General features: G+C 47.2%; 1 protein-coding gene across 1 annotated transcript; it reads right to left on the bottom strand.

Moving 5' to 3' along the window:
* Nucleotides 1–102,845: 102,845 nt before the first annotated feature.
* LOC147668127 (uncharacterized) lies at nt 102,846–284,833 on the bottom strand. The gene is made up of 6 exons (XM_086948764.1): nt 284,582–284,833; nt 253,637–253,790; nt 249,737–249,850; nt 245,500–245,631; nt 243,365–243,508; nt 102,846–103,342 (listed from the first exon to the last, which is right to left on the bottom strand). The coding sequence occupies exons 1-6, from the start codon at nt 284,831–284,833 to the stop codon at nt 102,846–102,848; spliced, it is 1,293 nt and encodes a 430-aa protein (XP_086804890.1).
* Between the last annotated feature and the right edge of the window lie 3,525 nt (nt 284,834–288,358).

Below are 288,358 nucleotides of genomic sequence, written 5' to 3'. Positions count from 1 at the left end.
AGGACCCTCTTCAGTACCCATTCCCTAGGCACTAGGGACACCGTTTACCTGCGACTTACAGGGGTGACTGGAGTGCCAATGGTGGTACAATTTTAGGAAAGAGATCTGACACTTGGAACCTGGTTAACAGGGAACCAGTGCACTTACATTTCACAATTACATTCTGCATCAGGTAAGAAGTGGGGGCTAACCATGTTAAAAGAGGCGTTTTCCTACAAGCCGCCTTGAAAACATTTTTCTAGATTTGTGAAACCTGCTATGGTAATAACTCTGCACTGACTGCAAGTCTCAAGGAAACTTGGTGCGCTGGTCACCTGCAGCGAGTAAAGTGTTTATCAGCCGGTCAGTATTTCTTAACAGTTGGGCTGTACTTACGCTTGCACCAAGACCTTTATATGCTGGTAAAAGACCATTGGAAATAAAATGCAGCGCTGCAAGTTATCCGCCGAGTGGGGGAAGGGCACAAGCATTCATTTTGCTGGAGAACATCTCTATGGTTTGCTTGCTGTGCAGGCTTCAGTTCAAGATGAGAGGCTGATATGGAGCTTAGACTTACGGTGGGAAGAAAGGATCCCAGGAAAATCTCCCAGGCACAAAGTGAAATTAAATCCTAACTCACATACAAAGAGAGGTTAAAGGTAAACCGAGAGAATCCAAATTTTCCTGAGCTCAATCAGTTAGATGGGTGGAAATTTGAGGGGGTGAGTTTAACAGAAGGCAGAGACCAGTCAGGGATCCTAAGTGATCTCAAAAAGCAAAGTTCACAGAGGAGGACTTCTGGTGCCGGTTCTAGTTGGATAGCAAACCTTCAGGGGGCCATGTCTAATAATTGGCAGCTGTGATCACATTTCTGTGATTGATGATGACCCCGAAGGGACCTCCTGCATCCACTGAACTCAATGGTTCACTAGTTGGAAATGGGGATTTTAGATTTAGAGGTATGGTCCAGTTGTGTTTTAATATCTCCCAAATCATAAAGAGATGGCTCAGATAGATCAGGACATGGGCGATCCATCTCAGATAACGGGGCACTGCCAATGGGACACTACCAATGTCACATTGCTTGGCCCAGATGGAAAATGTCATCTGGGCGTCAAATTGGTGGAATTTGGCAACACTGCGTCTTTCTTGTAATGCATAGTTCTGGCCAAATTACACTAGTCGCCACATAGCATAATTTGTTTCCCTGAGAGGATCCAGAAATGCGCTCTGGCGAGCGTGGGTGAGCATGAGCGACATTGAACTTGAATAAGACCAACAAGAGGCTGATGTCATCCTCACATGACCTCAGTGCCCAACTTTCTGTGTATCTTGTGGTCTGAATTTAGTTTAAGCCTAGTGTCAGGCATGTCTGCCAAGGCCTAGGTCTGTCCATGACAATATAAGGTCCAGAATCTGTCCCGTGACCTTGAGGAGCACACCATAACGTGCCCTCTTTGTAGACAGAGGACCATTATCACTGTCTAGAGGTCAGTACATAAAGACGTAGCAGCATTCTAGAGTGTTTTGTAATCTAAACTTTGAGAAGACCTATTTAGTAGGGGTGGGGAGAATTGGTGAAGTTTAATTCCACGGAATTCCACTAAGGGGCAGAGTGGGCCTTGGACACTATTTGCCTACCACAAAATGCACTTGTGTGACAAAAAATGGATGTGAGGATACATTATTTGCCCTTTAATAAATATATACGGGCACAGAGGTGCATACATAAACATGTAAGGGCACCGAGTGTTATCCACTTCAGGGCATACCACTCAGCGCCTTTACATACTTATTTAAGGGCCCCAACTGGTATTCACTGCAGGGCTGTTCCAGATTGGCAAATTGCAAACAAATGGCTGGTATTCATTTCTAAAAAAGATGTCAACAATAGCTGTGCTGGAGCAGGCTGATTAAGTATCAAAGAATTTCAGCACTTTGGGGCGTATTACGATGGTGAGCTGTCAAAGTCCGCCCGCCACCGTAACGGAATGCACGGGGTGCAGCGGTCCCGCACCTGACAATAAGATGCCACCGCCACCGTGGCAAACCCTATTCCCAGCATTGTGGCGCGCGAGTCAACCGCGGAAAAGCGGCAGATGGTCTTTCCGTATGCCACGGACCCCCCAGCCATCATACTATGGCGGGGGTCTTTGCTGTGTGGATCAACCCCGCCAGGCCGGCTGTGACTACCGCCAGCCCGGTAGGGCAATTCATCCGAAAACCTAATGGGCCCCTAAGTCTGTGAGAAGTAACATCCTGGGGAATCTTGCTAGCATTTATTCAGTTTCTTATGATGTCTGTGTAATTTGTGTTTTGTTTCCCTACAATCTATATAACGAGTGCATGTTTGCTTATTAAAGTTTAATATTGATTGCATTTACTATCCCTTTATCAAGGGTTATAGAGTCTGAGGGCACCCATGCCCTTTTGGAGCTGTCTACTATTGCAATCTAAACCCGCTTGTCAGTTGTGTGCTCTACAATTGAGGGTCAGGTCAGATTTGAGCACTGCAAGAGACTTACATATTTCTTTATTATTAGCGAAGTCTGTGGATGGGTGCCTCGCAGTTTAACTCTCAATGTATTGCCTGATGGACCAGAGTGGAAACATCATTTTTTTTATTTTGTTGCGAGTACGCATATTGGTTCTTCTTTCTACTTGAATGGTATTGGCCGGGCAACAGGCTTTTAATGAATGACCGTATGTCTTGGCCCCGGTCCATTCTGAACCCGGTAGATGGTAGCTGTTGCTCTGGATCCATTGGAAGGGCAATTTAAGTAAGTGCTCGATGATAGAATTTTAGTTGTGTTTGAGGCCTTATACTTAATATATTGTATAAATAGGGGTATGAATGTTGGTGTAATATTTAGAAACATTTAATATTGTTCATCAAGGGGCCAGTAGCAAATGGTGTTTTTAAATAATAGATATATTCTTTATCATTGCTGCAGAGTTATGACCGTCTGTATCTGTTGTGGTTCTTTCCATAAGTGAGCTGTAGATAACAGCTTATCAGAAGTGTCTTGAAGGTAGCGTGGCTTGTATAATAATTAATCACTGGGTGTTGTGGATAGGTTATATCTTGGGGACTCATCTTTGATGTAAGTATTTTATACACATTAGAACTTTATCTGATCTCAATACGATTGAAGTAATATTTTAGGGATCCTGAAACATTGTATTCTATATTTTATTCGGGCTATCGTCTGGGATCCACTCAATTACAACGCAAAGCCTAACTAGAGATGATACACCTGGTTTTGAGCATTTACTTACAAGTGGGTTTTACGGAATAGGACTGTATTATTTGAGTTCATAAAAATTGGTTTTCCTGCCAACAGTATGAAGTGTGGAGTATCTTAATCTCTCATGGTAAACTGATCTGTATTGTAGGAACTAATTCAAGCCACATTGTTTTCTTTCTTATCTAATTTGTGTCTTCAATATGTATCAGAATTTAGAAATATTCGTTATAGATGTCTGTTGGACTTGGCCCTTTTCCCCAAAAGTTTTCGCCTTTCAGCCCCCTAATTTAGGATGTCTCCCCCATGGTAAAGGAAGTTATATAGGCCATGTGTGGTATGAGATGCCCTGTTTAATGTGATAATGTAACGCAATGGTGTGTGCACGTATTAACCTCCCATTGTAGAAATGCACCCTGCTGAAATGTCGCATTTAAAATGGATGCCATGGCTATGTGTTGTGCCACCTGACTGCAGTAGGTTAGCGGTCTAGATGTTCGGTACCCAGCAATCCCAGCACTTGGAGGGAAAGCCTGGCACCCAGGGTGCTCTACTCCTCCCCCTGAGCCAGTTAGAACTAGTTCCCCTGAGAATTCCAGAAGCTTCTGGCACTGCCTGGAAGGTAGGATGAGGGGCATATAAATAAGAGCATTGTGCCATCATGTGCTGAGACAGAGCAGGGACAGGAACGTGAGGGGACCTGCTGCCAGGGGATACCGCCACTTGGGCCTATGTGCTGGACCCTGCGCCTTACCAAAACCCCTCTGCTGTCCCCAGGGCTAGTGGAAGCCCCACTACAGCAGTTCAGGCTGCTGTGTAGGAGGAGGGCCACTCTACAGTGGAGGATGGTAAAAGCCTACCTCCCTGTTTGGATGAGTTCCCAGTAACTGCTGACCTGGCCCAGTAGTGCCTGCTGCTCTGTTCCCTGGCACCTGAGGAAGAAAGGAGTGCCAGCCTAGGTCCATGAGGCTGCTGGGACCTTGCGCCACCCGAGTGCTATATCTAAAAGCGCCTAGAAAGGAAGGAGCACCTTGGACTAGACCCCCAGGAGGTGAGAAGCATTACCCTGGGGCCCCTGAGGCTTGCTGTTGGGACTGTCTGTCCCCCTAAGCGCTATAATCCTAAAGCGCTCTGCTGATCCCCGTGTTGCTGTCCTGCCTCAGCTACCTTGCCCCTGGACTGCCTGCCCTGAAGCTGGGAATTGCTGTGCCTACCAAGCGCTGTGTCCTGGAGGAGCTGTGCCTGCTGAGCGCTGTAATTCCCAAGTGCTGAGCATGCCCGCAAGGCCATGCTGGGCCCTACCTGCAAAGCACCGTGATCTCTAGGCGCTACCCTGCCTAGAACTGTGCCCCAGAAAGCGCTGGCCTGAACACGCTGTTGCCGATCACCGCCGCTGCCTGGGGGGTCACCAGTAGGAGAAGGGAGGAACTATTTATCTTAACGTGCCGCAGGAGCCAACCCCGCATGAGGGCGTCCTTATGCCAATCTAGACCAAAACGGGTGCCCACCCTGTGTTTGCGTGTTTCGCGGGGCGTCATCCATATCGGAGGGAACCTACCCCTCATTGCTGCCGAGCGTCACCGCCGTGGCCCGGCATCCCTTCGTGGAGGTGCCCGCTATTGCCTGTGTCGCCGCGGCGGCATTGGAAAGGCCCGAGCCGTCCTTAGAAGCGGGAGAAGCCAGAGAGAGCAGCGCTGGGACTGGGGCGCTGGCCGCATCATCAGTCGCGCCCCCCGTCTGCCGCGCCACCATTGGTGGAGGCTGCCACGCCCCCGCAGGCCACGCTGGGATAGGCGGCTGCGGGCGCGCCTCCACCAATTCAATTCAATTCAATTTTATTGAATATGTTTTGGAACTCCGTGGAGATCCACATATTATACAATTACAAAACACAGTGTAAAATTTTTACCATAAAAACAACTCGTCAGACAGTAATTATACAAAAGCAATTTACCAATATACTAATAAAGTTCTAAAAAACATTTAAAGAAATTAAAAATTTTGTTGCAAAAGATTCCATTTGGGGGACTAAGAATAGCATCCAACAACGCTGTTGCAGAAGAAATTCCAAACTGAATACACGCCGGTTTTATCCAGAGGCGGCGGTAAGATAATAATGCAGGACAAACTAGCAGGGCATGTTTGCTTTTCGAGAACTGCTTTCAATGTGTAATTTGTTACCTAAATTACTAGTGACTACCATACCTAGAAAGACATACGATTTTACTCTTTCTAATTTCTGACCTCCTAATTCCCAACTGATGTGGTCCAGTTTTAGTTTGTTGCGTCCCTCCAAGCACATTATCTTACTTTTGGAAATATTTATTTTCAAAAAGTGCTCTTCAGAGAAGGTGTGTAGTGCATGTAGACGGTTATTAAGACCCTTGGGGGAGAGGTCTAATATTAAAATATCATCTGCATACATTAGACAAGGGATGTGTCTTTCGCCTAAGCGTGGGGCAATTCCTACACACGTTGATAAAGTAAGAGGGAGATCACTAACATAAAGGGAAAATAGGAGGGGAGCTAGAAGGCAGCCCTGTTTGAGGCCATTTGCAGATGGAATGAGTCGGGAGAGACCTCTTTCTCCTCCCAACAGAACCTTGCACCATGTCTCATCATGCAAATCCTGGACCAAGCGTAAGAGGCTATGTGGCATTCCTAGGGTGTGTAGCTTTCTCCACAATACCTGACGGTCAACCTTATCAAAGGCCGTGGAGAAATCTATGAAAGCCACATAGACTCTCCCCTTCCTTGCTCTTATGTACTTGTCAACTATTACCTGGAGGGCGGTTAGATTATCCACGGTCCCATGGTTTTTTCTAAAGCCTGTCTGTTCAAGTGGAAGGATATTTGCGGATTCAACCCAGGCATTTATCCGTTTAAGTAGGCATCTAGTAAAAACTTTGCCGATTGCATCCAACAATGCAATCTGGCGGTAGTTCTGGGGGAGAAGACGATCACCCTTTTTATACAATGGGACCAGGATACTTCCCTTCCAGGAAGGTAGGACCTTTCCACTTAATATGCAGGAATTAAAGATAGGGCATAAGAGCTTGCTCCATTTGACCCTGTTCTGCTTTAACACATTGATTGGGACTTCGTCGGGGCCCATGGCCCCAGAACGCCTCATTTCCCCAATAGCGAGTTCTATGTCTTTTTCTGAAAAAGACTCTGTCGGCAGGCTAGTGTCTGTAAACCGTACCTGGGGTATAACTGAGTGGTTACTTGCGTAGAGGTTAGAGACAAAATCCCTCCATATGTGTTCCTCGATAGGTATGGGGAGTGGAGTGGTTCTCGTTCCGCACCCTTCACCTATAAGGGACCAAAATTGTCTCAATTCTCCGTTAGTAGCTGCTTCCCTTATTTTTATCCAGATGGTATCCTCTTTATCTTTTCGAAGAGCATATAAAAGACGCCTCCTTCTCCTTTTTAGTGTTGTTATTTGTCGAGATTTATCCTCAGTTCTATTTAAATATTGGGCCCTTATAAGATTATTCAGGACTACATTAAGCGATTTCAAGGAACAGTTGGTTGTTTTGGTCGATTTTTTCTTGTTCTGCTTTTGGGCCCTTGTTATTATTGCATTCAGAAATAGAGAAAAGAGCTCGTTTTCGTGGCCATACCAAGACGGGAGCTCAGAGATTGCTATATCTAGCATATCCTCTAGGTAGCGGTGAGCCCTTGAATTCCAATAACATCTTCCAGAACTGTTACCAAAATGTATTTGGTTACTGTTTAGAGACCATTGGTCACATTTAGGGGATGTACGTTCATTGAGATGGAAATAATTTTATGATCGCTGAAAATGGTGTCGATTACAGCGATATCCTTTAATAACTTAAATGAATGAGACCCTATTATGACATAATCAAGAATCGATTCCCCTTGATACGATTTGTGGGTAAAGTTTGCTGGAGAGTCCGAGGGGAGGTGCCCATTTGCGATTATCCCATCGATTTCTGCCAACTCGTTTAATAATAGTTTACCCCGTTTGTTTGTTAATATACTTTCGGGGAACGTAGCCCGAGGAATGTGGAGTGTTTCTTCTCTTATTTTATCAGAAAAAAGATTTAAGCTAAAGTTGGATATTTTACAATTCAAGTGCCCGGTTAGGATGATAGCCATTCCGGGATCTTTCTCCTTAATGCTCTGTATGTGGAGGAAGATTTTATTTAAAATTGTATTAAATCCCATTTCAGGGGGGATGTAAGCATTTATCAAGGCCAGGCGGGTTCCAGCTAAAGGGTTGCCTGACCCAAACAAGGTGACTACCTGGAAAAGTTTACTCGGGTCCAGGAAGTGGTTGTAGTCCCAGTTTATATGGTTGGATAGTAGGCAGGCTATACCCCCACTGGCGTGGCCTTTTTTATTCGCAATGGCGCTGCCTTCTAGTACAATATAGTCCTTCCCTATTTGGATATTTCCATTACACCATGTCTCCTGGAGGCATATAATATTTGCCTTTAGGGATAAGAGAAATTGTATTTTCTCCGTATTATTTTTTAGGCCTGCTGAGTTCCACGATATTATGGATAGATCCGTGCTAAAGGAACTGATTAGATAATGGATTTCCCGAAGATTTGTCGGCTAGTACTTTGGGAAGCCAATTCCAGTGATCCTTTTCCTCTCTTGGGGTAGTTTGATGAGTTAAAAAAGATGGTTGAGCATAGGATACCCTACGATAGTCATTAGACTTGCTTATTTTTAATTCTTTGATTTCACCCATGTTATTTATATTGCCTGTTGCGGCTAGCAGCAGGGATGAGGGTGGATTCTGTTGCTTTAACGTTTTAACAGCATTATTCCGGCTGGGGGGCATTAATACAGGAATTACATCTATTCCCCTACTCTGGAGGTCTTCAGCCCGTTGTAGGATGAGGTTAGCTACTAGTTTAGAGTGAAACTTCACCCTCGTAACCGTCCCCACTTCAGACTTTTGTTGCAAAACTATGTCTAGGTCGGCCGATTGAATAAGTTTCAGATTGGCAGATTCTTGAAAGTATTTCAACAAGAGGGATCTATTCAGAATGCAGTCAGCTTCAAAGAGGGGAAAGAAATCGACCCATACAGTGTCTATATTATTTTCCTTGTATTCTTTGCCCATGGTAACCTTTGCAGGAGCTTCCATGGGTGTAATTACAAAGGGATTGAATGAAGACATTTTTTGGGCGGAATGATTATGCTCTTGCCCTAATGGAGTTGGTTTATCTGCTTCTAGGTTCATAGAGCTTTGGGGAAGAGCACCCTGAGCTGTTACACCCTGTAAGACAGATGCGAAGGGATTAAGGGCCGTTGTTGCTTGGGTAAGAGGCTTTTGAACCTGACCTGGGGAGGTCGATTTGTGTGCCACTTTTGTATCCCTAGTATTATTGCTTTGTTGGCCAAAGGTGAATATGTTAGTAATTGCTGTCAAGGGGGATGTATGGGTGGGTAAGAAGGGTGATATTGTCTTAGATGTTAAGGGAATGCTTTCTTTGGCTGACTTATTTCCCACTGCCTTCAGTACTTGGGGTGGCGCTTCCAGTAGGGGAGAGTTTAAGTGTTTCCTGAATAAAATTTTCCTCCGCCTATTTTTATCTATCCGTCTTAACAGTTTCCTCTTGTGTTTTCCGTTCTTTTTTAATGATACAATTTTTCCTCTATTATCTGTTTCCCCCTGAGTAGCTTCCTCCTCTATTTCCCCGTCCCCCTTCTGTTTCTTAAAGATAGGGAATAAGTCATTTCCAGTTTTTAGCGGGGTTTCCCCAAAAGGTTTTATTGCAGATTCGTGATTTACTGAGCCGTTTAAGTTGGGAAATGGCTGGGGAGCACCTGTTATCTCTTGCTCTATTTTTGAGGTAGTTATTGCTACTGGAGGATGCTCAATTATTCCTATTTGATCTGAGGCCGTGGGAGGGAAGGAAGACCCCTTCCCATCTGCTTCCTTCTCTTTTTGGGACCTCAGCAGGACTTTTAGAATTTGGGTCACTGTATCTAACACACAATCAGATCCCCCCACAAATTTCTCCAATAAGTGTAGGATAGAAGCCAATAGATGTTCTAAGATGTGGAGGGAGTCAGAAAGCGGTTTGTCGGGCCCCTTACATTGGAAGGAATTTATTCCGGTCAGATTTAAATTTGGGCTAGAGGAAAAATGAGAGTGTGAGGTTTTGGAAGGGGTACTGCTGTAAAGTTGTAGGCCGGCATGGTTTGACATTAGCGGGGTGTTCTGAGGTAACTCAACTGTTGTGGGATCAGATTCTAAATACCGTTGACATAGGACTTCATCTAAAATCATAGGGGACAAACCGTTGTGAAATGACGTTTTGGTTAGTGAACTATTAACTGGCTGAGTAGCTTCATCGAGGGGAATTGCCATGATGTTTAAATTATCTTGCTCTATGTCTTTTTTTGTTTTTATGATTACCTCAGGATCTAGGTCAATATTTTCAAAGTAGAAAACAAGGGGGATGAGAACTCGCTCTTGGGGGGGGATTGTAGCGTCCTAACTGGACTTGAGTCTGCCTTTGCTTTTTTAATTTCAGGGCTTTCTCGAACATCATTTGGGGTAGAATCTAAATGGATAACTCCGGAGACTTTTGGATCCGTTACTTTGTTGTCCACCCCCAATACTTTGTTTTTACCCTTTTCCCAAAAGTTGAATAGCTGACACGTACTTTTCATGTTGGTAGATTGACTATGTTTGTTTCGAAGGGGATTAGATTTTGTTTTAGTGCTGGATCTTCCTACTATTATTTTGCCAGATCTTAGTTTCTTTGTCATCGTGACTGGGGAACACTATCGTGAATACGCTGCAAAGGAACGTGATCTAAGTCGATAGGGGACTCTGGGATTATGCTGCAGGTAAATGTTTCTAGGGGAGGGAGCGTAAGTTGCTGCCCGGCTGCAGACTAGCTTTGTGTGCGGTCTTACGGGTAGTTTGGGGTAAGGTATAACTTACCAGGCCTAAGGGGGTGGGCCTAGCCTGGCCTTCTCGTGCCTCTGAGGGCCTCAGAGGGCCCGCCCTTGTCCCGGGCTTCTCCCGGGCGCTACCCGCGCGCTCCCGCGCAGCGGGGTACAAAGACTCTTTTTGTTAACTGCCCTTAAAAGGGGGCGTGTCCTTGAGGGAGAGCGTCACCAGGTGTGATCGGTGAGGCAGCTGCTGGGACTCTTGGGAGTTGGAGTCCAGCAGTCTGCACGCTCGCAGCCCTGAGTGCCTCAAGCCCTTATTCCTCAGATGACAGTAGCAGCAAGGAGCTGTCCCAGTGAAGCGGGACCCGCGGAGCGGGTCCGGCGAAAAGTAGCGCTTTCAGATGCGCTTCAGCACAAACGCAGGTCGCTGTGTATCAGTCCTCCAGCGCTCGGGTGCAGTTAAGCAGGCAAGGGGTGTGGAAAGGAATCCACTGCAGTTAGGAGTCTGGCGCCTTTTGCAGAGTAGAAGGGGGCGTGTCCTTGAGGGAGAGCGTCACCAGGTGTGATCGGTGAGGCAGCTGCTGGGACTCTTGGGAGTTGGAGTCCAGCAGTCTGCACGCTCGCAGCCCTGAGTGCCTCAAGCCCTTATTCCTCAGATGACAGTAGCAGCAAGGAGCTGTCCCAGTGAAGCGGGACCCGCGGAGCGGGTCCGGCGAAAAGTAGCGCTTTCAGATGCGCTTCAGCACAAACGCAGGTCGCTGTGTATCAGTCCTCCAGCGCTCGGGTGCAGTTCAGCAGGCAAGGGGTGTGGAAAGGAATCCACTGCAGTTAGGAGTCTGGCGCCTTTTGCAGAGTAGAAGGGGGCGTGTCCTTGAGGGAGAGCGTCACCAGGTGTGATCGGTGAGGCAGCTGCTGGGACTCTTGGGAGTTGGAGTCCAGCAGTCTGCACGCTCGCAGCCCTGAGTGCCTCAAGCCCTTATTCCTCAGATGACAGTAGCAGCAAGGAGCTGTCCCAGTGAAGCGGGACCCGCGGAGCGGGTCCGGCGAAAAGTAGCGCTTTCAGATGCGCTTCAGCACAAACGCAGGTCGCTGTGTATCAGTCCTCCAGCGCTCAGGTGCAGTTCAGCAGGCAAGGGGTGTGGAAAGGAATCCACTGCAGTTAGGAGTCTGGCGCCTTTTGCAGAGTAGAAGGGGGCGTGTCCTTGAGGGAGAGCGTCACCAGGTGTGATCGGTGAGGCAGCTGCTGGGACTCTTGGGAGTTGGAGTCCAGCAGTCTGCACGCTCGCAGCCCTGAGTGCCTCAAGCCCTTATTCCTCAGATGACAGTAGCAGCAAGGAGCTGTCCCAGTGAAGCGGGACCCGCGGAGCGGGTCCGGCGAAAAGTAGCGCTTTCAGATGCGCTTCAGCACAAACGCAGGTCGCTGTGTATCAGTCCTCCAGCGCTCGGGTGCAGTTCAGCAGGCAAGGGGTGTGGAAAGGAATCCACTGCAGTTAGGAGTCTGGCGCCTTTTGCAGAGTAGAAGGGGGCGTGTCCTTGAGGGAGAGCGTCACCAGGTGTGATCGGTGAGGCAGCTGCTGGGACTCTTGGGAGTTGGAGTCCAGCAGTCTGCACGCTCGCAGCCCTGAGTGCCTCAAGCCCTTATTCCTCAGATGACAGTAGCAGCAAGGAGCTGTCCCAGTGAAGCGGGACCCGCGGAGCGGGTCCGGCGAAAAGTAGCGCTTTCAGATGCGCTTCAGCACAAACGCAGGTCGCTGTGTATCAGTCCTCCAGCGCTCGGGTGCAGTTCAGCAAGCAAGGGGTGTGGAAAGAAATCCACTGCAGTTAGGAGTCTGGCGCCTTTTGCAGAGTAGAAGGGGGCGTGTCCTTGAGGGAGAGCGTCACCAGGTGTGATCGGTGAGGCAGCTGCTGGGACTCTTGGGAGTTGGAGTCCAGCAGTCTGCACGCTCGCAGCCCTGAGTGCCTCAAGCCCTTATTCCTCAGATGACAGTAGCAGCAAGGAGCTGTCCCAGTGAAGCGGGACCCGCGGAGCGGGTCCGGCGAAAAGTAGCGCTTTCAGATGCGCTTGAGCACAAACGCAGGTCGCTGTGTATCAGTCCTCCAGCGCTCGGGTGCAGTTCAGCAGGCAAGGGGTGTGGAAAGGAATCCACTGCAGTTAGGAGTCTGGCGCCTTTTGCAGAGTAGAAGGGGGCGTGTCCTTGAGGGAGAGCGTCACCAGGTGTGATCGGTGAGGCAGCTGCTGGGACTCTTGGGAGTTGGAGTCCAGCAGTCTGCACGCTCGCAGCCCTGAGTGCCTCAAGCCCTTATTCCTCAGATGACAGTAGCAGCAAGGAGCTGTCCCAGTGAAGCGGAACCCGCGGAGCGGGTCCGGCGAAAAGTAGCGCTTTCAGATGCGCTTCAGCACAAACGCAGGTCGCTGTGTATCAGTCCTCCAGCGCTCGGGTGCAGTTCAGCAGGCAAGGGGTGTGGAAAGGAATCCACTGCAGTTAGGAGTCTGGCGCCTTTTGCAGAGTAGAAGGGGGCGTGTGCTTGAGGGAGAGCGTCACCAGGTGTGATCGGTGAGGCAGCTGCTGGGACTCTTGGGAGTTGGAGTCCAGCAGTCTGCACGCACGCAGCCCTGAGTGCCTCAAGCCCTTATTCCTCAGATGACAGTAGCAGCAAGGAGCTGTCCCAGCGAAGCGGGACCCGCGGAGCGGGTCCGGCGAAAAGTAGCGCTTTCAGATGCGCTTCAGCACAAACCCAGGTCGCTGTGTATCAGTCCTCCAGCGCTCGGGTGCAGTTCAGCAGGCAAGGGGTGTGGAAAGGAATCCACTGCAGTTAGGAGTCTGGCGCCTTTTGCAGAGTAGAAGGGGGCGTGTCCTTGAGGGAGAGCGTCACCAGGTGTGATCGGTGAGGCAGCTGCTGGGACTCTTGGGAGTTGGAGTCCAGCAGTCTGCACGCTCGCAGCCCTGAGTGCCTCAAGCCCTTATTCCTCAGATGACAGTAGCAGCAAGGAGCTGTCCCAGTGAAGCGGGACCCGCGGAGCGGGTCCGGCGAAAAGTAGCGCTTTCAGATGCGCTTCAGCACAAACGCAGGTCGCTGTGTATCAGTCCTCCAGCGCTCGGGTGCAGTTCAGCAGGCAAGGGGTGTGGAAAGGAATCCACTGCTGTTAGGAGTCTGGCGCCTTTTGCAGAGTAGAAGGGGGCGTGTCCTTGAGGGAGAGCGTCACCAGGTGTGATCGGTTAGGCAGCTGCTGGGACTCTTGGGAGTTGGAGTCCAGCAGTCTGCACGCTCGCAGCCCTGAGTGCCTCAAGCCCTTATTCCTCAGATGACAGTAGCAGCAAGGAGCTGTCCCAGTGAAGCGGGACCCGCGGAGCGGGTCCGGCGAAAAGTAGCGCTTTCAGATGCGCTTCAGCACAAACGCAGGTCGCTGTGTATCAGTCCTCCAGCGCTCGGGTGCAGTTCAGCAGGCAAGGGGTGTGGAAAGGAATCCACCATTCTGCACCCGGATAGGCCCCGAAGACGGCAGGGAGCTGGTAGAGGTCCACTGAAGCCTGAAACCAGCGGTGACGCCGCAGGGCTCCCGAAGTATTGAGGGAGCACCAGGAGTGTGAGAGACCAGAGCGGGAGCCCACCATGCCGGTCAGAGACCCGCAGTGGCTGCATGTGAAGAGAGAGAGAGGGATCGTTGAGGCATGGTGTCAGTGCCTGCCCCTGCCCCGCATCGCGTGGTAGTCCCGGAGGACCCCGCAGAAGAAGGCCAGAAGAGCAGAGTCCCGGAGCCAGGTGAGTGGGGCTCTGTCTGTCTGCGGTTGGGGGGGTGTCGGGGCACAGGGTCGGTGCCCGCCCCGGGAACAGTGGTTTTGTTGTGGAGGCTCTCCTAGGCCCGAACCCATTCTGCTGGACACCACTGCCCCACTGGATAGTGGGCAGGAGCAACGATTGGGGGCATTCTGGACTCCTGCGCCCCAGAGGAGGGGGCTCCGGGATTTACCAGGGGGCCATTGGTTTGCAACGAAGGGGCCTCCCACGGAACAGTGTCAGGCCAGGACTGCCTTGACACGACTGCCCTGCCGGACAGAGGGCAGTTGCCATCGCTGTAAGCCTTGTTAACTTGAGGGGCTCACTACCCAGGCTGCCTGACATGTTGGAAGGGGCTATGCTGTAAATGCCTTAATGCTTTATGCCCCCGGGGTAGGTTTGTTGTCGGCAGGCCCACGGGGATGCTCCAGGGGTTTATGTGAATGAAAGAGGTGCCCCTGCTAGAATGCATGATGTTTAAGCCCTGATGCCCACATGTTAAGGTATTAAGGTATGAGATAAAGCCTGCTCAAGAGCTTGTGGCCCCTGCCGGATGTTATGTTGAGGCCCCTTGTTAGATGTGATTCATGCCTGATATATTTTAGGTGTACCTCCTGTTGCCTCACTGCTGTTGATTTTGGGCATAGGGGGCTTAGGGCTATTCCGATTATGCCTGAGTGTCTAGGCCTGGTGGTGCAGGAGACGCTAATGCAGGTCCCACAGTGTGTTATGCCTAATGTTTATTTTTATGCGGAATGCCTGCCGTTATATGCCTACTGATGTTCCATGCCATACGAGGTTGCTTTACGCCTTTTTTCCCTACAGCCTGGAAACTAATGGACTTACCTTTTTCTTCTTTTTCCCTTACCTATGTAAATAATCCCTGTGTGTATACTGCCCTGTCGCCAGTTGCCGCAACATTTCGATTACTGTGATTTCTGTTGCAGGTTGGAGACAATACAAGAGTTATTCTTTTTCATTCAAACCAGTGTTGTGTCTCTCTTTGTGGTGTGCCTGGTGTGTCGTCGGTGCGTACTGCGTGGATGCTTCACACATGTCCTCAGGAGTTTGGCCTGCCCACTCTGCTCCATGCTACCCTCGTAGAATTGGTCGTCCCATTTCTAACAATATCTGATCCTGTATGAATGGACATATGATCCATTGGTGTAGGTGGAGTCACGGTCTATTTGTATTGATTATTTGTTGATTAATGTATGAAAATTATTTAGGTGATTTAGATTGAAAATATGTATATTTAAAGCAAAAGTCTGATCAAAAATGTTTTGTATGTGTTTTAATCTTTTCAGCCCTGATTAAGTCTGATTGGACGAAACACATTGGCTGGGCTAAATTCATGTTTCCATGTCAAAAAGAATATTAATAAAGCAAGTTTTGTTCCTCAAGATTTTGTGACTCCTGTGTATTACTAATGTGCACTCCCTTCATTGCGGGTTGGATAATTGATATATTTGGTCTATATAAATTATAATGTCCGGGCATCATCAATGATGAAAATGTGAAGTTTCTAAAAAAGATGAATGATATTCTAGATGATAACCTATGTGTAGATAATAGATACTCCTGTCCTGTATGTGCTTAGTAGCTTTGTGTAGTGATAGAATCACAAACATTTGAGTGTCCAGGGCTAACTAATGAACTAAGACGGATAAATACTAGTGCGACTGTCCTACAGTCCTAGGGCCTTTCTTTGTCTTATAAGAAAGAGTTGTTAACTGATGTCTCTTGAGACCACGCGCCATAGTGTAAGACTTAGTATAGTTAGTTGTAAGCCCAAGGAGCCCATAAAATCCACGAGGGCTACACTCGCGGGCGCAGGGCTTTAGGCGCTAGAACTGTGTCATCCAGATATGAGAGCGAGGGGTGCTACGTCCCTTTGACTTGTGTTACATCTGACGTAACATATGTTAAAAAAGGTGCAACTTGTTAATATATAACATGAATGAAAGTGGGGTTGATACACATGTTTGTCTCACCACACAGTGAACACCTATTTCATCAGAAACTTCACCCTGAGACTGATTCTGATTCTGGTTTTCATATCCCTCTGCAAATATGATAGACAGTGTTATGTTATGTTGTGTAATGGCTATTTTTTAATATATTCATTTCCTAATAGTTGGAAGGATTTCACGAGCATTCATTCTACTTAATCTGATTAAAGAGAACAACATTCCATGAGCAGCCTTTTACAGTATCAGACCAATGCCTGATATTATTATATTAAAAAGGTTCAAAAATTCCTCCCTGAATGACCCAAAACCTTGCACCTTCTGAAGCTCCATACGTCTTTCCTTCCTTCCTCCCTCCTTCCTTCTTCAGTCACTCCCTCCCTTCCCTCCCTCACTCACTCCCTCCTTCCTCCCTCTGTCCCTCCTTCATCCCTCACTCCCTCCTTCCTCCCTCAATCCCTCCTTCCTCCCTCTCTCACTCCCCCTTTCTTCCCTCTCTCCCTCCTTCCTCCCTCACTCCCTCCTTCCTCCCTCTCTCCCTCCTTCCTCCCTCCCTCACTCCCTCCCTCCCTCACTCTCTCCCTCCCTCATCTCTCCCCCCCCCCCCTTGATAAGCGTGGCTCAAATCCACCCGAGTGACTTACCGCACTCACCTATAGTTACCATATAGGAAGTCAGCCGGACAGTGGAGAAGAATAAACAAAAGTCTTTATTAGGCCAAACAACACTCATATGAGAGGGCCCTGTCCGACCTCACTCCTAGGAGTGCGAACGAGAGGACTGACTCTCTGCATCACAGCAATACATTATAATGCAATACAGTAACGAGGGGTACGCCCCTTGTGGAAAGTTACCGAGCCTCAGACCAGTGAACAATGCTCTCATACAGCAGGCATCTGCACCTGCAAGGGATACAATATTATCTCTGCTCAGGGCCATGGAGCTAGGCTTCGGCGTCTCTGGGCATGAGAACATTACTGATAACGAGACTTGTTAGTTTCGGCCACAGTAAGCCGAGAAACGAAAACTGCTGCCTTCGTATATTTCTGTATTCCTGCGGGAGGGGCATGAGCGAGCAGAGCCCGCAGGCACAGAGAGTTACACAAAATGGTGGCACACAGGCTAAGCTAAGAAACTAATATGGTCACACATACATTTGAATATAAGCAATGAGTGAGAATATAAATTCAGCATAAGTGCATATACGAACTGCATTAGTTAGTCATATGATGCTAACTCGCACATCATCATAGGGTAATTAGGGCATCGAAAAGTGAATTCTATCAGACCCTCCTTTTAGCATCATTGGCTAACTATAGCCTCATTTATTTGCAAAAGGTAGTGCCGACATCCATTCTAGGGGCAGGACTTTATTTCTTCAGTCTAGAACATCTTCTGCAATAAACATTAACCAACTTGCATCAGCAGGAATTTCAGTAATCATAGAAGTGGCATATTGACCATGTAACTTCTTTTTCGGACGTATATTTGCAGCACACATTGAACAACATGGAGGGAGGCAATATATGCAAAGGCAGCAAGACAGAATTACACTCACCACACCAACCAAACCCATCAATATTTTCCAACCCCAGGAAGAAAATGCACCCCAGAGCCACCCTTGTAGAGACCATGTCCCATTATCTTGGTGTAGTTCAGTCGCTAATCTATGCAATTTTTGTACTGCCAAGTTAACAGTCGGGCGGAGTCAGGGATATAAACACAGCAAGATGTCCCGATGACGCGACAGGCCCCGCCCCTATCAGCTAGTATGACGTCAAGGACCATCCTGTTCTGGATCGTTAATAATCTCATAGCCTGAATCTCAACAGATATGTTAGTCGTAATGTCAGCCTCAGTCAGAACCACTTTTTCCATTACCCTAGACAGTCGTCTAATAGCTCTACTGTTGAATATAGGGCCCCAGAAAGGAAGCAAACCCTTCGAAAAATCAGTCCATTGTTGGTATGAGGTGTCCGTCTGATCCACGTCATCTACCTGTAGTTCCCTCCTTTTACGCTGCTCTAGCGGCTGTTCCTGAGGACTGGGGAATCGTCGATGAGTTCTGTGGTAATCAGAGGGAGCCACATACACAGGAGGAATCATATAGGCCAGGTAGCACACCCCACCCCAACCCTCGGGCAACCATAAGTATCCATTTTCACCGCAAACAAAATAGACACTGGGTGGGGCAATCAAAGAGGGGCTAACGAGCAGGCGTATTGAAGCAGTCACATTACAAGAGCTATTACCAACTTTTATGGGACCCCTTCCCTCTATACAGAAAAATGGAGAAGGACCCACCACAGCCAGGGGTATCAAAGACTTGGAGCTGTCGATACTCTTTGGGGGGTGCCTATAAGACAAAGTGGCGTTCAATTTCATGAAACTATCCCTAAGTCGATCAGTATCATTAGGTGTCAAGAATCGACCCAACTTTTTCTCACAAGTCTCTATAAAAGTCTGGTCAAAACGTCCGTCAGTATATATTCGTCCAAGGGAAGCTGAAGGCAAAGGCCGCACTCGCATTGTCATTGTCCATCCCCTATTCTGCAGGCGTGGAGTCAGAGAATCTGGCTGCTGGAAATATTTAACAAGACCTATAAGAGTATACCACCCCACACAACTATTCACTGGTGTTAAAGGGAGAGCGAGGAATCTATCCTTTTTATAGGCAGCAGAAGGTAAAAGCCCGCAAACCCAACAATCTGTCAAGTTGGTAGTGGCGTGTGCATGGTGCAAAGTCTTAATGAAAACATTGTCCTTATAATTTTTTCTCATCATTCTCTCACCATAATCAACAGTGACCATATTATGTTCTGGAACAGCGGTGGGTGGGGGTGCAAAAACATGAACGGGATAATGTTTATCTAGAAAAAACAGTATTCCAAGAGTCACTAGAAAGGCAATCAAAATGACAATTATAACCACTATTTTTCCCTTTCGGGGAAGGGCCAACCAGGGGGAATCAGGCTCAGGTCTCGGGGGAGCTGCAAAGGGCTGCTCCTCATCAGGAATGGGCTGCCCAAAGGGATACATTCTGTATACTCTTAGCACCAAAAATCAAAAATAAAAATAAAAAATCACACTATTACTAAAAAAATAGTCCCAGACAATCCTCAACCGGCCGGAGGGGTTCTTCAACCCTTAAAAAGGGATCTTCTCCCTGTGTCCTTCAAAGCCTCACAGGCAGGCTTTTACCGTCCATACCTAATTCCATCGTTGATGTTCAACAATTTGAAATGAGGGAAGCACTTAATTTGGGCCCCGCACCACTCTATAGTCTCAAAGAACACAATCTTCGGCTAAACACCAGGGCTCTTACAAGTCCATCCCTACCACTAAATCTTCTTTATTCAGAATGTCCACTAAGCCCTTCTTCCAGTGTTTAGTCCATCACATTTCATCACTATTTCTTATTTTCTTCGGGGCCTTAAATTATAGCGAGTGCTCCCTGGCACTTCGGGATCAGTAAACAAAGCAGGTGTATCAGTGGCAGATGCTGGACTTTCTGGTGTCTCCTCACTAGCAACAAGGGGAGTGGTAGAGCTCACAGTATTCTCAATTCCGCTTCGCTCTTCTCCAATCAGTGAAGCATCCGAGAAAGGAACATACCTCGGGATATGTTCATGTTCTTCATCAGCAATGCCATCCTTTACCCATTGATCATAGGGCAACGGGAGCGGGACCCTCTTCACATGCGAGGCATGGGTCCACGCCTTCCTTCCGTCGACCCGAAGTGCAGTACGCGTGGTGAGAAGCACCTGGCGCGGCTCTGACCACCTCGGTTCCAGACAAGACTTCCGCAGGTATCTTCTGACGACCACCCAGTCCCCTGGGTGGATGGTGTGTCCAGGCCCCTCCGGCAACGGCTTCAGAGTGTCTGCTACCTGCTGATGAATAGAACGAAGATCTTTAGTCAAAGCATACAGATAATCTGTCAACAAAGGGTAAGGAATTTCTGTAAAACATTTAGGTCGGGGCACTCCCCAGATATTGGCCGGGCGGCCAAATACCACCTCGTGCGGGGAGACGCCCATTTTTGCATTTACAGTGACTCTCGTGGAAAGCAAAGCTAAGGGAAGTGCGTCCGGCCAACGGAGACCTGTACTCTCACATATTTTGGCCATTTTCAACTTGAGTGTGCCATTAAACCGTTCCACCAGTCCTGCCGCCTGAGGATGCAAGGCTGAGTGGAACTTCTGGGTGATGTGTAGACCTTTGCATATATTTTTCACTAATTCAGCATTAAAGGATGTGCCATTATCACTCCAGATCACCCTAGGTAATCCGAAGCGGGAAAAATACTCTTTGATCAACATTTTAGCAGTGAAATTGCTGTACAATCCTTCGTAGCATATGCCTCCACCCACCTATTAAAAGCACATACGACTACAAGGACATATTTCAAATTATTGACCCTTTCCATTTCGATGTAGTCCATCTGGATCACCTCGAAAGGGAAAGAAGGGGGTGCAAAGTTTCCAGTTGGGACAGGAGTACCCTTTCCAGGATTGTGTCTCAAACACACCATACACTGACGAACCAAATTGGTGGCCATCTTAGAGATATTTTTATTGCTCCAAACCGGGTCTAACAATTTGCAGATACCCTTGGCACTCACATGGGCAGGCCCATGTGCCATCGTCACTACTGGAAGGACATACGCATTTGGTAACATCCATCGTCTCTTGTCTGTCACATCTGTCCAACATTCATCCGCATCCAGTCGTCCCTGCCCATCCTTCCATGCTCTCAATTCCTCATCCGTCGCTTTGCCTTGTATGTTCTTGACACTCTGTACCGTGTCTGCGAACATATGAACATCTGGGACCCATCTTGCTGGTCCTGCCATAAACATTCGTGGTAATTTTTCTCTAGCAGTCTCCTTTGCTGTTTCATCGGCGAAAGCGTTGCCTCGCCCTACATCGTCCACTATTGTCTTGTGTGCGCTACATTTTATCACAGCCAATCTTTTGGGTAATGTCAGGAACGTTAACAGTCGTAATATCAGGGGGCCATGTTGGATGCGTTGTCCATGAGAGGTCAGGAATCCCCGTTCTGCCCAAAGTCGCCCATAATTATGAGCCACGCCAAAGGCGTATTGGCTGTCAGTATAAATGTTCACATCCAACCCCTCACTCAACTCACATGCTCTCAGTAAGGCAATAATCTCGGCGGCCTGGGCAGAATTGTAAGGTATTCTAGAAGTCTCTACCACTGTCTGTAATGTTGTTATTGCATATGCTGCTGTCGATGTACCGTCTGGTAATTTAAAACAGGATCCATCGACATACAATTCCCCGTCTGGTTCTTCCATGGGCCTGTCTGTCAGATCCACCCTCCCCTTTGTCTCTTCTTCAGTCCTATACAGACAGTAATGTATGTCATCATCATTTGTGTCAGTATCTGTGGGGATAGGTAACAAGGTGGCGGGGTTCAATGTGGCACACCTTTTAATTGTTACATGGGGTGCAAAAAGAGTCATCTCGTAACCCGTCAGACGAGCGCTTGTTAAATGCTGCGTCTGTGTCCTGTTCAACAAAATATCCACAGCATGCGGTACCATTACTGTGAGGTCTGATCCCAGCACGAGCCCTGCCGATTGTCTTATGGAGACCGCAGCAGCCGCTGTGGCTCTCAAACAGCTCGGCAGCGCTCTTGCCACATTATCAAGCATGGCGGAAAAATACGCGCATGGTCTCTGCTTCCCCCCAAAACACTGAGTTAAGACAGACAACGCGCAACCTTCCGCCTCGTGCACGTAAAGAACAAAAGGCTTCTGGTAATCAGGTGTTCCAAGAACTGGCGCAGAACACAAAGACGTTTTTAGTGACTCAAACGCTTCCTGACATGCGGAGGTCCAGGGTAGGGGCTCGCGCACTTCCTTGGTAGTCAGCTACAATAGGGGTTTTGTTAGTAACGCATAGTTAGGTATCCACTGGCGACAATACGATGTTATGCCTAAGAACGCGCGCACCTCTCGCTGCGTGTTAGGTACTTGCATGTTAGTGATCGCTTTTATGCGCTCCGGCGTCAATCTCCTCCCCACTTTCGAAAGGAGGTGACCGAGATAGGTGACCCCCGTTCGACAGTATTGAAATTTTGGGAGGGACACTTTATGCCCCATTTTAGCCAAATGGTGTAACAATTTTACAGTAGCATCCCGACAACCCTGCTCATCGTCCGATGCTATTAGGATATCATCCACATATTGCAACATGACGTTGCCAGGTGGAAGTTCCAGGTCATCCAATTGTGCCTTTAGAGCCTGACTATATATGCTCGGACTCTCCGTGTACCCCTGGGGAATTCTCTTGAAGCGGAAGCTTCGGCCAGCCAATGAGAATCCGAAGAGGTAACGGCTGTCTTCATGTACTGGAATACTGAAGAAAGCGTTTTTCAAATCTAGGACAGAGAAATATTTGGCCGAAGGTGGAATCATAGTCAATATTGTAGTGATGTCCGAGACCACCGGATATTGTGGCTCCACTACTCTATTTACTTGCCGCAAATCAATCACAAATCTATAAACATCAGGAGTATTATCAGTAGCATCAGGTGACCGTCTTTTAAGTATAGGCAAAATAGGACTGTTACATATATTCGAATCAGTCTCTTCCACTACTCCAGACTGTATTAAATCTTGTATTATATGTAACAAGGCCTTCTCTCCCTCCCTAGGTATTCTGTATTGTGGAATTCTGGGCAATTTGGCTCCCACCTTCACTCTTATTGTCACCGGGGCAATATCCATTTTCCCTACATCATTATCACTGACAGCCCACAAGCTGTCGGGTATGCCTCGGAACTCAGGTGGCAGCGGGTCGTCTTTTGAAAAGCACTGTAGTGGGCGGGCAACATTCGGGCCTAGAGTAAGGTACACGCCATCCGGAGAACAATAGATGGTGGCATGCAATCTCTTCAATAAATCTAAACCCAGCAAATTTTCTCCACAATTTGATGTCAATAAAAACGGTGAATCAACAGTAAAAGGGCCAATCGTTAACGTGAGAGGTTTAGAAATGGGGCTAATCACCGGAGTTCCTGCGAAACCCACGGATATGTTATTCTTGCCAGACAGAGCCGCCCCTGGGACCCGAGAACGAGCCACTGAACTTTTCATTGCACCCGTATCCACTAGAAATTTCTGTTGAGACCCCATTAAGTCAGCTTCGACATAAGGTCCCCTCTGATCAACTTCCATAAGTACTGGTCCCATGCTCTGTCCTACGCTGTCCTAGTTGTGGGAGAACCCTGTCAAGTCGTCCACCGAGTAATCATCGTTGTAATACTGGCCCCCACTCCTCTGCGACTGTTGTCTATCTGCCCCGTTGTCGAAGTAATTGCCTCCCGGTCTCCCGCCTCCTTCTGATCGCGCAGCCTGTCTCCCAAAATCACCCCTACCTCGTCCTCGTCCTCTTCCTGGACCGGTACCTGACTGGAGCAGTGGGCAATCTCGCCACCAATGCCCTTCCTGCTTACACTTGGCGCACTGGTTCGGTCCCAGCCTTTCCCTACTCTCACCTCTCCCAAAACCACCTCCGCGACTCAGCGCCGCACCTCTCCCCCTGCCTCTTGCCACTTGCTGCAACAAAACCCTCGTCTTTAAATCCTTAGCCTTCTTTCCCTGCTTGTCCTTGTTCTCATTTTCCCTGTGTTCGTAATATTGCGCCATACTTAGTATTCCCGAAGGAGAGGACGTCGTCCACGTGCTCTCCGACGCTTGCAGTCTAGCTGATATTTCAGGTAATAAATTTGTGACAAACCTGTTAACAAAGAGCCGTAACCCTCCATCCTGTGACACATCCTGCCCACTAAAATCCATGAACGTTTCCTCAAACCTCGTAAAGAAATCTGAGACCGCTTCATCCTTTTTCTGCTTACAAGCCGTCAACTTGTCCCAATCTACCTTTTTCGGGGGGATAAGGGAGTGCATATACTTTATTATGCGCCCCGGTAAAGCTAATATTTCAGCCTTCGGCTTCTCCCCTGGCTTACGCTCCTTATCCCAGTCCTGTAACTCCTGCCATGTACCTCCCAGTTCCTCCCTATGATCCGTACCTTTCACCTGCCGCCACACATCAACCGGGACCAAAAGCCCGAAAAACAATTCAACATCGGCTAACGTCATCACCGTAGAAGACGCCGCTTCCGTAAGCTCTTTGTAATAGGCGGTCGGATTCTTTCTGGAATCCGGCAGCTGAGCCTTCAATGACAACACCTCACTTCTCTTCCATGGCGTATACACCCATTGCTCCTGAAAATGTGCATCAATTCTGTTCCTTGTAACAGCCCTCGTGACCGGGTCTAACAACTCGGGGACCTCGGGATGAAAAATAGGGTGCACCTCGCGCATTGGGTGGAGACCTGGGAAGTGGGGTGTACCAACAGAAGGTAATTCATTCCTGTATTGCAATAGCGCGCGCAGACTACTCATCACTTCCTTCACCCCCGTGTTCGTTCTGTACGCTCCAGCCTGTATATCTCGTAAAACCGCCGGAGCCACACCTCCATATCCCTGCTCCCATAGCGGTATCAATACATTAGACATGTGCCACAAAGCGTGCTGCTGCATCAAGGGCTCAAAATCTTTCATGGTGGACCAAATATCTTCGAACGAATAAATATTATTCCTGGCCCATTGACATGCCTGATTAGCCACCATACTTTTTTCATCTAAACCAACTGTAGAGCGTGTAAGCAGCTTCCGTACCTGTGAAAACAATCCGCTACCTGCGCCGCGACTCGGTGTTAGCATCTCCTGACTGGGGGTAGTACTAGCTGAAACAGTAGGGAGTGCTAAAGAAAATGGTGAGGGTGCAGGTGAAGTGGTCTGGAGTAGAGAAACGAGGGGTGTCGAGGGCAGGGATAGTTGGGGGGCACTCGCTGAAGGACCCGGAACGGCACTACTAGGGGCCGAAAGTGGCAAGGAGGGGTACAAGGGCTGTGGGGCAGAAGGGGGAGGGGGTCGGGCATTCAAAATGTCCTCCATCTCATCTGGGTCGTCCTCTCGCACTACATAACTTTTATTTTCTTTCAACCTACAAAGTCTATCTGCGCGCTCCATACGTAGTGCATTCTCATTCCCCACCTGTTCCTTCGCTTTCTGCGCCATAGTCTGGGTGGACTTTTTATACTCCTCTTTCTCCTCTCGCATCTTGCGTTTCCTGGCCTCTTTCTGCCACACTCGTAAAGAGTCGAACATACTCTGACGGCTACGCCTAGCAAACAGTTTGTCTTGCAAATAATCCAACTTAGCTTCATCAAAAGAACCCGTCAAAGGCCATTGTAAATCCACATTATCAGCAGTGTACCGATGCCACAAAGTACCAAACAAAATCGGGACCAGTCCATGTTTAACATACATATCAAAACTCGGTGTCCCTTCAGGGGGTGCAGGTTGGCTCTCGGCCAGTCTAGTATCTGAGGGTCGACAACAGCATCCAAAACATCGTAACTTGCTAAAACACGGCATCTTTACTTTAATGTAAAAGTAGCACTTCTCCACTGACTACTTTTACCTTGAATCACAACTCGAGTTCATTCACACACAAACATATAGACGGACATCAGAGAACCACGTACACATATACAATATCTCCAAACACGTGTTACCAAATGGGACAAGGCCCGTCGACCAAGTCCTGGGGAACCTGGACTCTACCGCAGACCGAACAGTACGCTAACTGTTCTGAGGACGGGGAACAGATCCGCCACCCGTGCGGCACTATGGATCGCTGCGCACTTTACCGCGGGAAACCCGGATCACACCTCCACTGAATCACCACACTAGGAGTTCAGGGTAAGCGCACCAGAGTCTGCCCACAATGAGCCACGCCGTCACCACAGTACCATCCGGTCGGATCGCTACCAACAATTACACCTAAGTACGTCCCCCCACCTCGTCAAGTCTGTCAGAGCACCAACTCGTACTCTGAGTTCCCCGGAGCACAATAGCCCCAGGAGCACACCGGCTCCTCAAACCACTGAAGACACCCTAGTCTCCCGGAACACTCCTGTTCCTCAAACAATCACAGGTGGACCACTCACCTTCCGTAGGCGGCACCGACCTCTACCGTTCTCCACCTCCGGCTGCCAGGACCAACACGGTCATCTTCAAGTTCCGCATTCTGGACCCCGGCGTAAGATCCGAACCGGGACCTCTCCCGATCAGCAGGGTGGGGCAGCGCTGCGAGAACCAAGCTCGGCATCAGATGGGATCCCGGGCCCACCGTGCCGACCAGCGGGTCCCCGGTCTTCTGCTACCCACTTACGGGTGAGAAAGATCCTTATCGCGGGGTCCCTATTCGGGCGCCATCTGATAAGCGTGGCTCAAATCCACCCGAGTGACTTACCGCACTCACCTATAGTTACCATATAGGAAGTCAGCCGGACAGTGGAGAAGAATAAACAAAAGTCTTTATTAGGCCAAACAACACTCATATGAGAGGGCCCTGTCCGACCTCACTCCTAGGAGTGCGAACGAGAGGACTGACTCTCTGCATCACAGCAATACTTTATAATGCAATACAGTAACGAGGGGTACACCCCTTGTGGAAAGTTACCGAGCCTCAGACCAGTGAACAATGCTCTCATACAGCAGGCATCTGCACCTGCAAGGGATACATTATTATCTCTGCTCAGGGCCATGGAGCTAGGCTTCGGCGTCTCTGGGCATGAGAACATTACTGATAACGAGACTTGTTAGTTTCGGCCACAGTAAGCCGAGAAACGAAAACTGCTGCCTTAGTATATTTCTGTATTCCTGCGGGAGGGGCATGAGCGAGCAGAGCCCGCAGGCACAGAGAGTTAGTCAAGTCAAGTCAAGTCATAAAATTTATATAGCGCACTACATACCCAGAGGGTTTCAAGGCGCTTAGGAAGGGGAGGAGGATTATTTGTCAAATATCCACGTTTTAAGCTGCTTTCTGAACGCTAGGTGATTCTGGGTGAGGCGAAGGTAAGCGGGGAGCGAGTTCCATGTTTTGGCAGCCAGGCATGAGAAGGATCTGCCTCCCATGGTGGTCTTGTTGATGCGAGGTACAGTGGCGAAGGCTTGGCTGGAAGAGCGAAGTTGGCGGGAGGGGGTGTAGAAGGACAGTCGAGAGTTGAGGCAATCTGGTCCGATGTCGTAGAGTGATTTGTGTGCGTGGGTAAGCAGTCGGAAAGTAATTCTCTTGTTGACGGGTAGCCAGTGGAGGTCTTTAAGGTGACCAGAGATGTGTTCGTTGCGTGGGATGTCTAATATGAGCCTGGCTGAGGCGTTTTGGATTCGTTGTAGTTTCTTCTGGAGTTTAGCGGTGGTACCTGCGTAGAGGGTGTTTCCGTAGTCCAGTCGGCTCGTGACTAGAGCGTGGGTGACTGTTTTCCTTGTTTCGGTGGGGATCCAGCGAAATGTTTTTCTGAGCATGCGAAGAATGTTAAAGCAGGAAGAGGATACGGCGCTGACTTGTCTGTTCATTGAGAGTGAAGAATCCAGGATGACGCCAAGGTTCCGTGCGTGGTCTGTCGGGATGGGTGCATTTCCGAGGGCTTCCGGCCACCAGGAGTCGTCCCATGCAGAGGGGGAATTACCTAAGATGAGGACTTCTGTGTTGTCTGAGTTCAGTTTCAGACGGCTTTGTTTCATCCATTCGGCGACTTCTTTCATTCCTTCGTGTATGTTAGTTTTGGCGGTGCTGGGGTCCTTGGTGAGAGATAGGATCAGTTGAGTGTCGTCCGTGTAAGAGATGATGTTGAGGTTGTGTTGGCGGGCGATGGCCGCGAGGGGGCTCATGTATACGTTGAAGAGGGTGGGGCTGAGTGAGGATCCTTGTGGTACGCCGCAGATGATTTCAGAGGCCTCAGACTTGAATGGTGGGAGGCGGACTCTCTGGGTTCTTCCGGTGAGGAACGAGGTGATCCATTCCAGTGCCTTTCCTTGGATTCCAATGTTTCTGAGGCGTTGTAAAAGGGTGCTGTGGCAGACTGTGTCGAAGGCTGCTGAGAGGTCGAGGAGGATGAGGGCGACTGTGTCTCCATTGTCCAGTAGAGTTCGAATGTCGTCTGTTGCTGCGATGAGGGCGGTCTCAGTGCTGTGTTTGGCTCGGAAACCAGATTGTGAGGGGTCGAGTGATTTGTTGGCTTCGAGGAAGGCGGCGAGCTGGTTGTTGACAGCTTTCTCGATGACTTTGGCCGGGAATGGAAGAAGCGAGATGGGGCGGTAGTTTTTGAGTTCGGTGGGGTCTGCTGTTGGTTTTTTCAGAAGGGCGGTGAGTTCAGCGTGTTTCCAGTCTTCTGGGAAGGTGGCGGAGTTGAAGGAGCAGTTGATGACGTCTCGGAGGTGCGGGGCTATGACGGAGTCTGCTTTGTTGAAGATGTGGTGAGGGCATGGGTCTGTGGGGGATCCAGAGTGGATGGAATTCATCAGGCGGATGGTGTCCTCAGTGGAGATTGGGTTCCAGGCGTTAAGGGTGTTAACGGGGGGAAGATGGTCAGCTGATGGTAGGGTGGGTTGGCTTCTGGGTTGGTTGTCAAAGCTGTTGTGGATGTCAGCAATCTTGTTGTGGAAAAATGAGGCTAGGGTTTGGGAGGGGGTGATGTCGTTGGAGTTGGCCGAGGGGTTGGAGAATTCCTTGACGATGTTCTTGGACCTCAGCCCTGGAGCCCACATTCAGAGCACATGATCTTCCAATGAGATAGATGCATCCGGAGATGGCTTCTGCAAAGACATCAAATCAGAACAAGAGGAAATGAAGACCACACACTTCCTGATGCCAATCACACACGAACCTCCTGCAGCCTCAGCACATTCCGCCCAGTACCATCTGCACATCTCTGGCTGTGGTCACAGGGTGTAGGGAGGAGAACAGCAGCCCCTGAGGCTGGCACCAGGTGAGCCTTGAGTGAAGCCTCCCCTCGTGATCTATCACTCACTCCCTCTTTCATCCCTCCCTCCCTCCCTCCATCAGCACATTCCACCCAGTGCCATCTGCCCCCTCTGGCTGTGGGCACAGGGTGGAGGGAGGAGGACAGCAGCCCCTGAGGCTGGCACCAGGGGAGGTTTGAGTGAAGCCTCCCCTCGTGATCTATCACTCACTCCCTCCTTCATCCCTCACTCTCTCCCTCCATCAGCACATTCCGCCCAGTACCATCTGCCCATCTCTGACTGTGGTCACAGGGTGGAGGGAGGAGAACATCAGACCCTGAGGCTGGCACCAGGAGAGGCTTGAGTGAAGCCTCCCCTGGTGATCTGTCACTCATTCCCTCCCTCCTTCATCCCTCACTCCCTCCCTCCCTCTATCAGCACATCCCACCCAGTGCCATCTGCCCATCTCTGGCTGCGGCACAGGGTGGAGGGGGGAGAACATCAGACCCTGAGGCTGGCACCAGGAGAGGCTTGAGTGAAGCCTCCCCTGGTGATCTGTCACTCATTCCCTCCCTCCTTCATCCCTCACTCCCTCCCTCCCTCTATCAGCACATTCCGCCCAGTACCATCTGCACATCTCTGGCTGTGGCACAGGGTGGAGGGAGGAGAACAGCAGACCCTGAGGCTGGCAGCAGGAGAGGCTTGAGTGAAGCTTCCCTGGTGATCTGTAACTCATTCCTTCCCTCCTTCATCCCTCACTCCCTCCCTCCCTCTATCAGCACATTCCGCCCAGTACCATCTGCACATCTCTGGCTGTGGCACAGGGTGGAGGGAGGAGAACAGCAGACCCTGAGGCTGGCACCAGGAGAGGTTTGAGTGAAGCCTGCCTTCTTGATCTGTCAGTCACACTTGAAGGTGAAGTCTTTACCTCTATTAAGGACCACCTCCCCCTCTAGAGGAAGGTCTGTAACTGTGCCAGTTCCCAGACCACGACAAGCACAGTCTGGGGTGCAGGTTGTACCTGCCTTTCTGACAAGCACCAGAGCCCCAGCTCTGCAAGATCCTTCCAGAGGCCTGTGTTGTGCTTCAGGGGCTCAAACTGGTGCCTGGCTCTCCTTCTCTCTCTTGACAGGGCCCTATAGTGCAAGGGATATGTGGGTGCACCAGAACACACACTGTGTCATGTGTATCCCAATGCTCACCTGTTATGGTGCACGGTTTCATCCGCAGGAACAAACCTCAGGGATCGTCTGTACCATCTCTGGCAGAGCACAAGAGAAGTACAGACAATGAACAATGATGAACCAACCACCTGCTTTTCCATTTATAAAACTTAAAAAAAACAATAGGGCAACGATCAACTTCTAACCAAATATCACCAACAGTGAACAGGTAACATGCCACCTGCCTCTCCGTGTCAAAAATGAACAGGAACCGACCACCTTCCTCTCACCCGGTGTGAACAATAAACAGTGCAAAGGCCGCCTTCTTCTCACCCAGTGTGAACAATGAACAGTGCACAGGCCGCCTTCTTCTGACCCAGTGTGAACAATGAACAGCTCACAGCCGCCTTCTTCTCACCCAGTGTGAACAATGAACAGTGCACAGGCCGCCTTCTTCTGACCCAGTGTGAACAATGAACAGTGCACAGGCCGCCTTCTTCTCACCCAGTGTGAACAATGAACAGTGCAAAGGCCGCCTTCTTCTCACCCAGTGTGAACAATGAACAGTGCACAGGCCGCCTTCTTCTCACCCAGTGTGAACAATGAACAGTGCACAGGCCGCCTTCCTCTCACCCAGTGTGAACAATGAACAGTGCAAAGGCCGCCTTCTTCTCACCCAGTGTGAACAATGAACAGAGCACAGGCCGCCTTCTTCTCACCCAGTGTGAACAATGAACAGTGCACAGGCCGCCTTCTTCTCACCCAGTGTGAACAATGAACAGTGCACAGGCCGCCTTCTTCTCACCCAGTGTGAACAATGAACAGTGCACAGGCCGTCTTCTTCTCACCCAGTGTGAACAATGAACAGTGCACAGGCCGCCTTCTTCTCACCCAGTGTGAACAATGAACAGTGCACAGGCCGCCTTCTTCTGACCCAGTGTGAACAATGAACAGCTCACAGCCGCCTTCTTCTCACTCAGTGTGAACGATAAACAGTGCACAGGCCGCCTTCTTCTCACCCTGTGTAAACAATGAACAGAGCACAGGCCGCCTTCTTGTCACTCAGTGTGAACAATGAACAGTGCACAGGCCGCCTTCTTCTCACTCAGTGTGAACAATGAACAGAGCACAGGCCGCCTTCCCATCACCCAGTGTGAACAATGAACAGTGCACAGGCCGCCTTCTTCTCACCCAGTGTGAACAATGAACAGTGCACAGGCCGCCTTCTTCTCACCCAGTGTGAACAATGAACGGTGCAAAGGCCGCCTTCTTCTCACTCAGTGTGAACAATGAACAGTGCACAGGCCGCCTTCTTCTCACCCAGTGTGAACAATGAACAGAGCACAGGCCGCCTTCTTCTCACCCAGTGTGAACAATGAACGGTGCAAAGGCCGCCTTCTTCTCACTCAGTGTGAACAATGAACAGAGCACAGGCCGCCTTCTTCTCACCCAGTGTGAACAATGAACGGTGCAAAGGCCGCCTTCTTCTCACTCAGTGTGAACAATGAACAGTGCACAGGCCGCCTTCTTCTCACCCAGTGTGAACAATGAACAGCTCACAGCCGCCTTCTTCTCACCCAGTGTGAACCATGAACAGCTCACAGCCGCCTTCTTCTCACCTAGTGTGAACAATGAACAGTGCACAGGCCGCCTTCCTCTCACCCAGTGTGAACAATGAACAGTGCAAAGGCCGCCTTCCTCTCACCCAGTGTGAACAATGAACAGAGCACAGGCCGCCTTCTTCTCACCCAGTGTGAACAATGAACAGAGCACAGGCCTCCTTCTTCTCACCCAGTGTGAACAATGAACAGAGCACAGACCGCCTTCTCCTCATCCAGTGTGAACAATGAACAGAGCACAGGCCTCCTTCTTCTCACCCAGTGTGAACAATGAACAGTGCACAGGCCGCCTTCTTCTCACCCAGTGTGAACAATGAACAGTGCACAGACCGCCTTCTTCTCACCCAGTGTGAACAATGAACAGTGCACAGGCCGCCTTCTCAGTCAGTGTGAACAATGAACAGTGCACAGACCGCCTTCTTCTCATCCAGTGTGAACAATGAACAGTGCACAGGCCGCCTTCTTCTCACTCAGTGTGAACAATGAACAGTGCACAAACCGCCTTCTTCTCATCCAGTGTGAACAATGAACAGTGCACAGGCCGCCTTCTTCTCACCCAGTGAGAACAATGAACGGTGCAAAGGCCGCCTTCTTCTCACCCAGTGTGAGCAATGAACAGTGCACAGGCCGCCTTCCTCTCACCCAGTGTGAACAATGAACAGTGCACAGGCCGCCTTCCTCTCACCCAGTGTGAACAATGAACAGTGCACAGGCCGCCTTCCTCTCACCCAGTGTGAACAATGAACAGTGCACACACCGCCTTCTTCTCACCCAGTGTGAACAATGAACAGCTCACAGCCGCCTTCTTCTCACCCAGTGTTAACAATGAACAGTGCACAGGCCGCCTTCTTCTCACCCTGTGTGAACAATGAACAGAGCACAGGCCGCCTTCTTCTCACTCAGTGTGAACAATGAACAGTGCACAGGCCGCCTTCTTCTGACCCAGTGTGAACAATGAACAGCTCACAGCCGCCTTCTTCTCACTCAGTGTGAACAATAAACAGTGCACAGGCCGCCTTCTTCTGACCCAGTGTGAACAATGAACAGTGCACAGGCCGCCTTCTTCTCACTCAGTGTGAACAATGAACGGTGCACAGGCCGCCTTCTTCTCACCCAGTGTGAACAATGAACAGAGCACAGGCCGCCTTCTTCTCACCCAGTGTGAACAATGAACAGTGCACAGGCCGCCTTCTTCTCACCCAGTGTGAACAATGAACAGTGCACAGACCGCCTTCTTCTCATCCAGTGTGAACAATGAACAGTGCACAGGCCGCCTTCTTCTCACCCAGTGTGAACAATGAACAGTGCACAGACCGCCTTCTTCTCATCCAGTGTGAACAATGAACAGTGCACAGGCCGCCTTCTTCTCACCCAGTGTGAACAATGAACGGTGCAAAGGCCGCCTTCTTCTTACTCAGTGTGAACAATGAACAGTGCACAGACCGCCTTCTTCTCACCCAGTGTGAACAATGAACGGTGCAAAGGCCGCCTTCTTCTCACTCAGTGTGAACAATGAACAGTGCACAGGCCGCCTTCTTCTCACCCAGTGTGAACAATGAACGGTGCAAAGGCCGCCTTCTTCTCACTCAGTGTGAACAATGAACAGTGCACAGGCCGCCTTCTTCTCACCCAGTGTGAACAATGAACGGTGCAAAGGCCGCCTTCTTCTTACTCAGTGTGAACAATGAACAGTGCACAGACCGCCTTCTTCTCACCCAGTGTGAACAATGAACGGTGCAAAGGCCGCCTTCTTCTTACTCAGTGTGAACAATGAACAGTGCACAGACCGCCTTCTTCTCACCCAGTGTGAACAATGAACGGTGCAAAGGCCGCCTTCTTCTCACTCAGTGTGAACAATAAACAGTGCACAGGCCGCCTTCTTCTCACCCTGTGTAAACAATGAACAGAGCACAGGCCGCCTTCTTGTCACTCAGTGTGAACAATGAACAGTGCACAAACCGCCTTCTTCTCATCCAGTGTGAACAATGAACAGTGCACAGGCCGCCTTCTTCTCACCCAGTGTGAACAATGAACGGTGCAAAGGCCGCCTTCTTCTCACTCAGTGTGAACAATGAACAGTGCACAGGCCGCCTTCTTCTCACTCAGTGTGAACAATGAACGGTGCACAGGCCGCCTTCTTCTCACTCAGTGTGAACAATGAACAGAGCACAGGCCGCCTTCTTCTCACCCATTGTGAACAATGAACAGTGCACAGGCCGCCTTCCTCTCACCCAGTGTGAACAAAGAACAGTGCACAGGCCGCCTTCCTCTCACCCAGTGTGAACAATGAACAGTGCACAGACCGCCTTTTTCTCATCCAGTGTGAACAATGAACAGTGCACAGGCCGCCTTCTTCTCACCCAGTGTGAACAATGAACGGTGCAAAGGCCGCCTTCTTCTCACTCAGTGTGAACAATGAACAGTGCACAAACCGCCTTCTTCTCATCCAGTGTGAACAATGAACAGTGCACAGGCCGCCTTCTTCTCACCCAGTGTGAACAATGAAGGGTGCAAAGGCCGCCTTCTTCTCACTCAGTGTGAACAATGAACAGTGCACAGGCCGCCTTCTTCTCACTCAGTGTGAACAATGAACGGTGCACAGGCCGCCTTCTTCTCACTCAGTGTGAACAATGAACAGTGCACAGGCCGCCTTCTTCTCACCCAGTGTGAACAATGAACAATGCACAGGCCGCCTTCTTCTCACTCAGTGTGAACAATGAACAGTGCACAGGCCGCCTTCTTCTCACCCAGTGTGAACGATGAACAGTGCACAGGCCGCCTTCTTCTCACCCAGTGTGAACAATGAACAGAGCACAGGCCGCCTTCTTCTCACCCAGTGTGAACAATGAACAGTGCACAGGCCGCCTTCCTCTCACCCAGTGTGAACAATGAACAGTGCACAGGCCGCCTTCCTCTCACCCAGTCTGAACAATGAACAGTGCACAGGCCGCCTTCCTCTCACCCAGTGTGAACAATGAACAGTGCACAGGCCGCCTTCCTCTCACCCAGTGTGAACAATGAACAGTGCACACACCGCCTTCTTCTCACCCAGTGTGAACAATGAACAGCTCACAGCCGCCTTCTTCTCACCCAGTGTTAACAATGAACAGTGCACAGGCCGCCTTCTTCTCACCCAGTGTTAACAATGAACAGTGCACAGGCCGCCTTCTTCTCACCCTGTGTGAACAATGAACAGTGCACAGGCCGCCTTCTTCCTACCCAGTGTGAACAATGAACAGCTCACAGTCGCCTTCCTCTCACCCTGTGTGTGGGTGTTTAATCATGTGTGTCATCGAGGCAGTGGCCAGCAACTCCAAAAGTGAACTTGTATATGTATCGTTAACATTTTCAAGATGGTAATTGAAGTCGCCTAAGATGGAAAACTCCTGATGGTCAACACTAGCCTCAATGATATCACTGATTATCTCTAGAAATTTGCTCTTGGTTCAGGTGGCCTGTAGAGTAGTACGCCATTAAATATATAGTTGTCACTAATAGTAATTGCAAATGAAAGAAGTTCGCACTCTGGAACTCTTCCTAAGGTCGAACTTTTTATTGTTAAATCATCCTTAACAATAATAGCTACGCCCCCTCCCTGTTTTTCCTCTCTCTCATTCCTAATTCATAAATATCCTTATGGATAGCTAATGAGAGGTCTATGTCAGATGTGTCATCTGCCCAAGTCTCTGTGACAAAAGCCATGTCTAAATCTTGAGCCTCCAGCAGTCCCGCAAAAGCAGTGTTATGCTTGATCGAAGAGCGTGCGTTAAGAAGTAGTCCCGCAAACATTATTGTGCCACTATATGTGAATTAAAAATCTGTTGTACCCCAGGACTACATCTGTCTTCAGTAAAAAGGAGCTTTTTATTGCACAGCGGACAGGCCTCAGGCTCTTTCAAAAGATCCAATTGCGGACAAGGCTATTTTGGCTGAGCATTAAGATTTAAAAGAGTATCCCGTGAGTAAGTTATAATTGTTCCAGGACTGTATGATGAACGGGCAGGTGGGTGGCCCTGGGCTTGGTCCAGGCGCGGACGGGGGCAGACGGGCTTGCCTTTGGTGCGCCTTCGGTGCTCCCGCTGTGCGTCCGCCCCGACAAGCTGCTTAAATAACAGTGGGTCGGGCGTCCCGCGCTTCCCTCGGCTGATGCCCAACCCAGAAGTGGTAGAAAGTGTCTCCGGACCCTTAGGCCTCCGCAACAAATGGCACAAGCCGCGGGGAATGAGGCGGGGGGGAGTTCACAACACTAGAATGCAACAGTAAGTTTTTATTTTAGGAAAAAGGCAAAACAGTATAAAAACATCTCTAATGCTATCCAAGTGCAATAAATCAGGATATTTTTTAAAATAAAGCCAGATCACAGGGAGTTAAAGCCAAACTCCGGGTTGTGCAAAATACGGCAGCAAGGCTGGTTTTAAATGCCCCTTCAAGAACACCATCCAAACCACTCTTGGATAATTTACACTGGCTCCCTGTCCAGAAAAGGGTGATATTTAAGATCTGCTGCCTTATCCATAAGAGCTTATATGGATTAGGGCCAACATACTGGACAGACAAATTTTTACCTTACACTCCGATGCAATCTCTTAGGTCCAGTAACCAGCTGCTACTAACAGTGCCAGTTGCCAAGAAAATAAGGGCTTTGTCCGTAGCCGGTCCTACCTTATGGAATGGATTACCCCTGCTACTCAGGAAATGCACAGAACATCTGAGTTTTAGGAAACAACTAAAGACCTTTCTGTTTCAGTCATAAATCATTTCCTATGGACTTGTTGAAAGCGCTCTCTAAGTCACGGGCGCAGAGATACTCCTCTGGGAGTTTATTCTAGCGCGATACAAAGCGACAAATAAATAAATAAATAAATAAATAAATAAATAAATAAATAATGCTATCCAAGTGCAGAAAATCAGGATATTTTTAAAAATATAGCCAGATCACAGGTTCAATGCAAATATTATTCGACCAACACGATATCAGCGCGTCCTCCCCAACATGCTGCTTAAATAGCAGTGGGTCGGGCATCCCACGCTTCCCTCAGCTACTGCCCAACCTGGAAGGAATAGAAAGTGTCTCCGGACCCTTAGCCCTCCGCAACAAACAGCACAAGCCGTGAAGGAATGAGGCGGGCGGAGTTCACAACACTAGAATGCAACAGTACGTTTTTATTTTAAGAAAAAGGCAAAACACTTAAAAGAAATATCAGATAAAAAGGTAGAACCCTACCGCTTTGGGCTCCTTACCTGAAAAATCAAAGAAGTCCCTTTACCCGAACTTGAATCCAGGATTCATGCGAATCTTCAACTCCAACCCTCATCATGGACGGCCGATGACCTCACTACTCATTTTAACTAAAAAATGAGAGAGGTTTTAGACCTAGTAGCTCCACTCAAACTCAAACAACTGAGGTGAACCAAATCTAAACCCTGGTTTAACATGGATCTGAATGATGAAAGACGTCAACTGAGACAAACGGAAAGGTCTTGGAGACTAAACCCCTCGACCTTACACCCAGTGCAACTCAGATCTGCTCGGCGGGCAAACAAAAAACACATTTTCAGTGAAAAGGCGTCTTTTTTTCCGCAGCCACCTTGATCTGGTGAAAAACAGACCGAGAGAACTCTTCAACATTGTCAAAAGCCAAGTAAACTGCAGGCCCTCTCAAGAAATCAAAGCCATCAATGAGCGATGTGAAGAAATTGTCACCTTCTTCACCAATAAAGTCTCAAAAAATGATCAATCCTTCATACAAACCGCTTACCCTCCTTCCCTCTTAACCTGCCCCCGTCAACCACCCTTGACCATTCAGAAAGAGGTTTTACCAAGGACAATCAGGGGTGCCATGAGCTAAAAAACAATGCGCATTGGTCCGACTTTGAGCTAATGTCGGAAAACGAGGTCTTCAGTATAATTTCCAACCTAAAACCTTCCTCCCACACTATGGACCCCCTCCCTTCCACAATTATAAAAGAACTCAACCACACCATTTCCCCTTTCTGGACAAAAATCATCAACGCCGCTCTCACCAGACTAATAATAATAATAGGGGGTCTTGTAAAGCGCATGGTGACGCACAACGGCGTATCCCCGCGCTCCGATACGAGCATGGTAAGAGGCGGTACTGAGGGGAGGCCGTTATTTCACATATAGGAGTGTTTTTAGCTTTGCTCTAAATATCGACTCTGTAGGTTCCAGACGCAGCGCAACCGGAAGTTTATTCCAGCTGGATGAGGCAAGATACCTGAAGGACCTGCCGCCCATCCTAGCTCTGGTCACTTTGGGAATGGTAAGGCGCCCTGATCCAGAGGATCTGAGTGCGCGTGTCGGCTCGTAATGAGTCAGGAGACCCTGAAGTGGAAAGGGTGCTCTGCCGTTAATAATCCGATGACAGGTGCAGAGGGCCTTGAATTCCACCCTGCTTCTGACCGGGAGCCAGTGTAAGGCCTGGAGAGCGGCTTTGGAGGCTGATCTTCTCGGCAGTTTGAGCACCAGCCGGGCAGCGGCATTTTGCAAAACCTGTAGACGGCTCAGGTTTTTCTCAAGGGTACCCAAATAGAGCAGGTTGCCGTAGTCCATTTTGGACGTGACTAAAGCGTGCACTAGTGTCCTGCGGGCTTCGGTGGGAAGGAGCTCCAATACCTTCCTGATGGTCTTAAGGATCCCGAAACAGGTGCCAGACTCCCTTCAACTAGGACAAATCACACCCATCCTCAAGAAACCAGGGGCTGATCCTAATGATATTAACAACCTCAGACCTCTAACCTCCCATTCCTTAGAAAAACTATGGGTGAAATGTGTTCTCCACCAACTCAAGCAACATAATGATGAGTTCAACCTCCTCAACACCTTTCAATCAGGATACAGGAAAGGATGTAGCACGGAAACAGCTATGCTCAATGTCTCTGATGATATTCACAAGGTTTTAGATGAAGGTGATGCCTGCCAACTCATCAATATTGACCAATCTGTGGCATTCCACACAGTAAATCATCAAGCTCTTCTGGAGACCTTGTCGAAGCGCTCGGGCATCAATGGCACAGTACTAAAATGGTTCACCTCCTCCCTTCAATACCACTTGCAACAAATCAAAATCAACTCCTGTCTCTCGAAAAAATGTAAACCTTTTCTTCCCCATGATGACCTCAAGACAGTAGTCCAAGCCCTAGTTCTCTCTAAAATTGACTACGAGAACGCCATCCTAACAGGGACTCCAAAAGCTCACCTAGACCCTCTAAGGGCAATGTTGAGCATGGCCGCTCGACTCGTATCTAGAGTAAAAAGATTAGAACACATCGCTCCCTCTATTGACTTCCCATGGAAGTGACGTGTATTTACAAGCATGACTTGACTTGACTTGATTTCATGGCGGGTGAGAACCCTGACATCACAGTGCTTACATCACATCTGAATTTAAAGGTAGGAAGAAACGTCACACTTGGCAAATGTGAAGTAACATAACAGAAAGCGGATGCTTAATGCTCTACAATAAGCAGATAATTGAGGCACAATCTAAAAATTGCACTGAAAACAGATACTCAAAATGTCTTTCCAATTTGGAAAAATGACTAAACATCTCCAAGAACCATGATCAGAAGTTTTTTTTATAACATTCATGCTATTGTTCTTAAAGCACGCATTATTATAAACCACACTAAACACACAAAGTACCAAGACAAATGAATGCCCACGAGACAAGAATGCCCAGGAGAGTTCTTTTATTGAAAGTGTGCAGTCTAAAAATAACACAGAACTTTAATATTTGTCAATCTGGACAGTGTGGTATCAAAATGCAACCAATTTCATAGCGCTTATGCTGCTCAAGCCCACTGTGCTATAATCAGGGGTGTTTCTTCTGCAAACATCACTAACGTGCAAATGCTGTCACACATTTCTGTGCAAACTGCAAACCAAGACTTTCAAAACACTAAGTTGGAAATGCAGTTGTGGACAGATATTTTTAATGCTAAGGACATGTTTTCAACAGGTAAAATATGTTGCATTTTTCATACCATATGTTAAATGTATATTCTTTGGTTGTTGGGTATCCAGCAGTTTGATTCCTTTTATTTTTAGGTCGAGCCTAGAGTCAGCGCGCATGCGCTGCTCTGCGTCGATGCTGTATTCCATCTTTGAGGCATGGCCACACCCACCACTTTTAATTGGTTCCTTCCGGTGCTTTTCCAACTGCGTTTCTTTTGTGTGGTGAATTGGTACCATTTTCTCTCCTTTAGGTGTGTTTCGCCCTGTTTCATGGGACATTTTGCTTCAGGGCATTTCGTACTTGTGGCACACTTTTTTAACTTTCGGAAGAGCACTGTGGATGTAATGGATAAAGGCGGAGCCTGCAGGAAAGAAAACACCTACCAGCAGAACTACGAGCTCTTCGGTGGTTTCAGCACAAGTAATGTTTTTTTTGTATCTGGTGACAGTTTTTTACCCTTATTCATAGTCGTCGTAGGACAGTGTTAGTTTCAGAAATGTGTTATGCGTTTTCTGATGTGAACAGGTGGCACAAGTCGATGTCAAGCTCCTCCTCTCTTCCTGTACTCACCCTCTCTTTTAGCCCATACATTGCTGCTCCAAGGCCTCTAAACCACCCACCCTTTTCATCTCCCCCGAGTGCTGTGTCCCCCACCACTGCCGGCAGCTGCTTGCATTTAGCAATACTGTAAATGCTTAATGCCCCCCCAGGGCACTTTCAATCCGCACCACCCACCCCCTAGCTCCTTCTGATGGTAGCAACCCGTTTATGTTACGTTTTTTTTGTGCCCGGGCCTATTTTTGATCTAAATCCAATCCTGCTCTGTGGGATCTAGACTGTCCATCCTGGTCTTTTACAAGGGCTTTAATTTATTCTAATAGTTTATGTGAGCTCCACATTAGTGGCGGTTTCATAACCTTTTAATTTTGTTCACTTTAATGACCCATTAGAATCTCTGCTTTTGTTTTAGTTTTTTAACTGAAGCTGATTTGTGTGAAGTGGCCAAGAAAGGTGAAATGCGTTAGTTATTTAGAGAACAACGGCCTCCCTCTAAACGTTGCAGAACACGTCTCTATGCTTAACGGCCCGCTTCATTTAAAAGTTCTTTGGATTTTTGGAAATTGAACAAGATTCTACAGCCTACCTTCCTAGATGGTCGACTGACCTGGGAAAGCTTTATCGAGGAATAAATGTCCTTTACGGTCCCCCCTTATTAGGGGTTTTTGTTCTCCACGCTCAAAATTTATATTTTGATATAAAACAGTCCCAGTTATCTGGTTTGTACACAAACCAGTGAATACTCTGGTTCCTAACAAACTCAGCAATAACCATGGTTTTTAATGTGAAGATGGGCGTGGCAACACTGTCAAAATTACTTGGGATGCCAGAGAATGGATTTCCTTTTTCCCTGGGAAAAAGTAAAAAAAGAGTTTGCAAGTGTATATACTCATTTTATAGCTATTTAGACAAGTGTAGCTGTTCCCCACTTACTTTTCCATGTTTGTAAATACCTTCAAACGTGAATCCACTTGCAAAGCTATAATTGTCAGAAAACTTTAGCTCTCTTTGAGTGCACCCAGACTCAGCACAGCACCACCTCAGCATAGCACCATCTCAACATCAGCAAATCACACCCTCAACATCAGCACAGCACCACCTCAACATCAGCACAAACCCACCTCAACATCAACACATAACTGCCTCTGCATCGGTGTACCACCACCAGCGCAGCCCCACCTAAGCACCAGTGCAGCTCCACCTCATCAGCATCTCAGCAAAATACAGCACCACTTCAGCATCACCATAGCACCACCTCAAACAATCACCTCCTGAGCACCAGCTTAGCACCACCTAAGCACCAGGTCCGCATCAGCACAGCACCACCTCTACATCAGTGCACCACGACTAGCGCAGCCCACTTCGACACTAGGGCAACTCCACCTCTTCAGCAACTCAGTACAATGTAGCACCATTTCAGCATCAGTGCAGCACCACCAGAGCACCACCTCACCAGCACCACCTCAGGATCACTCTGCACCACCTCTACATCACCCTGTACCACCAGAGCACCACCTCAGCAACACCATCTCAGGATCACTCTGCACCACCTCTGTATCACTCGGTACCACCTGAGCACCACCTCACCAGCACCACCTAAGGATCACTCTGCACCACCTCACCATCACTAGGTAGAACCTGAGCACCAGCTCACCACCACCACCTTAGGAGAACTCTGCGACACCTCTGCATCACTCAATACCACCTGAGCACCACCTTACCAGCACCACCTCAGGGTCACTCTGCCCCATCTCTGCATCACTCAGTACCACCTGAGCACCACCTCACCAGCACAACCTCAGGGTCACTCTGCACCACATCTGCATCACTCGGTACCACCTGAGCACCACCTCACCAGCACCACCTCAGGATCACTCTGTATTACTCGGTACCACCTGAGCATCACCTCAGGATCACTATGCATCAGTTGGAACCCCCCGAGCACCACCTCACCAGCACCACCTCAGAGTCAATCTGCGCCACCTCTGCATCACTCTGTACCACCTGAGCACTACCTCACTTGCACCACCTCAGTATCACTCTACACCACCTCTGCATTGCTCGGCACCACCTGAGCACCACCTCACCAGTGCCACCTCAGGATAACTCTGCACCACCTCTGCATCACTCAGTACCACCTGAGCACCACCTCACCAGCACCACATCAGGATCACTTTGCACCACCTCTGCATCACTCAGTACCATCTGAGCACCAGCTCACCATCACCACCTCAGGATCACTCTGCAACACCTCTGCATCACTCGATGCCACCTGAGCACAACCGCACCAGCACCACCTCAGGATCACTCTGCACCACCTTTGCATCACTCGGTACCACATGAGCACCACCTCACCAGCACCACCTCAAGATCACTCTGCACCACTTCTACATCACTCGGTACCACATCACCAGCACCACCTCAGGGTCACTTTGCATCATCTCTGCATCACTCAGTACCACCTGAGCACCACCCCACCAGCACCACCTCAGTGTAACTCTGCACCATCTCTGCATCACTCGGTACCACCTGAGACCGACCTCAGGATCACTCTGCATCAGTCGGAACCACCTGAGCACCACCTCACCAGCACCACCTCAGGATCAATCTGCACCACCTCTGCATCACTCAGTACCACCTAAGCACTACCTCACCTGCTCCACCTCAATATCACTCTTCTCCACCTCTGCATTGCTCGGCACCACCTGAGCACCACCTCACCAGCGCCACCTCAGGATCACTCTGCACCACCTCTCATCGCTCGGTATGACCTGAGCACCACCTCACCAGCACCACCTCAGGATCACTCTGCACCACCTCTACATCACTCGGTACCACCTGAGCACCACCTCACCAGCACCACCTCCGCATCACTCTGTATGACCTGAGCACCACCTCACCAGCTCCAGCTCAGTATGACTCTGCACCACCTCTGCATCACTCGGTACCACCTGAGCACCACCTCACCAGGACCACCTCTGCATCACTCTGTACGACCTGAGCACCACCTCACCAGCACCACCTCAGGATCACTCTGCACCACCTCTGCAACACTCGGTACCACTTGAGCACCAGCTCACCAGTACAACCTCTGCATCACTCTGCACCACCTCACCAGCACCACCTCAGGATCACTCTGCACCACCTCTGCATCACTCGGTACCACCTGAGCACCACCTCACGAGCACCACATCTGCATCACTCTGCACCACCCCATCAGCTCCACCTCAGGATCACTCTGCACCACCTCTGCATCACTCGGTACAACCTGAGCACGAACTCAGGATCACTCTATTTCACTCGGTACCACCTGAGCACCACCTCAGGATCACTCTGCATCACCTCACCAGCACCACCTCTGCATTACTCTACATCACCTCACAAGCACCACCTCTGCATCACTCTGCACCACCTTTGCCTCACTCGGTGCCATCTGAGCACCACCTCACCAGTGCCACCTCAGGATAACTCTGCACCACCTCTGCATCACTCAGTACCATCTGAGCACCAGCTCACCATCACCACCTCAGGATCACTCTGCAACACCTCTGCATCACTCGATACCACCTGAGCGCAACCTCACCAGCACCACCTCAGGATCACTCTGCACCACCTCTGCATCACTCGGTACCACATGAGCACCACCTCACCAGCACCACCTCAAGATCAATCTGCACCACTTCTACATCACTCGGTACCACATCACCAGCACCACCTCAGGGTCACTTTGCATCATCTCTGCATCACTCAGTACCACCTGAGCACCACCCCACCAGCACCACCTCAGTGTAACTCTGCACCATCTCTGCATCACTCGGTACCACCTGAGACCGACCGCAGGATCACTCTGCATCAGTTGGAACCACCTGAGCACCACCTTACCAGCACCACCTCAGGATCAATCTGCAACACCTCTGCATCACTCAGTACCACCTAAGCACTACCTCACCTGCTCCACCTCAATATCACTCTGCACCACCTCTGCATTGCTCGGCACCACCTCACCAGCGCCACCTCAGGATCACTCTGCACCACCTCTCATCGCTCGGTATGACCTGAGCACCACCTCACCAGCACCACCTCAGGATCACTCTGCACCATCTCTACATCACTCAGTACCACCTGAGCACCACCTCACCAGCACCACCTCTGCATCACTCTGTACGACCTGAGCACCACCTCACCAGCACCACCTCAGGATGACTCTGCACCACCTATGCATCACTCGGCACCACCTGAGCACCACCTCACCAGGACCACCTCTGCATCACTCTGTACGACCTGAGCACCACCTCACCAGCACCACCTCAGGATCACTCTGCACCACCTCTGCAACACTCGGTACCACTTGAGCACCAGCTCACCAGTACAACCTCTGCATCACTCTGCACCACCTCACCAGCACCACCTTAGGATCACTCTGCACCACCTCTGCATCACTCGGTACCACCTGAGCACCACCTCACGAGCACCACATCTGCATCACTCTGCACCACCCCATCAGCTCCACCTCAGGATCACTCTGCACCACCTCTGCATCACTCGGTACAACCTGAGCACAAACTCAGGATCACTCTATGTCACTCAGTACCACCTGAGCACCACCTCAGGATCACTCTGCATCACCTCACCAGCACCACCTCTGCATTACTCTACATCACCTCACAAGCACCACCTCTGCATCACTCTGCACCACCTTTGCCTCACTCGGTGCCATCTGAGCACCACCTCACCAGCACCACCTCAGGATCACTCTGCACCACTTCTACATCACTCGGTACCACCAGAGCACCATATCACCAACACCAACTCAGGATCACTCTGCACCACCTCTGCATGCCTCGGGACCACCTAAGCACCACCTGATCAGCTCCACCTCAGGATCACTCTGCACCACCTCTACATCACTCAGTACCACCTGAGCACCACCTCACCAGCACCACCTCAGGATCACTCTGCACCACCTTAGCATCACTCTGCATCTCTCTGCACCACCTCACCAATACCACCTCAGGATCACTCGGCACAACCTCGGCATCACTAGGTACAACCTGAGCACTACCTCACCAGCACCACCTTAGGAGAACTCTGCAACACCTCTACATCACTCAATACCACCTGAGCACCACTTCACCAGCACCACCTCAGGGTAACTCAGCCCCATCTCTGCATTACTCAGTACCACCTAACACCACCTCACCAGCACCACCTCAGGGTCACTCTGCACCATATCTGCATCACTCTGTACCACCTGAGCACCACCTCACCAGCACCACCTCAGGATCACTCTGTATTACTCGGTACCACCTGAGCATCACCTCAGGAACATTCTGCATCAGTCGGAAGCACCTGAGCACCACCTCACCAGCAACACCTCAGGATCAATCTGCACCACCTCTGCATCACTCTACACTACCTCTGCATTGCTGGGCACCATCTGAGCACCACCTCACCAGCGCCACCTCAGGAACACTCTGCACTACCTCTGCATCACTCAGTACCACCTGAGCACCACCTCACCAGCACCACCTCAGGATCACTCTGCACCACCTCTGTATCACTCGGTACCACATGAGCACCACCTCACCAGCACCACCTCAAGATCACTCTGCACCACCTCTACATTTCTTGGTACCACCTGAGCACCACCTCAACAGCACCTCCTCAGGATCACTCTGCGACACCTCTGCATCACTCGGTACCACCTGAGCACCACCTCGTCAGCTCCACCTCAGGATCACTCAGCACCACCTCTGCATCACTCGGTTCCCCCTGAGCACAAACTCAGGATCACTCTGTGTCACTTGGTACCATCTGAGTACCACCTCAGGTTCAATCTGCACCACCTCTACATCACTCGGTACCACCTGAGCACTACCTCACCTGCACCCCCTCAGTATCACTCTACACAACCTCTGCATTGCTCGGCACCACATGAGCACCACCTCACCAGCGCCACCTCAGGATCACTCTGCACCACCTCTGCATCACTCAGTACCACCTGAGCACCACCTCACCAGCACCACCTCAGGATCACTCTGCACCACCTCTGCATCACTCAGTACCATCTGAGCACCAGCTCACCATCACCACCTCAGGATCACTCTGCAACACCTCTGCATCACTCGATACCACCTGAGCACAACCTCACCAGCACCACCTCAGGATCACTCTGCACCACCTCTGCATCACTCGGTACCACATGAGCACCACCTCAACAGCACCACCTCAAGATCACTCTGCACCACTTCTATATCACTCGGTACCACATCACCAGCACCACCTCAAGGTCACTCTGCACCATCTCTGCATCACTCAGTACCACCTGAGCACCACCTCACCAGCACCACCTCAATGTAACTCTGCACCATCTCTGCATCACTCGGTACCACCTGAGCACGACCGCAGGATCACTCTTCATCAGTCGGAACCACCTGAGCACCACCTCACCAGCACCACCTCAGGATCAATCTGCACCACCTCTGCATCACTCAGTACCACCTAAGCACTACCTCACCTGCACCACCTCAATATCACTCTGCACCACCTCTGCATTGCTCGGCACCACCTGAGCACCACCTCACCAGCGCCACCTCAGGATCACTCTGCACCACCTCTGCATCACTCGGTATGACCTGAGCACCACCTCAACAGCACCACCTCAGGATCACTCTGCACCACCCCTACATCACTCGGTACCACCTGAGCACCACCTCACCAGCACCACCTCTGCATCACTCTGTACGACCTGAGCACCACCTCACCAGCTCCAGCTCAGGATGACTCTGCACCACCTCTGCATCACTCGGTACCACCTGAGCACCACCTCACCAGGACCATCTCAGGATCACTTTGCACCACCTCTGCAACACTCGGTACCACTTGAGCACCAGCTCACCAATACAATCTCTGCATCACTCTGCACCACCTCACCAGCACCACCTCAGGATCACTCTGCACCACCTCTGCAACACTCGGTTCCACCTGAGCATCATCTCACGAGCACCACATCTGCATCACTCTGCACCACCTCATCAGCTCCACCTCAGGATCACTCTGCACCACCTCTGCATCACTTGGTACCACCTGAGTACAAACTCAGGATCACTCTATGTTACTCGGTACCACCTTAGCACCACCTCAGGATCACTCTGCATCACCTCACCAGCACCACCTCTGCATCACTCTGCATCACCTCACAAGCACCACCTCTGCATCACTCTGCCACTCGGTGCCATCTGAGCACCACCTCACCAGCACCACCTCAGGATCACTCTGCACCACCTATGCATCCCTCGGTACCACCTGAGCACCACCTCACCAGCTCCTCCTGAGGATCGCTCTGTACCACCTCTGCATCACTCTGCACCACCTGAACACCACCTCAGGATCACTCTGCACCACCTCAGGTTCACTCTGCACCACCTCTGCTTTACTTGTTGTCACATGAGCATCACCTCAGGATCATTCTGCACCACTTGTACATCACTCGGTACCACCTGAGCACCACATCACCAACACCACCTCAGGATCACTCAGCACCACCTCTGCATGCCTCGGTATCACCTGAGCACCACCTCATCAGCTCTACCTCAGGATCACTCTGCACCACCTCTGCATCACTCAGTACTAAGCATGGGCGAATTTTGCGAATCTCGCGTTCGCGAATTTTGCGGATTTGCGAACTCGCAATCCGCAAAATCCGCGAATTCTCGCGAATTTGCGGATTTTTTTTTTTTGTGTTTGCGCGGGTTTCTGCCAGTTCGCGAGGGTTTTTTACAATGTCGCAAATTGCGAACTTACCTGTCGGGTCGCAAGTTTCGCGAACTTGTTGTTTCTACGTGTCCAGCCTGTTTGGGACGCTCTTCTTCATCACTGCCACTCTCTGCCACCACTGCCACTCTCTGACTACTCATGCCACCCTCTGGCCCACCCATGCCACCCTCTGTTTCATCACAGCACCCTCTGGTTGTCCAGTCAGTGTACATTATTGTGGCAACGCAAGCACACCTTCCCTGCCTCAAGTGACCTGAATTAATTTGGGGCTGATTAATGTGTCACAGAATATTTTTTTAGCTGGCACCTGCTTCCTTAGTGCTTCCTGATTAGTGATCTTTTGCACTTGCTAAGTGCTTTCATTGTTGCAAAATTAGTTACAACACCTGCCCTGCCCCAACTGACAATAATGAAATAGGGGCTGATTAATGGATTTGAACTTCCAGCCTGGCTCCTGCTTGTCTCCCCTAGCTGTAATTCAGGACCTTTGTGGCATATGTGTAACTATTCTGAGGTTCAGAGCAGGGTCACATAATAGTTTCAACTGGCAACTGAACTCTGGAGGGGCCCCTCAGGAAGCACTACAGGAAATGGCTACTAATGATGAGCCTGAACTTTTGAACCTGGTAAGTAGTTACTTTCAGTTTTGCTAAGATCGTATTTCTGCAATTTTGCACTTATTCGCGGGGCGCGAACTCACGCGAACAGTGCGAACAGTGCGAGCAAAATCCGCTGCTCGCGGATTTGCGGATTTTGCGGGAGATTCGCAAATCTCGCGGATTGCGAATTTACCGAAAATCCGCAAAATCCGCGAGCGAAACGGATTTTCCGCCCATGCTTACTCAGTACCACCTGAGCACCACCTCACCAGCACCACCTCAGGATCACTCTGCACCACCTCAGCATCACTCTTCATCTCTCTGCACCACCTCACCAATACCACCTCAGGATCACTTGGCACCACCTCTGCATCACTAGGTACAACCTGAGCACTACCTCACCAGCACCACCTTAGGAGAATTCTGCAACACCTCTGCATCACTCAATACCACCTGAGCACCACCTCATCAGCACCACCTCAGGGTCACTCAGCCCCATCTCTGCATCACTTGGTACCACCTAAGCGCTACCTCACCTGCACCACCTCAATATCACTCTGCACCATCTCTGCATTGCTCGGCACCACCTGAGCACCACCTCACCAGCACCACCTCAGGATCACTTTGCACCACCTCTGCATCACTCGGTACCACTTGAGCACCACCTCACTAGCACCACCTCTGCATCACTCTGCACCACATATGCATCACTCGGTACCACCTGAGCAACACCTCACCATCCAGCACCACCTCAGGATCACTCTGCATCAGTCGGTACCACCTGAGCAACACTTCCCCAGCCAGCACCACCTCAGGATCACTCTGCACCACCTCTGCCTTACTCAGTGCCACCTGAGCACCACCTCACCAGAACCACCTCGTGATCACTCCTCACTACCTCTGCACCACCTCTGCATCACTCAGAACCACCTGAACACCACCTCGGTATCACTATGCCCCACCTCTGCATCCCTCGGTACCACCTGAGCACCACCTCACCAGCACCACCTCAGAATCACTCTGCATCGCCTCTGCATCCCGCGGTACCACCTGAGCACCACCTCATCAGCACCACCTCAGGATCACTGCAGCACCTCTGCATCACTCTGTAGCACCTGAACACCACATCAGGATCACTCTGCACCACTTGAGGATCACTCTGCACCACCTCTGCATCACTCTGCACCACCTGAGCACCACCTCACCAGCACCACCTCAGGATCACTCTGCACCACCTCTGCATCACTCTGCACCACCTGAGCACCATCTCACCAGCACCGGCTCGGGATCACTCTGCACCACCTCTGCATCACTCGGTACCACCTGAGCACCACCTCACCAGCACCACCTCAGGATCACTCTGCACCACCTCTGCATCACTCTGCACCACCTGAGCACCACCTCACCAGCACCGGCTCGGGATCACTCTGCACCGCCTCTGCATCACTCTGCACCACCTGAGCACCAACTGAGCACCACCTCAGGATCACTCTACACCACCTCTGCATCACTCAATACCACCTGAGCATCACCTCTCCTGCACCACCTTATGGTCCCTCCGCACCACCTCTGCAACACTCTGTACCACCTGAGCACCACCTCACCAGCACCAGGTCGGGATCACTCATTTCCGAAACTCCACACTCCCGTGTGTCTCCCTCCCACCCATAGAAAAAAAGTTATTACAAACCAGCATTACAACAGGCATCAAAATGTTGCGAGCATTTCAAGGACAAAAAAAGTAGATAATAGTTTTTATGTTAATTATTTTTTTTAAAGGGTCGGTCACTTGTCCATAATGTCTTCTTAGTTATATATAAGGTAACAAAATTGCTTTTAACACTTTTTTTATTATAACTTTTCAACATGCTGCTCAACAGTCACACAGCATAACAACATTGGCAAAGCCAGTAGCCCTGGCTAGACACTTATAAGGTGCCAAAGGTGAGACCAATTGGCTATGCCATTGCTTGTTACAAAATTCACAATTTGCTACGGTTTCAGCTCCAGCTTTGGAAGCCTGGCTAAGTGCCTAGAAGCCTCAATGAATGAGTTTGGCAGACGGGTGCATTTTACACTTTAAGAGTACGTGTGGTTTCTGCAGTCTTTTTTAGGTCTCACCTACACAGCGGACATGCGCTGCATAGGAGCCTTTAGCCATTGTTCTGCTCTTTTCCGAAGCACATACTCGTGCTTGTGGCGGCATCCACATTGCGGGAGCGAGCAGCAGCGCGCCACAAGCACAAGTATGTGCTTCACAAATAGAGCAGACTGCTCTCCCAAGCACGCGTGCTGCACGGCTTTTTTTTTCTTTTAGAGAGAGGCGCTCGCATGCTTGTTTGATTAGCTATCTGTCCCTCCCTGGTTTCACAGCACATGAGATTTACCCCATTCCGCTACAGTTGAGGCATGCCAATTGTTGGAATTAACCTGCTGAGACGGTTGTCTATTTACAGAAAGTAAAGGAACTGTTTTTTAAAATTAAATAAAATAAGGACTCGGAGTGCCCCACAGATTCCCCCATCTTGAACTTGGATTGAGGACATGGAGTGAGACTGCAGCCCTCAAATGTAGCCCTGTTCTGGTTGCCAAACAAACTTCCTTCACCCCCCCCCTTGCTACAGCTCCAGCCCCTCCCTCCTTCTGAAACTCACGCTGCTCCTTAGGATTTACATCAGCCTCCCAAACCTACCCTTTAACTCAAACGCTGCACTCCACTCAATCGCTCCTGTCCCTAGGGTTCATTAGAATTTCACCTTCCAACTGTAACCTTCCTTTTTAAAAAATTTTTTTTTATTGCAACTCAGAAAGAAACAAGTACAAAAAGGCCATAAAATAAACAAAGATAGAACAGCGATACCAGAATGAAGGTTACAAAGATAACAATATCGAATTAATTCCAACACAATATACACAGTGAATATATATGGCGCGTGAAATTGCAGGTAAACAAAAGCAAAAAAAAAAAAAGCTCATTCCGGAAAACAGACAACCTTCAAAAGCTTAAAGATCCCCAGATCTTATCAAACCTCATTAATGATTTTGTACCCCTAAATCTAGCTAGCGAGGATTCTATACCGTGTATTTCGTTAAGCAAAGACCTCCATTCCATGATTAGCGGCGGATTTTGAGAAATCCAGGCGCGGGCAATTGTAAGTTTAGCGCAGGATAGCATAATAGTAATTATAGCCTTTTGGGAGGTGTTAATGGTGTTAATATCAAGTAGAACTGAAGAAGCTGTGAGCGGTAGAGTGCAAGTCAGTTTTTGTTTAATTATCTTGTCCACGGCTCTCCAGAATTCTGCTAACATAGGGCATGAGAACAGCATGTGTACCAAGTCTGCCGCTACTAGCGCACAATTGGGGCATTTAGTCCGGTCATTATATGAGGGGTTCACAGCCCACTTAGATACTCTTTCGGGAGTTTCATAAAGCATACATGTCGTTCTAAATTGTTTAAGTCTTAAACTAGGCAAAAAAACAGCATTATGGATGTTGCGCAGCGATGTGTTAATCATTGCCGGAGTAATATTACTATCCAACATTTTACTCCATTTTTCTGCAAGTTTATTGCAATCGCTAATTTTATAGGTACAGAAGCACTTATAGCCAGTACTAATTAACCCCTTGTTTTTATGTAAGTACACACAGTCCCAGATGTCCGAATCTGAAATAATAGAAAGTTTCATCTTTCGGATGAGGAAATCGTGTATCTGTATATATTTATATCTCATGGAGTCGGTTACTTTATATAGTGTTTTTAATGTGTCAAAACTCAAAAATCCTTGTGCCCCATAAAGGTCCCCAAGTGTCCTTATGCCGTGTACCAACCAAGTGTTTGTTGCGCCATTACTGAAAATTTCCAGGAGTCCCGGATTGCCCCACAATGATGATTTAGGGTGAAAGAAAGGGGTATGACAAAAATCCAAGATATTTTGCCATATTTTAACTAAATCCCAGGCGGTCTTAAACCTAACCCTTTTGAAATAATTGGGGTCGTTAACCCTCCACAGAAACATGTTAGAATCCGTATCTAACATAAAGGTAAAGAAATAAAATTGGTTGTCTGCAGTGATCGTATTAATTAGGCGTCATAGACGTCCTATAAAAGTTGCCCAGAAATATAGCTTAAAGTCTGAAAGTTTAGACCCCCCACGTCCGGGGACTCTTTTAACAAGGCCATCGAGCGACGGGCTTTACGATACCTCCATATGAAGCTGCTAAATATGCCATCCAGTTTTCAAAAAAAGCAATTGTTAAGAGCCAGAGGCATAGAACTAAATAAATATAAAAATTTAGGCAGTATAATCATTTGGATCAAATTGATTCTGCCAATAATATTTAAGGGGATTTTGTGCCACTTTTTTAATAGTAAACCCATAGTTTTGACTAGGGCATCATAGTTTATTTTAATTATGTACTTCATTTTGGCAGAAATTTGGATCCCTAGGTAGGTGGTAGTCTGGAATAACCCTATGGTTGGCAATGAGGGTTTATAATTCGTGATGATTTGAGTTTTATTTAAATTCAATTTATAACCGGCGATATCTCCAAATCGATTAGCCTCCTCTGTAATACCCTTCAGGGCTTTTGTAATGTCGGTCGAGTAAATAGCTATGTCGTCGGCATAAGGCGTGATTTTTAATGAATGGGGGCCAAACTTAAAAGGAAGAATACAGGGTTGGGACTGCAAAGCATGAAGAAATGGTTCCATTGATAAGGCAAACAATAAGGGTGAAAGGGGGCATCCCTGACGGGTGCCCCGAGCTATGGAAAACGGTATTGGTGCCATGTCTGCGTAACTGATTTTAGCTGTAGGATTGTCATATAGCGATTGGGCCCATTTCAAAAATTTACTGCTAAAGCTAAAACTAGTCATCACCTGCCAAAGGTACTCCCACCCCACTCGCTTAAAGGCCTTTTCTGCATCAAGCAGGATCATACCGAGTGGGGTGGATTCCTTGTCTGCGAACTCGAAGGCAGTTATTGCCATATTGATATGTACCGTAGTATCCCTGCCCATTAGTTACAAAACCATGTTGATGCGGGCTGACTATTTTTGGTATATACGGGGCCAGACGAGTGGCCAACACTTTGGCGAATATTTTGGCATCGGCGTTAACCAACGAAATAGGGCGGTAAGAGCCACAGTTGTCCGGTGGTTTCCCTTTTTACAGAAAAAACACAAGTTTTACCCTATTCCATGAGCAAGGGGGTTTCCCATGGTCACCGATATAATTAATAACTTGTTGGAAAAGCAAAATCAATTCTTCCAGGCATATTTCATAGATCTCAACAGGTATTATGTCTTCCCCAGAAGCTTTTCCAGATGGTAAGGAAGAAATCACCTGTCTGATCTCCTGCTGACTGATATAATTAGACAGTTGTTCCAACTCAGGAAAATCGGGTGTTCTTATAAGTTGGTCCAAATACTTTTGAATGGCAGCCGAAGTGGGGTATGTTTCGGGAGTGTACAGTTTTTCATAAAACATTGTGTGTGAAATGCTCCAAAATTTTAGATGGTTAATCATAAATCATGTTGTTAGGACCGCTTATAAATTTAATCAAGGTATTAGCTTTTTCATCCGCTATTTTGTAGGCTAACAGTTTCCCGACCTTGTCCCCACTCTCATACTGAGAGAGGTGTGATTTGTGTAGATTTATACAGCTCTTTTCCCAGAAAATAGTTTTTAATCCAGCCATCAGGCACCCTAGTTGTAACCCCAGTGCCATCACATTTTTGGGGCGCAAGTAAAGAGCATCAGCTAATTGCAGTTCTACAGCCAAGATATCATTAACCAGTATTTTGTTTCTACTGCAGCTCTCAGCATTTTGATTGTAAAGAAATTGCTGCCTGAATACCCGAATGCTTGCCTTGCACGCTTCCCAAACCATAAGGCAGGTTGTGGAGTTAAGATTAAGTTCAATAAAATCTACAATGTGCAGTTTAAGCTGAGAGATAAATAGGGTGTTTGTGAGCAGGTGCCTAGGAAAAGAAAAGGCTCGGTGTAGTGCATTTCTGTTTGGTGTCAAAATAAAATAAAATGGGATTGTGGTCGAATTTAATTCTTGGGCGAAGTTCTAAGGTACTGTCGCTCACCAGATTGTCAGGTGCCCAGACCATATCAATCCGTGAACAGAGCTTATGAGGAGTAGAGTAGTATGTATAGCCAGGCACATAGGGGAAGGCACTACGCCAACAGCCTTAATATTATGGATGCGGCCTAGCTCTAGTATGGCAGAACGGGTTCTACTCATGCGTTGAAAGGCATTGCGCCTGGTGGTGTCAATCTGGTAATTCATTATACAGTTGAAGTCACCCATAATAACTATTTCCCCTTCCCACTGTAACAGTTCCATATTTAATTGATCAAAAATAAATGTTTGACCCATAGACCACACACATTTTTTTTTTTACATTTTTCAATTAATAATTGCACTATGGCCCATTTACCATTCTTGTCGCAAACAGTTCTGCAAATCTCTATCTTGAAGCGTTTGTGCTTAAGAATGGCGACCCCTCTTATTGAGGCGTTAAAAGTGGAGCAAACATTCACATCATAGCCCAATTGACCAAGTATCTTCCTGTCTTTATAAGCTACATGCGTCTCAGACAAAAAAAACAAAATTTGGATCATAGAGGGCTAATTCTTCCCGAACCAGCCTTCTCTTTCTTTTACTATTTAAACCTGCAACATTCCATGCTAAACATTTTAAACGCACCATTTAGAAAGAGAAATCAGACAAGTCTTATCATTCTGTAAGGCTGAAACGAAAAGTAAAATACTCTTGAAATAATACCGGAGCTCCACTTCCTGAGTTGCTTTTCCCAAAAGGTACCTCCCCCCGCCACCCCCCTTCCACCCCTCTCCCCTCCAACCCCCTCCCCCCTCTCGGGAAGGAGCCCCCCCCGGAACACTTGCTGCCGCTGAGATGGCAGCTATCCTGAGGAGCAGCCAGTGGTTCCCCCCTGATCCCCACCCGAACTAAGAAAATCTAAGTGTATCTAATTAAAAAATACAAGATACGATGAGAAAGAAAAGAAAAAAAAAAAAAAAGAGGAGAGCTAAGAAAAGAGAGAAGGGGGCGTTAAATGAGTAAATAATTAAATATAGGGTATGATATTAGGAATCAATTTCAGTTCTCTATAAGTTTAAGAGAATGGAGCTAGTAGGCTCTCGGCTTCCCTTACATCTGTAAGGAAGTGAGTATGCCCTCCCTTAATAAACTTTAGGGGAGCAGTTTCCTGTAGGAAAACTTGCCCACCAAGAGATTTAAACAGATCTATGATTTTACGTAATTGCCACCGTCTCTCCATGGTAGCCTTACTGAGATCCGATTTAATGAAAAAAGACAGATTTCCTACTGTAACTGGTAAGTTAGGCCTGGCTTTTAATGATACTGCCTGCCTTAACAGATAGTTTCCAAAATGGATAAGAAATGGACGTGGGAATTTATTTTGTTTGTTACTCTGAACAAGTGGTAGCCTGTGGACTCTCTGAAGTTGGGAATCCCAGTCCCAATCAGAGAGATCTGTAAAAGCTTTCTGAAGTAGGCCTACCGTGAATGCCCTCGGATCATCCCCTTCAACTCCCTCTGGGATACCAAAGAGCGTGAGATTGGATCGCCGTTGGCGATTCTCCAAATCTTCAACTTTCAGTTGTAGAGCTAGAAGTTGGGAATCATGTTGGCTAACCAGGGCATCAGTTCTAGCTGAACCCTCCTCTACCTGAACCACTCGCTGTTGCAAGTCCTCCATTTCCTGGGTCACTCCCCCCATCTTAGATGTAATCTCTTGTAGAGCACTCTGAAGCTTAGTATTTTCATCTCGCAACTGCAGGAAATGTTCTTGCGCTTCTTTCCTGTGACCAGTTGGAGTCTGCAAGATAATATCCAGTGACAAATCAAAAGATCCCAACTCTATAGTTCAGGTGCGGTTATTTGCACGTTGAGGAGCCACAGAAGCTGGTGGAGGGAGAATCACTAGTGATTTTACCCTGCTAGGAGAGCTATTAACATCGGTGATATTAACCATGGATGTGCCGTTAGGAGAAACTTCGTCAGTTAGGGTGACCCTTGTGGAGCCTCTATCTCCTGGAACCGAATCCTGGAGTCCCACCGTATTAGATCCAGCAGTTGATCCAGCAAGGGGCGGATGTGCTATGCCTACCGTGCTTACAGGATCCTCTGGGTACATTGCAGGGGGATCGGTGCCATCATGATCGGACGGGCTTGTACCGGAGAGCCTGAGTGTCATACTCTTCACCAACCCCTCGGCCTGGATCCATTTCCTGAGGGGGCTTTTCTCGATCAGAAGGTTTTTCCTTACCGGAGGGTTTGAGCTTACTACTAGTCCCAGTGCTTTCCCCTTCTTGCACTTAGCTCTAGATTTGATCTTAGCCTTATCCCTCCTATTCGACAAATATTTAGCGTTATCTGAAGGGGAATCCACCTCTGTTAAATCCTCAATTTCGGCGTTAGAGATTTCACCCTCAGCTGTGCCCTCTACCGCCGCCTCCCCTGTGTATAATCTTCCATTCGGAGAGCCAGTTACCTCTGTGCCTACGACAGCTAACTCTCCCGCCGGGGAGAGATCCTCACTAGAACAGTCAAGAGAGCGAATTGACGAGGTAGCTTCTGCTTCTGCTTCTTCTATAGAATCCCCACGCGGTGAGAACTCCGGCGTATCGTCAGTGAGGGCAGCTATGTTGGTTAAATTCGCCTCCAGCTCTGCCTCGCTCTTTCCTCCTTTCATGGATTTAGCATTGTTTGTGTCAGTTTTAGTAATACTGTTGTTCACAGAAACAGGAGCTGATGAGGGCAAAGGTACGAGCAGAACCGGAGGTCTCAGAACTTGCTTGCCAGATACAATGGAAGCTGTAGGAGGGGCAGTTGTGATAGTTCCCCCCCAGAAGATGAAACGGGTTCACCTGCCATAGTAGTTCTCGATGCGAGAGCCCCCTCTTTGCATTTTCCGAGGCTCACGGAACCTACTACTACATTTGTTGCAGTTGTGGCTGTAACCGCCAGTGCAACCTCAGTGTTGGGTCTGTTTGCCCTCGTAGCTCTGGGCAAGTTCTTTGGACCCAACTGAAATCCACCGTCCCGTGCAGGGTCTGCACTCAGCTGTAATCCAGGTCATATCCAAAGACCCAACCAGCCGAAAACCGGCCCTCCGATCAGCCGCGGGATAAGGTGACGGGCAAGCAGTAAGTACGAGCGTAGCAGCCTCTGCATCCGTCTACCGTTTAAAAATATGGTTTATGCTCCCTGCTATTTTTGAAAAATAAAATTTCCGCAAGTCTCTGGGTCCACCAGCGGGTTCACCGGCGGGTTCACCGGCCCGGATACGGCCTCAGTACATCTCACATGTCCCCCTCACAGCCGAGGTCTCTGCTCACTGCGGTTGCTTTCAAAGCCCTCCTCGACTTCCTCCGCCTTTCGCTTGTCGTCTTCCTTTGCTAGCTCTCCGGCTGCAGTCGCTTTACAAAGATACAAAAGTAACTGCTAACTCCACCATCTACATGTAAAAAAAAAATTCTTAATGGTCTCAAATGCTCTCGGAGACCCGGACTGGCTAGAGCACCATAGCGTATCTTGAAAGCCGAATCACGCCATTTCGGAAAGGATCGGGGAGCTCCCACTAGCCGCTACTACTCAGCGGCGTCCTCAGTCTGCCATCTTGCCAGGGGCTGAGTCACAATCATCATCTAAAGTGAGTCTGTCGTGGGTTGAGCTGTTCAAAGGTGATGAATCAAACTGTAGCCTTCCGATCTTCATTTAAGTAAATGCCAGATCTTTTCCAAAGTTGAATGGCACCTTCCTTCCAGCCTTACATTCATCCTTCCAGTTCACTCTTTAGCACAACCTCTTGCAAACAAGCAGTGGTAAACGGTGGAACAGCATACGTTATTCAAGTAATGTATGAAAATCATCAACATCTTACTACTCATCTCACTGGCTTTCCTAGAATCATCCACATGCATTCCATTTACAACATCATTCTCCAATTACATATTACACATCAGCAAAGCCACTAGATGCATACCATAGTAGACTCACACCCTTTCAGACACTGAACACCCCCACCCCAAGAAGACAGTTTCTCAAAACATATCCACATTATATCACAAAATGATCCAATGTCGCCCTTCCTCCAGCTGTCATACACTTCACTGCACTTATGGCAGCTGTTCACAAGCAGAAAAGGACCCTTCACGACATCGAGTACGCCAGACATTTAACTTAAAGCAGAACTTGTCTACAACTCGGACCTCTCCTCTCGTCTCCTTGTGCAAAGCACAACAACCCCCTCCCCCCCTAAACGTTTGAGGCCACTCCCGTGGTACTCACTCATGAGATTACAATACTTCCCACAATTAGTCTGCAAACAGTTGTCCTCAGTCCTCCTTTAAAGGGGCCTTAAACTTCAGCTCTCCTTTCATTCTGTGTCCCTGCAAACATGCACTGAGGAAATCATCTACTACACACTCTTTCCGTGAAGACTCTGATTATTCCTCAGCCTTGCTTTGAGTCTGGATCCCCATCATGTGGCCCTCCACCCCCTGAATACTGGCACTCCCCTCTTCCTCAGCCCCACCGTTATTAATGATTAAGAAAAAAAAGGCTTGTAGCCACCTTCAGTGTCCTCATCAAGTTGAATGAACTTGCACTTCTTACAGAATGGGAGGTACTGAGCTACAGTCGCACCTATGACCACTTCAAGTAGCAATGCCTGAACACCAGCGCCGGGTGTGTATTCTCCTTCTGTTAACGTTAAGTGCCCCTTTGTGCACTGTACAGTGTGGTAGACCGATGCCTGACAGAGAACCTCTCCAAGTATTTCCTGCTCTCTAAAAATAACACTTGAGATCTATTGTCGGGGACGATTGTTTCAGGGAAAAGACACTTCTGAGAAACATGGGGTTTAGAGTTCTCTTACTCTACCAGTACTGCCAGAATTATAAAATAGATACACATAGCTACTTTGAACGATAATCAGCGCTAACATTGCGCTTCGCTGGCTCATCCACCACACAGCATGTACTCCTAGAGCTTTGCACTCAATCACGTAACCGGAGCCACTGCCTTCACCAGGAGCTTGGGACCTGCCTGTATGTTGAGATCTGTACCACACACGTGATGCGGAAAATGCTTCACCTCAATGGGGCCGATCCACAGAACTAACATACGACAAACTTAAGACAAAATACTAACTTAAGTCTGTCTTAAATCTGTCTTAAGTCTGTCTTAAGTCTGTCTTAAGTCAGTCTTAGTCAGTCTTAAGTCTGTCTTAAGTCTGTCTTAAGTCAGTCTTAGTCAGTCTTAAGTCTGTCTTAAGTCTGTCTTAAGTCAGTCTTAAGTCAGTCTTAAGTCAGTCTTAAGTCTGTCTTAAGTCTGTCTTAAGTCAAAGTCAATCAATCAATCAATCAATCATAACACTTTTATAGCGCGCTACTCACCCGGAAGGGTCTCGAGGCGTTTGGAGGAAGGGGGCTGCTACTGCTCGAACAGCCAGTTCTTGAGTTGTCTCCTGAAGGCGAGGTGGTCCTGGGTCAGCCGGAAGTGGATGGAGAGAGAGTTCCAAGTCTTGGCCGCCAGGTAGGAGAAGGATCTGCCTCTGGCGGTGGCTCTTCGGATGCGTGGTACGGCAGCGAGGGCGAGGCTAGCGGACCGTAGCTGGCGGGTGGGCGTGTGGAAGGTCAGGCGGTCATTGAGGTACTTGGGGCCAAGGTTGTGGAGAGACTTGTGTGCGTGGGTGAGGAGCCTGAACGTGATCCTCTTGTTGACGGGGAGCCAGTGCAGGTTCCTCAGGTGGCCGGAGATGTGGTTGCGTCGAGGGATGTCCAGGATGAGTCGGGCGGAGGCGTTCTGGATGCGTTGGAGTCTTTTCTGTAGCTTGGCTGTGGTTCCGGCGTAGAGGGTGTTTCCGTAGTCCAGACGGCTTGTGATGAGGGCCTGGGTGACCGTCTTCCTGGTTTCGATCGGGATCCATCTGAAGATCTTGCGGAGCATGCGGAGGGTGTGAAAGCATGAAGAGGAGACGGCGTTGACTTGTCTGGTCATCAAGAGGGAGGAGTCCAGGATGAAGCCCAGGTTGCATGAGTGGTCTGTTGGTTTGGGGGCGGTGCCCAGGGCTGGGGGCCACCAGGAGTCGTCCCAGGCGGAGGGTGATGGTCCTAGGATGAGGACTTCCGTCTTGTCTGAGTTCAGTTTCAGACAGCTGTTCATCATCCACTCGGCGACGTCTTTCATCCCTTCGTGGAGGCTGGTTCTGGCGGTGTCGGGGTCTCTGGTGAGGGAGAGGATCAGCTGGGTGTCGTCGGCGTAGGAGATGATGTTGAGGTTATGTTGGCGTGCGATGGCTGCGAGAGGTCTCATGTAGACGTTGAAGAGGGTGGGGCTGAGTAATGATCCTTGCGGGACGCCGCAGATGACTTCGGTAGCCTCAGAACGAAACGGATCCACTTCAATGCCTTCTCTTGGATGCCGGTGTTGCTGAGGCATTGGACTAGGGTGCGGTGGCAGACAGTGTCGAACGCGGCGGAGAGGTCCAGGATGATGAGTGCCGCTGTTTCCCCGTTGTCGAGAAGGACTTGGATGTCATCGGTGGCTGCGATGAGGGCGGTCTCGGTGCTGTGGTTGGCTCTGAAACCAGACTGCAAGGGGTCGAGGGATCCATTCGTCTCGAAAAAGGCGGCAAGCTGTCTGTTGGCGATCTTCTCAATGACTTTGGCAGGAAAAGGGAGGAGCAAGATGGGGCGGAAGTTTTTGAGGTCGGTGGGGTCCGCTGTTGGTTTCTTCAGTAGGGCGCTGAGCTCGGCATGCTTCCAGCTCTCCGGGAAAGTGGCGGTGTCGAAGGAGGTGTTGATGACGTCTCGGAGTTGGGGTGCGATGGTGGAGTCGGCCTTGTTGAAGACGTGGTGGGGGCAGGGGTCAGTCGGAGATCCGGAGTGAATGGTGTTCATCGTGCGGGCTGTGTCTTCGGTGGTCACTGCGGTCCAGGTGCGGAGGGTGGCGGTGGGGTGCGTTGGTTCGACGGTTGGGTGTGAGGATGGTGCGCCAAAGCTGTTGTGGATGACGGCAATTTTGCGGTGGAAGAACGAGGCGAGGGAGTCGCAGAGATCTTGTGATGGGGTGATGTCGTTGTTGCCGGTGCTGGGGTTGGAGAACTCCTTGACGATGCTGAAGAGTTCCTTGCTGTCGCGGGCGTTGTTGTCCAGTCAATCCTTCAGTGATTTCTTCTTGGTGGCGCAGATGAGCTGGTGGTGCTTGCGGGTGGCGTGTTTGAGGGCGGTCATGTTGTCAGTGGTCTGGTCGAGGAGCCAGGCTTTCTCGAGGGTGCTGCAGGTCTTCTTGGAGTCCTTGAGTTCGTCGGTGAACCAGGGGGCCTTCTTACTTCTGGGTTTGCTGGGAGGGTTCTTCAGTGGTGTGAGGTCATTGGCGCAGGCGGTCAGCCACTGCGTGAAGTTGCGAGCTGCTACTTTGGGGTCCGGTGTGCTGGCAGGTGGGTTCTGGCTGAGGGAGGTAGTGAGTTGGTCGGCGGTGATCTTGCTCCAGTTTCTGTGAGGAACCTGCTGCGGGTGGTGGTGGTGGGTAGTGGTTTTTCTGAAGCTGAAGTGGACACAGCTGTGGTCGGTCCAGTGAAGTCCGGTGGAGTGGCTGAAGGCGATATGCTTGCTGGAAGAGAAGACGGGATCCAGCGTGTGGCCCGCGTAGTGGATGGGGGTGTTGACCACTTGCTTGAGTCCGAGGTTGGCGAGGTTGTCCAGCAGGGTGACGGTGTTGCGGTCCTTGTTGTTCTCCAGGTGGAAGTTGAGGTCCCCTAGTAGGACGTAGTCGGCGGAGGGGAGGGCGTGTGGGCTGATGAAGTCCGTGATGTCTTCGCTGAATTGTGTGCGTGGTCCCGGGGGTCTGTAGATGAGGGTGCCTCTGAGGGTCGTCTTTGGGTCGGTGTGAATCTGGAAGTGGAGGTGTTCGGCGGCGGTGTAGGTGTCGTCGGCGTCGGTCATGATGCGGATGGTGTTCCTGTGGACGATGGCGATGCCTCCCCCAGTCTGGTTGACGCGGTCCCTTCTGATGATCTTCTATCCATCCGGGATGGCGATGGCGATGTCGGGGGCTGAGGAGGCATTCATCCATGTTTCATTGAGGAACGCGACGTCTGGTGATGTTGTGTCGAGCAGGTTCCAGAGTTCGACGGCGTGTCTGTGGACGGAGCGGGTGTTGAGCAGGATGCACTTGAGGTCGCTGCTGGGGTTTGGCTTGGCGGGCACGGTGCATGTTCGGAGGCAGGTGAACTTGCAGGTTGTGCAGGTGAAGGGTCCGTGGAAGCGTTTTGGGGTGGCCCGGCAGCAGGTGGGGGTCTGGCCGGTATTGAGTGAGTTGAGGGCCACGGCGTCGTAGGTTTGTCGGGTCATCTTGCGTCGGTGGGGGTAAGTCAGTCTTAAGTCTGTCTTAAGTCTGTCTTAAGTCTGTCTTAAGTCTGTCTTAAGTCAGTCTTAGTCAGTCTTAAGTCTGTCTTAAGTCTGTCTTAAGTTTGTCTTAAGTAATACTTAAGACAAAATCCTAACTTTACTACTACTAAATGCCTTCTGTGAATACCACAAGTAGTAATTTTAGGATTTTGTCTTGAGTTAGTTCTGTGAATCGGGCCCCTAGATCACATCAAGTCAAGTCAAGTCAAGTCAATAAATTTATATAGCGCGCTACATACCCAGAGGGTCTCAAGGCGCTTGAAGAAGGGTGGGGAATTACTTGTCAAATATCCACGTTTTAAGTTGCTTTCTGAATGCTAGGTGGTTCTGAGTAAGGCGAAGGTGAGTGGGAAGAGAGTTCCAGGTTTTAGTTGCCAGGTAGGAGAAGGATCTACCTCCCATGGTGGTTTTGTTGATGCGAGGTACAGTGGCAAGGGCTTGGTTGGAGGATCGTAGCTGGCGGGAGGGGGTGTAGAAGGACAGTCGTGTGTTGTGGCATTCGGGTCCGATTTCGTAGAGTGCTTTGTGTGCGTGGGTCAGGAGCCGGAAAGTAATCCTCTTATTGACGGGGAGCCAGTGGAGGTGTTTCAGGTGCCCAGAGATGTGTTCTTTACGCGGGATGTCTAATATGAGCCTGGCTGAGGCGTTCTGGATGCGTTGGAGTTTTTTCTGGAGTTTTGCGGTGGTACCGGCGTAGAGGGTGTTTCCGTAGTCCAGTCGGCTCGTGACCAGAGCGTGGGTGACCGTTTTTCTAGTTTCGGTGGGGATCCAACGAAATGTTTTTTTGAGCATGTGAAGAATGTTGAAGCAAGATGAAGAAACGGCGTTGACTTGTCTGTTCATCGAGAGTGAGGAATCCAGGATGACGCCCAGGTTCCGTGCGTGGTCCGTCGGGATGGGTGCTTTTCCAAGGGCCTCTGGCCACCAAGAGTCATCCCAGGCGGAGGGGGAGGTGCCTAGGATGAGGACTTCTGTTTTGTCTGAGTTCAGTTTCAGACGGCTGTGCTTCATCCAGTCGGCTACTTCTTTCATTCCTTCATGCAGGTTGGTTTTGGCAGTGTTAGGGCCTCTGGTGAGAGATAGGATCAGTTGAGTGTCATCGGCGTAGGAGATGATGTTGAGGTTGTGTTGGCGTGCGATGACCGCGAGGGGGCTCATGTATACGTTGAAGAGGGTGGGGCTGAGTGAAGATCCTTGTGGTACGCCGCAGATGACTTCAGTGGCCTCTGACTTGAATGGTGGAAGGCGGACTCTCTGGGTTCTTCCGGTGAGGAACAAGGTGATCCATTCCAGTGCTTTTCCTTGGATTCCGACGTTTCTGAGGCATTGTAAAAGGGTGCTATGACAGACCGTGTCGAAGGCTGCGGAGAGGTCGAGGAGGATGAGGGCGACTGTGTCTCCATTGTCCAGTAGAGTTCGAATGTCGTCTGTTGCTGCGATGAGGGCGGTTTCAGTGCTGTGCTTGGCTCGGAAGCCGGATTGTGAGGAGTCGAGGGATTTGTTGGTTTCGAGGAATGCGGCGAGCTGGTTGTTGACCGCTTTCTCGATGACTTTGGCCGGGAATGGAAGGAGTGAGATAGGGCGGTAGTTTTTGAGTTCGGTGGGGTCAGCTGTGGGTTTCTTCAGGAGGGCGCTGAGTTCGGCATGTTTCCAGCTTTCCAGGAAGGTTGCGGAGTTGAGGGAGCAGTTGATGACGTCTCGGAGGTGCGGTGCTATAATGGAGTCTGCTTTGTTAAAGATGTGGTAAGGGCATGGGTCTGTGGGGGATCCTGAGTGGATAGAGTTCATCAGACGGATGGTGTCCTCAGTGGAGATTGGCTTCCAGTCATTGAGGATGTTCAAGGGGGGTGGGGGTCCTGCAGGGGGTTGGGTGGGTTGGTCTTCGGGTCGGTTGTCGAAGCTGTTGTGGATGTCTGCCATTTTGTTGTGGAAGAATGAGGCTAGGGAGTCGCAGAGGGCTTGAGAGGGGGTGATGTCGTTGGAGTTGGCTGAGGGGTTGGTAAATTCCTTGACGATGTTGAATAATTCCTTGCTGTTGTGGACGTTCTTATCTAGTCGGTCCTTGAAAGCGGCTTTCTTGGCATTCCGGATCAGTTGGTGGTGTATGCGGGTGGCGTTTTTGAAGGCGTCCTTGGTGCTGGTGGTTGGGTCTTTTTTCCAGGCCTTCTCAAGGGAGCGACAGAGTTTCTTGGATTTCTTAAGATCATCGTTGAACCAGGAGGCCTTCTTGCTGCCTAGTTTGATTTGTCGTTTTTTCAGTGGTGCTAGGATGTCGGCGCTGTTGGATAACCATTGGGTGAGGTTGGTGGCTGCTTGGTCGGGGTTTGAGGAGTGGGCTGGGGGTTTAGAAGAAGCGATGAGGAGATCTGGTCGATGGTGATTTTGTTCCAGTTTCTTTGCAGAGTGGGTTGGGGGTGGTTGTTGGATGTGGGCTTGTTGTAGGTAAAGTGAACGCAGCTGTGGTCAGTCCAAAGGAGAGCTGTGGTGTGGCTGAAGGAGACATGTTTGCTGGAGGTGAAGATAGGGTCTAGTGTGTGACCTGCGATGTGGGTGGGGGTAGTGACAAGTTGTTTGAGTCCGAGGTTGGCGAGGTTGTCCAGAAGGGTGGTGGTGTTATGGTCGTTGTTCTTTTCAAGGTGAAAGTTGAGGTCTCCCAAAAGGATGTAATCCTCGGAGGGGAGCGCGTGTGGAGTGATGAAGTCCGTGATGTCTTCACTAAATTGTGCGCGGGGTCCTGGTGGCCTGTAAATGAGGGTGCCTCTGAGTGTGGTCTTGGGGTCGATGTGGATCTGGAAGTGAAGGTGTTCAGTGTTGGCGAGATTGACGTCTGAGCTGGTTGAGATGCGGATGGATTTCTTATGGACGATAGCGATGCCTCCTCCTGTGTGGCCGGTACGGTCCTTGCGAATGATCTTATAGCCTTCCGGGATGGCAATGGTGATGTCTGGGGCAGAAGAGGCGGTCATCCATGTTTCTGTTAGGAAGGCGACGTCCGGAGAGATGGTGTCTAGTAGATTCCAGAGGTCGATGGCGTGCCTGTGGACTGAGCGGGTGTTGAGCAGGATGCATTGTAGGTGGTTGGGGTCGGATATCTGTTGTGTGTTCATAGATGAGGAGTTGTTCTTGGTGCCGTCGAACTTGAAGGAGTTGCAGGAGAAGGGTCCATGGGTGTGTCCAGGAGCGGCTTGGACGCAGTTGGGGGAACGGCGGGGGTTAAGGGCTAGGAGGGTGGTGGCATCGTAAGTAATGCGAGAGGGGTGGGCATTACGAGGACCAGGGGGTCTGGCGCTGGGCACGGTCCAGGCGCGGACGGTCTTAGACGGGCTTACCTTTGGCGCACCTTCGGCGCGGCCGCAGCGCGTGGACGCTGCGCGTTGGGACATCTGTCTAACATGGAAAGTGGGGGGGCGGAGCGTGGGAGGGGCAGCAGCTGGGAGGCGGTAGCGGGGAGGAGGGGCGTGCCAGGGAACAGCAACACAAACAAAATGGAGGGTCAAAGGGAAAGTGAGGTAGGGGCAGCAAATGGACCGAGCGCCTAGAAAACAGTCAAAGTGCTAGCAAGCAGGGAGCCGCAGCAAATGTCGCGTTATAAAGCAGAGCGGAGCGAGCTGCGCTAGAGGTAAATGCAGGTCAGCTGAGAGCTCTTTAAAATCGAGCTGCGAGGCCAGTTAAATAATGTGCAAACACACAAGATACACAGCGATGAAAACGATAACCAAAGCGAACTGTAGCACTAACAGGGTGTGGGATTAATGCAGAGCGGAGCGAGCGGCGCTAGAGGTAAATGCAGGTCAGCTGAGAGCTCTTTAAAATCGAGCTGCGAGGCCAGTTAAATAATGTGCAAACACACAAGATACACAGCGATGAAAACGATAACCAAAGCGAACTGCAGCACTAACAGGGTGTGGGATTAATGCAGAGCGGAGCGAGCGGCGCTAGAGGTAAATGCAGGTCAGCTGAGAGCTCTTTAAAATCGAGCTGCGAGGCCAGTTAAATAATGTGCAAGCATACAAGATATACAGCGCTGATAACGATACCCGAAGCGAAGTGCAGCATCAACAGGGTGTGGGATCAGGGAGTGAGGGAGGGAGCGACCGTTCTGGAGCTTAAAAAGAATAGTTTCCCTTTTTGAAGCCAGCACCTTTGGTTATGTTCTTTTTATTTGTTGAGAGTCCATGTGCAAAAGCTAATTTGCATTGTGCATAACAGAGCAACTGGTAGTATGCAGAGAATAAACAAATAGCTGTGTATACCTGTTTTCTGAATGTGGGTAAACAGGTGTTGGACTGCTGAGCTGGAGGAGGGAACTCCATCAAGAAATTAAAAAAGATACATATAGCTACTTTGAACGATAGTCAGCGCTACCATTGCACTTCTCTGACTCATCCACCACACAGCATGTAGCATGTACTCCTAGAGCTTTGCACTCAATCACGTAACGGGAGCCATTACCTTCACCAGGAGCTTGGGACCTGTCTGTATGTTGAATTCTGTGGAGAAGTGTGGCTCAATGGTTAGAGTGGGCAGACCTCGATGCAGAGCTCTGGCCAGGGACCAGGGTTCGATTCCTGCCCCGGCGGGTCTCGGGCTCATTAATTCCCCTGAGCGGATATTCGCGCCTCAGTGCCTATTCTGATCATGGGTCCCACGCTGCAACTCTGGGCAATAGCATGCTTAGTCTCCACAACGGCCCCCACAACACGAGGGATGCCTGGTCTGCACCATGGGTGTGCCCAGGAGTGGACACTTCACAGGGAAAGCCAGGAAGGGTTCCCTTGTGGTATTCGTACAAGCGCCGAGAAACCCACAGCGGGTAGATGTGCGCTATACGAGTACAAAAACATTTACATTTACAATTCTGTACCACACACGGGATGCCGAAAATACTTTTCCTCAATGGGGCCGATTCACAGAACTAACTTAAGATAAACTTAAGACAAAATGCTAACTTAAGTCTGTCTTAAGTCTGTCTTAAGTCTGTCTTAGGTCTGTCTTAAGTTTGTCTTAAGCCTGTCTTAAGTCTGTCTTAAGTTTGTCTTAAGTCTGTCTTAAGTCTGTCTTAAGTTTGTCTTCAGTCTGTCTTAAGTCTGTCTTAAGTCTGTCTTAAGTTTGTCTTAAGTAAAACTTAAGACAAAATCCTAACTTTAGTGAATACCTTCTGTAAATACCACAAGTAGGTTGTTTAGGATTTTGTCTTGAGTTAGTTCTGTGAATCGGGCCCCTAGATCACATCCAGCAGTTCACATTCTTAAAAAGAGTAGTTTCCCTTTGTGAAGCCAACACCTTTGGTTATGTTCTTTTTATTTGTTGAGAGTCCATGTGCAAAAGCTAATTTGCACCGTTCATAACAGAGCCACTGATAGTATGCAGGGAATAAACAAATAGCTGTTTATACCTGTTTTCTGAATGTGGGTTGTGGTACTGAACATTCTGGACCCATGTTATAAACATCGTCGTACCATGACGATTTTGGTATCAGCGGACCGGTAATGATTTGAGCATCTTACACAAGCATTTCCGTCACGATCGAGTGACGGAATCACCCTGAAATCAGCATTTCCGTTCCGAACCCTCGGGTTCCATTTTGTGAACGGCATCCATTTTATTATTGCCCTCACATAGCCAAATGACTGAAAGCCAAAACCTGGCCCGAAGGACACGTACACCTTAACTGACTCCTCTGTGACCTGGGTAAGCTGACTCCACTGCCAGAAGCCAAACCTTTTCGGCCAGGTCCTTTTCCAGTGGCCAAGCGAGATTAGTATCAAGGCACAACATATCATAAAGCTTTCATCACACACAAACCATGCCTAATCTTACACACACCTGTCTCTGTTTCCTGCTTTATGACTCGCTTTACGAGGAGGAGGTGCCCGATTTTATTGGAGGTCTGTCGATATCTGATGAAAATACTGGGCCTTGCCGGGTAATCAATTACGGGCTGGATGAACTAAAATATGTGCTTGTCATCATGACTCTGCTTTTTCTTTGTAGTAAAAATATGTGTATGGTCAACTGTAAAATAAGGAATGTTTGCCTGAAGCTTATTTCTTCGCATAAAAGAAGAAGACTGGCTTTGTAACTTTGAGCAGTCTCCTGAGAACATACATGCTGTTGTACTTCTAGGATACCTGTTACTGGCTGCAGCCAATAAATTCGATCTTTGACTTCACCAAGAAGACTCTGTGTTTCTGTGGTCTGAAACAGGAAGGACTCAGAGTTTTCAGGTGTGTTCCCTGGCACCGCCGCGTCCATAAAAACCCGGTACTCCAGTTGGCGCCCAACGCGGTGGCGATTTCAGCGGTACCGGTCCAAGCCAGAGGTTTGTGAGGAGCTTCGTGTGAAAATTCTGGAGGACGGCCAGCCACTTCATCGACCCCTGTCTTTGCTGCGAGGTTCCCCGCGTCCCGACAGCTATGAAGGACTGCTGCCCTGACTATCGCCCTGTTTTGGACCCTTGATGTTTGGTAGAGCGAAACGGTAGACGAGTCTTCTGGTGACGTTATCGATCATCGATACCTCAGTTAAGTATAAGTGGAGCGTCTCCCAGCCCTTAGTTTTTGTTTGGTGTCCCTTCGAGGATACACTTTGTTTGGAACTTGCAAGCACCAAAACCGAAGGACTCGTGTATTCACGAGACTATCGTATTCGATAATCCTTCGAAGTTTGAAGCTAGACTAGAGAGCGAAGATGCCTGGTCTTAGCAGACATTTGTTTTGTCTTGGTTGTAGTAAGGATTCCCGATTGGAGGACTCGTGTCCGGTTCCTCCGATTGGAACTCCGACTTATGAATTGTATGTAAAACATGGCGTAGGCCCCATCGCATATAACGAAGTATGGATCCGATACACCAGAAATGATGGTGTTCTAAAATGGCCTCAGTACAATAGTTTTGACACAGAGATTTTAGATAATCTAGAGGTAAAACTCTTTAAGAAGAAAGCCCGGCCGGCAATGTTTGACTCTTTTTGCCTATGGCGCAAATAAGCCAAACAAAAAGAAATGAAATTAGCAAAGAAAAATAAAAGAAGTATGTCAATGGTACAAGCTGCTGTTGCATTTAGGGATAATGAGGAAGAGAAAGAGAGTGAACAAATGCTTAGAAGTAAGAAGTTAGCGGTAGATAAGTGCTACCCAGTTTTGCCGCATAAAGGACAGGATACAAAGAAAGACCTTGAAAAGGATCCTTTAATGTCCCACTTATTGAGTTCACCACCCCCTTATGCACAAAGTGCTACTTCACCTCTGCAACCTTTAGTCGGGCAACCCCCGATTGTTGGACCGCAGGTTCTACCACAACAACCAGCTCCTCTTCAGCTGGTTCCTACTCCTCCGGCGCAGCCCCCTCAAGGGCCGCCGCTTTTGTTACCTACTCCAGATGTGTTCCCTACGACCTCCCCTACTGCTCCGACTGTTTATCCTAATACTCCCTCTGCTACTGCCCCCGCCTCTGCTTTACATCACCCTATCTTTCCTCCTGTCTTTCCGTCAGCTTCTCCGTCTGTTCGACAGAGACTGGCGAACACTGTTACTGGTCTTTTGTCACCTTTCTTTGGGTCGCCTAATACGACCCCTACTACAGAACGAAGACAGTTGCGGAGTCAACTGCCCGACTATCGAGAGAGAGAATTACTGAATCGGTTAGCTCGTAAATGGGTTGTCGATACTGTGAAATATGATGTACAGTCTATCATGGAAGTCTTCCATCAATGGGAAGCATCGAAGCAGAGATATGTTTTTGAGCAAATGTGTGTATTTCTTTGTGAAGATTTGGAGGGGAATGATCCGGAACACGACATGCATGAATTGTGGCGTATGCGGTTTGAGTTCGCAGAGGGCATGATCATAGGTCCTGATGTTGAAAGAGCGATTGAGACCTTGTTGTCGTAACGGAGTAAAGGGGCAACTTCTCGATCACTATCTGAGCACGATGCTACAGGTAGGAAAAAGGCGCGATAGTATCCGATGCGCGAGGTCCCTCCGGTGTGGAAGGAAGTGGTTAAGGCTGATGTTTACTCTGGAATTTTACCTGTGCCAGCACACTTTCAGCGTGTCTGGGTACATGCCCCCTGGAAACGTGCTGAAGTTTTAGCCATCAAACAGTCTTTGCCTGATCCGCGCAAAGATCCAGCAGGGTACTATAAAGAGTTGACTCAGACTGTGGGTTCATGTATTATGAATTTGGAGGATATCGACATGTTGTTTGGCAATGTTATTCCCCAACCAATTTGGAGTAAGATTCGTCACGCAGATCATGTGGTCGAATTGGGTGATACATGGGTTAATCTTAGAAACGCTGATAATGGACAAATAGGCGGTGCCAAGCCCGATGATTTGATTACCGAGCTTCCTGGTAAGATTATTGCGTATATGAAGACTTTAATGCCCGAATTACGTGTTAATTGGGACAAGTTGTCTGCGTGTAAGCAGAAGAAAGATGAAATGGTGTCCGACTTTTTCACGTGGTTTGAGGAGACTTTTGTAGATCATAGTGGTCAGGATATGGCTACTGAGGGTGGACAGAGATTGTTTGTCGACAAATTCGTACATAATTTGCTTCCGGAATTGTGTGCTAAATTGAAGGATTCTGAGAGTGCTTGGGCTGTTTCGACGTCAGCACAGATTTTAGCTACTGCCCAGTACTATGAGAATAGGCGCAAAGACGAGTTAGAGAAAGTAGATAAAAAGGCTAAAGACTTATAAACTAAAGTTCTTCTGCAGCAAGCCTATCCACCCCGTCCTAATGGTCAGCGTGATTATCAACAGCCTCAGCAGTATTCAGGGAACTCGCAAAGAAACGAGTTTTCTCAACAACGTCTACCGTATGGTCCTAATCAGTGTGCTTATCGCAAAGAAGAGGGTCATTTTAAGAGTAGTTGTCCGGTTTTGTTACAGCGCACAAATGGGTTTGGTGCGAGAGGCCGTGGTACTCAACAAAGGTCTATAGGTAGGGGACGCGGTGCGTTCCCGCAAAACGCACAATCTTTTCCGCCACAGAATTCAATGAACAGTTTTGATCAACAGAATAACGCGTCTGGTAGGACGACTCAGTACTATGCTGACGAGTCCTATGCAGAACATGAGAATATGGAAGGTAATGATTGCTAGGACAGCCATGGACAAAGAGAGGGAGTTGTTTCAGTTCCAGTAGATGTAAATGTAAATGTATGTAAATGTAAATGTAAATGTATAGGCATTTATATAGCGCGCTACTTACCCGGGGGGTCCCAAGGCGCTTCGAACGCTGCGAAACCCTTCCTGGCTTGCCTGAGAGATGGTCCCTTAATGGGTATCTCCAGGGTGAGACCAGGCATCCCCGGCGGTCTGGTGGGGCCGTTAGTGAAGATGAGGCAAGCTAATGCCCAGAGTTGCCGAGTGTGATCGCTGATCAGAGTGGGCACCGAGGCGAGAGAATTATCGAGTCCGCTGACCCTGGTCCAGAAACCTGCTGCGCCGGGAATCGAACCCTGGTCCCGGGCCGTCCTCTGCTCTCGGGTCTGCCGCCTCTAACCAGTGAGCCACACTACTTCACTAGATCAGAATGGACCTTATGTCGAGGTGATTACATCAGGTGTGTCAGAGCCTTTTCTGTTGGATACTGGTGCTACAAAGAGTTCTATTATGCACTCAAAACTCCCTGGCGCACCTTTGTCTGGCGAAATGAATGTTTCAGTAGGTTTTTCTGGCGCCCCGGTTAGGAACCCGATTTGTAGTCCTATGTCTCTTTCCTGTTGGACCTTGTGAATTGGAAGAACCCCTTATTCTTACAACAGGTTGCGGTGAGAACTTGTTGGGATTGGATCTGTTGAAAAGATTGTATGCGACTTTGTACTGTTCTCCCTCGGGAGTACAACTTACACTGGGTAAGAAAGTGGTCTCCCCAATGTATTTGTCGAAGGATGAGCTTCCGACAGAATTGTCTTCCCTTCCAAGTATTCTTTTGGCTACTGGTCCTAACGACGTGGGTCTTTTGGAGATTCCGCCATATGTTGTGACATTGAAAACCAATGTTAGAATGCCACGCATTCCCCAATACAAGATCTCTAGCGAAGGTGAAAAGGCGTTGTTAGCAATCATTTATGATCTGATCGAAAAAGATGTGATTGAAGAGACAAGAGGCAATATTTGTAACAGTCCTGTGCTGCCTGTTTTGAAGCGTACTGAACCTTCCAAGCCACCTGTTTACAGGTTTGTGATCGATCTTAGAGAAGTGAATAAAATTGTTGTGCCACAATTTCCGGTTGTCCCTGATATAACTGCCTTATTGACTATGATTCCAGCTTCCGCCACTTGGTTTTCGGTGATTGACTTGAAGAATGCTTTCTTCAGCATCCCGATTGCCGAGGAGAGCAAAGATATTTTCGGCTTCAGTTTAGGAGGGCGAAGCTTCCGCTTCAAGTGCGCTCCTCAAGGCTACTGTGAAAGTCCATCCATATACAGTCAAGCTTTAAATACACAGCTTGACACGATCGTTTTACCCAATGGCACTATCCTTATCCAGTATGTCGACGATTTGCTAGTCGCTGCAGATACTGAGGAGATTTGTAAAGAAGCCACCTTGTCATTATTGCGTCATTTGTCTAAATTGCATCACAAAGTGTCTCTATCGAAACTACAATATTGTCGACAAGAAGTGACCTACTTAGGTCACCTCTTATCAAAGGAGGGAAGGAAACTGACCCCAGAGAGAATTCAGGCAATTGCAGAATTGAGTGTGCCTAGGACACAGAGAGAAGTGCGTGCTTTCTTGGGCATTACATCATACTGTAGGCAATGGATACCGAATTTTTCCCTGTTGGCCAAACCTTTGGTGGCATTAACCTGTAAGGATACACCGAATCCCATTCCGTGGTCTGAAGAGTGTCAGAGAAGTTTTTCCGAGTTGTGTGATGCGTTGTGTTCGGCTCCTGTGTCGGGTACCCCCGACTACAGTAAGCCCTTTACACTATATGTCCATGAGAAGGAAGGTTGTGCATTATCAGTGTTGACGCAGTCTTTTGGGGACAAGCAACGTCCATGCGCGTATTTCTCGTCGACTTTAGATCCGGTAGCTAGGGCGTTGCCGAGTTGTCTGAGAGCCACAGCCGCAGCAGCTGTTTCAATTCGACAGTCTGCTGGGTTAGTGATGAATAATATGTTGATTGTAATGGTTCCACATGCGGTGGACACTTTGTTAAATAGAACCAATACACAGCACTTAACTAGTGCTCGATTGTCAGGTTATGAGCTCACCTTGTTAGCGAGTCATGTCCATATTAAAAGATGCAACGCATTAAACCCAGCCACATTGTTGCCGACTCCAGTTGAGACAGAGAACGCTGAAAAGCAGCACAACTGTTTCTTTAGGACAGAAGAAGAAACAAAAAGGGAGAGTAGACTTGAGCGACACTCCTCTTACTGAATGTGATGGTACTTTGTGGGTTGATGGTTCATGTTTCAAGTTGCCGAATGGTGATATGACTGCGGCATATGCTGTTACGACTTTGCACACTATTGTTGAAACTGCACGAATCCCACATAACTCAGCGCAAGCTGCAGAGTTGATTGCACTCACGAGAGCATGTGTGTTGGCGAAAGGAAAATGAGTGAATGTGTACACTGACAGTCAGTATGCGTTTAGTGTGGCTCATAGTTTTGGACGTTTGTGGCGTGAGCGTGGTTTCCTGACTACACATTGTACTAAGATCCAGCATGAACAGTTGGTGAATGAGCTCCTTGAGTCACTGACCTTGCCGTTACAAGTTGTGATTGTGAAATGCAGTGCACACAAAAAGATCACAGATGATGTCGGCCGCGGAAATGCGTTTGCGTATGAATTCGCGAAAGAAACTGCAAGGAATGTAATGAGTTGAATGTATGTTGCGGGTCAAGCGAGATAGAGGAATGTGTGAAGATACGATTGAAAGTGTGAAATCCATTCAAGCCGAGCTACAGAGAAAGAGTTGAATGAATGGAGAGAAAGTAAGGGGAAATTGGATGCGAATGGTTGTTGGGTCGAATTGTCAGAACATCAGCGATGGTTGTTACCCGATGCGTATGTGCTTGCAGTGGTGACAATGGCCCATGATATGGCCCATATCAGTGTGAAAGGGATCTGTAAGTTGTTGGCTTTGGTATGGCAAAATGCTGGAATTCCCAAGTGTGCAGAGAATGTGGTCAAGAATTGTATGGTGTGTCTGAAACACAATCCTGGTAGGGGAACCCCAACTCCAGCTCGTCATTTTGCACCTCCAACGTATCCGTTCGAGGTTTTGCAGCTAGATTTCATCCACATGGAAAGGTGCAACAATTTGAAATACGTACTCGTTGTTGTTTGTGCCTTTTCAAGATGGGTAGAGGCATACCCCTTAAAGGACAATACTGCCTTGTCCACAGCTAAAGCCCTTGTCAAAGAATTCTTCCCTAGATTTGGAATGCCGAGAGTGGTCTTTAGTGATAACGGAAGTGAATTTGTGGGTCGAGTAATGAAGAGAGTATGTGAAGGGCTAGGCATACATCAGAAGTTTCACGCTGCAAATCACCCCCAATCAGCTGGATTAGTAGAGTGCTATAATGGCACATTAAAAATGAAATTGGCCAAGATTCAAGCAAGCTCTGGTCTTAAATGGCCTGACGCACTGCCTCTAGCACTCCTATAAACAAAAATGACTGCGCACTCGCGACTGGGACTTAGTCCGTACGAGATAGTGTTCGGCCGTCCGGCCAACATTAGGGGAGTGCCAAGGCCCACCAGGTTTAGCGGGGTAGAACACCCTGTACTGCTTGATTACCTGTACGAATTGACGGCTAAATTGCGTGTCTTACACCAACAGGTCCACAGCCCCTTACCGCCAGCTTCTGACGATCCAGGCCACGCAATTGAACCTGGCACCTGGGTCCTGGTGCGCAACTTTCAGCGAACCAAGAACGAGCAGCCCCGCTGGACCGGACCCTTCCAAGTGTTGCTGGCTACCCGCTCCGCCGTACGCGTCCACGGCAAAAAGAATTCGGTACACGGGAATCATTGCAAACGAGTTCCGTTGCCATTGCCATACGACCGGTGGGTCCAGGAGGGGAGTGCTGACTCTGAAACGGAGACTGTACCACGTTTTCTACCCTTCAGCAACGCACGTATAAAAGGAACGACTTCTGAACTGGAGAGTGATAATGTGTTGCAAGAAGCTGTGCCACCGTCAATTCGCTTGAACACTACAGAACCAGAGCTATTATTCAAAAATCAAGAACTTCCTGAAAGAAACTGTTATAATTTGAGACCGAGAGTCATGGACAAATAAAAATAAATAGAGTTTTTTGTGATTTTTGCAGGTAAACTCTTCACCGAGGATCTACTCATTTTTTTCTTTTCGAACCGCCATCCAGGTTCAGCTGATAAGGCCGCGGTTGCTTAAAGTCTTCTGAGTGCAGCCTGAGACATAAAGTTGACGGTTCTGGTTGGTCTAAGGGAGTTGCCCTGGACTGACAGAAGCATTCTTTAGCAGAATCAATACCACCGCGGGCAGCAAATCAGAGAGGATGGATTGCCTTGAGTTGGAGAGACCTGCACGGACAATGACTTTCAGACAGAAACTATGTAAATCGATTACAACGAAACGCTTTTTAATGTTATGCTTGTTTTTGCTATTGAGCTTAATGATGTTCTTAATTGGGTATGTGACATTCTCTTTTCAAGTGACATTTGCACCCACTACACAGCCCACACCTCCTTCTCCTATTTCCTCGCATTCTTTCCACCCTTTGCCTGAAAACGAGTCTGCTAGAAGGTTGGAGTTTGTTAATAACTAATTCGTTCAGCTTTTACACCAGCACCAGTTAGTAATGAACACAACTAATTGTTGGGTGTGTGGTCTTATTCCACATACGACCGATAAGGGTATCCCATATTTTGTCTTGCCATTCAGCTACTATGGTTCTTTGTGGGCGTTTCAGACGATGTTCCTATTTGCCATCGAACCATATCCCCCACGTTCCACGAGAAGTAACTCGAGCAACAAGGCGTTAGTGATGGGAGTAACAAATATGAGTAGAGATATTGACTCGTATAGAACTATTCCCCGAGATGAGTTGCAGGCTCACAGCAAATGGAACGCAATAGAGTACAGAGTTACCTTGAGTGAAAACAAGCGAGCGAAGAGTTCCTCCCCAATATGGATTGTACCCCATCAAGGTCACCTGTGCCTGCAAGGTAATGGTAAAAATCCGAGAGCTCAGTTAGGGAGAAGTGTCTGCACTGAGACATACGTTTTTGCATCTCAGACTTCCCCTTCATTCCTGGCAACTAAGGGCACCTATTTCATCTGCCATGATAGAGCCTATACATGGTTGCCCCCTGATTTCTCGGGCACATGTTTTGTTTCGTTCCTGTTGCCTCCCACCTACACGGAAGCAGCAGATTATCATAAGACTAGGATAGTTAGAGGTGTCATGAGTAAAGATGACACAGCCGGACAAGAATTTGGAGACTTTGTAAGAGGTTTTCTGCCGTTTTGGGGGCCTATGGTGAACAGCAGGAACATTCGCCAGTTGACAAGGGTGGTCGAGTCTATCATAACTGAGACTGCTGGTGCCCTTAGTAACTTGACTGCTGAGCTCCTGTTGTGTTCTAATCTAGGACCCCCGATCAATACTGTGACCTTATGCCCCTATTCGGCTATAATCCATTCCTACCCCTATAATGGCATAAAAGACCAGAGCCATATTTCAGCCATATTCTGAAACTCGCCTCTGCAGCTCATTACAGTGGATGGCACAGCAGAAGCCACTATCTTAGATTCCTAGATTACACTCCGAGTTCTTCAACAAGATAAAACTCAGCAACCTGGGAAAGCCCCTCTTGCTATGTTTTGATTAGTAATAGAACTCTAATGAGCACTGAAAGGACGATCACTTCCTAGTGACATCTTTATTGACGTCTTATGTCCAAAAACTTACGTCAAACAAGGCACCATTCAGGTATAAATATTACCAGCGTTGCCTTAAGCAAAGCGCGAACGATGGTGTGGTGAACACAGGAGCCGAACAGCTGTCCCTTGCAGAGCCCAGCAGATGCAAGCAGCCCACGGACGCTGCCCCTTCTCCTCCTCTTTGACGCGCTGAGAAAGACTCTGTCTTTTCTCCTGCCGAGAAAATCCAGCTCCGGCGTTTCCAGCCCACTCTTGCGAGTGACTGGGATATCGAGTCCTGAGAGGAGATACAAGACCTCCAACATTCTATTCCAGAGGTATGGTGCTGACTAAACCCTTAGAGAGAATTCTTGAAGTAAAACCTTGGCAAAACCAACTTAACTTAAACTACTTACTTACTCCCATCCACGTGTTAGCCTTAGGTCAGGTACACTGGGGTAGGCGTAGTTAGAAGCACCAGTTGAGTATGTTAGCCTAATATATATATGAATGTATATATTTTATTCATTTTAACCATTATATGGCTAAGAAACCATATCAATGCTTTTACAGTATTATTTTGCAATACTCATTTTACTGTACGCACTTTATATAATAACTAGTATTGCAATTGTGGCAATCCATTTCTCTTGCATGAGAAGAAAGACTGTTCAATAAATAATACCTTTTATTGAAAACGCCCGTCTCTCTATTCTCTGCATCTTGGTGAAAGTAATCTGCACAACTGACTGAGTAAAATAACTGTCTATTGTTTCACACGACTCTAGAGATTGACTCTTATTCTAAGGAGCAAAGTTGTCATGTTTATGCGGTTGTTGGAAAACTGAATCCCTTCTTGTCTGTACCAGGGAAGCTGATCACTTCCTATTCAGTCAAGAAAGTTTCCAGTGACCTCTGAGCTAGTTGGCACAAACCCAATTAAGTTTAGCATAGTCAGTAGAGACCTGGAAGACCGCACTTCTACGTCTACACTGCTGTTTATGTTATTCCAATGCGCAAGGCCTATAGGGAAAATAGGAACTACACTACATGGCACCCAACGTTTAGTAAGGCGATAAAACTAACGCAAGACGTTAGAGTAACTCAGTCGTGCATTTTTCACACAGACCCCTTTCTCCCGTAAATACTCCAATAGACGTCTGGAGTGGGTGAAAGGCTAAAATCCGTCTGAACTTAGGAGGAAGAGATTCCTATGTAAAGCTCTGCTTTATTCAACGTTGAAGGATACAGTGTTCCAAAATATTGTGCACCTAATCTTTGTCTCCTTGGAGACCTGCTCTGCAAAACTTTCATTTATACAATGTCAGTAGAAAACAACGGAACCGTTGATGCCGCAGTAAATGCGACTCAGCAGAATCCCGATGGTATAGGGATCACTGAACCGGGTGCGATAATCATCCCGGTCAATATAAGAAAAACTATAACGTTAAAACTTATAGAAAATGGACTGACCACACAAGGTGGTATAGCCGTCTTCATGATAGAGGCACACGAATATCGGCAGACAGAGGGATTCTATTCATGGATAAAATTTCCAGCGGCAAACGCTGCAACACACGAGTTCCACTACTACATAGTAGGGGATCCACCGGATGAGTACGTTCCTTACGAGGAGATTGAAATCCCATTAAAATACCAAGAGCATCTGCTCTGGTTTAAAGGCGCCCTAAAACACAATGATCATATTGCTAGGCACGGTCCACTAGGTAGACCAGGAGCGACGTGGCCGGTTCTAGCCAGCTAAACACCACATCCGGACATTGCAAAAATGTCGAAAGATGAGCTGTTAGTACAGCTAAAAACACTTATTAAAATACATAGACAATTAGTCCAATATGTAATGCGGACTGCAACAGTCCAAACAACTGTTAATGTTCCACAGCTGACCCCTCATCAGGGGAACACAAATAAAATTACACCACAGAACATACAATCATGTCTTGGTAAAACACCCATAAAACGGGAACAAATTCCTTTCTGGTTAGCGCAGAAAATTACTCAAATAGAGGCTGTATTTCCGAATGCTACCCCTATAGAGAAACACAGAATTCTGACCATCTGCCTTCCAATGGGGGTCGCGCCACAGGTGGAGGACTGTGACACTTGGGGTACAGTCTTTGCTTCCATTTACACGAAAACACATGGTGTTCCGTCAATGGCGGTAATACCAGATGTGCTAAAACAGATTCAGAATGATTACGGTCCAGAACCTGCTTTAACTCTTGGTATGAAATTACTGAAAGACTTCAAGCAGGTCTCGGCTATATTACTAGCCAATATAAAAGGAGAAGCAGCATCTGTGGCGATCCGCCAGAAGTTGAAGGAAACAGATATAACAGATCAACCAATTGAGCTTGCCAGAATCATAGAAAAATGCTATGAAGAATTAGGTAGAGACAGCTTGGGTGGGAAACCAGTAAAACCCAAACTACTCGAAAATCCTGAAAAATTATTTATTAAAAATAATTCAAACACTCCTAAAAAGATATGGGATGGAAATAAACAATCCACTCCCAAGGAAAAAGTTTTTCAGTCCAGAGGAAGTTCTCCTCGATGGAGGGAAAGAACTCCGACTCGAGAACACCAGTCTCCCCAGAGGGAGCCCTCTGAGAAAAGATATAACCTTAGAAATAGGGATAACTTCAAGAAGCCTGATAGATATCAAAGTATTGATACACGTCCCTCTCGATATTTTTCGCAGAAATCGGAAAGAAGAGGACGGTCAGACCCAGGAGAGCACATCAAGTCCAAAGACAAGGAACCTGCTCAAAGTAAAAAATTACAATTTCCAAGAAAGAAGGTAGCCAGTATTAGAGTAATCGAACATGCCGAGAATACTGAGGACACAGTTGAAAAACGGGGAGTGGGCACAGACAATGCTAGACAGTGCAGCAGAAATCAGCACAGCTCGCAAGATCCTGATGAGTCATCTGGAGACAGTGGACACGAATGAATACATTCAGGTGGAAACTGCCGATACCAGAGTTAGCAAACCTCATAAGATATACGAAATAACACTGCGTATAGAGGGGGATACGACTAGAAAAATAAGGGGTCTCTTTTGGGAAAACTTCTCAAAAGGCTATGACATCCTGTTAGCTGAAAAAGATTGGCCCCCAGAGTTTGTCAGGGAGTGCCCTCGTGGCGAAGAAATGATTATGCCTGCCTTCTCGAATCACATTCCGATTCACACTAAGTATATATATGCAAGGAAATGGGCAGTAGCCCAGGCACCAGCATTATATAAAAATCATGTAGGATGGGATGAGGACTCTCCTCCTCTCAAAATCCAGTTAAAAAATCAACCGACTGCATAAAGGCAGTATCCGATTAAGCAAGAAGCTAAAAAACAAGTCAGGGAGATTTTAGATCAACTTGAATACCAGGGGGTGATTGAAACATGCACCTCTAAAATGAACAATCCTTTGTTTCCTGTCTCCAAACCAGACAATTCATATCGTCTAGTCTTGGACTACAGACACCTTAACTCATGTTGCAAAACATTTGCAGTACAAAATTCGCATAGTGCTGCACTAATGAATAATATAGTTCGCAAAAAATATAAAACGACATTAGACATATCTAATGGTTTCTTTTGTCAAAATATTGCACCAGAAAGCAGATACTTGACCGCTTTCTCAGTAATGGGGTCACAGAAAATTTCTGTAGGCTCCCACAGGGATTCAAGAACAGCCCAGGACTATTCTCAGCCAGAGTAACAGAGTTACTACAAATATATGATGACGAGGCATTATCTTATGTCGATGACATCTATCTCACAGACGACGACTTGGATACTCACTTGAAAAGAGTGAACACCATAATACTTGGGTTCGTTGCAGAGGGTTACAAACTTTAAAAAGTCTCGAATAGCCCATCTGACAGTATTATTTTTAGGATACGAATTATCAAGTGAAGGAAAAAGCGTAGCGGACAACTTCTTAGAGAAGTGCGCTGTACTCCAAGCACCGAAAACGCTGAAGAACTTACAATCGATTCTAGGCTTCCTGAATTTCGGAAGAACTTACATTCTAAATTATGCGGAGAGGGTTAAACCTCTCTACGAATTATTTAAACCTGATTTTAAACCAATCAACTGGACTCAAAAACACACAGAAATTTTTAGATCACTGCAAACAGACATGTTAGCAAAAACAAAATTAGAAACACGTGACACACACGCAACCTTGTAATCCGAGTCATCCCAGGGAGATCCGGATTCACGTACCTGACCTCTAATTAGGTAGAAACGGTACCAATAGCTTACAAATCACATTTGTACACAAAAGCTGAAATAAAATTCAGTTCGACTGAAAAAATTCTAACTGCAGTTCAGACTGCTGTAGCAAAAGAAAGGGCCCTTGCACAAGGTAAACGAATAATAATCGTTACACCCATACCGGCTTTAGAAGCGGTAACTAAAGCAAGCATCCCAAATGCTAAAGCTTTGCACCCGAGATGGATCCAATGTATAAATTCTCTTGCTGCAACAGACGTAGTATACGAATTTGATCCTAACCTAAAGACACAGGAATTTTTACAATATGAATATGAATGTCCTCTGCCAATTGAAATCCTGCCTCTGGAAGAATACGGAAGTATCATATATACGGACGGATCAGCACAACCCGCAGTTGGGGGTAAACAAGCTTACAGTGCTGCATGCGCGATTATTAAAGGTCGCTGGCTGTGCGGTAAATTCAGACCGAAAATAACAAAAACTGAATCAGTAAGAAACTGTTCGGCTCAGAGAGCTGAAATCAGATCCTTAAAGATGGCGCTTGAAAATGCGGAACGTCATTCCCGACACTAATCGTGTGCGATTCGTATTTTTGCGTCAACTCTTACAATAATGAGTTGCAGAGCTGGATTCAAAATGATTACAAAGATGACACAGGTACCACAATCAAGCATAAAATGCTTTGGAAGCAAATAGTTCTTTTACAGAAAGAACTACAAAAGACTCACGTGATACACACTCTGAGGGATGTATGACGGTACAACGCGTACCGTCACAACGCATCCCTTTACCACGCATCCCTTACAACGCAAGTAGTTACCACGACTTGCGTTGGGGGTGCGGATTTCGAATAGTATAATTTACTATTCTAACACCAGTCCCCGTGGACCCTAGGGAAGGTGTTGGGATAGTAAATTTACTATTTGTAATCCTTTAGCGCCCTCCAGCGCAAGTTGTGGTAACGACTTGCGTTGTAAGGGATGCGTGCTAAAGGTACTGTGTTGTGAAAACTTCGTGGTAAACGATGTTTACCCACTCTGAGTCATCAACATGATGGCGTTCACGTTGCAGGGAATTCATTGGCTATTACAGCAACAGCGGAAGCAACTAAACCGGCTTCCATAGCCACAAAAAAGCGTTCAGATAAATACATTGACGGGGAAACCATGCTGGCAGTAAAAACGTCCGTAAAAGGCGACTGTGCAGCACTACCCGTGAACTATCCACTCAATTATGCATACGTAATTGATGCAAACTCCGTTCCTTTTGCTCGAATCCCTGGAGTGGGGGATAGGGTAATTCCAAACATGAACAGGAGGAGATTCCTATTACAGGAAGCACATATGGGGTTGGGTCTGAGACACCAAACAATCAGGGACTCGCTGAGAGAATTGCAATCAGAGTACTGGTGACATTGTGAAGACTGCAACAGAGATCGCAGTGGAGAACCGGCCAGCGTAGTGTCAGGAACCCTTATAGAAAGCATAAAGTGCTCTATACACATAATCAAAAAAGAGAAATGCGTCCCATTGTATATCATTTAAGACTATACTCACTTAAAAGATGTGGCCCCAGCGCTCGGCTGACGCCAGAACGGTTATAAAAGATCTGCGAGTCTTTATCGGATCGGCACATACGCAATTGCCATGTTCCATTCTGACCAGGGTCCTGCTTTCAGCTCTTGAGCTTATAGGGAGGCCATGGCCAGCATGGGCGTTGGGTTGCGGTATTCTTGTCCGTCACACCCCAAAGGGAATACTGTGGTAGAAAGAAAAAACCGGGACATAAAGCAATCTATAACAGTGAAGGTATTAGGTTCGGGAGATAGGTGGGTCAAACATTTAATAAGTGTCCAGCTTAGTCTAAAGAATTTGCCAAGAAATTCTCTAAAAGGTTTCAGCCCGTACAAACTATTGTTCGGAACTAGAATGCACGTTCAGGACTTAGATAGTCAGGTATCAGTGGTAAAAGATAAGAATAAAGACTTTGACATCAAAGATCGTTTGGCTGTTTTACAGGACTTGAATGAAACAAGAAAATCCTTAAGCAACATAAAGTTAAAGCAACAGCCAACTACCACTGAAGAGGCACCACCAGCCCCAGCAAGGCCTGTCTGGATTCCAAAGATTGGGGATCTAGTCAGAGAAAAAATAGCGGTGAAGAAGGAATTTGGGCCTTCTTACAGAAAAGCAGTACCTGTCTTAGCAATCAATGGAACAAGATCAGTAGTACTACCGCCCCTTGCTGGTAAAAAGGAGAACAGAGTTGTATCAATCGACCTGGTAAAACCACAATCATATGGTCTATAATCAACAGTAGGCCAAGTGGACTCCCAAGAAATAACCGAATACCCACATTTGCAACAATTCAAGAGGTTCAAACTGAAAGACTAATCACATTCGATAAGCCTGCAGTGCACGGAGAGGGACTATGCAATAAGGCCATGGAACTCGTGCCCCTTGAAACACAGATTGAAACAGTTCGTCAAGAAACACCAGTCTACAATGATGTGGCATCAGAATGTGCTACAGAAAGACAAATTGAGAAAACAATTCCAACAATTGACAGAACTGCATCTGGCTACTTCATCAACTTCGATAACTTTTCGGAAGATCAAAGCAACCCTGAAGTAACGCTAGAAACAAAGACTTTTAAAGAAAAAGCAAGAGAACTCTTTAATCAACTCAAAGAAATGTATCTTGTTTCACCATGGTTAGAGTTCTGGTTCGGACTAGGTGTATTCTTCTTCTTGCTCTGGCTCATCAAGGTACTTTGTTTGGGAAAATTCATTGAGGGTAAATACAGTTCAATGGACACAGCAAGTCAGAATATCAACTCAGTCCTGAAACCACAAAAATCATCCCACGTGAAGAAAAGAGAACTGTCAACAGTAAATGTCACAGCCATTCCAATACCCAGCGGGGTAGTATAGGACAAAACTGACTATGAAGTATATGGCCCGGTTGAAATCTTGAAATATCCTCACCAGTTCAAGGTTTCCCTAAGTGACTTTGTAAAACCAAGTTCATTTTCTGATGATTGGGATTTTGAAAGTATAAATAATATGATGTCTGATTTAGTAATGTCAGCTAGATTCACAGAACATGATTATTTACAGGGTTCGTCTAATTATGAAGAGATGCACTGCTTCTCACACTACGGAGACCATTACTTGCATAAATCTGCACAACCTAGAAATGTTTTAAAATATAACCAATGGGAACATTGTGCTACTCCATCTAAAAGTAGTTCTAAAACATTCTATGAGAAATTCCAATACTTCTCAGGATTTAACACCAGTGATGCAGAAACATTTTATTATAAACTGTTAGATAAAACAGGGTTGAAAACAATGCTGACAAATACTAAATTGATATATTCAGAAGCATTTTATGAAAAAATTATGACATTTGTTTTTGATTTTTGGAAAAACAACATTGAAACAAAAACCATCTGGGGTACAAAAGAGTGGCAGGTACAAGGCCTAGAAGCATTATTCAGAGCCTGCATGATCCCAGAACAAATGGTGTTTTTAAATGATACAATTCACCAAACAACCTGTCTTGGCCTAGCTAAGTTTAAAGAACTTAACAAACCGTCTATTCCAAAGCCAATACCTGATAATGCAACTACAGATATTGAAATAGACGTATCCAAAATTTTACATCTAAACAGAACACATCCTGATTGGAAAAAGTGGTTAATCTGGCCTACTGACACAAATAACTGTCAAGATAGATTCCTGAACAAAACACAGGGGTTAAAAATGACCAGACCAGACCCTAGATACTCCCAGAGACAACATCCAGGGATAGTAACAACATACAGTGTAGGGAAACTCTGCCTCGAATGGCTAGAATCATCCACACTGGCAGAAATTAAGCAACACTTATCTTTACTTAAAGATGGTGCTGATTTGCGCGATTTCATTCTGGGAACACGCAAGCAGCGTCAAAAACGTTTCATAGCGACCAGTATATATGCGGCTTACAACAAGGCATGGAAAATTATGCAAATTAAAACAGCAGAAAAAATACGAGAAATGGATCTTATTAATTTGGAAAAATCACTTTCTGTAGTGGACAATGGGTTAATGACTCTGTCCTCCAGAATATATTCACTGGACAGTATTGTATCATCTGCCATAGATATAATAGACAAAGACTTGCTAATGTTACAGCATGGCCAGTCACAATTACGTTCTATTGTACAGTTAGGCTGGACAATGCAAAATCTTCGTTCAGGCTATGTGCCTAGGCGTTTAATCAACACAACGTCATTGTTTTCCATCTTTAACCTTACTGATAATCAAATGATCTGGGTACAGAAAGGAGCAGACTATACAATCCTGAGCATCGAAAAACTTGAGAGATTACCATTGACAATGTCAGAAAGTCCTGTCATTGAATAGATAATACACGGGATTATCACAATTCCGATAACAACTTTCCGATTTAAGAATTGCCTTGAATACATACCGACTGGCCAGTATGAACGTTTGGGTGAAGGATACATTAAGTCAGCATGGAAATTACCATATACACACACATGCAACAGTGACAGCAACAAAAATGTATTTCTTAGTGGTGAGAATTGCAAACATTCACTAAGCGGTATACTTTTGTGCCAGGGTATTAATTTACACGGAGCCTGTGAAGGAACTTCAAACAACCTTTCATGCCACCAACATGTCACACCAGCAACGCAGATAGAGCCTTTCTTTAGACAACTCGCAAATGGGAGTTACATTCTAATAACGGATCACAGCTGTTGTGGCCTTTTGCCAGGGAAAGCCTATCTCGTAAGCGTAACATCCATGGTCACTTGCTGTATGCAAGCATTGTTTCCAAACGGCCCTGGAGACTCAGAGACTCCCATATGGCCTTGTTTGAATGTCTCTTCTATACGAATTGATACTTTAAGCAGAATGAAGTCTGTGCTTTTGCAGACAACAGTGCCCATCACGTCATCAAAAGAGACGTATGATCTCCAAGTTGCAAGGACAGGTTCGGAGATACATGACCTTTTATCAACAAATTGCCCCGTGCATTTCACAGAAATGCTTATCGATATTCTAAACATGTCAGATGCCGTAGGTATCCCAGGCATATTTAAGACCATTTTTACGGGACTGTTAACACCATTCAAAGCAGTCTTGGGCTTAAATTCCAAATTTTGTCCATTCAGTCTTTGGCGGCATTCCCCTAATTCTGGGACTTGTAGCAGGAATTTTATTTTTGACCCTCCAGCTCCAATATGGCAAGCCAAAACACAGACATGACTCCGGCAGGGATGGAAGAAACGATCCTAGCACTACGCTACCGGGACCGAATAACTAGAGTCCTTGGATTGGCCAGGCTGAGAGATCTGAACATGACCTGGTTTCTTTCATTCAGACCTATATGGCAGACCTGCATCTTACTTGTGCTTCGATTTATGCTATGCGGAGAGGAATTTGGGTTAGACACCTGTCTTGCACTTCCATCAGCAGTACCAATGGATATCGATACTTTGCTAAGTCCTGTAACGGCTCACGCATCGTGTTGTCCCCAGCGGCTACCAATCCTGATGACGGCATTCGTTGAGACTCCTGTACTACGACTAGGTGGTGACAGTGGAGCGAGAAATAAAAGCAACATCACCCAGGTACGACCTTCTGTGAGCATTGCTGATCCACACTTTGATGACAGCAATCATTCTCACACCTGCCAAGTATCAGCGTTATCAAACTTGGTCGAACTGTCACCTGATTTTGTAGACCAATTTTTTGAGAGCCTGTCTGATATGATGTTCTCCCCTGAACAGAAACAATAATTTTTGAAAAGCATTCCGACACACAGCGTTCGCATGAACTCTGAATTCGGCCTTCAGTTTTTATCAACAAAAACTAATGAAAAGCATTGGAACTCTATTCCCCCGTTCACAAGAATTTTTTTTTTTAATTGAACTATTTTTCAAAATATTTACCTTTTTTCTGGCACGAATTCTTTGCTTAAAGTAGACCTATTCATAAAGAACAGAACTTCTATTTTTTAAGTAGATCTAGAGACAATATAACTTTCGATCAGCCTCTAGCACATTCTACAGCAATGCATTTATATGTGATGAAATTATCTCGCCCTTCTTTTCTGTATAAAGAGATATTTCATGTGTAAATTTTTTCGCAAAATCGTTCAACTGATTACATATGCTATAATTTTTGAATGATTTCTATGCTTAACGACGTACAGTACCTTTATTTTCATGTATTTCAAATACACCATTTCAAATGCAGATATGTATTTTGGGGTGGGTAATGTTACACATGCATCTTATTGCTTTAGTTTTTAGTAATTTGATGGACATAAAATCGTGGAGTGGGTGTCGTGTTCTAATCTAGGACCCCCGATCAATACTGTGACCTTATGCCCCTATTCAGCTATAATCCATTCATACCCCTATAATGGCATAAACGACCAGAACCATATTTCAGCCATATTCTGAAACTCGCCTCTGCAGCTCATTACAGTGGATGGCACAGCAGAAGCCACTATCTTAGATTCCTAGATTACACTCCGAGTTCTTCAACAAGATAAAACTCAGCAACCTGGGAAAGCCCCGCTTGCTATGTTTTGATTAGTAATAGAACTCTAATGAGCACTTCCTAGTGACATCTTTATTGACGTCTTATGTCCAAAAACTTAGGTCAAACAAGGCACCTTTCAGGTATAAATATTACCAGCGTTGCCTTAAGCAAAGCGCGAACGATGGTGTGGTGAACACAGGAGCCGAACAGCTGTCCCTTGCAGAGCCCAGCAGATGCAAGCAGCCCACGGACGCTGCCCCTCCTCCTCCTCTTTGACACGCTGAGAAAGACGCTGTCTTTTCTTCTGCCGAGAAAATCCAGCTCCGGCGTTTCCAGCCTACTTTTGCGAGTGACTGGGATATCGAGTCCTGAGAGGAGATACAAGACCTCCAACATTCTATTCCAGAGTTATGGTGTTGACTAAACCCTTAGAGAGAATTCTTGAAGCAAAACCTTGGCAAAACCAACTTAACTTAAACTACTTACTTACTCCCAGCCACGTGTTAGGCTTAGGTCAGGTACACTGGGGTAGGCGTAGTTAGAAGCACCAGTTGACTACGTTAGCCTAATGTATATATGAATGTATATATTTTATTCATTTTAACCATTATATGGCTAAGAAACCATATCAATGCTTTTACAGTATTATTTCGCAATACTCATTTTACTGTACGCACTTTATATAATAACTAGTATTGCAATTGTGGCAATCCATTTCTCTTGCATGAGAAGAAAGACTGTTCAATAAATCATACCTTTTATTGAAAATGCCCGTCCCTCTATTCTCTGCATCTTGGTGAAAGTAATCTGCACAACTGACCGAGTAAAATAACTGTCTATTGTTTCACACGACTCTAGAGATTGACTCTTTCAGTCATGTTTATGCGGTTGTTGGAAAACTGAATCCCTTCTTGTCTGTACCAGGGAAGCTGATCACATCCTATTCAGTCAAGAAAGTTTCCAGTGACCTCTGAGCTAGTTGGTACAAACCCAATTAAGTTTAGCATAGTCAGTAGAGACCTGGAAGACCGCACTTCTACGTCTACACTGCTGTTCATGTTATTCCAATGCGCAGGGCCTATAGGGAAAATAGGAACTACACTACACTCCAGTCGGATCGCCTTATGACTCTTCAAAACAGGGTTGCGTTAGACGTCATACTTGCAGACCGTGGTGGGGTATGTAAAGTGATCCAATCAAGTTGCTGCATTTTTATCCCAGATAACGCCCCGACAGTATACCAGGTCATTTCCAAACTGCACAAGATTTCTGATTCTATTCACGTGGATAAAGGAGATTGGTCACTGGTGGGGTGGTTCTGGGACCTGATATCCACCCGGGGATGGAAGATTCTGATAGTCATTAGAATGATCTTAGCCATTCTTTTCCTGTTCTGTCTGTGTGTACAGTGTGCTCCTGCAGTATGTAGCCTTTGTGCTACGTCGTGTGTAAGGAAACCTGTATCAAGGAACAAACTAAGTAATAGGATGATGCTACAGCAACATCTCAATGACTTCATGAATATAGACCTGGACTCAAATTAGCATGAGTATAGGTTAATTGCTTATGTCAGGGCAAAAGGAGGGCCTGTGGTACTGAACATTCTGGACCCATGTTATAAACATCGCCGTACCATGACGATTTTGGTATCAGCGGACCGGTAATGATTTGAGCATCTTACACAAGCATTTCCGTCACGATCGAGTGACGGAATCACGCTGAAATCAGCATTTCCGTTCCGAACCCTCGGGTTCCATTTTGTGAACGGCATCCATTTTGTGATTGCCCTCACATAGCCAAATGACTGAAAGCCAAAACCTGGTCCGAAGGACACGTACACCTTAACTGACTCCTCTGTGACCTGGGCAAGCTGACTCCACTGCCCGAAGCCAAAAGTGTTCGGCCAGGTCCTTTTCCAGTGGCCAAGCGAGATTAGTATCAAGGCACAACATATCATAAACCTTTCATCATACACAAACCATGCCTAATCATACACATACCTGTCTCTGTTTCCTGCTTTATGACTCGCTTTACGAGGAGGAGGTGCCCAATTTTATTGGGGGTCCGTCGATATCTGATGAAAATACTGGGCCTTGCCGGGTAATCAATTGCGGGCTGGATGAACTAAAATTTGTGCTTGTCATCATGACTCTGCTTTTTCTTTGTAGTAAAAATATGTGTATGGTCAACTGTAAAATAAGGAATGTTTGCCTGAAGCTTATTTCTTCGCATAAAAGAAGAAGACTGGCTTTGTAACTTTGAGCAGTCTCCTGAGAGCATACATGCTGTTGTACTTCTAGAATACCTGTTACTGGCTGCAGCCAATAAATTCGATCTTTGACTTCACCAAGAAGACTCTGTGTTTCTGTGGTCTGAAACAGGAAGGATTCAGAGTTTTCAGGTGTGTTCCCTGGCACCGCCGGGTCCATAAAAACCCGGTACTCCAGGGTGACCAGGTTTTGGACGGCTGAGCTGGAGGAGGGAACTTCATCACTTGATAGCTATGACTTGTGCTTTCGCCTTAGGTTATGGTTTTAGATCGAGGCCCACAAAGCAGCACTCAGTGAGGTGAATGAATATCAGGTCCTGGATTATGCCACCTGAAATTGGGAGTGTGTTGGTAAGTTGTCTAGTGGGTGTTGAGCATAGCCTATACAATGAAAGCAGGCAGGCAAGGGGTGAAAAGGGTATGCCTGAAGGTCCAATGATCAGACACTCCGCTGTCCCGCGCATCCGAAAATCCACCATGGGTGGCAGATCCTTCTCCTTCCTGGCTGCCAAGACCTGGAACTCACTCCCCACTCACCTCCGCCTTACTCAAAACAACATCTCCTACAGAAAAGAACTTAAAACCTGGCTATTCGACAAATAATGAACCCCTTCCCCAAGTGCCTTGAGACCCTCTGGGTAAGTAGTGCGCTATATAAATGCCCGAACTTGAAGTTGAACTTGCTGCGTTCCGCATCAATTGCATTAATTGTAAAACTTTGCCAGGAGCCACCATGTAGCTGTAATCCTCCTGAGCAGGGACATGCTTTGCAGTAAAGGCCGCCCCTCTCCTGTGGGCTTTAGGTGTAGAAGGCATAGACTATCTACCTTCCCTGAGAAGCCCATTGGAATCAACGTGTGTTTCCAGATTGGCACCTACCTCAACAGATGTGAGTGGTGCCCTGACCTGGTGCCAGGCGGTATCCACATGTAGTTTTAGAAAATTGTTTGATATCATTTGCACATGAAGGAGAGACACAGCAACACAGCGCTAAGAAGGTGAGGTGCATCAACACAGCACTAGGAAGGTGAGGCACAGCAACACAGTACTATGAAAGGGAGGCGCTGCAACACAGTGCTATGAAGGTGAGGCACAGCAACACAGCGGTAAGAAGGTGAGGCGCAGCTACACAGCACTATGAAGGTGAGGTGCAGGAACACAGCACTATGAATGGGAGGCACAGCAACACAACGCTATGAAAGTGAGGAGCAGCAACACAGCGCTAAGAAGGTGAGGCGCAGCAACACAGCGCTATGAAGGGGAGGCGCAGCAACACAGCACTAAGAAGGTGAGGCACAGCAACACAGCGCTATGAAGGTGAGGCGCAGCAACACAGCGCTATTAAGGTGAGGTGCAGGAACACAGCACTATGAATGGGAGGCACAGCAACACGACGCTATGAAAGTGAGGAGCAGCAACACAGCGCTAAGAAGGTGAAGCGCAGCAACACAGCGCTAAGAAGGTGAGCCACAGCAACACAGCACTATGAAGGTGAGGCACAGCAACACAACGCTATGAAGGTGAGGCACAGCAACACAGCACTATGAAGGTGAGGCGCAGCAACACAGCGCTATGAAGGTGAGGCACAGCAACACAGCGCTATGAAGGTGAGGTGCAGGAACACAGCACTATGAATGGTAGGCACAGCAACACAGCACTATGAAGGTGAGGTGCAGTAACACAGCACTATGAAGGTGAGGCACAGCAACACAGCACTATGAAGGTGAGGCGCAGGAACACAGCACTATGAATGAGAGGCACAGCAACACAGTGCTTAGAAGGTGAGGCGCTGCAATGCAGTGCTATGAAGGTGAGGCGCAGAAACACAGCGCTATGAAGGTGAGGCGCAGCAACACAGCACTAAGAAGATGAAGCACAGCAACACAGTGCTATGAAGGTGAGGCTGAGGTTCTGTGAAATCTGAACCTGTGTTTAAAATATCATTATTCTGCTATGATTTTGATATCAGAGAAACGAAAATGGCAAGTTTAATATGTGTGTGTATTTTCATCACAATACAATGATGCATGCAGGAGTTATTGGCAAATTCATTCTGAGCCCACAGGCTCCAAGGTTGTGAACAAGCGTCCATTTTAGTTGTTGCCCTTTACATAGGCATATACATGAGCCAATGATTCTTAAAGGACACGTATTCCTTAGCTTGAGTTCTTCCTGACTCCCATTTGACCTGAACAGGCTGAATCTGCCTATGTGATGTTGGCCTCACCAAACCAGTCCATGCCCTCTAGTCAATCTATATTAAAGATCTGAGCAACTTGTTGTGTACATTGGCCTGAGCAAGATTAGAAGGCCGAATACAGTAGCCATGCCTGTTTATGACCCACAAGCATCCCTTATCCTACATTTCTATCTTCCACACCTGGCTCTGTTTCTCTGCTTCTGGGCTTTTACAATGGGGAGGTGACTGTTTATATGATGGGGAGGAAACCAGTCTATTGTGAGCTTCTCCGGCCTGCACAGGAAAATATGTGAAGTTTGACATATGTTCATGATGGAAGATGGGTTGGTCAGTTTGGGCAAGTAGAATGGAATTCATAATTATAGCCTGCTTTGTTATGGTACCATGGGAGCGACCTACAATGATGTGTGACACAGCAAGAATGTGAGCCTAGGGGCAAACTTTTTGTATAAAAAGCCTGCCTGAGAAAGCTCAGGCAGGCTCCCTCTTTCAATTGTAAAACTACGGTTGGACGACGAAGCCTCATAATTAATTATAATAAAGATGTCTTTTGATTTTACAGATTGGCTGTCAATTCCTTACCTGCTTTATTATGCAAACTGCTGGATAGATCCCTGGTGGGGAGAGTGAGTCATTTTCCACTTTTCTTCAGTTGGCGCCCAACGTGGGGCCTTATCATGGAGTGGTTATCTGCAGGAGTGTTTTGTCAAAGGATGGAAAAACTGCTGGAGGCAGGACAGAATTCTACCAAAAAGAGGTACTCTGGGCACAGGGTTTTCTGGGGGATTATCTGTCTCTGTGGCTCAGTATGTTTTTTTGATTTTTCTGACTTAAGACTCTCCTAAAGATGTCACTCCTGACTAAGGAACCCATTCTTTTTTTTTTTTTGCTGTAAGTTTTTTTTTTTTTTTATTAACAGACTGTTAGTGCAGTGGGGAATTGACAGTTATAATCTGGACAAATATTTGTGTATATGCAAATTGCAATTTGTATAGGCAGTTGAAGAGATATTTTCTCCATCTGTTTTAGTTGAAGAATAAAAATGGGTCGCTCCCAGTCCTTTGGTTCTGAGTCCTTGGTTATTTATTGGTCGCAGAAATGTGACGCAGTCCTTAGTTATTTATTGGTCGCAGAAATGTGACGTTTTGGTTTGGGTACCGGTACATTTGGTTCAGTTGGTAGGCCTTTTGGTTGCTGTGGTTCAGATTATCGTTGGATAATCTTCCTCAGTATTGGTTCCTTGGTTTTATTTGAACACTGCAGTATTCAAAAACCGTGGGTCACGTACATTTGCGTGTATATCGTTGGAGATAGCCCCATGAAGTTTGAAACCCGACTAGTGAGCGCAGATGCCTGGTCGCGGTATTTTGTTTTGTATTAGTATTGACTAGGTTGCAACAAAGGATTCCCGGTTGGAGGATTCGCGTCTGATACCTCCGGTTGGAACTCCAATTTATGAGCTCTCTCTAAAAGGTCTGTGAGGCTGTCCCTTTTGCAGCCTTCTGGAAATCTGTTGAAGAATTTAAGAAAAACAAAAAAAATAGGAACTAAAACGTTTTTGTTGTAAATATGGTTTACAACTAGTTTTGGCAGGTTATTTTTGAAGACAGTCCGTAGGCTGTTCCTTGTTCCTGTCCTAAGTGTTGACCTATGGGTTAAAATGTGTGTTTAAATGTCTATGTTGTTTGTGGGTTTTGTTGTAAATTGCGACTGCGCGATTTACAAGAAATGTTTAGAGCGCGCTGCTTTGTGTGTCCTGAGTGTTTGACCCCCCTTCTGTTTTGTGTCTGGAATGAGCTCAATGTATGTATGTGTATGGGTCACCTTCAATAGATGTAAATAAGGCTCCAAAGAAAAAAATGAAAAAACGAAATTGCCTGTTCTTTAGGCGCACGGTGTTAGATGTTCACAGCCAAGTCTTTTCAGCTGCAGTATATCTAATCATTCAGCCAGCACCTCTCTAGTTAAACACGGGTGGTGGAATTTTGCAAACAGTCCTTTCTAAATGTGGCGCAGTAATCTCACGCATTCCCAGTTAGGCAGCTGCGCTTAGGCTTGTGTGTTAATATGTATCTAAATAATAGGCAAGGGATGTAGTGAGCATTTTATATGTAGAACAGTCACAAATAGCAATAATTAGGCTTCATTAGAATTTTTTTTATTAATTATGAAAAATAATTATTAAAAACAAAGTGCTACAAAAATCGTTTTTTAATATTTGTGAAGCTTAACACTCATGCTATGACCCCCTAGCATTAAAATGTTTGATTTAAGTTATGTTGTACCACGAAAATGACCAAACACTTCTGTGCGCAATTTCCCTTACCCTAGGCGCAAACAAGCTCATTTCTATAAGGTATAACTTAGTATTTTCAAAAGTATGATTCATAAATTAGGTATTAGACATTCTAGTAATACCCATTATGCAATAAATTGTAGGATTTTTTATTCCTTAGTATCCAGAATACAAAAGTCGATTTTCACATAAATAGACTGTTTTAAATGGTTTCAGGGCCCTGTTTAAAGTGTCTCTTTACTAAATACATACATTTAGATCTTAATATATATGTTTGCAGGTTGTGCCTTCTTATGATTCAGCGAGTCAATGTGTCATAGAAATTGTTTTAAATATAGTGAAATATTGCAGGTTATGTGGAAGTGGTTAAACCTACTGGCCTTGTCAGCTTCAGTTACCAGGAGCAGGGGACTGGCAGAACCTGTATAACGTGTTTCCAGCAGTAGCGGCTGAGATGTTATCTTGTAAGGCTGTCTTGTTGACATTTGTGACCTTTTAATTAGGGCCTCGCCTGTGGAATGCAGCATGACATGGTTAAGCATGCATCAGCTGCCTCTTTGTATTTAAATCCCTGCCCATGCCACGGTCCTGACCTGAGGTCACTTGAATAGCCTGACTTGTTTAAAAGTGTCTTCTTAAAGTGTTACAAATTTGACATTAGCTGGGATGGGGTTTTTGTTTTTTTGAACTAAAATGAGCAGAGGATGCAGGGCCATGTACAGCAATGATGATTGCATTTTAGCCAAAGAATAAATAATAGCTCCAGCATGTTCCCACAAAACGCTTGTTGTTCGGTAAATTATGTCATCAACACATTTATCTCAAATTAGAAATACGGCAGGGTTGACACAGCATTGCATCCCGCTAATAATAATAATAGGAACACTATTTAATTTGTAAAACTGCAGCCTCATTTGTCAGTACCCTGAAGGATTGTATAGCCCACACCTGGTTTGCATAGCTCCCAGTTGCTTTCAAAATGTTGCACACAAGCGCTTTATATGAGATGTAGTTGATTGTATATGATTTAAATCTGTAACCTTCATTCATTGCAGGCTGGCTTGTTCTCATTTGCCGCATTCACATTACATCTGCGTTAAAAGCGCACATCTGAGATAATAAACAAATAGGAAAGGTATTCCTCATGCAAAATTGTAGCACCTGCACTTCATGTCTTACAAATTAAGCACTGTGTAAAATGAAGGAACATGATTTTAAAAGGGCAAATGCAAAAGTTATTTCTTTGAGAAGACAAATATCAAACATTCTGCTAAATGATCTGTAGAACTGGTATATGTGTGTCTCCATGCTAGGAACGAATTTTTTTTAGTTAAGTTTATTTGACAAAAAGAAAAACGAAGTGTTACATTGAGTTTTAGATAGGCAATAAGTAGAAGCCCTTCCCCAAAATTCTGCAACTTAAAGGCCTTAGGCCTGAGTCAGAATGCGCGTTTTTGCAAGGTACATGGAAAATGGGTTACAGGTAAGTAATGAAAGGTTTTTGTATGTTACGTTGTGTCATGTTTTGTAGCCTGATAAAAAGGGTTATAATTGATGTTGTTATGCAAAATGTGTGTGTTGTGTATCTTTTCTGCTTCTTCCTACAGATAATTCATGGATTAATTCACAAGACACGTGAGTTGGCTGGGTGAAGAGAAATGTTTTTTTTTGCGTAACCTCTTTAAGAAAAAATGTGTGTGTTTATGTTTCATTTATACATTTGGTCCACTGAAACGCGTTATTTGACACAGCGACACTATATTTGACTGCAGGGTATCAATTACCTGATGCCCTGCTGTCAAAAGAAGGGCATGTGCCATGGTATTATGCATGACCGTTTATTCATATATGCTGTTTGTTTGTCTGGGCTGTTTTTCCTTGTGCTTGATATACAGCAAGTATATCTTATGGCTTGAGATATGCATTGTTTCACAATAAATTGGATGAATATTGTATTAAGACAAATTTCACAGATATGGACCTCATACTGTGAGCAGTAAGGCAGCTGTGTTTTTCCAGTTCATGCCTAATTTGGCTGTAATTATTTTTTTATTTAAGAAAACTAAACTGATATACTGGATTAAAGATTGCCATCCGTTGTTAGTCACTTAACTGCCTTTTTCCTTAAGGACAGGCAGCTCTGCATTTATGTATCCTTGATTGGGCCTAAGGATGGAATTATAGATCCGTGACTAAAGGTGGCCTAATTTTGATATCGCATTTTTTTGATCGCATTTTTTGATTCCTGAATAAGCCTATGGATTCATTTTTTTTTCGCTGAAGAGACAACTGAACATTAGTTAGAATTATCGTGTAGGGTATAGATTGTCAGCGGTAGAGTTAAAATTCTGTAACATTGGTCTTTTCATGTATCCCCGTGCTCTTGGTGCTGTGTCACATGCCTTAGGCCACCCAAGCAAACTCTTGTCCTTCCTATAGATTTTTCTTTTTGCTTTTTCCCTGACCAATGTTGCATCATGTTTAGTTATTGAAGATTTTAGTTGTGTCCTACTTCCATTTTTTTTTCCCTTCTCCATCTTCCTTTCACCAGTCAGCCCATTTATTATTATGGGTGTATTGTTCATGTTCCACATACATTCCCTTTTGATTGATGAGACTAATTTTCAAGAATTTACTTTAGGCCCACTTCAAATGTCTTTTTCAGACTGACTGTCAGGATAGTGATAGCCTGGTTAAATGACCCAATACAAGTTTTCCATCTCAATAGGAGATATCTCAAGTTTACATTCTTTTTAGTACGGCATATTTTTATGTCTATTTTTAATTTTTCAGTTCCCTTCTGTTTCTGCTGTTTCAATTTTTTAATAAGATGTGTTCTAATCATGCAGATACCAGGACTCTCTAGTTCTTGTCCTTTTGTCTGCACAGTTGATATTACATAGCGCATTTGATGCACATTGTTTAAAGAAGGGACTTCTTCATGTCCTTGATAATGTGTATTATGTCATTGCTCTATTTGAGATGCTCTAGATAAGGAGTTTAGGAACACCTAGGCTTCATCATTAAGGAGAATATGTATTTACCCCATTAAATAATGTATCCCATTAGATAATGCCACTGTGTGAGGGCATCCATTTAGGTTCCCATGACGAATTGCCACTCCTTTGCAGATTGCAGGCCACTTGCTTGCAGCTCTCTTGTCAAAAAGCCAACCCATGAACTGTTTTTATATCTGACTTGAAGGAAACTAACAATTGTGTTACACTTCCTATATCACTAGGTTCTGCGGGAATCTTCCAGAGTCAAAAAGGAAGAATGTTACCCTGCAGACCGGTGATCAAAAAAAGCCTGGTCCCCATCAGTAAACATGGCAGACGACTACAGACTTCTTGGCCTTGCAATTCCTGACAGCAATCAGCAGCGTGAACAGCAATCAGCAGCGTGAACAGCAATCAGCAGCGTGGGCAGCGGTCATCAGCATGGACAGCGATCATCAGCATGCCTCCAGTGGTACCTCCTAAGCAAGCCATTTGTTTCATCAGAAGGCGTTGTAAAAAGAAAAGAAAAAAGGAGCTGATTTTCTGTTTTGCCTCAGAAGTTCAGTGCAAAGATGCGAAGGATCCCTGCTTTTGATGGCAGGACTGTCATCCACTTTGTGCAATTTGTTCAAACTGTCATGTGCTTGAACCTCTGGCAGCGCGCGGTCCCCTGACCCCCTTGGCCTGAGTTTTTGGCCTTTCCCCACACACACCTCTTTTCCCTTTGCTCCAGCAGAAAGGCAGTGCACCTGAGAATCCAAGTTTGGAAAAGGCACTACATTCCGGTGCCCATGAGAAGAGCAGCTTGATCGTCCTCTGACACTAAAAGATGAGTGTTGGAGTCTGAAAGGAGCTACTGATCTTGAGAGGTTGATTTTCAGTGGTGCTTGTTTCTGCACGAGATGTTTTGTGCCCTTGATCAATAAAGAGCACATTTCCTGAGGTGTCACAGAGAAGAGACACTGGTGCATTTGTTTTAAGACATTGAGACTTTGAATGAACTGTGGGTGTTCCAGGAGGGCACTCCTACTGAGTATGAAAAGGCCTGGATCGAGAGGCCCAACGCGGAAGAAGATGATGGAAGCGGATTTGATGGACAATAGAAGCCTTCCAAGAGGCTTATAACGGATTTTGGACACAGCTGCTAACATAGACTGAGTTATTGCCTATGTAAGGGCAAAAGGGGCGTCTGAGGTTCTGTGAAATCTGAACCTGTGTTTAAAATATCATTATTCTGCTATGATTTTGATATCAGAGAAACGAAAATGGCAAGTTTAATATGTGTGTGTATTTTCATCACAATACAATGATGCATGCAGGAGTTATTGGCAAATTCATTCTGAGCCCACAGGCTCCAGGTTGTGAACAAGCGTCCATTTTAGTTGTTGCCCTTTACATAGGCATATACATGAGCCAATGATTCTTAAAGGACACGTATTCCTTAGCTTGAGTTCTTCCTGACTCCCATTTGACCTGAACAGGCTGAATCTGCCTATGTGATGTTGGCCTCACCAAACCAGTCCATGCCCTCTAGTCAATCTATATTAAAGATCTGAGCAACTTGTTGTGTACATTGGCCTGAGCAAGATTAGAAGGCCGAATACAGTAGCCATGCCTGTTTATGACCCACAAGCATCCCTTATCCTACATTTCTATCTTCCACACCTGGCTCTGTTTCTCTGCTTCTGGGCTTTTACAATGGGGAGGTGACTGTTTATATGATGGGGAGGAAACCAGTCTATTGTGAGCTTCTCCGGCCTGCACAGGAAAATATGTGAAGTTTGACATATGTTCATGATGGAAGATGGGTTGGTCAGTTTGGGCAAGTAGAATGGAATTCATAATTATAGCCTGCTTTGTTATGGTACCATGGGAGCGACCTACAATGATGTGTGACACAGCAAGAATGTGAGCCTAGGGGCAAACTTTTTGTATAAAAAGCCTGCCTGAGAAAGCTCAGGCAGGCTCCCTCTTTCAATTGTAAAACTACGGTTGGACGACGAAGCCTCATAATTAATTATAATAAAGATGTCTTTTGATTTTACAGATTGGCTGTCAATTCCTTACCTGCTTTATTATGCAAACTGCTGGATAGATCCCTGGTGGGGAGAGTGAGTCATTTTCCACTTTTCTTCAAGGCGCAGCAACACAGCAACATGAAGGTGAGGCACAGCAACACAGTGCTATGAAGGTGAGGCGCAGCAACACAGCGCTATGAAGGTGAGGCACAGAAACACAGCGCTATGAAGGTGAGGTGCAGGAACACAGCACTATGAAGGTGAGGTGCAGTAACACAACAATATGAAGGTGAGGAGCAGCAACACAGTGCTATGAAGGTGAGGCGCAGCAACACAGCACTATGAAGGTGAGGCGCAGGAACACAGCACTATGAATGGGAGGCACAGCAACACAGCGCTTAGCAGGTGAGGTGCTGCAATGCAGTGCTATGAAGGTGAGGCGCAGGAACACAGCGCTATGAAGGTGAGGAGCAGCAACACAGTGCTAAGAAGGTGATGCGCGGCAAAACAGCGCTGTGAAGGTGAGGCACAGCAACACAGTGCTAAGAAGGTGAGGCACAGCCACACAGCACTAAGAAGGTGAGGTACAGCAACACAGTGGTAAGAAGGTGAGGTGCAGCAACACAGCACTATGAAGGTGAGTCGCAGAAACACAGCGCTATGATGGTGAGGTGCAGGGACACAGCACTATGACTGGGAGGCACAGCAACACAGTGTTATGAAGGTGAGGTGCAGCAACACAGCGCTATGAAGGTGAGGCACAACAACACCGCGCTAAGAAGGTGAGCCACAGCAACACAGAGCTATGAAGGTGAGGCGCCGCAACACAGTGCTAAGAAGGTGAGGCGCAGCAACACAGCGCTATGAAGGTGAGGCGCAGCAACACAGCCCTAAGAAGGTGAGGTGCAGCAAAACATCGCTATGAAGGTGAGGAGCTGCAACACAGTTCTATGAAGGTGAAGCACAGCAACACAGAGCTAGGATGTGGAGGCTCAGCAACACAGCGCTAGAAAGGTGAGGCGCAGCAACACAGAGCTAGGAAGGTGAGGCGCAGCAACACAGTGCTAAGAAGGTGAGGCCCTGCAACACAGTAACAAGAAGGGGAGGTGCAGCGCTATGAAGGTAAGGCGCAGCAACACAGCACTAAGAAGATGAGGCACAGCAACACAACGCTAAGAAAGTGAGGCACAGCAACACAGCACTATGAAGGTGAGGCACAACAACACAGCGCTCTGAAGGTGAGGCGCAGCAACACAGCGCTATGAAGGTGAGGTGCAGGAACACAGCACTATGAATGGGAGGCACAGCAACGCAGCGCTATGAAGGTGAGGTGCAGTAACACAGCACTATGAAGGTGAGGTGCAGCAACACAGCGCTATGAAGGTGAGGAGCAGCAACACAGCGCTATGAAGGTGAGGCGCAGCAACACAGCGCTATGAAGGTGAGGTGCAGGAACACAGCACTATGAATGGGAGGCACACCAACACAGCGCTATGAAGGTGAGGAGCAGCAACACAGTGCTAAGAAGGTGAGGCACGGCAACACATCGCTGTGAAGGTGAGGCACAGCAACACAGCGCTAAGAAGGTAAGGCGCAGCAACACAGCGCTATGAAGGTGAGGCACAGCAACACAGCGCTAAGAAGGTGGGGTGCTGCAACGCATTGCTATGAAGGTGAGGCACAGCAACACAGCGCTAAGAAGGTGAGGTACAGCAACACAGTGGTAAGAAAGTAGGGCGCAGCCACACAGAGCTATGAAGGTGAGGCGCAGCAACACAGCACTATGAAGGTGAAGTGCAGGAACACAGCACTATGAATGGGAGGCACAGCAACACAGCGCTATGAAGGTGAGGTGCAGCAACACAGCGCTATGAAGGTGAGGCACAACAACACAGCGCTAAGAAGGTGGGGCACAGCAACACAGAGCTGAGAAGGTGAGGCGCAGCAACACAGCGCTATGAAGGTGAGGCGCAGCAACACAGTGCTATGAAGGTGAGGCACAGCAACACAGCGCTTAGAAGGTGAGGCGCTGCAATGCAGTGCTATGAAGGTGAGGCGCAGCAACACAGCCCTAAGAAGGTGAGGTACAGCAACACAGTGGTAAGAAGGTGAGGCGCAGCAACATAGCGGTAAGAAGGTGAGGTACAGCAACACAGCGCTAAGAAGGTAAGGCACAGCAACACAGCGGTAAGAAGGTGAGGTACAGCAACACAGCGCTAAGAAGGTTAGGCACAGCAACACAGCACTATGAAGGTGAGGCACAGCAACACAGCACTAAGAAGGTGAGGAACAGCAACACAGCGCTAAGACGGTGAGATATCTCAAGCTCCCCCTCCCTTGAGGAGATCTCTCGCTCCCCCCTCCCTCAGAGACATCTCCCGCTTCCCCTCCCTCAGAGACATCTCCCATTCCAACCCCCTCGGGGAGATCTCCTGCTTCCCCCTCCCTGGTGGGGGCCGGGGGAGGGGCTCTATTACACCAGGTGGAGGTCTGCTTCTGGCCATACCACGAAGAAGGGGTGCACCCCCCCGGTGAAGGGGCCATAGTTGGTGCAGAGATGCTTCCAGGTGTCTGCATTGTACAAGGACAGCCGCCCCCTCTCATAGTCCAGGTACACCCCCAGCTTCAGGGGCGAACGGGTAGCGTTGGGGGAGGGAAAGAAGGCAAGAGCCTGGTACCAAGCACCATCCATCCGCATCACATCCAGGACCACGCCCACAATACACCCCATGGTCTCCCTTCCCAGACTCTCCCCTGCGACCCCCACAAAACCCCACCCCCGCTCATCCTGCATCTCCCAGTAATGTCTCCCTGTGGTGATCCCCTCCCGCCCCAGCACACAGGGACAGTTACTGATTCTCTTGGGACTGTCCGGCAGGGGCTGAGGTCCGTCTGTCCATGTCGCACGTCTCCCGTCCTCTGACAGGATCAGCTCTTCACCAGCCGTGTCTGGATCCAGAGTCACCAGCGCTGCAGAGAGTGGAGAGAGTTATTGACACACTGTGTGACCTCAGACAAGTCACTGTCCCACCCGGAGACCCCAGCACTGCAGAGAGAGGAGAGAGAGTTAATGACATACTGTGTGACCTGAGACAAGTCACTGTCCCACCCAGAGACCCCAGCACTGCAGAGAGAGGAGAGAGAGTTAATGACACACTGTGTGACCTCAGAAAAGTCACTGTCCAACCCAGATACACCAGCACTACAGAGGAGGGAAAGTTAATGACACACTGTGTGACCTAAGACAAGTCACTGTCCCACCCAGAAACCCCAGCAATTTATTGAGAGGAGAGAAAGTTAATGACACACTGTGGGACCTCAGACAAGTCACTGTCTCACCCAGAGACCCCAGCACTGCAGAGAGAGAGTTAATGACACACTGTGTGACCTAAGACAAGTCACTGTCCCACTCAGAGACCCCAGCGCTGCAGAGAGAGAGTTAATGACACACTCTGTGACCTCAGACAAGTCACTGTCCCACCCAGAGACCCCAGCACTGCAGAGAGAGGAGAGAGTTAATGACACACTGTGAATGAAATGAAATGAAAATAGATTTCTTAAGCGCATGGCTGCCCAAGAGCGTCCCAGCGCTAGTACACACCACAAGCTTCCATGATCCTCAAACAGCGGACTCATACAGCAGGGTTCCAGGAGGAGGGCAGCAGGAAGATCATTCCAGGTCTTGGCAACATTCACAGAGAACCTCTGACCTCCTGAACGTGCTCTCCTCACTCTGGGGATGGTCAATAAATTGCTCCCGTCAGAGCGGAGGGCACGGGTGGATTTGTAGGGGCATATAAGGTCCCTGAGGATAGGGGGGCCCATTCCCTGGAGAGACTTAAAGGCGATGGAAAGGGCCTTGAATTTAATTCTCTCCCGGATGGGGAGCCAATGGAGTGCTCTGAGAGCGGGTTTGGCCGAAGTTCTTTTCGCCGTGCCGGTCAGTACTCTGGCCGCCGCATTTTGTACTCGCTTAAGGGAGTTAATGGCTGATTCAGGGGCACCGAGCAGCAAGGCGTTGCTATAGTCCAACCTAGTAAGTATAAGCCCCTGGATCAAAAGTTTCCTAGAGCTAAAGGGAAGAAGAGGCAACACCTTCCGGACAGAGCGTAACAGACCATAGCAGATCCCTGCCACTTTCTTAGTTTGTACTCTGAACGTCAGGTCGGGCTCCAGCCATACCCCCAGGCTCTTAATCTCATTCTTGGGTTGGGGCGCCTCCCCCAGACAGGGGGGCCACATGGTTTTGGGAAGGGAGGTGGAGAGGTTACCCAACATCATAAGTTCCGTTTTGGACCCATTGAGTTTCAACTGTGATTCTGTCATCCACGCCATGATACCTGTCAGACAGCACCTGAATCTTTCTGCCGCTTTTTCATGGTGGGATAGCGAGACAACAAGCTGGGTGTCGTCCGCATAGGTCACTATTTTCACCCCGAAAGGTGAAACCACATCCTCCAGTGGGGCCATATAGATTTTAAAAAGAGTCGAGCTCAACGAGGAGCCCTGCGGGACTCCACACTGGAGGGAGATCGACTTGGAGAGGTCCATGCCATCGCAGACCTGGTAGGATCGACCATTCAGAAAGGAAGTCATCCAGCTTAGAGCCTGGCCGGATATTCCCATCCTAGTAAGGCGCTGAATGAGGATACCATGGTTGACAGTATCAAATGTCACGCTGAGGTCAAGGAGGACCACAGCTGCGGAGCCTCCTGCATCCAGAATGCGTCTGGCTTCCTCTACTACTGCAATCAGGGCATAGTCAGTGCCCTGCCCAGGGGGAAAGCCTGTTTGCGAGTTCTTGAGCAGGTTATGACCTTCTAGGAACGAGGACAACTGGCGATTGACAACCTTTTCTGCAATTTTGCTCAGGCCTGGCAGCAAAGAAATTGGGCGAAAATTCGCCAGATCGTCAAGGTCAAGTCCCGACTTTTTAGGTAGAGCCTTAACCATCGCCTTCTTCCAGCTGGGGGGAACTTCCCCACCGCCGAAGGAGGCGTTCAGAAGGTCCGTGGCCCGCGGGGAGATGGTATGTGCAATCCGCTTAAGAATATGGATGGGCATAGGGTCAGATGGGGAGCCACTTTTGAGATTAGCTAATTCTTTGCGGAAGTGTTCCTCAGTTATGGGAGTGATAACTTCCCACAGAGGGCTCACACCACTCACGACCTGCGTTAAGGACTCAGAGGGAAGAGCACTGAGAGGGATACTTTGTAGGATTTTTCTGACCTTATTGTCAAAGAAATGTGCAAGTTCATTGCACCGTGCTCTGCTCGAAGATTGTGGCAATGAAGGAGAGGGGGTGTTCAAGAGTTCCTTGACTATAGTAAATGTTTCTCTTGAAGAATTGGAGGCAGTCCTGATTCTCTCTTCATAAAAGGTCGCTTTCGTATGGTTACAGGCTAGCTTGTATGCCCTCATGGCTTCCTGATAAGGGACTTTACTATTAGTAGACCAGTCTTTACGCCAGGCGCGTTCCAGACGTTTACAGACTTTTCTAAGGTCGCGAAGTTCAGTTGTGTACCGAGGGTTTTTAAACCCATTACTTTTCTTGGCACTACACTTCTTGGGAAGCACCAGATCCAGTGCTCCTAGTAGCCAGTTGTGGAAACTACGATCTGCTTCAAGGGGGTTCGAGAGGGGGGCAGGAATAGATTGCTCAAGGGCAGTGGTAAGACCATCAAGGGACAGTTTAGGCCAGGGTCTATGTGAGGATCGAATAGAGCCCTTAAAGTCAGACCTAGATTCCGTCATGATTGTCAAATTAAAAGGAATAAGAAAGTGGTCTGACCAGGGGAGGGGGCATGGCGGTGAAGCCTTCAGAAGTGGAATTTTTGAAAATAGAGGTTCCAATAAATGGCCCTTCAGATGCGTGGGTTCATTATTGTGTAAGATCAGTAGCCACCTTGTCTCCCAAATGGAGATTAAGATCTCCTAGAAGAAGGAAATTGGGGACTGAGGCTGCCAGTGTCAGTGCTGTCTCCAGCAGGGAACTAATGAACTGCTTGACCCCACCCGGAGGTCGATAAATCAGCAGCCCTGACAGCGAGTAATTAGGAGAGAGTTGGATGGAGAACCTTATGCTCTCTGCGTCAGAGATCATGCCATTTTCTATACTGTGTGACCTCAGACAAGTCACTGTCCCACCCAGACACCACAGCACTGCAGGGAGAGAGTTAATGACACACAGTGTGACCTCAGACAAGTCACTGTCCCACCCAGAGACCCCAGCGCTGCAGAGAGAGAGAGAGAGATAATGACACACTGTGTGACCTCAGAAAAGTCACTCTCCCACCAAGAGACCCCAGCACTGCAGAGAGAGAGAGAGTTAATGACACACTGTGTGACCTCAGACAAGTCACTGTCCCACCCAGAGACCACAGCACTGTAGGGAGAGAGTTAATGACACACTGTGTGACCTCAGACAAGTCACTGTCCCACCCAGAGACCCCCGCTCTGCAGAGAGAGGAGAGAGAAATAATGACACACTGTGTGACCTCCGACAAGTACTGTCCCACCCAGAGACCCAGCACTGCAGAGAGAGGAGAGAGGTAATGACACACTGTGTTACCTCAGACAAGTCACTGTCCCACCCAGAGACCACAGCACTGCATAGAGAGGAAAGAGAGAGTTAATGACACACTGTTTGACCTCAGACAAGTCACTGTCCCACCCAGGGACCCCCGAGCTGCAGAAAGAGAGAGAGAGAGAGAGAGAGTTAATGACACACTGTGCGACCTCAGACAAGTCACTATCCCACCCAGAGACCCCAGCACTGGAGAGAGAGGAGAGAGAGTTAATGACGCACTGTGTGACCTCAGACAAGTCACTGTCCCACCAGAGACCCCAACATTGCAGAGAGAGGAGAGAGAGTTAATGACACACTGTGTGACCTCTGACAATTCACTGTCCCGCCCAGCGCTGCAGAGAGAGGAGAGAGAGTTAATGATACACTGTGTGACCTCAGACAAGTCACTGTCCCACCCAGAGACCCCAGCACTGCAGAGAGAAGTGAGAGAGTTAATGACACACAGTGTGACCTCAGACAAGTCACTGTCACACCCAGAGACCCCCACACTGCAGAGAGAGGAGAGAGAGTTAATGACATACTGTGTGACCTCAGATAAGTCACTGTCACACCCAGAGACCCCCGCACTGCAGAGAGAAGAGAGAGAGTTAATGACATACTGTGTGACCTCAGACAAGTCACTGTCCCACCCAGAGACCCCATCGCTGCAGAGAGAGGAGAGAGAGTTAATGACACACTGTGTGACCTCAGGCATGTCACTGTCCCACCCAGAGACCCCAGCACTGCAGAGAGAGGAGAGAGAGTTAATGACACACTGTGTGACCTCAAACAAGTCACTGTCCTACCCAGAGACCCCAGCACTGCAGAGAGAAGAGACAGAGTTAATGACACACTGTGTGACCTCAGACAAGTCACTGTCCTGTCCAGAGACACCAGTACTGCAGAGAGAGGAGAGAGTTAATGACACACTGTGTGACCTCAGACAAGTCACTGTCCCACCCAGAGACCTTAGCACTGCAGAGAGAGGAGAGAGAGTTAATGACACACTGTGTGACCTCAGACAAGTCACTGTCCCACCCAGAGACCCCAGCACTGCAAAGAGAGGAGAGAAAGTTAATGACACACTGTGTGACCTCAGACAGTCACTGTCCTGCACACATCACAGGTGCCAATGCTCTCTCCACCCCACGTGTTGGTGCTCACTCCACCCCAGGTGTTGATGCTCCCTCCACCCCAGATGCTGATGCTTCCTCCACCTAAAGCTCGGATGCTCCCTCCACCTAAGGTGCTGATACTCCCTCCACCCCTGGTGCTGATGCTCCCTCCACCTAAGGTGCTGATACTCCCTCCACCCCAGGTGCTGATGCTCCTTCCACCCCTGCTGCTGATGTTCCCTCCAACTAAGGTGCTGATGCTCCTTCCACCCCAGGTGCAGATGCTCCCTCCACCCCAGGTGCTGATGCTCCATTCACCCCAGTTGCTGATGCTCCCTCCACCACTGCTGCTGATGCTCCCTCCACCTAAGGTGCTGATGCTCCCTTCACCCCAGATTCTGATGCTTCATCCACCCCAGGTGCTGATGCTCCATCCACCCCAGGTGATGATGCTCCCTCCACCCCAGGTGCTGATGCTCCCTCCACCCCAGGAGCTGATGCTCCCTCCATCCCAGATGCTGATGCTCCCTCCACCCCAGGTGCAGATGCTTCCTCCACCCCAGGAGCTGATGCTCCATCCACCCCAGGTGCTGATGCTCCATCTACCCCAGGTGCTGATGCTCCCTCCACCCCAGATGATGATGCTCCCTCCTCCCCAGGTGATGATGCTCCCTCCACACCAGGTGCTGATGCTCCCTCCATCCCAGATGCTGATTGTAGGAGAGTAGGGTCTGCTATCCTATGGTCACCCCAAATTTTTGCTTTTTGCTTTACTGGTTTATGACTTAATGTGGCTGTGGGCCTGCTAATCAGACCCACAATCTGCTGTTCTCTCTCTAAATTGATGCCAAGGCACACTAGGTGCATTACGAATTGGATACTGGTTCACCTTATAGGCCCCGGTACCCAGGGCATAGGTGCATCCAAGGCCTACCAGGGGCTGCAGCATGTATTGTGCCACCCCTGGCATGGCCTCCATATTTGACACAACTGGCTGATCACTGAGCTGGGGTAAATTGGTGTAATCACCTCTTGCTTAGATATAGTATCCCTACATCTAACCTTAACTGGACACATGTTAACCTATAAGCCATTCCTATGGAAGGCCCCTGCAATCCTGGGGGCAGAGTGCGTGGTTTCATGTGAGATGGTGCTCTAGCAGGAGCTGAGCCTGTCTGCAGCTGTCGGGAACAACTCCCTTAGCTGTTCCGGGATATTGCCATACCATATACTCTTAAGTGCATTATAATCCTTGCGGTTATATGCTAACTTTGGTTTGGCTTTATCAAAACATGTCGAGTAAGGTGTCATACGATTTGGAATACTATCCCCTCGACAGTTCTGTCGACGGAGATAGCATTCCACCCTTCTAGAGGGGCACGACATGTACATAGCCTTAACCCCGGTTAAAATTAACCAGAGCCTCAGCATCACAAAATGGATGCTGCCACCACAGACACAAGTCTGACCTCCTGCTGCAGGGAGTCCTTCCAGCGAGGGAGGCTTGGACAAAGGGTTTCCTGCCTTGGGAGGTGCGAGCTACACCCCAGACAGGATTTTGTGTATTGGGTAGGACAGGGCTGAATAGAATCAGACATGCCCGGGGCACACACGGTGTCCCCGTGCATAAGCCAGTCCAAACCGGTCCTGCGACTCTCTAGACCCAGGCCTGGCGAGGAGCTGGACAAAGGAAAGGGGGTGTAACCGCCCCCCTTCCTGGTCCCACCCAGAGGAGGGACCTAGCAGGTGATCCACCCCTCAGATTGGGAATAAGAGTGGGAGCAGTGCAGTATCACCTCATATCATCCTGAAATCAACTTTAAACTAAGAAGACGCCGGACTTCGACATTCTGCTGCACAGAAGACTGAAGAGCATCACCCTTGTGGCCAAGGAGTGGCCACCCTGTGAACACAGGCACCATCCAGCAACTCGACATCTGCTTTGCCGCCGCCTCCCGCCGGAGCCCGAGCCCAGAGCCTGGCGAGACCCAGACTACCAGACTTCTCACCGCCTTATCCACAGTCCTTGCAAACAAGGGACCCGTGGAGGCATCGAGAGACGTGGGACCGGACATCTCAGAAGACCCCCGAAAACCTGACTGCGCAGCATCCGAGGCACCCTCGACGCTCTGCTTTGGGGATTGAGAAGCCCCACCACCGAGCAGCCTTTACACCGAAGATCAGCCCCCCAGCATCTCCACGTTCTGCGTGGGGCCCTTTTGCATCATGCCACTTGATGCGCCATCCCGGCCACTTGCCACGTGGTCAGCGGCCATCTTGGCAATGAAACCTACAATCTACACTGCGGATCTGGTTGCTCCAGACTTGCCCTCGCTCCTGTAAAAGGGAGCACCCGCTCTGACCTTGCTGGTTCGAGTGATAAGCCTTTTTCGGTTCCTGCGTGGCTTGCATTAGCCAAGGCCTGTTTTCTCCAATCAAGTTTCCGACAATGCCAACAGCGAGAAGCCTGCGTGGGACAGCTCATGATTAACTCCTGGACGTCCTCGACCTCTTCGTGTCCACGTGGCTGCAGAGAGAAGCTACACCTCATCACCTGTTTGCACCCGACATCGCCTGGTTTCAATCTGGTTCCACGGTAGTCACTGGCTAGTGACTTTGAACATTGTCCCCTCTGCTTTCAGGTCTTCACCACTTCAGATCCACCCTTGGATCCACCGGAACTCTTCACATCGAGCCGCCTGCAGCATCTTCAGCTCCAAGCACCATCGACCTGCATGACGAAACCCGACACTACTTCGCACCTGTGCACCCGCTTCCTGTGGGTGAGGTAACTCATCAACGCCGGTGTAGCCACACTGGTAAGCATGGGCGAATTTTGCGAATCTCGCGTTCGTGAATTTTGCGGATTTGCGAACTCGCAATCCGCAAAATCTGCGAATTCCCGCGAATTTGCGGATTTTTTTTTTGTGTTCGCCCGTGTTTCTGCCAGTTCGCGAGGGTTTTTACAATTTCGCAATTTGCGAACTTACCTGTCGGGTCGCAAGTTTTGCGAACTTGTTGTTTCTACATGTCCAGCCTGTTTGGGACACTCTTCTTCATCACTGCCACTCTCTGTCACCACTGCCACTCTCTGACTACTCATGCCACCCTCTGGCCCACCCATGCCACCCTCTGTTTCATCACCACACCCTCTGGTTGTCCAGTGTACATTATTTTCGGCAAAGCAAAGCACACCTTCCCTGCCTCAAGTGACCTGAATTAATTTGGGGCTGATTAATGTGTCACAGAATATTTTTTTAGCTGGCACCTGCTTCCTTAGTGCGCCCTGATTAGTGATCTTTTGCACTTGCTAAGTGCTTTCATTGTTGCAAAATTAGTTACAACACCTGCCCTGCCCCAACTGACAATAATGAATTAGGGGCTGATTAATGGATTTTAACTTCCAGCCTGGCTCCTGCTTGTCTCCCTTAGCTGTAATTCAGGACCTTTGTGGCATATGTGTAACTATTCTGAGGTTCAGAGCAGGGTCACATAATAGTTGCAACTGGCAACTGAACTCTGGAGGGGCCCCTCAGGAAGCACTACAGGAAATGGCTACTAATGATGAGCCTGAACTTTTGAACCTGGTAAGTAGTTTCAGTTTTGCTAAGATCGTATTTCTGCAATTTAGCACTTATTCGCGGGGCGCGAACTCACGCGAACAGTGCGAGCAGTGCGAGCAAAATCCGCTGCTCGCGGATTTGCGGATTTTGCGGGAGATTCGCGAATCTCGCGGATTGCGAATTTCCCGAAAATCCGCAAAATCCGCGAGCGAAACGGATTTTCCGCCCATACCTACACACTGGTACACACCTCTAGGGCCTGTGTCTTAAGTTTCATCCTTATAGGTCACTCGGAAGGTTCCTAAAACACTAACTTTGTAACTTTTACGCACCATAGACAATACATTGGTGAATGCGCGCACTTTAAACACTGCACCTGAGTCCCGCGGGCCTTTCCCGACTTAGTCACTGCTAGTCCCGATCAGCTCCAGCGATTCCCAAGTCCCTAGGCCTACTTCCTTTTCGATTGGTATCTCTTATACCACTTTCTTAGTATATGGTTTAGGTGGCCCCTAGGGCTCATCCATATTGTGCAACTTTTGTGTATTTTAAACTGTGTTTTGTTTTAACGCTTGTGCTTCTGTGCTCAAAAGGAGTATAGGGGATATTTGTAGTTAATAAATATATATATATATTTTCAATATATATCTGTGTGGTGTCCTTTCATTTGGTATTCAAGGGGGTTGTATATGGTAAAACAGCTTGCTTCACATGCCTTTCAGAGTTTAGCCTAGGATAGCTGGTCTATAAGGTTGACTTACAACCAAATCATCATAAGGTGTGGTACTGAAAATTCTGGACCCGTGTCATAAAACATCGTCGCACCATGACGATTTTGGTACCAGCGAACCGGTAATGATTTAAGCAACAGACATGAGCATTTCCATCACGATCGAGTGACGGGATCACCCTGAAACCAGCATTTCCGTTCCGAACCCTCGGGTTCCGTTTTGTGAACGGCATCCATTTTGTGATTGCCCTCACATAGTCAAAATGACTAGAAGCCAAAACCTGGTCCAAAGGACACGTACTGTCATATAGATACTTCATTACATATATTGTGTTAAGTTAGCATGAGCTTATTACATGTTTAAAAGCCATTTTTCCTTCGGCTTCAGTTTTGCACACGACACATACTTGTTGTTGTAGCTTTCAATCTAGAAGCGCGATGTGATTTATTTGAGAATAATATGTAATTACTCTGATATCAGTTTTGCTTGGTACACTGTCTGAACAGTGAGTGCTAAAACCTCTAAGAATAACTCGATACAAGTTTGCTGGGAGGTCTGATCTTCGCACCACATTAGACATAACATAAATACAGTTGCTGCCAATATTGGACTCTACGCGGGTTTAAGATAGAGTTACAGGAAATGCAGAACACACTTGAAGATTCTTCGCATGCAGAGAGCTGTTAGCTGATGATGTGATCCTCTCATCCTGACATTTAGAGGTATGGGCCCGCCCTGCTAAAATGCAAAAGAGACCTTCATAATATAATATAATATGCTAAATAGGGAGGTGAGAAATAGGGGTTGTTAATTCCTATTAGTTTCAGCATTATAACATGCTATCACCGTTCGCGTAGTATGGACTAGTAACTATGCTAATAACTTTGATACTTATAATCTGTTTGTTAGTATTGTATAAGATACTGCGTTTGAGAACATTGCATTGATTAATAAATATTTCAAATATGCACGTGTCCTCTTTACTCCACGTTCTGGTTTGAAATGATTATAGAGCGAAAGAGTGTTCATGTGTTCCACGATTCCTGAGGTAACATAAGTTCATGTTCTGGTTTGTCTAAGTCATTGGGAATTCGTTATGACCAATGAGACACTGTAGGTAGCTCGGTAAGGGGATTTCTGATACTAAGGTGAGTTTTGGGTCATCCTAATTCACTAAGGTTCTAGATCTCTATGCACAGTTCTGTGGGAGAACGGAAACCCTGCTACAGTACACTTTAGCTGACTCCTCTGTGACCTGGGCAAACGGACTCCTCTGCCCGAAGCCAAACCTGTTCGGCCAGGTCCTTCCCCAGTGGCCGAGCAAGATGAGTATCAAGGTACAACATATCATAAACCTTTCATCGCACACAAACCATGCCTAATCTTACACACACCTGTCCCTGTTTCTTGCTTTATGACCCGCTTTACGAGGAGGAGGTGCCCGATTTTATTGGGGTCCGTCGATATCTGATGAAGATACTTGGTCTTGCCGGGTAATCAATTACGGGCTGGACAAACTTAAATATGTGCTTGTCATTATGACTCTGCTTTTTCTTTGTAGTAAAAATATTTGTATGGTCCTACTGTAAAATAAGGAATTCATGCCCGAAGCTCATTATCTTGTATGAAATACGAAGGCTGGCTTTGTATTTCGAGCAGTCTCCTGAGAACATACATGCCGATGTACTTCTAGGATATCTGTTACTGGTTGCAGCCAATAAATACGATCTTTGACTTCACCTAGAAGACTCAGTGTTTCTGTGGTCTGAAACAGGAAGGACTCGGAGTTTTCAAGTGTTCTCCCTGGCACCGCCGGGTCCATAAAAACCCGGTACTCCAGTTGGCGCCTACAGTGGGGCGATTTCAGCGGTACCGGTCCAAGCCAGAGGTTCGTGAGGAGCTTCGTGTGAAAATTCCGGAGGACGGCCAGCCACTTCAGTGACCCCTTTATGTTGACGTGGTTCCAAAGGTCTTTGCAGCGAGGTTCCCTGTGTCCCGACGGCTACGAAGGACTGCTGCCCTGACTATCGCCCTGTTTTGGACCCTTGATGATTTGTAGAGTGAAACGATAGACGAGTCTTCTGGTGACGTCATCGATACCTCAGTTAAGTATAAGCGGAGCGTCTCCCAGTCCTTAGTTTGATTCTTAGTTCTTGGTATCCTTCGGGATTATTTTGTATTGGAACTTGCAAATGCCAAAACCGAAGGACTCGTGTATTCACGAGGCTATCGTATTCGATCATCCTTAGAAGTTTGAAGCTAGACTAGAGAGCGAAGATGCCTAGTTTTAGCAGACTTGGAAATTTGTTTTGTCTTGGTTGTAATAAGGATTCCCGATTGGAGGACTCGTGTCCGGTTCCTCCGATTGGAACTCCAACATATGAACTCTATGTGAAGCACGGCATAGGCCCCATCACATATAATGAAGTATGGATCCGATACACCAGAAAGGACGGTGTTCTAAAATGGCCTCAATATGGTAGTTTTGACACAGAGATTTTGGATAATCTAGAGGTTAAACTTTTTAAGAAGAAAGCCCGGCCGGCAATGTTTGACTCTTTTCGCATATGGCGCAAAGAAGCCAAATAGAAAGAAATAAAATTAGCAAAGAAAAATAAACGAGGTATGTCAATGTACAAGCTGCTGTTGCGTTTAGAGATAATGAGGAAGAGCAGGAGAGTGAACAAACGCTAAGAAGTAGGAAGTTAGCGGTAGACAAGTGCTACCCAGTTTTGCCACGTAAAGGACAAGAATTAAAAGAAAAAGTTGATCAAGACCCTTTAATGTCTCATCTACTAAGTTCACCATCTCCTAATGTGCAGAGTGCTACTGCACCTCAGCAACCTTTGGTTGTGCAACACCCCATTGTATGACCACAGGTTCTACCACAACCGCCAGCTCCTCTTCAGCTGGTCCCGACTAACCCGGCGCAGCCCCCTCAAGGGCCGCCGCTTTTGCTACCTACTCCATCTGTGTTCCCTACAACTTTGCCTACTGCTCCAACTGTTTATCCTGATACTCCTTCCGTGTCTGTCTCCACTTATCCTGATACTCCTTCCGTGTCTGTCTCCAATTCTGCATTGCCTCAATCTGTCCTTCCTCCTGTCTTTCCGCCAGCTTCTCCTTCTATTCGACAGAGAATGTCCAACACTGTTACTGGCCTCTTCTCACCTTTCTTTGGGTCGCCTAACACGACCCCTAGCACAGAACGAAGGTAGTTGCGGAGTCAGCTGCCATACTATCGGGAGAGAGAATTACTAGATAGGTTAGCGCGTAAATGAGTTGTTGACACTGCAAGATATGATGAAGAGTCTATCATAGAAGTCTTCCGTCAATGGGAAGCATCAAAGCAGAGATATGTTTTTGAACAGATGTGTGTACTTCTCCGGGAAGATCTGGTAGGAAATGATCCAGAACATGATCTGTCTGAATTGTGCCGTGTACGGTTCAAGTTCGCGGAGGGTATGATTGTAGGCGCCGATGTTGAGAGAGCGGTTTTGACCTTGTTGTCGTATCAGGGTAGAGGGGGCACTTCTCGATCACTGTCTGGATGTGACGCACCTGGTAAGAAAAAGGTGCAACAGTACCCCATGAGAGAGGTTCCTCCGGTTTGGAGGGAAGGGGACGCAAATGCTAATCCAGCCATTCCACCGCATTTTCAGCGCGTTTGGGTACATGTTCCTTGGAAGAGATCTGAAGTCTTGGCTCTCAAACAGACATTACCTGATCCTCGTAAGAATCCTGCAGGGTATTATAAGGAATTGTCACAAACTGCAAGCTCGTGCATTATGAACTTAGCCGATATAAAGATGCTGTTTGGGAACGTGGTTCCACAGCCTTTATGGGGAAAGATTCGCCACACTGATCACGATCAGGAGTTAGGTGATACATGGGCTAATATTGCTGCTGTAGATAACAGACAAGTCGGTGGCGCTAAACCCGAGCCTTTAATTGCCGAACTCCCTAGTAGAATAATTACTTATATGAAGACCCTAATGCCTGAATTACGTGTCAATTGGGATAAATTGTCTGCATGTAAGCAGAAGAAAGACGAAGCGGTGTCTGATTTCGTCACGCGGTTTGAAGAAACTTTTGTAGATCATAGCGGTCAGGATATGGCTACTGAAGGTGGCCAGAGATTGTTTGTCGACAAATTTGTGCATAATCTACTGCCGGAGTTGTGTGCTAAGTTGAAGGATTCCGAGAGTGCTTGGGCCGTCTCAACGTCAGCGCAGATTTTAGCTACAGCCCAGTACTATGAAAATAGACGCAAGGATGAGTTAGAGAAAGTGGATAAAAAGACTAAAGAATTAAAAACTAAAGTTCTGCTGCTATGCTATGCTATGCTATGCTATAGTGATTTATATAGCGCACGGCTGCCTCAGCAAAGGGGCGTCCCGGCGCTGCGGAAGGACAGAGCAAGCAAGCGTATCCACCCCGCACTAATAAGCAGTGCAATTATCAGCAGCCTCAACAATATTCGAGAAACTCGCAAAGGAACGAGTCTTCTCAACAGCGTTTACCGTATGGTCCCAATCAGTGTGCGTATTGTAAAGAGGAAGGTCATTTTAAGAATAGTTGCCCGGTTTTGTTACAACGTACGAATGGCGCCACAGGTGTGCGAGGTCGCGGTGTTCAACAGGTGCCTAGAGGTAGGGGACGCGGTGCGTTCCCACAAAGCGCACGTCCGTTCCCACGGCAGAATTCAATAAACAGTTTTGATCAACAGAATAACGCGCCTGGCAGGACGGATCAGTATTATGCTGATGATTACTATGCGGAAAATGAAAATATGGTAGGCAATGATTGCTAGGACAGCCATGGACAAAGAGAGGGAGTTGTTTCAGTTCCAGTAGATCAGAACGGACCTTATGTGGAGGTGATTACATCAGGTGTGTCAGAACCTTTCCTGTTGGATACTGGTGCTACAAAGAGTTCTATTATGCACTCAAAACTAAGCATGGGCGAATTTTGCGAATTCGCGATCCGCGAATTTGCGGATTTGCGAATTCGCGATCCACAAAATTCGTGAATTTGTGCGAATTTGCGGATTTTTGTCTTTTTGCGCGTTCGCGGGGTTTTTTGCGTGTTCGGTGGGTTTTTTGCGTGTTCGCGGGGATTTTTGCGTCTTCGCGAGCCGCTTGCATAGCAAAGTTACCCATGCAGTCGTTTATGGGAGAGGGAGAGAGAGATAGATAGATAGATAGATAGATAGATAGATAGATAGATAGATAGATAGAGAAAGAGAGGGAAAGAGAGAGGGAGAGAGAGAACGAGAGAAAGAAAGAGTGGCCGGATCTCTGAAGGGCCAGATTCCTGAGTTGCCCCTATAGAACATACAGCTTTTTATTTTTAGCAAAATGCATATGAAAATTGTGCTGTAAAGGTCTCTTTTAGTTTAACCCCTCCTGACAACTCAAAATGGGTGTATTTGCCATCCTCTCCCTTCTTCCTGTTTTTTATATCTGTAAGTGCTTCCTGATGAGGTTTAATTCCTTGGACAGGTGCCTCGTTGCCTACTTGTAACTATTCTCTGACCCTGCTTCAAGGGTCAGAGCAGGGTCAGAGAATGTTGCAAGTAGGCAACGAGGCACCAGGAAGCAATTAGCAGCAGGTGTCCAAGTTGAAGTTAATTTGTTTGTAACCCTTTTGTAAAAGGTTACAAAGAAATTAGGTTCAACTTTTGCACCTGCTGCTGTAACCCTTGCTTGGCTTAAAATTCATCCCCACTGATTTGCGGATAATACCGCGATTTCGCGAGATTCGCGGATCGCGAAATCGCGGAAAATCCGCAAATTCGCCCGCAAAACGGATTTTACGCCCACCCTTACTCAAAACTCCCTGGAGCACCTTTGTCTGGCGAAATGAATATTTCAGTAGGTTTTTCTGGCGCCCCGGTTAGGAACCCAATTTCTAGTTCTATGTCTCTTTCTGTTGGACCTTGTGAATTCGAAGCACCCCTTATTCTTAAAACAGGTTGCGGCGAGAATTTGTTGGGATTGGATCTGTTGAAAAGATTATATGCGACTCTGTATTGTTCTCCTTCAGGAGTACAACTAACACTAGGTAAACGATCTATCTATGTAAGGATAAACTCCAAACAGAATTGTCTTCCCTTCCGGATACTCTTTGGGCTACTGGTCCTAATGATGTAGGTCTTTTGAAAATATCACCATACGGCGTGACATTGAAAGCCAACGTTAGAATGCCGCGCATTCCCCAGTACAAAATATCTAGCGAAGGTGAAAAAGCGTTGTTGGCGATCATCTATGACCTGATAGATAAGGATGTGATCGAAGAGACGAGAGGCAACATTTGTAATAGTCCGGTTCTGCCTGTTTTGAAGCGTACTGATCCTTCCCAACCACCTGTTTATAGGTTCGTGATTGACCTTAGGGAGGTGAATAAAATAGTTGTGCCACAGTTTCCAGTTGTCCCTGACATCACTACCCTATTGACAATGATTCCAGCTTTAGCCACTTGGTTCTCGGTGATTGACTTGAAGAATGCTTTCTTCAGGATCCCGACTGCCGAGGAGAGCAGAGATATTTTTGGTTTCAGTTTAGGAGGCTGAAGTTTCTGCTTCAAACGCGCTCCTCAAGGCTATTGCGAAAGTCCATCAATATATAGCCAGGCTCTGAAAACACAGCTTGACACGATTGTTTTACCTGATGGCGCTATGCTTGTTCAGTACGTCGACGATTTGCTTTTAGCTGCAGATACGGAGGAGATTTGTAAAGAGGCTACGGTGTCATTGTTGCGTCATTTGTCTGATTTTCATCACAAAGTGTCCCTCTCAAAGTTACAATATTGTCGACAAGAAGTAACCTACTTAGGCCACCTCTTATCGAAGGAGGGAAGGAAACTGACCCCAGAAAGAATTCAGGCAATTGCGAATCTGAGTGTACCAAGGACACAGATAGAAGTGCGTGCTTTCTTGGGCATTACATCATATTTTAGGCAATGGATACCGAATTTCTCATTGTTGGCCAAACCTTTGGTGGCATTAACTTGTAAAGATACACCGAATCCCATTCCGTGGTCTGAAGAGTGTCAGAAAAGTTTTTCCGAACTGCGCAATGCATTGTGTTTGGCTCCTGTGTTGGGTACCCCCGACTACAGTAAGCCCTTTACATTATATGTCCATGAGAATGAAGGTAGTGCATTATCAGTAAGCATGGGCGAATTTTGCGAATCTGGCGTTCGCGAATTTTGCGAATTTGCGAACTCGCAATCCGCAAAATCCGCGAATTCTCGCAAATTTGCGGATTTTTTTTTGTGTCCGCAAGGATTTCTGCCAGTTCACAAGGATTTCTGACAATTCACGAGGGTTTTGTAACAGTTCGCAATTGCGAACTTACATGTCGGCTCGCAACGGTCACGATTATGTTGTTTCTACGTCTGGTTCATCATCACAGGTTCCCAGCACCCTCTGTTTCACCCCTGCCTCCTCTGTTTCACCCATGCCACCCTCTGGTACATCAATGCCTTATGCCACCCTCTGGTTCATCATCACTGTAGATTATGAGGGGGGGAAAGCAAGCACACCTGCCTGCTTCAACTGACATGAATTAATTTGGGGTTGATTTATTAATGTGTCACTGTTTTAAAATTCCAGTCTGGCACCTACTTCCTTATCTGTAATTTGCTTTCTGTTGCAGTGCATTTTTTTCTCCAGGACCTTTGTGGCCTACTTGTAGCTATTCTATGAGCCTGCTGTGAGGGTCAGAGCAGGGTCATTCAATTGTTGCAACTAGCAACTGAACTCTGGAGGGGCCCTTGTCAGGAAGCACTACAGGGAACGGTTACTAATGATGAGTTTGAACTTTTGAACCTGCTTTCACTTTTGCAAAACTCGTTTTTCTGCAGAGCAGCATTACAGCAACTTTAATGCCCCACCAAGCTTATATGAGAAAGTTGATTTCTAATCCAAAAGTTATCCAAAGAAAATCAAAAGGCCTCAAATCTAAAAAAGTGCAGGCAAATGTCAACCTGAGGAGTTATTCTGATAAAAATAATCATTTTCAGAAGGTCTATGCTGCTTGCTAGTAGATTTCTTGTGCAGAATTGCAATTTTTGTAATTTCGCGAGTGCGAGATTGTTGCTGCCAGCCGCACCTACATGTTCGCAATTGCGAACTTACACCGCAAAGAAAAAAAATCCGCTGCGTGCAAATTTGCGGATTTTGCAGGAAATTCGCGAATCTCGCGGATTGCGAATTTACCGAAAATCCGCAAAATCCGCGAGCGTAACGGATTTTCCGCCCATGCTTAATTATCAGTATTGTCACAGTCTTTTGGGGACAAGCAACGTCCATGCGCGTATTTCTCGTCGATTTTGGATCCGGTAGCTAGGGCGTTGCCAAGTTGTTTCTATTCGACAGTCTACTGGGTTGGTGATGGACAACATGCTTATCGTGATGGTTCCGCATACGGTAGACACTTTGTTAAATAGAACCAAGACACAGCACTTAACTAGTGCTCGATTGTCAGGTTATGAGCTCACCTTGTTAGCAAGTCATGTCCATATTAAAAGATGTAATACATTGAACCCAGCCACGCTGTTGCCAGTTCCAGTTGATACGGAAGATGCTGAAAAGCAGCACGACTGTCTCTTTAGGACAGAAGAAGAAACGAAAGGGAGAATAGACCTTAGGGACACTCCTCTTACTGAGTGCGATGGTACTTTGTGGGTTGATGGTTCATGTTTCAAGTTGTCGAATGGTGATACGACTGCGGCATGTGCTGTTACGACTTTGCACACTATTGTTGAAACCGCACGTATCCCACATAATTCAGCGCAAGCTGCAGAGTTGATTGCGCTTACAAGAGCATGTGTGTTGGCAAAACGGAAACGAGTAAATGTGTACACTGACAGTCAGTATGCCTTTGGTGTTGCCCATAGTTTTGGACGTTTGTGGTGTGAACATGGTTTTCTGACTTCACATGGTGCTAAGATCCAGCATGGTCAGTTGGTGAATGAGCTTCTTGAATCACTGACCTTGCCGTTACAAGTTGCGATCATGAAATGCAGTGCACACAAAAAGGTGACAGACGATGCTGGCAGCGGAAATGCGTTTGCGGATGAAGTCGCGAAAGAAACTGCAAGGAATGTGATGAGTCGAATGTATGTTGCGGGTCCGGCGAGGTGGGTACCGGATAAAGGCATGTGTGAAGACACGATTGAAAGTGTGAAATCCATCCAAGCTGAAGCGACAGAGAAAGAACTGAAGGTGTGGAGAGAAAGGACGGGTAAACTGGATGCGAATGGTTGTTGGGTTGAATTGTCAGAACATCAGCGATGGTTGTTACCCGATGCGTACGTGCCTGCAGTGGTTACAATGGCACATGGAATGGCGCACATCAGTGTGAAAGGGATTTGCAAGTTGTTGGCTCCAGTATGGCAGAACACTAGAATTCCTAAGCATGCAGAGAACATAGTCAAGAACTGTATGGTGTGTCTGAAGTACAATCCTGGTAGGGGAACCCCAACTCCAGCTGGTCATTTTGCTCCTCCTACGTACACGTTCGAGGTTTTTCAGCTAGATTTCGTCCACATGGAGAGGTGAAACAATCTGAAATACGTACTCGTTGTTGTCTGCGCCTTTTCAAGATGGATAGAAGTATACCCATTGAAAGACAATACTGCCATGTCCACAGCTAAAGCCCTTGTCAAAGAATTCTTCCCTAGGTTTGGAATGCCGAGAATGGTCTGGAGTGATAATGGGAGTGAATTTGTGGGACGAGTGATGAAGAGAGTATGTGAAGGGCTAGGCATTGATCAAAAATTCCACGCTGCAAATCACCCCCAATCAGATGGATTAGTAGAATGCTATAAAGGCACCCTAAAATTAAAACTGGCCAAAATCCAAGCGAGCACTGGTCTTAAATGGCCCGACGCTCTACCCTTGGCACTCCTATCAACAAGAATGACTGTACACTCGAGAGTGGGACTTAGCCCCTACGAGATAGTGTTCGGCCGTCCGGCCAACATTTGGGGAGTGCCGAGGCCCACAAAATTCAGTGAATTAGAGCACCCTGTACTGCTTGATTATCTGTACGAATTGACGGCTAAATTGCGTGTTTTACACCAACAGGTACATGATACGCTACCTCAAGCTACTGAAGCTCCAGGACACCCTATCGATCCTGGATCGTATGTACTCGTGAAAAACTTCCAGCGGACAAAGAATGATGAGCCCCGCTGGACTGGTCCTCACCTAGTGCTTCTGTCCACGAAATCAGCAGTTCGAGTGGAAGGAAAGAAACATTGGATCCACAGGACCCATTGCAAGAGGGTCCCGTTACCTCTGCCTTACGACCAGTGGGTCTAGGAGGGGATTGCTGACTCTGAGACCGAAACTTTGCCTCGTTTCTTACTCTTTAGTGATGCACAGGTGAAAGGAACAAACTCTGTACACGAAAGTGACAACATTCTGCAAGGATCTGTGCCACCGTCAATGCGATTAAACACCACGGAGCCTAAACTTTTGTTCCAGGACCAAACAACACCTGGAAGAACAAATTGCAATTTGAGGTCGAGAACTATGACTATGGACAAATAAAATTGTTTTCATTTTTGAAAGTGCAGCTCTCTCTCCTCTCAGAGAAACTTGCTTATTTTTGTTTTTTCGAGCCGCCATCCGGGTTCAGCTGCTAGGGTCGCGGCTGCCCAAAGTCTTTGGAGCGCAGCCGAAGACGTTAGGGTGACGGTTCTGGTTGGTCTAAGGGAGTTGCCCTAGACTGACAGAAGCACTCCTTAGCAGAATCACCCTACCGCCGCGGGCAGCAATTCTAGAGGATGGAGTCTTTCAAGACGGAGAGACCTGCCAAACCAATGAACTTTGAAACCAGAATATGCACAATGATGGCAAAAACACGATTTTTAATAATATGCATTTTTATGTTGTGTAGCATAATGATGTTTTTAATAGGTTATGCTTTATTCACTTTTCGAGTGACATTTGCACACACTGCACAGCCCACACCTCCTTCTCTTGCTTCCCCGCATTCTTTTCACCCTCTACCTGAACACGAATCTGCCAGAAGATTGGAGTTTGTAAATAATTCCTTTGTTCAACTCTTACACCAGCACCAGTCGATAATGAACACAACAAATTGTTGGGTGTGTGGACTCATGCCACACACAACAGATAAAGTTATCCCATATTTTGTCTTGCCATTTAGTTACTATGGTTCTTTATGGGCATTTCAAACGAGGTTCCTGTTTGCCATCGAACCATATTCTCCACGTTCCACGAAAAGTAACTCAAGCAACAAGGCATTAGTGGTGGGAATCACAAATATGAGCAGAGATATTGACATATATAGAACGATTCCCAGAGATGAGCTGAAGGCTTACAGTAGATGGAACACAACAGGGGATGGAAACTTCTGATAGTCATTGGGATGGCCTTAGCCATTCTTTTCCTGTTCTGCCTAAGCGTACAGTGTGCTCCTGCAATATGTGGCCTCTGCGCTACATCATGTGTAAGGAAACCTGTATCAAGGGACGAGCTAAGTAATAGGATGATGCTACAGCAACATCTCAATGACTTCATGGACATAGACCTAGACTCAGATTAGCATGGGTATTGGTTGTGTTGCCTATGTAAGGGCAAAAGGAGGGACTGTGGTACTGAAAATTCTGGACCCGTGTCATAAAACATCGTCGCACCATGACGATTTGGGTATCAGCGAACCGATAATGATTTAAGCAACAGACATGAGCATATCCGTCACGAACGAGTGACGGGATCACCCTGAAACCAGCATTTCCGTTCCTAACCCTCGGGTTCCATTTTGTGAACGGCATCCATTTTGTGATTGCCCTTACATAGTCAAAATGACTAGAAGCCAAAACCTGGTCCAAAGGACACGTACACCTTAGCTGACTCCTCTGTGACCTGGGCAAGCTGACTCCACTGCCCGAAGCCAAACCTGTTCGGCCAGGTCCTTCCCCAGTGGCCGAGCAAGATGAGTATCAAGGTACAACATATCATAAACCTTTCATCGCACACAAACCATGCCTAATCTTACACACACCTGTCCCTGTTTCTTGCTTTATGACCCGCTTTACGAAGAGGAGGTGCCCGATTTTATTGGGGTCTGTCGATATCTGATGAAAATACTTGGTCTTTCCGGGTAATCAATTACGGGCTCGACAAACTAAAATATGTGCTTGTCATCATGACTCTGCTTTTTCTTTGTAGTAAAAATATTTGTATGGTCCTACTGTAAAATAAGGAATTTATGTCTGAAGCTTATTATCTTGTATAAAATACGAAGGCTGGCTTTGTATTTCGAGCAGTCTCCTGAGAACATACATGCCGATGTACTTCTAGGATATCTGTTACTGGTTACAGCCAATAAATACGATCTTTGACTTCACCTAGAAGACTCTGTGTTTCTGTGGTCTGAAACAGGAAGGACTCGAAGTTTTCAGGTGTTCTCCCTGGCACCGCCGGGTCCATAAAAACCCGGTACTCCAAAGGGATGCTTGGCATGGTACAAGGTGATCACTAGAACTAGTGAGCATCATATACCAGGCCAACTTCTCACATTGGTGAGCAGCGGATTGGGATCTGAGCTTGCTGTTTGTTTTACCATTACAATCTTTGAGAGTATCATTTGAAAGATCATACAGGTACCTGCTAGGTACATATAAAACAAGACTAGTATACTTAAGTTCTACTGAACTTAGTTTTTGTAGAGGATAGGGAGTAGCACACCCTGACTACTACTACTACTAGATAGGTTTAGTAGGTAAACACCAGTGTAGGTAGATTGCAACATATCCACCCACACTAGAGCAATGTCTGGAGCGGAGGGTTCCACTGGGAATGTCTCTGTTGAGAGTGACCCTCCAAAGGCACCTTCCAAATTTGCTATATTCTCCTTTAAGGAACTAAGGCAGCGTTGTGCCTTAAGAGGTCTTAGGACAGGGACAAGCCCTACTACAGACCACCTTAGAGAGCTCTTAGACCAGTCTGAGGCTCTAAAGACCTCTAAAGCAGACCGCACAGGGAATGCTGATGGAGGCTCTCCCACTGAAGATAACAATACTGACACCCCTGTCCCTGTAGTCCAGTTAGATGGGGATACCCCAGACACTAGAGTTACTCAGCCTGATGAGGAGGAGGAAGAAGAGGAGACAGAAGGGGGGAGCAGTGATTCTGATGATGGCAGGAATAGTCAGGTGCTAGTCAGCAGGCTTAACAAGGCTAACTTAAGTGTATTTGGGACTGAAGCAAGGATGACCTTGCCCAGACACCCAGGTGGACTTAACCAGGAGCGTAGGAGGAGGAGGAATCACTCAGGTGAATCCAATACCTCCCAGGCTTCTAAAGGTTCTCATGGTCACTCCAGAAGGGAGATGACTAGCCCTCAGAGAAGGGAGCATGAGGCCAAAATGAGAGAGGCTGAGCTTAGAATCCAGATACAAGAATTAGAAGTTGCCCTGGCCCAAGAGAAACTTGCTAGAGCAAGACAGCCTAGAGAGAGCGGGGTAATAGAACCCACTGGTGGCAGCATTATCCACAAGGATAAAGACAGGTCTTTTGATAACAGAAACCTGAGTAAGATTGTGCCCCCCTACAAAGCTGGGGATGATATCCACAAATGGATGACTGCACTGCACTTGAGAGAGCCTGCAAAGTACATCAGATCCCTCAGGAGCAGTGGGCAGCAATCTTGTGGCTCTCCTTTGAAGGTAGAGGCCGAGACAGACTCCTCACAGTTAGTGATGGGGATTCTAGAAACTAACTGGTCCTGAAGAGTGCTCTGATTGATGGGTTAGGCTTAACCACTGAACAGTACAGGTTAATGTTCAGAGACACCCAGAAGACACAGACTCAGGACTGGTCTGAATTTGTTGAGTGTGCCACTAAGGCTCTGGAGGGATGGTTGCTGAGAAGCAAGGTTACAGACTATGAAGGATTGTACAATTTGCTTATGAGAGAACAAATTTTAAATAATTGTCAGAACCAGCAGTTGCATCAACATTTGGTTGACTCAGATTTGACCTCTCCCCAAGAATTGGGAAAGAGGGCAGATAAATGGGTTAGAACCAGAGTTAAACAAAAGAACCAGAACCAGAACCAGGGTGGTGACCAGAAGAAAACAGACCAGAAGGGTGAGGAGCTGAAAGCTAAAGACCAGAAGTCTTCAACAGGGCCCCAAACTAATACAGAGGGTGGGTCCCAAACTTCCAAGAAGAAGAAGAAAGAAGGTCAAAGAAAACCCTGGTGTAGTACATGTAAAAACACCTCTCACTGGACAAGTGAGTGTAAAAAGGGTGGAGCCCCCAACACTGCAGCCCCTAAGGCACCTGCACCCACTAGTACAGCTAGCGGTGTTGGACCACAAACTAAGGGGGTAGTGGGTATCACCTTGGGAACTGAAGTAGATTCTGACCTAGTCAGAACCCTTACACAGGCTGTTCTGATTTGCGAGGGGGACATAGATTTGGCCCCTGCCATAAGTCCCAGTAATCTGGGCAAATACAGACAGACACCTTTAATTAATGACAAAGTGGCTCAAGCATATAGGGACACATGTGCCAGTGTCACTATGGTGACACCTAGCTTTGTGGACCCTGGACAATACATGCCAGGTGATAATTACCTGGTGACCAATGCCAGCAAGGTTACCACTACCCATAGTGTGGCAATTGTTAACTTTTCCTGGGGAGGGGTAACTGGCCTAAAACAAGTTGTAGTTAGTGCTGATCTCCCAGTTGAATGTTTGTTGGGCAATGACCTGGAGAGCTCTCTATGGTCAGATGTTGAGTACAGGACTCATGCAGAGATGTTAGGGATATCATCACATGTCCTTGCTGTGACCAGGTCACAGGCCAAAAAGTGCGTCTCTGAACCTCAGGTCTTGGATCCTGGAACAATGGACCAAGCACCTTCCAAGAAGAAGAACAGGAGGGTAAAGGCTGTGCCTTCCCAACTGCCTACAAGTGAGGATCAGCCTTCACAGGAAGCTGGTCTTGAGACCCCTGAAGTAACTGTCTCTGAAGAACTTGAACCTGATCCGGTTGAGTTTCGGGGAACAGGGGGACCATCTAGGGCAGACTTGGGGCAGGCTCAGTTAACCTGTCCTTCTCTTGAACCCCTCAGACAGCAGGCTGCTGCTGAGGCTGCGGGGAATGCTCAAGGTGGCCATAAAGTATATTGGGATGATGGACTCCTTTATTCAGAGGGTAGAGACCCCAAGCCTGGTGCAACCAGGAGGTTGGTTATACCTCTGCAATTTAGGGGCTTCCTTCTTACCTTGGCTCATGATATTCCTTTAGCAGGACAACTAGGCCAGAATAAGACTTGGGACAGGCTTGCCACTCACTTTCACTGGCCTCACATGTCTGAAGACACCAAGGAGTTTTGTCGCTCCTGTGTAACCTGCCAAGCCAGTGGTAAAGCAGGTGGCACCACAAAGGCCCCCCTGATACCACTACCTGTGGTGGGGGTTCCCTTTGAAAGAGTGGGGATTGATATTGTAGGTCCAATGGATCCCCCTACAGCATCTGGGCACAGATTCATACTGGTGGTGGTGGACCATGCGACCAGGTACCCAGAGGAAATTCCACTTAGGACCACAACAGCTCCTGTTGTGGCCAGGGCCTTACTTGGAGTTTTCTCCAGAGTGGGGTTTCCTAAGGAGGTAGTATCTGACAGAGATGCCAACTTCAAGTCAGGATACTTGACAGCTATGTCGAAGGAATGTGGTGTCAACTACAAGTTCACCACTCTTTATCATCCAGAATGTAATGGGCTTGTTGAAAGGTTTAACAAGACCCTCAAGGGTATGATCAAAGCATTACCAGAAACGCTCAGGCGGAGATGGGACATCCTTCTACCCTGCCTTTTGTTTGCTTACAGAGAGGTCCCTCAAAAGGAGGTTGGCTTCAGCCCCTTTGAATTGTTGTTTGGCCACCCTGTAAGAGGACCCCTATGTCTGGTGAAGGAAAGATGGGAGGTACCTCTCAAAAAGCCTAAACAGGACATAGTGGACTATGTACTTGGTCTCCGCTCCAGGATGGCTGAGTATATGGAAAAGGCAGCCAAAAACCTTGAGGCTAGCCAAGAATTACAGAAAGCTTGGCATGACCAAAAGGCTGTCTTGATTGAGTATCATCCAGGACAGAAAGTATGGGTGTTGGAGCCAGTGGCCCCAGCAGCACTCCAAGACAAATAGTCTGGACCCCATATAATTGTTGAGAAGAAGGGAGAGGTTACCTACTTGGTGGACCTAGGAACTCCCATGAGCCCCCTCAGGGTGTTCCATGTCAACAGACTTAAGGCATATGTTAACAGGGCAGACATGGGCTTGCTCATGGCTACAGATGAGGGACAGGAGGAAGAGAGTGACCCTCTTCCAGACCTGCTCACTCAAAACCCTGAGGATGGCTCAGTTGATGGTGTGGCCTTAGATGGCAGCCTCACTGAACATCAGCAACATGACTGTAGACAAGTTCTGCAGGCATACAGGCATATGTTCCCCTTGACACCCAGTCAGACTAACTGGTGTACCCATGTGGTGGACACTGATGACAGTCTTCCTGTAAAGAGCAAGATTTACAGGCAACCTGACCACGTCAGGGACTGTATAAAGACTGAGGTGCAAAAGATGCTGGAATTAGGTGTCATTGAGCCTTCAGAGAGCCCCTGGGCTAGCCCAGTGGTTCTGGTCCCCAAACCTCACACCAAAGATGGCAAGAGAGAGATGAGGTTCCGTGTGGATCACAGAGGACTCAATGCTGTCACCAGGACAGATGCACAATCTATTCCGAGGGCAGATGAGCTCATTGACAAGTTGGCTTCTGCCAAATATTTGAGCACATTTGACTTGACAGCTGGCTACTGGCAAATCAGGTTAGCTGAGGAGTCTAAAGCCAAAACTGCATTTTCTACCTCTGGTGGGCATTATCAATTTGTGGTGATGCCCTTTGGTTTGAAAAATGCACCTGCCACCTTCCACAGGTTGGTGAATCAAGTCCTTACTGGGTTGGATGACTTGTGCAGCTTATCTGGATGATATTGCTGTCTTTAGCTCCACCTGGGAGGATCACCTGGTCCACCTGAAGGAAGTGCTTGAGGCTCTGCAGAAGGCAGGCCTCACTATCAAGGCAACAAAGTGCCAGATAGGGCAGAGTCAAGTTGTATACTTGGGCCACCTTGTAGGTGGAGGCCAAGTTCAACCACTGGAGAGTAAGATCCAGACCATCAAGGACTGGTCCCCTCCAACTACCCAGACTCAGGTCAGAGCTTTCTTGGGCCTGACTGGGTACTACAGGAAGTTTGTTAAGAACTATGGGTCCATTGTGACTCCTCTTAATGATCTGACATCCAAGAAGATGCCCAAAAAGGTTCAGTGGACAGTAAACTGTCAAAAGGCATTTGATGACCTGAAGAAGGCCAATTGCTCTGCACCTATCCTGAAGAGTCCTGACTACTCAAGAGAGTTCATTGTCCAAACAGATGCTTCTGAGTTGGGAGTGGGAGCAGTGCTTTCACAGCTTAATGTAGATGGTCAAGACCAGCCCATTGCTTTTATTAGCAGAAGGCTGACCCCCAGAGAAAAACATTGGTCAGCCATTGAGAGGGAGGCCTTTGCTGTGGTGTGGGCCCTGAAGAAGTTGAGACCATAATTGTTTGGCCCTCACTTCAAGATTCAGACCGACCATAAGCCCTTCAGATGGCTTAATCAGATGAAGGGTGAAAACCCCAAACTACTCAGGTGGTCCATTTCCCTACAGGGGATGGACTTTACAGTGGAGCACCGCCCAGGGACTGACCATGGCAACGAAGATGGTCTCTCCAGGTACTTCCACTTAGAACATGAAGACACAACTGGTCAAGGTGAGTCTAATGTCCCTGCGTTTGGGGGGGGGGGGGTTGTGTAGGAGAGTAGGGTCTGCTATCCTATGGTCACCCCAAAATTTTGCTTTTTGCTTCACTGGTTTATGACTTAATGTGGCTGTGGGCCTGCTAATCAGACCCACAGCCTGCTGTTCTCTCCCTAAATTGATGCCAATGCACTCTAGGTGCATTACGAATTGGATACTGGTTCACCTTATAGGCCCCTGTAACAGTGTACCATAGGTACCCAGGGCATAGGTGCATCCAAGGCCTACCAGGGGCTGCAGCATGTATTGTGCCACCCCTGGCCTGGCCTCCATATTTGACACAACTGGCTGATCACTCAGCTGGGGTAAGTTGGTGTAATCACCTCTTGCTTAGATATAGTATCCCTATATCTAACCTTAACTGGACACATGTTAACCTATAAGCCATTCCTATGGAAGGCCCCTGCAATCCTGGGGGCAGAGTGCGTGGTTTCATGTGAGGTGGTGCTCTAGCAGGAGCTGAGCCTGTCTGCAGCTGTCGGGAACAACTCCCTTAGCTGTTCCGGGATATTGCCATACCATATACTCTTAAGTGCATTATAATCCTCGCGGTTATATGCTAACTTTGGTTTGGCTTTATCAAAACATGTCGAGTAAGGTGTCATACGATTTGGAATACTATCCCCTCGACAGTTCTGTCGACGTGGATAGCATTCCACCCTTCTAGAGGGACACAATATGTACATAGCCTTAACCTCGGTTAAAATTAACCAGATCCTCAGCATCACAAAATGGATGCGGCCACCACAGACACAAGTCTGACCTCCTGCTGCTGGGAGTCCTTCCAGAGAGGGAGGCTTGGACAAAGGGTTTCCTGCCTTGGGAGGTGCGAGCACCACCCCAGACAGGATTTTGTGTATTGGGTAGGACAGGGCTGAATAGAATCAGACATGCCCGGGGCACACAAGGTGTCCCCGTGCATAAGCCAGTCCAAACCGGTCCTGGGACTCTCCAGACCCAAGCCTGGCGAGGAGCTGGACAAAGGAAAGGGGGTGTAACCGCCCCCCTTCCTGGTCCCACCCAGAGGAGGGACCTAGCAGGTGATCCACCCCTCAGATTGGGAATAAGAGTGGGAGCAGTGCAGTAGCACCTCAGATCATCCTGAAATCAACTTTAAACTAAGAAGACGCCGGACTTCGACATTCTGCTGCACAGAAGACTGAAGAGCATCTCCCTTGTGGCCAAGGAGTGGCCACCCTGTGAACACAGGCACCATCCAGCAACTCAATGTCTGCTTTGCCGCCGCCTCCCGCCGGAGCCCGAGCCCAGAGCGTGAGAAGACCCAGACTCTCAGGCTTCGCACCGCCCGATCCACAGTCCTTGCAAAGAAGGGACCCGTGGAGGCATCGAGAGACGTGGAACCGGACATCTTGAAAGACCCCCGAAAAGCTGACTGCGCAGCATCCGAGGCACCCTCGACGCTGTGCTTTGGGGATTGAGAAGCCACACAACAGAGCAGCCTTTGCACCGAAGATCAGCCCCCCAGCATCTCCACGATCTGCGTGGGGCCCTTTTGCATCATGCCACTTGACGCGCCATCTCGGCCACTTGCCACGTGGTCAGCGGCCATCTTGGTGACAAAACCTACAATCTACACTGCGGGTCTGGTTGCTCCAGACTTGCCCTCGCTCCTGTAAAAGGGAGCATCCGCTCTGACCTTGCTGGTCCGAGTGATAAGCCTTTTTTGATTCCTGCGTGGTTGCATTAGCCAAGGCCTGTTTGCTTTAATCAAGTTGCCGACACCGCCAACAGCGAGAAGCCTTTGTGGGACAGCTCGTGATTGACTCCTGGACGTGTTCGACCTCTTCGTGTCCACGTGGCTGCAGAGAGAAGCTACATCTCATCACCTGTTTGCACCCAACATCGCCTGGTTCCAATCTGGTTCCACGGTAGTCACTGGCTAGTGACTTTGAACATTGTCCCCTCTGCTTTCAGGTCTTCACCACTTCAGATCCACCCTTGGATCCACCGGAACTCTTCACATCGAGCCGCCTGCAGCATCTTCAGCTCCAAGCACCATCGACCTGCGTGACGAAACCCGACACTACTTCGCACCTGTGCACCCGCTTCCTGTGGGTGAGGTAACTCATCAACGCCGGTGTTCTCACACTGGTACACACCTCTAGTGCCTGTGTCTTAAGTTTCATCCTTATAGGTCACTCGGAAGGTTCCAAAAACACTAACTTTGTAACTTTTACGCACCATAGACAATGCATTGGTGAATGCGTGCACTTTAAACACTGCACCTGAGTCCCGCGGGCCTTTCCCGACTTAGTCACTGCTAGTCCCGATCAGCTCCAGCGATTCCCAAGGCCCTAGGCCTACTTCCTTTTCGATTGGTATCTCTTATACCACTTTCTTAGTATATGGTTTAGGTGGCCCCTAGGGCTTATCCATATTGTGCAACTTTTGTGTATTTTAAACTGTGTTTTGTTTTAACGCTTGTGCTTCTGTGCTCATAAAGAGTATAGGGGATATTTGTAGTTAATAAATATATATATATTTTCAATATATATCTGTGTGGTGTCCTTTCATTTGGTATTCAAGGGGGTTGTATATGGTAAAACAGCTTGCTTCACATGCCTTTCAGAGTTTAGCCTAAGACTGCTTTGTCCACGCTACCACTAGGATAGCTGGTCTATAAGGTTGACTTACAACCAATCACCATGAGGGTTGCTTGGCATGGTACAAGGTGATCACTAGAACTAGTGAGCATCATATACCAGGCCAACTTCTCACACTGATGCTCCCTCCACCCCTGGTGCTGATGCTCCCTCCACCCCAGAGGCAGATCCTCCCTCCACCTAGGGTGCTGATGCTCCCTCCACCTAATGTGCTGATGCTCCCTCCACCGCAGGTGCTGATGCTCCCTCGACCTACGGTGGTGACACTCCCTCCACCAAGGTGCTGATACTCCCTCCACCTAAGGTGCTGATGCTCTCTCCACCCCAGGTGCTGATACTCCCTCCACCCCTGGTGCTGATGCTCCCTCCACCCCAGATGCTGATACTCCCTCCACCAAAGGTGCTGATGATCCCTCCACCCCAGATTCTGATGCTTCCTCCACCCCAGGTGCTGAAGCTCCATCCACCCCAGGTGCTGATGCTCCCTCCACACCAGGTGCTGATGCTCCCTCCACCCAGGTGAAGATGCTCCCTCCATCCCAGATGCTGATGCTCCATCCACCCCAGGTGCTGATGCTCCCTCTACCCCAGCTGATGATGCTCCCTCCTCCCCAGGTGCTGATGCTCCCTCCACACCAGGTGCTGATGCTCCATCCATCCCAGATGCTGATGCTCCCTCCACCCCTGGTGCTGATGCTTCCTCCATCCCAGAGGCTGATCCTCCCTCCACCTAGGGTGCTGATGCTCCCTCCACCTAAGGTGCTGATGCTCCCTCCACCGCAGGTGCTGATGCTCCCTCGACCTATGGTGGTGATACTCCCTCCACCAAGGTGGTGATGCTCCCTCCACCTGAGGTGCTGATGCTCCCTCCACCTAAGGGGCTGATGCTCTCTCCACCCAGGTGCTGATACTCCCTCCACCCCTGGTGCTGATGTTCCCTCCACCCCAGATGCTGATGCTCCCTCAACCAAAGGTGCGGATGCTCCCTCCATCCCAGATGCTGATGCTCCCTCCATCCCAGGTGCTGATGCTCCCTTCACCTAAGGTGCAGATGCTCCCTCCACCCCAGATGCTGATGCTCCTTCCACCCCAGGTGCTGAAGCTCCTTACACCTAAGGTGCTGATGCTCCCTCCACCGGAGGTGCTGATGCTCCCTCCACCCAAGGTGCTGATGCTCCCTCCACCCCAGGTGCTGATGCTCCCTCCACCGCAGGTGCTGATGCTCCCTCCACCCCAGATGTGATTCTCCCTCCACCGAAGGTACTGATGCTCCCTCCACCTGAGGTGCTGATGCTCCCTCTACCCGAGGTGCTGATGCTCTCTCCATCTCAGGTGCTGATGCTCCCTCCACCCCAGGTGCTGATGCTCCTTCCACCCCAGGTGCTGATGCTCCCTCCACCAAAGGTGCTGATGTTTCTACCACCTGAGGTGCTGATGCTCCCTCCACCGCAGGTGCTGATGCTCCCTCCACCCCTGGTGTGATTCTCCCTCCACCGAAGGTGCTGATGCTCCCTCCACCTGAGGTGCTGATGCTCCCTCCACCTGAGGTGCTGATGCTCCCTCCACCCCAGGTGCTGATGCTCTCTCCACCCCAGGTGCTGATGCTCCCTCCACCCCAGGTGCTGATGCTCCTTCGACCCCAGGTGCTGATGCTCCCTCCACCCCAGGTGCTGATTCTCCCTCCACCAAAGGTGCTGATGCTCCCTCCACCTGAGGTGGTGATGCTCTCCCCACCCCAGGTGCTGATGCTCCCTCCACCCCAGGTGCTGATGCTCCCTCCACCCCAGGTGCTGATGCTCCTTCCACCCCAGGTGCTGATGCTCCCTACACCTAAGGTGCTGATGCTCCCTCCACCTGAGGTGCTGATGCTCCCTCCACCCCAGGTGCTGATGCTCCCTCCACCCCAGGTGCTGATGCTCCCTCCACCCCAGGTGCTGATGCTCCCTCCAGGTGTGATTCTCCCTCCATCGAAGGTGCTGATAATCCCTCCACCTGAGGTGCTGATGCTCCCTCCACCCGAGGTGCTGATGCTCTCTCCACCTCAGGTGCTGATGCTCCCTCTACCCCAGGTGCTGATGCTCCTTCCACCCCAAGTGCTGATGCTCCCTCCACCCCAGGTGCTGATTCTCCCTCCACCAAAGGTGCTGATGCTTCCTCCACCTGAGGTGCTGATGCACCCTCTACCTGAGGTGCTGATGCTCCCTCCACTGCAGGTGCTGATGCTCCCTCCACCCCTGGTGTGATTCTCCCTCCACCGAAGGTGCTGATGCTCCCTCCACCTGAGGTGCTGATGCTCCCTCTACCTGAGGTGCTGATGCTCCCTCCACCCGAGGTGCTGATGCTCTCTCCACCCCAGGTGCTGATGCTCCCTCCACCCCAGGTGCTGATGCTCCTTCGACCCCAGGTGCTGATGCTCCCTCCACCCCAGGTGCTGATTCTTCCTCCACCAAAGGTGCAGATGCTCCCTCCACCTCAGGTGCTGATTCTCCCTCCACCAAAGGTGCTGATGCTCCCTCCACCTGAGGTGGTGATGCTCTCCCCACCCCAGGTGCTGATGCTCCTTCCACCCCAGGTGCTGATGCTCCCTCCACCCCAGGTGCTGATGCTCCTTCCACCCTAGGTGCTGATGCTCCCTACACCTAAGGTGCTGATGCTCCCTCCACCTGAGGTGCTGATGCTCCCTCCACCCCAGGTGCTGATGCTCCCTCCACCCCAGGTGCTGATGCTCCCTCCACCCTAGGTGCTGATGGTCCCTCCACCGCAGGTGCTGATGCTCCCTCCACCCCAGGTGTAATTCTCCCTCCATCGAAGGTGCTGATAATCCCTCCCCCTGAGGTGCTGATGCTCCCTCCACCTGAGGTGCTGATGCTCCCTCCACCCCAGGTGCTGATGCTCTCTCCACCCCAGGTGCTGATGCTCCCTCCACCCCAGGTGCTGATGCTCCCTCCACCCTAGGTGCTGATTCTCCCTCCACCAAAGGTGCTGATGCTCCCTCCACCTGAGGTGCTGATGCACCCTCCACCTGAGGTGCTGATGCTCCCTCCACCTAAGGTGCTGATGCTCTCTCCACTCCTGATGCTGATGCTCCCTCTACCCCTGGTGATGATGCTCCCTCCATCCCAGATGCTGATGCTCCCTCCACCCCTGGTGCTGATGCTCCCTCCATCCCAGATGCTGATGCTCCCTCCATCCCAGGTGCTGATGCTCCCTCAACCCAAGGTGCTGATGCTCCCTCCATCCCAGATGCTGATGCCCCCTCCACCCCAGGTGCTGATGCTCCCTTCACCTAAGGTGCAGATGCTCCCTCCACCCCAGATGCTGATGCTTCTTCCACCCCAGCTGCTGATGCTCCTTCCACCCCAGGTGCTGATGCTCCCTACACCTAAGGTGCTGATGCTCCCTCCACTTGAGGTGCTGATGCTCCCTCCACCCCAGGCGCTGATGCTCTCTCCACCCCAGGTGCTGATTCTCCCTCCACCAAAGGTGCTGATGCTCCCTCCACCTGAGGTGCTGATGCACCCTCCACCTGAGGTGCTGATTCTCCCTCCACCTAAGGTGCTGATGCTCCCTCCACCTGAGGTGCTGTTGCTCCCTCCACCCCAGGTGCAGATGCTCCCTCCACCTAAGGTGCTGATGCTCTCTCCACCCCTGATGCTGATGCTCCCTCTACCCCTGGTGCTGATGCTCCATCCACCTGAGGTGCTAATGCTCCCTCCACCCCCGGTGCTGATGCTCCCTCCACCTAAGGTGCTGATGTTCCTTCCATCACAGGTGTCGATGCCCTCTTCATCACAGGTGCTGATGCTCTCTCCACCTAAGGTGGCAAGCTATTAGAAGATGGCCGCCAGGCTAAGTCTATTTTCAGGCAACATTATTGGATTCCACTTGCTGCCTGCGGATAGACAATTACTGGAACAGTTTACTGTCCGTGGTCCGACGTACTTGGAGAACTGTACTTGCCTATCCATGTCAGGAAATGGGTGAGATATAGGTAGGGAGGAAGGGGTGGTCCTGTTTGAATAACTTTTTTATACAAACGTTGTGGATATAATTTTCATGACTAACAAATTGGTTTTGGCCACATGTTACACATGGGGAGTGCGCATCCTTTATTGGTTTACACATCACACATTAGATGCAGACTACCTCCTTAGACACTTTAAGATGGCCGCGCTTTCGCTAACTTAAGTCATGTGAATTATTTGGCTGAAACCCGCTCATAGTTTCTTTCAGCTTTTTGGATATTCAGCGTAACTTTGTTGCTGCATTTACTTTACCGTGATGGTCCATCATGACCGCATTTCTTTTTTTCAATTTCTGACATTAGTCTTTTACGTATTTCTTGAACGGCCTCAGTCTACACTTTAGGCTGGGACTACTATCTTTAACATCGATACTCCAAGATGGCCGCCACTTTTTCTGACGGAGTCCCGTGACCTACGGATTCCACTCTCTTTCCCCCGCGCTTTTTAAGCTCTGGTCTTCTCACTGCTTATCTCTGCTGCTGGACGGACCCCAGTACCTTTGGTGTCCGTGGTGCCCGCGTTCTTGGCCGTGACCATTATATTAGGATAAGCGATGCCAATGGTAGTTATACCCTTCGTAGACTGGGAGCTTTGGGCGTCGTAGCCATTCCCCTTGCATCTATCGACGACTTTATAATTATTATGATTGTGGGAAAATATTTTGTGTACTAGGGTTGGAAGGACTGGGCTAGTCAAAATGCGAAGGGAGGTGGACTTACTTGTTTTAATTGCAACTTGGCATTACATCTTTTCTTCCTCCCATGATGGCTGTATTTTGGTTAGAAATCTGATATGCGTACTGGGGATAACTTCCCCACCCAGTCCTGTATCCTGATGTCAGGCTTCTTTTACCTCCTTATGCCTAACAGAGCCTGGTGGTTATGCCTGATGGGGCATTTACTTCTGCAAATTAGGTGATTCAAGGACATTATTTTTAGGTAAGATGCAGCTTGCTACTCGCCAACACTGAACACCTTCACTTCCAGATCCATATCGACCCCAAGACCACACTCAGAGGCACCCTCCTTTACAGACCACCAGGACCCCGCGCGCAATTTAGTGAAGACTTCACGGACTTCATCACTCCACACGCACTCCCCTCCGAGGATTACATCCTTTTGGGAGACCTCAACTTTCACCTTGAAAAGAACAACGACCACAACACCACCACCCTTTTGGACAACCTCGCCAACCTCGGACTTAAACAACTTGTCACTACCCCCACCCACATCGCAGGTCACACACTCGACCCCATCTTCACTTCCAGCAAACATGTCTCCTTCAGCCACACCACAGCTCTCCTTTGGACTGACCACAGCTGTGTTCACTTTACCTACAACAAGCCCACATCCAACAACCACCCTCAACCCACTCTGCAAAGAAACTGGAACAAAATCACCATCGACCAGATCTCCTCGTCTCTTCTTCAAAACCCCCCAGCCCACTCCTCAAACCCAGACCAAGCAACCACCAACCTCACCCAATGGTTATCCAACAGCGCCGACATCCTAGCACCACTTAAAAAACGACAAATCAAACCAGGCAGCAAGAAGGCCTCCTGGTTCAACGATGATCTTAAGAAATCCAAGAAACTCTGCCGCTCCCTTGAAAAGACCTGGAAAAAAGACCCAACCACCAGCACCAAGGACGCCTTCAAAAACGCCACCCGCACACACCACCAACTGATCCGGAATGCCAAGAAAGCCGCCCTCAAGGACCGACTAGATATCAACGCACACAACAGCAAAGAACTATTCAACATCGTCAAGGAATTCACCAACCCCTCAGCCAACTCCAACGACATCACCCCCTCTCAAGCCCTTTGCGACTCCCTAGCCTCATTCTTCCACAACAAAATCGCAGACATCCACAACAGCTTCGAAAACCAACCCAAAGACCAACCCACCCATCCCCCTGCAGGACCCCCACCCCCCATGAACATCCTCAATGACTGGAAGCCAATCTCCACTGAAGACACCATCCGTCTGATGAACTCCATCCACTCAGGATCCCCCACAGACCCATATCCTCACCACATCTTCAACAAAGCAGACTCCATCATAGCACCGCACCTCCGAGACGTCATCAACTGCTCCCTCAACTCCGCAACCTTCCCGGAAAGCTGGAAACATGCCGAACTCAGCGCCCTCCTGAAAAAACCCACAGCTGACCCCACCGAACTCAAAAACTACCGCCCTATCTCACTCCTCCCATTCCCGGCCAAAGTCATCGAGAAAGCGGTCAACAACCAGCTCGCCGCCTTCCTCGAAACCAACAAATCCCTCGACTCCTCACAATCCGGCTTCCGAGCCAAGCACAGCACTGAAACCGCCCTTATCGCAGCAACAGACGACATTCGAACTCTACTAGACAATGGAGACACAGTCGCCCTCATTCTCCTCGACCTCTCCGCTGCCTTCGACACGGTCTGTCACAGCACCCTTTTACAACGCCTCAGAAACGTTGGAATCCAAGGAAAAGCACTAGAATGGATCACCTCGTTCCTCACCGGAAGAACCCAGAGAGTCCGCCTTCCACCATTCAAGTCAAAGGCCACTGAAGTCATCTGCGGCGTACCACAAGGATCTTCACTCAGCCCCACTCTCTTCAACGTATACATGAGCCCCCTTGCAGTCATCGCACGCCAACACAACCTCAACATCATCTCCTACGCAGACGACACTCAACTGATCCTATCACTCACCAGAGACCCTAACACTGCCAAAACCAACCTGCATGAAGGAATGAAAGAAGTAGCAGAATGGTTGAAGCACAGCCGTCTGAAACTGAACTCAGACAAAACAGAAGTCCTCATCCTAGGCACCTCCCCCTCCGCCTGGGACGACTCTTGGTGGCCAGAGGCCCTCGGAAAAGCACCCATCCCGACGGACCACGCACGGAACTTAGGCGTCATCCTGGATTCCTCACTTTCGATGAACAGACAAGTCAATGCCGTCTCTTCATCTTGCTTCAACATTCTTCGCATGCTCAAAAAAACATTTCGCTGGATCCCCACCGAAACTAGAAAAACAGTCACACACGCTCTGGTCACGAGCAGACTGGACTACGGAAACACCCTCTACGCCGGTACCACCGCAAAACTCCAGAAAAACTCCAACGCATCCAGAACGCTTCAGCCAGGCTCATATTAGACATCCCGCGTAAAGAACACATCTCTGGTCACCTGAAAAACCTCCACTGGCTCCCCGTCAATAAGAGGATTACTTTCCGGCTCCTTACCCACGCACACAAAGCACTCTACGAAACCGGACCTGAATGCCTCAACACACGACTGTCCTTCTACACCCCCCCTCGCCAGCTACGATCCTCCAACCAAGCCCTTGCCACTGTACCTCGAATCAACAAGGCCACCATGGGAGGTAGATCCTTCTCCTACCTGGCAGCTAAAACCTGGAACTCACTTCCCACTCACCTTCGCCTTACTCAGAACCACCTAGCATTCAGAAAGCAACTTAAAACGTGGATATTTGACAAGTAATTCCCCATCCTTCTTCAAGCGCCTTGAGACCCTCTGGGTATGTAGCGCGCTATATAAATTTACTGACTTGACTTGACTTGACTCTGGGTGTAATTGATTATAGGCCCTGTGACTAGAGAATGAACCAGGTGTCTCATGTCGTACTTAATAGACTTATGATTAGGGTAATATCATGAGTTCAGTGTAGATGACGTGATGTTCTTCTTACATTAGAATTATTATTGTTTTTTCCTTTGAATTAGAGACATTATATGTGGTCCCCACCTCCCCACACTCTTGGGGTTCTGGTGATACAATCACTGGATCAATCTACTAGTTCATTTTGCACATGCCCATTGATTCTTCGTTTGGCATTGTAAGTAAAGATCGTGGGGTGACCTTTTGCCTTTATAGCTTACGTTCAAAATTGGCATATATTATCATACACACGCATGGTTGTAATATTTCTTATAGATTGGGACCTATTTAACTACAAATCCCATGTGAAGCAACACTGGAACAAATATCTTTAAAGGACTTATCTATCGACGAGTTCCATTCATCACTTTTCCTCCTTTTAAGAACACTGGACCTTTTCTTCATATGTAAGGATATATCATTGGGAGCATGGACTATAGCACTATTAGCCTTCTTTGACTTATCACACATAGCTCTGACTTGGGTATCTGTCCTTCCGTCTCCATAGATCCACATGGAGGACTCCAGATCGGGGTATAGCACGCTTCGATTACAGTCTCTGCCATCTATAGAGACATGATATACTACTTCTAAATCGGTAGGTATATTTCAGATGGTCCATGGTGGTTGTCCAAATAGGTGCTGTGACTGGCTGTCCTCCTCTTTTAATCTTCAATGTTTATTGGGCTAATGAGGATTAGTTTAGCATCTTTTGAGGAATCCATCCCCAAACTACTACTACATCTGACTAAGGTCACGTTTTTTGTCTACAGTTTTCCTTTGGGGAAATATAGGTCAGCCTCAGATCCTTTGGCTATTGCTTATATATAAACCATTTTTCCCTTTTTCTTCCCTATTGTTTCCTTCTCAATCTATTGCCTATCCTTTTCAGTGCATATACTTTGCTCTTAATTAACTTAAAAAACTTAACTGTGAGATAAAAATGTCATCTTAACAGTCACATCTTGATAAATTCATAGAATGTTATATAAATTAGATCATTTGGCCCTTGACTTTTACAGTATATAGCTCCTGAATGTGCTTTTGGATGAACTATATCAATTGGGTATGAATATTACCTAAGGAAATCCTAAAGCAAATTTTATAGAAGTATAAATAGATTTGTCACTTGTGTTTTTATCTGTATGTTTGTCACAATGCTTTGTACTATGGTGGACATTCTTTTAAATGTATGTATATATGTTTGTATTCAAACAGCCCTGAAGATGTCCCAAGTTGGGACGAAACGCGTCGACTGTACTGTTTTTTTTCTACTACACAATGGAATAAAGAAATCAAAACTGTGAAGCCTTTTTCATGTTATCATTTGGATTTGAACTTATTTTTTTGTTTGTATTTTGTGGTGCACCTTTGCTTTTGTTTATAACTTCTGATATTTGTTCAGAACGCTCAGGAGGTTGTGCGTCCAAACAAAATCTGACTGTGGTGGGTACCTGAAACGCCGTTCTCCACAACCGCCCTAGTTGGGTTTGTGAAAAATGTGCTAGTACAAGGCCCAGAAAATCAATTTTTACTTCCCCACCGACTGAAAATGAAATAGAAGTATTGCACTTGAAAATCAAAATGAATGCACTGAGTGGAATACAGCTCCTAACTTGCCCAAGCAAATGATACTGCAGCTTCCACTGTGACTTCACTTAAGCAACTAATGTGATGTAACCAACTCTTGTGGTGTAAACAAAGTGTGTTGCGGTGACATCACAGCATATACTGATGCCATCAGCTCACATTGTAAGCTTTTCAGCTGCTCACAGTTTGATGTCATTGCAGCAAGATTGTTTGTCACCAAAGCCTATTGTATAGCACTTATCTGTGGCTATTCTGGCCTTATACGATGTAAACAAAACCTATTGTGATGCAAATAAGGTCATCTGTGGTATCATATCACGTGATAATGTCTAAAAACCCTATTGAGATGTCAAGGAAGTGCATTGCGATACACTGGGCACATTACATATCCGCCAAGTCAATCACATTTGGCGCATGTTACCCTCTTTTTAGTACTATCCACTCACCGAACAAACAAAATGCCTCCATAGACTTTCCTAGGGTCACCTCCATTAGAAACATTCAACACACTCCCCAACAAGTTTTTGCTCTATTGACCTTTACAGTGTCACCCTCCTCAAGAGTCCAGATGACCCTCAAATTTAAATGAAGAGGTTAACAGGAATGCATTTTCCAATGATAAGACACCTTCTGCCAGGCCCTATGGACAGCCCTCCATTATTTGTAAAATACACTACACACATTCCTGAGATAAGAACAGTGGCAAAGAACCTTAGAGCCATGTTTATAACCCTGGTGTGAGTTAAACCACCTCTAAGTGGGTCATCCCTACATTCTACATTATTCAACAATCTGCAATGCCTGAACATTCTTCAGTAAAGTTCTGGAAATCAGTAGTCACACCCTATATACATCCTCATTACATAGAATGTGTCTACAGCACTGTATTACAACTATTTAAGACAGGCACAAGCCCAGACATCCACTGGTGGCTCATCTAGTGTCCACTGAAGCTTTGGCTTTTCCCAATTGTGATTTAAAGCTGCAAAGTATAATGCATTAATGCAAACAGAGGAAGCGGCCTGGTATTCGCCCTGGGAGGCTTTAGAAATGCTGAGCCCAAGGTACAACTGATGTTTTTGCGACACTAATGTGAACTCTTGCCCTCTTAGGCCTGCACTGAGCCTCTCGTGTGATAATAAAGGGTGGCAAGTTTGCAGTGAATGATGTATTTATCTCTGAGCATTTAAAAGCACCGTGTGCGGTCACGAGGCCACCCAAGCATTTTTTGCAGACTTTGCATATCAGGCGACTTGCAGCTCCCATTGTGCACATTGGGCCATATGTAGGAAGCCTAATTGCGCTCGCAAATGCTGAAATTCGTAGAATTTCAGCATTTGCAATCGCAATCAGGGCAGAGTGCTATGTAGCACATAAAAAACCACATGCAAAATAAGGAATCGCAAAATGTGTGAATCCTTATTTTGCTATTGCATTTAAAGAATCACAAATTGCGATTCCTTAAATGCAATGTAGGAAGCACCCAAGTTCTGCAAATTTTGGCTTAAGGAATCGCAAAATACCACCAACTTCAGGTTGGTGGTATTTTGCGATTTCTTTGAAAATTGCACTTTTTGGCATTTTTCAAAGTGCCATGTGGGTCACATACATGCCCTAAGGGCATGTATGTAGGCCACATGTGCACACATGTTACTTTCAGGGGTGCAAAAGGGTGTCCTATTGACACCCTGACAACCCTGAAATTGCATTCTCAATTTGCGATTCTCTAATTGAGAATCACAAATTGAGAATGTCTTCCCATTCATTCCTATGGGTCTTCTAGTCCATAGGACTGAATGAAAAGGTATTCCTTATTTGCGAATCTCAATTTGCGATTCGCAAATAAGGAATAAGAGTGATTCGTAAAAACAATTTCTAATCCTACCTACATTCCATTTTGCGATCCTCTAATTGCGATTCCCTAAGAATCGCAATTTGAGAATCGCAAAACACAAATTACCTACATATGGCCCATTATCCCTTCCAGGATAACAAGTGAAGAAATGATGGGGCACACTTCCTTTCTATGGCGGATGCTACGAAGAGTTTGTGGTCCCTTCCTTAATGAGATCATTGGTGCATTTAAACTACATGTGTCAATTGTTGCTGCACATCGGCGTCACCACCTTCAACGCTGTGGTTCCCCCGGCGTCGCGTGGTTGATAATCCCCACGTGGGGTTCACCACATTCAGTGTATTTTTATTAGTATTTTTTTTAAGAGAGAGAAAAGAGAAGTTTTGTTCATCCAACTGACTGGGACTCATTTTACAATTAACTGTGCGAAGAACTGAGTGAGGCCTGCCGTTTCACACAGACCTGTGTTGCGGGGTCGAGGGGCAGTGGGAGAGATTCCATGGTGTTTCATTGGCCACACATGCATGTCAGAGTATCTTTACAGGAATACCCCGCGGTGGCGCTTTCAAACAAGCATTGGCATAGCCTATGGGTCTCCCCTTTGATACCTTATAAGTGTTTAGCCATGCAACACTTGATGTTGTTGCATCAAGGATATTGTGCTGGATAACTAAACACTTATAAGGTCCCAAAGGCCAGACTTAATGGCTAAGCCAATGCTTGTTTTTTTCACTAATGAGAACACTGTTCTTATTAGCGCATGCCTTTCTCACTAGATAGAAGCCCTCTCCCCCTTCTCTGGTGGCGGGCCCAGGATGGAACAACCTTGGAATAAGTTAGTTTGTTAAAGATACGAGAGTTGAAATCTTTTTTTTGTATTTCACTGTTCAACTGTAGCTACCTGGAAAATTCCACTGTGGACGTGTGTTTGCCCGGTTATAAAGTGTACATAATGTATCTGTTGGACGTGGCCCTTTTTGCAGGGTCATCCCTGAACGTTTTGCCTTCCTCCTATATTTTTTCTGACCTGTTGGCTATTTTATGACTCTGGGCACTTTTACCACTGCTGACCAGTGCTAAAATGCATATGCTCTCCCTATTGTAAATAAATATATTAATTGGTGATTCCATGATTGACTATTTGGTTTACTTGTCAGACTGTAGTACAGTGCACTGAGTGTGCCCAGGGCGTGTAATTCCAAATGCTGCTAGTGGGTTTGCAGCACTGGTTTTGCCACCCATAAAAGCAGCCTTGTTAAACGTGTCTAATGTCATGTCATTGCAGAGCCTGCGTGCAGTCTGGAACTGTCATGCTGACTGGGCAAGTGCACCCACTTGCCAGTCCTGAAACCTTCCCTTGACTTCATATTAGCCATCCCTATGGTAGGCCCAAGGGCAGGGTGCATTGTAAGTATAAGGTAGGATAAGCCCTGATGTGTATGGCATGTCTTAATAGTGAATTACAGCTATTTTCGTTTTTTAACAATTGCAATGCTACCTGTTCTCCATAGGCCAGAATGGGCTGCCAGATTGTTACATGTTTATAATCCTAGCAGACTCAGAGCACATGGTAGAAAATCGAGTTTATTATGCCTGGACTCAGAATAATAAAATACATCTTTTAGTGAAGTTTATTTGATTATTCTGTGTTTGCAAATACCACTTTTAGAAAGTAGGTATTTGCTTGCCTAACCATTTGAGCCTGCCTCTGCGAGGTTGTGTATTCCTTTGTCTGGTTTTGTGAGTGACAGGGCTGGGGGATTCTAAGAGACAGGCTGGGGCAGCCCGGTGGTGAATAGGGAGATCTGCATCTAGTTTGGAGGGAGGAGTTGCTCCTGGGACCTGAATAGGTCTGGGCCTTCCTTCTACAATGCTGGCTCCACCCCCTGTGGTGCGTCTGATGTCTCTGCCCTGCACACTGAAAGAAGAGTCCTGTAAACAAAGTGCTCCAGGACTGTACTTGCCTTCCACAATGCTGGCTCCGCCTCCTGTGGGGCGTCTGATGCGCCTGCCCTGCGCTGTGAAAGGAAAGGAGAAGTCTAGTAAACAGAGTGCTTCCGAACTGGCTTGAACTGGGCACACAGGCCCTCTCCCCTCAGAGAACAAAGGATTTTGGGGTATAAATATTGGGACCCTGATCCCATGAAATTAGATCACTTCTTGACTTACAAGACAAAACCTCTGCTGAGGAGAAGAAACCTGAAGAAACTTAGTCAAGACTATTCCCAAGCTGAAGTGCTGCTTGGGGGATTGGCCTGCAGTGGTTACCTGACTGCCAAAGAGAGGAGAAAGAACTTTGTGGACTTTTCTTTCAACTTGTGCAAAGATCTCCAAGGGCTTGGAAGAGAGCTTGTCCCCTGACCGAAATCCCAGGACCAGTGGACTTCACCAGCCTTTGTGAATTGATGCTGGAAACAAGTGGCTACAGAGGCAGGGAGCTGTGATTGACTCACAACTGGCCCGGTGCCCTCTAGGCACCGCATCAAGCAATGTCCGCCTCGAACAACGCAAGCTCTGCGCTCACCGACTCCGTCCTGATGCTGTCACCGAGCCGTAGCCTGCACCGCGACTGGTGGACACCGCGACCTGCAACGCCTCGCTACAACAAATCGTACTGGTCTGACCGATGTGGTCACTGCTGCTTACTTCGAGTTCTGTGACCGCATCAAAGTCGGGCACCGCCTCGCACGCTTTGTGACGCACCGGCCGACTCGCACTGCTGTTTGGACTGATCGACACCAGCTTTCGAACTCCGGCTCTGTCACCGCACAGTAAGCTGCAAGCACCCCATCAAAGCCCCGTCTCGCCCTGCAACGCAAGCCTTGGATACACCGACTCTGTCAACGGGCCGCTGCCTGCACCGCATCGAGGGACAACGTGTCCTGCAACGCTTCCTTTCTGCACGGCGACGGTCACTGAAACCACCTCGCACATCTGTGACGGCCACCTCAAGTAAAAGGAACTGTGACTGAGTCTGTTGACATTTGAGTGGGCCCGTACTGACGCAGTCCGCTGGATTTGCTAGACTCTGTGTTATTTTCAACAACGCTGTAGCACGCCCGGGCTACTGACTCGCACAGAACCTTGATTTACGCCTTTTAACCAGAACTCTTGAAATCTGAGAGGGGAACGTGGCAGCGGGCTGACGCAGGTCGCGGGAGCTCCGAGGATCAGCGATGCTTAAGATAGAGATATACGGCTTTTCAGCTAGCTGAAAACATAATGGCCGGTAAGAACATGGCTTCTCTTCTCCACAGCACTGGAGGACCGCATGGGGCTGGAGGCGGAGGCGGAGTTACCAGCGCACCACTGCTACGCAGTACGTCTCTCCAGGCTCTGGTTTCGGGCTGATACAGAGAGGGTTTGTTATCGAGGCACTGAGGCAGCTTGTGCTGGGACACCGCGACATGCAGCAGTGGTGGGGCACGACACAGCACAGAATTGCTCCGTCCCGCGCCGCAATTTGGTAAGAAGGGTGCTGGGGGGCAGTGAGTGTTGGCGTATGGATCCAGACCTCGCCCTGCCCCAGATTTGTTAAACAATACTGGTATAAGTGGATGTGGGGCAGTAGCTCTGCAGTTTGTAAAGAGTAAGGCTGATCCTCTGGGAAACCTGCAAGCAGGGGGGGCATCCGTATTAACACTATCTCATGGTAAAAATCGTTACCAATTGCGCTCCAAATCTGAACTTAAGTCTAAAGGGGGTCAGGACCTTGCAGAGAATAGTGTGGCCCCTTTAACACCACGTAAAAAGAAAGTTGAAAAATCAGGGGAAGTTAAAAAGTTAAGGGGGTCCAAAACAATACGCCCTCCATTAAAGACAACACCCTCTCTAAAATCTTATTTCAGGATAATGGAGCAGGCAGTGATATCAAGGGAGCCAACTTCCTCCCTGCAGAGCTCATTTCCAATTCGTGTTGAAAACCGCTTCTCTCCTTTTGCGGGTATTTCGGGAGATGGTGGCGTTAAACAACTCGCCCTTGTATCTGGTGATACTCCTCCGGTAGTAGCTGTTATTTTCTCTTCCACGGATGCTGCTGCTTTAGCTGTCTACTCTTCTCCGGTTGTATCTCCTCCATTAGCTTTATCAGCTTCCTTGCTTCCGGTACCTGCATCTACCGTAGCTACTGTGGCTAGAGATGATAATTTAGTAGCAGTAGCTAAGGAAACAGACGAGGAGTTTATCCCTCAGGCCCCAGGGGGGAGAGATCAGATATATCAGATTGCGGTCAGTCACAGTTGGAGTCTTTGTTTCAGTCCCTTAGGGGCGATTTGCTCTCCAAGTTTGAGATATCGGAAGCTAACCAGATAGGTATTCGTGAGAAATGTGAAGCGATGGAGACAAAACTTGATGATATCTGTGCACGGACTGGGTCTCTCGAACTTGAAGTTAAATCCCTCGCCGGAACGGTGCAAGGCAATACGAAAGATATAGAATCCTTTTCAATTCAGAACAGATCCCTACAGGCAGATATGGAGAGGCTGGAAATGCAAGCACGGAAAAATAATCTAAGAATTTTTAAAATACCAGAAGGATCTGATAAAGAAGACAAGGGATTTGTGTGTAAATAATTAAGAGATGGAATTTTGAAGGACATAGAGGATATTGATTTGGAATTTGAGATCCAGAAGGTGCACAGAGATCCTTTTAAATTGCACTCGGACAGGAAAACGCCAAGGAAAATATTAGTTAATTTTCAGATGTATACGGTCAAGGAACTGATTCTGGGGAGAGCCTTGTCCCAGAAGGCTCTATATTTTGATTCTGGGCTGTACCAAATACGTTCTGACATAGGGAAGAGAACTGTGCAAAGGCAGTGAGAGCTTGGCTCCAGAATGCCAGACTTAAGGAGCCTGGGGGCTCAAGTACAAATGAAATTCCCTGCATTCCTTAAAGTAATGTGGAAGAACAAAATGCACAATTTTTGTTCCCCTGAGGATGTAGATTCTTTTTTGGCCGAGATGAAGGATTAGTCATGATTATATAGGATTTTGAGAAGCTTCCATTGGAACCTGGGTAGAATTGGATGGAAAATAACTAAAAGTATATACAGAGAGAAAAATTTGTAATGAAACTACTTGCAGAAAAAAAGGGAAAAGAGGAGAAGAAAAAGAAAAAAGTGTAAGAGATGAAAAAAAGAGAGAAAAAGGAGAAAGTAAACAAGAATATAAAGAGAAGAGGGGAAAGGAAGGGAAAAAAAGGGTAGAGGGGAAAGGTGAAGAAAAAGAAAAATAAAAAAAAGAGAGAAAGGGAGAAAGAAAAAAGAGGAAAATGAAGGAAGAAGAAAAAGAGAGTTTGAAAGTACAGAGTTTTTGGGGCCTAGGGTTTATATGGTTACTACTGGGTGTTATTGGCCTTTTTTTGTTTTCTTTTCTTTAACTTATGTAATAGCCCTTGCTGATCCGAAGGGAGGTTCGTATCGCCAAGGGATTTCAGGGGGTTCCTCATGGGGGGGCAAGAGGGGGGAGCACTGGGTGTGGGAGGTTCGGGTGAAAAAATGGGAAAAATGTCCTCATACAAGTCATGATGGAATGTTTTAGTTTAAGTTGGGAAGTTCTCCGCTTTAAATATGAGTAAGCTGAATAAAATCAAATTCCTTACCTGGAATGTCAATTGTTTGAGGAATGGGATTAAGCTGTCTCGGGTTTGCGAGTTTTCAAAGGATAGTGAAGCTCATATTTGCCTGTTAGAGGAAACCCACTTAGAGGCTCCGGAATGTAAATCGGGGTTTAGTAAATTAAGCTGGGTGCAGGATGTATTATGTTCTAAACAAACCGGTTGCACGAGGGGGGTGGCACTAATTGTAGGAGGAAACGCAGGGATTAAGGTGGAAAAACCAGATACAGATCAGTCAGGGAGATGGTTGGTGGCCGGCCTGACAATTTGTAGTTCCCCATTAGTCTGCGCAGTTTATTATGGGCCGAACAAAGACAACTCAGGGGCTCTTGTGAATTTAGAGGGTAGTTTGTTAAATACCTCGGGCCCGGTTATAATGGGAGGTGACTTCAACGTCCTATTTGATAAACTGTTGGACCGGACATCGAGAGTTAGATATGTTAGTCCACCCAGAACATTTTCTGTCCTTAAAATTATTATTAAGGGCTTTAATTTGTTAGATATCTGGAGGGTAAAAAACGGCAATCGAAGGGAGTTTTCATTTTATAGTAAGAAATATAAGAATCACTCCGGAATCGATTATTTTTTGGTGGATCGGATACTATTCTCAGAGCTTGAGTGCATAGCTTACATTCCAGCTATTCTATCTGATCACTCTGCTGTTGAATTGGTTTTGAACTTCAGGCATAAAGAGCGTCAGAGGAGGTGGACTCTAGATAGGGCTTTGCTATTAAATAAGGAGGTGAGGTTTGAGCTAGAAGGGAAAACAGAAGGATTCTTTAGGTTCAACATAGACACAGCCAAGGATCAAATAGTTTAGGAGGCCTTTAGAGCCTATTTAAGGGGACTGTTAAGCTCTATTATGATCAATAAAAGAAGATCCTTAAGAGAGGTGGATGCTGACAAGATAAAGAGAATTAAGGAAAATGAGATTGAGTTACAACAGTTGCCCGGAATCTTATGCCACAGCTGGAGAGAGAGTTGGTGCTTCTGCAGGCTGACTTTCAAGCGAATTTTGATAAGACCTTGAAAGATCGATGGGATGCCAGCAAACTGCAGCATTTCGCATGTGGCGAAAAATGCGGCTCCCCTCTGGCTTGGAAGTCTAAGGTGGATAGGGTCAGGACTCATATAAAGTGCCTGGTTCAAAGTGGGTCAGCGGCCATATTGCATGATGATGACTAAATTAGAGAGGAGGTAAGGTCATTCATGCATGGCCTGTATAGGGAAGATATCGATTCTAGTCCAGAGGAAGTCAGGGACTGGCTAACTTCAACTGGCCTCCCCCAGCTGTCTGAAGATGATAGGCGGTTTTTGCTTACTAGCATAACTGAGGGAGAAATCAGAGCACAATTAAAGAAAATGAGCCGGGGCAAGGCAGCTGATCCGGATGGACTTCCGGTAGAGGTTTATCATGGGCTACTTGATAGGGTGGTGCCGGTTTTAAAAACTCTCTTTAATAAAATCTATATACAGGGAGAGTGCACCCCCCTATCATGGTCAGAAGCAACAGTATCCTTAATTCTTAAGCCGAATAAGGACCCACAGAAAGTTGACGCGGATGGACATATCTCGCTTTTAATTGCTGACCATAAAATCTTTGCTGGGATACTGGAAACGAGGGTAGCGAAAGTCATCAAGTCTGTTGTACATCCAGACCAGAGAGGGTTTATACCTGGCAGGCAGCTCAATGAGTTAACTTTTCAAGTTATATGGGCAATAGATGTTGCAATGGATAAAACGCTGCCACTCACAATAGTTGCTATAGATGCCGCTAAGGCATTTGACCAGGTCAACTGGCTCTATCTTTGGAAGACCTTGCTTAAATTCGGTTTCCCGGGAAAATTTGTACAGGCTGTTAAATCACTTTCTTTCAACCCTCAAGCAAAAGGTTTAGTTAATGGCGCTCTTACGGAGTGGTTTAGTATTTCTAGAGGCACCAGGCAGGGCTGTCCTCTGTCACCATTATTATTTAATCTTTATATTGAACCCTTCGTGTGTGCTCTTAGGGCAGACCCCCTTATTAGGTCTTTTCAAATCATGGATCTAGAGTTTAAGTTTGCCTTATATGCAGATGACCTTCTCATGTATACCTCGAATCCTACAGAATCTATCTCCAGGTTGTTTGATCTGGCTGAGATATTTGGCAAGGTCTTGGGGTATAAAATCAATAAGGAGAAGACGGATATAATGCAATGGAACTGTTTGAATATACTACAGGGGGCGAGGTGTCAAATGAGATATCTAGGGATTCATCTAGCTCAGACTTTGGCAGACACAGTAAATATCAGTTGGAATAAGGTGTCTACAGAGGTTGGCAGTTTACTGTTACGTCGGGTAAATCTTCCATTGAATATTTACGGGAGAGTCAACCTCGTTAAAATGGTAATTTTGCCCAAATTAACTTTTTTCTTTAATTCCATTGCATTATCTTTCAGTGCTAAGGATATTGCTACACTTCAGGGTAAAATCTGGTATTTTTTAGGGGCCACAAAAACTCTGAGAATTGCTTGGAAGAAGCTCAGGAGAGGGTTAAGATTGGGTGGTCTTGCTTTACCTGATTTACTCCTGTATTGCCATGCATTCAGTTTTAAGAATTTTAGAATCCTGGCTAATAAAGTGGATTCTTCATCTCTAGGCTTATCATTTCAGGCTTTGTTAAACGATATACCGCAGGGACAGGAGTTCTTTTTATACAAATTTGGTGATCCCAAATGCTTTGAGAAAGTTCGACTAAAGATCTTGCAAGCAGCACTTAATATCTGGATTTATGTCAGAAGGGCCCTGAAAATTCCATACTATGCTGTACAGGCCCCAATCTGGGGTTCCCCTGGCGCTCCGGAATGCCTTCAGGACCATCTATGCCGGCCACTTAGATTAGCCGGTATCAGAGTCTGGGGAGATATTCAGAAGGACTCGCAGTTGATTAGTTGGGAGACACACTCCGGCTTGACAGGTGGAACTCTGACAAGCTTTAAGTTCTACCGGCTATCCTCATGGTGGGCAACACAGTCATGGGGGGTGGTTAATGTAAGTTCTAAATCCGATTCAGTGTCCAGACAGACATGTGGAAACGTGATTCTTCATTCTGGTATGGGGCCTTACTGGAAGCTGGGGAGTGACCGTAATTGGAAGTTTGGAAACTCTGGAACAGTGTTTTTGGGGGAGAAGTGGAGACACTGTGGAAACTCTGGTGTGACTCCTTTATTATGTTACAGGCAGTGGTAAAACCAGCTACACTCAAGAGGAACCACCTTTACACTACATACAGAGTTTATTGGACCCCTAAGAAACTATCAAAAGTAACTGGGGGGATCTACTGCTGCCCCAGATGTAAGTTCACTGAAGCAGACGATTTCCATATGTTTTTTGATTGTCAAAGAATTCAGCTCTTCTGGACTGAGGTATGTGGGTTCCTGGAGGATGTGCTGCTCCAGCGGATTGAGGTTAGCCCAAGTTTAATTGTTTGGGGTCTAATAATCATTGCCAGAAGGGAAATATGTAGGGATTGAAAATCTGAACCCCCCCCCCTGCCTGTGCGAACTGACTGAAGTACATCATTTGGATTAGTCAATCTGACATGGCCTGTGATGAAAAGATTACACGTACAATCTGGGCGGCTCTAGTGGCCTGGGGGCAGAAATAAGTGGGTACTAATAGTACTGTGGATTCTTTTTGTTGTTTATTGGTCTCGTGTTAACTCTATATTAAATACACTTATTTTTCATATAAACCTTGTGTGGTTTCCATTTGTAGTGCTGTCACTGGGTTACTGTATGTGGTTACAAATGCTTAACTTACAACGCCTCTGAAATAAAGCTGTGCTGCTCGTGCCAAGCTACCAAGGGGGTGATCAGGTGTTATTTTAGGAGCCTCGAGAGGCTTGAGGCCATGAGTGTTTCGGCCCAGCAACAAAGAATGTGTGTAGCTCAGAGATTGAGCTTTGCTGAGTTGGAGGTGGAGTCCAGCTCAGATGTTGGCAGCAAAATTGAATTTTCTGGTGCTGAGGGAGTAGTACACACACCCAGAGATGTGGCACCTGACTTGGAGGGGGTTAGCATACACCAGGAGGTTCAAGGACATGAGGTAGCTCCAGTAGTGCACAGTGTCCCTGAGGGGAGTAGGGTAAAAGGCGTAGGGGTTCATGGTCCTAGTGGTGGGAGGGACACTCTAACGACTCTAGATAAGAGGTGCAGGGAGCGGGGTTCCCCCAAAGTTGAAGTCCTGGTATGTGAGTATGGAGACCGCCCAGAAGAATGTGGGTTGTGTGACAGAGACAGTCAGATACTGTCTTGCCAATCTCAGGAGAATGGTGTGAAGTACGTCTGTGAGGCACTGGATGGTGAGATGAAGGATAGTTTGGTTAACCCCTGTAGGGGGCTGTGTGATCCAATTGTGGGAGACCATATTGTAAGTCCCTGTTTTCCAGAGCTATGCCAACACCTGTTGGAGACTGAGCTCTTTGACCCCAGGGAACTCACATTGGAGGCAGACCTTTTGGTGGATTCCAGAGGGTCTAGAGAGGCATGGGTGAGTGACCCTTTGGGGAGTGGCTCAGGTATATTCGAACCCAAAGTGGTGGAAGTGGTTCAGAGTAGCCCAGCTAGGTTCTGTTGTAGAGGTAGAGGTGTAGGGACTCACGGCCTGTCTCAGTGGAGAAGGAGTGGGTGTGGGGCTGCATGTCCCTAGGTGCCCAAACCCAGTCTCAGGGCCTGGAAGGTTCTTTAAGGGAACACCAGGTGGGGAGCCTAGGCTGTCCTGATGGGCTGCCCGTTGGGTGGGATCCCCAGGTGTCTGGTGAACTGGGAGTGTCTGTCAGCAGGCATCCGTCAGTTCTGGTCTCTGGCAGTGCCGCTCCTAAATGGAGGGTGCAGAAGTCCAAAGTGAGGGGTGAGAGGGGAAAAGAGTCCCCAGTGGAAGAACCAGTGGGTCAGGGGCCAGCCAGAAGGGCTCCGTTACCAGAGAATGACTATTGTGACACCACTTCTGTCCTGGGGGATCTTCACGCACTGGCAGCTGGACAGGGGTCAGGAGATCTGCACCAGGCAGACTGTCACACAACACATGAGTTATGTGTTACCCTCAGGGGGGGCATGCATGCTCCCCAGGAAGTCCTGGTTTGCCAGGCAAGTGTTCAACTGCGGGGTGTTGTCCCTGGGTTGGGAAGCCAGGTTCAGGTGTTTTCTGACCTGGAGGAAGGGGCAATTGTAATCAGTGTCCTGACAGAGGTAGCTGCCAGGGGTACCACTCCAGTTGGGAGGGTGCAGTGCTCTTGAAGGGGGTGCAGAGGGAGGGAGTCTTCACCTCTGACCCCGGTGCTGCCTGAGGGTTTAGACCCCATGTTGGAGGGCCAGGTTCAGGGTGTCCCCCCTGACCTGGTAGCCCAGTTGCAGGATAGAACCCTGAACTGGTGGGCACATTGTGCAGGACACCTGCTACAGGCACCCTGATAATTCTGGAAGGGAGTACCGCTCCAGGTGGGAGGGTACAAAGCCCCAAGGAGGAGGACCGGGTGTGCGAGAGCCCACCCCAGTCTCTGGTCCAGCTGCCCGGTACAGGCCTGGGGATGGTGGCTCAGTGCCAGGATGTTGTACCTGGCCAGACAAGAGGGAGAGTGGACAAAGGGTGCCAAGCACCTGAGGCTACTGCCCCCCGCTCTCTAACGCCACAGAGGTTTGAGAGCCCTGAGAGGCATAAGGCCTGGGTCTCATCCCTGACTACTGTCAGTGGCCACTGTGACTTGCTGCCTGTCTGTGGGGACACACCTGTGAGCAAGTTAAGGTTAGATGCTGCAAAGGTGGTGTCCACAGGTGAGGAGAAGGGTTCCCCATGGATTAGCTTGGTGGACCCTGAGCAGGGTCGAATTGGGATCACAATTTAGCCCGGGCAATGACAAAAAAAGTAGCCCACATTCAAGGGGCGTGGCCAACAATTAAGGGGCATGGCCCAAATTCAAGGGCCATGCCCTTTCATGAAACACCATTTGGTTACTCTTTGAGGTCTAATTTGTAGATAAATATTTAGTAAATTAAGCCTTTTAAAGCTTACAGAGCAAGTAACATTGGTAAAGATTAGGAGCACTGCAGTTCTGAAAACTAAATACTTACTTGCAGTCTTAACGCTCTGCACAATGTCGTTAGATACTCTTTTCCAACCAGCTATGTCCTAGACTCTAATCATCACATAAATCAATATCTATTCATGAGTACCAATTACAGTACACATGATCCGATTTTTTATTCAAGAGCCTGGGCGATGAAGTGATCTGCCCAGAATAACAGGTTGTTGAGCAGATGCTGGAACTCAAACTTGAATCGCGATCACTGCAACTCTGGCGTCAATCCTTGACCCAGTCCTGAGGCGGAAGCCGGGAGCTGGAGGTACTAAAAATTGCATATTTGACTGCTATTAAAAAACTTTATTGTGTGGTGTCACTTACTTGAATATTGTGAAAACTTCCTGCTTTTAAGAAGCAAATATCGCTACTTGCACGCAGCCGATTTAAACGCTGTCGCGCTTTCCATCACCCTTCAGCGGCCGACATCAGCCCAGGCGTGTGCGCTAAACCACGCCCACCTTTTAGGCCACGCCCATCAGCCCGCCTATAAAGACGCTGATAACAAGCGTTCTCGTACTATTCCTTGACCCAGTCCTGAGGCGGAAGCCGGGAGCTGGAGGTACTAAAAATTGCATATTTGACTGCTTTTAAAAACCTTTATTGTGTGGTGTCACTTACTTGAATATTGTGAAAACTTCCTGCTTTTAAGAAGCAAATATCGCTACTTGCACGCAGCCGATTTAAACGCTGTCGCGCTTTCCATCACTCTTCAGCGGCCGCCATCAGCCCAGGCGTGCCCGCTAAACCACGCCCACCTTTCAGGCCACGCCCCCTTTTCTGCCTGAAATGTGCATGCACAGGAAGCGCAGTGGACGAGCGCAGCGGGAGTGCCGTTTGCGCGCCTAAAGGCGCGCCTAAGGCAAGCCCGTCTGCGCCCGTCCGCGACAAGACCGCAACAGGTGCAGGAAACTCTGCCCAATCCCCCTCGTACATCAGGTACCTTTCTAGTGACCTCCACCAATTACGGGGCACTAATTACTGCTCCTGCAAACTCGATCCAACAAAGCTCTCTGGCGCATTCAGCTGCAAGCATTGCCGCTGGACTACTATCAAACACCCAGCCGACGTATCCGCCCCCCTATCACTCCCCAAGGACTCCCCGCCACCCTTTAAAGGAGGTCTGATTAATGCCCGCTCTATGTGCAAGCATAACCAAGACATATGCGACCTCATCCGTGACTCTGATCTTGACTGCCTAATGATAACAGAAACCTGGCTAACGGAAGACAGCAATCCGGATATTGCCATTTCCCTACCCCAGGGATTTTCATTCTTCAGACAAGACAGACTGAAAGGTAGAGGCGGAGGTGTAGCCATTATACTTAAGAATACCTTCCCTTGTCACACGTTCAATTTAGAGCCCTTGAAAAATACAGAGGGCCTAGGCTTCTCAATTAAACTTAATGATTACACCTCTTTCACAGGTGGTCTTATCTACCGCCCGCCCGGTAATGCCACCGAGTTTCTTGACTCACTGTGCAACTCCCTGGGACACTTCTTACTCAGATACCCTCATTTCACCCTGCTCTGGGACTTCAACTTACACCTTGAGTCCAAATCAAACGCACAAACCATCAACTTCTCCCAAACCCTCGAAATGTTCAATATCCAGCAATGCATCATACTGCCTACTCATTCGCTGGGTCATACCCTCGATGGCATCTGCACTAACTTCCCCTCCCTAACCACCCTGCCCCCTCTTCCCCAAATTTGGACTGATCATAGCCTGATCCCATTCCATATCAAGAATATGCGTCCGCTATCCTTCAGTAAAACTAACTCTCACCATACCAACTCCGTCAACTGGAAAAAGGTTCAAGAAAACATTACTCTTAACCCCATTCACCAATCTCAATCCCCTACCTTATCTGGGAACGTCGAACTTGACGCTGACCTTTTTCATAACTGGATTTCTCAAGAAATGAAAACTCAAACCCCCCCCAAACGTCTCTGCACAACTCCTAAAAAAACTAAAACCAATGCCCCCTGGTTCACCCCAGATCTAGCTACCTCTCATCTACTATGTAAGAAGGCAGAACGAAAATGGCGCAGAACATATGACAATGACAACTGTCTCTCCTACATCCAAATAAGGAAAACTTATCTTTCTAAAATTAAATCAGCCAAAAAAACTTTCTACGTTAACGCCATCAAAGAATCCAGTCAAAAACAAAAAACATTGTTCGCAATAGTAAAATCGTTCACTCAGCCCAAAGCACTTCAACCCGAAATCCCCCCATCCCAAGATTTGTGCGACAAAATCTCAGATTACTTCGAAGACAAAATTGTCTCCATTCAAAGTAACTTCCCCACTTTATATACATCTTCAGTTCCCCCTCCCCTGGACTCTCGAGCCGGAAACCTCAAAAATGTATCTCCGGTCACTTTGGCGCAAACCAGAGAAGTCATCTTGGCTTGCAAATCGGGCTCCCCGTCTGACCCCTGTCCCCCCAAAATTCTTCACCAACTAATCGATGTGGTGAACCCAGTAATCAACGACATAGTTAACTCGTCGCTCCTCACAGGATCTGTCCCCTGCCTGTGGAAGAAGGGAATAGTCAAACCTCTCATGAAGAAGGCCAATAAATCCCCGTCGGACCTGACCAATCTTCGCCCGATCTCACTACTCCCGGCCCTGGGAAAAATAACGGAACAGTTAGTCTACAGAGAACTTAAACATTATCTGGAAGCCAATAACATACTCCATCCGCAACAATCCGGTTTCCGACCTAAACACTCGACCGAAACAGCTCTGATCGAATTGTCAGACACTATTAAGATGCTACAAGACCAGAGGAAGAACTCAATTCTCATTCTTCTCGACCTTACCGCGGCGTTCGACACCATCTCCCACTCCATCCTAATCGGCAGACTGATGGACATAGGGATCTCGGAATCCGCTCTATCCTGGATAAAGTCATTTCTCACCGACCGATCACAAACTGTCGCTCTTGGCCCTTTCCATTCTATGGAGAAGAAGGTCTCCTCAGGTGTACCGCAGGGGTCCATCTTGAGTCCCCTCCTCTTCAATATCTACCTCATCCTACTCTTATCCCTGATTGAATCATTCGGCATACCGGTAACATCGAATGCCAATGATACGCAACTCATCGTGCCCCTAGAGGACAATTCAACCGGAGCTGATCTCAATCTCAAGAATTGCCTGACTGAGGTCTTCCGTTGGATGGACATCAACCATCTCAAATGCAACTCTAGTAAAACGGAGATCTTCCCGATTGGAAAAAACACCTCCTTCTGCCCAGCCCTTTGGTGGCCGGATGACTCAGTTGCACCCCCCCAGACAGTAACAACAGCTAGGAACCTCGGCGTCCTATTCGACTCAGACCTATCTTTCGACCAGCATGCCACGACTGTAGCTGGTAGATGTTTCGGAATAATAAAATCGCTAAGAAAGTTCTTCGACTTCCTTCCACTTGACGCCAGGAAAACGGTAACAGTAGCCCTTATAATTTCACGCTTAGACTACTGCAACGGTCTTCTTGCAGGGGCAAAAAAGAATACTCTATCTAAGCTCCAAAGTGTTCTTCACACGGCCGCACGACTGGTCCTTAAGCTGCCCCGAAAAGCATCTATCTCTGCAGCCCTACGATCCCTACATTGGCTCCCCCTTCATAAAACAATTCTTTTTAAAATATTGATCATTGCCTTTCGAGCTTTTCACAAATCCGGTCCTAAATACCTCTCCAGACACTTCCCCCACTACACCCCCAGTCGATCCCTCCGCTCATCCCAGGACAACCTCATTCTCCCCGCTAAGTACAACCTGAAGACGAAGGGTGGAAAAACCTTAAGCTTCCTGGCTACTAAAGCTTGGAACAACTTGCCCAAAAATCTGAGACAACAAACCCTCGAAAAACCCTTCAGGAAACTCCTAAAGACTTGGATCTTTAACCTCTCCAATGAACACTCCAAAGCAGCCATCTAAACACCTACCGTTACCAGGACTGGTCCACCAGGATTTCAGCGCCAAGATGCTCCCTCCGGAGCGAACGTTGCGCTCTAGAAATACCCTCACAAAATATCACAAATGCCACATATGCCTATGCACAGACCAGAGACGTTTTAAGGCATGGGCAATGTGGGCTCTGGCCCAGGGCCTTAGCCTTTTAGGGAGCCCCCTGATAGAGCCAGCTCTGTTCTGCAGAGAATCTTGCCCTAATTACCATGCATACTCCTTAAACAGATTGTTTTAAATACCATTTTTCAAATTTATTTTTAATATAGGCGATGAGTAAGAACCTATCATAGAGATTTTGCAGAAAAATGTTTTTATGTTTCATGCAACATCCGTAAAAATATGTCTTTGAGATCAAACAGGCCATCACGTATGAGAAATGGGAGGTGTCACTGAGATTATTTTCAGTAATTCTAGTGAGCTGCTACTGTGTTGTAATATTGAAAACACACGTCAATGTCCTTGAAAATTAGATGTAAATACATTAAGAATTTGGACAAGTATGGTAGTGCTCTGTCCAGTGACCAGCTGAAAGAGGGCATCAAAGAGCAGAAATTGGATTATAAATTCAAATCTGTTCCGAACAGGAGCCCAAAAATATGTTTGGCCCAGGGCCCCCAAAATCCTTAAGATGTTTGGCACAGACAAGGAATGAAAGTGAGAGGATACTGTTCTTGCACAGGACATAGGGCCAAGGTCACAATGGCCTACATGCTGAGCAACAAAAAAAAACGGCAATGCCCCTTTCTGTCACAAAATTATTCGAGCCCTCCAGGGAAGGAGCACCTAATAAGCAGTGAAGCCCCTGCTATTACTAACCTACTCAGCCCTCCCCAGACCTTCAGCTCAGGAGCACATGAATAGCAGTAAGGCCCCTGCAATTAGTAAATTAATCAGCCCTCCCCAGCCCTCCAGGCCTCAGGGCAATGTTCTGGCAGGGGTGCACAAAATGCCAGGGGTAGGCTGAGGTGAAGATGGTGCAACTTGCAAAGATCACCTGGCCCCCACAGCGAGTCCCATTCTTCCTCGCCCACTGTGCCCTGAATGTGAAGGGCTGTGGGCGAGGTGTTAAAACTAACACTGTATTTGTGCTTTGTGGGCCCCAGGGGGGCCGAGGTGAAAATAGCTCAACGGCCTGAGCAACACCTGGCCCCCAGGGAGGCCGATTTTTGCAAACAATCACCCCCTCCCCAGCCACCCGCAGCGTGATTGCTTTGCAGGGCAGGGGTGAAGGAGAGGCCACAGTGGATAATCACTGTGGGCCGGTTTGTTTCTCCCCTTTCCCAGCCCCACAGTGAATCTGCATTCATTTCTCTGTCTCTGTCTCCGTGCCCTCTGCGGGCCGTTTTATTTTCTCTCCCCTTTCCTAGTCCACAGAGAGCACGGAAACAGAGACAGAGAAATGAATGCAGCTTCACTGTGCGGCTGGGTAAGGGGAGAAACAAACCGGCCCACAGAGGGCACGGAGACACCGGCCCTTCAGCCCATGCCCGAATGCCTGCATTGACAATCCGCCCCTGACCCTGAGAGTATGGCCAGAGTAATTGAAATGGGTTCAGATTGGCTTAGAACTGGAATGTGTCCCTGCTGTTGCGGGCCAGGTCCATGTTCTATCACTCAAAGCAGAGAAGCCCATCAAGGTAGTGATTGGTCTACCCTGCGTTTTGGCTGGAATGGGGTTGTGTTGGACTTGGCCCTTTTTGCAGGGTCATCCCTGGACCTTTTGCCTTCCTCCTATATTTTTTCTGACCTGTTGGCTATTTTATGACTCTGGGCACTTTTACCACTGCTGAACAGTGCTAAAGTGCATATACCCTCCCTATTGTAAATAAATATATTAATTGGTGATTCCATGATTGACTATTTGGTTTACTTGTCAGACCCGAGGACATTGCACTGAGTGTGCTCAGGGCGTGTAATTCCAAATGCTGCTAGTGGGCTTGCAGCACTGGTTGTGCCACCCACAGAAGAGGCCTTGTAATACGTGTCTAAGGTCTGCCATTGCAGAGCCTGCATGCAGTCTGGAACTGTCATGCTGACTGGGTAAGTGCACCCACTTAAATCGCAAAGGAGTACAAAGTTCCCCCGGGGAAAAGAACAACTAAGAGGTATGTGTGTATATGGGAGTAGAGAAGAAGCAGGGAACAGGGTGTTCCCTTGTTGGAACTAGAAGACCTCACACACCCAGAAACCAAGGTGTCATGCTTCATCATTGGTCTCCTGCTCCTCGTCAGACTGGCGCTGCAATGTCCGACGGGCGCCTTAGGCGCTCTTTGTTGGAGTTCTTTTTTTCCAGCCAATGGTTGAGTGCGTGAGAGGGGTCTGGTGAAGGTGTAGTCGTGAGGGAATAGTGAGATTAAAAGAAGGTGGGTCAGTCCACAAGGGTCTTTATTCACGTGGCTGACTCCCTCAGTTAAAAGAGGTGGGAGGAGAGATAGGGACTGTGAGGGGCACTGTGGGTTAACTCAACCCTCTAAATAGGTCAACATGTTTCTTGCCTAACTGGCAATTCTTCAGGACCTCGGGTGCTTGGTACTACACAGTAAAAAAAAACACAATAAAATAAATTAAAGGAGAGAGATACAACCTCACTGGGTCAATCAGGGGGCAGACCAAGTGGTCCTGCTCTAGCGGGGAGACCTAAAAGAAATGTGTAGAAGTAAGCCGGGTGCATTAACAGTGGCATTATCTCAACAACAATAGGTCACCACAGTACTCCGTAGAACACATATACACAGAACATTAAAAAGGGATGTATCAAGAGATACATTAAATGGGCAACGCAAAGTAGTTTGTCCATAACCAAAACAATATGGTGAAAAAAGAACATTTATCAAATGAATGAGGTGGCTATCACAAGGTAACGAATGATGGGCCTAGTTCTTACCCTAGGAGTATCACTAGTGGGCCCCGCAGTCTGTTCCCGTGGGGCTGCTCGTTAAGGTAAGGTACCTGTAAGAAAGAGACATATACATGCACACAGATAGTGTACTGGGTAACAGTATAAAGTTTGGGAAGGGGGGCAGAGAGCATAAGAGGCCAAGGTGTCAAACAGGCCAGTAGTGAGGCTGTTAAAGACGAACATGCCTCTTGGTTATATGATCAGGAACGGCTCGTTGTTGTTCCCGCCTCCACCTCCAAGGCAGTGCCGAGTGTAGTCATGCCTCAGAGAAATCCCACCTGGATGGCGTGCATGGAGACCCCCATCATACCGATAGGTGGACAATCAGGGGAAAGGAGCAACCCTGCTTAGCATGTTGAAGAACGTAACGTCATCACCCACATTCGATAATGAGGCCATGGCTGTTCGAATTCCTAGTTCTCCATGCAATCCCCCGCAGTCCGACCCATGTAAATCAAGGGGAGCCATATCACAGGGTGCACCCACCTGCCAGTCCCTAAACCTTTCCTTTTCTTCATATTAGTTACACCTTTGGTAGACCCACGGGCAGGGTGCATTGTAAGTATAAGGTAGGACAAGCCCTGATGTGTGTGGCATGTCCTAAAAGTGAATTACAGTCATTTTCGCTTTTCACTATTGTAAGGCTACCTGTTCTCCATAAGCCAGAATTTGCTGCTGGATTATTACATGTTTATAATCCCCGCAGACTCAGAGACCATGGTATAAATTCCAGTTTAGTATGCCTGGACTCAGAATAATAAAATACATTTTTAGTGAAGTTTATCTAATATTCTGTGTTTGCAAATACCACTTTTAGAAAGTAGGTATTTGCTTGCCTAACCATTTGAGCCCACCTCTGCTGAGTTGAGTATTCCTTTGTCTGGTTTGTGAGTGACAGGCGTGGGGGATTCCAAGAGACAGGCTGGGGCAGCCGGGTGGTGAAAAGGGAGATCTGCATCTAGATGGGAGCGAGGAATTGCACCTGGGACCTGACTAGGGCTGGGCCTTCCCTCTACAATGCTGGTGCGTCTGATGTCTCTGCCCTGCACACTAAAAGAAGAGAAGGAAGACTGTCAACAAAGTGCTCCAGGACTGTACTTGCATTCCACAATGCTGGTTCTACCTCCTGTGGGGTGTCTGATGCACTGTGAAAGGAAAGGAGAAGTTTGGTAAACAGAGTGCTTCAGAACTGGCTTGAACTGGGCACAGTCCGCTCTCCCCTCAGAGAACAAAGGATTTTGGGGTATAAGTATTGGGACCCTGATCCCATGAAATTAGATCACTTTTGGATTTACAGGACAAAATCTCTACTGATGAGACGGAACCTGTAGAAGACTTAGGAGAGACTTTTCCCAAGCTGAAGTGCGGCTTGGGGGATTGGCCTAAAGTGGTCACCTACTGTCGAAGAAGGGTAGGAGGTTGGCGTATCAGTACTATTGTTAAAAGGCCCATTCCACAAACTCAGAAAGATGGACGTGCTTTTATACGTGTTACCTCCTACTGTTGCCAGTGGATCCCAAACTACTTGTTACTAATAAAACCTTTGCTTGCATTAACAATGAAGGGAGTGCATGAGCCTTTGCCTTGGATGTCAGCAGTGTTTTGAGCAATTAAAACTGCGCTCTGTTGGTTTCCGGTGCTTGGCACACCGAATCATAAGAAACCATTTGTGCTCTATCTTCATGAAATGGCTGGTTGCGCACTTTCTGTCTGAACACAAAAGTTTGGGGACAAACAGAGGCCTTGTGCATACTTTTCATCTGTGCTTGAACCTGTCGCAAGAGCCCTCATGAGCTGTCTGAGAGCAGTCGCGGCTGTGGCCACTTCAATCAGACAATCGGCTGAACTCGTACTTGATACAGACCTCAGAGTTATGGTAACCCGTGCTGTGGCTATACTTTTGAATAAGACAAAGACACAGCACCTTACCAGTGCACATCTTACTGGCTATGAATTCATAATGTTTGCTAAACACATTACAATCAAAAGAAGTGCCACTCTGAATCCAGCCACGTTACTACCCCTCCCTTCTGAGAATGATGCAGTTGACAAACATGACTGTATTTTCCAGACGGAAGAAGAGACAAAAGGACGGGTAGACCTAACTGATGTTCTCTTATCTGACCCTCAAGGGGAATTATATGTCGCTGGCTCCTGCTTTAAATTACCAGATGGCACCACTACTGCAGCTTATGCTGTCACTACGTTGCATACTGTGGTAGAGACATCATGGGTCCCCTATCAGTCGTCTCAAGTTGCTAATATGCTGTCCTTATTTGAGCTTGTGAATTGAGTGAAGGGTTGGTTGTCAATATTTAAACTGACAGCCTTCTTTGTCATGGAGAGGGTGGAGTTGAGGATGGACCCTAGGTTGTGAGCGTGGTCTGTGGGTGTTGGAGCTGTTCTCAGTGCAGTCGGCTACCAGGAGTTGTCCTAGGCTGAGGGGGTGGATCCAAGGATGAGGACTTCTGTCTTGTCCGAGTTTTGCTTCAGTCGGCTGCTCATCATCCATTCAGCAACAGCTTTCATTCCTTCGAGGAGGTTGGTTTTGGCGGTCCTTGGTGAGGGAGAGGATCAGCTGGGTGTCGTCGGCGTAGGAGATGATGTTGCGGTCATGTAGTCAGGTGATATGGGTGAGCGGTGCCAAGTAGATGTTAAACAGTGTTGGGCTGAAGAATGAGCCCTTGGGTACACCGCAGATGATCTCGGGCTTCAGAGCAGAAAGGGGGCAGGCAGACGCTCTGGGTTCTGCCGGAGAGGAAGGAGGTGGTCCATACCAGGGCCTTTTCTTGGATCCCAGCGTCGTGGAGGCGAGTGCGTAGGGAGCGAAGCAGACCGTGTTGAAGGCGCCTGACCGGTCCAAGAGGATGAGGGCCGCAGTTTCTAAGTTGTCTAAGAGAGCCCTGATGTCATCTGTGGCAGCAATGAGGGTCGTTCCAGTGCAGTGGTCACTGCAGAACCCAGACTGGGACAGGTCCAAGATGCTGTTCTCCTTGAGGTAACAGGCTAGTTGTTTGTTGACAGTCTTCTCGATGACCTTCGCTGACCGGGAGCAGGGAGATGAACCAGAGGTTCTTGAGGTCCTTGGGGTCCGCCTTGGGTTGTTTGAGTAATGCGTTGATCTCGGTGTGTTTCCAGCTCTCCAGGAAGTTTGCTGTCTAGAAGGAGATGTTTATGGCTTTCCAGAGCTGGGGTGGGAGTGTGGTGCTGGCTTTGTTGAAGCTATGGTGTGGGCATCGGTCTGATGAAGATCCGGAGTGGATGGTGTTCATGATTTTGATGGTGTTGTCGTCGTTTATGTTGTTCCAGGAGAGCAGGCGGATGGTGGTTGTGGAGGCCGGGGTCTCAGTGGTTGTTTGGGCGGTCGTGGCATTGAAGCTGTCATGGATGTCTGCGATCTTGCAATGGAAAAAGGTGGCCAGGGAGTCGTACAGGTATTGCGAAGGCGGGATGCCGTTGGTGTTGGAGCTGGGGTTGGAGAGTTCCTTCACGATGTTGAAGAGCTCTTTGCTATTGTGTGCATTGCTGTCTAGGCAGTCTTTGAAGGAGGCCCTTTTGGTGGATCTGATGAGGTGATGGTGTCTGCGGGTGGCATTCTTGTGGTCTATGTAGCTGTCCTGTGTATGTTCAAGGTGCCATTTCTTCTCTAGTTTTCAGCAGGTTTGCTTGGAGGCCTGGAGGTCTTCAGCGAACCAGCTGGCTTTCTTGCTGGTGCGACTGATGCAGGGTCTCTTGATTGGGGTGATGGTGTTGGCGCAGTAATCGATCCACTGTCTGATGTTGCAGGCGGCGCTGTTGGGGTCGGTGGGGTTGGCAGGTGGGCTACGGGTGAGGGTGGTGGTTAGCTGTTCTTTGGTGACTTTGCCCCAGCAGCGGTGGAGGATCTGTTGGGTGCGGTGGTGCATGGTGGGTTTCACAAAGGTGAAGTGGATGTAGCTGTGGTCGGTCCAGTGGAGTTCGATTTTGCGGTTGAAGGAGACGTGGAAGCTTGCGGAGAAGATGGGGTCAAGCGTGTGACCGGCGTAGTGAGTTGGTGTTGTGGCGAGTTTTCTGAGTCCGAGGTTGGCGAGGTTGTCAATCAAGGGGGTGGAGTTGATGTTGTTCTTCTCGAGGTGAAAGTTCAGGTCCCCCAGGAGGACATGGTCCGGGACGACAAGGGCGTATGTGCTGATGAAGTCGGCGATGGAGTTGCTGAACTGAAGTCGGGGTCGGGGGGTCTGTAGATGAGGGTTCCTCTGGAGGTGGTGTTGGGATTGGTGTGGATCTGGGAGTGCAGGTGTTTGGCAGTGTTGAGAGTGTTGTCGGTGTTGGTTGAGACTCTGAGCGTGTTCCTGTGTACGATGGTGATTCCTCCTCCTACTCCGTTGGTGTGGCCCTTGCGGGAGATCTTGTAGCTGTCCGGGATTTCTATGGAGATGTTGGGTGCCAAAGAAGGGTTCAACCAGGTCTTCGTCAGGAAGGCGACTTCAGGGGAGGTTGAGTCGAGTAGTTCAACGGCATGTTTGCGGACGGAGTGGGTGTTGAGCAGGATGCATCTAAGGTAGTTGGGTTCTTTTCTGGTGGTTTGGTTGGCGGGTCAGATGCTGGTGAAGCTGCAATTCCAGTAGGAGAAGGGTCCTTGGGTGCGCTTCGGGGCAGCTATGAAGCAGGTGTGTGGGCGTCCTGTGTTGAGTGGGTGGAGGGTGCTGCATCGTAGCGGAGACCGGCATTGTGGCATTCGCAGGGGCCAGGGGTTCTGGCGCTGGGCACCATCCAGGCGCAGATGGGCACAGATGGACTTGCCTTTGGGGCGGCCATGCAACGGCCTCCATATGAGGGGAGGTGAGAGGGAGGAGCCACTGGGTGGCGGGAGTGGGGCGGCAAATGGTTGAACAGTGGAGCGGAGCCGCAGGGGGTCCAGTGGTGGGAAGAACGTAGGGGGAAGCAGGCTGGGGGTACAGAAGGCAAGAAGGTCACAATAATGGGGAAAAATAAACAGTCACTGAGGAATAAGCGAAAATACAATAAAATACAAGCAATACAATGAGGTATAGCATAGGGATAAGCAAGATACAAAGAAGGCTATACAAGGGCACGAACCGTAACGAGTGGCAGCAGCGGGCTCAGGGCAGCATCACACAGGTGGTGCTGTGCGGTGAGGAGAGCGACCTGCCTGGTACCAGGGTCAAGGGTCGCTCTCTTCACTTCGCAGTGGCCTCCATAGGAGCGGAAGTGGAAGGGAGGAGCAGCTGGGAGGCGGGAGCGGGATGAAGAATGGGTGAAAAGGGGGGCGGGCTGCAGGGGGCACAAAGGCGGGAAGAACAGAGGGGGAAGCGGGCAGGGGGTACAGAAGGCAAGAAGGGCACAATCACAAGGAAAAATAAACAGTCACAGAGGAATAAGCGAAAATACAATAAAATACAAGCAATACAATGAGGTACAGCAGAGGGATAAACAAGATACAAATAAGGCTATACAATGGCACGAACCGTAACGAGCGGTAGCAGCGGGCTCAGGACAGCGCTACACAGGTAGTGCTGTGCAGCGAGGGGATTGAGCTGCCTGGTAACAGAGTGCAGCACATTTAAACGTGAACAAGGAAGGGTGTTGGATTGATAAATCTGGAGAACAGAAATTATGTTGCCAGATGTATATATTCTCCCTGTGGTTACTATGTGTGGTATTCTTCATTCCCTCTCATGGGTCTTGTGCCTAGCCACCTGCATGTACATGGGGTTCTTATGTGAAATGTGTTTATCTTAGAATGTTAAGCCTCAAGCTGAAGCAGTTGCCTGCTGGACTTTGGAGGATGAGGTCTCTAGTTTAGAGGTTACATTAAAACTCTTATCAACTTCACCTCTGCCTTTCATTTCTTCATTTCAACTTCAATACTACATTTTGGCGACGATTGGACTCCACCTGCGCCTAGAGACCTCAACTCAACATTTCAAATCTGGGATTTTTTTCTTATTTTCCCTTGGATACTCTTGGATACACTTGGATACCTTATTTTTTTTTTTACAAAAAGGTTTACATCCTGCACTTCATCACCACTATCATTGGTAATCCTACGAGACTTTATTGATCTCACCACCATCTCTGGTAAACCTTCAATACTTTATTGATCTATTTTGTGTCTACCTTCCATTGTTAAGGAAGAATTCATTCTTGACAAAATAAATTCTACAGTGACTTTCTGTTTGATGGTTCATCCTTATTCCTTGGCGAAGTTTTGTGGTGTGTGACTCCTCATCAAAAATTGGGAAAGCATTTACTTTTAAAATATCGCTACAACCCACCGAGAACTTGCTCGAGCTCTCTTTTTGTTCGAACAGCTGCTTAGCAACCGGCTGACTTCGGTAGTCCCCGCATCACGCAGCTTGACGTCAGCTCTTCCTGGATCCCTGGAAACCGGACGGTCTCTACGAACAGACGAGGAGACGCTCTATCCCTGAGAAACTCTCTCGCTGCTGTTCGTCTTACCTCACTACGCTGCGTGGTGACATCAGCACGTTGTCCGCCATCTTTGTTTTGTTTTCTCAGCGCTGATCGGCACAGCTGTGTATGCCGGTTTCACCACAACGTACTTCTTTCATGCCAAGAAGGTGAGAAGTTCTTTTTCCTTCGTTTCGCTGATGAGCACAGCTTGCTCATCATTCCTTCGCTGATCAGCACAGCTGGCATACTTAACCCCTTCAGTGCTGATGACAAAGCCAGCTCGTCATGGGTGTTACCTGCCCTGTGCTTATGACAAGCTGGCTTTGTCATGAACAATGGGAATTCATAAAGTTCAGCACCCAGCGGGAATTCCCTTAGCACCCAAGCTGACGCTCTATCGCTGATGAGCACAGCTTGCGCATCATTTCTTCGCTGATCAGCACAGCTGGCATACTTAAATAAGTTAAAGAGGGATGCTGTCCCTAAAGTGGCCAAAGTCAGAAATGTTCCATTCTTGTTTCGTGAGAAAATGAAGGCTGAGATAGACAAATTGATGAGCAATGGGGTCATAGAAGAGGTTGAGGGAACAGAATGGGTTTCTCCTGTCGTGATGGTCCATAAGGCCAATGGCGAGGCAAGATTGTGTGTTGATATGAGAGAGTTAAATAAAGTGGTACTTGTAGACCATTATCCGCTGCCCAATATCACTGAGATGATGTCTTCTTTGGGTGGTGCCACACACTTCTCCACGTTAGATCTTTCCTCTGCTTACCATCAGGTCAAGCTACACCCATCTTGTCAAGATTTCACAACCTTCATCACTCCTTTCGGCACCTATAGATTCCTCAGGATGCCTTTCCGACTGATATCGGCTGCTTCAGTTTTCCAGAGAGTGATGGAGGGTATTCTGGTTGGTTTCCTAGTGGTTAAAGTTTTTCAAGATGATATTTTGGTGCACGGTGTAACTTGTAAAGAACATGATGACAGAGTGTGTGAAGTGTTAGATAGATTGCAAGAGGCTGGACTTACTCTAAGACTAGACAAGTGTAAACTTGGTGTTGAAACTATAGAATATCTTGGTCATCTTGTTACAGGGTCTGGTATCAGACCTAAACCATCACTGGTGGAGGCCATATCCAATCTTAAGTATCCAAGCTGTAAGGATGAACTAGTCATATTCCTGGGAATGTTTTAATTTGTTCCAGGGTTTGCTCAAAAAACTGAGAGGATGAGAAGTTTGTTGAAGAAAGGTCAAGAATTTTTCTGGGACAAAGGTTGTTGTGAGGAATACGATCAGATCAAAAATTGCCTGAGTCATGCTCAAGATCTAGCCAGTTTTGACCCCACTAAAGACTCCTACATTGTGACAGATGCCAGCTGCAAAGGTATTGGTGCTGTTCTGTTGCAGAAAGGGGAGAAAAGTGATAACATCATTTTATTCATTTCAAGGCCACTAAGAGGTGCTGAATGCAATTACTCTGTCGTGGAAAAGGAAGCGCTAGCGGTTGATTGGGCTGCAATTCACTTCTGGCCTTGTAGAGAATTTTTTAAGGGAAAGAAGCATCATTCACAAGCATGCTTCTGTGTATCATCCAGAAAGCAATGGAGTTGTCGAGAGATTTATCAAGGTGCTTAAAGAAACCATGCAGTTAGCTCTCGTTTCTAGATGTGATTGGGAGGAGGCCATTAAGAAGAAGGTTTGTGAATATAGGTTCACTGCACACTCCTCTACTGGTGTCTCTCCTTTTGCTTTGCTCAAAGGAAGGTCAGCCTGCACTCCACTTAAACCTTCTTGGGTTTCCATGAAGCTCGGTGATGCTGCAGGCCCCAGTGACAGCACTCACAACACATCTTGTTGGAAAGAGAAAGAGTTAGAAAGAATGGATAAAAGGAAGTCTGAGTATGATGCGAGAAAGGCTGTGAAAAAGACTGTTGTGTGTGTGGGAGATTTGGTGAGGATTAAATTGCCTGAGAGGAAGTTTGGAATTTCCAAGTTTAGTCAACCCATAAACGTTATCAAACTTTTAGGCAATGCTGTTAGGACACAGGACCATAAAGTTTGGAATCTTAATAGAATTGCTGTTTGTTGTTCCTGTTTTTTTTTTGTCGTTCCAATGATGTTGTGGATAATTTCTCTTCTTCCTCCACTTCTTCATCTACTGGTCAGGTGAGAAGATCTGCAAGGGAGAGGTCAGTTTCTTCTCGTTTAACGGATTTTGTTTCATCATCATTTTCTCTATCCTGTTTCATATGCATGTGTTGGTTGGTAAGAGGGAGGTGTTTTGGTATCCTTCATTCCCTCTCATGGGTCTTGTGCATAGCCACCTGCATGTACATGGGGTTCTTATGTGGAATGTGTTTATCTTAGAATGTTAAGCCTCAAGCTGAAGTCTGTTGCCTGCTGGACTTTGGAGGACGAGGTCTCTTGTTCAGTGGTTACATTAAAAATCTTATCAACTTCACCTCTGCCTTTCATTTCTTCATTCCAACTTCAATACTACACTATGGCACATGGTTCAGCTCATTAGTGCCAAAGGCATTTTTAAATTGTTAGCCCCTGTACGGCATAATGATAACATCTCCAAGACAGCTGCGCATTTGGTAAAATATTGCTTGGTATGTATGATGCATAATCCAGGGAAGGGTACCCCTCCACCACCTGGTAAATTTGCACCACCTATTTTTCTTTTTGCCATCATCCAAATGGACTATATATAATTAGAGAGATGCAATAATCTTAACCACATCGCTGCTACAGCAATTCCCCTGCTGTGCTGAAGGGTCTTCATTCCCATTATACATGATGAGCTCAGCTCGTCATAAGCACAGCTCCACTGTGCCTCATGACGAGCTGAGCTCGTCATTAGCATCGATGTGGTTAAGTATGTGTTAGTGGTCATATGTGTGTTTAGTAAGTGGGTTGAGGCTTACCCCACTAGAGATAATACAGCCATTACAACTGCGAAAGTACTCCTTAAAGAGTACGTTCCTCGTTTCGGCTTGCCCCGAATTATCTGGAGTGATAATGTAAGTCTTTTTTAAGGGGAAATTGATTTGTGAAGGTTTGCATGCTAAATAGGAATTCCATGCTGCCAATCATTCACAGTCAGCGGGTTTGGTTGAGAAGTACAATGGTACTCTCAAACTGAAATTGGCAAAAATTCAGGAGACAACAGGGTTGAAATGGCCAGATGCTCTACCGTTAGCTCTTCTGTCAACAAGAACCACAGCTCATTTTAGAACAGGATTGTCACCTTATGAGGTTGTGTTTGAACGCCCGGCAAATGTATGGGTTGTCCCACGTCCTCGTAAATACTCTGATAATGAATATCCTGTATTGCTTGATTATCTTGGCCAGTAAACAGAAAGTTTACATTCTATTCACCAACAGGTGTGGGAGTCCCTACCTTCTACACCAGAGGAGCCCGACCACGACATTCTGCCTGGAGATTTTGTTCGCGTAAGGAACTATCAGCGGAAGTAAAGCGAGGAGCCACACTGGAAAGGTCCTGAGCAGGTTCTGTTGGTGACATCGATGCTGTAAAGGTTGCTGGTCGAAAGAACTGGGTGCATGCCACTCACTGCTGGAGTATTAATTTGCCGTTGCCATACAACCAGTGGGTCAAAGAGGGCGTCGGCGACACTGAATGTGAGCCATTGCCCAGGTTTGTTCCTTTTAGTGACGCCAAGTTGATCTAGACACAAACAGATAAGGAGAATGACGATCTTTTGAACAAGGCTGTCCCATCAGAAATACGAGCTATCCAAGAGTCTTTGTTCACTAATCATACAGTGCCTTGGACTGCCAGGTACAATTTGCACCCTCGGCTGGGGGCCATTGAGCCCAAGGAGGAGAAAGATTACGGTTGAGCTGTACAAGATAGGTAGTGCTGGGAAAGAGTACCAACAGAATTAATTGAAATTAGTGGAGAATTTTGTGCTTACTTTGCCTTTGTTGTTTGCATATTATTTCGGGAGAGCAGAAGTATACTTTGAGGGTACGCCACCTTTATCAACATGGGATAGATTAAAAGAGCTTAGGTCAGAGCAAGCTGCACCACTGGTGCTTAAGAGTGGCAACTGATTGATGTATGATAGGAGCCTGTACCAGTGAGGCTCTGACGGACACTAGGAATTTGTGTATTTTCTTGCATTTTTGACACGTTTAATGAATTATGCATCCCTTTGGTATAAAGGTTGCTGAAGAGGAGCAGTTAATGGTTCTTGTTGCACAGCATAATATGATGTGGACACTGAAAAGCAAAATAGTATGTATTGTTCTTTTGATTCTGCTGATAGTAATACTGTGTGGGGTGTCATGGGTTTTGGAAAATGATCAAAGTGTTCTTTTTCGCAGCAAGGGTAAGGTTATCTCCCTGAAATGAAATAAAAAAACAGCCCCAAGTAATGTATTTGTGGAAACGCATAAGAGGTTCTTCGGAGAGGGGACCGCTTGTTACCCCACTGAATCTGTCACCAGTTTGTGGACTGAATGCCCTTTGTCACTTGTAAATTATACTTATACTCAACCGCCTCAGTTTACAGAAGTGAAAGGAGTGTTTGGTTTTGGTTATCCAGGGCCATGTATATACTATATAAAGCCACTGGGGGAGGGTTATATAGGTTGTGATAACAATACATATTGCGACAATTTTTACATGGAAAAACAGAATGTCACATTGGTGGGTTGGAATTATACGGAATTGATAGTTCCCTGAGAGGCTGGTTATTATCCTGCTTGTTGCCCCATTGTGAATATCACTGATACTTCACTGTATATAAATTGCTCAGGAATAGAGTTGTAGAAAAACATCAAGTACTTTTGGAGTGAACTCCAGGTATGCAGCGGTGGATTATGAGTGACCGATTTATGCACACCCAGGGTTTTTATTTTTGTCTAATGGGTCGTATTATCTCTTATCAGTTGGCCTCTCTTCCATCGTATCTGTCCTGCACATACCTCCTGTATCTAAAACTATGGTTTATGGCACTTAGACTGGGGGAGTGGCGCTTTTTGAAACATCTATCCCTTTGGCGTCGCCCATCAGATGAGCTTCTGTGTGGGGGTTGTGGGGAATCGGTGGGGTCCTTGGAGCACGTCGTATGCCTTTGTTAGTTTTGCTGCCTTTGCGCAGATCAAAATTGAGGCCAGAGTGGAACATATTGGGAGTCCGGTCTTGTAGGCAGGGTATCATTGCGGCATTGAATCCGGAGAACACAGCTTTAAATATCAGCATCACACTCTTTATCCATCCTGCATACCACAAGCTTAATCAGTAACTCACAGGCACAGTGTTAAAACCAGGGAACAAGCACAGGCGGCTACAATAAAGGTACATCTATGAAGCTGCTCCCCGGCAAAACCAGTGTATTCAGCCCCAGCCTTACAACACGGAACTCAAACTTAATGGCTTGCCACTGACTATTGATTGTTGTCACTTTGCTCTGCACATTAACTTTGGGATGCTCTTTTATAAGTTGTTTTTTTATCTGCTGCTTTTAGAAGCGACCTTTATTTTTTATTAATTGTATTTATCGATATGTGGTCTCACTTAAGTGAAGGTTACCTTGTTTTAGAAGAAATCTCACACTAACAATTTTATTGCTTTACTTTTATTTGCGACCGATGGGTGGAGTTCAGGGAAAAATATTTTCTAATGTCTTTTAAGATTGATTTTTATATGTGTATTGTAATGATTTAATTCATCAAACAATAAAGTGTATATATAATGGGACGTATTTTAATGTCCATAATGGTACAGATGATGTAGCTCTTGGAATGGTATTGCCTTTGGGTGTGCCTTGTAAATATGGCAAGCCTAACATATCATGGGTTAAAAGGACCCTGATTCAAGAATTCTGTGAGGGAGAGACCAATATAGAGGTCAATAATGATAGTAATGGGATCACTTTTGGACACCTCCTTTCTTCTATTTTTTGTTTTTTTTTAAATTTCTTTTTATTAAATCATAAAACACACACACAATCAAAAAATAGATCTCAGGGGGGCCAAAACGTTACAAAATTTGGTGTGAAAGAAAAACTCAGGAGTAAATGCATACATTGAAGTATCAGGGGTCTGTGTGATCGGGCACATCTTCATCCAGGCTCTGCTCGGGGGGAGGGGCACTGATATCGCCCCTATGACTGTTCCATGGTCCCCAAATCTTCCCCCACTTCCGAGGGCACCCCTGGCCACATATACAGACTTTTCACGCACCATACACCAGTCAAGATCCTCCGCCCACTTGGTGACACCTGGCGGCTGGCTAGCGCCCCAAAGCTGGGCAATGTTACGTTTGGCTACCATATTCGCTAACGTCACCCATTGTTTCTGGGACTCATTCAAGTCAGACGGCTCCCACACATTCAGCACACAACGCCGAGCATTAGGTCTCATGCCGGTGCCCCACGCCTGGTTCAGTTCCACATAAATGGCCACCCAAAATGCCTGCACTAGCTCGCAATGCCACAATGTATGCATTAAGGTACCATCTTCCGCACATCCCCTCCGGCACGTACCACTATCAGCCCGGCCCATGCGGACCAGACACGGCCCAGTAATGTATGACCTGTGTAGGATTTTCAACTGAACCAGTCTCAGTCGCATCTGAATCGCCACCTCCTTAGGAGAGGCCACAGCAATTACCCAGTCCTTGTCATCCAGTTCAAAGCCATCCTCACGCCACTGGGCCCTGATCTTCCGCAGCGGATCATCAGAATGGTTCACCAATTTGCGATAAATCAGGGAGATCGTCTTTTCAGGAAGATGACCATCCAGCACTCGGTCCTCTAGAGGGGAAGCCTCCGGAAGAACTGTGCCCTTAGGGACATGTGTATACAGGGAGTGGCGCAACTGTAAATATCGGAAATATTCGTTTTGGTGCAGTTGGTACTGGGCCGCAAGTGACTCAAACGTTTGCATTGCATCTTTCTTCCAGACATCTCCTATCTTAACTATGCCAATCGAATCCCACTTGTCAAAACCTTTCGACTTCCACATACTGCCCAGGTTTTCGGAGTTCAATAAAGGAGTGGCCAGCGTTAGCCTACCCTCCCATCCCAAACATTTATTAGCTATATGCCAAACCCGGACCACGTGATCAGTGGGACCTGTCAATGGGAATCTACCAGGCCTGGAATATAGAGCCCTCTCCAGTGAACCACCCGGTGCCTGACCCCGATCCATTGCGTAACCAGGGTCACCAGGAATACCGTATATTATGGTATTCACAGCAGCCAATTGAGAGGACCAGTAATACTTGCGGATGTCTGGGAGTCCAATTCCCCCATCATACCGGGAAGGAGACAGTGGCAGTGTCTCCGACCCGTTTGGTGACTGACCTGGGCAGTAAGAAATAATTGCGCTGTGAAGTAATGAAAGCATTTTAAATTGTGTTTTGGAAATTAGCACTCGATAATATTGTGTTTTAAAAAGTGTGTTTTTTAAAATTCATAACCCCCCCTGCACCACACGCCTTGACTGATTCCTAGAGCCGCCTCCCTGCAATTCTTCGTAGGGGCCGGCAGGCACTTCCGGTTAGCTAGCACGCAGAGCGGTTAGCGCTCTAGTGCCCAACGTCCTCGAGGCTATTTAGGCTGAGCAGGAGCTGCAGCGCGCCGCGGGAAGGAGACAGTGGCAGTGTCTCCGACCCGTTTGGTGACTGACCTGGACAGTAAGAAATAATTGCGCTGTGAAGTAATGAAAGCATTTTAAATTGTGTTTTGGAAATTAGCACTCGATAATATTGTGTTTTAAAAAGTGTGTTTTTTAAAATTCATAGCCCCCCCTGCACCACACGCCTTGACTGATTCCTAGAGCCGCCTCCCTGCAATTCTTCGTAGGGGCCGGCAGGCACTTCCGGTTAGCTAGCACGCAGAGCGGTTAGCGCTCTAGTGCCCAACGTCCTCGAGGCTATTTAGCCCTCACAGCACCACGAGCGCGCAGCGATCGCGCGCAGCCCGGCCGAAGACCGGCCAAAGAGCTGCCCGTCTGTGCCCGTCCGCGACTGGACGTGGCTAGGGGCAGGGGGCCATGGCAGACTCTATACATTCCCTTGAGTCGCCTCACCGGCATGGTCTCACTTACACCAGTCTATCCCTACTCGCCTTAAACAGGTATGCAACCACACTGTCCTCACATAAGGTACTGGGGAGTCTGGAGGGACCGTTTTCTTGCAGGATCTGTCGTACTCAATTCACTAGTAGTGCTGTAATCACTCCTTGCCAGCCAAAATCTACTAACTGTCAGCCAAATTCGCTTGACAGCCCAAATGATTTAACTCTTTCCTGTAAAAACCTACTGTGTAATGTTCGCTCTTTAGTCACCCATTCCACCCAGGTCTGGGATCTGATAACATCAGAAAAGCCTCATCTATGCTTTTTAACAGAGACGTGGTTGAAGCCCCACTCCGTTCCGGCCATTACTATGGGGGTACCACAAGGATACAAATTAGTAAGGATGGACAGGCCAATTAAAACTGGAGGGGGTTTAGCCATTGTTTTTAAACAAGAAATTGAGGTAGTGGTCACTGAGACCGTATGTAATCCGCAAATGGAGCTCGTTATTTTCACTGTAAACCCTAATTCTAGAGAAACAAGGAAGGGAGCACTAGTATATCGACCCCCAGGTCCACCCGGGAATTTTTCTCTCCAACTTGTTGAAATACTGGCCCCATATATACAGATGGACTCTGATTTCATCTTGGTAGGGGATTTCAATGTCCATAGTGAACTTTCCTCCTGTGTGGAGGCACAGACACTCTTGGCAGATCTAACAACATTAGGTCTGCACCAAGTTAATCAGGGACCCACGCACTTAGCCGGTCACACTTTGGACCTTGTGCTATATAATTCCACTTCTATAAAGTGTCTACCTCCCTGCCAAGTGGATTGGACTGACCACTCGATCATTGAGTTCTATACTCGACCCAATCAGGTGTCTAAGGGTGTACAGAAAACCTTGGCCGATGTTAGAAGACCTTGGAATAAACTAACGCCTGGGAGCTTCAGGGACAAATTTATCGAACCTAATTGGGCTGAATGTGGCGACAATGTCACTGCGGCACTGGCCGCTCTCAACGAAGCGGTAACTATCTCCATTAATCATGTTGTTCCTTTTAGAACATACAAACCCCGACCTGCCCCAAGACAAGAAGTCTGGTACACAGACGATCTCAGGCAATTAAAAATCACGGCACGGAAATCGGAAAAACGATGGAGACTCACACATAAGGCTGAGGATAAAGACATTTATAGGACCTCCCAGAAAAATTACCATAAAGCCATTCGATCTGCCCGGAAACATCATATAGCAGACCAAATAACAGCTGCGGGTAAAAATGCGAAAGTCCTTTATCAGATCCTACAGACCTTTGTCAAGCCTGCAGCCTGTGAAACAGAGGGGATTGAGTCCCAAGAACTCTGTAATAACATCTCGCAGTTCTTTGTAAGGAAAATAGAAGGCATTTATGCAAAGATCTTAGCCTCGAACTCCTCCTCTAACATCTTGAGAACTGTTGATAGTATGGCTCCCCCACACCTCTGTACAACAGAAAATAATGCTAACAAGCTTGTTGAATTCCCCCCTATATCAATCGAGGACATTGGCACTCTAATTAATCAAACCAAGAGTGGATGCCCGTCAGATACTGTTCCAGCTCGTATCATGTCTCTCTTAAGGGATGATCTAGGAGCAGGGATTCAACGGGTGCTTAATCTATCCTTTGGATCAGGTGAAGTTCCTCCTGATTGGAAGCGTGCTTTGGTGAGGCCTCTACGGAAGAACAACTCCATTCCATGGACTGACCTCACTAACCTGAGACCCATCTCTCTTCTCCCTTTCCTAGGGAAGCTTGCCGAGAAGTTTGTTAACCGGCACTTATCTAATTACATCGAGAGTGCAGGGGGACTAGATCCCTCTCAATCGGGTTTCAGACCTAGGCATAGCACCGAGACCGCCTTGCTGTCCGTCGCTGACAATCTCCATATGCTTCAGGATAAGGGGTACTCCGTGATCCTGGTGTTATTAGATTTGTCAGCTGCGTTTGACACGGTGTCACATGAGATCATGATGACCTCCAGACTAGTTAACATCGGTCTGGGTGGCAAGGCGCTGGCATGGCTAAGGAGCTTCTTCAGCAAACGCACTCAGAGAGTAATACTGGGCCCCTACCAGTCAGAGGAGGTGGAGATCTCAAAGGGGGTGCCACAGGGCTCCTGCTTGAGCCCAACGTTATTTAACATCTATGTGGCACCCCTAGCTAACATCATGAGATCCCACGGGTTTATCCCTGTATCGTATGCAGACGATACACAACTCCTCTTCCCGTTTAAAATCATGACTCCTGAAGTGCGTCACTCCTTTGCCCAAGGGATGAAAGAAGTAGCACATTGGATGGCAGCAAACCTCCTTCAGTGCAACGTCTCCAAGACGGAGGTGATGCTCTTTGGGGAAGCCAAACGACTGTGGACTCCAGACTGGTGGCCTAGTGATCTTGGCCCAGTCCCTGAGCCAAAAATGGTAGTAAAAGATCTGGGAGTCAAACTGGATCAGGAGCTCACCCTAAAACATCATGCTACTCATGTAGTAAGCTCCTGTTTCCATGTTATTGGACTTCTCCGAAGGGTGTTCCCCTTGCTACCTGATTCCACCAGGAAAACTTTAGTTCAGTCGCTCGTGCTGAGTAGACTGGACTACTGTAATGGTCTGCTGCTAGCCACCAATGAAGGGGTCATCGCTAGACTTCAAGTCGTGCAGAACACGGCTGCCCGCCTTGTTCTCAATACCCCGGCCAGGACTCCTTCAAAGCCGCTCCTCAAAAAACTCCACTGGCTCACCATAAAGCAAAGAGTGCTGTTTAAAACTTGCTGCACTATTCACAAGTGCTTGTCTGGTAGAGGCCCGGAGGACTTAAAGAAGAAATTCATCCCATACATTCCCGCAAGAAGCCTGAGATCCGGAGACCATGAACTATTATGTGTCCCCAGATTTCGGAAGACACGACAAGGTGGAAGAGCTCTGTCAGTGGCAGGCCCGAAACTTTGGAATGAACTTCCACTGGAAATCAGAACATGCAGGGAACATTTTCCCTTCAGGAAAAAGCTAAAAACTTTCCTGTTTAATTACTGATACTGTTGAATATTAATAACACATGACAGGGCTATTTGCTTTCTGATGTTGCCAATGGCGCGGAGATACTCCCAAGGGAGTCGATTCCCAGCGCGGTATAAGCTTGCAAATAAAAAAATACCAGGGAATGGTCAGTTTGCTATAGGCTATTCGAGCGCTACCCCCCCAAAGGAGCCGCCTATGTAGGGATTCTATCTCTCTGAAATAAGCCGTCTGGACCAGGTCCAGCGAGTTCTGCAACGCATACAAAAACCGAGGAAGTGCCATCATCTTAAATAAGACCGCCCACCCTAACAGAGAGAGCGGAAGAGACCTCCAACGCTCCACATTTGCCCTGCACCTAGTCAATGGAGCGACCAAGTTCCTTTCATACCGCAGCTGTGGGTCTAGCGTCGCGTAAATGCCCAGGTATCGAAATCCCACCATTTCTAACTGCACAGGACAAGACTGCGGAACCACCGGAGGGTCTCCAGCCACTACCAACATCACCAACTTATCCCAGTTGATAACTAGGCCGGAGTATCTACCAAAAATAGCCAAAACATCAAGAAATACTCCGAACGACTCCCTTGGTCTAGTGAGGTAGAACAAGACGTCATCTGCGTATAGCAAGATCTTGTCTTCCCACTCCAACGTCCAGCGCAACCCTCTGATCGACCTATCCCAGTGAACCCACGCTGTCAATGGCTCCATCGCAAGAGCAAACAACAGGGGGGACAGCGGACATCCCTGTCTCGTCCCCCTCCCAAGCTGGAAGTCTCGGGACTTGCAATTGTTGACTATTATTCTAGCCAAAGGTCTAGAGTATAACAAGCGGACCCATACAATGAATACACTGCCAAATCCCAACTTGCCCAATACCGCAAATAAATATTGCCATTCCACTCGGTCAAAGGCCATCGATGCATCCAATGAGACCAACACCATCTGCTCATGTATTTTTGAGGCACATCCCAGGACTCCCTGCTGTCGTCGCAGATTCAACGGCGTGTTGCGATGTGGCATGAATCTGGACTGATCTGGGTGAACCAAAGTCGTGACCACCTTGACAAGCCTGATCGCCAAAAGCTTTGCAAGGATTTTAGGTTCCGCATTCAACAGAGATATAGGCCTATATGAAGAACACTGCGTCCTGGGTTTACCCTCTTTATATAGAACCACCACATTTGCTATACGCTGATCGTACTGGAGCTCTCCCACCTTCCTACTCTCCAAGAACATAGCACGGAGATATGGGGCCATCTTGTTGGCATTTAATTTATACAATTCAATGGGAATCCCATTCGGACCAGTCGCCTTACCTGATTTAACCTGTCTAATCGCTTGGGCCACTTCATCGTCTGTAAACGCAGAATCCAAGTAATCCCTATGTTCCTCTGACAAGCATGACATGATAATATCCCTGATCATATCACTATTTTCGGCCTCCGAACTTTCTTCTATTTTTACATTGGGTGGTACGTCCATGGGCTGAGGTGAAAAGGTTAGAGAATACTTTGGATGCAAGCTGCAAATTTGATCTAATACTACAGTAGCAGCTTTGCGTAACATCACCACTCAGTTGGAGAGTACGCGAATATTTTTGGAACAGGCGAGACTTTTGGACTTTATTCTAGCTAAGAATGGTGGTGTATGCACGGTAGTTGCTGATCAGTGTGTGGTCGTGATCAAGAATATGGAAAAGAATATCACCAAACACATTTTAAATATTTTCAAAAATGTCAAAGGAATGGAAAGTGGGAATTGGAGTTGGTCCCTTTTCGGTAGCTGGGGTTAGATTCTTGAAAAGCGATTTATCATGTTGACGTTTTAGTACTTTGCTATGTTCTTGTTCAGTGTCTCCCCTTTTGTTGCTCCTATTCTACCACTATCCTCACACCCAAAAAGAAGATATCAGTTAATGACACAAATACTGCTATAATGATTCAAAAAGATGTTGAGGATCTGATGAATATCGATGAGGGAATATTCGAGAATTCATCCTTCCTTGCTTTTTCACTTTCCGATGCTGCTGGTATGGAATACTCATAATAGTATTTTAATGTGCTATACTATTATTGCTTGCAATATATATTTTTCTTCTTTATGGTTGAAAATGTTTTAGCTCATGCTAAAAGGAGGGTCTGTTGGAATAGAAACTGTTTATGATTACGCAGTGCTTTATGTAAGTTAGCATTTGCTGCACTATTTTCTTTCCAGGTGCCATTTCAGGCTGTTCGAACCTGATCTCGTCCAATTCCAAGAAATGCACACCTCGGGAGTTTCGTTTCTATAACAATAGGTTTTATTTCAGTAATGAGTACACTGGGGCATGTTACCAACAACTAGCGATGATTATCGCTATGTTGGTTTAGCGGCAATATTAATATCGCCTAGCTCCACCGATTTTTATCGCTTAGGAGCCTTGCTATTATTAAGGTTTATCTCCTAAGCTATACAAATCGGCCAAAATGCATGAATATCGCTGTAAAGTCAGCGATATTCATGCATTACCGAGCAAATGCTCTTAGCCATGTTATCCACCTACCATTGGATAACATGGCTAAGAACAGCTCTGGGCAGGCGTTAGCTTTTGGAGATAATCGCGCTTAGCGCGATTATTTCCAAAAGTTGGTAATAGGAGATAGCGATGTTAGCGACTGTTTCCAGTCGCTAACATCTTGGCACGCCTACTTTGCATGTCATTAGCAATAATTATCGCTGACATGCAAAGTGGGCACCTAAGTGCCCGCTATCTCCTACTAGCTGTCGCTAACTGGTGTTAGTGACAGCTAGGTAATAGGGCGATACAATTATCGCCACTTTAGCGGGAAAAATTCCAGCTAAAGCGGCGATAATGCCCTTGGTAATATGCCCCACTGTTCTTAATATTGCATACCTTTCTTACTAGATAGAGGCCCTCTACCAATTGTCTGGGGACGGGCCCAGGATTGAACAACCTTGGACTCTGTTAGTTTGTGTAAGATACAAGAGTTGAAACCTTTTTTTGTTTATTTCACTGTTAAGCTGCAACTTCCTGGAAATTTCCACTGTGGGCGTATTTCATTTTTGTCCTCATCTCACCAATAACAATACTGCAGAACTTACAAAGCCGTCGTTTTCGAATTGGGCGCCCTCTGGCTTCCTGCACTTGCTTAGGTCACCCATCCAACCCCTTTTGGGGTTATGGTGTAATCATAGGACCAGATGGATTTAGCCATAGATGTTATAACAATTTCAAGTCTCGGCCCATGGTGGTAAGAGGTTGCCAAATATTCATTGACCTATCGCTGGTTTCGACAGGTTCAATCCGAGCCATTGCAAGTGCGCATTTTAGCCAATCTTCCGTTTTCGGGGGAAGTGGATCATTCCATTTTGTACATATCTCCCTGTGAGCCAACAGAATCAGACATAACAACAACACTCTATGGCCCACATGCATCATTGTTGCCGTTTGCGATTTCTTAATTGCGAAAATTAAGGAATCGCAATTAAGAAATCGCAAACGGCTATGCATCAAGAAATTGCAATTTGTTTTGCGATTCCTTAAGTTTCCTTAATTGTGATTCACAATTTGCGAATCGCAATCGAGGAATCCCTTCCCATTGATTCCTATGGGTCTAGTGGTCCATAGGAATGAATGGGAAGTCATTCTCAATTTGCGATTAGCATGTTGCGAATCGCAAATTGAGAATGCAATTTCAAGGGTGCAGGGGGGGTCCAAAGGACCCCCCCTGCACTCCTGAAATATAACTTTAAGTGCATTTTTCACACACACATGCCCCAAGGGCATGTGTGTGTGTAAAATGAAACTTTCAAAAATGCACTTTTGTGCATTTTTGAAAGTTTTCACAATTTACCATGAAGATCAACTTCATGGTAATTTACCTCTCCCTATTTGTGAATTCGCAAATTTAAAATGTTCATGCATTGCATTTAAGAAATCTGAAATTGCGATTTCTTAAATGCAATTGCAATTTTAGAAATCGCAACATGATTGCGATTCCTAAAATTGAGAAAAACATGATGCATCCCAATTTTGTCAATTGCATTCGCAAACGGCCGAAAATTGCGATTCGCACCGTTTGCGAATGCAATTGACAATGATGCATGTGGGCCTATGAGTCTGTACTAGGTCCAAGGTGGAGAGTCCATCGTTAGCAAAAAAAACTAAAGATCCATTAACCTCGATGTTAACTTTAAAGATTTTACACAGGTAGTCTTCAGCCCCTTTCCAAAACAAACCTAATTCAGGACACTCATAAAACATTTATATATTGTTGGCTTTGGGGGCCATGCATCCAGCACATTTTGGTTCAGGGAGTGGGGCGAATTTGGCGGGTGTGTAGTAAATGAGATTAGTAACAAATTTTTTTTTTTTTTTTTAGACTAGCTGATTTAGTAAACTTGTACAGTAATTTTAGAGATGGTTCTAAGAAATCACCAATAATGGATTTCAATGGGGATTGTTTCCAAGCCGATGGCTGTGGTGGAATACCTAGGTCATCTGCATCTAATAGCTTTTTATACCAGATTGAAATGTCTTTCTTCAATGGCTGAAGACGGCTGGAATGCTAGAAACCGGTCCTCGGAAGCTTGTTTCCGGTCCAGGGAAGACATGGCTTGGCAGTTCGGGCTGGACTGTTCCCATGAGGCACAGGGTCAGACTGATTTGCATATAGCCATGTCTGAACTGGGGTGGCAGAGTGGGCTAAAGAACGGTGATGGATTGAACCCAGATCTTTTGACTGGGTGTGAGTGTTTGATTGATTCAGATGCTCCGTCCATCACCACCCCCTTTTGTACCGCTCTCTATCTAAGGTGCTCAGGCTCCCTCCAATCCCAGGTGCTGATGCTCCCTTCATCAGAGGTGCTGATGCTCCCTCCACCCCAGGTGCAGATGCTCCCTCCACCCCAGATGCTGATGTTCCTCCACTCAAGGTGCTGTTTCTACCTCCACCCCAGGTGAAGAAGCTCCCTCCACTCCAGGTACTGATGCTCCCTCCACTCAATGGCTGATGTTCCCTTGTCCCATTTTTTTAATGTTATCTACTGATGGGCCCTCCACGTAGGAGCACGGTGACCCTTACTCTTGTTTTTATGCACCCCTCATTCCAGGGCTAGATGTACCCTCCAACCTCAAGTACTGATGTGCCTCTTGAAGCGTTGGGTTAAACCCTGAACCTGGCTCTTAATCACTCTCCACTCCATCCACTGATGTGCCATCCAGGGGCGGGGTGCCTGTTACTCTGTAGTTCATGTGCCCCCCCAGTCATGTTATTGATGAATCCTCCAGCCCCAACCTCCAGCCTCCATCTCACATGCTGGTGTTCCTTTCTGTCCAGGTGCTGATGTTTCCAACCCCAGGTGTTGCAGTGACCCCTTTCTCAGTGTCAATCTGCACCCTGCCGTGGGTGCTGATGTGCCCCCTTGTTACAGGCACTAAGAGGTCCTCCACCCCAAGAGGGGTTGTGCACTACACATGCAAGCCAATGAGCCCTCCCCCCAAGGTGCTGATGAACCCATCTCCCCAGGAGCCTCTCTGCCCTTCAACACATGTGATTATGTGCCCTGAAACTCTTGTCCTGGTATGTGTCCCATTCAAGATGGAGGTGAACGCCTCAGCTAGAGATAGCTCAGTGGGTTAAGTATCTGCAGCAGATACACATCCATGTGTTCTGTAGTTCTCATGTTTAATCCTGTTTACCAAATGGCAATCATATGTCAATCATTGGAGCCCAGGTGTCAAATGGGGAGCTGTACCTCACACAAATCTCTGCAAAGTGGATTGTTTTGCTTCTCGATAGCTAGGAAATGTTAAGTTTAATGCAGTGTCTTCTGTCGGAAATGCTTTCAGTTTTATATTGTTAATTCCATCAATATGGTGGCCTGGTGTGTCACAGTTTTGTCATAAATACAGAATGTTAGCACTCTAGTTGCTCAATAGAACACGGTGGTAAATCTGCAGCTGATCATGAGGGTGTGAACTGGCCGGCTGCGGCTTGTGTCTACGTGTCAGAAGATTTTATTGAAATGGACGCGGAAGATATTTATGACCACGTTTTAGCCTTCTAGAACATCAACCATAATTTCAATGACAAAATGAACCCCTTCATTTCTGCTTTTTATGACTCCTGCCTTTTGAATGCCTGGAGCACAGTGTGAGAATTATTAAATGATCTCATTATTAATGACATCAATGGTATCATTTACATGTAATCAGTGATGTCAATATGTCATGAGTGATATGATATGTAAGTGGGTTTGGGCCATCAAGCAAAGTAAGTATTAGGTTTCTACATATTTGGAAAAGCATTCATGGTGCAAAGCAATACTACCTTGGAAGTACCTCAGTGCCAAAAATAAATTAATGTATATGTGTATGTATATATGTCCAAAACCCCTCCACAATGAAAGGCAGAGGCCACAGTAGGGGAGCAAACCGGAGACCCTCAGCTCGGTACCCTGAGGCGGAAGCCGGGGTGTGTTTGCAGCATACTTTATTTTTAATCTGTTTGCTTGCACAATTGTTTTCTGTTGTTTTTAAATCTGAAAACTGTGAAATTGTTCGTAGCACTAATCGGAGCGCTCGAGGGGGAAGCTGTAAATCCCTACTCCGCGTCATCCCACCCACGTGACTCGGGGCCACGCCCAGCACTTGTAGCCCTGCCCACTCCAGGAAGTTTAAAAACGCCACGCTGACCTCTCAGCCGGTGTTGACCAGCTCGGTACCCTGAGGCGGAAGCCGGGGTGTGTTTGCAGCATACTTTATTTTTAATCTGTTTGCTTGCACAATTGTTTTCTGTTGTTTTTAAATCTGAAAACTGTGAAATTGTTCGTAGCACTAATCGGAGCGCTCGAGGGGGAAGCTGTAAATCCCTACTCCGCGTCATCCCACCCACGTGACTCGGGGCCACGCCCAGCACTTGTAGCCGCGCCCACTCCAGGAAGTTTTAAAACGCCACGCTGACCTCTCAGCCGGTGTTGACCATCTCGGTACCCTGAGGCGGAAGCTGGGGTGTGTTTGCAGCATACTTTATTTTTAATCTGTTTGCTTGCACAATTGTTTTCTGTTGTTTTTAAATCTGAAAACTGTGAAATTGTTTGTAGCACTAATCGGAGCGCTCGAGGGGGAAGCTGTAAATCCCTACTCCGCGTCATCCCACCCACGTGACTCGGGGCCACGCCCAGCACTTGTAGCCGCGCCCACTCCAGGAAGTTTAAAAACGCCACGCTGACCTCTCAGCCGGTGTTGACCAGCTCGGTACCCTGAGGCGGAAGCCGGGGTGTGTTTGCAGCATACTTTATTTTTAATCTGTTTGCTTGCACAATTGTTTTCTGTTGTTTTTAAATCTGAAAACTGTGAAATTGTTCGTAGCACTAATCGGAGCGCTCGAGGGGGAAGCTGTAAATCCCTACTCCGCGTCATCCCACCCACGTGACTCGGGGCCACGCCCAGCACTTGTAGCCACGCCCACTCCTCTTCCACCTCTTTACCATGCTCACTACTCGACAGCGCAGCGGTCGAGCGCAGCGGGCACACCATCAGCACGCCGAAGACATGCCAAAGACTAGCCCGTCTGGGCCCGTCCGGGCCTGTACGGGACTAGGGGCTACCCCCCTAACATCTAGGACCCTCGATAACCCATCAAGAACATATGATAGGGACCAACTCCTGGCAATCAGAAGGGAGCACAAGCCCACCTGTAATCTCCTATCTCCATACGTCAATGACCATATCCCCTGTAACGGCTGTAACTTTAAGTTTACTGCTGATATTGTTACCCCTGATGTTGGTTCCTACTCACTGGCACTAATAAATTGCAGATCCCTGCGCAAGCATGCGCTGGAAATTTCATTACTCCTGGAAGAACGAGACCTAGAGGTACTCTTCCTAACGGAGACATGGACCAACGAGAGCTCCGACCCAGATATCGTAAGAGCTTTACCGCCTAATTATGCAATTATGAGACAAGATCGTACTGATGGAAGGGGTGGAGGGATTGCTATAATTTATAAAACATCAGCGATTTGCAGACAGGAGAAGGTTTCCATAGAAGGGTCAGAAAGTCTGTCCTTCTCCATTACATTGTCCTCGACCTGTACATACACAGGGCTCCTTGTGTATAGGCCCCCTGGACCCCTCGGCCAATTTTGTGAAGAGCTTGTGAGCTGTGCTATTATCCTCTCCTGCAATGCCCCTAACTTTACTATGCTTGGAGATTTTAATATACATCTTGACGAAGGAGACACCCATGCCTGCCAAAAATTGTCAACAGCTTTAGAGGTGATTGAACTCAAACAAATTGTTCTAGGTCCCACACATATAACAGGTCACACCCTTGACCATTGTTATACCAATATGAACGCGCTGAAGTTCGAAAACTCTACAGTGGTTCCTTGGTCGGACCACACCCTTTTGTCCTTCTCCTTGACCCACTATAAGCAATCAATACAGACTAAGGTCTCTAAAAAAATGAGTAGGGTCTGGTCCAAACTGCCTGTGGACAAATGGACATCGGAACTTAGGAAAACAAAGCCACAGTATAATAAGGACCCTATAGAGGCAAATGCGCGCTTTAATCATTGGCTAGAGGAATCTCTTGAGGCGACTCTGCCTAAAACTGAACTTTCCCATCGGAAAGGGGCGAATAAAAAAACTTGGTACACACCTGAGTTGAGAACTCTCAAACAGATATGTAAACAGAAGGAGAGAAAGTGGAGGAAAGACTATGGTGAAGATAGTAAAAATGTTTACAGACTAGCCTTACGCAATTATAAGCAGGCTATAAAAGTGACCCAGTCAAACTATTACCAGGAAAAAATCTCTTCAGCTGCCAGTTCCTCCAGGGAAATTTTTAAAATTTTTAAAGCTTTGGTTACCCCTCCCACCCCCGTTATGGACTCAACTATGGCACTCCCACGCTGCAGGGACTTGGCAAATTTCTTTGCCGCAAAGGTTGCAAACATCTATGCATCTTTTCAGGTGACTGCCACAGGTGACTGCAATAGGTCCAACCCCCCCCTGGTACAAGACCTACCTACGCTTAATGAATTCTCTCCCCTGGATGGCGACAAGGCCCAATTGCTTCCGGGCAATCTGAAATCTGGATCTCCTAGTGATGTAGCCCCACCAACCATCCTCAAGCTTGTCTCAGACACAGTGGCCCCCGTGATACAGGATGTGATTAACACATCCTTGACCACTGGGGTAGTCCCACCTATGTGGAAACAAGCAAGAGTAAGAGCGTTATTAAAAAAAACCAACCTCAATCCCGACGATTGTTCCAACTACCGTCCTATTTCCTTGTTGCCAACTGTTAGCAAGATTGCTGAAAAACATGTCAACTCTCTTCTATCCACCTTCATTGAAGCTAATAATCTGCTACACTACACCCAGACTGGGTTTAGATGTAAACAGGGTACTGAAACGTCCCTTGTGGCAGTAATTGAGGAAACCAGGAAGATTCTGGACGAAGGGAAATGTGCGGCCATACTATTATTAGACCTCAGTGTGGCCTTTGATACCGTCAATCACACGATTCTCATTCAGAGATTGAGTGATGTAGGTATCACTGGGACCGCACTGAACTGGCTTAGCTCTTTCCTATCCAATCGGACCTTTTCAGTGTTTGAGGATGATATAGTCTCAGCCCCAATACAGCTCCAATGTGGTGTTCCCCAGGGGTCATCCCTCAGCCCTACTCTATTTAATATTTACATGAGACCTTTGGCTGAGGTGGTGCAACCTTGGGGAGTACAACTGGTAACATATGCTGATGATACTCAGCTTATCATCTCCTTATCTGGGCAGGAGACGACTTATAACAACCTTTCCTCCTGTCTTAGCAAAGTCCAGGAATGGATGAATGACTCTTTTTTGAAGCTTAATGGAGCTAAAACAGAGGTCATGATGCTAGGACATAAACCACCTACCTCTGTGGATATGTGGTGGCCGGACTCCCTGGGGCAGCCTCCAACCCCCAAGGAGCAAATCAAAAGCCTGGGAGTGTGGCTGGACCCAGCCCTTAACTTTCAGGTCCAAGCCCGGAAGGTAGCAGGGACTGGTTATGCCCTCATGAGAGCACTCAGAAAGATCTTAGGACTACTTCCCTTTGAGGCTAGAAGGATCCTAGTACAATCCCTTATACTATCACGATTAGACTATTCCAACGCAGTCTATCTAGGGGCCCCTAAAGGGACAATCAAGATCCTTCAGACCATCCAAAACTGTGCTGCCCGAATGCTACTAAATATCCCAAGCAGAACCTCTGCCAAACCAGCATTGAAGCAACTACACTGGTTGCCTGTGCAACAACGAATCGAATTTAAAGCAATGACGATTGCTCATAAAGCCCTGCATAACTCCGGACCAGACATTCTTCCACCCTTGTTTACTCCTTATCAAACATGCAGAACCCTGAGATCCAGTAATAAGAATCTACTGGCAATCCCCAGGATCAGGAGATCGCGCACCGGGGGCAGACATTTCTCTCTACAGGCTGCAAAGCTTTGGAACAATCTTCCAGACGCTATCCGCTTGGAGGAGAAACATCTCAGGTTTAGAAAAATGCTGAAAACCTTCCTATTCTGCTAAAGTTAATGGAGATGACTGGTCCACGTAAGCGCTGGGATGCCTCAGGGTAACCATGCGCTATAGAATTGTGTAATCATTCATAATCATTCAGACTCTTGTTTTTTTTTTTAACAAAGAACTTTATTCGACATGTTGCAAGGTACACGTTACACATCTCACAATGTCTCGTACATTTGAACATAGCAATATTGTTAAGCACCGCAGTGTGGGTACGTTGGACACAGCCATTTAGCCGGCATCCCGGGGGCCCGGCGGCAAACAGTACAGTAAGTATACAAAGCCAACAGCGGCGAACCATAACCATGCCAGAGCATGAGTGGCGCAGTGTGTGGCAGAGGTCTCATGCCGTCCTCAACTTACATGTGTCGTGCCAGTGCTCGCGAGTTGCGTGACCAATGTCCTGTTTGCTTGTGTACCTGATAATCTCTTGAGTATCCTAAAGCAATAAACAACCTACCCCAACCAACCTCCACCCTCTCCCAAGTGCCAGCAACTATGTGTCTAATGATGTGTCCATGGTGCGTCATCAGCCAGTACATATCGAGCTACCTACAGAACTCTACTGTGGGGGCCCCAGTCCGGGTCCTATGTTGAGTGGGAGCTACGCTACGGGAACCATCGCTGGGGAACCCTCGTGACCGCCCAGAGCCCCACGTTTACTGTCCCTCCCGTTCCTCCGGGGATTCTGGGGCCTCCTGCGCCTCTGCACCGTCCGTTTCATCCACCTCGCTTTGTTGTATGTAAGCCTGATATAAGCCCCAGACATTTTTTGGCCTGCTCCTGGGTGGTAGTAGCTCACTGTAGTGTTCGGACTGCGTGCAACAATAAAGTAAGTCACCAGCCCATCTCTTCTTTGTGGGAAGCGGGCCCCGCATCCAACATATGGCTACCACTCTCCTGGCTATCAATAGGGCCATATCCACCAGGCGTCGCTGGGATAACAGGAGTGGCTTCGAGAAGCCCAAGAGTGCGAGGTCCTGTCTAGCGGACAGCTCTGAGCCCAGGATCGCACTAAGTTCCGAAAAAACGTCAACCCAGAATTTATGGACGCCCGGACAGTACCATGCCATGTGAATAAAGGCAGCAGTCTGCGTGTGACACCTCTCACACTCCACCGTCTGCCGGAGCCCGTAACGGTGCAGCCTCTCCGGGGTGTAGTACACCCGTTGTAGAAACTTGAAGTGCACCAGCCTGTGCCGTCCGTTGAGTGAAAGACGCCTGGTGCTGGAGCAACAGTAGCGCCACATGGCGTCGTCAATTGGAAGTTGCAAATCCTTTTGCCATTCCTCTCTAGCTTTCGAGTATTGTGGCTGCTGATGCGCCACTCCCAATTTGTTTAATGTGGAGACTAATCTGTTAGACGAGGGTGAGTCAATCACATATGTGAGTTCAGGGACCTCCGGTGGCTCCGCCATCTCAGGGCGCAACAGATCCTTCAACGCGCTCCGTACCCTGTGGAACTGGAAGCGCTGCAGCAGCGTGGCTTCCGGTTGTGTGGCAAAGAGCTGCTCCCAGGACCCAACGATTCCCTCGGTAAACAGGTCTCCCATTTTAGCGATTCCCAATGCACGCAGTGCCTCAGAGACCCCTTTTTCCCGCAGCCGGCCCAGCCAGAGCGCCCAATCGATCGCATCTGTGGCGAGTATAGAAGGCTACAGTCTCGCGCCCGGGCTAGCGCGTGCCATGCGTGGCTGGTAGATTTAAGAGAGTCTAGTTGACCGACGGCTCGATCCACCGGGAGGCAGATGGTGGCAGGAAGGGGAAGAGGTTCCGCAAACAAGCGTTCCAAGGTCACATGAGGGATGCGGGGGTCCCCATGGTGCAAATGGGCTGCCTGCGCTATACGGTAATATCTCTCCATGTCGGGGGCTCCCAGACCCCCCATTTCATAAGGGAGCAGTAGTGTCGTCCATTTAACTCTGGGTTGTTTGCCCCCCCACGCCAGTTTGATGAGTACTTGCGTTAGTTGTTGAAAGAACGCCTTTCAGAGCACCACCGGTAAATCGTTGAAGAGGAAGAGGAACCTGGGCAGCACCACCATTTTCATGATGTCTATTCTGCCCATTAGGGACAGCGGAAGCTTGCACCACGCGTCCACGTCTTCAACCAGTTTCGCATATGCTACTCCATAATTCACCCGGACCAGGACATCTGGGTCAGTGTGAAGATGTATGCCCAAGTATCTAACCGAGTCGGTGGTCCATTTCAGGGGGTACTCCATGTCAAAAGGCTGGGTCGTGGGGGTCAGCGGGAAAGCGATGGACTTGTCCCAGTTTACCCTGAGCCCGGAGAGGGCGCCAAATCGCACAACCTCTCGCAAAACGGCCGAAAGGTTCGCTTCCGGGTCGCGAACATAGAGAAGGGTATCGTCGGCATACGTTGATATGCCGATTTTATACGTTGGGAAACTGATACCTTCTAGGCTGTGGTATTCCCTGATCGCGCACGCCAGAGGTTCCGCTACTAGTGCGTACAGGAGAGGCGAGAGGGGACAACCCTGTCTGGTGCCTCTGCTGATATCAAATGGGTCCGTGACCCTATCCCCCAACCGCAGCCTCGCGGTGGGCTGGTAGTATAGGGCCCCCTGCATCTGCAAGAACGGCTCCCCCTGAGGTACTAGAAATTTTCAGGTAGCTAATGTGTCCCCCACTCGCACCCTATCCATGCACCCATGTTCCTTGTATGTCGTGTAACTTCTGTTCCGTACATGCTAGAAAGACGCGAATACATTTGCGTCCATCCTTAACATGTCAACTATCCAGTCATGCAAATAAATCCCATTAATTAGGCTTCTAGGCATATGGTGCCAACGTCTTTACATGGTGCACTTCTGAATCTTGCACACGTTTTCTCCATGTTTCCTGGCCCAGTCGAGCTAGGGCCTTAAACGAGGCCCCGAGCCTCATCTCTCCTGTCTTCGAAAGCTGTATGTATCCCTGACCCCTGCCTTACTTCATGCCAGCGAAGTGGTGCCCGGCTCGGCCTGGACTGCCTGCCAAAATCGTATTTTGCCTACAGTTATCTTCTCAGCCTCCTCGAAAACACATTCCAGTCTAGTGAAATAGGTAAACATATTCCCGGCTGCAGAGCAAAGGGCCCGGCCTTCCTGTCCTCCTTGCAAGTGATTTACTGAACCCGTTACCATGGTAGGCCCATGGCTCCGCACATTGCACCAAGACACGTATGCACGCACTAGCATTCAGTGTTGAACTGCCTCTGCCCGAGAGGCCTTTTACTTCAGACACTACATCTTCCAAACATGAGATACCAGATATGCTATAGGTACAGGTTGCCCTGACATCCCAGACACCAGTCTCCTCCACTAGCGCTAAAGTCACAGCCCCCAGTTCTCCCCAGTTCTCCCCAGTTCCACGTCATGCTTAGTTGCGCGCGCATTCAGGTCATAGGTTTCTGCTGATTCTGCAACTTTCTCTATGCATCCACCCACACGTGACGTTTCTTGTGACGTTTCTCTGACATGTCCAGTGCACGCCCATGTGTACGCCTTTTTACACGCCTCCTGTTACGCACATGTGTTCTTATCTCTCTCTTTTCACCTGTTACGCCTACTGTATTGGTTTCAATTGTACCATTTTACTATATATAATGTGTAATGCTAATAAAACGTTGAATGTCCCTTCCTGAACCTTAGAGGTGATGTAACATGATATCCAATCCTTGAGGATTTTCCATTAAAGCCCGTATGACTCAGATCCCACGGACTCTGCCTCTCATTTGAATGAGCTGTCTTTTATTGATAATTATATGGAAAAATGATCCGGTAAAATTAATTTACCACATAATTTGGCGCCCCCGAATAGGGACCCCCCCCGTCCCCACTCGCCAGTGAAGTCACGCAGGCTTTGACCCCTTCTACAGCCGCGACGGAAACCGTGCACGTTTGCGGGTTTTCCTGCTATCTTCCCTCGGGCCCACGGGGGAGACGGAGACTGCGGTCCGACGTCCAGACGAGGCGGTGAGGAATGCGGAGGATCCGGACCAGAGCCCTAGTCGAGAGAGCAAGGTCCGAGGTGTCCAGAGGCCCACCTGTTCCGAAGTGCATGCGTGGTAGCGTGATGCATGGCAGTCAGATGTCGTAGCAGTCGAGTCCAGTCCAGTCCAGTTTCCGAGGCCTTCAGTTTCTTGCTTCCCGGTGAGTACCGTTGTTGGGAACGCATCTAGACGGGTTCATTAATTTGTGCCCGGTCAAGGCAGGTTTGGGTACACAGACCTGGTCCTGACGTGTTCACTTAGGTGAATACGGTCCGACGTGTCTCTTTATGGGACCGGTATTGTCTGTACTGTTTTAGCAGTGCATCTAGTTATTCAGTATTATCTCGACATTTTCAGAATATGTGTTCTCTGTGTACTAGGTAATTCAGTCTGAAATGTTTTAATGTGTTTTTAATGTCGTGGGGTGAATGATTGTTTACTGTTTATTACTGTGTTTATTGTGTTCACGTCCGAATCACTCCAATCATGCCACTGTTCTCAAAATTACGTCAGATAGGTACTAGGAAAGGGATACTCGAAGAAGCAGTTCCCGTCCCACCTAGGGACACTCCAGGATATTTTATGTACCACAAGCATGGCTTAGATGCCGTGCTGTATTTAGATTTATGGGTGGACTACACCAAGGATCTGGAAGAGAAGTTTAGATGGCCTGTCTCAGGGACATGGGATGCTGAATGCATCATGAGAGTAGAAGAAGCATTGTGGAAAAAGAAAGCCAGACAATCTCAGAAAGATGCCATAGAATTGTGGCGTAAAGAATCGCATAAAAGAACAGAGAAAGAATTCAGAAAAGCAGAGAAAAGTAGAGAAGAATCCGAAAAAGCTAGAGAAAAAGAGTTACTAGAAGAAGGAGAACAAGTCAGATTAGAACAATTAGACCGCCAAAGAAATGCACTCATTACAGGCATGTATCCAGTTCTTGCCGAGGGCCTGCCCAAGGCGACCCCGGAAGTACCCCGTAACTTGCCACCACCATTGGTTCCGACTAAACTCCGTCACAAACAGACCGCAGCAGACATTTTCTTTCTTCCTATTTAGATGGCGTAGCTCCAGCATATACCAATGTACCCGTGCCACCCGTTAATAATGTACAGCAGCCTGATCCGTCTGTTCAAGCCACGACCCCTCCACGTCTCCAAGACTCGCTTCCCGCGCCTGTTGTCACTTCCCCTACTGCTGTTGCTACTGCTACTGGCCCCCCTACTACTGTTCCCCCTACTATTGGTCCTCTCAATCCTTTTGCGACAGCTGCAACCCAGAGTCCACCCCCATTACATAGGCCTCTTATACCCGCCATGACCTCAACAGCTACAACTCAGTCAGGCCATGCCCTCGCTTCCGCCTCAGGAGGTGCCGTAGGAGGCCACCTCCGCACCCCGCCACAAGTGAAACGAATGACAATCAGAGAATTAGCATTGCAACGTACACCGAAAGCGGTTGCATACGAAAACCTTAGACAGTATATTACAGATTGTAGATATGATCCAGTACCTGGCAAAGAGGGAGACATGATGTTAGCCTCATTACGTCTACGACGTGTTACAGATTATTTGATACTATTACCAGAAATGACAAATCATCTAGACAATATATATCATTTTATTAGAACGGGGGAGAGACCAGAATGTATTCGTGAGGCCATGGCATATCAAAAGACTGATACGCAAGGTTTTATCTTACGATTCTTGATTAATTGTTTGATAAGGGAACGAGACCGGCCAGGTACTGTCAAAGAAGAGATGGATGTCCTGATAAAATGGAGTCAGAATATTGCAGATTGTAAACATGATAAACAAAATTGCATAGATGCCATGTCCAGAAAGATCCGTTAAGAAATAGTAACGATGCATGACAAACAGAAGGCTGAAAGGGAAGCCGAGTCAGACAAGAATGAATCCTCAGAGGAGGAAGAAATAGAGAATCCAGTAGAGAATCAAGGCACAATGGCGTACGTAGGTAGAGTGAAGCTCCCTAAACAGTATTCTTTTGACAGACCTTTTGACAGACCCATTCGTCTGGAAAACAAGAAACGTTTCCTTTCCCCCATACCAGAACAATGTTCTCTTGAACATGTATTTCAAGATACTGATAAAATACTGAGAGAAAGAATAGGTTATCATGAACTTAGTACCATGCGTGATCAGGAACTAGCACGGTCAGCAGTCCAATGGGCTGGAAATGACAGTATATATAAAGATGATTCAGTAGCACAAACGTTTTTGAGCCTTACCCCAGACGAACAGCGACTAGCTGGTATATACATGATCCAACATCTCATTACACTATATGAAAATCAGCACTCCGATCCAGGTCCATTGTATAATATATTGCAAGACTTACTCCTGAGAAGATGGAGAGGCCTAGGTACCGATTTAATTAATACCATTCTAGAACAGCGTCACAAATACAGAACTTTCCTGACTCCACATTTTATTTCTGTTCCACCCCCAGTAAGACAGCCATATCACCTAGACAGACAGAATCCCTTACGAGAAGTTCATCCCGTCCAGACTACAGGGGGTACGCTTCAACGCGTATTCGTATACACTCCTTTGACCAAAATGAAATTATTAGAAATGAAGAAAATAGTGCCTTGTCACGATAAAGATCCTGCAGGGTTCCACCGTGAATTAAAAGATATGTTACTGATGGGAGATTACACGTATTCCGACATTCTTAAAATGTTAAAAGTATTGTTGCCAGCAGGGATTTACGAAAAACTGAAGGAGAAAGAATGGGAGGTGGGAGAGAAAAAGATTATCTGGACTGAATTAGAAGACGAGGAAAAGACACGTACCCCAGGTTTAGGTCTTGGGGACAAAACTAAAGCATTACCAGGATTATTAGTACAGGTTTTGCCTAGATTATTGACAGTTAAAAAGGAAGACTGGGATGCAATCTCAGCCTGCAAACAGAAACAAGACGAAGACACTAGTGATTTTTATTCCAGATTCGAGAAATGTTTCATTATTAATAGTGGCCTGAAAACAAGTAGCGAATCATATCCACATCTTTTTGTGACCAAATTAGTCGAGAATTCCTTACCCAGGTTAAAAACAGAGTATTGAAAGTCGAAAGCACATGGCAAGCAAATACGCCTTCCCTAATGTTACAGATGTTACAGTACCACCAGAACAGAATTAGAGAGGAACACGATCATGAACAGAGACGTATGAAAGACACGAAAATGAAAGTACTAGTTGCCCAGTCCGTTCCAGCAGATGGTCAGAAGAGGGGTAACACACAGACTAGTCATTCTGCAGCTCCTGTTAAAGGGAATTGCAATTATTGCAAACAGCCAGGTCACTTCATAAATGAATGTGCCGTTCTCAGACACAATATTGCTACAGGCAAAACTAAAGAAAGACCACGTCCGCCTAGACCAGAACACGTTCCACAGAATATTCCACAGAATACGCAACCTCCACAGAATGCACAGCAACAGACAGTAGCTGTACCCCAACCCCAACCCATTGCCGCAACACAACATGTTACACAGCAAATGTACCAGTATGCACAGTCCGATTACCCCGATTATCAGCAGTACACATGAAACAGCCTAGAGAGGGAGGTTGGCTTGCCCCTTATCGAGGTTCCTGTAGATCAAGAGGGTCCCTATGTACATAGTCAGGTATTAGGGAAAGACAGAAAATTTTTGATTGACACAGGGGCGAGCAGAACTACCATTAGTCATGACGAGGTTCCAGGGGCACCCCTCTCAGGCTCACAGAATGTTTCCCTTGGATTTTCAGGAAAGCCTATTGTTAACGAAGTATCAAAGCCAGTTCCCCTTGCAGTTGGTCCATTGTCCCGTACTACAGATCTGTTACTTACGAAATCATGTCCCGAAAACTTACTTGGTATTAAAACGTTGAAAGCTCTAGGAGCTGTTATATGTTGTTCTCCGGAAGGAGTGAGATTATTTTTACGTGACTTTAAGGGACATTATGTGTTGAGAGATTTTGATGCAAGATTGAAAAATGTTCCACAGCATTTATGGGCGCAAGGTCCGACTGATGTAGGTTGTATGCACATTACTCCCTATCGTGTCACACTCAAGCAAGGTGTTGTACTGCCCCGAATCCGGCAATACAAATTGCCCCCCGAGGCTGTAGCAGCCTTACTGAAAATTATTGAGGAGCTCATTGCTCAAGGAGTAGTTGTAGAAACTGACTCCAACGTATGTAATTCTCCAATCATTCCAATTCTTAAACGAACTGACCCAAATGCACCTCCAGTCTACCGACTGGTGATCGATCTTCGAGAACTCAATAAATGTATAGTACCACAGTACCCAGTAGTCCCAGATTTCTCATCACTATTGACTGCCATTGATTCCGAAGCTGCATTCTTTACTGTAATTGATCTTAAGAACGCCTTCTTTAGTGTCCCCATTCATCCCGATAGCCAATACCTTTTCGGATTCTGTTTAAATGGCCGAAGCTTCAAATTTGCACGTGCACCTCAGGGGTTCACGGAAAGTCCTAGTATTTACAGCCAAGCACTGAAACGACAACTAGACAGTATTCACATGCCTACTGACACTGCTCTATTGTAATATGTTGATGATCTACTGATCACAGCACGGACCGAACGTGACTGCGAGCGCGGGTCACTGACAGTCTTGTATTTTCTGGCCGAAAAGGGGCATAAAGTATCCCCTTCAAAGCTCCAATTCTGTGCCCAGCAAGTGGTATACCTTGGACACTTGCTGTCCAAGAGGGGTAGACAGTTGACACCAGATCGTATCCAGTTAATAGCACATCTGCCACAACCCAAGACACAAAAGGAAGTACGGGCCTTCATTGGCCTCACTTCGTACTGCCGACAATGGATTCCCCAGTATGCATTTCTAGCCAAGCCACTCATACAGTTGACAACACAGGAGGCAGCGACTTCGACTGTCCTCCCTTGGACTCAGGAACATACACAAGCTTTTAATGACTTGAAGAAAGCTTTATGTCAAGCACCAGTTTTAGCGACACCTTGTTACAGTAAACCTTTTACACTTTTTGTCACAGAACGTGATGGCACAGCATTATCTGTTCTCACACAAGATCAAGCAGGACACCATAAGCCTTGTGCTTATTTTTCTAGTACATTAGATCCAGTAGCCCAGGCTCTGCCTGCATGCTTGAAATCAGTTGCAGCAACAGCTCTAGCTATCAGACAAAGCGATTCAATAGTGTTGGGACATCCCTTGACAGTACAGGTACCACACTCCGTGGAAGTTCTCCTGAACCGAACCCAGACTCAACACTTGACCATAGCACGACTGACAGGTTATGAACTGACACTTTTCCAGCCACACATAGAAATCAGACGATGCAACATACTCAACCCTGCCACATTGTTACCCTCGAGTACAATTGATCCAGCACCACATGACTGTGTAGAAGTCATTAATACAGTGACAAAGCCCCGACAAGACTTGACAGACATTGCATTGACCGACCCAGACCTGACACTTTACGTGGATGGTTCATGTATGAGAACAAGCACAGGAGAGTTAGTGGCCACATATGCAGTGACCACTGAAACTGAAGTCATAGAAACACATCGTATTGATACACTATCTGCTCAAGCTGCAGAGCTCATTGCTCTGACCCAAGCCTGTATACTAGCCAAGAACAAGAAAGTAAACATATACACAGATTCACAGTATGCATTCGGAGTCGTTCACGACTTCGGAGTTCTTTGGGAAGAGAGAGGTTTTTTAACTTCTCACGGTACCAAGATCCAGCATGGTCCCCTCATTCAAGCTCTGTTAGAAGCAATACACTTGCCTACAGCCATAGCCTTTATGAAGTGCAAAGCACATACTAAAGTCACCGACACTATTTCCCAGGGTAACGACCTGGCAGATCGAACAGCCAAACTCACAGCTCAGACAGACATACCGACTGATATGACAAAGACTGAAGTACCGTCATTGACACATTGCCTGACAGTTAAGGATCCCACTCTAGATGTACTCGACATGCAACCCCAGACGAAATCAAGAAATGGACTGAACAAGGAGGGATCCAAACAGATCAGGGATGGATGACGAAGGGAAGAGCCACATGGTTCCTCCCCGACTCTATGGTTCAAATCATCATTAATACAGCACATAGTCCAGCACACTTAGGAGAGAAAGCCATGTTAGACAGTTTACAGAATCTCTGGTTCAACAAACATTTACGAGCAGCAGCAAAACAGAAAGTGCGTACTTGCATGATCTGTTGTCAGTTCAATCCAGGAAAAGGTGTTCCCGTGGAACAAGGTGGATTTCATCCTCCTGACCATCCTTTTGAAGTCCTCCAGATGGATTATATCCAGATGGACAGATGCTGAGGGTTCAAGTATGTCCTCGTAGTTGTGTGTGCTCTTTCCCGATGGACAGAAGCATATCCAGTCCCCGATTACACTGCTGCAACCACTGCCAAACAGCTGGTACGTGAGTTTTTCCCACGATATGGTTTGCCCCGTGTCGTGTATTCTGATAATGGACAGCCATTCTCGTCCGAGCTCATGAAACAGGTATCACTCCTGTTAGGTTACCAGTGGAAGTTCCACTGCGTCCGACATCCCGAAGCCGCAGGTCTCGTAGAGAGACATAATCAAACCCTGAAAACACGCCTAGCAAAAGTTTGTGCAGAGAAAGGTGTAGATTGGATAGTTGCCCTGCCAGTTGCACTCTTTTACATGCGAATGGTAGCCCATTCTAGAACAGGATTGTCTCCGTACGAAATTACTTTTGGTCGTCCCCCGAACATGTGGGGTACGCCTATGCCTAGACGCATAACTGATGTTGATAGTACTATGCTGACAGATTACTTGGCTTCCTTGATGTCTGCACTACAATCTTGTCGTTCACAGGTCGCGGCTGCCTTTCCAGACAACACCCAAGTAAAACCGCATGAAGTCATCCCTGGCGATTATGTCTTCGTGAGGAACTTTGATAGGAAAAGTCCGCTGGAACCCAGATGGAAGCAGCCCAAGCTGGTATTGATGTCCACGAGAACTGCAGTCAAGCTGGAAGGACGCAAGGGATGGCTGCACTCAAGCCACGTTAAAAAGTCTCACGGACTGTGTCCAGAAATTCCGATTAAGGACTGCCCACTTTCAGAGACTGACTCTAAACTCCCCCTGCTAGAGAAAACTCCCCAAGAGGAGTATCGTTCAAAATTAAGGTCTAGTAAGTCAGACAGCGTTTAATTGTTTAAGTCCCCCTCGGGTGAAGCGGTTAGACAGGTTTCTGACATGAATAAGATAGACCCAAGTAGTCAGAGAGATAGGCGTAGCAAAAAGAGAAAACAGTACTGTAAAGTTTTGCACAGCAGATGCATTATCGCATTAATTTCTATGTTTCTTCTGAGTCTTACGATTATATGCATTAGTTTAATGCTACATATTTTCTTTCCTCTTGATTCACATGTACATGCTTCCTCTAATGATACTATAGAGCATACTTTTAGTGACCTGCCTCCCCATGAATTGTCTTATCGTTTAGCCATGCGCAACAATACATTCATCCGTATGTTACACCATTCTCACCAGACCAGCAATGCCACTAATTGCTGGGTATGTGGCCGACTCCCTCCCTATCAGAAATACAAGGGAGCTCTGCCCCTCTTTCCTTATCCGTTCACACATAATGGTTCGTGTGGTGCATGGTTTACTTTAATGTCCTCCCTAGATAGTAAGTCCAAGGTTTCCCAAGGCAATTGGATATGGGGGAACCTGAATACAGTTATGAATAAAATATGTTTCCCAGACCAAGAAGGTCTTCCCCAAAGGACAGGGACCGATCTAGAAAATGAAGTGTATGGATTAGATAATTTTACACTTAACCTCATGATCCTGAATGTGCAGTCTGAGACTAATTCGGACTTGCCGTTTATAACAGTCTTGCCAGTGAAAGGTGAATTATGTGTCAGAAAGAATGGTTCCGTTCATCTAGGACACAGTGATTTTAATACTGTTGTCGAATTTAGTGATAAAGCAAAGTCTACTTTCAAAGCTTCCCGCCATTCTTATTTTATATGTGGTCAGACAGCCTATGTACGTCTGCCATTGGATTGGGATGGGACGTGCTATATTGCGTTCCTATTGCCACCTGTTTTCCTAGCCCTGCCTGATTACCACAGAAATCCAAACCTTGTACATGTGAGACATAAGAGAGACCTTCCTCCCGTTATCGATTATTCTGAATCATCATGGGATCAGTACAAAGATTACATTAAAGGATATTTTTGGTTTGTAGGTCCTGTCCAAAATAGTAAGATAATTCGAAGATTGACCAGAACTTTGGAAGCAGTAGTGAACGAGACTACTTTTGCTTTAGGTAATCTGACCGAGGAACAGTCTGCTATGAGACTTGTTGTTCTTCAAAATCGCCTTGTCCTTGACGTCATCCTGGCAGATAGGGGCGGGGCTTGTAGAGTCATCGGATCCAGTTGTTGCGTGTTTATTCCTAATAACGCGCCATCCGTGTATAAAGCCATAGCGAGGCTCCATACCATAGCTCATCAGATGCACCAGAATCCAGACACCTGGACTTGGTCCGGTTGGCTCTGGAGTGTAATATCCGCCTGGGGGATGGAAAATGTTATCGTTCCTAGGAATAATATTGGTCATAGTATTCAGTTGTTGTCTCTGTCTGCAATGTGGGCAAGCGATTTGCGGCTTGTGCGCCACAGCTTGTATTCCCCGTCCAAGTACACGTTCCCGTTCCCGAAGAAAGAAAGAAGAACAAATGATGCTTTACGAACAGATAGATGGTCTCATGAATATAGATATATCCTAAAGGGTGTAGTAGGGTCCAAGGAGGGAATGAGGTAATAGAAATTTTCAGGTAGCTAATGTGTCCCCCACTCGCACCCTATCCATGCACCCATGTTCCTTGTATGTCGTGTAACTTCTGTTCCATACATGCTAGAAAGACGCAAATACATTTGCGTCCATCCTTAACATGTCAACTATCCAGTCATGCAAAGAAATCCCATTAATTAGGCTTCTAGGCATATGGTGCCAACGTCTTTACATGGTGCACTTCTGAATCTTGCACACGTTTTCTCCATGTTTCCTGGCCCAGTCGAGCTAGGCCCTTAAACGAGGCCCCGAGCCTCATCTCTCCTGTCTTCGAAAGCTGTATGTATCCCTGACCCCTGCCTTACTTCCTGCCAGCGAAGCGGTGCCCGGCTCGGCCTGGACTGCCTGCCAAAATCGTATTTTGCCTACAGTTATCTGCTCAGCCTCCTCGAAAACACATTCCAGTCTAGTGAAATAGGTAAACATATTCCCGGCTGCAGAGCAAAGGGCCCGGCCTTCCTGTCCTCCTTGCAAGTGATTTACTGAACCCGTTACCATGGTAGGCCCATGGCTCCGCACGTTGCACCAAGACACGTATGCACGCACTAGCATTCAGTATTGAACGGCCTCTGCCCGAGAGACCTTTTACTTCAGACACTACATCTTCCAAACATGAGATACCAGATATGCTATAGGTACAGGTTGCCCTGACATCCCAGACACCAGTCTCCTCCACTAGCGCTAAAGTCACAGCCCCCAGTTCTCCCCAGTTCTCCCCAGTTCCACGTCATGCTTAGTTGCGCGCGCATTCAGGTCATAGGTTTCTGCTGATTCTGCAACTTTCTCTATGCATCCACCCACACGTGACGTTTCTTGTGACGTTTCTCTGACATGTCCAGTGCACGCCCATGTGTACGCCTTTTTACACGCCTCCTGTTACGCACATGTGTTCTTATCTCTCTCTTATCACCTGTTACGCCTACTGTATTGGTTTCAATTGTACCATTTTACTATATATAATGTGTAATGCTAATAAAACGTTGAATGTCCCTTCCTGAACCTTAGAGGTGATGGAACATGATATCCAATCCTCGAGGATTTTCCATTAAAGCCCGTATGACTCAGATCCCACGGACTCTGCCTCTCATTTGAATGAGCTGTCTTTTATTGATAATTATATGGAAAAATGATCCGGTAAAATTAATTTACCACACCCCAACCCCAGTTTCCTGAGGACCCTAAGCATGAAGGGCCATTCCACTGAGTCGAATGCTTTTTCCATGTCCAGGAAAACCGCTAGGGCCGAGTTCTCCTGGCGCACATGTTGCATCGTTCCCAGTACTGTTCAGATATTATAAGTCAGGTTTCTGTTGGGGACAAAGCCAGCTTGTTCGGGTGCTACCAGATCCGGCACCAGGAGAGCCAGTCTCGTGGCCAGAACCTTAGCGAATATTTTAGTGTCAACGTTGATCAGGGAGATTGGCCTGTAAGAGCTGCAGGCCTCCTGGGGTTTCCCAGGTTTTAAAATGGAGATCAGAAGGGCTTCCCTCATGGACTGGGGCATACTGCCTTCCTCGCATATGTCATCAAACAGGGCGATCAGGTGCGGGACCAACTTGTCCTTGAACGACTTGTAGAAGCCCACCGTCAATCCATCTGCCGGAGCGCATGCTCGCCAGCGCTTCCAGAATCTCGTCCTCCTGAATCAGGGACATCAAGAATTCCCTGTCCGAATCTGGCAAAAAAGGCATGGCGATATGCTCTAGGTAGTCGTCAATCTCTGCCTCCACTCGCAGTGATCTGGATTTATACAAGTCTGCATAGTACTGTCTGAACATTCGGAGGATCTCATCATCATCAGCAATCACCGCACCCTCGGGCGTGAGTAGTTCATCTACCACTAGGGGCTTCCTGGTACTCCGCATCATTCTAGCTAGCAGTGCACCCGGCCGCTCCCCCTCCCCATAAGAACGCGCAGTTGCATATTTGCCCATGTGTAGTACCTCTCTATCAGCCTGGGCATGATATTCGGACAATAGGAGTTTAATTTGAGCCTCGTCCGTGGCATCGGGGCCATTCTGTAGGCGTCTCTCTAGAACCGACAGTCGAGCTTCAAGTTGTTTCAAGTCCCGCCTTATAGATTTAAGCACGCTCGAGTGTTTGGACATCGCCATATCCCGAATGAAGACCTTGAAGGCCTCACACACTGTTTGGAAACTGTCAACAGACCACAGGTTTTTCTCAAAGAATGTATCGATGTCTTCCGCCAGCTCACCCCGAAACGCATCGTCGAGGAGGGAATAGGGGGGGAATCTCCAGGTAAAGGGGGGGAATGTTTTCTTCGGAAGCACTAGGCAGAGCAATATAGGGGAGTGATCAGAAAGGGTGCGGGGCAGCACCTCACAGCTCCTGATGTCATCTAGTAGGGTCTGTGTCACTAGCCAGTAATCTATTCTAGTGTGAATGTTATTGAAGGCAGAGTAGTGAGTGAAGCCACCTTTCGTGGGGTGCTTGCTTCTCCATACGTCCACCAAGTCTAGTTTGAGCATTTCCGCTTCCATGTGCAGGGCTTAGGCCACAGGCCTCCGGACAGGCCCCGTCGACCTGTCCAGGTCTGGGTTGAACACAAAATTGAAGTCCCCCCCCCACAACATTCTCGAGGGGACATGCGTTCTGCAAAGCGCAGCTAGTGTGGTGTAGAAGACAGGACTATTGTAGTTTGGCCCATAAACATTGATCACCACCCAGTCGTGACCCCTGCCCACACACCTGGTGATAACAAACCGACCCTCCGGGTCTGACGCTAGTGGGACCAGTTTTAACTGTGAGGAAGGGTTGACCCAAGTGAGTACCCCCCGAGAGTGCGTCGTGAAACCTGCGGCTACATTGTGACCCCCCAATCCCCTGGTCTGTAGCATTCTACTAGTGAGTGGTAGGTGTGTCTCTTGCAGAAGGGCGAGGTCAACACGATGTCTGTGTAAGTAACTGAGGACTCTACGTAATTTACGGTGATCATTTAGCCCCCTCACATTCCATGTTAGTAAGTTCAGCTCTTGCAAATTGCGTGTAGCATGCTCATTGCTAGCGTCAGTCATCCTGGCGGCAAAAACAGTAGGGTGAAGGCAGCCGCACCATTCTCCTGAGGCTGAACATCAGACAACACATTGCTTGGCATAAAGTTCAAAGTCCCACAATCAAAATAACCATCACAATCCCCAACTCTGTTCCCCCCCACCCACAGCAGACCTCCCCCAACCTGGCCTGACAGGACCCACGCCCACCCAACGACATCCGATCTCTTTACCGTTCCCCAACACCTCCGTAACCCAATGTATACGGTCCCCAAAGTGACTCTCTCCAGAGCCTGTAAGCCAAAAGCGCAGGGGCAGACGTCGCCAGCTAAAACAGGTATCGAGTAGTCCAAAATCACTTTGCTACTGCACCCCAGCGCCAAGCCCCTTGCCAACGTTCAGTGCCAAAACAAAATCAGTCCGCTAAGCGCACAGTGTCGCTCCCCCCCGCCTCCAATAGTGCCGTCCCCCTCCAAATCCCAACAGCAACTCAATGCCCCAACTCAGATAACAAGTACTGTGTCATGATACTGCCACCCCGGAGGAGGAACACTCCCGGCTCCCTGTGCCCCAAAGCCAAACCAGTAAGATCTCACCCAGTCGGAAGTCCACAATCAATGTCCAGGCTCAATCCATGCTGAGGAAGCACAGCACCATCGTCTCACCGTGCACATCACGGCGTTGAGCAGCATCCCCCCGGAGGTGGTGTGCCGACCACTGCATAGCGGTGACTAGGCTGAACAAGCGTAGAGTACTCAATCCTACTCCTCCAATAGCGATGAGGAATCAAGGTCCCCCTGGTCTCTCCTCGGGCTGTTCCTGCGTTCTTTGGACCACTCCTTCAGTGATTTCTGCAGCTCCCTGGGATCAGTGATGAAATGCGAATGCCCTTGTCTGTTAACTCGAAGCTTCGCTGGGTATAGCATCGCATAGTCCAACTCTAGCTCGCGCAGCTGCTTTTTGTATGGTGCAAATTGTCTCCTCCCGTCCTGGACCTTCGCAGTAAAGTCCGGATAGAGTGAGATGTCCATCCCCTCATATTGCAGCTTACCCTTGTCTCTAGCCAAGCGAAGTGCAGTATCTCTATCCCGGTAGTTCAGGAGCTTCGCTATGATGGGCCTCGGGTTCGCACCCGGCTTCGGTCTGGGTCCCAGTGTGCGATGGGCTCTCTCCACAATAAACATCGGGGAAAAGACCTCATCCCCGAGCAGGGCTTTCAAGAGTTTCTCCACAAAGAGCTCCATCTTGCCAGTCGGTGTAGTCTCCGCCACACCTGTAATGCGAATGTTGGATCTCCGCGACCTCGCCTCCAAGTCCTCCGATTTGTCTTGGATCACCTGCAAAAGCCTGCCGAATTGCTTGCGATCCTTGTCCCACTCCGATTGAGCTTCCTCCGCCTCAGTCAATCGTCGCTCCACCATGTCAAGGCGCTCAGCGTGTTTATCCACCCGTTCCAACATGCGGTCCATGCGATAGGACAGGGCATAATTTTTAGTCCCAACCGAAGCGATGCTGTCTTGTATCCCCTTCTCCATCGCGACCAGCATTTCGCGGATATCTGAGCTGATGGAACCCTCCGAAGCTGCTCCCTTCGGGGATGTGTCCGGAGCCGGCACTTCGGACCCCCTGGTTTGGCGCTACTCAAAGGTGAGTTTAGATTGTGTTCTGTCATTTTTGCCCATGGCTAGTCTGGTGGACATGTAAGCGACCCTCACCGCAGGTGTCAGAAGCCCGTTGGAGCGGCCCAGTGTACTTCTCGGCTCCCACGTGAACCCCAAGTCCCAAGCGCCGGCTCTCCGTCTTCACACGATACTAGAATAGCGGGGGGGGCTATGCAACGGTTCGCACCACTCGCCACCAGCAAATAGTAGCACCCCATGGGACCCTGCAAACGAATACGCCACAGATCAGAAGCGAAGTGCCTCCCACACGCACAGCGTTGCTCGATGAGGACTCAGTCGGTATCCTGGGCAAGGTGTTCTCGGTGTCACACAGCCTTACAGTGCCCATACATTGGCCAAAGTACCTCAAAGCTGGTAGTCGAGCCCTCCTCAGCTGTCTGTGTTAGCCTTGACCTTCCCACCTGACGTAGTTCTGCAGCGCTGCACCAGTCGGCCTCAAGCGAATAGCAAATGGCCGCCGCAGGGCCAGACCCGAATGCAAGATGGCGGTGAACGTGCGTGCGGGGGTGCGCCAGCAGGTCACCTTCAAGGTGTACCACAGTTCTATGTTTGGGAAAGCATTCACCCTTGACAATGCTGGAGGGGCACGGATCACAACAGTGTACCTGGCCGGAGAGGTAAGGTCACCCTCCCACGTCGCGTTTTCACCGGGACCCCCGGGGCCCCCGGAGTCTAACTCGCCGATCGTCGGCGCCTCGGTTCCAGGCCTCAGTCCTTCGAGGGCTCAGCAGCGCGGGCAGTGCACCGACCACCCAGCAGATCACGTCGGCAGCCCAGGGCCGCACACGGCCGGGTCGGGCAGGGGAGACGATGCGAGCGGGGGGGGCCGAGGCAGGGTTACCGGTAGGAGTGTTCCCGGGCACACAACAGCAGCCCCGTGGATGTCGCCCACCAAGGTCCCGGGCCGCCGCAAAACAGGTCGCCTCCAGCGTCGTGGTCCTCGGCAGGGAAAGCCGAAGGCACGGGGTCGAACTCTCCACTTTCCGACCTCGGGTCCTTTCCTCCGGGTTGCTCGGGGCCTCCCAGGCCGCACGCAGAGTGACGTCGCCGGGGTCCTCCTTCAGGCGAACCCGCGGCTACAGGCCTGGTCCGTCACAGTCAGCGACCTCCTCCGGGGCTCTCCTCGCGGCCGCCGAGCAGCCTGATTCCGGTCCGTCTGGGTGCTCCAGGCAGAGCAGGGGAGCGTACCACTGCAGCTACGATGATTTAGGCACTATAAGGATAATTTTGAAGGATGTTGCTGGGGCCTCGGCGATGAGCTCAGCGCTCACACGTCCAGCATGGACGCCAGCAAGCTCCGCCCCCGCAAACCGGAGACTCTTTATTCCAAAATTTGCAGCAAGGGGCGTATGCATTTCGGCTCAGTAGCCTCTTCAGAACCCAGAATAAAACAGGAAATGGAAGTGTATTCACAAATGGTATGTCCTGCCCCAACTAAAATAGTTAGTGTAGATATCTATACTACTATTATAAAGAGAGAACTGTGTCCTTTGAGCCAAGTAAACTCGAAAAGTACACCACCAATCGCAACACCCAATACAGCGTTGGAAAGGGGAGGTCCAGTAGATGGACATAGGCTATATAAAAAAAAAAATATACGCTATTTAAAAAATTTACAATAAAAAAAATGTAGGCCCTTGGAAGTAGCACCGGCCGTGTGCGCTAACCACATACGTGCTGACATCATCATCGGAGGACGGGAGCGCGAGGAGGAGCGGAGGACAGGACCGCGGGGAGGAGCGGCGGACAACAGCGCGGGGAGTAGCGGAGAACTTAGCCACACTGGAGCGGCCTGAGGTACGTGAACCGCGGGGAGGAGCAGTGAAGTAAGAAGGACTGGACTGCAGCAGCGGCGGACAACAGCGCGGGGAGGAGCGGAGAACTTAGCCACACTTGAGCGGCCTGAGGTACGTGAACCACGGGGAGGAGCGGTGAAGTAAGGCAGACTGGAGCGGGATGACAGGTAAACTTTAGCGCTGCAGCGGGGCATGTATACTGGCTTTGTTCGTTTGCAGCGTCGGATGTGTGGCTACAGTGTTAGGGAGCAGGGCATGTGCGGATGATTGGGGGCACTGAAGGTGGCGGTGAACTTGGGCTGAGGAGGTGGTTGAGGGCCAGGGTTTCGGTGACTGGGAGCAAGCCTGATTGCCCCCAGACAACGTGGGAATGGAAGTGAGCCTGGGGTTAAGCAGAGTTAAGAATAAGTACCAGCGCCCAAAACTCTGCTTAAAAGTACGGGACCAGTGCAATTACATGTCGGCGGGTGGAATACCACCAAGCCTGATTCCCCCCGGACAACGTCGGGCGGGCTGCTAGTATATATATATATATATATACAACGCGTTATGGCGGCATTGGCGAAATAAAATGATGCACTCACCAAACTGGGTCCCCGCTTGTCTGTTCGTTCAGGATACAGAAGTTGAAGACGAGTTGAAGTGATATATATATATATATAGATATATATATAAAAATATATATATTCACTGAAAAAACCATAGGTTTCGCACATGTTATAGTTAGCTGGACATTTCACTCATACAAAACCTTTAAAATTCCCCCGTTATAGTTAGTTCAGCTAACTATAACTCGCGCGACCGCAATGCACTGCTGGTGACATCACATATTACATCACGCATGACATGGTCAGTGACATCACTCATGACATCACTGATGACATCTCAAATGACATTTGGCAAAAAGATAGAGTTTGGTTCGCAGATTGTGCTTTTTAGGTCGAGTTTACTCGAACCTTTTGCTGTCCATCCAAAAGCTGACTTTTTACGAGGAGGATTCTCAACAGTTCACGTGAAATCACATGACCACAAGCTCCTTCATGCACGAGCTTGCATTTCCCCACAGGCTTCCCCCTGCCAGCAGCATTTGCCACATCAAAGGCTTCCGCTGCCCCGCCCCCCGCCGTCACTTATTCACGTCCGCAGGCCGTGACTTCAAAGGGTTCCGCTGCCCCGCCCCCTGCTTCACGACCATCTGTTCCCCTCTCTCTCTCCTAATTATCTTTCCCTCTTCCTTGTTTAAACTGGCAAACCTTGTTTATACTTCGTTTTTAATTTAATTTAAATTTATCTCCAACACCCCTTCCTCGCATCTCCATGTGCAATCAATGTGGTTTCTGTAAAACTTTTGTAATGCAAATGTTAAATTAAATAAACAAATTCTGCTTGCATAATCAGTGTGGTACTGAGAATTCTGGACCCTGTTATTATGTGGTACCGAAGCTCTACACTCGTGTCGAAAATGTCATCGTATCATGATGAATTTGGTATTGGCCGACCGGTAATGGTTGAGATATTATACCTATGCATTTGCGTCATGAACGAGTGACATAATTGCCCTGGAATCATAGTTTTCGTATTGAACCCTCGGGTTCCATTTTGTGAGCGGCATCCATTTTGTGGTTGCCCTTACATAGTCAAATGGCTAAGACCGAATTCGATCTGGAAGGACACGTACACCTTTCCTTACTTCCCTGTGACCTGGACGAGCTGGCTCCACTGCCTCAAGCCAAACCTGTTCGGGCAGTCCCCATCCCAATGGCCGAGCGAGATTAGTATCAAGGCGCAACATGTCATAAACCATTCATCGCATACAAGCTACGCCTAATCACACACCTGTCCCTGTTTCTTCTTTACGACTAGTTTTACAATAAGGAGGTGCCCGATTTTATTGCGGGTTCATCGATATCTGATGGAAGTTCTGGGCCTTGCTGGGTAATCTATCACGAACTGGACAAACTGAAATGTGGAAGTGTCATCATGACTTTGCTCTTTCTTTATAGTAGAAATATTTATATGACCCGCTATAAAAACAAGGAATTCTTGCCTGAAGTGTAATATTTTGTATAAAAAGAGAAGGCTGTTTCTGTAAAAACGAGCAGTCTCCTGAGAACCTACATGCGCTACATGCTGTTGTACTTCTAGGATACCTGTTACTGGTTGCAGCCAATAAACACGATCCTTGACATCACCTAGAAGACTCTGTGTTTCTGTGGTCCGAAACAGGAAGAACTCAAGAGGTCTTTGGGTGTTCACCTGGCACCGCCGGGACCATAAAAACCCTGTACCTCAGTTGGCGCCAAGGTATCAAGCGGTATCGGTCCAAGCCAGATGTTCGTGAGGAGCTTCGTGTGAAAATTACGGAGGACGGCCAGCCACTTCAGCGACCCCTATATGTCGACGTGGTTCCGAAGGTCTTTGCTGCGAGGTTCCCCGCGTCCCGACGGCTACGAAGGACTGCTGCCCTGACTATCGCCCTGTTTTGGACCCTTGATCCTTGGTAGAGCGAAACGATAGAAAAGTCTTCTAGTGACGTCATCGATCATCAATACTTCAGTTAAGTATAAGTGGAGCGTCTCCCAGTCCTTAGTTTGGTTCTTAGTTTGATATCCTTTGGGATAGCTTTGATTTGGCTATCAACAAAGAAGAAATACAGAGTTCCCCGGGTCCAGTCAACTAGAAGACTGTTATTGGCTTCTCTCTAACAAAGTCAAAGAAAGAGGTGAAATAAGTGAGTGTTGTGAACCCTCTCTCGGAATTTATAGGGGTACCTCACACAGGTCGCCGGTTGGACTACATTTGTAATCCCACCCGGTGATCGTCCAGCGTCATCATTGGTACCCTGCCCCTGCGACAGACTGGCAGTGCAATGCCTGTCGGGCAACAAGAATTGCTGCTCTTTGGCGGGGATCTTCTATTCCTTAGCCAAAGGGTGTGTGGATGTAAGGGGCCTTACGCGAGGGGGTGAAGTGTATAAGTGCAAGAGTGAGCGTGGGTGAGATAAAAAAAGTCAGTAGAGTCCAAAATTGAGTTTTTTAATTGGTATGGCTCACTGCTTTATTAAAAATTAATCAGGGGAATGGAGGCAGAACGCTCAAGGTAGTCAGCCTCATTCGACCCTAAGTGAGTGGATGGTCAACATGTTTCTTGCCACAGGGGGGCAATTCGTCAGGACCAAAAAGTGCTCATCTAATTGCAAAGAACCCCCAGTGATCAGGGGGCCCAGTATACGACCTGGTAGGTGGCGTATGGCAATCCTTGCTCAAAGCCCTTCCCTGACCTGCGGGATCACCCGCAGTGGGAGGGGTAGGTGACTAGACGCCCTTCGCTAGGATTCCTAAGGTGATTTTCACCAAATCCTGGCCCCACCAGGTCAGCGCGAGGAAGCCTCCAGAGTCAGAAACACGGTTCTGGGAAGGGCTTTGAGCAAGGATTGCCATACGCCACCTACCAGGTCGTATACTGGGCCCCCTGATCACTGGGGGTTCTTTGCAATTAGATGAGCACTTTTTGGTCCTGACGAATTGCCCCCCTGTGGCAAGAAACATGTTGACCATCCACTCACTTAGGGTCGAATGAGGCTGACTACCTTGAGCGTTCTGCCTCCATTCCCCTGATTAATTTTTAATAAAGCAGTGAGCCATACCAATTAAAAAACTCAATTTTGGACTCTACTGACTTTTTTTATCTCACCCACGCTCACTCTTGCACTTATACACTTCACCCCCTCGCGTAAGGCCCCTTACATCCACACACCCTTTGGCTAAGGAATAGAAGATCCCCGCCAAAGAGCAGCAATTCTTGTTGCCCGACAGGCATTGCACTGCCAGTCTGTCGCAGGGGCAGGGTACCAATGATGACGCTGGACGATCACCGGGTGGGATTACAAATGTAGTCCAACCGGCGACCTGTGTGAGGTACCCCTATAAATTCCGAGAGAGGGTTCACAACACTCACTTATTTCACCTCTTTCTTTGACTTTGTTAGAGAGAAGCCAATAACAGTCTTCTAGTTGACTGGACCCGGGGAACTCTGTATTTCTTCTTTGTTGATAGTCTTTCCAGGACATATACATTGGACCCCTTTAAAAATTGTCCTAACCCCTTGTTCCCCCTTGTTGATACAAATAGCTTTGATTTGGAACTTGCAAGCGCCAAAGCCGAAGGACTCGTGTATTAACGAGACTATTGTATTCGATTATCCTTTGAAGTTTGAAGCTAGACTAGAGAGCGAAGATGCCTGGTCTTAGCAGACTTGGAAATTTGTTTTGTCTTGGTTGTAATAATAGGGACTCCCGACTGGAGGACTCGTGTCCGGTTCCTCTGATTGGAACTCCAACATACGAGCTCTATGTGAAGCATGGCGTAGGCCCTATCACATATAATGAAGTATGGATCAGATACACCAGAAACGACGGTGTTTTAAAATGGCCCCAGTATGGTAGCTTTGACACAGAAATACTAGATAATCTATTTATTTATTTATTTATTTAATGCCATTTATAGAGCGCGTACAATTACCCTTAGGCGTCTCGGCGCTGAAATTGCATTGAAGTCTCACCCTAGACAGAAAAGAGCGGAAAAGTGGATTACTGATTAAAAAGCCATGTCTTCAGTTTTTTTCTGAACTGAAGAAGAGTAGGACTGGTTCTTATGTGGATGGGTAGGGTGTTCCAAAGTCTAGGGGCCGCGATTGAGAAGCGGCGATCACCCCAGGAAACTGTTCGGCTACGTTGAACCACTAGTTGGTTAAAAGATGTGGATCTGAGCATTCTCGGGGGATTGTAAGGAATCAGTTGTTTTTTAAGGAATCGAGGTCCTAAATCCTGAAGTGATTTAAAAACAGTGCACAGAGATTTAAATTTGACCCTATTGTGAATGGACAGCCAGTGGTATTTTTTAAGCGTGTCCGAGATGGGTGCAAATCTGGGTTTTTTTTAAAGTACGCGGGCGGCGGCATTCTGCACGGTCTGTAATTTTTGGATGACTCTGTTCTGGGCATTAAGCAACAGATCGTTGCAGTAGTCTAATGAAGACAGCACTAGCGAAGAGACTAGTGTTTTTGCTGCTGATTCAGGTAGGTAAGGTATGATTTTCCTTACAATACGTAACTTAAAGTGAGCATTAGCAGCCACTTTATTCGCATGGGCCATGAAGTTGAGCTGGTTGTCAAAGGTGACACCTAAGTTTCTAACTTTGACCGTGGGGCAGGGAGGTGTGCCCATGGCCGCTGGCCACCAGGTTGCCGACCAGGCTGGGGAGAGCTTACCGAAGATAACCACCTCCGTTTTATCGGAGTTGAGCTTCAGGCAATTTCTTGCCATCCACTCACTAATAGCAGTCATCCCATCTTGGAAACTCTCCGCCATCTTCTGTCCATCACCCTTTATGGCCAGAACCAACTGGGTGTCGTCGGCGTATGAGGTCAGGCCCATCCCGTGGGCTTTGATGACACTAGCAAGGTCCGACACATATATATTAAATAGTGTCGGACTCAGGGATGAGCCTTGTGGGACCCCACACGGTAACGACAGGCCGGCCGATTGGAAGGGGCCCAGGGTAACCGCCTGGGTTCTATTGGCCAGGAAGGAGGCCAGAAGATCTCTAGCAGTGAGCTGAATGCCCATCCTCTCGACACGGTCGACCAAGATCTTGTGGTCGACCGTGTCGAAGGCAGCAGACAAATCAAGGAGGACTAGTACGGCAGAACCTCCTTGGTCACGGATGACTCTTATGTCGTCGGCTGCTTTAATGAGAGCGGTTTCCGTGCCGTGATGTTTGAGGAAGCCGAACTGTGTATCATCCAGCAAATGATTGTTTTCTATATAAGCTGACAACTGCTGGTTCATGGCCTTTTCTATGACCTTCGCTAGGAAAGGGAGACTTGCAATAGGGCGATAATTTTTTTGTTCGCTTTTATCTAACCCCGGTTTTTTAAGCAGAGGTTTGATTAGTGTATTTTTCAGCGAGTCGGGGTAGGATCCGGATGCCAGAATAGTGTTACAGAGGGTGGTTATGATGGGGATGACTATGTCTGGTACTGTGGCAAGTACAGAGGTAGGGCAGGGATCCAAAGCTGATCCAGCTTTAATCGTGTTGAAAATGCTTTTAACTTGATCAGTGGTAAGGGCATTGAAGGAGGTCATAGTGGTACTAGCCGGAATCAGTGGAGTGATCGGAGGAATAGTAACACTACTGTGGACCTGGTCAAGATTAAAAGCTTGATAAATGCCATTGACTTTAGTAAAGAAAAAGTCTGACAAGGCATCGCATAAGGTTTGTGATGGGGGTGGATTAAGATCCGGGGCATTACCCGCAAGGGTTTTAGCAACGTGATAAAGCTCTTTGCTAGAATTTTTGGCAGATTCTATATGGCGAGTGTAATAATCCTTTTTTGCTGTTATTATCATTGATTTATAAGTAGCCAGGTCTTTCTTATAATTGTCCTTGGTTTCAGTATCATAAGTTCTTCGCCATTGTCGTTCCTTATTCCTAGTAAGTTGTTTTTGGTCTTTTAGTTGTTTCGTATACCACTGAGCTTTAGGCCTATTTCTATTTTTAGAAATTGATTTGGTGGGTGCCAACTGAGTTGAAGCTTCACCCAACCATTTTTGAATTAGAGGTTAAACTTTTTAAGAAGAAAGCCCGGCCGGCGATGTTTGACTCCTTTCGCCTATGGCGCAAAGAAGCCAAACAAAAAGAAATGAAATTAGCAAAGAAGAATAAACAAGGTATGTCAATGGTACAAGCTGCAGTTGCATTCAGGGATAATGAGGAAGAGCAAGAGAATGAGCAAATGCTTAGAAGCAGGATGTTGGCAGTAGACAAATGCTACCCAGTTTTGCCACGTAAAGAACAAGGATCAACAGGTAGACCTGAGAAGGATCCTTTAATGTCACACCGTCTGAATTCACCACCCCCCTATGCACAAAATGCCACTGCACCCCCACAATGCTTTGTTATACCACGCCCGCAGCACAAAATACAGCGCTCACACAACCACCAGCTCCTCTTCAGCTGGTTTCTACTCCTCCGGCGCAGCCCTCTCAAGGGCCGCCGCCTTTGCTACCTACTTCATCTGCTTTTTCTACGACTTCGCCTACTGCTCCAACTGCTTACCCTAACACTGCCTCTGCTACTGCCTCCACCTCTACTCTACATCAGCCTGTCTTTTCTGGCATTTCTGCCGCTCCGTCAGTTTCTCCTTCTGTTCGACAGAGAGTAGCAAACACTGTCACTGGTCTTTTCTCACCTTTCTTTTAGTCGCCTAAGACGACCCCTAACCCAGAACGAAGACAGTTGCGGAGTCGACTGCCTGACTATCAAGAAAGAGAAGTGCTAAATGAGTTAGCGCGTAAATGGGTTACCAATACTGTAAGATATGACGTTCAATCCGTCATGGAAGTATTCCATCAGTGGGAAGCATCTACGCAGAGATATGTTTTTGAACAAATGTGTATATTCCTCTATGAAGATTTGAAAGGAAATGATCCAGAGTATGACATGTCTGACTTATTCCGTATACGGTTCAAGTTCGCAGAAGGCATGATTGTGGGTGCCGATGTTGAACAAGCAATTGAGATAACATCAGGATCTCAGACCTGATACTAAAAGGTGAGAGTCAGAACGAATATGGAAGTGTAAAAAAACTGCCTAAAAAGTAGAAAGGGAAGTAACTAATGTATAATAATGCTTTCTCTAGAGTTGGAATCAGCAACATTTTAAAACAAAAAACGGTTAACTGAGAAAACCAATTCCTGAAAGAACTCAAGAAAAATAGGTGAGCGAGGTTTTCCTGGGACTGGGGGGTTGCAAAAAAGGATGTAATCATGCAACTAAAAGGAATCCTTCTAATTTTTCAGAATAAATAAATTCAAACTCATTGAGACAACCGAATAGAAGACTACACCGATGTAAACGTCTGATTACCCTAACTAAGGTGTGTAACATGATAGGACAACCTAGTCATTAGTTTCCTAATAACAATGTAGGGGGAACTTAATGTGACTCACTACTTCCCTACAGGGCAGAATTGAACGTAACTGCCAGCAATGAAAAAGGATATATACCGGGAGCGAAATTAAGTACCTCACCTAAGAACAAAAGGTAGGAGTTTGAGGGATTTTAGTAAGCTTAACTTGATAGCTAGATCATTGATCCAGCTAATAATAATAAAAAAATTTCGAGACTTCAATAAGCCGCCAAAGAAGCTTTACTTCACATAGATGTCCTGAACAGAAAGGGATATTTTAAGAGGTATGCAATCTTATTGATTGCGGATGTTGTAGCTGAGGAAAATGAATGTATGCATGGTGATATGAGCCTATATGCCCAAGTCCATATTGATCCTTAAGGGGGTTGGTTCTAACGGCCATTAAAGTGGTATAAGTGCATATTGGGACCACAAAACAAAGATGTACAAGTACAAAAAAGAGTGATAAAGAAAAGATAAAGTTGGATATTATATTGTGAATGTACTCTTACATTGGTATTTTCTGTTTACAGATATATGTGTACATCAGAATTGTCCTGAGGAAGGTGGGGCATATTGCCATAACCACCGAAACGCGTCGACTACCCCGTTGGGGATGTATTAATTGTGTATATTTTATTATCATTTTTATTGCAATTGATGTCTTGGAAAATGTGTTGATCTGTGTATCTTTTTGCCTATGAATTTGACCAAAAAAACACAGAAATCTAGGCACCACTGAAATAGACGGGTTTTGTTTTTAACCATTTGTGATGAATCCATGTCTTATAATGTATCGAATAATTTTTTAAAACAAAATTTTTTTACAATAAAGTTTCTGAAGTGTTTGTACACATAATTTATGTCTTTGTGGTTCTACTATAGCACAGATTTGATGAATAGGCTGAGTGACAACATAGTGAAATGAGTGAATGACTTGGTTCCCCATTTGAAGCAAAAACTCAGGGAACACTCTATTCCTTTTTTGAATGATCCAGAGTATGACATGTCTGACTTATTCCGTATACGGTTCAAGTTCGCAGAAGGCATGATTGTGGGTGCCGATGTTGAACAAGCAATTAAGATATTATTGTCTTATAGGAGTAAGGGAAGCAATTCTCGTTCACTATCTGAGCATGACATGCCAGGTAGGAAAAAGGTGCGACAGTATCCCATGAGAGAGGTTCCCCCAGTTTGAAGGGAAGGCGACGCGAATGCTAATCCAGCCATTCCGCCGCATTTTCAGCGTGTATGGGTACACGTTCCATGGAAAAGATCTGAGGTTTTGGCTCTAAAACAAACATTGGCTGATCCCCGTAAAAATCCTGCAGGGTATCATAAGGAGTTGTCACAGACTGCAAGCTCCTGTATCATGAATGTAGCCGATATAGACATGTTGTTTGGAAATGTTGTTCCACAGCCTCTGTGGGGAAAGATTCGTCATGCAGATCATGACCAAGAGTTAGGCGATACGTGGGCGAATATTGCTACTGCTGATGCTAGACAAGTTGGTTGTGCTAAACCTGAGCCCTTAGTAGCAGAACTTCCTGGTAGGATCATCGCATATAAGAAGACTTTAATGCCCGAATTGCGTGTTAATTGGGACAAGTTGTCTGCATGCAAGCAGAAGAAAGATGAGACTGTGTCTGACTTCTTTACGAGATTTGAGGAAACTTTTGTAGATCATAGCGGTCAGGATATGGCTACCGAAGGTGGCCAGAGATTGTTTGTCGACAAATTTGTACATAATTTACTTCCTGAATTGTGTAACAAGCTGAGGGATTCTGAGAGTGCTTGGGCTGTTTCCACGTCAGCACAGATTTTAGCTACAGCCCAGTACTATGAGAATAGACGCAAAGATGAGCTAGAGAAAGTGGATAAAAAGACTAAAGAATTAAAAACTAAAGTCCTTCTGCAGCAAGCTTATCCACCTCGTACTGCTAGTCAGCACGATTATCAGCAACCCCAGCAGTATTCGAGGAACTCGCAAAGAAACGAGCCCTCTCAACCACGTTTACAGTATGGGCCAAACCAGTGTGCGTATTGCAAGGAAGAGGGTCATTTCAAAAGTTATTGTCCGGTCTTGCTACGGCGTATGAATGTTGTTTCTGGTGCAAGAGGTCGAGGTGTTCAACAGGCTCCTAGAGGTAGGGGCCGTGGAAATTCCTCCCAAAATGCTCCTTCTTTTCCGCCACAGAATTCCATGAATAGTTTTGACCAGCAGAATAATGAATTTTTCCAGAACAGCTCAGTACTATGCTGATGACTACTATGCAGAAAATGAAAATATGGAGGGTAATGATTGCTAGGACAGCCATGGACAAAGAGAGGGAGTTGTTTCAGTTCCAGTAGATCAGAGTGGACCTTATGTTGAGGCTATTACATCAGGTGTGTCAGAGCCTTTTCTGTTGGATACTGGTGCTACAAAGAGTTCTATGATGCACTCAAAACTTCCTGGCGCACCTTTGTCTGGCGAAATGAATGTTTCAGTAGGTTTTTCTGGCGCCCCGGTTAGGAATCCCATTTCTAGTCCTATGTCTCTTTCTGTTGGACCTTGTGAATTGGAAGCACCCCTCATTCTTACAACAGGTTGCGGTGAAAACTTGTTGGGATTGGATCTGTAAAAAAGGTTATATGCTACTTTGTACTGTTCTCCTTCGGGAGTACAACTTACTCTGGGTAAGAAATTGGTTTCTCCAATGTATTTGTCCAAGGACAAACTTCCAATAGAATTGTCCTCTCTTCCAGATGTACTTTGGGCTACTGGATCTAATGATGTGGGTCTTTTAGAAATAGCGCCATATGTTATAACGTTGAAAACAAATGTTAGACTGCCACATATTCCCCAATACAAAATATCTAGCGAAGGCGAAAAGGCGTTTAGATATCATTTACGATTTGATTGAGAAAGATGTAATTGAGGAGACAAGAGGCAACATATGTAATAGTCCTCTTCTGCCAGTTTTAAAGCGTACTGACCCTTCTCAACAACCTGTCTATAGGCTTGTGATCGATCTGAGAGAAGTAAACAAGATTGTTATGCCACAGTTTACTGTTGTCCCCGATATCACTGCCATATTGACTATGATTCCAGCTTCAGCTAGTTGGTTCTCAGTAATTGACTTGAAGAATGCTTTCTTCAGCATCCCGATCGCTGAGGAGAGCAGAGATATTTTTGGCTTCAATTTAGGAGGCCGAAGTTTCCGCTTCAAACGCGCTCCTCAGGGCTACTGTGAAAGTCATCAATATTCAGTCAGGCTCTAAAATCACAGCTTGACACAATTGTTTTACCACATGGCGCGTCTCTTATTCAGTATGTCGATGATTTACTGGTCGCTGCAGACACTAAGGAGATTTGCAAACAAGCCACTTTGTCATTGTTGCGTCATCTATCTGATTTGCGCCACAAGGTCTCCCTTTCAAAGTTACAAAATTGCTGACAAGAAGTGACCTACTTAGGTCACCTCTTATCGAAGGAGGGAAGGAAACTGACCCCAGAGAGAATTCAGGCAATTGCAAAATTGAGTGTCCCAAGGACACAGAGAGAAGTCCGTGCTTTCTTGGGCATTACATCATATTGCAGACAATGGATACCGAATTTCTCCTTGTTGGCCAAACCTTTGGTGGCATTAACTCACAAGGATACACCGTATCCCATTCCGTGGTCTGAAGAGTGTCAGACAAGTTTCTCCGAGTTACCTGATGCATTGGGCTCGGCTCCTGTGTTGGGTACACCCGACTACAGTAAGCCTTTCACGTTGTATGTCCACGAGAAAGAAGGTTGCGCATTATCAGTCCTGACACAATCTTTTGGGGGCAAACAGCGTCCATGCGCGTACTTTTCAGCAACTCTAGACCCGGTAGCTAAGGCATTGCCAAGTTGCTTGAGGGCCAATGCGGCAGCAGCTGTCTGTATTCAACAGTCTGCTGGGCTAGTAATGAATAATACACTGATCGTCATGGTCCCACATGCAGTAGACATTTTGCTAAACAAAACAAGGACACAGCATTTAACTAGTGCTCGATTGTCAAGTTATGAGCTGACACTGTTAGCGAGTCACATACACATAAAGAGATGCGACACACTGAACCCAGCCACGTATCCCCCACAATTCCGCGCAAGCGGCAGAGTTGGTTGCACTCACAAGAGCATGTGTGTTGGCGAAAGGGAAACAAGTGAATGTGTACACGGACAGCCAATACGCCTTTGGCGTGGTTCACAGTTTTGGACGATTGTGGCGTGAACGTGGGTTCCTGACGTCGCATGGCACGAAGATACAACATGGCCAGTTAGTAAATGAGCTTCTCGAGTCACTGACCTTGCCACTACAAGTTGCGATTGTGAAATGCAGTGCACACAAAAAGGTGACGGATGATGTTGGTCGTGGGAATGCGTTTGCGGATGAAGTTGCAAAAGAAACTGCTAAGAATGTAATGAGTCGAATGTATGTTGCAGGCCCTGCGAGATGGATAGTTGATGTTGGAATGTGTGAGGACACGATAGAGAGTGTGAAATCGATCCAATCTGAGGCTACAGAGAAAGAGTTGAACATGTGGAGAGAAAGTACGGGCAGAATGGATGCAAATAGTTATTGGGTTGAATTGTTAGAGCAACAGAGGTGGTTGCTACCCGATGAGTACGTGCTTGCAGTGGTCACAATGGCTCATGGAATGGCTCATATCAGCGTGAAAGGAATTTGCAAGTTGTTGGCTCCAGTATGGCAAAATACTGGAATTCATAAGTGTGCAGAGAATGTGGTCAAGAACTGTATGGTGTGTCTGAAGTACAATCCTGGTAAGGGAACTCCAACTCCAGCTGGTCATTGTGCGCCTCCAATGTATCCATTCGAGGTTTTGCAGATAGATTTCATCCACATGGAAAGGTGCAACAATTTGAAATACGTACTCGTTGTTGTGTGCGCCTTTTCGAAATGGATTGAAGCATACCCCCCCCTGAAGGAAAACACTGCCTTTTCAACAGCTAAAGCCAAAGAGTTCTTCCCTAGGTTTGGAATGCCTAGAATGGTCTGGAGTGATAAGGGGAGTGAATTCGTGGGACGAGTGATGAAGAAAGTGTGTGAAGGGCTAGGCATACGCCAGAAGTTCCACGCTGCAAATCACCCCCAATCAGCTGGACTAGTAGAATGCTATAATGGCACACTAAAGTTGAAACTTGCCAAGATCCAAGCAAGCACAGGTCTTAAATGGCCTGACGCTCTGCCCTTGGCACTCCTATCCACAAGAATGACTGTCCACTCTCGAATGGGACTTAGTCCGCATGAAGTCGTGTTTGGCCGTCCGGCCAACATATGGGGAGTGCCACGGCCCACTAGGTTCAGTGAAAAAGAGTATCCTGTACTGCTTGACTATCTGTATGAATTGACGGCTAAATTGCGTGTTTTACACCAACAGGTCCACGACTCACTACCTCAGGCCTCTGAAACTCCAGGGCATCCCTTCGATCCTGGAACCTATGTGCTGGTCAAAAACTTCCAGCGAACAAAGAATGACCAGCCCCGATGGACCAGCCCTCATCTAGTTCTTCTATCGACCAGATCTGCCGTCTGAGTTGAAGGGAGAAAACAGTGGGTTCACGGCAACCACTGTAAGAGGGTCCCACTGCCCCTTCCGTATGACCGGTGTGTCCAGGAGGGAATCGCTGACTCTGAGGCTGAGACCTTGCCTCGGTTCGTACCTTTCAGTGATGCACATTTGAAAGGGACAAATTGTGAAAAGGAAAGCGACAACATCCTGCAAGAGGCTGTGCCTCCATCAATGCGATTGGACACTACAGAGCCTGAACTTTTGTTTCTGGACCAGACAGCACCTGGCAGAAACCACTATAACTATGGACAAATAAACCTTTTTTACTTTTTACCGTGCAGCTCTCTCATCTAGGAAGCTTGCTCATTTTTTGTTTTTTTTTAACTGCCATCCGGTTCTGCTGCTAGGGCCGCGGTTACCACAGTCTTCGGAGTGCAGCTGGAGACGGTTAGGTCGACAGTTCTGTTGGTTCAAGGGAGTTACCCTGGGTTGACAGAAGCACCCCTTAGCAGAATCAACCTCCAACCGCGGGCAGCAACTTAGAGGATGGAGTTTCCCAAGATGGAGAGACCTGCCAGATCGGCGAACTTTGAAACGAGAGTATGCACTGTGATGGCAAAAGCACGATTTCTAATGATATGCATTTTCATGTTGTGTAGCATAATGATGTTTTTAATAGGCTATGCCTTATTCACCTTTCGAGTATCATTTGCACACACCACACAGCCCACACCTCCTCCTACTGTTTCCCCGTACTCCTTTTCACCCCCTACCTGAACACGAGTCTGCCAGAAGATTAGAATTTATAAATAACTCATTCGCTCAGCTCCTACACCAGCACCAGTCTGTAATGAACACATCAAATTGTTGGGTATGTGGACTTATGCCACACACGACAGATACGGGTATCCCATATTTTGTCCTGCCATTTAGCTACCATGGTTCTTTGTGGGCATTTCAAACAATGTTCCTATTTTCCCTCGAACCATATTCCCCAGGAAGCAATTCGAGCAACAAGGCACTAGTGGCAGGAATCAGAAATATGTGTAGAGATATCTACACGTATAGAACGATTCCCAGAGATGAATTGACGCCTTACAGTAGATGGAATATAACAAAATATGGTATTTCCTTGAGTGAGAGCCAGCGAGCAAAGAAGTCCTCCCCAATCTGGATAGTACCCCATCAGGGTCACCTATGTCTGCAAGGAAATTGCAAAAACCCCAGAGCTCAGCTAGGGAAGAGTGTCTGTGCTGAGACTTACGTCTTCTCGTCCCAGACCTCCCCTTCGTTCTTAGCAGCTAAGGGTACCTACTTCGTCTGCCATGACAGAGCATATACATGGTTGCCCCCTGACTTTTCGGGCACATGTTTTATCTCGTTCCTACTGCCACCCACCTACACGGCCGAGGCAGATTACCATAGGACAAGGACAGTTAGGGGTGTTGTGAGTAAAGACGACACTGCGGAACAGGAGTTTGGGGATTTCGCAAAAGGTTTTCTGCCGTTTTGGGGGCCTATGGTGAACAGCAGGAACATTCGCCAATTGACGAGGGTAGTTGAATCGGCCGTGATCGAAACGGCCGGTGCCCTTAGTAACTTGACTGCGGAGCTCCAGTCGGACCGCCTTATGACCCTTCAGAACAGGGTTGCCCTAGATGTCATACTGGCAGACCGTGGTGGGGTATGTAAGGTGATCCAATCCAGTTGCTGCATTTTCATCCCAGATAACGCTCCGACAGTATACCAGGCCATCTCCAAACTGCATAAGATTGCTGAGTCCATTCACGTGGAAAAAGGAGACTGGTCCTTAATGGGGTGGTTCTGGAAACTGATATCTGCCTGGGGATGGAAGATTCTGATAGTCATTGGGATGATTTTAGCCACTCTGTTCATGTTCTGCCTATCCGTACAGTGCGCTCCTGCAATATGTGGCCTGTGTGCTACCTCTTGTGTAAGGAAGCCTGTATCAAGAGATGAACTAAGTAATAAGATGATGCTACAGCAGCATCTCAATGACTTTATGCACACAGACCTGGACTCAGATTAGCATGAGTATCGGTTACTGCCTATATAAGGGCAAAAGGAGGGTCTGTGTTACTGAGAATTCTGGACCATGTTATTATGTGGTACCGAAGCTCTACACTCGTGTCAAAAATGTCATCGTATCATGATGAATTTGGTATTGGCAGACCGGTAATGGTTGAGATATTATACCTATGCATTTGCGTCATGATCGAGTGACATAATTGCCCTGGAATCATAGTTTTCGTATTGAACCCTCGGGTTCCATTTTGTGAGCGGCATCCATTTTGTGGTTGCCCTTACATAGTCAAATATTTAGGATTGAATTCGATCTGGAAGGACACATACACCTTTCCTGACTTCCCTGTGACCTGGACGAGCTGACTCCACTGCCTCAAGCCAAACCTGTCCGGGCAGTCCCCATCCCAATGGCCGAGCGAGATTAGTATCAAGGCGCAACATGTCATAAACTGTTCATCGCATACAAGCTACGCCTAATCACACACACACCTGTCCCTGTTTCTTCTTTACGACTAGTTTTACAATAAGGAGGTGCCCGATTTTATTGCGGGTTCATCGATATCTGATGGAAGTTCTGGGCCTTGCTGGGTAATCTATCACGAACTGGAGAAACTGAAATGTGGGAGTGTCATCATGACTTTGCTCTTTCTTCATAGTAGAAATATTTATATTACCCGCTGTAAAAACAAGGAATTCTTGCCTGAAGTGTAATATTTTGTATAAAAAGAGAAGGCTGTTTCTGTAAAAACGAGCCGTCTCCTGAGAACCTACATGCGCTACATGCTGTTGTACTTCTAGGACACCTGTTACTGGTTGCAGCCAATAAACACGATCCTTGACATCACCTAGAAGACTCTGTGTTTCTGTGGTCCGAAACAGGAAGAACTCAAGAGGTCTTTGGGTGTTCACCTGGCACCGCCGGGACCATAAAAACCCGGTACGTCATCAGTGCCTCGAGGCATTACTCGCAGCCGCTGGCAGGCAGGGAGGGCGCCTCCTCCTCGCACAGATCAGAGCATCTCGTGACCCCAATTAAATAACAGCTGTTCCGCGTGCTTGTCCGGAGTATTACCTTGTACTAAGCGGCAACACTGGGGCTGAAATCCAGACGTGCGCAGTGTAGCTTCAGCAAACGTTGGAGGCCATCGATCATCGATCATCGATGCTGGTGGCGTCTGCCAAGCCAGTTCAACAAGCGCTCCAGAGAAGGGGATATGATTTAACCTACCAGCAGTACCTGCGTTCAGAAGCAAAGCAGCAAGACGGCAAGCAGCGACCTGAGCAGGGGCGCATTGGTGGTCGTGCAGCAGGACTGCAGGCCGCGGTATGCCTGGCCATTGCTCAATACACAAGCATTTGCAATGCAATATGTCTCGCAACTGCGAGTTTTGGAGCTATTGGTATTGTAAAGGGTATTGTAAATGACAATGCCTTTAATTTATGTTGTACATACCAAAACATACATAAAAGGCATTGTCATTTACAATGCCAATAGTTTAAACTTGTTGTGAATCCGCCTTTCGTTGTCCCATCGTTAATGCCTTTGTTCGGCAACCTTCTTAAACCCTGATGTGCTTTGCTTACTGTTTAATGAAACAGCCCGTATTTTCTGACTTCTATTATTGTCCATTTCCTCATGTTTATTTATATTAAAACTGTCTTAAAGTGCTTTGAAACAGCGAGAAGTTGACATTTTGGCACCGCTTAAAACACCTAGATAAATATGAAAGGTTGGCAACGGCAATCAATTTCAGCTATTGAAAAACCTGTGAAGGGGCGCACGCGATCTGAAATCGCACCCTCAATGAGGGGCAGCGTAGGAAACCCGTTTGCAATCGGGCCTCATTCACATTTAATCTAAACTTTGGTCTGTGATCTGCGATTTTTTTTTAAAGTGAGAAAGGTCTTCCTTTTAATTATTTTACTTTTGCAAATGTTTTCTGCAGGTATCATTCCTGGCTTTTCCTGCTTTACCAAATCCCTGTGTCACTCTCTGACCTAGCTGTCTTACGAAACAAAAATCTGGATATCTGTCAAATAGGACATAACCCAAATAACGAGAACAACGTTATAAAGTAGTTATTCGTTTAGTAAAAAAATAAACATTCAGAACAGTAATAGGTGTGTCTATCAAATGTCTTTTGAATACTGTTTGTATCATAGCATTTGTACAGCAGATACTCCCCACAAGGATAGCAGCATGCTGCGCTGAGTAGAATGTCTGGCTGGACAAATGTTGCTTTTGAGACTTTTCATATCTTATCTGATGGCAATTATCGTTTATGGGACGCAGCGTTAATGCCTTGGCAAGGGAAGTTATCATGCACTTTTTTTTATTCACACCACTTGTATCATCAGACAGGACTCTATAGAACATTTTAAAAAGCGTTATTCTTAGTCACCGACTATATATAACACGTGGGCCTTGGCTGATCTGTCACACGGGCTTGACCTCTGAACTTGTCGTCGACATGGAACCCTTCCGCTGGTTTCCCTGTGCGCGCGTGCTGCACACTGCTGCACAGTAATCCCCCGGGGAGAGCCACAGCAATGAACAGATTTTTGTGGGATTACAGGGGCTTGTTCCCTTTTTTGTCGACATCATTCTAGAGGAAGTGGGGGGAGGGAGCGAGAGAGCGCCGCTCATCAAGACTTCCCTTAAGGTTGTGCTGCATTCAACCAACACAACATATCTCCCAAAACCTTGTAGATAGATTCGTTTGAGACATGTAGGCCTGCATGGCGCTGTGGGGTTAAAACGACTACACAACGGATTTGTGCGTGTGTAGAAAAAGCCACTGGTTGTTGGAAATTGTGCAATTGTAATCCCATGCCCACTTTTCCTCCAGTAAAAGGACTGTCCATTACTCCTTCGCCAAGAATTTATTCAGCAGTGTTTTGTTCCTAAATTTACGACGTGTTTGGGACCGAGTTGTTGATGTTTGGTATCTATCTATCTATCTATCTATCTATCTATCTATCTATCTATCTATCTATCTATCTATCTATCTATCTATCTATCTATCTATCTATCTATCTATCTATCTATCTATCTATCTATCTATCTATCTATCTATCACTCTAACTCCATCTATCTATCGCCCTCACTCTATCTATCGCCCTCACTCTATCTATCTATCTATCTATCTATCTATCTATCTATCTATCTATCTATCTATCTATCTATCTATCTATCTATCTATCTATCTATCTATCTATCTATCTATCTATCTATCTATCTATCTATCTATCTATCACTCTAACTCCATCTATCTATCGCCCTCACTCTATCTATCGCCCTCACTCTATCTATCTATCTATCTATCTATCTATCTATCTATCTATCTATCTATCTATCTATCTATCTATCTATCTATCTATCTATCTATCTATCTATCTATCTATCTATCGCCCTCACTCTATCTATCGCCCTCACTCTATCTATCGCCCTCACTCTATCTATCTATCGCCCTCACTCTATCTATCTATCGCCCTCACTCTATCTATCACCCTCACTCTATCTATCGCCCTCACTCTATCTATCTGTCGCCCTCACTCTATCTATCTATCTATCTATCTATCTATCTATCTATCTATCTATCTATCTATCTATCTATCTATCTATCTATCTATCTATCTATCTATCTATCTATCTATCTATCTATCTATCTATCTATCTATCGCCCTCACTCTATCTATCGCCCTCACTCTATCTATCTATCTATCTATCTATCTATCTATCTATCTATCTATCTATCTATCTATCTATCTATCTATCTATCTATCTATCTATCTATCTATCTATCTATCTATCTATCTATCTATCTATCTATCTATCTATCTATCTATCTATCTATCTATCTGTCTATCTATCTATCTATCACTCTAACTCCATCTATCTATCGCCCTCACTCTATCTATCTATCTATCGCCCTCACTCTATCTATCTATCTATCTATCTATCTATCTATCTATCTATCTATCTATCTATCTATCTATCTATCTATCTATCTATCTATCTATCTATCTATCTATCTATCTATCTATCTATCTATCTATCGCCCTCACTCTATCTATCGCCCTCACTCTATCTATCGCCCTCACTCTATCTATCTATCGCCCTCACTCTATCTATCTATCGCCCTCACTCTATCTATCGCCCTCACTCTATCTATCGCCCTCACTCTATCTATCTGTCGCCCTCACTCTATCTATCTATCTATCTATCTATCTATCTATCTATCTATCTATCTATCTATCTATCTATCTATCTATCTATCTATCTATCTATCTATCTATCTATCTATCTATCTATCTATCTATCTATCTATCTATCTATCTATCTGTCTATCTATCTATCTATCACTCTAACTCCATCTATCTATCGCCCTCACTCTATCTATCTATCTATCGCCCTCACTCTATCTATCTATCTATCTATCTATCTATCTATCTATCTATCTATCTATCTATCTATCTATCTATCTATCTATCTATCTATCTATCTATCTATCTATCTACATATCTATCTATCTATCTATCTATCTATCGCCCTCACTCTATCTATCGCCCTCACTCTATCTATCGCCCTCACTCTATCTATCTATCGCCCTCACTCTATCTATCTATCGCCCTCACTCTATCTATCGCCCTCACTCTATCTATCGCCCTCACTCTATCTATCTGTCGCCCTCACTCTATCTATCTATCTATCTATCTATCTATCTATCTATCTATCTATCTATCTATCTATCTATCTATCTATCTATCTATCTATCTATCTATCTATCTATCTATCTATCTATCTATCTATCTATCTATCTATCTATCGCCCTCTCTCTATCTATCTATCTGTCGCCCTGACTCTATCTATCTATCGCCCTCACTCTATCTATCGCACCACCACAGGGGCACTCAGGGGCACCACAACATCACTCAGGGGCACCACAACATCACTATGCACTACTACAGCATCACTGAACGCCACAGCATCACTCGTCGCCACCACAACATCACTCAGCACCACCACAGCATCAATCTGTGCAACTATTCAACAACAACTAGTTCAAATATGTTGTCTCAATGTTTAAAGCTTTATTACAAATGTCACAAAAAGATGTTAACATTTCACTTCTGTTCTTGGATTTTCGCCACAATAAAATAAACTGAACATAATCTTCACAAAAGTTATTTATTAAAGTTTAAGCTATTGCCATTATAAATTACAATAACTTTTATTTAAATATTATTATTTAAAAAAAATAAAAGACATTGTTATTTGTAATGACAATACATCTAAGTAGGGTAAATACAAAACATGTTGCATTACAAATGCTAAAGGTGTCACATTTGGAAAAGTTAAAGTATTGGCATTATAAATGACAAAGCTATTAATTTCGCTATGTTCAAACCAAACACATAAACAAAAGATTTGTCATTTACAAGACCAATAGCTCAAACTTTCCTAATGCGAGACCTATTGCATTGCAAATGCTTGTTGTTAAATGGTGTAAATCCGTTCAGTAGTTCCTGAGAAAATCAAAAGTAAAATCATAATGATATCTAGAGACAAAGTACCGTATGCGTACAATTACGAGCACAAGCTGCATTCTGATTGGCTGTCAACTTTCTGTCAACACTCTGATCCAGGAAGTGTTGGCAGCCATCTTGTGCCTCAGTAGAACGGAGTCACAAGAAAACGGGGAACAAAAGGTGAAAACAAAGAAAAGGGGGCAGGGTAGAAACACCCTGACCCCCTAGGCCTGCTCAGGAGGTCCCACAAGGACCCCCAAGGCCCAAAAAAAATATCTTTTTTAAAATCCCGGATACGCGCAGGGTACGCGTACCCTGCTGATCCCCCCCAAAAATACATTAAGACACCACTCTGCAAATGCGCCCCCTGGTGCATTTGCAGAGGGGGAACTGATTCCCCTTGCATACTGGTGGTCCCTGGGGGCCAACTAGCCCACCAGGAACCTCCAGTAAGCGCTAAGGGGCTGCGTTGCAGAGAGGTGTAAAAAGGGGCGTGGCCTCAGAACACCTCTCTGCAATGCAGCCCCCTGGCGCATACTGGAGGTTCCTGGTGGGCTAGTTGGCCCCCAGGGACCCCCAGTATGCAAGGGGAATCAGTTCCCCCTATGCAAACGCGCCAGGGGGCTGCATTGCAGAGAGGTGTAAAAAGTGGCGGGACTCATTACACCTCTCTGCAGCACAACTCCCTGGCGCATACTGGAGGTTCCTGGTGGGCTAGTTGGCTCACAGGGGACCTCAGGATTGAAGAGGAATTAATTCTGCAATCTAAAACGCGCCACAGGGCGTGTTTGCACACAGGTCACCTCAGGCCCCGCCCCCTTCCTTCTCTATTGAGCACAATATTCCTCTAAAATCAGTGGAACTACGAATTCCAATTTACTAACCTGTTATCACGAGAGACATCAGTGCTGCATTTTTGAGCCCAGTATGGACCTTGAAAAGTAAATCTAAGCGTGCGTACCAGTATCTTGTATTTCCTTCCATAGGAATCTATTGTGTGGTTTTCACCAGAAAAGTTTCTAAGTGTCTATTTTTAAAACGTACAAATATTCCTCTAAAATCAGCCGAACTACAAATTCCGATTTACTCACCTGTTATCCGAAGAGACCTCAGTGCTGCATCTTTCAGCCCACTACTGCTCCTGAAAAGTAATTCTAATCGTAGTTACATTAACTTGAATTTCCTTCCATAGGCTTTTATTGACTGGTTTCACTTGGAAATTCTTCTGTGTGTGGAGTTTTGGAACTTTAAAAAATTCTTCTAAAATCAGCCGAAAAACGAATTCCGATTTACTCAGCTCTTATCAGGAGAGACCTCAATGCTGCATCTTTCAGCCCACTACTGATCCTGAAAAGTAATTCTAACCATACTTACAGTAACTTGAATTTCTTTCCATAGGCTAACATTGGCTGGTTTCACTTGAAAATTCTTCTAATTGTGGAGTTTTGGAACTTTAAAAAATTCCTCTAAAAGCAGCCGAACTACGAATTCCGAGTTACTCACCTGTCATCAGGAGAGACCTCAGTGCTCTCCGGCCTGATATAGTTAGGAATTAGCATTTAAAAAACCTTAGAAATTCACTGAAAAAACGGTAGGTTTTAGGGGTGTTATAGTTAGCTGGACATTTCACTCGTACAAAACCATTGAAATTCCCTATATCTCGCGCGCCCGCAATCCACTGCTGATGATGTCACGTATTACATCATTCATGACATGGTCAATGACATCACTGATGACATCTCAAATGACATCACTGGTGACATCACTGATGACATCATCCACATGACAATACACCTCATCATACACTAGTATAACTTTCATCACTCCCAGTAAAATATAGAGTACCATATTTGAATCCATTGACACACCAATACAAGCTTCTAAAAACCCACTCAGTGATTCCTAGATCTATACACACATCTAATCACTTACCTACAGATTCACTCATACATGCAGTCAATGATCAATAGAACACTATCAAATATACTTATACACCTATATCAACATTACACACCAGCACACATCCTATTCACTTATAAAGTCATCCTATTCGCTTATGCAAAGAATGGATCATACTTACATTTACTTAGCCATACACTTATACAAACACCACTTTATCTATTCATATAGATAGTAAATTACACTTAGTGTGTTATAAAATCACTATTACAAGTATACAGTTATCCATACAGTCACACATACAATCACTGAGTCTTATTTATAAACAACAACTGACACATACATTGCCTTTTATTTTTCTAGTTTGTTGGACATGTACCATTAAGAGAGATATTTGCTCATCACCACACCTATAAAGATATTCACTCACCCACACAACTGTTATAACATGTAGTCTTAACGTCATATACCTACTAAATCAACTATTCACACATCTTTGGGCGGTCACACACCTCCCACCAAACCACGTACACATTCACCCTCCCATACAAACACTGAGTTAACTAATCATTAACTAATATAGACTTTCAAATAGCTAGTAGCCAACTGGAGCAGTAGTTTTTACAACAACTGACAAAGGGATACAGATGTTCACACAGTTTAGTCACTATCCAATATATTTAGAGAGACACTTTAAATTAGTCAAGTAAACAGTCAATCACATTGCTACTAAATCCTCCATCCAGATATTTATATTAATATATCCACTCATTCTTCAATGCAAATTGCTACATATATATATATATATATATAATACATATTTAAATAACGAAGCAAACCACATTCACTGGATGATGTCATCAGTGATGTCATCAGTGATGTCATTTGAGATGTCATCAGTGATGTCACTGACCATGTCATGAATGATGTAATATGTGACATCATCAGCAGTGGATTGCAGGCGCGCGAGATATAGTTAGTACAACTAACAATATCTGAGGAATTTCAATGGTTTTGTACGAGTGAATGCTAATTTCTAACTATATCAGGCCTGAAACCTATGTTTTTTTCAGTGAATATATATATATATTTAAACATTGTATATACACTGTAATACACTGTATATAGTGAACTACAGTGTATTTACTTTTTTTTAACATATTTAATTATTTAAAAATAAACAATGAAGTACTGCAGTAGGAGCAAAAAATTACTGTTCAACTTAAAAAAAATTACAAAAAAAGTGAAACATTTACGCTACCCCGTAATACACGTCTCCACTCTATGCAGCTCCAGTGGAGAAGTGTGGCTCACTGGTTAGAGCAGGCAGACCCTGAAGCAGAGGTCAGACCCGGGACCAGGGTTCAATTCCCGACGCGGCAGGGTCTTGAGCTCAAATGTTCACGGACTCAATAATTCTCGCTTCAGTGCCTGACCTAATCATGGGTTCACACTCTGCAACTCTGGGCATTAAGCTTGCTTAATCTCCACAATGGCCCCCCGCGGCGGGATGCCTGGCTTTCACCTTGGGGATGCCCTGTAGGGGCTATCTCACAGGGAAAAGCCAGGATGGGTTCCCAAGGCAAGCGCTTAGAGACCCCTGGGTTATAAGCGCTATATAAATCCAAACATACAATACAATACATGATATTCCACTCTATGCCGCATCATTGTACACCACTCACCTCTATACCAATACACTTAATGCTAATAAACTCTACGCAACCCCACTCTAATCTGCTACACTTTGTACGCCACTCCACTGTACGCCACTTCTCTATGGCACTCCAATGCATGCAACTCCACTCTAATCTGCTACACTTTGTACTATAATCCACTGTACGCCACTCCCCTGTACGCTACTCCACTGTACGCCTCTCCTCTAAGGCACTCCAATGCATGCAACTCCACTCTATGTCACTAGATTATATGCTATCCCATTGGACGTCTTTCAACTGTATGTCAATCAGTTGTATGGTAATTCACTGTGTGCCGCTCCAGTCTACGCCACTCCACTGTACCCCACTCCTCTATGTCACTCCAATGCATGTAACTCCACTCTATGTTGCTAGATTATACGCTATCCCATTGGACGTCTTTCAACTGTATGTCACTCAATTGTATGGCAATCCACTGTGTGCCACTCAAGTCTAGGCCACTCCACTGTACGCCACTCCTCTATGGCACTCCAATGCATGTAACTCCACTCTATGTCGCTATATTATACGCTATCTCATTGAACGTCCTTCGACAGTATGTCACTCAATTGTATGGTAATCCACTCTACCATACTCCACTGTGTGCCACTCCAGTCTACGCCACTCCACTGTACCCCACTTCACTCTATGCTAATACATTCTATGCTTTTCCACTTTACTCCTCTCTACAGTATGCCACTTTACACCAGTACACGCTATACACCCCAGTCTATGCTATGAGACTGTAGGCATCTCAACTCTACACCACTCTACTGTACAGTATTCCACTCTACCACACTCCACTTTCCACCGACACAGTCTTCTTGTCTACACTATACACAACTCCACTGTAAGCTACTTCTTTTTACGCTATTCCACTCTACTCCACACCACTGTATACCACCACACTGTATGTTATTACACTGCATAACACTCCACTGTACCATACTCCACTCTACACCACTCTAGTGTATGCCACCACTCCATTCAATGCCACTCCATTATACACTATTGCATTATACACCACACTATCCTATTCTATTCTACTCCACTCCACTCCACTCCGCAGTACTCCACCCCAGTCCACGCCACTGCACTGTATGCCACTTCACTGTACGCTATTATACTCTACGCTATTCCACTGTACGACACTGAACACTACGCCACTCCACTCTACCCTTTTACACTGTATCTAACTCCACTGTACACCACTCCACTGTATGGTTTTCCACTGGACCACACTGCACTATATGACACTCCAGTCCATGGCACTCCACTGTACACTATTCCACTGTACTTCACACCACTCTACACTGTACGCTATGGCACTGTACACAAATCCGCTGTATGTTACTCTATGGTACTCGACTCTACGCTACGATATTTCACTCCACAACACTCCACTGTACTCCACTCTACACTATTACTCTGTACACGACTCCACTGTACACCACACCTCTCTAGCCTATTTCAGTGTGTGCAACACCACAATACACCACTCTACTGTATGGTATTCCGCTCTACCCCATTCTACTGTACGCTCCTCCGGTCTACTCCACTACATGCCATTCCACTGTACGCTACTCGACTATATGCAATTCCAGAGTATGCTACTCCACTGTACGTTACTACACTAAATGCTATTCCACTACATACCACTACACTCTACAATACTCCATTGTACATTATTCCACTTTATACCACTACACTGAAAGTTATTACACTCTACGTCACTCCAGTTTATGTAACTCCACTCTAAGCCATTCCATTCTATGCTATTCCATTGTACGCCACTCCCCTGTACGCTACTACTACACTTTATGCCACTGCACTCAACCCAACTTCACTGTATGCCACTTGGCTGTACACCATTCCTTGTATGCCACCACACTGTACCCTACTACACCGTAAGCTATTCCAATCTATGCTTCTTCACTGTACTCCGCTCTGTGCTATTCCACTCTATGCCGGTGTACTCTCTACGCCCCTCAGCTCTACACTATCACACTGTATGCAACTACACTCTATGTCAGTCGACTATATGGTATTCAAGTTGACCACACTCCACGCCTCTCCACTCTATTTCACTACACTGTATGCCACTCTGCTGTGGCTACCCTAGTAAATGGTATTCCACTCTATGTCACTCCAGTGTACCCCACTACACTGAAATGTATCCCACTGTATGCTACAACAATGTACGACACTCCACAGTACTCTATTACATTTTTTTCCACTCAACTGTGGGCTACTCCACTCTGAGCCATTTCAATGTACACCACTCTACTCTACAGCACTCCATTCTATGCTATTCCATTGAAACCCACATATACTCTGTCACTCGACTGTATGCTATTTCACTCTACCCCACTCCAAACTGTGCCACTCTATTGTACGCCACTCCAATGTAGCGTATTGAACTCAATGCCATTTCACTGTATCCCCCTCCTTGGTACTCCGCTGTATGCTATTCCAGTCTACGCCACTCCACTGTACCCCACTCCTCTATGTCACTCCAATGCATGTAACTCCACTCTATGTTGCTAGATTATACGCTATCCCATTGGACGTCTTTCGACTGTATGTCACTCAATTGTATGGCAATCCACTGTGTGCCACTCAAGTCTAGGCCACTCCACTGTACGCCACTCCTCTATGGCACTCCAATGCATGTAACTCCACTCTATGTCGCTATATTATACGCTATCTCATTGAACGTCCTTCGACAGTATGTCACTCAATTGTATGGTAATCCACTCTACCATACTCCACTGTGTGCCACTCCAGTCTACGCCACTCCACTGTACCCCACTTCACTCTATGCTAATACATTCTATGCTTTTCCACTTTACTCCTCTCTACAGTATGCCACTTTACACCAGTACACGCTATACACCCCAGTCTATGCTATGAGACTGTATGCATCTCAACTCTACACCACTCTACTGTACAGTATTCCACTCTACCACACTCCACTTTCCACCGACACAGTCTTCTTGTCTACACTATACACAACTCCACTGTAAGCTACTTCTTTTTACGCTATTCCACTCTACTCCACACCACTGTATACCACCACACTGTATGTTATTACACTGCATAACACTCCACTGTACCATACTCCACTCTACACCACTCTAGTGTATGCCACCACTCCATTCAATGCCACTCCATTATACACTATTGCATTATACACCACACTATCCTATTCTATTCTACTCCACTCCACTCCACTCCGCAGTACTCCACCCCAGTCCACGCCACTGCACTGTATGCCACTTCACTGTACGCTATTATACTCTACGCTATTCCACTGTACGACACTGAACACTACGCCACTCCACTCTACCCTTTTACACTGTATCTAACTCCACTGTACACCACTCCACTGTATGGTTTTCCACTGGACCACACTGCACTATATGACACTCCAGTCCATGGCACTCCACTGTACACTATTCCACTGTACTTCACACCACTCTACACTGTACGCTATGGCACTGTACACAAATCCGCTGTATGTTACTCTATGGTACTCGACTCTACGCTACGATATTTCACTCCACAACACTCCACTGTACTCCACTCTACACTATTACTCTGTACACGACTCCACTGTACACCACACCTCTCTAGCCTATTTCAGTGTGTGCAACACCACAATACACCACTCTACTGTATGGTATTCCGCTCTACCCCATTCTACTGTACGCTCCTCCGGTCTACTCCACTACATGCCATTCTACTGTACGCTACTCGACTATATGCAATTCCAGAGTATGCTACTCCACTGTACGTTACTACACTAAATGCTATTCCACTACATACCACTACACTCTACAATACTCCATTGTACATTATTCCACTTTATACCACTACACTGAAAGTTATTACACTCTACGTCACTCCAGTTTATGTAACTCCACTCTAAGCCATTCCATTCTATGCTATTCCATTGTACGCCACTCCCCTGTACGCTACTACTACACTTTATGCCACTGCACTCAACCCAACTTCACTGTATGCCACTTGGCTGTACACCATTCCTTGTATGCCACCACACTGTACCCTACTACACCGTAAGCTATTCCAATCTATGCTTCTTCACTGTACTCCGCTCTGTGCTATTCCACTCTATGCCGGTGTACTCTCTACGCCCCTCAGCTCTACACTATCACACTGTATGCAACTACACTCTATGTCAGTCGACTATATGGTATTCAAGTTGACCACACTCCACGCCTCTCCACTCTATTTCACTACACTGTATGCCACTCTGCTGTGGCTACCCTAATAAATGGTATTCCACTCTATGTCACTCCAGTGTACCCCACTACACTGAAATGTATCCCACTGTATGCTACAACAATGTACGACACTCCACAGTACTCTATTACATTTTTTTCCACTCAACTGTGGGCTACTCCACTCTGAGCCATTTCAATGTACACCACTCTACTCTACAGCACTCCATTCTATGCTATTCCATTGGAACCCACATATACTCTGTCACTCGACTGTATGCTATTTCACTGTACCCCACTCCAAACTGTGCCACTCTATTGTACGCCACTCCAATGTAGCGTATTGAACTCAATGCCATTTCACTGTATCCCCCTCCTTGGTACTCCACTGTATGCTATTCCAGTCTACGCCACTCCACTGTACCCCACTCCTCTATGTCACTCCAATGCATGTAACTCCACTCTATGTTGCTAGATTATACGCTATCCCATTGGACGTCTTTCGACTGTATGTCACTCAATTGTATGGCAATCCACTGTGTGCCACTCAAGTCTAGGCCACTCCACTGTACGCCACTCCTCTATGGCACTCCAATGCATGTAACTCCACTCTATGTCGCTATATTATACGCTATCTCATTGAACGTCCTTCGACAGTATGTCACTCAATTGTATGGTAATCCACTCTACCATACTCCACTGTGTGCCACTCCAGTCTACGCCACTCCACTGTACCCCACTTCACTCTATGCTAATACATTCTATGCTTTTCCACTTTACTCCTCTCTACAGTATGCCACTTTACACCAGTACACGCTATACACCCCAGTCTATGCTATGAGACTGTATGCATCTCAACTCTACACCACTCTACTGTACAGTATTCCACTCTACCACACTCCACTTTCCACCGACACAGTCTTCTTGTCTACACTATACACAACTCCACTGTAAGCTACTTCTTTTTACGCTATTCCACTCTACTCCACACCACTGTATACCACCACACTGTATGTTAGTACACTGCATAACACTCACTGTACCATACTCCACTCTACACCACTCTAGTGTATGCCACCACTCCATTCAATGCCACTCCATTATACACTATTGCATTATACACCACACTATCCTATTCTATTCTACTCCACTCCACTCCACTCCGCAGTACTCCACCCCAGTCCACGCCACTGCACTGTATGCCACTTCACTGTACGCTATTATACTCTACGCTATTCCACTGTACGACACTGAACACTACGCCACTCCACTCTACCCTTTTACACTGTATCTAACTCCACTGTACACCACTCCACTGTATGGTTTTCCACTGGACCACACTGCACTATATGACACTCCAGTCCATGGCACTCCACTGTACACTATTCCACTGTACTTCACACCACTCTACACTGTACGCTATGGCACTGTACACAAATCCGCTGTATGTTACTCTATGGTACTCGACTCTACGCTACGATATTTCACTCCACAACACTCCACTGTACTCCACTCTACACTATTACTCTGTACACGACTCCACTGTACACCACACCTCTCTAGCCTATTTCAGTGTGTGCAACACCACAATACACCACTCTACTGTATGGTATTCCGCTCTACCCCATTCTACTGTACGCTCCTCCGGTCTACTCCACTACATGCCATTCCACTGTACGCTACTCGACTATATGCAATTCCAGAGTATGCTACTCCACTGTACGTTACTACACTAAATGCTATTCCACTACATACCACTACACTCTACAATACTCCATTGTACATTATTCCACTTTATACCAATACACTGAAAGTTATTACACTCTACGTCACTCCAGTTTATGTAACTCCACTCTAAGCCATTCCATTCTATGCTATTCCATTGTACGCCACTCCCCTGTACGCTACTACTACACTTTATGCCACTGCACTCAACCCAACTTCACTGTATGCCACTTGGCTGTACACCATTCCTTGTATGCCACCACACTGTACCCTACTACACCGTAAGCTATTCCAATCTATGCTTCTTCACTGTACTCCGCTCTGTGCTATTCCACTCTATGCCGGTGTACTCTCTACGCCCCTCAGCTCTACACTATCACACTGTATGCAACTACACTCTATGTCAGTCGACTATATGGTATTCAAGTTGACCACACTCCACGCCTCTCCACTCTATTTCACTACACTGTATGCCACTCTGCTGTGGCTACCCTAGTAAATGGTATTCCACTCTATGTCACTCCAGTGTACCCCACTACACTGAAATGTATCCCACTGTATGCTACAACAATGTACGACACTCCACAGTACTCTATTACATTTTTTTCCACTCAACTGTGGGCTACTCCACTCTGAGCCATTTCAATGTACACCACTCTACTCTACAGCACTCCATTCTATGCTATTCCATTGGAACCCACATATACTCTGTCACTCAACTGTATGCTATTTCACTCTACCCCACTCCAAACTGTGCCACTCTATTGTACGCCACTCCAATGTAGCGTATTGAACTCAATGCCATTTCACTGTATCCCCCTCCTTGGTACTCCACTGTATGCTATTCCAGTCTATGCCACTCCACTCCACCCAACTCTCCTCCACACTACTCAAATCTACTCCACTCTACCACACTCTATGACACTCAGCTAAAGTCTATGCCCCTCCACTGTACCAAACAATAATCCACTTTATAGCACTCCACTCTACAACACTTTACTCGAATCTATATCACTTTATGCTGCTAAACAACCCATTACTATACTTGACCACACTTTACACAACTCCCTCTGTGTCACTCCTCCTCACTTTACTCCACTCAAATCTACCACATACTTCTCCACACTATTCTAAAGTATTCCACCGCTCCGCTCTACACAACTCCTCTCTAGAAAACTCTATCACAATCAACTCTATCACACTTGATTCCATTCCCCTCTACCACACTGTAGCACACTTTACTCCTCACCACTCCACAACACTCCAATTCACTCTGTGCCACTACACCATACTCCACTGTATGACACTTTCCAACAGTGTAACAAAAGTGAGTTCACTCCACCGTATGCTATCCCACCCCACCCCACTCTCTGAGACTTTACCACATGCTAAGCTACGGCAGCCACTTTACTCCACTCCACACCACTCTACAACGTAACACTACACTCTGACACTTTAATCCAGTCTATGCTACACAACTCCAATTGACTACACTTCATTGTAATCTACGTACTCTACACCACTGTTCAACGCTCCTCTCTACATTGCTCAACTCTACCACACCCTCCTTCACTCTTTTCATCTGTAATATACAAAACTCTACTAGACGGTATGCCACCCTTCGACACTGTACTCCAATTCAACCACATAAAGTCCACTTTATAACTCTATACTCAACTCTATCCAACAACACTCCACTGTACAACACTCTACGAGACTTTCCAACACTTTATGACACACTAGTCCACTGTACTGTATGACAAGCCACTAAAATGTATGACTGTACGCTACGCCACTGAACTGGTATGTACGAGCCACTCACCTGTACGAGGCACCACTCCACTCTATCATACTTTCATTCATTGTACGCTATCCCCCTCTAGTCTACTGTATTACACTCTTTGATACTCCACTCTAAATCACTAAATTGAGTGACGCAATCCTTCTCTGTATGATGCGACCCTCTACATTACAACACTCCTCTTGATGAGATTGGGCTCTATGTTTTGAAACTAATTTTTTTTAAAATGTTATAATATCATTGAAATTTAAAGAAAAAAACAAATAAACGTTAAAGCTTAATTATAGCTAGGGAATCTTTATTTTTCAAATTGCACAATTAGAAATTACAAAGCTATAGTTATACCGTTCAATTAAAAATAATCAAACTCTTTCAAAATATTGTAAGTAGCGCACCTCCAAACACACTCCTTCTTGCTCGCTTGCCAGACAACCCTAACTATAGTGTGATAGTACCTTGTATAGTTTACATAGTGACAGAGACTTACCATATTACTTCTATACCTCATTTTGTTTATCCTGTGTCCATCTAATGGATGTCAGTGTTTACAAAAAGGGCCGGCAATGGTAAACCTGAAGTATATGCAGAGTGTGTGTTCAGGGCTGTCCAGGAGCACAGGTGATTTTCAATGTATGAAAGGCAGTGACCTGCAAAAAGTACATTCAAAACAAATAGTGTTCTGTGCCAGTCTTGTATTGAACATGTAAATATCCAGAACAACATGTATATTTATTCAAAAACAAATGTGTGTTTTGAAAGTTAAAAGGTACATTTCTCTCACCTCTGTGGAGACACAGAGTCTGTCTCAGATGAGGCTGCAAATCTCTCCATGGAGAGGAATCTTCTGTTCCAGGCTCATTCCTCACCCTGGGGCAGCTCTGTCCAGGGAGACGTCCTTGTCTGTCATGAAGGTTGTACTGGGAAACTGGTACAGAGAAGGGAGGGACAGGTACAGAGAGACAGAGAGAGGGGGAGGGGAAGACAGAGAGAGTGAGGAGGGAGGGACAGGTATAGCCAGAAGGAGCGAGAGACAGGTACAGAGAGACAGAGAGAGAGGGAGAGAGGGACAGGTACAGAGAAACAGAGAGAGGGGGGAGGGAGAGACAGGTAGAGAGAGACAGAGAGAGGGGAGAGAGGGACAGGTACAGAGAGACAGAGAGAGGGAGGGCCAGACAGGTTCAGAGAGATGGAGGGAGATACAGGTATAGAGAGAAAGAGGGAGGGAGGAGGGGGAGACAGGGGCAACGAGATAGAGGAAAGGAGGAGTGACAGACAGGTACAGAGAGACAGAGGACGGGAGGAGGGGCAGCCAGGTAAAGAGAGAGAGATTGAAGAAGGGAGGGAGGAGTGGTAGACAGGTGCGGTGAGATAGAGGGAGGGAAAAGCAGAGAAAGAAAAAAGATATGGAGAGAAATAGCAATAAAGAAAGAGAGTGAAATAGATAAAGGAAAAAAGAAGAGGGAGAGAGTTGGCAGAGAGACAGTGGAAGCGAGAGAAAACGGGTGTCAGAGAAGAAAAGAAAGAGATAACGAGAGGAGTCCAGATCAACCTGATGAAGTGGTTGATGCAACAAAGTGTTGAAATGTTTGTTGTGATCTGAGAGTGACTCCTCTTTGTGGGTCTGGCAGCAGAATATTGTGGAATTAATATTGTCTGACAAAGATATTGTGCCTTAAAAACACACATACGAGTCAGATAATCTACACTCGAAGAGATTCACCTTTTGTAAATGATATTTTAGACACTATATTAAAGCCAGGCGTTACTTTAGTCAATGGCACTGACACACAACCCTCTGTGTGTCTTTGCAGAGCTGGAGATAGAAGTGCTGTTCACAGTAACACAAGAGCATCAGCAGTGCTGGAGGGACCACAGACCAGGGATGAAGGACCGAGAGGGATGTGAGCTTGAACAGTAGAGTACAGTACAACATGACATGTTAGGAACATATTTACATGTGAGAGTGTGAGGTGGGAGGGTGTGAGGCAGGGGCGTACCTACCAAGCGTGCAGCAGGTGCAGTGGCACCGGGCCCATGGCTGTGAGGGGCCCCAGGGCTGTTAGGGACCCCTGGGCTGTGAGGTGCCCTGGGGCTGTGAGGGGCCCTAGGGCAGTGAGGGGCCCTGGGCTGTGAGGGGCCCCAGGGCTGTTAGGGGCCCCAGCGATGTCAGGGGCCCAGGGGTGTGAGGGGCCCCAGGACTGTGAGGGCCCCAGGGCTGTGAGGGGTTCAGGGCTGTGAGGGACCACAGGGCTGTGAGGGCCCCCAGGGCTGTGAGGGGCCCCATGGCTGTGAGGGGCCCAGAGCTGTGAGGGGCCCTTGGGCTTTGAAGGGCCCTAGGGCTGTGAGGGGCCCAGAGCTGTGAGGGGCCCCGGGGCTGTGAGAGGCCCAGGGCTGTGAGGGGACCCTGGGCTTTGAGGGGTCTTAGGGCTGTGAGGGGCCCCAGTGCTGTGAGGGGCACCAGGGCTGTGAGGGGCCTAGAGCTGTGAGGGGACCCTGGGCTGTGAGGGGTCTAAGGGCTGTGAGGGGCGCCAGTGCTGTGAGGTGCCCCAGGGCTGTGAGGGTCCCCAGGGCTGTGTGGGGCCCCAGGGCTGTGAGGGGCCCCAGGGCTGTGAGGGGACCAGGGCTGTCAGGGGCCCCAGGGCTGTAAAGGACCCCAGGGCTGCTTCAGAGCTCTTTTCATCCGTGCTCCATCACTGGTGTGAGGCAGATATGTCCTTCGAGCTGCCCTCGGTAGTAGTAAGAAGCCTACATTTACCACGACTACCCCAGACTGCGTCATCCCTGCGTCATCAACCCCCGCCCTCACTTTCAGCCTCTACTGTCCCAGAGTGACGTCACCAACATGGCTGAACCCTAACACACATGAACATGGCATGAACCACAACATGCAGAAACAAGAGATGAAAGGGTGTTTACCTGGACGGAGGCACAGAGAGGGTTTCAGAAGAGAGCGCGGAGGATTCTGGGAAGACACTGGACACTCCCCAGCCTCGTCTGGGAGCCCAGCAGAGCTCTGCACCCTGGGGCTGTAGAAGACTGCTCTCTCCACTGCAGGGGGGGGGGGGCAGAAGAGAGGGGAGGGCGAGGGAGAGGAAGAGGGAGAGAGATGGAGGGAGAGAGAGGGAGGGAGAGAGAGGGAGAGGGAGAGAGGGGAGGGAGAGAGAGAGAGGGAGAGGGAGAGAGAGGGGGGAGCAAGAGTGGGAGAGAGAGAGAAGAGAGAGAGGGGGGAGGGAGCGGGAGAGAGAGAGGAGGAGTAAGAGGGAGAGAGAGAGAGGGAAAGAGGAGATAGGAAGATTGAGAGAGGGAGAGGGAGGGAGGGGGAGAGAGAGAGAGAGGGAGGGAGAGAGAGAATGAGGGAGAGAGAGAGAGAGAAAGGGAGAGAGAGAGAGGGAGATAGAGAGGGAGAGAAAGAGGGAGAGAGAGAGAGGGGGCGAGAGAGAGAAAGAGGGAGAGAGAGAGAGAGGGGGACAAAAAACAAGGGAGAGAGTTAAGTGAGGAAGAAAGGGGTGAATGTATTTTCCCGTTGAATCTTCTTCATCCCTTCCCTCCCTCCAGTAGTGCAGTAGCAGGTGTTGGACATGTTTAGCTTCAATGCGCTATTAATCCTGAGTCTTTCTCGTTCATCACAGGCCCCTTCACTCTGCATCTCTGAATGTAGCTTCTTTCTCTGCTTCTCAGTGAGGTGTGAAGTGTTTGTTGGTGATGAGTTCAGGGAACTAAGTCTGGCTGCAGCAGCGCACGGCTCCAACGCACACATGGCCTGGGGTAGAGTTTGTGAACAGTGAACTCTGTTGCAAACATAAGGGAGGAGCCTGTCTGTCGAACACTCAGGGGCATATTTGTGAATTTGTGAGATTTCTCACGCAGTGAGGCGCGGCGAGGCACTGTACAGTGCTGCGTGACAGGGAAAAGACCGGAATGCACCATACTGCGCTGCGTGACAGGGAAAGGACTGGAATGCACCATACTGGGCTGCATGACAGGGAAAGGGCGGGAATGCACCGTACTGCGCTGCGTGACAGGGAAAGGGCAGGAATGCACCGTACTGCGCTGCGTGACAGGGAAAGGGCAGGAATGCACCGTACTGCGCTGCGTGACAGGGAAGGGGCAGGAATACACGGTACTGTGCTGCGTGACAGGGAAGGGGCAGGAATGCACCGTACTGCGCTGCGTGACAGGGAAAGGGCGGGAATGCACCGTACTGCGCTGCGTGACAGGGAAAGAGTAGGAATGCACAGTACTGCGCTGCATGACAGGGAAAGGGCGGGAATGCACCGTACTGCGCTGCGTGACTGGGAAAGGACTGGAATGCATCATACTGCGCTGAATGATAGGGAAAGGATCGGAATGCACCGTACTGTGCTGCGTGACAGAGAAAGGACCGGAATGCACCATACTGCGCTGCATGACAGGGAAAGGGCGGGAATGCATTGTACTGCGCTGCGTGACAGGGAAAGAGTAGGAATGCACCGCACTGCGCTGCATGACAAGGAAAGGGCGGGAATGCACCCTACTGCGCTGCGTGACAGGGAAAGTGCAGGAATACACCGTCCTGCGCTGCATGACAGGAAAAGGGCGGGAATGCACCGTACTGCGCTGCATGACAGGGAAAGAGCGGGATTGCACCGTTCTGCGCTGCGTGACAGGGAAAGAGTAGGAATGCACCGTACTGCGCTGCATGACAAGGAAAGGGCGGGAATGCACCGTACTGCGATGCGTGACAGGGAAAGGACAGGAATGCACCGTACTGCGCTGCATGACAGGGAAAGGGCAGGAATGCACCGTACTGCGCTGCGTGACAGGGAAAGGGCAGGAATTCACCGTCCTGCATTGCATGATAGGGAAAGGGCGGGAATGCACCGTACTGCGCTGCATGACTGGGAAAGGACCGGAATGCATCATACTGCGCTGCGTGACAGGGAAAGGACCGGAATGCACCATACTGGGCTGCATGACAGGGAAAGGGTGGGAATGCACCGTACTGCGCTGCATGACAGGGAAAGGGCGGGAATCCGTTGTACTGCGCTGCGTGACAGGGAAAGAGTAGGAATGCACCGTACTGCGCTGCATGACAGGGAAAGGGTGGGAATGCACCGTACTGGGAGAGTGACGGGGAAAGGGCAGGAATGCACCGCACTGCGTTGCGTGGCAGGGAAAGGGCAGGAATTCACCGTCCTGCGCTGCATGACAGGAAAAGGGCGGGAATGCACCGTACTGTGCTGCGTGACAGGGAAAGGGCGGGAATGCACCGTACTGCACTGCGTGACAGGGAAAGGGCGGGAATGCACCGTACTGCACTGCGTGACAGGGAAAGGGCGGGAATGCACCGTACTGCGCTGCGTGACAGGGAAAGGGCGGGAATGCACCGTACTGCACTGCGTGACAGGGAAAGGGCAGGAATGCACCGTCCTGCGCTGCATGACAGGGAAAGGGCGGGAATGCACCGTACTGCGCTGCGTGACAGGGCAAGGCCAGGAATGCACCGTACTGCACTGCGTGATGGGGAAAGTACCGGAATGCACCGTACTGCACTGCGTGACAGGGAAACAGCAGGAATGCAATGTATTTACAAGAGTACAGTGCATATCTGTTTTTCCCCTGCGCTGGTGTCATTTTGGCTGCCTAGCGTCAACGCAGACACCCCTGCACAATTGTGCGAGGGTGCCTGCACTTCATGCAGGATTGTGTTTGTGTAGGAAAGGGCATATTCCTGGACAAAAACAGTCCCGGGAGACGTAGTTCTCTCTCTATGTGTGCTGCAGAATTCAGATCGCTTGCGATTCGCACGACTACAAGCTACTTGAGATTCATTCTCCAAAAAGCATCGATCACGTTTGGATCAGCTTTGTCAAAATCTTCGTACCTGACTATCACGAGGTACCTGAAAGTTTCCAGCCACCGCGGATCAGCTCCGCCCTTTGGACCCCCCACACCTCCAGACCGATTGTGTAATTGACACGCGCTGCTACCAATCCACCCAGTCCTGATGATGATCCCAATTAAAGTGGATCGAAACGCTGTCGACCACTCAGCAAGACTATATGCGCCCCCCGCAAAGTGGTTCACGGAAAAAAACAACATCAGAATAACGATTTAAAACCATCTGGAACCACTCTGGCTTTTATGCACTGTACATATTCATGCACAAGTCACTTCGCGCTGTCCACGCTGACCACATTGTCACCTGCGTCGCTTCCGTGTTTTTCACTCACACACTTGAGCACCCAGTACAATTTGGGTTGTTTTCCATTTTGATACAACTGCTAATTGTTTTGACCCATAATCTGAATTGTTTATATAAATGATGCCATGAGCACATGCTACAATCAAATAGAGTCTCCTTGTCTCTCTTTGGATAATGTTGTATTCATTTCCTTACTAATTGCCTTCAAAATTATACCAGTTGGGACACCATGTGCTATATATAAAGCAGAATTCGGAACGCATAGAAAAAGGAAGTACAGAGGAGAGATAAAGATATTTCTCCTCATTATTCCACTCCTGGGATGGCGGATCTTTTAGGCGCATTCCCAGGTTTAACAGTTCTGGTAAATCGGGGAATGCGTCACACGCCATGGGAGATGGGGAAGACGCACATAACGCCTAGTGCAGAGTGAGGCAACGCAGTGATTTGTGCTGCTTTGCTTTACTCGAGATTTAGGAAGCCACTCAGTTCCAAGCAAAGACCTCGTTAATCTAATTTTTCAGTTGCAGCGCGCACGCATCACATTGCATGTCGCAAACCCAACTCAACTGGGCTCAACTGCCCTCGGTACTCAGCCTCATTTAGAGACAGGTGGACCATGAAGTTTCCTTTGGCAGAGCCCCTGTTGGCTCCAGTGGCAAAAGAGCTCCTCTGGTGGCCCAACAGAGCAGGGGCCGCTGGAGGAAAGGTGTTTTCCGTGTCCATCACGCTGAACTGCCTTCCTATGGTCGTAATCCAAAATTTACAAAACATTCCTGAATCATAAGTGTCTGGAAAACCTTACTGCTGAGGCCGACGACCACCTCCTCACTGTAATTCTGTGGTTACAATGTAGAGTTAGGAGCCTCTATTTCTTTTCATCTGTGGTTTTACTAATCATGTCTGAGGCAGAGAGGGCTGTGCCACTGGGGTCTTAGGGTGCCTGAAAGTCAACTCCACACTTCTTACCCAGACGGTAGAGCACGATGTTTATGAATACGTTGACTGCAACCAACACTCCCAGGGTTATCGCCTGCCTCCTTAGACGAGGGATCTCCTGGCCACCTAGAGAGGAAATCACAGAATCCGGTGTTAACTTCACATGTGGGAGTGGATCACCTGCCGGTAGCTGGAGTACAATATCACAGAACAGAATGTAATATCCTCAGTTAATGTGTGCCAAGTCACTCCAATGACAATCAGTGTGTGCCAAGACTGGCCACTGCGTCTCAGTGTGTGCCAAGACTGAGTCTCCATGTGTGCCAAGACTGGTCCCTGATCCTCAGTATGTGCCAAAATTGGTCACTAAGACTCAATGTGTACCAAAACTAGTTCCTAAGTCTCAGTGCGTGCCAAAACTTGTTACTAAGTCTTATTGTGTGTCAAGTCTGGCCACTGGGTCTCAGTGTGTACCAAAACTGGTCACTGAAGGCCTGATTCACAAAGAGCCACCGCACTCATAGCGTTGTCCCCACAGTCATGCAGGAGAGTCTCCCCACTCAAAGTGGAATCTCTCCAATGAAAGTTCTCATTATGGAGGTTCCGCCTCGAGTGTCGAGACTCCCTCACGTCTGTAGGGACTCGGCCACAAATGCAGAGGTCCTTTATGAATCAGGCCCTGAGTCGCCGTGTGTGTGAAGGCTTCTCACTGAATTTCAGTGTGTACGAAGGCTGCTCACTCAATCTCAGTGTGTGCCAAGACTAAAAGTGCCTCTCCTTCTCTGCTGAGATTGACCAGCGGCTCTCAGTGTGTGCCAAGATTGACCAATTAATCTTACTGAGCATCCAGAAAGATCAGTGTGTATGGGTGTCTGCTAAGAATCTGTGAAGGACAGTGGGTGACCCTCAGTATTTGCCAGGGCTGGACGTAAGTCTCAGTTGGATGCATAATAGGTCAGTAACTCAGTGTTTCTACTGAGACTAGATAGTGACCTTCAGTGTGTGCAGCGACTTGACTGAAACTTCTTGACTAACACTTACTGCATGTACCAATTTAGAATTATCCCTTGCTGCATCTTGAATGCCACTTACCACATAGAAGGCTAAACTGTGACTTACTGTGTGTACTAAATGCGGCCTGTGGCTCAGTGTGTGTGCCAAAGTGGTGCCAAAACTAGACTGTGCCTATGAATGTGTTCAAAGTCTTAACACTGAATCTCAGTTGGTGCAGAGGCTGACCAGAGCCTTTGGTATTTTTCAAAGTTGGACAATATTTGTTTGTATGTGTGTGTCAATGCTGACCATAGCCTCTTGGTGTGTGTCAGTGCTGACCATATCCTCTTGGTGTGTGTCAGTGCCGTCCATAGCCTCTTGGTGTGTGTCAGTGCTGACCATATCCTCTTGGTGTGTGTCAGTGCCGAAAATAGCCTCTCGGTGTGTGTCAGTGCTGACCATAGCCTCTCAGTGTGTGTCAGTGCTGACCATAGCCTCTCAGTGTGTGTCAATGCTGACCATAGCCTCTCAGTGTGTGTCAATGCTGACCATAGCCTCACAGTTTGTGAAGGAGCTGACCATCGCCTCTCATTGTGTGGCTGTGCTGACCATAGCATCTTGGTGTGTGTCAGTGTGGACCATCACCTCTCAGTGTGTGTCACTACTGACCATACTTCTCAGTCAGTGTCAATGCTCACCATAGCCTCTGTGTGTGTGTCACTGCTGACCATAGCCTTTCAGTGTGTGTCAAAGCTGACCATAGCCTCTCAGTGTGTATCAGTGCTGATCATAGCATCACGGTGTGTGTCAGTGCTGACCATAGCCTCTCGGTGTGTGTCAGTGCTCATCATAGCATCTTGATGTGTGTCAATGCTGACCATAGTCTCTTGGTGTGTGTCAATGCTGACCATAGCCTCTCGGTGTGTGTCAGTGCTGACCATAGCCTCTCGGCGTGTATGAGTGCTGACCGTAGCCTCTCGGTGTGTGTCAGTGCTGACCATAGCCTCTTGGTGTGTGTCAGTGCTGACTAGCCTGTGGGTGTGTCAGTGCTGATGTTGTCTCTTGGTGTGTGTCAGTGCTGGCCATAGCCTCTCTGTGTGTGTGTCAGTGCTGGCCATAGCCTCTCGGTGTGTGTCAGTGCTGACCATAGCCCCTGGGTGTGTGTCAGTGCTGAACATAGCCTCTTGATGTGTGTCAGTGCTGAAGATAGCCTTTTGGTGTGTGTCAGTGCTGACCATAGCCTCTCAGTGTGTGTCAGTGCTGAATATAGCCTCACGGTGTGTGTCAGTGCTGACCATAGACTCTCAGTGTGTGTCAGTGCTGACCGTAGCCTCTCAGTGTGTGTCAGTGCTGACCATAGCCTCTCGGTGTGTGTCAGTGCTGAACATAGCCTCTTGATGTGTGTCAGTGCTGAAGATAGCCTTTTGGTGTGTGTCAGTGCTGACCATAGCCTCTCAGTGTGTGTCAGTGCTGAATATAGCCTCACGGTGTGTGTCAGTGCTGACCATAGACTCTCAGTGTGTGTCAGTGCTGACCGTAGCCTCTCAGTGTGTGTCAGTGCTGACCATAGCCTCTCGGTGTGTGTCAGTGCTGAACATAGCCTCTTGATGTGTGTCAGTGCTGAAGATAGCCTTTTGGTGTGTGTCAGTGCTGACCATAGCCTCTCAGTGTGTGTCAGTGCTGAATATAGCCTCACGGTGTGTGTCAGTGCTGACCATAGCCTCTTGATGTGTGTCAATGCTGACCGTAGCCTCTCAGTGTGTGTCAATGCTGACCATAGCCTCTCAGTGAGTGCCAAGACTTGCCATTGCCTCTCAATGTGCACCAAGAATGGACGGCTTCCTCATTGAGCATCAAGTGTTATTACTGATCAGCTACGGCCATTTCATCAATCAAAACATAAAGAAGTATATATTTACTGTTCTAACCCCACATCTGCTTACCTTGTCAATATTTTGTTAGACAATATTGTGGAGTCGATATTTGTACGGATCACCACTAAAAACCATGGAGCACATTTACTATTTGTTCACGCAACACAACTTTGAATGCGTGAAAGGGAGAGGACAGAAATGCTCCATATTTACATAGACGTGGTGCATTTCTACTCTCTTTGTACGCTTGCTCTAGTGTTGAATGGTGCCTGCGTTACTGGTAGGATTGTTTTTGTGCAGGAAGGGACACCTTCTTGAACAAAAACAATCGGTAGTCTCATATTCATGTTTCTATATGTGCTGCAGGAAGTTGCAGACTCAGAAGGAGGCGATGAAGGAGAAATAAAGCTATTTCTAGCTCTTTGTGTCGCTTTGCACCAAGTGGGTGTTCTTGGGGTTTTACTTGGGTGGATCAACACAAACGCCCACAGTTTTTTACATGTGTATAAATGAATACCTCCTTCAAGCAAGAATTAACAAGGGGAACATATTTGTGCATAAAATCTACGGATTGCATGTGTGTTGTAGGACACAGAACAAGTCCATATGCGTGGCATCCTTTTGAGTTTGTGCAGGATCAGCAATGTGTACTGGACAGGTCTGCTTCCGGTACATACCCTACACTATACAACACAAACTCAGCTCTGCACCACAGTACCAGATTGTGTGTGTCATGAGGCGTCCTAATTAGTGCACCAGCACAGGTGACGACAGCAGCAGCAGCAGGACTATCCTAGCTGATATGGCCCTACACACTCTTTAACTTCGCCCTATGCTTCACAGTGAAGCAAATCTGCCCTCTGCGTTGAGTGTGCTGCTATTAGGTGTGTTTCCATCAGCTGCCCTGCAATGACCCTGTTCAGATTATACTTTGTTTACTCTGGTCAGACTGGTTGTGTGACACTATTAGATAAGAGAGGGCACCCTTCAGCTATCCTGTCCAGACTTGATTTCACTAACCATTGCCTTCATTTCAGATTCACTTAGCTCTGCCCTGAGAGTGCATCAGAATTACCTGTAGATGAAGTTTGATCCATTCTGTGATCCGTCCTCAGTGCCTTGAAGCCTCCTCTAGTGCTCAGGATACTCAGAGGTGCAGGAAGCAGTGAGAGGTTCTTGGGTCTGAGCAGTATCTGATGAGCAGCCCTGGGAGGGATCTATAAAACAGGTACAGATACAGGAAACTGCACTTAGAAAGAGCTGATGGTGGCATTGTGCAATCTGTGTGAGGGGGGGTGCGGGGGGTGATGAGTGAGCAGAAAACAGCTCAGAATAACCTCCATATCTCACTTATGAAGCACGTGTGCATGTTCTGAAACTCCAGACAACACGCCCAATATAAGGCATGTGTCATTGTTAGTGTGTGTGTGTCTGCATGTGGGTGTGTGTTTGTGTGTGTGAATGTGTGTGAGACAGACACAGAGAGAGGCTAAAAGACTAGAAGATCAGCTTGAGGATAAATGCTATGATTCCTAAGCCATGTGTCACCGTGGACTGAAGTGAGAGTGTAAGTGTGTGTGTGTGAGACAGAGAGAGAGAAAGAGAGGAGAAGATCATCAAACTGAGGATAAATGATATGTCTCTTATGCCATTTGTCACAGTGGACTGTTTGTGAGGGTGAATGTGTGTGCGTGTGAGTGTGCGTGTGTGTCTGTGAGAGGAGAGAGAGAAAGAGAAAGAGTGGAGAAGATGATCAGACTGAGCTTAAATTATATGCTTCCTATTCCATGTCTTACTGTGGACTGTGTGTATGTGTGTGTGCATGCGTGAGACAGCGAAGATGGAGATAAAGAGAGGAGAAGATAATCAGTGTGAGAAGTTGGCCTGGCATATGATGTCCACTATACTATTGGGCAACTTGCACTAGTCCAAACGACCCTTATTGATGGTAGGTTTAAGACAATCTTTATAGAAAGCTATCCTAGTGGTAGCTGTGGAGAGCAGCCTTCAGGCTAAGTCTTGAAAGAATGTAAAGCAGCTTTTTATACTAGTCTATAATCTCTCGAATGACCAAATGAAAGCACACAACACAAGGTATATATCAAATATATATGTATTCATTCTCAACACAACTCCTCTATTCTCTTTATGAGGCTAAAGGTAAAAGTACAATACAAGAACTTTAAATAGCACACAGTAAATAGCACAGTATACGTTATGCCCTAGGGGCCTCACAAACCATATACTAAAATAGTGGTATAAGAACCACGTGAGGGATATAAGTGAGGCCTAGGGCCTGTAGAACAGCTGGGGCAACCAGGAACCACCCAAGGTAGGGACGCAGGAGACCCACAGGGGCGCGTGCAGTGTCTTGATACAGCCGCGAATCACCATTGACTTCTAGGGAGGAAATACAAGTTACAATTTTAAAGATTAAGGACACTTGGGAGTGAAGTACGATGGAACCCTTTTAGACTTAGACACTTCAAGAGTCAAGACCCATGGGAGCGCCGGAGTAATTGTGTTACCTTACCAAGGGAAGCCGGGTGCATAGGTGTCTTTTGGTGTCAGGTTTCGTCGTCAATTCCAATGGAGAGCTGCAAAGAAGTGCTGCAGGTGACTAGAGGAAAAGTGTCCGGGTGGATCCAAGGGTGGATCGGAGATCTGAAGAACCTGAAAGCAGAGGGGACAGAGTCTGGGTCACTAGCCAGTGACCAGGATGGGGACTGGAAGATGCCAGCTGATGTCGGGTGATTTAAGTTGAAGTAGGTGAATCTTGACTCTTCAGCCACAAGGACTAGGAGGTGTCGATTGTGACCAGGAGCTGGATTTGAGCTGTACAACATCAGATGTCGAGTGCTGTAGTATCGTTATCTGGATTCGATCGAACAAGCCTTGGCAACAGCAATCCACGCAAGAAGACAAGATTGGCTTCGGCGCAGACCAGCAAGGTCTGAGGGACTCACCGTTTAGAGTCAGGGCACACCTGGGCACACCCAGGAAAGCCCAAGAAACAAAGATTTGTCCTTTGTGGGAACCCACTAGCCAACAGACTAGAAATCGCGAAGGAGCCTCGAGCTGCGGTGAAGAAAGGGGGCTCCTGGAACACTCGTGGAGTGCAGGCCGCTCAGCTTCGCTGTAGAAGGTGCTCAGATACAGGCAACAAATAGCCCAATGCACAACTTTAGGAAACTTCGGGAAGTAGGTGCAGTTGCAAACTTACAGGCTGTCCGGGAGTTCCAGTCCCACGTCTCTCAGTTCTGCTGGGGACTCGTGTCAGCCTCGGATATGTCTGCGAGTCCATGTCCTGTGTAGCAGATTCTTCAGGATCTGGAGGGGAGCCTCAAAAATGCAGACCGGCAAGATACTTCTTAGGTGCCTATTTGAACAGAGAGGTCACTCCTTGACCCCAAGGGAGATTTCTTCCGTCTTCCAGTCGATATTGAATGTCGAAGGTCTAAGATTTTGTCTTCAGAGTTTCGTCCAAGGTAATCTAAAGTCCTAGTGAGTGGGTTCCCATACTTATAATAAGTTTAGGGGTTGGACTAACTCAAGGTCCCACCTATGGGAGAACCTGGGGAGGGGGTGGTTAAACCCCTTCCCCTTTGTCCAGTTTCGTGCCAGAGCTGAGGCAGAGTGCCCCAGCAACCAGTTTGAACTGGGTTATGCATGGAGCACCTTGTGTGCCCCAGGCAGTGCTTCAAAAGCATTCACTGAATGCAACCCACCCTGCCCCAATATACTAAAGCCGGTCTGGGGAGGTGCTGGCACCACCCTGGACAGGAAACCTATTGTCTAATCTTCCCCTGCCAGAGTTTCGTCCGGCAGCAGGAGGTCAGATTCGTGTTTGTGGCAGAAGCATCTATTTTGTGATGCTGAGGCTCCTTAAAACTATTTCCGGAATACCAGTGTGTACATGTCTTCTCCCTCTAGAAGGGTGGAATGCTACCCCCGCTGCCAGAACTGTCGGGGGGGGTAGTATTCCAAAGTGTTTGACACCAAACACAACATGTTTTGATAAATCCAAACCAAAGTTAGCATTAACCTCAAGAATTATAATGCACTTAAGAGTATATGGTATGGCTATATAATAGAACATCTATAAGGAAGGATTTCATAAATCTGCACAGGGGCTCAGCTCATGCTAGGGCACCCTCTCACACAAAACCAAGCACTCTGCTTTCAGGATTGTCAGGGCCTGCCATAGGAGTGACTTATAGGTTAATATGTGTCTAGATATTATGATAGCTAAAGGTATACTATATCTAAGTATGGGGTGCTTTAACCACCTTACCCAGGCTGCAAGTGCAGACCTGTGGTGCAATGTTTGAAGGCTTCCCAGGGGTGGCATAATACATGCATGTAATCAGTTTAGAGAGAGAACAGCTGGGCTGTGGTCCTGATTAGCAGGGCCACAGCCAGACTAATGTAAAAAAAAACAGTGAAACACAGCAAAAAGTGGGGGTAACCATAAGAAGCAGACCCTACTCTCATACAAACCCCCCGCCCCAAACGCAGGGACATTAAACTAACCTTGACCAGTTGTGTCGGTATGCAGTCTAAATATTGATTTTTTTTTATCGAATGGAGATAATATCGAGTCAGGAATATCGAGTCTGCAATAATATCGAGGTAAGTAATATCGAGGTAAGTAAGAGCTTTTGTGGAGGCCTTCCTCGATCGCTGGGTGTCCGGGGCAAGTGTCCACCTCCTTCCTTCCCTCCGGCCTTGCCAGTCACTGCCAGAGCGTTTGTGGTGGCCTGCCCCTCACCACTGGGTGTCCGGGGTGAGTGTCCACCTCCTTCCTTCCCTTCTGCCCTGGCAGTCACTGCAGGAGCTTTCGTGGTGGCCTGCCCCTCATCGCTGAGTGTCCTGGGCGAGTGTCTGCCTCCTTCCTTCCCTTTGGCCCTGGGAGTCACTGCCCCAGCTTTCATGGTGGCCAGCCTTTCAGCGCTCGGTGTCCGGGGCGAGTGTCCACCTCCTTCCTTCACTCCGGCCCCAGCAGTCACTGACAGAGCTCTCGTGGCGGTCTGCTCCTTCGCCAGCTGCTGAAAGCATGTCTTTGCAGAGGCGCAACTAGAGCTAAATTTCGGTGGGGGGCTACAAAAAATTTGGAGGGGGGCGCTGACTCTCCCAGCAATATGCAAAGTGGAGATGAGTGGGCTCTAAGAATGGGTGAAAAGCAACAAAGCTTCATTAACACGTAAATGGTCTTTTAAAGACCTGTGAAGTGCTCAGGTGCGGCTGTGTGTGCCCGGGGAGCTGTCTCAGCCCGGGCTGCCACTCTCGACGGGGGACACTGAAGCCCTTTGAGACTGTTGGGGATAGTTGCTGCACAGGGGGAGGGGCAGCGGCAATTCATTGCAGAGGGTATTTATCCTTCAGGTACTCACATCTCCGTGGGAATCATTTGTGGATGTAATTGCCGCATTTTTTTCAATTCATTTACCTTTGTTACAATGGCAACTCTGGCGCTGTAGCTTTAGACAGATTAAACCAAAGCGCTGGCGCCGCGATTGCTTCAAAAGTAAAGAAATGAGAGAGTGGACACATTCACATTTTTTCAATCTATTTATGTACTTTTGTTACAATGGCGCCACCTGCGCTTTAGCTTAAGATGTTTAAAGCTAAAGCAGGGCATGCTGTCTTTGTAAGAAGAAAAGCATGGAAACAGAAAAAAAAGGCATGCAGCCGAGTTCAGCAAGCCACAAATAACAAAAGAAAGGCGCGGCCAACATTATTGTAGCTGAGGAATGACGCGCTGGTTAAATAAAGCAAGCATTGGCACATCCAATATGTATTGCCTTCCCACCTTATAAGTGTTTAGCCATTCAACAGTTGATGTTGTTGCACCAAGGATATTAACTAAACACTTATAAGGTCGCAAAAGCGTCTCCCTCCCTACTGCTTACCCGGCGTGGTGGTGGCAGGAGGGGGCAGAGAATATTGTAATGTTTTCATTTTTTCGTTGCAGGCTGAGTTACAGGGCGATCTGGAAGCAAAGGGGTACAGAAGGGTACTTCTGCACGGCACCATGGTGGGTGCCAGAGCCAAATCCTAGGAGCCTCATGGGAGGTTCCTGGAAAACCGTGTCAGCACCCCGTGCATCTACTGTCCTACCTTCCTGGAAGCCAGCTGGGAATTCTTCTCTGTATATGTTACTTAGTGATGCCATGTCATCTGAAATGCTGTCATTTGTTGGTGGTACCATAAAAAGTAGTAGTCCGTGAGTTAACTTGAGCGTTCCTGTTGTCAAGAGTATTTGAACCATGCACCATTGTTTGCAGAACTCCACGGTGGGATTATTGTAAATAATATTAAAAGGATGCTGTTATCATCAAATGCACTTTACAACCTTTCTACCTGTGAGTTTCTAAGATGGTGTAGCTTTCGCTCTTTTTTCCAAAGTATAAGCATATTGTCACCACACTCCTGCTGTATTCAGCATAAAAAGAATTTTAAATATGGTGTCAGCACCCCGCTAGTCCTTTCGGCGGATGTGGGCCTGTACAACCGGGGGCTTTGCTATGCTATGCTAGGCGACGCTCCGCCCTGAAAGGGGAGTGAATAAGAAGGTACCAACTGTCATGTGACCAGGAAGAGGATCACTAATAAGGGCAGGACAGGCGGGGTTCGCCCCAGTGCTTCCTGGCTCATCAGGCGGGCAGGCGGTCCAGTTGATCGCCTGTTAGATAACCCACCTATTACATAATGGTGTATGTAATAAACCTGCAGCAACTTTACCCAAACAAAAAATTGTGTTGTGTGTTTATTTATGTGAATTGTATATTATGTTGGAGGGGTGGCAAAGGATGCCAATGACGATACTAGACGCAATGCGAATAGAAACACCTTTTCCGAGGTTGTCACTTCAGCCAAATGACTGCTAATTAACCTTAACGAGATGTCTGATTTCAAGCCTTCTGCTCCCACCACTGATCAGGGGTGTTTGATGTGAAGTGCGGAGCCTGTCCCTGTAACTCATGCACCCCCGCCCTCACGCTGAGATTTTCCAGCTTTTGCCACGTTCTCATTTTTAGGTCAAGCCTATTGTGGGTTCACCGAGAGCTTACATGGGCTTGCAGTACGCACATTGCTAACCATTGGTTTGCTTTTTTGTCTCTCTCATTTGCTTGCTTTTTATTCAATCGTCTTCCTTGTTCCAGCTTGGCTATCTTGTGTTTGTCTCTCCCCTGGAGCATAGCTTCTTTACCATTTCTCTGTTTGGCTAGCTTGTATCCTTCCACTGCTTACTTTCAGAGAACTACTGTTTTCGTTTTGCTCAGCACTGCATGAGAGTACACGTGTTTTTGAGCTCTCTTACTTGTGTGTGTGTGTGTGTATCTCATTTATTGCCACTGTGTGTACAGCAAATGCTTAACACTACCCTCTGACAAGCGTAACATAACACACACTACCACTGAAGAGAGCATTAGTTGTATCTACTTTAGCCTCTGTAAAGCCTCTTGGAATTCCACTGGACTCACTGCACACTATACCTTTTTTGTATAATATATAGAGAGCCAGCTTCCTACAGTGTCTTTGTGTAGCTGATGAACACATACATATGTGCAAGTGTATTCACCTGCGCATATTTTTGTCTGTGTCTAGGTATGTTTGTCTGTGAGTGCGGTTGTAGGTACGTGTACGTGATTTTGTCTATGCAAAGTCCCCAGGAACAACAAGGCGCAACAAAAATATAGACCCTTGCGTCCTCAAAAGGAATCGGAGCGCTTGACATGAGCAGCAGCCACATCACAGATGGACACATTCACTTTTGAAAAGGAACCGGAAATGATGTCATTTGCCCAGAATCAAAGTATGTTGAGTCAAAGTAAACTCCCGATGTCAACACACCAATTTAACTCAACCCCAGTCAACTAGTACCCCGCAACCGTAAAGGGTGCTCAGATTCTAAAGCACAGCGACCCTAGAAATACTACTAAGCGCTATAAAAAAGCAAATTGCATAGCAGTCAAAACAGTGAGTGAAAATCCTTTACACCTTGGGGCGCATGGCCTCCCACTACATTATACATATGGAGATCCATCTTGATTTGTACAAGTGCACAAAGGAGAAGGCGTCACTGGACATTTCATGCCACAACGGGGCGGATTGTCCTGCAGTGACAGCAGTACTGCGATTAGCAGGCCAAGGCACACCACGGAGCAGGGGCTGACAGCGAAGCGGCGGGGGCGGGGGGTTTACAGATGAGGATTTTGGGGGAGTTCATCTGGCTGAGAGGCCTTAACATAATTGGTAGAAACTGAGATAGGTGGCTTGGGACAATGACGTCCTGCCCAGCCCGTCCATAAACCAAGCTCTGCTCACAATTCCATAATGAGAAACAACATTTGCCCCAAAAACTTCGCGACCACCTCTTCCAAGGGCTGTTTTCCTTTCACATTCCTTTCGAATAAAACTAATCTGTGTTACTGGCTCTGCATCCGGGTACTGCAGATGTTCGCCACCGCTAAACACGTTAATCACAACTGTGGAAAGTTAGAGAAGCATGGGTACTCTCAGATGATTGTTTGAGGGCAGGTCACCCAGTGGTGGTTTTACTCTTGCATCATGGGATTTGTAGTTCTGACTTGACCCCTTGGACGGCACAATGGCAAGAGTCCGGGCAAAGTAAAAGATGTGGACGGCCTGAAAACAATGTCAAGGGGGTTTGTAGGTGCGCATGGGTAAGTAGTGCAGCCAGGACCAAAGAAGGTCCAGGGTAGCCAGAACCAGGTCTGCCTTTGTTGATAGCCACTATATATGTAAATTATAAAAACTAATTTTATGAGGATGTTCTAAAAATCTGCCATGGATGCAGCCCTCCTGAACGTACTTTGGACACCCTAGCTGTAGGGCAAACTAAATGACAAAGCAATAAAGGTTGGGTCCATGTCCTGGGAGCACAGCAAGACCCTTCTTGTCACCTTGTCTTGGGTGTCATCTCTCACAAGCCCCATTATCCTCACTTCCGGTTTCTGGTACATTTCACCAGCCTCTTTGCCCCCCCCTACTGATGAATTGCAGACCGTGTGCCGTGCCCCTGTGGTGTAGGGCTCCCCTCATAGGGTCACCCTGTGTAGGCTGGGATAGATAATTACATTATGCAGGGCCGGCACAAGGCATGTGCAAACTGTGCACCTGCACAGGGCCGCCAAACCCCAGGGGCCGCCACGACGAGGATCCGTTCGTGGCACTGGCGGCCCCCTGGCAGGATTTGGCAGCCTCCCGGCTTCTATTATTTTTTAGGATATCTGAGCTTCCCCGGTCTCTCTCTCCATCTCTCAGCAGGTGTTGTTGTTTGGGGGGGGCAGTCTCCAGTAGATGAAGGGGGCCCCTCAGCTGAGCCCTCCGGTAGAGAGCTGTGTCTCTCTCTCTCTAAAGCAGCTGCTGCTGCCTGCAGCCTGCTCCTAGGAGCTCCTTGCGCTGCTGACCTTTGACTGAAGAGAAACAAAGTATCAACTTCTATTGTTTCTCTTCAGTCAAAGCCACGAGCCAGGCCCGGAAAGAGGCGGGGGTGGGGGCCCTAAAATAGTGCATTCTCATCAGGGCACTATTCCTTTGAGAAGGGAGGAGGTCAGGACTGCGAGGGGTGAGGGGTGGGGGAGGAGGGGGGTTGTCAGGGTTTGGGGGCCTACATGGGCTGGGGACCTCTTAATGTGATTGTGGCACCCTTAAAAAAACTGCTTCCCTGCCTCCCCCTACAAGTTATCTAAAGACACAATTACAATGTTGAAGCTGGCTCTGTGTTTCACATCAGCATTTTAAAAGCATGCTCACCTTTTCTGGATGATTTTAGCCGGCTCGACTACGCATGTCTAACATGCGAAAGTGAAAGCGATTTGTACACCCCTCTTGAGTGGGCCTCGGTAAATGTGGAGAGCTGGCATGCTGGCATGTGGCGAAGACGCAGTGTTCTGATATGTGATTGTGCACAGGTTGGCCCATGGTGAATTATAATCATTAGAAAGAACGCTCCAGATGCAGAAGCACTTCCTCAGCCACCAAGTTTGGGACAAGGAACGAGACAGTGAGTAAGTTTCTTTTTATTGTTGAAAGGTGAAACTGAGGTCTCGGTTGAATGGGATAACGGGCCTGCAAGTAAGGGAAGATTATCTCTGTTCAGACAGCCTGTAGGTCCTTTCTCCAACATACGTGCCTGTGTAATATAGTTTGTAATCACTGTGACATTTTTAGGAACTTTTATACATAATAGAAATTGTGTTTTCCGACAAGTCATGGTTCTTTTAAACAAAATACAATTTTAATTGCTTGCTTTATCGTAGTCTGTTTCACGCTCACCCTGACATCTGTTTAAGTCCTCCACGTCATTTGTTATTCTCTCGGTGTACCAAGTCAACCTTCCCTCTGAGTTCGGTAAGCTGAGTTACAGTGACAATCGTTATGTACAGCACATAGATGTGTCAAAATGGCATTTGTACAAACATAAATTTTATTGTGAGAGAAAAGCATCCTCATTAAAACATGAATGCATGTGAGGGTGATGTGCTCTCTGCCCACCCTTGTTTGGGCGATATATTGTTGGTAGTTCTTAGTATTTAGTGTGTATCCTTGGCTTGGGATGGTGGCACTTTCCTTGTATAGCCAGAGTACATATGGATACTGGATGAAAACTGCAAACTGATAGTAGAGCACCTGCCATGCATTTACTAAAAATAAAAAGCTTGTCTATTAGGTCAAAATTATTTTGTTTGAAGAAAGTGATCAGCTTACGTTTTGGAGTCCAGGCGGAGGGGGAGAAGGGTGCAAGGGAGAGAGGAGAAGGGTGCAAGGCAGAGGGGAGAAGGGTGGAAGGCAGAGAGGAGAAGGGCGCAAGGCAGAGAGGAGAAGGGTGCACGGCAGAGAGGAGAAAGGTGCAAGGTAGAGAAGGGTGCAAGGCGGAGGGGAGAAGGGTGCAAGGCAGAGGGGAGAAGGGTGCAAGGCAGAGAGGAGAAGGGTGCACGGTAGAGAAGGGTGCAAAGCAGAGAGGGAGAAGGTTGCAAGGCAGAGGGTAGAAGGTTGCAAGGCAGAGAGGAGAAGGGTGCAAGGCAGAGAGGAGAAGGAGCAAAGGCAGAGGGGAGTAGGATGCAAGGCAGAGAGGAGAAGGGTGCAAGGCGGAGGGGAGAAGGTTGTAAGGCAGAGGGGAGAAGGGTGCAAGGCAGAGAGGAGAAGGGTGCGTCGGCTGTACACTTGCATACGTCAGGGCAATTTATGATTAACGAGTCTGAAAAGAGGCTTTACTCTCGAGAGCAGTGTCGGTTTCCTGACAAAGAGATTGGGAAAGAGTGGAAGCGAGAGATAGACATGGATGACATTTTGGGGGTGCCCAGAGGAAGCACCTGCTACAGTGTGTTGCCTTTTGACCTCCACCTTGCCCTTTGGTGACCGGTCTCCTTAGCAAACTCCTTCCCCCGTCCCCTACGTTTACCCCTCCCCCAACCACACACACACACACACACACACCACACACATTCAGCTTATGAAGAGAGAGAGATAAGAACAGAAACTAAAGAGGGCCCATGGAGCTTTGTTTACTTTTCTGTTGTCTCCATTTCTTGCTCTTTCCATAACACCTCAAGCAGTAAATAAGAGGCCGTCGAAAGTCCAAGGTTAGACACGCCTGTGATGTCACTGGGTGTGAAAGGGAGTGACATGTCGCTTTTGTCACCCATAACATTTTGGCGAATCGATGTCCATGAGGGTCCGGACCCCCTCTTCCGGGGCCTCCACCTACACTCCCTGCACAGGGCCACCATGAGCCTAGAGCCGGCCCTGCATTATGCATAACATATGTGCTGTCCCAGTGCAGTTGCAGTCTGCCCCCTGCGGTGGCACAGATAGCACAGACTGCACTCACAGTTGGCCTTTTCTTAGGGAGAGCCCTGGGGAAAGAAAAATGTACGTAACCACACAAGGAAACTACTGGTCTATCGAAAATGAAAAGGCAATTTGAGGCAAAAGCAGAGTCTGTGTCGTCACCACAACCTGTTCTTAATTAGGAAGGAATCCCATCAGCCCACCAAATGGCAGAACTTCTTCATCTGGGATTAGTTGTAACTGGTACAGAGGTGCTGAATAAATTTGCAGTGCTTCAAAACATAACAGAATAAGGGTGCAATATAAAAATTGACTACTATGATAACTATGGATACTTTAATATGCCCTATCACAGTGTCAAATCTAAAAACAGCGGGTTGATAGTTTGACAGAATAACTATCAATAGTTGGTTTAACGGGTCTACATGTTTCAGCCGTTTTGTTTGATTTTAAACCTATTGGCTTTCTTCAGGACCAGAACATACACTACTGCAAACATGGCAAAACTGTGTCAAATCAAAACTAATAAATCAAAAATGGTTGGTGTGATACATCCTACCATACTCTGTGAAATCGCTATGCTGGACAAGTCTCACAGGAGTCCTAAGTCCTTTCCTAAAAATAATAACAATACTGAATAGTGAAAATCAGAGACATCAGGTTCTCTAGTTCCTGCCAAATAAAGCCTACATAATAAAACTAGAGTTCATAAAGTAAACAGCAATTAGCCTTTAGTCATGGTAATAGAGATGGTAAACTCACCCATCGTTACGTGGGAGCATTCCTCACCTCTTCTGGCAACTGCTCAGGGAATGAGGCCCACTCTATATGTGGGTAAAAAGGTCAATAGACAGAATAAATATCCATGTCTTACTTTTCCCAGCTGCTAATTAAAGCTTAAAACCTTGTTACTAAATAGAGGCAAAAGACAACAACTTGATCAAGAGGCCCCCTCTAGATGAATGTGCTAATAACTCCGCAAGAGAACTTAAAAATCCTGGAAGGAACACGCGCTATTTAACATGATTATACCACTATAGAACAGTACAAGGGCCACATGTTTGAAACTTCTGAAAACCCATACCGTCATTCTAGGTTTTTTGACTATTGTTATTTGGTCTTATTTAGATCCCCATAAGACTAAAGGTGCAGTTTTTTTAACACACGTTTCTATATGCATGTACAATAAGTCTCACTTATTTGGTCTTATCGCTCACCTAGACGTTATTTGGTTAAAATACCTATACCCCTGATGGAGCAAGGATTCGCACGCATAGCGCCTTGCTCGTATGCAAAACCCTTGTCTATAATTGCATAATAATATTAACACCATTGTTCGTCATTTGTGAAGTGGTTTCCCCTACACGCGGGTGTCCCTAGGATGCTTGCTTGTTTGTCTTTTCACGTACTAACGAAGCTTGCACTGAAAATGGCTGCTTTGCCGCAAATTCAGTCTGCGCATGCGTCGGTCATACCCATGTGATGTGACGCACTCGCATTCTGGAGGGATTCTGTGCTCATGCGCATTAATGCTAAATATGGCCGCTTGTCTCTCACCACGCTCTCTGCTTACTGCAGCAGCTTTTAGCCTATCTATTCTTTCGCATTAATCCCTAATGCTATAGTTATTATAAAAGTAAGGGTTGGTTATCTCTTATCATGGTGTACAGTGCGATCATTTTTATGTATGATTCTAATTTGTTTTCGCTTACTTTTCATGTACCGCGTCTTTGTGGGCTGGGTACTCATGAGCGGAGCCATACTTGAAGCTCTGCTGGGCATCGTCACCTGACCAGAGAAAGTTCCAACTGCGCAGAAGCTAAACCTAGCCAGCTGGCTCCTGAAGCACAATGCGCCTGGGAACATCGCTGGGAATACGGAGTCTCACCTTGAAAGAAGCAATACTGTTGCTACCTATTGAAAACTGTCCTGTACTGCTGTATTCTATGCATGGGAACGTGAACCTGAGGGGCGGGTATTCACAATTGCATATTTAATCATGTGAAACTGAATTCTAGGAGGTGGTAAAGACCGCACCACCTCTCCTGACCAATCACAATGTGGGAAACTGTCACTTGCAACATTAATGGGTGGTCTAAGGGTCCCCAAACTGTATAACTACCCTAGTTTAGCTTAGGAAAATTGTCCGACTTGTCCGAGTAGCAGACCTGTCACTGACCCTACGATCTCAATAGGTGTTCAAGCCTGAAAAGTGCTGCGGAGCACTTTGTCCATACTTTCCACAAACTCCCAAGGGGTGGAAAATTCTAAGTGCTGGCAAAGCACTTTGCTGGGGAATTCGAAAATCCAATCGGGGTTTCTGGCGGATTACTTGCAGGAGGGGGTAACGCAGGCGTTGCTGTCCGAAGCTGTGGGTGTTGGTCGTACCCTGGGAGGCCCAGTCCTTGATCCGAACCTGAGGGGTATCCTGTCCTTATTCTCCGTGAGCTGTACCTGCTCACAGTCTGGCATTCCTTTTCTGAGGGTCCCTGTCCCCATCTTCCCAACTGACCCGTGGCCAGGGTTGGTCTTCAATCTGAATTAGGTAAATATAGATTGTGGGTTTGCGTATCTCTTTTTCTCTCTCTCTCTCTTTCTCTCTCTTGCCTGATCTGTTAGAGCATTTTTACCTGTGTTATTGCCTTATTGCCATTGAACTTATATGTGCCTGATTTTTAGTTGGTTCCTTCTCTCCCCCTCCCCTTTAGAAATTCATCGATTTTATAAACCATAGCATGTTCCCGTTTTTCCCTTTCCTTTAGTGGTTTGCAGTGAGCTTAGCAAGAATATTCTGAACACTTAGGTTAAGTACATGTTCTAAGTCCCATCCCATTCCTATGTTCTAGTATAACGTTGCAGTGAATAGTACGTGCTAAAACTTCTCCCTGTAGTTTCCCATATATTCTAAATGGTCATATTTTTTGTGCAAAGTTACCTTTTGGTACTGATTTTGATGTTTGATATATTACTCTGTGTATCGCTTATTATTTTTGCTTCTTCACTTTGAAATCTTATATAAAAACTCGAACTTAATCAGGTGTCTGTGGTCATTTTACAAAACTGTGGAAAGTATTTTAAGGATTTTAAGGTGTATTGGATGTTAGGCCTGTCTACTTTTTCTTAACAGCTCCAGGTCCGTCAAGGAATTGCGCCTGTGGTAAGTCGGGTGCATGGTAAGCAGAGGTAAATCCAAACTTGATTACTCCTAGCAGCGTGCAGGAGGAGAAATCCTCCCCCAGTTTCACCCAAACGAAATTAATGTGTTCTTCACGCCGAGGGCCCAGTGCGTGTTAGAGAATTGGTATCCCGGGTGACCTGGGGAAAACTGCGCGCTCTAGCAGTAATTTCTGGCTAGCAGAGGATGGTTTGGACTAGTTAGATTAGGTAGGCAGGATAGTCATAAACAAACCGTGAATACAAAAACGTATGCTGATTGTTACTGTAATTTTACAATATTTTTTGTGTTTTTATACGTAAATATTCATGAATTTGCATTGCTGTTATAAATACTGCATGTTGAATTAACCCAGAATTGTTTGTAAATGTTCAGTGTAGTCTGAATCCTCGGGGAAGTATTTTAGCTAACGGTAAGTAGAATCCGGTTAGCTGTTGAAGTCACTAGGTTTGAGATATTAGTGCAGGGTTAAGGATAACTGGAAGCACTAATTAGGACCTTTGTTTCTGGAGTGAATGATAGCTACGAGTCCATTATAAAACTTTCATTGCGATATCACCTAGTAAGGGTCGCATACGGGAGGAGTAATAGGGTCTCCGAGGCTTGTCTGGTAAGTAAAATAGTTCGCTGGTGAAATCCTGGCTCAGTACATATCCCCGATCAAGGTGGATGAGTCAGAAGAATAACGGGTTCTATGTTACTAGTGTGTAGGGACAGGCAAAGAAGTCTATCCAGAGTGAATGAAAAGTAGACAGAAGTGGTTTACTAGTAGCGAAAGAAAAGTCTTTTCTCTCTTTAGAACACTCAGACATAGTGGCAAACGTTGTGTATTGTTAACTAAAACCTGCACTTGCACTTTAGAGAGAGTAAAAAGTTTCCGTTACCTTGTGAAGGCGGGAGTCAGTCGGAGAGCTGCTCTGACGTCACTCCGTGCCGCGCTGGTATTGGTCAGGACAGCGGGCGTGTAGCGGAGCTGAATTTGTGAAGGAGGGGTGAGTGCCGAAACGGGAGACTCTGTCTTGCGAAAAGGCCGCGCACCCATTGGTTGACCGTAGTTGTATTCTCTGACCTGATTGGGTGGCGCGAAATAAAAGTCGCGCTAGCATTGGAAGCACGAAAGTAAACAAAATTAATCAAGCCGAGTTAGAAGCGAGTCTGGAGAGTTGTATGTGGTATCCAGACTTCATACCGAATCCAAAGTACCTAGGATTTCATAAGGATCAGCTTATACGAGGTAGACCGCACATGATGTATGGAATAAAGAGAAAATTGTCATTTTCGGATAAAGTGAAGAACTTTTTCAAAACTGACAAACCCATTAGAACGAGAGAAGGCGTACTCATTCCCCCGCCAAATACCCCTGCCTCTTTTATGATGTTTGATAAAGGGTATCACACTTGTCTCTGGCTAGAAAATTGGGCAAAGTATACTGTAGATGACGGAGTCCTGGCATTCCCTGTTGAAGGTACATTTAATGGTCGGATCCTGTTTAACTTAAGGACCCGCATGAATGAATTACACCCTAGACCTAGGTTGACCCAGTACGAAGCTTTGGAGGAATGGGAGATTGAGGCTGCGGAGCGAGATAAACCACGAATGGATAAGGGAGTGAGTAGGTGGTATCCCAGACTTCCAACGCCAACCAAAGAGCAGAAAATGAAACAGTGGAGGCAGTCTATGTTAACTGAAGGGCTGTTCCCCATGATGGGAGTATTAGAGGAGAAAAGAGGAAAATGTAAAGCAAAAACCCATCACCTAGCACCTATGGGGGATGTAGAAGATGAACACCTGGAAGACTTGCTAATGAAGGATCCACCTCCCTATGTAGCGGAATCAGATTCGGTGCATTCCCAAAGTTCTGTTACCAATTACCCCCGGAGTGGGAAGGAAAGTGATACAGACAGGACAGCTACGAGCAGTAAGCATAGTGGAAGGGATGAGTTTTGCAGACCTAAGTCCACAGTCCCGAATTATCAACCATTCGGGGAAAGTCCCCCTCGATTGGTTACCCCGACTGCCCCGAGTATTTATCCATCCTTAGTACCCCAGGTATTACATGGCAATACTGCTGAAAGGGGGTTGCAGGAAAAGGAGAGAGAAGTCCTGACTAGACAGCGAGAGGACTTAGCCAGAACCATTGCACAGATGCATCCCCATCCTGAGGCCTTGACCATTCCGGTAACTATTGGTCCTGCTATCCCAATGTATAAAAATGACTTGATTAGTCCCCTTCCTCCTGTCATCACCCCAATGCTGCCTACTACTAGCTTCCAGACCCCGAGGAAAGAAGTGTTCATAGATGAGGATCAGGAAAGCGAGTGTGAATCTGGAAGTTTAATGGATTTGCCCATAAGGGAGCCGAGGGCCAGTATAGTAGGGGCAAGAAGTCAGCCTAGACAAAAGGAAGTGGCGATTGAAAGTGCATCTGGAATCAGGAACGCCTCTTTAGTTTCCCCTGAAGAATTAGACAGGTGGACAAAGGAGATAGAGAAAGAGACCACTTCTCAACCTAAAACATTGGAAATATATAAATTAAGAATAGAAATAGAAGAAATGATGGCTGGGAACGTGGGAGTTGAGCGCCTGAGCTCGTATAATGAAGCAGAGTTACTATTCATCAGTAAAAATCTTACCCGGAGTGCTAGGGTGCTCCACGAAAAGATAATGGATGCTGCCACAGAAATGGGAGTTGATGTTAGTCGCTCCAAAATCCTTCAGAAACCCTACAGAGTGGACTTTTCAGACAAGGACTTAGAAAGCCTGAATGTGATGGGGAAACAGATCCAAGTAAAGGAATTGTTGAAACTCCTGCAGAAATGGGGCGAAGTGGGGAAGTGGAGAACAAGGTGGGCAAAGAAGAAGGAAGGCAGCAGGGCTGGGTCAGTAACTTCAGAATTCGTATTAAAGGAAGTAACCCCAACAGAAAAATTGTGTCCCATGAGAGAGGTCCCGGGAGGGAAGTACGTCCATGTCCCTTGGTCCAGGCAAGACATTGTGTCGTTTACAAATGACTTCCCGAAATTACGCGAGAAACCAGTTGACTGGTACCGACAGGTAGAGCGTTTCATAAAAGTTCAGAAATGCCTGCTGAAAGACCTGGATGGGTTTTTCGATATCGTGGTCCCTGTAGATCTGTGGACGGAATGTAAAATAGAGATTGATTGGCCTAATGATGAATATCCCAGAGATGAGAGGACGGGAGCCCCTTCAGCGGATGTTATGAGGAAATATGACCAGGTCATACAGTATCTTAAGAAAAAGGTGCCAGCCAAAGAGACAGATTGGACCCGAATAGATAGAACAACCCAAGAACGTGATGAGACAGTTCATTCATTTTACGAAAGGTTACTACAGGTATTCAAAACTTACAGTGGTATTGATAATGTGGACATGAAAGACATGACCCATTTCAGTTACAGATTTGTGCTAGGATTAAGGCCTGAAATATCACAATGGATTCGAGATAACAAAATCAGTTGGCAGGGAAAGCCCATAGATGATGTCCTGAAATATGCAAAATACTGCGAAGATGAAATTGAAAATAAAAAGAAAGCCCTCAAGGAAAAGGTGATGTGGGCACAGGTAAAATTAGCCGAACAGCAAGAAAAACAGTTAAGTAAAATGACTTCTGATAATAATGTTCCGAATACCAATTCTGGGGGGGGAGGAAAGCCCAGACCTAAAATGAGTCGTGAGGAGGCCATGAAAAAGTTTCCGTGCCATGGGTGCGGCCAGATGGGGCATTGGAGAGACGAGTGTCCACACCTACAGGCCGGTAATGCTCCTGTAAATGGTTTAAATCCACAGGTACCGAAAGAGGGGACAAGGAAAACCCAGCAACAGGTAAAATTACCTCCAGTACCTCGCGCTCCTAGACAGAATTTTAAGAATCAGGGTCAGCAGAATGAGAGGGCGGAAGTATGGGAGGTTGAGAGTGAAAGAAATGCAGTCATTCCACAGTACCTGCTAAGTGATACCTTCCTTTGTGAAGATCAAGATTGACGGGGCCTGAGAGGGGAGGATGAGGAGTGCGTACTTGGCGCCTCCTTACCGGTAGACCAGACTGGACCATACATTGAAGGAAAGGTTGAAGGCAAAGACGTCACCTTTCTGTTGGACACTGGTGCTACCAGATCCACTGTAAGAACAGTGGATGTTCCTAACCTACCCCTCTCGGGAGAAGCGATCCAAGTAGTGGGCGTATCAAATCAGATAATAAGTACCCCTGTAACTGAACCAATGGAGATTTCTATAGGAAATTTCAAGGAAATGCACAGATTTGTGGTCTGTGATTCCAGTCCTGTAAATCTACTAGGACGTGATTTGTTGTGCAAGATGCGTTGTACCATTTATTGCACACCAAATGGCGTCGAAATTCAGACCCCCGATGAAGATGGCCTGTACAAACTGATGTTAGTCAGACAAGATGCTGACATTAAGCCTTTGACAATTGAGGACTTACCTGAGGAACTCCAGCTAAGGGTAGTACCCGAAGTGTGGGATTTCACAGGAAAAGATGTAGGCCTGATGGCAAATGTGGACCCGGTTAAAGTAACAATAAAAACAAATGCTGTATACCCCAAAACCAGGCAGTACAAAATGAGTGCAGAAGTGAAGGCAGGAGTAGCGACTGAAATCACGAGGCTGCTAGAAGCAGAAATAATAGAGGAAGTGCTGAGCAGCCCCTGTAATTCGCCTATCATTGGGATCAAAAAGCCTAGTGGGAAGTACCGGGTGGTGCAAGATTTGCGCAAGGTAAACCAAATTGTTGTGCCTTGCTGTCCTATTGTACCCAACCCTGCAGTGATACTCTACCAGATTCCTTGGAACGCAGAATGGTTCACTGTCATCGACCTGTGCCACGCATTCTTTTCCATCCCATTGCATCCAGAAAGCAAGTTCCTTTTCAGTTTTGAATTCGACAGTCGTATCTATGTCTGGAATCGTGTCCCTCAAGGGTACACTGAAAGTCCATCGATTTTCAACCAGATACTGAAAAAGTGCCTTGAATCCCTAGTGCTGCCGAGAGAGTCTGTCTTGGTGCAGTACATAGATGACCTGTTAGTGGCATCTAAAACCCAGTCCGACTGTGTCACTGACACAATTGCCTTGTTGAATCACCTAGGAAAAGGAGGACATAAAGTGTCGCCTGACAAATTACAATTCTGTAAAAACTCAGTAAAATATCTGGGGCACCAGATAGAAAAGGGAATCAGGAAGGTCACTGCCGAAAGGATCAAGATAATTAGAGCAATGGAACTGCCCACGACCCAGAAAGAGGTGAGAATGTTCTTGGGAGTTGTGGGTTACTGCAGGCAATGGATTGCAGGATTTGCGGCTCTAGCCCGACCCCTGATAAATATGACAAAGAAAGGAGTGGAAGATCCCGTCCACTGGGACAGTGAGAGCATGAATGCTTGGGTAACTCTGAGAAACTGTCTGTGTACCGCACCTGCATTGGGTATGCCTGAGTACAATAAACCCTTTGAACTGTTCTGTGACACAAGAGAGAATTGTGCTCTTTCAGTCCTGACTCAGGAGCACGGATCAGTCAGGAGACCAGTAGCCTACTTTTCAGCCACCCTAGATCCAGTGGCCGCTGGATTGCCTGGCTGCTTAAAAGCCGTTGCTGCTACTTGCGTCAGCCTGGAACAGAGTGAGGGCATTGTCATGGGACATCCCGTCACTGTCTATGTTCCTCATTCTGTTGTCATCCTACTGACTAGAACTAGGACCCAGTACCTCACACCTAGTCGGCTGACTAAGTATGAGAGAATTTTGATTGGTGCTGAAAATGTAACTATCTCCCGGTGCAATGTCCTAAATCCTGCGACACTGTTACCTGTCCCTCTGGATGCAGAATCGGATGAGGGTGGGGAACATAATTGCATCGATCTGACTGAATATAGCACCAAGCCCCGTCCTGACATTCGTGAAATAGCACTACGGGACGGGGATAAAACAATGTTTGTGGATGGCTCGTGTTTGAGACATGAGAGTGGGAGTCTGAGTGCTGCCTATGCTGTGGTTACTCTGACAGGGGTCGTCGAGGCATCTTACATGCGCGAGGTGAAATCTGCACAAGTGGCGGAGCTTATAGCGTTAACCCGAGCATGCAAGAGGGGAAAAAGCAAAAGAATTACTGTTTACACAGACAGTCAGTACTGTTTCGGGGTTGTTCATGACTTCGGCCAATTGTGGTTGCAAAGAGAATTCATGACTTCCTCTGGCACACCTATCCGAAATGGGAAAGTAGTGCACAACTTACTGGAAGCCATCCAATTACCCAAAGAATTGGCTGTGGTCAAGTGTGCGGCTCACAGATCTGGAAATGATGATGTGACTGCCGGTAATAGGTACGCTGACCAAATTGCACAGTTTTGTGCCCGACACCAGATGTCCCTACAAATTGCCCGGTGGGATGGAACCAGCTGCCAACTTATGTTGTTTGATAATGTGTCAACGTGGGAAGAATTAAGAGAGATACAACAAGCCACAGACAGGCAAGAAAAAGGCAGGTGGGCCGCAAAAGAGTGCGAGTTGCGAGAAGATGGTGTGGTGGTAAACCCGGCTGGGGTGCCTGTGCTGCCTGATAGCTTGATCGACCCCATGGTCAGAATGATACATGAGCCAACACATATGGGAAGAGATGCGATGTGTCGGGTGTTTGAACAAGTGTTCTGCAATCCAAGGTTCAGGGACCAGGCGGACAGGCTTTGCCAGAGGTGCCTAGTGTGTCAGCAATTCAATGCAGGAAAGAAGACTGTAGTGAAACAGAGTAATATTGGAAAGGCAGTAGGTCCCTTCGTGAGAATACAGGCAGACTTCATAACCATGCCCAGATGCAACGGATATAGATATGTTTTAGTCATAGTTTGTCTATTCTCTAGGTGGGTGGAAGCATATCCAGCTAAGAAAAATGACGCTATAACCACAGCCAAACTATTGCTCAGGGAGTTGATACCTAGGTATGGGATCCCAGAGACGATCGAAACGGACCAAGGTGGGCATTTTGCCAACGATGTCCTATTGGAACTCTGTAGAGCATTCAAAATGAAGCAAAGACTGCACTGTGCCTACCACCCAGAGGCTTCTGGGGTAGTGGAACAAATAAATGGCACTCTGAAGTCCAGACTGGGGAAAATGTGTGATTCCACAAAAATGAACTGGATAGAAGCTTTACCCCTGGTGCTGATGAGTCTGAGAAGTATCCCGAATCGAAAGACTGGCCTGAGTCCCCATGAAGTGTTGATGGGAAGAGTGATGCGCCAGGCATGGGTACCCGGAAACAAACTGCTAAGCATTTCTGATGATATGGTGCTAGAATACTGCAAGCAGCTGGGTGACCAAGTGCGTTCTCTCTCTCAGCAGATTGGAGAGACTGAAGACGAGTGGCCAAAGACTCCAGCACACAACCTGCAGCCAGGAGACTGGGTGGTGTTAAAGAAACACACCCGGAGCAGCTGCTTGAAGCCAAGGTGGGGAAAGCGACGACAAGTGATCCTCGTCACTACCACTGCTGTGAAGTGCGCTGGTGTACCGAAGTGGATCCACGCCAGCCACACAAAGCGGGTATCTGGAGAAAACGCGACTGGAGCTGAAGGCAGCACAGCTGAAGAGACCTCCGAGGAAGAGAGTCCGGAGCTAGCTGACATCGAACTGCCGAGCACAAGTCGAGACGTTGAATGGTATCCCGCCGACGAACCAGTTCATGATCCAATACGAACAAGGAAATATTCCTACTTAGACAGTGAGTGGGATAGTCCAGGTGAGTCAGAATTAGAAGGAGCAGGTCAGGTCAACGAAAGCCACAACACACCTGATCAGGACATAGGCCAAGTAGGGTCAGATCAAGATCTCGAGACTCCTCCTGGAACTCCGGAGCCGAGAAAGGGACAGTTAGAAATTAGGGCTGACGTTCATGCAGAAGAAAACGAAGAGATCGAAGAGCATGAACAGGAACAGATAGAACTAGATCAAAGTGCTCAGACAACGGAAACAACAGTAACAAAAAGTAAAAAGAAAGTGCGATTTGAATCTGAGCAGGGACAGATTAGCGACCAGGCAGAAGAGATAGACGAAAGACCTGGAACTAGTCAGACAGGCAGGGAATCAGAAGTGCCACAACAAAAGGTGAAAAGAGTGCACGAAGAGGGAGAAGTCTCCTCAACCACTGGGAGGCACGGAGGAAGAAGTACACCTCGGTACGTCAAAAGACTAAGGCTCAGACTAAAGACAGTCGAAGAAAACGATAAAGACCGAAAAAGGGCTTTAAGTGAAAGGAATGCAGCCCAAGGCAAATCGCTGAGAAAGAGCGACAGAATAAAGAAACAGAACCGACTGTATCGGAGCCCTGAGTGGACGTACTTTGTGTTGGAAGAAATTGACGAGCCTCACCACAGTGGCAACAGTGACAACGAGTCCATTGCTGATCGGAGTTCGGACGAAGACCCTCCTTAAGTGAGCCCTGAAGTGAGCCTTTGGTGCAAAGAAACGAAGAGGGGTAGCAAAAGCCACCTGTAAGCTAAAATGTCTGATCCGAGTGTCTCTGGGAGATCCCGCTGTGGGTGTCTCAAAACCTGTTGTAAGATATGCTTGTGTAGTGTAGCTATGCTAATAGTAATGTGGATAGGACTAACAGTTTTTCTACCTTTTATGATAAGTAAGAATCCTAACTTGTCCCCTACTGAACCCGAAGTAGTAGATGTAGGAGTTGTAACGACTGCAGAAACACCACGAAGACTAGAAAGACGCGACAAAAGAGTAGGACTGACACACACACGACCTGATTTAGAAGCACCAGATGAGGATGGACTACACTTTCACAAAATGAAGAACAGGACGCACTTAAATGTTTTTGCTAACTTGTTAGTGCATTATGTAGAAGCTATGGAAATAGAGGACTGTTATGTCTGCATGAAGCTGCCAACTTCAGTGGCTGAAGGCGTGACATACCACCATCTACCTTTGACCTATGGAATATCCTGTAGTATATTAGCTAGCTTGTTCTATAGAAGCTCCTTGCAGTACTATTATTCAAATGAGGACGTAGTATTTTCTGAACTTCCCATTAGAAGACATTTGAACCGTGTACATACTACAAGTGACGTGACCCGCTATATGGGAGAATATTTCCTGACTATAGGTAACATAGACTTAGATCAAGCAAGAGAAGACAATCTGACCTGTTCTCTGCAAGAGCAGGAAAAGATGTTTATAAAGATGGCAGATAGAAGGAGAGAAAAGTTTCAGAAGAAGGCAAATGACGAGAAGGAAAGAGTTCCTAGGTGGGCTGAGCACATGGATAACACCTCAGAAGGCGAAGCCAGTCCTGCCTTGTTGCTGGATTTTGAAGGGAAAGGGAAACTTTGTATCCATAGGGAAAAGACAGAGTACTATAACAATGTATTCATCGGTTCCAGCGAGTGTGAACATAATTATAAGGTAATCGGAGGTTGGGGTTTTAAAAATGGGTCAGAACCTGTGTTTCCCGGAATATATTATATATGTGGGAACAAGGCTTATTTCAAATTGCCGGATCACTGGTATGGAAGCTGCTACTTTGGCATTGTTTTCCCGAAAATATACCATGTGAGCAATGCAGCTGGAAGCGATGATGAAACTAATGGCTTAGTGCGTAATAGACGCGAAAGTGTAGGCGAAATTGTAGGTGATATTTTTAGTGCACTGATACCTGGAATGGGGGTAGTTCTGAACACCCATAGAATCTGCAAATTGTCTACAGTAGTGGACCGGTTATCAACGGACACTGCTGCTGGTTTCCTGCTGGTCAATACTGAAATGGTTGCGATCAGATCAATGGTTTTACAAAACCGTCTTGCCCTTGACACCCTATTAGCAAAAGAGGGCGGAGTCTGTAGAATGCTGAGAGCGCAACATTGTTGCACCTACATTCCTGATAAGAGTATCGAATTAAAACAATATGTGAAGAACATAACTAATTTGGAAAAGGAACTCAAACCATTAGAGGTTGACAGTGCCTGGACGAGACTGACTGGAGGTCTCTCCTCTATAGGTAGTTGGTTTACTAATCTAGGTAGAAATATTTTGTGGAAAATACTGATGCCAATAGTCATAATAGGTGTGATTGTATTGATCATTTTTATCTGCTGCAAATGTCAGAAGTGTAAAAAGAAATACACAGTAAATCCGAGGGGGGTGAAAAGAAACATTGATGAGTTAGAATTAGAAGAGCTGAAGAGTGCAATTTATAAAAAGGCGAAAAATCACCACTCTCATAGGGAAGCTGAAAGAAAACTAAACAATAAGTTTATTGAAATAGAAATGGACGATATGAATGAATGAGAAAAGTTGGCATCTGTTTCCTTCATGTAGTGATGATAATAAATATCATCAAAGAGGGGATTGATGGAGCAAGGATTCGCACGCATAGCGCCTTGCTCGTATGCAAAACCCTTGTCTATAATTGCATAATAATATTAACACCATTGTTCGTCATTTGTGAAGTGGTTTCCCCTACACGCGGGTGTCCCTAGGATGCTTGCTTGTTTGTCTTTTCACGTACTAACGAAGCTTGCACTGAAAATGGCTGCTTTGCCGCAAATTCAGTCTGCGCATGCGTCGGTCATACCCATGTGATGTGACGCACTCGCATTCTGGAGGGATTCTGTGCTCATGCGCATTAATGCTAAATATGGCCGCTTGTCTCTCACCACGCTCTCTGCTTACTGCAGCAGCTTTTAGCCTATCTATTCTTTCGCATTAATCCCTAATGCTATAGTTATTATAAAAGTAAGGGTTGGTTATCTCTTATCATGGTGTACAGTGCGATCATTTTTATGTATGATTCTAATTTGTTTTCGCTTACTTTTCATGTACCGCGTCTTTGTGGGCTGGGTACTCATGAGCGGAGCCATACTTGAAGCTCTGCTGGGCATCGTCACCTGACCAGAGAAAGTTCCAACTGCGCAGAAGCTAAACCTAGCCAGCTGGCTCCTGAAGCACAATGCGCCTGGGAACATCGCTGGGAATACGGAGTCTCACCTTGAAAGAAGCAATACTGTTGCTACCTATTGAAAACTGTCCTGTACTGCTGTATTCTATGCATGGGAACGTGAACCTGAGGGGCGGGTATTCACAATTGCATATTTAATCATGTGAAACTGAATTCTAGGAGGTGGTAAAGACCGCACCACCTCTCCTGACCAATCACAATGTGGGAAACTGTCACTTGCAACATTAATGGGTGGTCTAAGGGTCCCCAAACTGTATAACTACCCTAGTTTAGCTTAGGAAAATTGTCCGACTTGTCCGAGTAGCAGACCTGTCACTGACCCTACGATCTCAATAGGTGTTCAAGCCTGAAAAGTGCTGCTGAGCACTTTGTCCATACTTTCCACAAACTCCCAAGGGGTGGAAAATTCTAAGTGCTGGCAAAGCACTTTGCTGGGGAATTCGAAAATCCAATCGGGGTTTCTGGCGGATTACTTGCAGGAGGGGGTAACGCAGGCGTTGCTGTCCGAAGCTGTGGGTGTTGGTCGTACCCTGGGAGGCCCAGTCCTTGATCCGAACCTGAGGGGTATCCTGTCCTTATTCTCCGTGAGCTGTACCTGCTCACAGTCTGGCATTCCTTTTCTGAGGGTCCCTGTCCCCATCTTCCCAACTGACCCGTGGCCAGGGTTGGTCTTCAATCTGAATTAGGTAAATATAGATTGTGGGTTTGCGTATCTCTTTTTCTCTCTCTCTCTCTTTCTCTCTCTTGCCTGATCTGTTAGAGCATTTTTACCTGTGTTATTGCCTTATTGCCATTGAACTTATATGTGCCTGATTTTTAGTTGGTTCCTTCTCTCCCCCTCCCCTTTAGAAATTCATCGATTTTATAAACCATAGCATGTTCCCGTTTTTCCCTTTCCTTTAGTGGTTTGCAGTGAGCTTAGCAAGAATATTCTGAACACTTAGGTTAAGTACATGTTCTAAGTCCCATCCCATTCCTATGTTCTAGTATAACGTTGCAGTGAATAGTACGTGCTAAAACTTCTCCCTGTAGTTTCCCATATATTCTAAATGGTCATATTTTTTGTGCAAAGTTACCTTTTGGTACTGATTTTGATGTTTGATATATTACTCTGTGTATCGCTTATTATTTTTGCTTCTTCACTTTGAAATCTTATATAAAAACTCGAACTTAATCAGGTGTCTGTGGTCATTTTACAAAACTGTGGAAAGTATTTTAAGGATTTTAAGGTGTATTGGATGTTAGGCCTGTCTACTTTTTCTTAACAGCTCCAGGTCCGTCAAGGAATTGCGCCTGTGGTAAGTCGGGTGCATGGTAAGCAGAGGTAAATCCAAACTTGATTACTCCTAGCAGCGTGCAGGAGGAGAAATCCTCCCCCAGTTTCACCCAAACGAAATTAATGTGTTCTTCACGCCGAGGGCCCAGTGCGTGTTAGAGAATTGGTATCCCGGGTGACCTGGGGAAAACTGCGCGCTCTAGCACCCCCATATATCAGTTCAAATGTCACCCGACATCTAGCTGTATATATACATAGCGTTCCTTTGCCTTTTGGTTTTTGCCACCCTCCTGGGAACTCAGCAATAGAGAGAAGGGGTTGGAGCCCAAGTCTGGCATGTGGCATATGCCATGACATATGCCATAGTATGCCACATTTTGTGTCTATGTTGTTTGAGGTATAATTGTGTTATAAACACCCTTAAGTGCTAGTGGAATAATTTTAATATATATATTCCATCTGGATTAAATTAAAATAAACATAATTTAAAAATCGATTTTCCTCAGCTGGGGTTTGAACCCTTCTCAAAGAACTCTCATAGACTCTGTGAACTGCCCCTGTACCATCTGGTCTGCATAGATTTTTTCAGCCCAAAGCCTTTGTGTCTTTCAAAAAAGGTGATGTCCCTTTTCTGTTTCCATGCTGGTTTTCTTACAGCATGCCACAAATCTACACTTGATTGTTGTTATTTATAAACAAAGAGCCCTTCCTTCCTCCCATTCTGGCACTTGGCCCATGCATTTAGTTTTCTTACACAACCATTCCCAAAGTCTCATTCCACAAATTAAGGGATTTATTTCATTGCAATCCTGCCTCCCCTGTCACGTGCCAGTGCATGTCACAAATCTCTGGCATGCACCGGCTTGACTAAAAAGGACACAAATCTCACAGACACTGCTAGGGGTGATTTACAAAAAATAGTCTTTCATTTGGGTAAAATAGAAAAAAAAAATTGAAAAGAATTTAAAAATCGATTTTCCCCAGCTGGGGTTTTAACCCTTGTCAAAAAACACTCATAGACTCTGTGAACTGCCACTGTAGCATCCGTTCTGCATAGGTTTGCTCAGCCCAAAGCCTTTGTGTCTTTCAAAAAGGGTGATGTCCCTTTTTTGTTTCCATGCTGGTTTTCTTACAGCATGCCACAAATTTACACTTGATTTTCGTTATTTATAAACGAAGAGCCCTTCCTTCCTCCAATTCTGGCACTTGGCCCATGCATTTAGTTTTCTTACACAACCATTCCCAAAGTCTCATTCCACAAATAAAGGGATTTATTTCATAGCAGACCTGCCCCCCCTTCCACGTGCCAGTGCATGTCACAAATCTCTGACATGCACTGGCTTGACTAAAAAGGACACAAATCTCACAGACACTCCTAGGGGTGATTTACAAAAGGGAATCTTTCATTTGGGTAAAATAGAAAAAAAAAATTGAAAAAAATTTAAAAATTGATTTACCCCAGCTGGGGTTTGAACCCTTGTCAAAAAACACTCATAGACCCTGTGAACTGCCCCTGTACCATCTGTTCTGCATAGATTTTTTCAGCCCAAAGCCTTTGTGTCTTTCAAAAAAGGTGATGTCCCTTTTCTGTTTCCATGCTGGTTTTCTTACAGCATGCCACAAATCTACACTTGATTTTTGTTATTTATAAACAAAGAGCCCTTCCTTCCTCCCATTCTGGCACTTGGCCCATGCATTTAGTTTTCTTACACAACCATTCCCAAAGTCTCATTCCACAAATTAAGGGATTTATTTCATTGCAATCCTGCCTCCCCTTTCACGTGCCAGTGCATGTCAGAAATCTCTGGCATGCACCGGCTTGACTAAAAAGGACACAAATCTCACAGACACTGCTAGGGGTGATTTACAAAAAATAGTCTTTCATTTGGGTAAAATAGAAAAAAAATTGAAAAGAATTTAAAAATCGATTTTCCCCAGCTGGGGTTTGAACCCTTGTCAAAAAACACTCATAGACCCTGTGAACTGCCCCTGTACCATCTGTTCTGCATAGATTTTTTCAGCCCAAAGCCTTTGTGTCTTTCAAAAAAGGTGATGTCCCTTTTCTGTTTCCATGCTGGTTTTCTTACAGCATGCCACAAATCTACACTGGATTTTTGTTATTTATAAACAAAGAGCCCTTCCTTCCTCCCATTCTGGCACTTGGCCCATGCATTTAGTTTTCTTACACAACCATTCCCAAAGTCTCATTCCACAAATTAAGGGATTTATTTCATAGCAAACCTGCCCCCCCTTCCACGTGCCAGTGCATGTCAGAAATCTCTGGCATGCACCGGCTTGACTAAAAAGGACACAAATCTCACAGACACTGCTAGGGGTGATTTACAAAAAATAGTCTTTCATTTGGGTAAAATAGAAAAAAAAATTGAAAAGAATTTAAAAATCGATTTTCCCCAGCTGGGGTTTGAACCCTTGTCAAAAAACACTCATAGACTCTGTGAACTGCCACTGTAGCATCCGTTCTGCATAGGTTAGCTCAGCCCAAAGCCTTTGTGTCTTTCAAAAAGGGTGATGTCCCTTTTTTGTTTCCATGCTGGTTTTCTTACAGCATGCCACAAATTTACACTTGATTTTCGTTATTTATAAACGAAGAGCCCTTCCTTCCTCCAATTCTGGCACTTGGCCCATGCATTTAGTTTTCTTACACAACCATTCCCAAAGTCTCATTCCACAAATAAAGGGATTTATTTCATAGCAAACCTGCCCCCCCTTCCATGTGCCAGTGCATGTCACAAATCTCTGACATGCACTGGCTTGACTAAAAAGGACACAAATCTCACAGACACTGCTAGGGATGATTTACAAAAGGTAATCTTTCATTTGGGTAAAATTGAAAAGAATTTAAAAATCGATTTTCCCCAGCTGGGGTTTGAACCCTTGTCAAAAAACACTCCTAGACCCTGTAAACTGCCCCTGAACCATCTGCTCTGCATAGTTTTTCTCAGCCCAAAGCCTTTGTGTCCTACAAAAAGGGTGATGTCCCTTTTCTGTTTCCATGCTGGTTTTCTTACAGCATGCCTCAAATCTACACTTGATTTTCGTTATTTATAAACAAAGAGCCCTTCCTTCCTCCCATTCTGGCACTTGGCCCATGCATTTAGTTTTCTTACACAACCATTCCCAAAGTCGTATTCCACAAATTAAGGGATTTATTTCATGGCAAACCTAGCCCCCCCTTCCACGTGCCAGTGCATGTCACAAATCTCTGACATGCACTGGCTTGACTAAAAAGGACACAGATCTCACAGACACTGCTAGGGGTGATTTACAAAAGGGAATCTTTCATTTGGGTAAAATAGAAAAAAAATGTAAACAAATAAAAAAATCGATTTTCCCCAGCTGGAGTTTGAACCCTTGTAAAAAAAACACTCATAGACCCTGTGAACTGCCCCTGTACCATCTGTTCTGCATAGATTTTCTCAGCCCAAAGCTTTTGTGTCTTGGAAAAAGGGTGATGTCCCTTTTCTGTTTCCATCCTGGTTTTCTTACAGCATGCCACAAATCTACACTTGATTTTCCTTATTTATAAACAAAGAGCCCTTCCCTCCTCCCATTCTGGCACTTGGCCCATGCATTTAGTTTTCTTACACAACCATCCCCAAACTCTCATTCCACAAATTAAGGGATTTCTTTCATAGCAAACCTTGCCCCTCTTCCACATGCCACAGCATGTAAAAAATGTCTGACGTGCACTGGCTAGACTAAAAAGGCCACAAATCTCCCTAGACCCTATTTTGGGGGATTTAAAAAAGGGACATCTTTCATTTCGGTAAAGTAGAAAAATTAAGGGAAATATTAAAAAAACAAATTTCTCCTGGTGGGGTTAGAACTCTTGTAAAAACATATGCTTTTCCCTCAGTTATGACCAGTGCACCATATATAACCATGATTAAGTATACTACACACAATCATTTTTACACCACACTTTTCCTTCTTCCCATGTGCCACAGCATGTCACACATTTTTTACATGGACTGGCATTACTTAGGGGGCTCTTGAGAGCCAACGAACAAGATCACCACACTGCAGTGAGGCTCTGATAGCCCAGGACCATAAACCGCCAGAATCCTCCTTCCTAAAGTGGCAAAAACTGCCTTTAAACACGTTATGCCCAACGTGGCTCACCAGGGAGCTGATGAGAAGAGTGCCACTCGCTGACACAGTCTAAGTGATCACTCGCAGAGCATCCCTGTTTTGCAGCCTACGGCTGTTCATGATGGCGGCTACGTGATTGACCTAACCGGGTCTGCATCGCCTTGCCCTGCTGTATGGAATTGCTGCGGAGAGACTCCGGCTGTACCACCGCCAGGAACCAGTAGCCGCCCAATGCAGAGCTACACTACGGGGAGAGGGTCGCCCGCTGAGTGAGATCGGGACCAGCTGAGGTAGGCTTGCTCCGACGCTAAGGCTGAGCCAGGCTGAGCCCATGCTGCTTCCCCTGAGCTACCTTGGGCCTCGGCTGAGGTGAAGGGCCACTTTAATATGAGTTGCGAGATTGCTGATGCAGCAGGCTCCCTGATCCTGATTTGCACACTCACCTGGGGCCTGAAGGGGGCAAGTGGAGAACCCTGTTCAGACGCGCTGCTAGAAGGATGCTGATAGACCTATGCGACCTGTACAGCACCGGGAGGTGGCGCATGGAATGGTGAGGCCTTGATCCTGGGGCGCAGAGCAGCCTTGCTGTCTTGTAATACTCGGTAAGACAGGCTGAAGTGGACATTACCTGCAAAATCTCAAGCAAGACACGCTGCTTTTTGTGGGCCGGGCCCTCTTCAGCAACACAAGAATCAAGGCGGAGGGTGAAGAGTTGGGTTGTGGCAGAGCCAGAGCTCACATAAATAACTGCATAAAGGCACAAACTGGCCTGTAGAGCTGCCCGAAGGCACAAACTGGCACCTGTTGACCTGAGTGGGATCTGCACACCCTGAGGGACAAGCAGAGCTAGCCGCTGCATCCTGATCTTCCTGAGAGGCATACCGTGCCCGCCCATACCACGTAGAGGGGAAAATCATGGGTCCAACGGATGGCAAACAGGCCAAACTCCAACTCCCGGCCTGGAAAAGCACTACTACCCCACAAGATGCAGATATAAAAGAACTTCTCCTCATGATGTGCCAAAGCCTCACTTCTATCGAGTCTAAAATGGACACCATGAATATGCACATGGACTACATCACACAAACGTTGGAGAAGCATGATGGCCGCATTACCAAAACGGAACAGCTGATATCCACCCTCAAAGACTCTTCCTCTGACTGCTGTGAACATCTCCAAGAGATGGATAAACTGTTAAAAATTATTGCTGCAAAGACTGAAGACTTGGAGGGGCATTCACTCAGGAACAACGTGCTTATAGTGGTGATCCAGGAGTCTAACACAACTGGCTGCATGGTGGACTGTGTAGAATGACTGTTGTTTGGGATCTTTGGCGCGGAAGCAATCTTCAGAGTTCTAGTGGTGGAGAGAGCCCATCTCTCACTTGCAGCCAGACCTCCATGGGGCACGCCTCTGTGGCCCATACTGGTGTGGTTACTCAATTACAAAGACCACAACACGGTGCTGAGACTAGCAAGGGAAAAGCAAGAACTGGTTTACGAAGTGAACAAGCACTCGATCTACCCAGACTTCAGCACGACGCGACAGTACAAGTAGCGTGCAGGAAGTTCCTACCAGTCAAGCGGAAACTCCAGTAAACCAACATAAAGTACTTGATGCTCTACCCCACCAGTCTGTGAATCCCCTACCATGGGATGACACACATCTTTAACACCCTGCAACAAGTGTAAGATTTCTTAAAAACTGTTAAGAGACGGTCACCCATAACTCGGGATGGTGATCTTTGCTCCCGACGGACGCCACCTGCTCCTGAAGAAGACTAAGGCCAGGTCATTGTATGGAATTGGTCACCTGCATCACTGGCAGGACTTTGCATTCCTTGTTTCATTGCTAATCGGTTTGAAAATATGCGCCGGCCCTGGGGGAATGGCTAAACACGGACCCTGATGGAGCCTGCATGGGTGGTACTGCCGGGACTAATGAAATCGCCAAGCAATAATGACTTCCCGGGCATCCTCGCTCCTGCAAACATCTATCCTTGCACAACACTTCAGGCAGAACACATAATGGGGGTTTGGGAGGAATACTATTTACCTACAGGTTTGGGCTGCAGGTATGGGTGGGGGGGCAGTCTTACTTTTGATACACACAGCAGTGCTGCACAGATTATTACTGAGCACATACAATTACAAAAGCATAGAGAACGATCCATACAAACTCACCATGGCAGAACACATTGACCCCTCCGGTCCCAGAGAGGACAAGACAGATATAGCGGAGCCTAGAGCAGACAAGACCCAGGTGTACACTTCCTGAGATGGAACATTTGAGGATTCTGAGGCCCTCGGAAACACAGGCAGATCCTAGGATACTTAGAAAGACACCAAATGCAGGTGGCTATGTTGCAATAAACACCCTTGGACCGTAAAGCAGCACCCACCTTTGGAAAGAAATGAGCAGCACACAGCTGCTTCTCCTCCTACTCGACATATGCTAGAGGCACAGCAATCCTCATCAAAGATAGCATATGATACTGCCCTCTAGGGACACTACAAGATACACAGGGCAGATTCATCGTGATGTGGGGCAGATTAGAGGGACAAACAGTAACCCTTGTTAGTTGCTACATCCCCAACATTGATGATGCCAGCTACTTTGACATGGTATGGGGTTGCATGTTAGCAATAGGTTCCACTTTCATTATATGGGGAGCTGATTTCAACTTAACACTAGACTCTTTTTCCGATTGCTCACATGGCACCTCATCCTCACATCAACCAAACACCTCACGGGCATCATGACATATCACCAGCTATTTGACCCCTGGAGGTCCCTCCATCCATCGTGAGGGGAAGGCACCTTCTATTCTAGTGTGCACTCCAGCTGGTCCTGAATAGACCTATGGTTACTGTCGAAGGGACTTAACACTTGGATCCAGGCTGTGACGCACTTGGCGCAAACCTCCCTAGACCATTCCCCCTTGCTCATGAGACTAAAGCCGCCGGACAATGAATCTCCATATCGTTCCTGGCGACTCCAGCCCACAACCTTGCTAGATAGAGCCTTCTGTGAAGAAATACAGCGGGAAATTCTTCAATTCTTCCCTCGCAATAAAAACAGTGTCTCAACACTTGCATGTGTATGGGAAAGCTTCAAGTCACCATTTGGGGGCTATGTATAGCCAAAAGCAGAGGGATCCTACGTTCCATCAGGGTAACACTAAATAGACTATAAAGAGACATCAAAAAAACAGAGGAGCTCCAAACTTCTGCCCCTAGCCCAAAGAGAAGGGTTCAGCTTAAAGATCTACTAATTGAATATTCCAATAAGGCGGAACGTGAATCTAAATTCCAATCTAAATATCATGTGGCCAGATCATTCAGAGAAGGCAGGCAGCCCGGCAGAACTCTGTCCGAGGAAACCAGACCCCCTAGATTCGCTAATCAGATTTTGTAAATAATGGACGAGGAAAGTACTAGGCATATCTAATCGTAGGAGATCCTTAATATTTTGACTGCCGACTATGCAAAACTTGCACGCATAGAAAAGTACCTCCTGACATAGCATCCTACTTAAAGGACACTGCTCTTGGGTGGACCAACAACTCTCACAGAGAGTTTCTGTCTGCCGCTAGAGCGGAGGACAAAATCCGGGCCGCAATATGGGCCTGCATTCCGTCAAGGCCCTGGGACCACAACATTCGCATTACTACACGACATTGACCCGGAGATCAGCGCAGGAGAAATGGGATTACATGTTCATAATATTGGGTAAAATGGGCATTCCCAAGCCATTCCTGGCATGGATAAAGCTGCTGTATGTCTGGCCTAAGGCCATTACACAGATTAACGGTCTATACTCCAATCCAACCCCCATTATGCGAGTCACACGCCAGGGCTACACTCTGTCCCCTTTGCTTTTTGCTATCACCATCGAACCCATCGCAGCCAAGGTACGGCAACATCATGGAGAGCATGCTGTACCAGACCCCTCACATCAGATACTAATCCATACTACTATAATAAAGGAAGAACTTTCAGCCTTTGAGGTGGGTAAACTCGGGAACCACAGCGCCAATCCACACACCCGATACACCGTTGGAATCGTCAGGGTGTGTAGCTGTTTATAGGCTATATAAATTTTTTTTTTGAACGTTATTTAAAAAAATTTACAATAAAAAAAAAGTAGTCCCTCCGAAGTAGCGCCGGCCGCGACGTGCGTGCTCACGTCAGGAGCGCGGGGAGGAGCGGTGTCCAGGAGCGCGACGAGGAGTGGTGGACATGGCGCAGGGGAGGAGCGGTGACATGAAGAGCAGCGGACAGGCCAGTAACGGTGCGAGCAACGGACAGGCTGGAGGAGCAGCGCCTGAGGTAAGGGAGCGGCGGACATGGCGTGGGGAGGAGCGGTGATGTGAGGAGCAGCGGAGAGGCCAGCGGCGGTGCGA

The sequence above is a fragment of the Lissotriton vulgaris genome, unplaced genomic scaffold, assembly GCF_964263255.1.
Source record: "Lissotriton vulgaris unplaced genomic scaffold, aLisVul1.2 SCAFFOLD_1891, whole genome shotgun sequence".
In the NCBI taxonomy this organism is placed as follows: Eukaryota; Metazoa; Chordata; class Amphibia; order Caudata; family Salamandridae; genus Lissotriton; species Lissotriton vulgaris.
The sequence above is the reverse complement of the archived record's forward strand: the minus strand, read 5'-3'. Positions and strand labels throughout refer to the sequence as shown.

Bases quoted from the DNA above. Each gene is read 5' to 3' on its own strand.
- LOC147668127 (XM_086948764.1), bottom strand. From the start codon at position 284,833: ATGCCTCTCAGGAAGATCAGGATGCAGCGGCTAGCTCTGCTTGTCCCT. The intron at 253,791-284,581 runs GTAATGTCCACT...CCTGTTTTATAG, and splicing joins TCTTGCTTGAGATTTTGCAG to ATCCCTCCCAGGGCTGCTCA. The intron at 243,509-245,499 runs GTAAACACCCTT...TCTCTGTACCAG, and splicing joins CTCTCTGTGCCTCCGTCCAG to TTTCCCAGTACAACCTTCAT.